This window comes from Ictidomys tridecemlineatus, unplaced genomic scaffold, assembly GCF_052094955.1.
Source record: "Ictidomys tridecemlineatus isolate mIctTri1 unplaced genomic scaffold, mIctTri1.hap1 Scaffold_130, whole genome shotgun sequence".
NCBI classification, from domain to species: Eukaryota; Metazoa; Chordata; class Mammalia; order Rodentia; family Sciuridae; genus Ictidomys; species Ictidomys tridecemlineatus.
This window is the reverse complement of record NW_027521170.1, coordinates 275,123-493,261: the sequence shown is the minus strand read 5'-3', so window position 1 is coordinate 493,261 and position 218,139 is coordinate 275,123. Positions and strand designations below refer to the sequence as shown.

The 218,139-nt window shown below is 42.6% G+C and overlaps 1 protein-coding gene and 1 pseudogene across 2 annotated transcripts; both read left to right on the top strand.

Moving 5' to 3' along the window:
• Positions 1-1,017: 1,017 nt before the first annotated feature.
• Positions 1,018-46,355, top strand: LOC144372556 (phosphatidate cytidylyltransferase, mitochondrial-like; annotated as a pseudogene). The gene is made up of 8 exons (XR_013432529.1): positions 1,018-1,420; positions 3,757-3,939; positions 6,779-6,871; positions 16,597-16,747; positions 28,616-28,761; positions 37,299-37,464; positions 39,003-39,065; positions 46,215-46,355. The product of XR_013432529.1 is annotated as a phosphatidate cytidylyltransferase, mitochondrial-like (transcript).
• Positions 46,356-96,516: 50,161 nt separating this feature from the next.
• On the top strand, positions 96,517-217,870 carry LOC144372553 (uncharacterized). The gene is made up of 6 exons (XM_078035882.1): positions 96,517-96,624; positions 97,181-97,618; positions 112,166-112,241; positions 162,234-162,423; positions 214,008-214,057; positions 214,407-217,870. Exons 1-6 carry the CDS (start codon positions 96,517-96,519, stop codon positions 214,418-214,420), a joined length of 876 nt encoding a protein of 291 aa, XP_077892008.1. The 3' UTR covers positions 214,421-217,870.
• The last annotated feature ends 269 nt before the right edge of the window (positions 217,871-218,139 follow it).

Here is a 218,139-nt window from a genome sequence, read left to right as displayed (position 1 = left end):
AGCAAATATCTGTGGTTGTAAATGAAGAAGAGACCTCTAAGATCTTTTCTACCCTCAGGTTCTGTTTGATCCAGAAACCACATCTCGCTTGATGTGAGACCAATCCCCAAGGCAAAGGGGCAGAGAGTCTTCTCTGCCCTTAAAATTAAACTCAAATATCAGAGGACATGTGTGCAGTCCTTTTCTATTTGTGGAGCACTTTCGTATCCTTCATTGGATTTGAAAAGGGTTTTATTAGGAAGAAACCATAGCCAAATATTAACAGCTTTTAATCTCCAGATGGTGGAATTTGGCCTAATTTAAAATTTACTTGTGTTTTAAACCTTCAAAATCTCCTTCAAGCTGGGCGCAGTGGCACACGCTTGTAATCCTACCTACTCAAGAGGCTTGGGTATAAGGATCACAAATTCAAGGATAGCCTTAGCAACCTAGTGAGACCCTGTCTCAAAAATAAATATATATATATATATATTTATTTTTAAATATATATATTTTTAAATATATATATATATATATTTATTATATATATATATATATATTTTTTTTAATTAAAAAGAGCTGGGGATGTAACTCAGTGACAAAATGCCCCTGGGTTCAATCCCTAATGCCCACCTCCCCCCCAAAAAATCCTTCAATTTAAAATCATAAAGAAATGATGGTTGCACAACATTGTTAAAGAACAAATAGCACTGAACTGTGTGTGTACTTTAGAATAGTTAATTCTATATATGAGGCTTTGCTTCATTAGGAAAAAAACCTTCAACACACACGATTTTATAGTCATTTCTTAAAACTGTGGCTTTGAGGAGAGAGTTACAGAAGATTCCTTAGACACAAGAGCAGTTTAGGTAAGCTGACATGAACCTGCACCTCCCACCCATCCCCCAGACCCGCTTAAAGTTGCAGCCTCAAGCCAGGCCTGCAGAGCGCTCCTCCGACCACCAGGGGACTCTGCAGAGCTCCCGCGTCCTCACACACCGGCGCGCGCCGTCTCTTGCGCCTTTGAAGCGCGTGTGCGTGAGGGGCGGGGCCGGGAGAGGAAGCTGCGCCTGCGAGACCGCCGCCCACCTGAGCCTCACACGGCGCTCCTCTCACCTTCGGTTCTGACAGACCGACCGCTCCAACTGCGTGCGAGTGTTTGAAGTCCCACCTCTCCACTCAGTCGTCATACGTTTGAGCGGGTGTCCCCACTTCCATTTCCTCACCCTTAACCACTTGTCCCTGCTACTGTGTTCCTTCGCCCTGCTCCGCCAAGGGTCCTCGGTTTTCTGTCAGCCTCTGACCCATGGCGCTGCAGGCGCTGCACAGCTCAGGGGTGGCCTTCCGCAAGATCCTGTCTCACTTCCCCGAGGAGCTGAGCCTGGCTTTCGCCTATGGCTCCGGGGTGTACCGCCAGGCGGGTCCCAATTCAGACCAGAAGGTGAGCCCGGCCCCAGAGACCGGACCTTCCCCATGTGGCTTCCCCGCGGTCCACCTCATTGCCAGGATTCTGCTTGTTCTCCCTTCGGACCCCTAGGGTGGCCTGCTGCGTACTCTAGGCGTCAATTAGGAGGATGCAAATCGTTCAGAAGTGTTCTTAGTATAACGAGAACGTGAGCTGAGTTTTGAAGGATAATTTAGGAATCCACTTGGGAGCTGCAGTTAGGTGAAGGGAAAAACTGTTGCCTAGGCACGGTGAAAGAAAGAAAAACAGTTGCTAAATTCGAATTCAGTTTTCAACCTGGATACTACGTTGGAATTTTCTAGGGAGCTTAAAAAAAAAAAAGAATTGCTGGGTTCTACCTGAGATTCCTGATTTAACTCGTCTAGAATGGGGCTGGGCTTCAGGAATTTGAAAAACGTCGCTCGATTCTCATGCGCAGCCACGTTTGAGCTCCTCCTATCTGCTGCTGTGGGAGAAAATACAAAATAATCCTCTGATTTCAAGGAAATTGATGAATTGTCTGTAGGGCCAGGGCAGGTACCGTGAAGGTAACTAAGGACAACAGTTAGTGGCTAGCCGGTGTATGCACTTCATGCTCAGCATATTTAACAAGTGTCTAGTGGGGATTAAACATTGTTACTCTTCAGAGTTGGCTGAGCACAACAGCAATATAATTTTCATTGTGATTTACAGAATTCAGTGTGAAAATTGCAATAGGGACTTAGATACTTGGCTGTAATTTGCCTTTTGGTTAAAGTTTGCCTATTCACTTCCTGGTGAGGCTATCTACAGCTTGGATTTCCTATCTATGCTGTTACAATGTTGTTCTTTAAATTGGCAGCATATGAAGTTGTGTGAGAAATTATAGTATGATCTAATTACTTTTCTAATATACATTTACATAATTATAAATATTTAAGAATGTTTACCCATGTCTTCTCACATCTTAAGTATCACCAGTGGTTTGTGGATCACAGTGAGGGAAACCCAGAGCATCCTTTAGTCTCCTGTAGACTCTTCATCATTTTTCAGTGAAGGTTTTCCTTTGAGTAGAACTGGATTTCCCTCAAAAAAAAAAAAAAAAAAGATTCTTTCCTTACCCTCACTCTCATCCCCTACATTCAAGTTAACAAACCTTGTATATTCTAATACTAAATCTCCTCCAAACCAGTCTCTACCCCAAGTGCCTCGCCTCAAACCTTTTTGTTTCTCCCCTGGAATTTTTTAGTGGTTACCTATCAGATTTCCCTCATCCTTTATCTCCACTCTCAAGTTAGTTCTTCTGCAGGAAAGTTTTCTAGCATGGCAAACAGCCTCTCTGGTCCTATCTCCCACAACATAAGTATGTTTTGTTCCAGTAGCACCAAACTGCAGGTCCAGAACATGCCTGACTGTCTCCTACCCATAGAAGTAGTTTCCTGTACATGGCTCTGTGCCTTCCTCATGTTTCCCCAAGTACTTTTACCAGCCCTGTTTCCCTTGAATGCCTTTTTCAAGACTCCTACTTAAGTTCCCTAGAAGCATTCCTACTTCTTGTTCTCTTGGATCTTTTTTTTTTTTTTTTTGTACCATGGATTGAACCCAAGGATACTTAACCATCAAGCCACATCCTCAGCCCTTTTTATTTTTTATCTTGAGACAGGGTCTCAGTAGGTTGCTTATAACCTCATTAAGTTCCTGAAACTGGCTTTGAACCTGCAATCCTCCTGCCTCAGCCTCCTAAGCCATTGGGGATCTGCCCCCACTCTTAAGTGATATTAGTACATTGTGCATTCCTCTATCAAGTCAAGTTGTATACTCCCTCCAGTAGACTGAGCTCTTCTACCCTAGGACCCATCAGAACTCATAGGTAATTTATTAGTAGTTGTGAATGACTTATTTCCTTTTACATACTACTTAGTAGAGTTTGTCCAAGTGATCTTTGATCTGGAAGAAAAGTGGAACACATTTAACTGCAGTTAGGTAATGAGCACAATTATTCAGCACACAGAATTTATTACCATGCTACTTAGGTCTGTGGCTAATTAGCCTTGTGTACCAAGGCACAGTGCTTATCCTGGACATTGGTTTCCTTTCCTATAAAATTGGAATAATTGCATACCTACTTTGTAGAATTATTGTGAAGATAAAGTAAGTTGCTGTATGTATTATATATAAAGTGCTGACATAGTACAGATTAAATTAGTATTTGTATTAAAACAAAGCTCACATTGCTTTCAGAGATTGGAGACCCTAGATCTTCTGCTAATCATAATAGCACAATATTTGGGAGGGTTCCACTCTATCTAGCCACTTTTCCAGGAATTAATGAACTCATTCTCTTTTCTTTACAGAATGCAATGCTGGATTTTGTGTTCACAGTAGATGACCCTATTGCATGGCATTCAGAAAACCTGAAAAAGAATTGGAGCCACTACTCATTTCTAAAAGTTTTAGGGCCCAAGATGATCACATCTGTCCAGGATAACTATGGCGCTGGAGTTTACTACAATCCATTGATTATGTGTGATGGTAGGGTAAGTGACGTTCGTTGGGCCTTTGTCTTAACTTGGCTAATTATTAACCTTTGTTAAAAGAGCACCAGTGAAATATGTATGTTTGTGCAGGTGGGAAAGGGTCACACTCCTGCTGGATGTTCGGAACCCAGGGACAGAGCAGGCACTGGAGTCCTCAACTCCCCTTCATTGTGATTGCAATGTGAGAAGGTGATTGAATGTTACTTGTTTTTTTTTTTTTTTTGCCAAGTGGTTCCCAAGTTTTAATCTGTTGTACACACAGATTGCAGGGATCCACCCCCAGAGTTTCTGATTCAGTAGGTCTAGCTGGAGCTGGAGAATTTGCTTTTCTAACAAGCTTCCAAATGACACTGAAACCAAAGGTCTAGGAACCATACTTTGAGAACCCTGGTTTGGTCAGTGTGAGGAATAGGCAGCCCTATTCAAGATCAGGGTGGAGATCAGTCTTATCTCTTCTAGATAACAGACACCCCCAGGAAGAAATTGGAAGTGAAGCGGGCATTAAGGGAGGCTGGTAGTCTGTGAGGCCAAGTAATAGACAGGAACCTCTTGGTGTTAACACCTGAATGGGATTCAAGAGTGGGGTGTTAGAGAGCAAAGGTCCCCAAAGAGGGATTGTCTGACATCAGAGACTCTTGCCTATCTTTTAGACGAGAAACAGCCCAGAGGTTTGGGTTGTAGCTTAGTGGTAGAGTGCTTGCCTAGCATGTATGAGTTCCTGAGTTTGATCTATAGCACTAGCACTACCAAAAAAAAAAAAAAGCAAACGAGATGAAAAGCAAACCAGATGAAGCATGTCAGTATCTTAAGAGGACTGTCAAGAGCTAAGTGGATCCCCAAAATGTGAAGACCAGTGGGGCTCTAACTCAGTTGCCTCCTGGAGATTAGTTGGGTTAAGAATGAGGTATGGGCTTCAGTTGCTAGATTGACACTCCTGCTGATTTTTGGAGCATACTTATAGGCATATGAATAATGTGGGGATCTTTTAAAGTACAGATTCTGATTGAGTAGTCTGGTATGGAACCTGAGATGCTGCATATTTTACAAGCTGTCTGGTAATGCTCATGTAACTGCTCAAAGGAGCATGCGTTAAAGGGCAGGAGACTGGAATACTGACTTGAGAAGGATCTGAACTTGGCTGAGGAATGTGCTGTGATTGACTGGTGATGTCTGTAAATCCTTAAGGCCGTCTATTTGCTTTTCTGGTTGAGGTCCTATCCTGCTTCCCTTGCATTTTTTTTTCCTTTTATATGGTACTAAGGTATGAACCCAGGGGCACTCTACCACTGAGCAACTTCCTCACCCCTTTTTAAATTATATTTTGAAACAGCTTCTTGCTGAGTTGCTCAAACTGGCCTCATCCTTATAATCCTCCTGTCTGAGCCTCTGAATAGCTGGGGTTCCAGCTATGCACCACTACACCTAGTTGCACCTGCATTTTTCAGATGAGGAAATGAAGGTTTAGAGAGAACACCTTCTGTAAGGTCAGGCCCCTAGTTAGTGACAGGCTCCTTGATTTCTAGGCTTGTGCTGTTTCTACTGTCCCCCCTCCTGCCCCCAGCTATTACTTGCCTGTAGCAAGATTGGTTTCTGCAGTCCTGTGGCCTAGTGGAGGGAAAAGCCCAACCTGCCACTTCCACTTATTCATGCAAAACACATAACTGTGTTCTTTATCCATAATTAATGTTATGCTGAGCCTATCTCTAATTAGTAACTTTCAAACAGTATTACATGCTCCAGTAACTAAAGGTTTAGGCAAAATTGTATACCAAGGGGACTGTACATTTTAATTGAAATTCTTTAGATACTTTTTACATATGTGCAGCCTGAGAAGGCTATTTGGATACCAAAGTTGAGTAAAGTGGATCTGAAGGTATTTATTAACACAAATAGGACTTTGTAACCTGGGAAATCTACATTCAGGGTTTATACAAATTATTATGGAAATTGACTTGACCATAATTCCATGTGTTTAGCACTGATAAAGAGGTTTTATTTGGGGATGTTGCTTTGTAACTATAAGCCTTTCAAAGTCAACAGCAATAGAGGAATTGACTATGTAAAGGATATCAGTTAAAACTTTTAATTAAAGAAACTTTCTGTTACTTTGCAATGAAAAGAACATTGGGAACTAAAATTCTAGGATCTAGTTTGTTTATTTGTTTGTTTTTGTGGTACTAGAGATGAAACCTAGGGCCACATACATGCTAGTTAAGCACTGCTGAGTATATTCCCAGCCTTGTTTTGTTTTGGAAAGTGACAGGGTCTCTCGGAATTGTTTGGGCTGGTCCCATACTACAGGCTCAAGCCATCCTCCTGCCTCAGCCTCCCAAATATCTGGGTCTATAGGTGCATACTATGCCTGGCTCTAGGACCTAGTTTTAACTCTATTAGTTCTGTTGCCATTTGGAGTATTTAATTTATTCTTTCTGGGCCTCAGCTTTTTATTTCTCAGATGGAGAACATGAACTAAAACAATATTTCTCAAACATTTGGAAAGGTCTAGTTTTTTTTTTATTTGTTTTGGTTTTTTTGCAGAATGGTGTCTAAGAGCCATTCTGCCTTTAACATCACATGGACCTAAGTTTGTGATCACCTCACCTCCTGTACTTTGAACTGTATCTTGAACCATATCTGAGTTCCAAATCTGTTTTAGACATTAAACCTCTCAGAGTTTTGGTGGAGATGTGGGTATTTCCATGGAAGGCATTTTGAGTGACTTTGGAAATCAAGGTCCTACTCTGGTCCAGAATTTGATGTGTTTCCTTATGTTTTGTACTTGCATAAGAAACAACCTGATATTTGGCTTTTTTTTTCACCCATTTCTTTCCTTTTTCAGCTTATCAAATATGGGGTTATTAGCACCAGTATTCTAATTGAAGATCTCCTCAACTGGAATAACTTATACATTGCTGGACGCCTCCAAAAACCGGTGAGTGTGTGTTTTTTTAGGCTGCCATAATTAGGGTGTCTCTGAACCTAACTTGACTTTTAATCCTTGTGATTGCAATGAGATGGAACTCTAGGAAATGGAAATGCCTATTAGATTCCTCCTCTTTCTACCTTTAATGAATTACCTTTATAATTCATTACCAATGTCCAGATATTATGTTGTGATATTGTGACATAATAAGAAATATATGGTTGGTTTTTGTCTTTGGCTTGTGGCACAGAGCTCCTAAAAGCCTTAGAATTCCTAAGTGTTAGGAATAACAAGTCCCTTTCAACCATACCTGAGTTCATCTAATGAGGGGACTCTTTTTTTTTTCTTTTCCTTCTGGCTTGAACCCAGGGCCTCATGCATGTGCATGCTAGGTAAGCACTAAACCACTAAGCCTCATCCCCAGCCTTCCCAGGTGACCCTTGATGGGCCCTAGATAGCTTCAGGATAGGGGCTGGTTACCAGAGAAACCACCAATGTGCTTAATGGGCTGGAACTTTCATCCCTACCTCCCATTTTCCACCCACCTCTGGAAGGGGTGAGTGGCTGGAGATTGAGTTACTCTCAATGGCAGTGAATTAATCAATCATGCCTAGGTAGTGGGACCTCCATAAAACCCTCAGTAACAGAGTTCTGAGAGTTTCCATGTTGATGAACAAACACATTGAGGTGCTGGGAGGATGGGGTCTTTAGAGTGGGCGCAGAGCTCAGTTCCCAGTCCCACCCAAGGATACCTTGTCCTCCTCCTACTACTACTACTATTTCTCCTCCTCTTCCTCTTTCTTCTCCTTCTCCTCCTTCCTTCCTTCTCCTCCTCTTCTTCTTCTTCCCCCTCCTCCTTTTCTTCTTCATACTCCTTCCCCCTACTTATTCCTTCCTCATCTCTCCTCCCTCCTCCTCCTCCTCTTCCTCCTTCTCCTCCTTCATATGCTTGGTATCAAACCTAGGGTCTTGTACATGTTAAGTATTTTACCACTGAGCTACATCCCCAACCCCTGCATCACTCTATTTAGCTGATCCTGAGTTGGATACTTTAGAATAAGCTGGTAATAGTAAGTAAGCCTTCCTGAGTTCTGTGAGCCCTTCTAACAAATTATCAACCCAGAGGAAGGGATTGTGGAAATTTACAGCTACTTAGTTGTGTGGGATTGAGCCCCTAACTTAAGGATTCTCTATATAGCTCGAGATAGATAATATCAAAATTAAATTCTATTGTAGGACACACAACTGGTGTCCAAAAAGTTGGAGAATTGGTTGGTGTGACAGAAAAAGCCCCACACATTTGGTGTCAGATGCTGGGAGTAAAAGACAGATTGTCCCCCTCAGGTACAGGGTCAGTCCATTTGGGGAGTTGGCAGAGAAGGTGTCCAGTGCCTTAGTGTCACCTCTGTCTGTACTATGTATATCCTCATCTTCTCTTCTAGAAGCTCAGGGCACTACGTGTCCACTGTTGTCTCCTCGAAAAAGACAGGGCAATGTCTGTCACACAGAAAGCAGTCAGTAACTGTTGAGTGAATGAATGAGTCAGGCCGTCATTCCAGGGGAGAATGGTATTCTGGACCCTGTTTTATCTTCCTGAGGCCAGTGGTGATGTCCTGTCACTATATTCTTACCTCATTGGGGATGCTCCTGAAAGAGACTGTGGGGTTTTGGCTTCTCCATGGCTTTGATAGAAAGGAACAGGGACAAAGAAGTGGGAAGGAACTTGAACTTTTAACAAGTGTTTGCAACTATCATCTTTTTTCTTTTTTTCAAAAGTATGGCCTATTTTCTGAGAAAGCTTCTTTTTTAAGAACTACTTGAGCCAGGTGCAATGGCATACATCTAGAATTCCAGTAACTCAGGAGGTTGAGGCAGGAGGATCACAAGTTTAAGACCAGCTGCAGCACCTTAGCAAGAACCAATCTCAAAATAAAAAATAAAAAGGGCTAGGGATGTAGCTCAGTGTTAAAGTGCCCCTGGGTTCAATCCCCAGTACAGCAAAAGAAAGAACTGTGCTAACTAGTCACAGTTGTCAATCTCATACACCTCCCAAGGAAAATTTTCATTATACTGACCAGGGTCTTAGGCTCCAAAAATAGCAGATGGGTTGTTCTCAGGTATCTCCCATAACAGCAACCCCTACCTCCTTTAATAGTGAGCTATGGGGAAAAATAAGAGATTTCTACTGTCATAGTTCATTTGGTCTGTGTCAGAAAAATTTCTTTATTTGTGTATATGGGCTGTCAAGATGCTCTTGCTTTGAACCTGGGCTTAAAATTTAGTAGTGTAAATGGAATTTTATTCAGAAAGAATAAAACTCTTCCCAACAAAGAACAAATTCTGTCATTTGCAGGAAATTGGATGGAACCAGAGATCATAATTTTGAGTGAAATAAGTCAGACTCACAGTATCATATGTGAAAACTAGAGATATGTTTTCTTTCATATCTGAAAGATGGAGGGATGAAACTGGGAGGAAAAAAGAATTCAGTGAAAATAGAAGGGAGACCAACCACTAAGGTAGAGGAAGTAGAGAAGCGGAGGGGAATTGGGGGATGCTAGAAAGTGAAACTGACCAAATTACACTTTATTTATATATGTATATACCACAATGAAACCCCCACCCTTCTATATAAATAATATGCACCAATAAAAAACAGAAAAAATTGTATAATTCATTAAAATATGCAGAAATACTTGAGCATATTATACATGTATAACATGTATAAAAATTTATCAAGCCAAATCTTTCAAATATGTACACTTATAAATTTTCCTTCAGTAAAATCATTTTATAATTATGGTTATTATTATTATTATTTGGCAGTGCTGAGGATCAAGCCTAGGGTCTTGCACATACTAGGCAAGTGCCCTACCATTGAGCTATATTTCCCCACCCAAGTAAAACAGATTCTTTAAAAAAAATTTTTTTTTTAGTTGTAGATGGACAGAATGCCTTTATTTTACTCTTTTTTTTTTTTACCTTTTTTAAATTTTTATGTGGTGCTGAGGATCAAACCCAGTGCCTTACACATGCTAGGCAAGTGCTCTGCCACTGAGCTACAGCCCCAGCCCAAGAAACAGATTCTTATTAAACCTAAGGAAATAACTATATTACCGTAAAATAAGAATATTCACCATAAATTTTAAAATTTTTCAGGGATGATTAAGTAGGGAGAAAGGAAAGGTTGAAATTTCCTTTTGGAGTATACTTTACCAAATCTCTATAATCCATAAATAGCCCCAAATAGAAAAAGAAAAAATTTCTGTGTCTGACAAACAAAAGAATTTGCCAGGTGCTTTTTGTTTTGTTTTGTTTTGTTTTGTATGTGTGGTGCTAGAAATGGAACCCAAGGCCTCACACATGCTAGGCAGGTGCTCTACTACTGAGCCACACCCCCAGCCCATACATACATTTTTTAAACATCCAGAAACAATAAGCTTACTGAAATAATTTCAAATATCTATAGATGAATTTCTAATTCTTAGACTGGATAACAGGTAAAGCTCATAATTAAGCAAATAAATGCAATTGAAAATATATAAATATTCATTTTACTTCTAAGGGTTTTATAATTTTAAAAATGTTATTGATAGGGGCTGGGGATGTGGCTCAAGCGGTAGCGCGCTCACCTGGCATGCGTGCGGCCCGGGTTCGATCCTCCAGCCCCACATACAAAGATGTTGTGTCCGCCAATAACTAAAAAATAAATAAATATTTTAAAAAATGTTATTGATAGGAAGATAAATGAATGTGGAATTAGAAGTGTTTGGTCATATTAATTCCTACTGCTTATTAGGAGTTTATACGAACTCAGGCACCTGGTTTTATCTTTCTGAATGTCAGTCAATTCATGTGTAAAATAGGGATAATAGTACTTACCCTGCCAACGCCCCAAAAGCGTTGAAAATTAGAAACAGAGTATTAATGTTGGGAAGAACATGGGCATTTTAGTTAGAGTCTAAGAGAGCTAAGGTTAGGATCTCAGTTGTGACCCTTACTAATCTTGTGACCTTGTGCCACCGATAGAGTCCCTCACACCTTGGCATATTTTCATCTGTGGACAAGGGTTCTGAAATTCCTGATACTTCAGAACCATTCAGAAAAATGATATTTCCCTTCTCTTCATCCCTGGCTATCTCAGTTATGTTGAGATAAAATAAGATCAAATACAAAAATATTGCGTTATTCTCTGTACTATACTTTATGCCTGGAATTTTTTAAATTAAAAAAAAAATGGTGTTAGAAACCTGAGATGCCCTGAAATCTAAGAATGTAAGTACTGGAAATTATCTTTTTGTTTTGTTTTGTTGTTTTGATTTTGTTCTGGGGATCGAACCCAGGGCCTTGCACATGCTAAGTATGTGATCTGCTGAGCTACACCCTATGGCCTGATCTCAGAATTTATCTAAATGTCATATGTTCTTGTAAAATAAAAGCAGTCCAAGACAAGGAGTAGCAGCTACATTTACCTTAAACAAAACTATGCATTTCTTGCCTAATTTAGAGAATAAAATAAAAGCTTGCCATGGTAGCTCACACCTGAATCCCAGGGACCTGGGAGGCTGAGGCAGGAGGATCAGAAGTTTGAGGCCAGCCTCAGCAATTTAGTAAGACCTTGTCTCAAAAGAAAAAATAAAAAGGGCTGGAGGTGTATCTCAGTGGTAGAGCACCCCTGGATTTTATCACTAGTACCAAAAAAAAAAAAAGACTTATCTTTTTAAAAAGTGAAAATGATAAACAGGTGAAGTGACTCCCTCCTGCTCCTGCCCCCAGTTTTTTCCACTCCTGTGGAAATCACAGTTAAGCGGACTTCTCTGTGGTAAGTCTTTCAGCAATCATTTTTCCCTCTAGATGGCAGCAAGTATTAATCAAAGTTGAGCAAATCTGTTGAAAGGATAGTAGCATTTTCAACAAGAAAAATGGGTGGTTATTTTAAGAATTATGAGAAAGAGTACGAATTCTTTGTTTTTATGTTTTAAAAGCAGTTACATTGTTATATTGTCTAAAACTCCAAAATTGTCTTGCACTTTGCAAATTGAAATAGAATTCCTCAATTACTTGCAAGTTAAATCTTTAAAAGGAATATACAGGAGTTAAAAAGATGGACATTTTTGGGAAAAATTGAATTTAAAATTAAATTTCTGTTATACTTTACTAGCAACTTACCTTATAATTGAGGAGATAACATGTTTTGATTTCTAGTACAGACTTACGTTTCTGAGTCATTTAGTCATTTGCTATATGTGTGTGTGTGTGTGTGTGTGTGTGTGTGTGGCTGAGCAAGTCACCACTGTACTACATCCCAAGCCCTGCAAATATTTTTTAAGTGAAGAACCATGGAATTTAAATTACTTAATAGAACATGTGAACAATCTTTTGTAAGTTAAAAAAAAACAAAAACACTAAAGCAAGTTAAAGTCAGTTCCCTAATTACTTTGGCATAATTTGGGATTTTTGTATTTCACTTGTTTTTCATGTATAGATGATTTTGTAACATTTAAAATTTTTTAAAAAAATATCTAGTTTCCAGTTTTAGTTGGACACAATTCCTTTATTTTATTCATTTATTTTTATGTGGTGCTGAGGATCAAACTCAGGGCCTTGCACGTGCTAAGTGAGCACTCTACCCCTGAGCCACAACAATAGCCCTAACATTTTTTATACCTTTATTTTATTTATTCATTTTTATATGGTGCTGAGGATAGAACCCAGTGCCCTGCATGTGCTAGGCAAGTGCTCTACCACTGAGCCACAACCCTAGCTCTGTAGAGATAATTTTGTTTGAAGTTTCTTTTTATCTTTCAGGGCTCTAGAGATGGAACCCAGGGCCTCAGGCATGCTAGCCAAGGTGTCTACCACTGAGCTACACCCCAGCCAGTAATGCAGCATTGGTTTTTTTGTAATAGCTTTATTAAGGTATACTTCACATACCATAATTCAACCATTTAAAGTGTAAAGTTCAGTGGTTTTTAGTATATTTACAGTCCTGTAACTATCACCATATTAGAGTTGTATTTATTTATGTATTTCAAATGGGAAAAATCCCCCTGGTATAAAAGATCCCTGAACTGGGAATTGGAAACCTGGTTTACTAGTTTTGGCTCTTCCCTGCTGTGAACCAGCCTTTGGTTTTCTAGCCTTTGAAATGCAAAGATTGAGCCATTCATTTAGTTATTCAAAAGACAACTAAGGTTCTTCTTTGTGCATGCCAAAAAAAAAAGACCCCCCACATTATTTGTCCTTGAAGATCCCCCAGTCCAGTAGATAGATAAGGTTTGATCCCATTCTTGTGTTCCGCCCTTCTTCATTTTCAAGCAGTGACTATTTAGAAGAGTCACCCCTCCTGACCATTTGAAATCAAAAAGTTCTGGCCAACGGTTGAGTAGTTCAGCACTAGGTAGGGTTGCCTTCTTTGTAACTGAAACTTCACTCTTCACAATTCAAGTAGTCTTTCCCAGTGACTGTTATAGAGATGGAGGGTGGCTTTCTTTTTTTCTCTGTCTTGAAAGGTACTCACAAATCTCTCCTTTTAAAGTCCCTCCGAGCTTTGTCCCTTCCTCTCTGCAGTCAAGATCTGCACCCTGGCATTAGAGCTAATGTTATCTATGCAGTTCAGGTCGGGGCATTCCCAGTAAGGTACAAACAGCTATTCACAACTCTGAGGACTTTCTTCTTTTCCCAGGCCTCTCTGGCAGTGCCCCAAGCGTTCACTGGCTTTTCACTCTGAACAACAAATTACAGTGCTGCCGAGACAAGTTCCTAGTTCACCTTTCGTTGAAGAACCAGATCAGCACAGTAGCAGAGCCTTCAGAATTCACGTTTTCCCTTTGAGTAAGGATGCTTTTATTTGCACTCTCTTCACCTTAAGTACTGGACTGCTTTCTTCCAACCTAAGTAGAACAGATTTCTTGGAGAACAATTGGTTATTCTGTTAACTAGGAGAAAATCTTCCAAACTTATTCTTTTGTTTGCCTCTTTGAGTATTTAGCACCTTAAAATAGCCTCTGATTTCACTGGGTTTCTGTAATAGCCAGAGAGAGAGAGAGAGAGAGAGAGAGAGGGAATAATTATGATAAGGACTGGTGAATTAGGATGAAGACTGAAGGGTAGGAATATGGAAGCAGAATGGTATCACAGGGGACACATCAGGGGACTGGACCTCGCTTGGTCCATTGTGTCACTTCTTAGAGAAAGGTATTTGACTTCTCTAGCCCTCAGTTTTTCCACCAGTAAGTTGAGTAAGTTGCCTTCCTAGATCACTGATTCCATATGGAATACAAATTTTACTTCTAAGGTATTGTAGGATTTTAAAAATTTCAGGAGCTGGAGATGCAACTCAGTGGTTGAGTACTTGCCTAGCATATTTATAGCCCCCAGTTCAATTTCCACATTGAAAAAAAATTGTTTTATTAAACTTCTGTCAAAATAAGTCAAGCAGAATACATCCCTAACTGAATGCATGATGATAACTCAAAATATTTAGAACTTGATTTGCATAGTGCAAGGGTGTGGCCCTGGTTTTGCCATTGGTTCATTGTTCAACCTTAGGCGAGTCTTGTTCCTGGGCTGTTCCTTGGTGTTATACTCTGCAGATGATGGCAAAGATACTAAACTCACCCAAGCCAAAAGGCTTACTTAAGGTCTATTAAGTTCTCATAATTATAAGGGTGGAGGAGGTGATATTGAACCAAGTGGCTTACCTATCATATATGAGGTATAGATGTTGGAAATATTCCCTTAGAAAAAAGGTGGATAACACAAGGCAAAAGTTAGAATTTAGGTTGTTAAGCTTGATTTATAGTTATGTCTTATGGTGCTACCACTTTTTTTTTTTTAAACAACAAAAAACTAACATCATTCTCCTCTTTCCAGTAGAACTTTATTTTGGAGTTTCTTAGAGTGTGCCTTTTGTATGCCATCTTAATGCATTATTATTTGGCAAAAAACAATTTTATATGCCCTGTTTTCTATTAAAGGAGGAAAATTTATCAACAACACCAAGTTGTTTAGAGACAGTTGATACATTTCAGATATCTATGAGTCCTTATTAAGGACTTCTAGACTCTTTTCTTTGTATAGAAAATCAGTCAGTAGCAGATGTTTTAAAAAGATTATGGTGGGAATATAAATTGATATAACCATTCTGAAGAGCAATTTGGTAATTCTCCTTCTAAGCAGAATAGCTAAAAGTATTCTCAAAATTTGGTCTCTGGCTGGGCACTTTAGTGCATGCCTGTGATCCCAGTAATTCAGGAGGCTGAGGCAGAAGGATCACAAGTTTGAGGCCAGCATCAGCAACTTAGTGAGATCCTGTCTCAAAATAAAAGGGACTGGGGAGGTGGCTTATTGATTAGGCACCCAAGAGTTCAATCACCAAAAAAAAATATTAAAAGGCAGGGGGAAAGGTGTCCCTGAACCCAAAACAGCCTCAACATTTTCTAGGACCTTGTTAGAAATATACATTTTCAACCTTCCTGCAGGGCAACTGAATCAGAAGCTTTGGGGTTTGGACCCATTATTATGTGTTTTAATAAACTCTCCCATGATGTTAATGCTAGCAAAGATGAAAACCCCTGGCTTAGAGAAATTCATTGCCTGTGTACCAAGTAGCACACCAAAGGAAGCTCACTTCAGCTAATGTATTATGTACCGTATCTCATTTGGTCTGTTAACCCCATTTTATTGATAAGGAGCAATGCCCATCACCACAGCTAGGAGGAGATGGAGCTGAGACTTGAACATATTCTCTTAACTAGAGTGCATTTTGTGTGTGTGTGTGGTGTATGTGTCTGTGTGTATGTGTCTGTGTGTGTGTGTAAGTAATTGGGGATGGAACCCAGGGCCTTACACATGCAAAGCAAGCACTGTACCACTGAGCTACATCCCCAGCCCTACCTTACTGTTTTTAAAAACCGAGACTCTGAGAACAGACTGGAGCTCTAATGTATTTAATGGATTTGGAGACAGTCAAAGACAGCTGCTTCTGACATGGATTTTAGACAGTCAAAGACAACTGCTTCTGACATATATTTAGGAGAATAATGCTTTGTATTGAGCAAAGCACGAACTCAAACATTTACATTTATTGTTGTTTTCAATCTTTGACAATTCCTTGATACAAATCTGTTATCCCTATTTTATAAATGATGACTTAAGTTCTGAGAAGTTAGGTCATTTGCCCAAACTCACACAGTTTGTAAGTACATGGATTTGAGCCCAGATCTATATTTAAAACCCATGATCTTTCAATTGTAGCTAATTTTCTTTCCATTTTCCTTCACCGAGTTTCAAATCTGTGTATCTAAAAATCATAAAGCATGAACTGCCTAGGTTATTTGTGGTCAAGAAGAGAGGTGAGTTCTGAGTAAAGAAAATGCCTTCTCTCACTAGAAAATTTAAAAACTGAGATGAAAAAATAAAAATATTGATATTCCCAAAGGATGTTTATTCTTTTTCAAAGCCTGTGGTGAGTTTGCTCATTTAAAAAGAATATTAATTTTGTTTTCTTTGGCATTCTGATCCCTTCCTATGTGATAGATTTCTCTGATTTTGGCATAAGAGGAGATTCTGGGATTACTTATTATAATAGTAATCATTTCATGTCAACCAAACTAATATTCCAAGATCCTCAGTGGTCGGCATCTGGGATGGTTCCAGCTGTATGTGTCAACCTGTGGCTTGAGCAATACTCCTCTTCTAAAATTTTTCTTCTGAATGTTTGCCTTTTCCAGGTGAAAATTATCGCAATGAATGAAAACGTCATTCTTAGGTCAGCACTTGATAAAAATCTGAAGAGCGCTGTGACTGCCGCTTTCCTCATGCTCCCCGAAAGCTTTTCTGAGGAAGACCTCTTCATAGAGATCGCTGGACTCTCCTACTCTGGTTAGTGTCCTGTGTGTCCAAACCTTTTTCAAGAAGGAGATTTGTCATTTGAACGCTATGCAAATAGCTTCCTCCTCACCCTGCCCTGGGACTGCAGTGGTCTTATTTCTAAATTCTATCACTTCCTGTGTCACTTACTGCAGTAGCTTTCTGATTTGCCTCCCTACATCCAGTGTCTCCCGTCTTCTCTCCACAACCCTCCAGATTTTATTTTAATATTTATTTTTTAGAAGTAGTTGGACACAATGCCTTTATTTATTTATTTTTATGTGGTGCTGAGGATCCAACCCAGGGCCTCGCATGTGCTAGACGAGTGCTCTACCACTGAGCCACAATCCCAGCCCCCCTCTAGATATTATCCAAGGGTGATTTTTGGTTGTTGCTATTGCTTATTTTTATTTTGAAATGATTGCAAATCTACAGAAAGGTTTTGAGAATAATAACAGAAAATTCCCATAAACCCATTTTCCTGATCCACCAATTTTAACATTTTACTATATGTTTTCTCATTCTCTCTGTACCAGTGGTTTTCAAAGTCAGTATGCCTCTGAGGGCTTCTTGAAACAACTGGAGGGCTGGAGTTGTGGCTCAGTGGTAGTGCATTTGCCTAACATGTGTGAGGCACTGCTTTTGATCCTCAGCACCATGTAAAAATGAATAAATAAAATAAAGGTATTGTGTCCATCTACAACTAAAAAGATTATTGGAAAAAAAAAAAGAATGTGGTGGGGCATACCTTAATTCCAGTGATTTGGGAGACTGGGGCAGGAGATTGCAAGTTTGAGGCTAGCCTCAGCAACTTAGTTAGACCCTATTTTAAAATAAAAATAAAAAGGGTTGGGAGTGTAGCTCAGTGGTAAAACACCCCTAGATTCAATTCCTAGTACTGCCAAAATAAAAAATTAATTAAAAAACAGATTATTGACCTTAACCCAGACAGCTGATTTAGTAGGTTTGGGAAATGGCCTAAGACCTTATATTTCTAACAAAGTTCTGGGGTGATGCTGATGCTCCTCTCGGGACCCTGCTTTCTATTGCTCTTTCTGTATATAAATGTACTGTGTTGTTGTTGTTGATGTTGTTTTTCCCTGAAGTGTTTGAGGTCATACATATCATGTCCAATTTAGACCATAACCATAGTACAGTTACCAAATTCAGGAAATTTAATACTGATGCAGCAGGTCAAGGTGGCCCACATCTATAATCCCAGTGATTTCAGAGGCTGAGGCAGGAGAATCTCAAGTTCTAGGCAAGTCTCAGCAATTTAGTGGCACCCTATCTCAAAATAAAATAAAAAGGGCTGGGAATGTAGCTTAGTGGTAAAGCACCCTTGAGTTTAGTCCCCATGATGATGATGGTGATGATGATAATTTGGATCAAACTGATAATCCATATTCCAAATATCAGGCATTCCAATAATGTCCATTATAACATGTTTTTTCTCAAGTACATCACCTAGTCAAAAATCATATACTGAATTTAGTTGTACCTCTCTTAGTTTTTATTGTATCGTCTGGTGGTGGGGACTGAGCCTCAGGCCTCATGCATGCTAACCTCACTTTTCCTTTTCTTACATGACATTCACATTTCTGAAGTCTACAGACCAGCAACATTTGCCTCTTTGTAACCAGTGTTTCCTCCCTTATATGCAGTCTGTTTGTATGAAGGTCACAGAAATTTCCTGCTTCTTACCAAACTTTCCCTCCTGAATTAAGCGCCCATGGAAGAGTTTTGCTCAAACCAGTCTTTACTGCATTGGTCCAAAGTAGTGATTTTCCAAATCCTTTTACTCCACAGGAAGGAAAAGCTTTCCCTTCTTCCCCATTCATTTAATATATTTGTTTGTTAATTTGTCTAAATGTTGATTTCTTTCCCTTTCCGCCAGTTGTGTTCCTCAGAGATGGGAACAGGTCCTATAAAGGGTGAGGGGAGAGCTGAAAGGTTGGGGCCCCTGGTTCCTCACCCAAGCTGCAGCCAGAGGAGCATCACATTTGCCTGTTTCATACAGTGAGGTCCCGTGTAAGATCTCAGTTACAAACTGAGGATGTAGCTCAGTGGCAGAGGCCTTGCCCAGCATACACAAGGCCCTGGGTTCCATCCCCAGCACCATTAAACAAAAAAGATTTTTTTTTCTTTCATTGACAAGAAAAATTATCTGCTACTTAAAAAGTTTAAAAACCACTGTCTTAAATCAATTATGTCTTTCCCAGTTTCTTAAGTGTAAGGAAGAGAACTCGGTCCTCAAAACAGCTTATTTATTCTCCAAATCTCAACACAGATAATATTTCATGGAAATTTAATGCTGTAAGAGCCTTCAGAGGTCTTATTCTTCTTTCTTCTTCTTAAAATGCATCTAGCACAGCACAGCTGTATTTGCAACACTGGAAAGAACAGAAGTGAAGTAACCTTGACCTTTTTTTGCTTCCAGCTTCACCTGGCAGCATCCATGCCCTTCATCAAGAGACAAAGAGTAGGCCTGAGGCCGGGGCTCAGTGGTAGAGCGCTTGCCTAGCATGTGCGGCACTGGGTTCACTCCTTAGCACCACATATAAACAAACAAAATAAAGGTGTGCTGTTCATCTACAAAAAAACAAAAAGACAAAAAAAAAGAGGCAAAGAATAGCGTGACTACTTATCAGAATAAATGGGTCCACGTGCATGCAGTGAGTGGGAAAAGAGAGTCCATTTTTGGAGTTGTTCCCTCCCTAAACTCCCACGTGGAAAAAAGCATCACAGAAGCCTTTTGTGGTGCTGGGGATAGAGCTCAGTGGGTAGAGTGCTTGTCTTGCATGCACAAGGCCCTGGCTCAATCCCCAGCACCTCAAAAAGAGAAGAAGCCTCTTGTGATGGGTAGACTTTGAGAGAAGATGAGACTGCTCTCTGGGGCCCACAGTGTTACCTCTCTTATTTTTTTCTCCCATGTAATAACATCTGCATAGTGCAAAGTGGATTCTGGCTGGAAGCTCTCTTTAATAAATTCTGAATATTGACTAGAGAGTAATGGAACTACTTTTACCTGTCTGTTGACTCTTTTAGTCCTGGGAATTGAATCCAAACTTCATGCTTGCTGAACACATGCTCAGCCACTGAGCAATGTCCCCAGTCTTTGATTTTCTTAAGTGTCATTCAAGTTGCTATAAATCTGTAGCTGAGTTTTGCTAGAACTAGACTGGTAAGGGTAGAAAAGGATGTAGGTCCCGTGAGTAGGTCATTTTCACAGCTTTGAGACTTGCTTCAGGCATTGTGTCAAAAGGCCAATTTTCCTCCTGTCTTTCCTAGGCTTCTGAGAACCTAGTATCCTTGAATTGAAAGAATTCTGACCGTTTGTTAAATCAAAATCTCCCAGGACCTCAGAATATTCCAGTATTGAAAGTACCCACCCAGCCTCTCTTTGATTTACAACTTTGACATTTTCTATCTTTTCCCAGTTGAGAGATTATATGGGGTCCCTTGCCTGTGAAGTTCAACATTTCTCCTTCCAGGAGAAGAGAAGAGGAAGGGATAGAGAAAATAGTGCCTCTCTGCGATAATTGGACAAGTTCCTGCTAGTAGTTACTGGCAGAGTCAAGATCTGTCGGTATTACTATGAATAATAATAACCTGTACATTTTATTTAGTACTTAAAGGTCACTTTGACTGCTCTGGGGCCCCTATTTATGGCAGCATTATTGTAAATGATGGGTGAGAAAGGAGTAGGTGGAGGAAGAAGGCCTGCAAAATTAGGGACGAGAAAGCTTTCTAGTCCTTCACTTATTCTTAGAAGTCAGCACTTCAGTAAACAGGAAAAGAATACCAAATGACTTTGAAATAGTCACCTGGAGCTTTCTTAAGTAAGTGCAAACTATAAAAATGACTAATTTTAGGTAACGATCCTGGCTTAACATTTATCAAATGAGTCAGCGACTCATACCCAAAGAGCTGAAGATAGAACTTCTGCTCTAAGGAACTTCACACTGGTAAACATGTGCAGGCACGGTGAGTCAGTGGTGAACTGAAAAAACAGCATATGTCAAGAAGACGAGGGGACGTCTAGGGGAAGGGTCCATGACCTTAAGTCTATGGCTGGAGAAAGCCACACTCACTATTGTATGCCAGGAGCTACCCTCGATATTTGGGATGTGATAACTAGTTTAATAATCCTCATGAGAGCCTTTTGATTTGTTTGCTGTGTTATTGTCCCATCTTACAGATGAGAAAACTGATGCTCAGAGAGGTTACCTGACCGTCGTCCCTCATCTAGTACATGGTGGACCTACCACCAGCTTTCTGAAGTTGCTTGACTCTTTCCAAGCCCCCCGTTTTCTTATTTATAAGGTAGAAATAAGTATCTCATAAAGAAGTTTTTAGTGAGATAATATATATAAAAGTCCTAGCATCTTATCTCATTGATAGTGCTCAGAAAATGGTTGTTACTGTTTTGTTTATTTACTGTGGTATTTGGGTTTGAATCCAGAGGCCCTTAACCACTGAGCTATATCCCCAGTTCTTTTTATTTTTTTTATTTTGAGACCAGGGTCTCACTAAGTTCCTGAGGCTGGCCTTGAACTTGTGATCCTTCTGCCTCAGCCTCCCTTAGTAGCTAGAATTTCAGGTGTGTGTGTACCGTACCCACTGATTGATTGATTGAATGGTGCTGGAGATTAAACCCTGGCCTCATACTTGCTAGGCAAGAACTTGACCACTGTGCTATATCACCAGCCCAGCCAGAATTAGAAAACGTGTTACATGTTGACAAAAAATGTTCAAATTAGAAAATTTAGGTGGATGGGAACTTGTCAGCCCTAGTTCATCTGTCCATTTAAGGTCCTTAAGGAGTGAAAAAACACCTCCTAGCACTGTCCAGGGAGAGAATGAATGGACTGCTGTCCATGCCAGATTGCCTGAACACAGGCAAGCTGACTTCTAGGAACAAGCAAAGCAGCGAGGGAGTTGCCAGTCGATTCTTGGGGGAGGAAAATCAGTGTGTGCGCCCGCGCTCTAAAGCAGGAGTAAACTTCCTCATGCCTGGATTCTGGTGAAAGCCAGTAGGGAGACATGTTTTTCTCTGGAGTGAACAGATTTATTCTGTGATGTAATACTTTCCAGAACTTTGCCAGCAGTGCCACTGGGTGCTCTGGTCATGGGGGCAGGGGGACTCAGAGGATTCAGGAGGCCACATCAGGATTGGGAGGCCTGCTGTCTCCTTGACCGACTTAACCTTTGGTTGAGGCCACAGCTGGAACCTCTGTGACCAGTGTATACTTGATTATTTCTGAAAAGGTAGCATTTCCAAAGGACACAGATCATGAGTAACGTCTGACTCCCTGGTGACTCCTGTGTCGGGATTCTCTTAGTGCTTTACACGTATCAACTCATTCATTCCCTCCAACGGGAAAGCTCATTCCTATATGGCTCCCATTTTACGTTTGAGGGTGCTGTAGCTCGTGTAAGTGCCAGTCTGTGATTTGAATTCAGAGAGTCTAATCCCAGAACCCTTGCTCTCACTCCCCACTGTTCCGTGAAGGGTACGCGCTGGGTCACAGCTGGGACAGTTCTCCTCATGGTCCTGCTGGCTCCCAGGGCTCCCACAGGCTTCCATCCTGGATTATCTGAGGTCTTCCCTGCTACCCCAATATTGCCTGTTGTTTTTCCATGCCCCCCACTTTTTTCCTCTACAACATTTTCCACTGTCTGACACACATACATTTTATTTATTGGTTGGTTTAATTTGTCTTTGGGAGGAAAGGAATTTTTGTCTTTGTTTGTGTTTCCAGGATTTGGAGGAGGTTGGTGCTGGGGATTGAACCCAGGGTCTCACTTTATACCTCCCTAATGTAGAAAAAAGAAAAATAATTCAGATTTATATAACAGTACTTCAGTAGTTTATTCTTACCTCACCCTCTTCTGTGTGTGAGTTGGTGCAGTACAGTGTCTTTCCTGCAGCTATGGAGATATTTTTGAGAATGCCTTTTGAGTAATGCATTAGGCTGGCTCTTAGAAAAACTGCCTTAGGTTTCTTTTATTTTTTGGTTTATTAGCAGTACTGGGGATTAAATTACCAGGTGTTCTACCACTGAGTTTATATTCCCAGCCCTTGCTTTCTTTTTTTATTTTGAGACAGGGTCTCACTAAGTTGCCCAGGCTGGACTCAAACTTGGCATCCTCCTGCCTCAGGCTCCCAAGTACCTGGGTTTAAAAGAATGTGTCATTGCTTGCTTTACTCATTTTTTAAAATACAAACTACTTATTTTGTCCTATTTCAAAAGAATGAAGTTAGATCCCTAACTCATACCACACACAAAATTACTCAAAATGAATCATAGATAGAACAGTTAAATGTAAGAGATAAAACTCTTAAAAGAGTGACTTTAGATTAGAAAGATGATTTCTCAGATATATTCCAAAATGTATACCAAAAGCAGAAACAATAAAAGAAAAAAAATAAGACCACATAAAAATTAAAAACTTGTGCTGCAAGTAATATCATCAGGAAAGTAAAAAGCAACTAACAAAGTAGGAAAAATGTTTATAAATATATATCTGACAAGGAACTATTATCAAAATATATAAAGAATTCTTTTTTTTTAATATTTACTTTTTTAGTGTTTGATGGACACTTTATTTTTATGTGGTGCTGAGGATCGAACCCAGTGCCCCGCACATGCCAGGCGAGTGCGCTACCGCTTGAGCCACATCCCCAGCCCCTATATAAAGAATTCTAACAATTACAATAAAAATAACCCAAGTTAAAAACAGGCGAGGATTTTGTCAAACAGAATATATAAATAGACAATAAGCACATGAAAAGATGCTCAACGTTATTTGTATTAGGGAAGTGCCTGTCAAAGCCACATAGACACCACTTCAGAACAAGATAACTGTGGTATCAGGACAGACACACCAGGCGCACGCAGTGGTGCACACCTGTAATCTCATAGACTAGGCAGGTCGAGGCAGGAGGATCGTAAATTCTCAGTAACTTAATGATACCCTGCCTCAAAATATAAAATTAAAAGAGCTGAGGATTTAGTTCCGTGGTAGAATGCTTGTCTATCATGTTTAAGGCCGTGGGTTCAGTCCTTAGAACTGCAAAAAGAAACTATGTAGTTTGGGCTACAGTCCTTGAACTACCACATAAAATCCTGCACTGAACAAATTGTGTCATTTGCTGCCTGAGGTAGGGCCTAGATCATTGTTATCTCCAGTGTCTAACACAGCTCTTGGGGCTTAGTAGCCACCCAGATGTTCAGTGAACTGAAATAACAGCAATATTGTGACTAATTTTTAAAACAGCAATATTGTGACTAATTTTTAAAAAGGAAAAGTTAACCAATAATTGTTATCTTAGATGCAGGGCTTCCTCTCTCTTCTATCCTTTGCCTATCCTGTGTTTCTTTTTTGGTTTTGGTACCAGGGATTAAACCCCGGACCCAGAGGCTCTTTACCACTGAGCTAGCTACATCTCCAGCCCTTTTCGTTTTTTATTTGGGGATGGTGTCTCACATAGTTACCCAAGTTGGCCCCAAACTTGGAGTCCTCCTATCTCAGCCTCCTAAATTGCTGGGATTACAGGTGTGCATCACGGTGCCAGTTTGCCCATCCTATGTACAAATCTTACTATCAGCAGTATCTGCTTTACTACTTAACAAAATATTCTCTAATACATTAGCTCTGTAAATCTGAAAGCAACTGTGAGGTGGTGGAATTAGTAGGATTGTAAAGCCATTTGACAGAGAAGGAAATTGACTCAGAAAAGCTAAATAACTTGACTCAAATCACCCTGGGACATTGCCAACCTTGGAAGAATCTTTCCCTGGTGCTGTGCACCCCTCTCCCACCCTCAAGTTCATAATTATGCCCCTGGCTGCTGGTTGCATGCCTGGATCACAGAGATATAGATGATTTACAAATCTCTGAGCATCAAATCCAAAGAGAGATTATTCTTTTGTTTGCCTTATTGAATTATTCTGGCAATTCTCTGGGTAGAACATTCAAGAGTTAAAACCAGCAATAAAGATAAAATAAAAGCTAAGAGTCAGTTTTTCTCAATCTGTTGCAAACAGATCTCTAAAGATAAGAAAATTGATTCTTATGATCAGATGCTGGTTCACACTGTGCCCATGATTTTATTCACTTTGTTCTGAAGAAACAAGTAATCAGCCCGTTTACCTACCATCCCCTGTGGCTGGGCTCGGGATTCTGCTGTGCGGCAGTTGGAGAAATTCAATTCAGCAGACATTTATCCATGTGCCTTCTCTGTGTCAGGCAGTGTAGGAGGGGCCAGGGTTGCAGAACTGAACGAGCCTAGTCCTTGTTCTCAGAGTCCAGGGTGTTCTCTAGGTCCTATAGTCATGGCATGCAGTTGTTCTTTAGGGAGAGGTTTGGAATTCATTTGCTTTTACATTTTAATCAATTGAGTACATGTTGTTTTATATGATGGTTATAATTTTTAATGGTGTTACACTGTTCCTCCATGATAGGATATGGATTTACCATCATACTATCTAAACTCTAAGAACTTTGTGTGTGTGGAAAGTATAGAAAGAAAAGGATTAACATGGATATTTAGGACTCAGCAGTGGTGCAAAGTAATCTTTCATTTCAGGGGCAGCCCTGTGAAATTTAGAGTTTGATGACATTTCATCCCTTCAAAGATTAATAGGAGTTTTCAATAAAAGCATCAGGGTTTGCACATTTGGAAGTTAACCCAGCCACATCTCCATTCACATTTGTCATCACACCTGTATGTCTTGTGAATTTATTTTTAAATGTTAGAAGTAATACATCAGCATTATAGAAGTGAGGAAAAATGGCAGAGGAAATGGTTGCCTAAAATGTTAACTACTCTGATACTGAGAGACACTTGGACCTTGGGCACCTTATCTCTGAACCTTAATCTCCTCATCTGTAAAACTGGAATCATTTCAACTTTATGAAGCTTTGCTAAGGCTAAGAGATAGCACAGAACATATATCCAGAACCCAGAATAAGTGTATATTTTATTAGAGCAAAAATAACTTCTTTTGTGTGCATGGTGCTGAGGATGGACCCACATCTGTGCGTGCGAGGCAGGCCCCCTGCCACTGAGCTTCCCTGTAACCCCCCATCTTTATAAGATCCCTTTGTCTAGTTGTTCATGGTTTTTCTTTTTTGCATTTTTTTTTGTTGTACTTCTGAACCCTCATTATATACAACCCACATTATTATACGACCATTTTCCATGTTGCTATATATGATGGCTGTAATTTTTAATGGTGGTACACTGTTGCTCCGTGATAGGATATGGATTTACCATCATAGCTTATCCATTTACCCTATTGTGCATTTGGCTTGCTTCCAGTGCAAATAACACTTCAACGAACAGGGTTTCTGTTGTTCTTGTGGTGCTGGAGAGCAAACCCAGGGTCTTACCCATGTCAGACAAGCACTCTACCCCTGAGCTATGTCCTCAGCCCATTTTTTTCAGGGGGAGGGGCTACCAGGGATTTAATTCAGGGTCACTTGACCACTGAGCCACATCCCCAGCCCTATTTTGAATTTTAGAGACAGGGTCTCACTGAGTTGCTTAGCACCTCATGATTGCTGAGGCTGGCTTTGAACACCTGCCTCAGCCTCCCAAGCCACTGGGACTACAGGTGTGTGCCCCTGCGCCCAGCCTCAGCCTATTGTTGATATGTTCATACTTCCTGGGAAGTCTTAGGCAAGTACTTAATCTCTGTGGCGGTTGCCTTGTCTACTAACTGGAGAAGGAATGGTCTGTCAGAGAGGAGAGCTACATGGGTGAAATGGGGCAGCACAACAGCCCGGGGAGCAGTGCCTGATGTGTACCAGATGTTTAGTAAACATTACCTCTTATTTCTCTAGGCTTGCTCACCAGCCTTGGGGTTTCTTGATTCATTGCCCTCCAAGGATTTTGGCAGTTTCTGATGTCAACAGCAGTATGTAAAAGGACCAGTTTCTCAACACCCTCATTAGCAGTGATCCTTGGTTTTAACTATGTACTCTCTGTCCCTTTAAAATAGGGTAGCAGCAGGTATACAGCACTTGCCTAGCAGAAGTGAGGCCCTGCTTTTTATCCCTCACTATAATCAATCAGTCAAATTGGAACAAAATAACAAATTCATTCAAAGTTGGGCAGTGTCTTATGGTGGGATCTCTTCTGCACCTTCACCTGAAGAGTCAATGCCTATGCCAAGGTCAAGTTCCTCAGGGTATTTAGAATTCTGGTTTTCTGAAACCTATATCCCCAGCTGCATTCTACCAAATTATTGTGTAAGTTGGACCTTTGAAACTTAAAAAAACAGCGTATTTTATTTCTTACTGAAATGCAGCCTCTCTGGATAAATTATAAAGAAGAGAGATTTATTTGAGGTCATGCTTCTGGTTCAAGGCCAAGAGACCACATCTGGTGATGACCCTGCTGGCAGAGTCCCACATGGTGCAGGGCATCACATAGTGATAGGGAACTTACATATGTCTGTCTTCTGGGAGGCTGCCGGTGTTCAGTCACAGGGCCTCCACCCTGACCAACCTATCTAATCCTCATTAATCTCTAAAAGGCCCCACCTCTAAGCCCCAGAGTCAAGTTTCTTCCCTTTTAATACCTCCCCAAAGACATTAAACTCCAACATGAGTTTCAGAGGGGACAAATCCTATTCAGACCATTGGCAGACCTCTTTATATTTTTATTTTTCCTTAAATAAGACACCAGTTGGCTCTAGAAAAATCCATGTGGCAGGCAGAGGTCTCTGAATTCTTCTCCCATCTAGAGACAGTAAATTGGCAAGGATAACCAGTGTGCCCTGGTTTGACAGTTAATACTTGTTCTGGTGTAATTGTCTGTAGTGCTCTCTTCATCCTCTAAAATGACCTAGTTTGGATAACAAATTATACCATCCTACTAGTCCCAGGGGCTTCTCAGAAGCTGGGGCATCTGCCCTTACTTGCCACCTCCCTGGCACTTAGCTCTCTGTCCAAGAAAGGTTTCAGCCATATTTTTTCTCACTGTGCTTAACCTGGGAGAGTCCAGTTTCCTTTTTTTTTTCTTTCTCTCTCTCTCTCTCTCTTTTGTTCTGGGAATTGAACCCCAGGGCCTCACAATTGCTAAGCACACACTACCGCTGAGCTGCACCCCAACTCCTACCAGCCTCTTTTGAATTCACTTCGCCCACTGGGTATTCACTCAAACATTCTGTTTTCCTCCGAGTCTCTCTGATGATTGTCAGTAGCAGAGGCAGGCACTTTGCATTTTGTTTCAGAAGTTGCTCTTTGTGCTTGTTATTGATGTTTCAGCTCATTTCATGTCACAGGCAAACATAACCCTCATTTCTCACCATTTGCAACTTTTCAGATTATATCTGCCTTTAATTTCATCTTAAATATAAACCTCTTCTTATTGGGATTTTTAAGACTCACTGCTCTTGCCCTCATCAAATGCAATAAGGTTAATTACATTCATAAAGTTCCCCAGAAGCCCCAATGCAAACAGATCCACAATGAGTGAGCAATGACAAGGACAAATCTCAAGTGCTAATACACAGCTCCTGTCTCCATGAATGGCCACAGGCAGAGCATTGCTTTTAAGATAAAGGATTATAAGTACAGAATTTTCTGCATTAGGAAAAAAAAGAAAAGAAACTAGCTTCTCCCTGATGATTACCTTGTGTACTTAGGTAACTGTGTTTTCACTAGTCTATAGGGCTTTGTGATTTGAGAAGCTCTAAATAAGTACCTCTCTTCCTTGGGTAAATTGTTCACAGTTTTAAGGAAGCAAAGTGTCTGGGTGAGAGATCCTGGCAGGCCGAAGCAGCCCCCCTGTGTGGGGGCTACAGTTCTACATGCAAATGGGGATTCTAAATGGGAGTTTATTTTTCTGTCTGTTTTAACTAGGTGACTTTCGGATGGTGATTGGAGAGGATAAGACAAAAGTGTTGAACATTGTACTGCCCAACATGGCCCATTTCCGCGAGCTGTATAGCAGCATTCTACAGGAGAATCCCCAAGTGGTGTATAAAACCCAGCAAGGCAGACTGGAGGTAAACCGTAGGTGGGAAATAACTTCCATTGCTCCTAAGGCAACAGCTACATGAGGTACTGGGAATTGAACTGAAAAGACAACTTTAAGGAACAGGAATTATTATTATTTTTGGTACTGGGTTACCATTGACCTTGTGATGCTCCTGCCCCAGCCCTCTGAGTTGCTGAATTGTAGTTATCCACCACTGTGTGGCAGGAATTCTTTTTAAAACAAGAAAAGAACAGATAATGTGAAATGCCAGAACAATCATTGCTCATTTTAACGGATTTTGCCATGCTTGCTTCAAGTTAAAGTATTTTTGTTTTCTGCTTTTTAAATTTTTTACTTTTATCAAAATATCTGCTCCTGGTTTAAAAGCCAAGTGGTGCCTTGAGGTTTGTAACAAAAAATAGCAGTTCCCTGCTCTGCCCTTCCCTGTTTTCTCTACCTACTCCAGAGGCAGCTTCTTCAGCTTTGTAGCTGATTCCTGTGATATTTACCACCCCCTTCTAAATAATAGGATTTGACTTCTTTCTTGACTGTTTTCAGCTTTATACTTTATTTTTGCCATCCTACTGTGAGAACGAGGATTTTTTTTCACTCTTACACTACTCCATCAACACACACACGTATTTTTCTCCTGTTTCACTCTTACTTTTCCCCTCTTACCTCACCCCCTCATGTTCCACTATAATTATTTTATAACTATTCATTAAGTTAATATTCAGCATTTACTTCATTATGACAATCCCCCCATGCTGGGGATGGAACCCAAAATGTTGCACATTCTAGGCAAGTGCCCTGCCACTGAGCACCACTCCCAGGGCTCTGACAGCTTCTCTTTTATTGCTGAGATACAGTATTATGAAATTCCCTTTCCTGTACAACTTGTTTCTCCTGGAGTTAATTGCCTCCCCCCTCCCGCTTGCTTGGTTTATTTGGTAGAGTGCTTGTGCTTGCCTAGCATGGGGAAGGCCCTAGGTTCAATCCCACCACAGGAAAAAGAAAAAAAAAATCCTCCACCTCTCAGAGATCTATAAAACTCATCTACTTATATCAAATACATTGAGTGTTTTCTCCCCAGCCCCTTGAGGACATTCTTCCGTGAGGCCTCTGTTCTGTCCCTTCCTAGGCTACTTGTTTTCTAGGATTAGGGACCTAACTTCTTTTTGTGATCACCCTGAGAATTTCCCTTGTTAGTCTGTCCTTTGCTATTCTGTCTTCTGGATCTTGTGTCTTCCTCCTTCATAATTCTGGTGAAGCATGTTCTGTTAATTCCTTCTTCACATAGATTGTGAGAGCGGCAAGTGTTTGAGATCAGATACCTCTGATAAATCTCTCTCACTGATGGATCATTCAGTCAGTAATAGGCTAGATATCAAATTCTAGGGTAGAAATCATTTTCCCTCAGAAGGTTAAGTCATAGCTTCATTTCTTCTTTCAGTATTGCATTAAATATTTGGTGGTATTCAGATTGCCTATCCTTTGTATATGACCCCTTTTAATCTCTCTGACAGTGTTAAGATATTTTCCTTTTTGCAGACTTTTGTTGTTGTTTATTTGTTTTGGTATTGGGGATTTAACCCAGGGGCTTTGAACCACTGAGCTATTTATTATTTTGAGGCAGGGACCTGCTAAGTTGCTTAGGACCTCACTTAGTTGCTAAGGCTGGCCTGGAGCTTGCGATCCCCCTGCCTCAGCCTCCCAAGTCATGGGATTATAGGCATGTGCCCCCACACCCAGCCACTATTTTTAACTTTTGTGATGACTTGCCTTTATTTTTGTACACGTCTGTTTTAAATTTATTATTTGAGCACTTGGTGGGCCTTTTATATCTGGAAAATTATGAAGTTTAGTTTTAGGAAATCTATTGTTTCTGAAATAATGTCCTCATACCCACTTTCTTAGTTTATTCTTTTGGGAATTCCTGTTATTTGTAGAACTCCTGCTTTGATTTTTTTTTCCTTTCTTTCCTGTTTCCTCAGGTTTTTCTGTTCAGCTTTCTGGAAGAATCTTTCAAGATTGATTGTTTAACTTTTCTACTGAATTTTCAGGTCCCATTGAGATTCTTTTTTCTTGCTTTATTAATGCATCATCTCTTCCTCAATTCTTTAATGATCTTTATCATAATTTTGAAGTTTTTTTCTTGCTCCCTTTATTTGTCTTTCTTAGTTCCTTTCATTCGCTCATCTATTATATTAGAGGTCTTCCTCAAATATCTGGATGCTTTTTCTGGCCTCTTTTTAAAAAGTGAGGCACTAAAATGCAGACTGAGAGTTCCTTGTGACAGATAGGGTATACCAGCTGATGGGCTTCATATAGAATCATGTTCCAAGTACTTGGCTATTTTATTAGAGGACCCCAAATGTCAGTATCTGTAGAATTTCTTCAGAGAGACATCTAGAGGACAGTGAAGGGTTATATTTCTACATGCCAACTTTTCTAAAAACTGAGCAAAAGAAAAGGATTGGAATTTCCTTTAGTACAAAGCTAAGCTTATTCAAACTCCCTGTGATCTGCAGAAGCAGATGTATGATCTAGTTTTCAGTTGGTTTTGTGTCCAAGGTATTTATAAAATAAATAAAAATTTGTTTTAGTTGCAGTTGGACACTATATCTTTATTTTATTTTTGTGTGGTGCTGAGGATCGAACCCAGCACCCTGCACGTGCTAGACGAGCACCCTACTGCTGAGCCACAACCCCATCCCAAAAAGGAAATATCTTTTTAAAATATAAATAAATAAATAAATAAAAAGGTATTGTGTCCAACTACAACTAAAAAATAAATATAAAAAAATCTTGGCAAGGGATGCTAAGGGATCTGTATGTGCAACCCTATCTCCTACTGATCAGGGACATTTACTCCTGTTGATATGTAAGTACCTCATTTCCTGGACTTTCAGCACGGAATTCTAAAGTGATCCATCGAAGTCCTAACTTTAAGTTAGTGAGATATTTGCTGTGTCTTGGGAGAAGCCATCCTCCTCTAAGAACTGGGACCTTTAAATCCACAGATCTAGAGTTTTAAGATGAGACATACTAATTCCCAGGTGGTCATTGGAGGTGATGCTAAGCAGGTCACTCGGTTCCCAGACCTATGTCTCTGTCAATTGGAATGGTATGATGCAGTGGTCATTAATTTGGGACATCTACTACACCATCCCCACAGGGTATCATTGCCAAGCTGGTGCCTTAGCTGTTCCTTGGTATCTGTCATAGACCTTTTCATGCGACCTGCTAAAATTTTAAGCCAGAAAATTATTTGTTGTGTGGGGCAAAAATTGTCCCCCTTTGAGAACCATTGTTCCACTGGGTGGTAGTACAGTGGAGCCGTGATCCAGTGCCCACTGCTGTCCCTCCACTCCTCCTTTTCTCTAAAGTGAGCCCCATGATTTCTGTCACAGTACACCATGTTGATGAATCTGAGCCCCATGCAGTGGACTAGCTAGATTCTGTGGACAGGAAAGGTAAAGCTGTCATCCTCTCCTCTCTCTTGGTATTGGGTCTGAACATTGTTCTCTGTTCTGCCTCTAGAACCTAAGGAGGCCCAGCACATCACTGTGCTTCTGTCTTAATGGTGAGAGACATGAGATGCTATAAGTTAATCTCTTCTCTAGAGAAGATGTCCCAGCATTTAGGGATCAAGACTACTTGACCTGCCAGGCACGGTGACACATACCTGTAATCCCAGTGGTTTACAAAGCTGAGGCAGGAGGATGGTGAGTTCAAAGCCAGCCTCAGGAAATTAGTGAGGCCCTATCTCTAAATAAAATATAAAAAGGGCTGGAGATGTGGCTCTGGGTTAAGTGCCCCTGGGTTCAATTCCCAATACCAAAAAGAAAAAAAAGATTATTTGACCTCTAAAAATCTCACCTAGGTGGTAGGCTCTGGGAATCTTCATCAGTATCTCAGATCCTCTGGAATGAATCTATCTGGCAAGGCCTCCGGTGTACCTGTTCCTTATAGCTCACCAGGTGACACGTTATGTCAGTGATCTAGATCAACATGGTGATATACCGAATGTCTAAATAAACTAGCTTCCTTCAAGTATAACAGAGCGGGGGGGTTTTCTAGCTGTGAGGCAAACCATAAAGTGTACTATTTTCTGTCCCATGAGGGAGAGCTGATTCTCATCCTCTGACCTAATTGAGATGGAGAAAAGTGCGCTCATTCACTATGTCTGTGATCCCAAAGGCATTCCCATAGTTTTATTGATCTGCTTTTAGAAGATTTACCACATCTGGCACAGCAGATGTTGTTGGGGTTCCTACTTGCTTGAGTTTGTAACAGAGTCTGCTGAAACCCACCAGGCTCTATTTGGTTTTATAAGGGCCACACTTTTTTTTTTAAAGAGAGAGTGAGAGAGGGGAGAGAGGGAGAGAGAGAGAGAGAAAGAGAGAATTTTTAATATTTATTTTTTTTTTAGTTCTCGGCGGACACAACATCTTTTTTGGTATGTGGTGCTGAGGATCGAACCCGGGCCGCACGCATGCCAGGCGATCACGCTACCGCTTGAGCCACATCCCCAGCCCCTATAAGGGCCACACTTAATGGGGATGTAATGGTGGTCCATCAATCCTTGTGTTTGTCAGGATTCTCCAGAGAAACAGAACCAACAGAGAGAGAGAGAGAGAGAGAGAGAGAGAGAGAGAGAGAGAGCGAGAGAGAGAGAGAGAGAGAGAGAGAGAGAGAGAGAGAATGAATGAATGTGTGTGTGTGTGTGTGTGTGTGTGTGTGTGGAGAGAGAGAGAGAGAGAGAGAGAGAGAGAGAGAGAGAGAGAGAGATTGATTTTAAGAGATTGGCTCATGAGTTGTGGGATCCAGTGATTTCTTTTTTTCATTACTGGGAATTGAACCCAGGGATGCTCTGCCCCTTAGCTACATCCCCAGCCCTTGTTATTTTATTTTGAGACAGGGTCTCCTGACATTGTTGATGGCTGGCCTCAGCCTCTCAAGTCACCAGAATTATAGGCATATGCTACTGTGCCTGATGAGGTCTGGCAAGTTTTGAGTTTTGAGACCCAGGGAGGAGTCAGCCTTGCAGACTTGAGTCTAGAAGCAGAATTCCTGGGGTTGGGAGAGAGACTTTAGCCTTTTCTCTTAAGTCCTTCAACTGATTGGATGAGGACTATCCATAATCACAGAGGGTAATCAACTCTACTCAAAGTTGACTGATTTAAATGTTATTTGCATCTTAAAAATACCTTCCACTCATCATCTACACTGGTGTTGAACTCAGCAGCTGAACGCTACAGCCCAGCCCAAGGAAACACAAAATTAGCCACCACATCCTAGAGGGCTGCAGCTGGTACTAATCACTACCATCTCTCCCAGGGTGATGTTTTATTTTTTCTTTACTCTTTTGGCCAACAGAAAGAGTGTCAACTTCACAGACTTCCACTTGGTCTTCTGCTCCATAGCAGCTCCAGAATTCCATCTTGGAGTTTGCCTGCGAGGACCACCCCTGGCACCAGTTGTGTAAGGTCCAGATTGGGTAGATTTGCTAAAAAAGGCTTCTGGTCCTGCGGTGGTGCTTGGGAGCCAGAGGGCCCCTCAGAGTTGTCCCAACTTGACCCAGAGGCTAGGCTTTGTACTCTGGCATTGTCCAGTTATTGGATACAGGCAACTCCCTTTGGTTGGAGACAGTTCTAAGAAGGACTCCGGGAGGGGGACTTGGCTGACTTTCCCAGTACCTTGGTCCACCTCAGATCCGGGTGGTGGGCCACAGTGTCTACCATCACAGGACTCTGTCTGCTTTTTTTTAAATATGAGTTTTATTGATGTATTTTTTATGTAACATAAAATTGAATCCAGAGGCACTGTACCACTGAGCCATACCCACCACCCTTTTTTATTTTTTTATTCTGAGACAGGGTCTTGCTAAGTTGTCCAGGGTGGCCTAGAACTTGAGATCTTCCTGCCTTAGCCTCCTGAGTCACTGGGATTATAGTTGTACACAATTCATTGGCCTTTATTATATTCACAGAGTTATGCAGCCATCACCACAGTCTAATTTTAGGACATTTCCATCACTCTGTACAGAAACCCATACCCATTAGTAATCCCCAGCTTTCATCTCCCCCAGGCAACCATTAATCTACTTTCTGTCTCTATGGATTGGCCTACTCTTCATATAATGGACACTTCATATAAATGGAATCATATAATATGTAGCCTTTTTTATATCTACTTTTAAAATGTATTTTGACTTTCACAATTTAACTGCTTTCACTTTCACACTTTAATGAGAATCTAAAAATAAAAATAATCATTTTACTAATTTACTTGAACATGTCACCTAGTAATTTTTCTTTAAATACGATTTCAAATAAAAATTCCAGTGCATTCTTTTCCTCAAGAGAAAGCATTGGCAAACACTATTTTCTAATTCCTCATATTACTCAAGCCATTTTGGCATTTCTAAAATTCCTAGAATCTATATTTCATTGCCAAAGCATAACTTAAATATAATATCCTTTTGACCTATTTCAATACATGGCTCCAAAACAAGAATCTATAAAAATCATTTATAGGATATTCTACAGAAATATGAACATTTTTTTGTCATCTGTATAGCCAATGATACATAAAGGTGGAACCTATGAATGTAGAACAATCCTAGTAATAAATATGAGGTATTTAGATTTTGTAAAAAACACCTGTGTATCTTTAATGGAGCCACTAATGGTATTTCCTTCTTCTTTGCATATATTTTTTTAAACAAAACTAGAAAATTCAGGCATTTAATATATGTAGACTTAATAAATATTTGTTGGGTTAGGGTTGTAGCTCAGTGGTAGAGCACTTGCCTTACATGCTGGGAGTCTCCTTCTAGGACCGCCGCTGGCACCAGTTGTGTAAGGTCCAGATTGGGCAGATTTGCTAAAAAATCTCATGGGTTCAATCCTCAGCATCACATAAAAATAAATAAAAGATATTGTGTCCATCTACAACTAAAAAAAATATTTTTAAAAAGTATAATAAAATAAATGTTTGTTGAATGAAAAATATAATAGAATGAGTGAATTCTAATTATTAAGAAAATTGATCAAAGTTAGAAAACCTGAATCTAAAATTTCATACATTTATTTGTCCAGGTTTTTTGTTTTTTAACTATTCTCTTAAATAAGTTAAGGCCCAAACATTTTTTAAAAGAATATAACAGAGGGCTGGGGATGTGGCTCAAGTGGTAGTGCGCTCGCCTGGCATGCGTGCAGCCCGGGTTCGATCCTCAGCACCACATACCAACAAAGATGTTGTGTCCGCCGAGAACTAAAATATTAAAAATTCTCTCTCTCTCTCTCTCTCTCTCTCTCTCTCTCCTCTCTCTCTCTCTCTCTCTCGCTCTCTCGCTCTCTCGCTCTCTCTTTAAAAAAAATAGAATATAACAGAAATTCCTACTTAGAAAATAATGTGGTGGGGGCTGCATTTTGAGGCTTAGTGATAGAGCGCTCGCCTGGCATGTGTGAGGCACTGGGTTCGATCCCTCAGCAGTATATTAAATAAAGGTATTGTGTCCATCTACAAGTGAATATATATATATATATATTTTTTTTTTTTTTAAATAAAATTACATGCTGTGCTGCTTGCGGCAGCATTGCTGATTCTCCTCTTGGCAGGCAAGCAGTGTTTACATGTAGACTTTTTAAAAATGTGATTCCATGAAGCACAGTAAAGTGTAACGGTGAAGCTGGTCTGGTCACAGTCCTGTGACTACCTTTTGATTCAGTGGTTTCCAGGAAGAGTCTAATGCATAGTTTTGTATGTTTTATTCATGTATCTTTCACAGTGTACTTTAGAACTCATTAGGAATAGAGCCACTCACATTGCTCAGTCTTATTTAGCAAGTGACAACAGCTAAGTTATATTGATTCATTCCCTCATTCATCTAATATATTTTGAGTACCTACTATGTGCCAGTGGATGAAAAGTGAATATTAGTCTTCCTCGTCAGTATATTCCTGCAATTTGTGAAGTCCAATGTAGTATGTAAAAGGCTGTAAGGACAAGAAGCACAAATTCACATGTTTCCCTCTATTACTGAATGTGTGATCCAGTGATGTTAACTCAAGGCTGCATTTAACATGGGAAGATGATCTAAGTGCCCTGGTTTGATAGGTATTTGTTACCTGTAGCCCACCTTTTGTAACTACTAGAGACAAATAGAAATTTTAACTGAAAGTCAGAAACTCATCCTTAAAAGAGGCTTCTCTTCTTTTCTTTTGTCAAAATGGAGTATTATAGGAAAAGAATTATCCTTTTTGAAGGAACTTGGTACTCTAAACATGAAGACATTGAGTTTAAGAAAGAAGAGAGTTTCCCTAGCATGCTGCCTAGGTTAGGTGTGGGTGCTTATTGTTTGTGTGATTTGAATTGATTTTACTTTATTTTTAACAGAAGAAAAAACCACACTTAATTACATATGTATGCATGGGAGCCCCACATAATATGAGATCCCTGCTTTTGTTATTTTAAATAGAAGCCATGTGTCTCTGAATATTTATAGAATTCAAAGCACTTCCATAGACATCATCTCTCTCTTTCTCCCCCCCTCAGATAGATAAAAGCCCAGAAGGACAATTCACTCAGCTGATGACATTGCCCAAAACCTTACAGCAATGAATAAATCACATTATGGATCCTCCAGGAAGAAACAGAGATGTGGAAGAAACTTTACTCCAACTTGCTCATGATCCTGACTGCGGTGATGTGGTGCGGCTGGGTATGTTTGTGTTTGAGGCGAGGACGTGCTAGCTACAGTTAAAGCAGGCTTTGTGTGCAGTGGAGAGGTATTATTTCTTCCTTCTTCCCCAGGAGATTGAGAGAGAGATTGCCTCAGGGAAGAAGAAAAGCTCCAACACTTTGGGGTTTTTCCCAATCTACATTTTCTTTTCCTTTTTTTTTTAAAGACAGAGAGAGGGAGAGAGAGAGAGAGAACTTTTTAATATTTATTTTTTAGTCCTCGGTAGACCCAACATCTTTCTTTGTATATGGTGCTGAGGATCGAACCCAGTCCGCACGAATGCCAGGTGAGCTTGCTACCACTTGAGCCACATCCCCAGCCCCCAATCTACATTTTCATTGGCTTGAAATAAGGTGGTGGAAATCCTTTTTTCAGATTTCTATATCCCAAATCACTGTCAAAGGGAGAAGACACACTGCTTTTCGTTCCAAGAGCATAACTTCTAGAAGTTGTTTAAAAGATGGGCCTGTGTTCTCCATGGTGGTCTAAGAAGGAAGGAGACTGGTGACATTTTTAATGTTTTCATAATATCACACCAGCTGGGACACTGCTCTCCCCAGCCACTAGATGTGTCTCAGTCTGTGTTCAGCAGGTTCCTTCTGGCATGGCCCACATTTCACAGCATCTTCCCCAGGGCCTCCCCAAATGTCAGAAAAAATCGGAAACTACAGAGATCCACTTCCCCAGAGGTGGTAAAGGTAATTTACGAGGTCAGCCAGTAAAGAAATAATTACAAATTGAGAATGTCTCTCAAATGAGTGCCTTCTCCTCTTATCATTTATTAAGCTTTTAGTGAGCCCCTCCCAGGTGCAGGCCTCCCTGCTAGATGTAATTCTCAATCACAGTGCTGAACACTGCTGTCCTGGGTGGCTTCTCGCTCTCCATCAGGACCTGCCCAGGTTTTCAGAGCACACATTTTTATGTTCCCTGCTGCAAAGTTCTGAGGCCCATTGTTGTTGTTTGTTTTAACGTGTCCTAGTAACAGTCTGACCTCTGCTGCTGCTTTGAAGGGATGGAAGACTTGTACTGTGGCTCCTCACTTGAATACATGTGTTTTCATGATGGAGATTTTTCTCCTAGATTTAAAAAAAACAAAAACCACACACACACACAAAAAAAAAAACTTGGGGTTTTTTTTTGTTTGTTTGTTTTATTTTGATCTTTTCACATTTTGGAATTGAAAACCAAAAACCTTATGTGGACTGAAATTCCTAAAATGGCCTTTGAGGGTTCCCTGCTCTCTGTTTCTTGTTTTAAGGTGAGCTGGCCTGGGCCCAGAGCAGTTCAGTCATTTTTCCGAGCTCACAGAGCTGGGCGGTGCCAGAGCTGGTCCCTCCAGGGTCTTGACCCTCAGTCCTGATGCCCTTTTCACTGCCACTCTGTGGCAGCAGAAGAGCTGGATTTGCTGCTTTTACTAGATAACTAGAAAGAATATTTAGTTTCAGGTTTTAAAACTGTTAAGATAACTAACATCTGTTTTTGGTTTTCTTGGTGTCCTGTTTGTTTTTTTCTCACAGGGCTTTCAGCAATCGTGAGACCTTCCAGTATAAGACAGAGTACCAAAGGCATTTTTACTGCTGGTAAGAACTTTAGGAAATCCATATGGCGGCGACTGGATTGTGGCTCCATGGGCGACTGCTGGCCTAGCATGCATAAGACTGCAGACTTGATCCCCAGCGCCCTACAGAAAAAGAAAGGAGAGAAAAGCCATAATTCACACACCAGCTGGGTTGAGTGGCCTTAGTGCTCCTGGTTAAAACCAAAATACGACTAACTTTCCCTGAGTATTGGTGAAAGGCTGAACTCTGAGTGTCACACACTGAGATGTTTAGTAACATAAAAGCAGGCCCAGGAGCAGTGTCATCTGGTAGCCCAAAAAAGCCACACCAGTTGAGGTGCTGTCAAATGTTTCGACAGCTCCTTCCTGGCAGGGCTTCTTTCCTTATGATTTTATATTTATCGCAGTTCCACATACAGAACATTGTAAAACAGCAGTCCCCTGCACTCCCGCCCCTTCTTCCCCCACTTCAGAGATAATTCCAGGTCTCTAGAGTTATTTTTGGTTTTATTACCATTTCTGAGAATAATGAGTTTCTCTTGCTCCTTCAGTGTTTATCTTCAGGTCCAATCTGTTGGTGTCTCACTATGGGGGATCAGAATTCGACTCCTGCATCCACCCTCACCATGCTTATTCTCTGGTTGTCTCCATCCTAAAATACTTGTAGTTTCGCCAAGTCAGCATTTAGCATTTAACTTTTTTTTCATGGGGGTGGGTACTAGGAATCATACCAAGGGGCTCTTTACCACTGAACCACATCCCCAACCCTTTTTATTTCTTACTTTGAGACAAGGTCTCACTGAGTTGCTTAGGGCATCCTTAAGTCACCCAGGGTGACCTCGACCTCATGATCCTCCTGCCTCAGCCTCCTGAGAGCGGGGATTACAGATGTGCCCCACCACACCCAGCTGGCATTTAACATTGTTATGAGCCACATGATATCTTTTCCTCCCCTGCAGTGGAGAGTGTCTCCACCTGTCCTTTTGTCTTTTGTGGGAATTCAGTGTCACTGTGTCTTTCGCTTTATTAGTGTACGTACCCATTTTGATGAAGTGAAGCACATGATCCAGTGATTTCCTGAGAAAGGGTGCGTAGGATACAAAGTTGGGGGCTATGCATGGTGGGGGGGGTGGGGGGGTGGGGGGGGGTGGACGCTGCTTCCCCTGAGCACTTATTTGCTTCTCTTTCACTTCTAAGGATGCCACATTGCACCGTGGAAGTAGAGCAACAGAGAGTATGTAACCTGGCTCTGAGGCTGCAGAAACTGGAGAATGGCGAGCACCTCTTCAAATTCTGTGGGTTTCCCTACGTAGTACTGTGGTTTCTGTTTATGGCAGTCATGGGCTATGATGAGGTGCTGAGTGCAATGCCAGGGACAGGGACTTGTGAACCCTGGAGACTAGTGTTCACATCTTGACTTCTGTGACTTGAACCACTTGCTTAGTTTTTCTGATTTCTAATTTCACAGAAATAATTATGCCTGTCTTTCTAGGTTGTGAAAATCTTAAGACGTTAAGGTAGTCCCCATCTTCCTTCCCTCGCAAGCCTCTACCCCTACAGGGGTAGAAAGGAAGATTTCCTCTTAGCTAGAATTCCGCTAAGCCTGGGGAGACAGCTAACCAAAGGGGCTAAACTTGGGGTTAGAAGACGTTAGTTTGAGGTTCTATTTTTTCGTTTCTTCATTGTTTAACCTTGGTATGTTAATGATCCTGTCTCCCATGAAACAGGGATACCAATACCCAACTCACAGGGAATTCCGAGGCCTAAAAAGGCATCTAGGATGCTATATAAATGTCACTCTTCCTAGAAAGAAATGGAAATCAGGTATCTGTAACCAGCTCAGAGGATTATGCATCTAGTATATTCTGTTAGAGGACATGGTAGTGTATTCTCATATAGCTTGACACTCTCTCATAGTTCTTTTAAAATTTCCTGAACATTGGATACACCTATGTTCCAGTGTGAGAACAGAAATGCTTCCAAAGCTAAGCACTATTGTTTTTTTCCCCCTCTTTTTCCTGGGAGTTTCTTGTTTAGAAAATAATATCAACTTCTCCTAGACCAGGCTGTTAGTAGACTAGTGTCTTTCTCATCAAGGTCACAGGTCAGCAGCTGAAGCCAGCCAGCTCAATACTATAAAAGACTGTGGCCTCCTCATACTTGCCTCTCTGCCTGTCATGGTGGCAGCAGATGGTGTCACTTCTCAAGTTGGTGATGAAAAAATACAGGAAGAGAGGGAGAGGAGGGGTCAGACCTCAGGTTCTGGTTTGGACGGTAGAGGCTGCTCTCTGAGCTGGAGGAGGCTCTGAGCCTGATTCTCAAAGTCTTGCTTTGTTTTCCATCTGGCTTTGGACAGTCAGACTAACTTCTGGGTCAGATACCTCTTTACCACTTCAGCTTCAAAAGATTCAAGTGAATTAACAAGGCAGGTTTGGTCTTGTTCCTGAAGAGATTCTGGAATGCCTCAGTTGATCCTCTCCAGCCCTTTCCTGAAACACAATAGAATGTCACCATTTCCTCTCTGATTTCTTAAAACTAAAGTGTTTCTCCCAATTTTTTTTCACTTCGAATTTAAACAAAAACATGAAAGTTTTTTCTTCCAATGCTTTTTTTTTCAGTACTATATATTGAACCTTGACACTCTCTCCACTGAGCTACAACCCTCACCCTTTTGATCTTATTTTGAGACAGGGTCTTGCTAAGTTGCCAAGACTGGCCTGGAACTTGTAACACCTCTGCCTCACACTCCCAGGCACTGGGGTTATAGGTGCACACCACTCACTATGCCGTGCTGAAAGTTCTTAGAAAAAGTTGTACTTTTGCCTCAGGAGAAATTTTCTTTGTAGGTATGTCTGGCTATGGTTGGAAATTAATGGGAAGAGTGTAAGGGGCTTCCTGATTTGCTCCCTAAAAAATCTAAATATAGAATTATAGGAATATAGAGACCAGTCATCCTAGTCATATCTCTGGCTCATAGTGTTTTCTGGAAATTTTGTCTGTCAGGGACCCTTCCACTTAAGGTCACACAGAGGCCTTCCGTGTTCATTAACTTTGCTGCAGGTCACTGAAGTAGGCTGGACCTCAGCATAAGAGATGCCTCAGGAACCCTATGTTGATGGAGATTTCTGTGTTCTTCCCGGGCAAAACTTCCTTCTGCAGCACTAATCCATATCGTAATGACTAGCCTGAGCATCTCACTGCAGAGGATGGATGCTTCTAAGGGGACATTGCACCATTTTGAGCAAGGAGCAGAAGACAGAGCCAAGTTTCTCTCTCACCAGGCTCTCTTCTCTCAGAGACCATCTAAAAGTGTTCTGGGGAGTCATAGAATTCCTAAATCACTACCCTTTTCTCTAGAAAGAAAGCAGAAACAAAGAACAAACTTAATGCATGCTCAGTAGGATCCTGTGGATTGTAAGCTCTGTGAGGTCAGAGACCACCCGCCATCCATGCCAACACCCCCAACAGCTTGCCCAGTGTGCACAGCAGCATGAGTGCCCAAGGACTCTCCCACTCCCCCCACAGGCGCTGCTTCCCAAGGCTCCGCACCAGCCTGACTCTCAATGCCATGGTTCTGTTTTGCCCATTCTGGAGCTTTATGAGAATATGTGCTCTTTTGCATCTTCATTTCTCATTAGTCCTCAGAACATCAGGCGCATCATGTGGTTGGGAGCGGCAGGAGTCCATTCATTCCCATTGCAGTCTTCCCGGTGCATCCACCCTATTGTTGATGGACACTTGGGCGGTTTGCAGTCTAGGACTATGTCAGATAGTGCAGCTGTGCATGCTTTTGTACTGATCTTCTAGTGAGCATGCACATGCATTTTGGTCAGGTGTATACTCCAGGAGAATTTCTAGGTCTCAGAGCATGTGAAGGTTCAGTGTTAATAAATAACAAATAGTTGTCCAGCTTTACAGTCCCATTAGCAGAGTTCCTGTTGCAGCACCCACTGGCTAGAACTTGATAGTGTATGTTCTTTCCAGTAACTAGGTATTGGTACCATCTTGGGGTTTAATTTACATTTTTCTGATGACGAAGGAAGTTGAGCATTGTTTGTTTCTAATATGTATATATATTTTACTTGTAGGAGGACACAATACCTTTATTTATTTATTTTTATGTGGTGCTGAGGTCAAACCCAGTGCCGCATATGAGATAGGCAGGTGCTGTCCCATTGAGCTATAACCCCAGCCCTTGGCATTTTTTGTATGCTTATTTGGATATCCTCTTTTGAGAAATATCTAGCCTAGTCTTTGGCCCATTTTTCTATTGAGTTGTGTGCCTTTTTCTTCCTGAATTTTCTACATAGTCTTGATAAAAGTCCTTTATTTATTTGTTTACTAGTGCTGGAGATTGAACCCAGGGCCTCACATGCCAAATACTTGTTGTACCACCGAGCTACAGCCTACATGTCCTATATATGTTATATAGGTAATCTGAGGATTATTACTTCACCCTATTGATGATAACTTTTGGTGAAAAGAAATTCTTAATTTTGCTTAGTCCGGTTTATCAACTTCGTTCTTTATGGTTAGCAGTTTTTTTGTGTGTTTTGTTAGGAAATTTCAGTCTATTTCAAATACAGGGAGTTTAAGTCCAACACTTTTGTTGAAATGAAAACATTAAGGCAGAAAGGGTCCTTTTTCTAATCTGCTGGGTTTTGACCCTTTGCAAATGTTGGATCCCTTTGCAAATCTGTCTAAAACTCTGAACCCTCTCATAGAAGCACATGTAACACATACATGGTGCACTTCCCTGCAGTTTCAGAGAGTTCTAACTGAGGTCCAAGCTTCCTACGGGCCCCTTTTTAGAGCCCCTAACATTTTACAGAAGAGGTAATTGACCAACAAGCGAGCATCACGCACCACGCAGCTTGGCCCAGCCGGGCCTAGAACCCAGGTCTCTGGACTTCTGTTCCAGTACTGTTTATAACCCATTTCCCTGCTACAGTCCTTCTGAGAATCTCTGTTTGGCAGAGCCCAGAAGAGAATGTGTTTAGTCGAGGAGGTTTCTGTCCACCAGTAGCAGAAGATGGCTGCATGGTGACGTTCCTCCGCTTTGTGTATTTACCTTAAATGTTTGAACTCCAAGGAGTCTGTGACTAAGCTTCCTGAAGGTGAGCTGGGAATTATCATGGTCTGTGCATCTGCCTCGAGCCGTGACTCAGCGCCCTGGGGTTGCTGCATTGAACTTCTCAGTGTGCAGCTAACTCCCTGCATTCTGCTCCAGTTCCTGGTTAGTTCTGGCTGTAATTTTAAAAAGCGCCTTATGTAATAAGTTACCGGCCTCTGTTCTCAAGTGGGTGAGGTTTACCAGAATGGTTGCTCCAGGGAGAAAATTAAAAAGGGTGGAAGCAGAGAAAGGAGCTGTGAGCTTCTTGTCGGCCTATGTCAGTTCACAAGTAGTCACCCGGTAGATGGGCCAGGCCACAGGAGCCAGAGTTGTTAATAATTTTACCTGTACCTGTGGCTTTCTCCCTGTCACTGCCCACAGTAACTCCTTCAAAGGTTCTCAGTGAGCCAGGTACAGCACCATGTGCCTGTAATCCCAGTGACTTGTGAGGCTAAGGCTAGAGGATCGCAAGTTTGAGGCCAGCCTCAAGAACTTAGCAAGACCCTGACTCCAAAAAAAAAAAAGAAAAAAAATGGTTTTTTAATTGTTTAAAGAGCTGGAGATGTAGTTCAAAAACATGTTGGATTCTAAGCAGACTAGGCAGTATACAGGAGGCAGAGCCAGGTATTTTAAAGAGATCACTCAAACCCCAATACCGGGCATGTCTGGAATGAATCCTGTTACCTTGTCAGCATGCTCACAAGCACAGTGCTGGGGATGTGCATTCCAGACTCACAGCACGGTCATTGTGTACATCTAAAAGTGAAAAAGACTATTGGGTTCTTTGGGCCACATACACCCTGAATGATATCACTCTCCACATGAAGGAAGTCAAGTCCATGGTAACATCCTGGAGTAGGAGCCTATCAGATCTGACAGACAAATAGCATTCCCACTTATTTTATCCCATTTTATGTCTTTGCCCTGAGCGCCCCCCAGAACAGCTCTTCTGTCTCATCATGTAGTTATGATTAAGTCATCAAGGAGTGCTAGAGGGTCAGCTAGGGGTGCTAGAGGGTCACCTAGGGGTGCTAGAGGGTTACCTATCTGAATAAGGTGCATTTGTTCTGACATTTCAAAAGCATTTATTGAGCACCTACTATGTGCTTCAGAGTGTTGTACTATACAATGGGGATGCAGAAATTTATCAGACAAGGTCCCCATCCTCAAGGAGCTCACAGTCTAGCCAGAGGGACGGGTGAGTCCTTTGATAGGCACTATACAATGGGGTAAGTGCCACTCGGGAGGTGAGCAAGCACAGGTGCATGAGACCATCTTGGCATTTCTTGGAGTAGGAATCCTCAAGCAAGTATCAAGTCTACTAGGCAGAAAGTGGTGGGAACAGCAGGTAGGCAGCATACACAGGGACACAAAAGCAGCAAGCTGAGGTGCTTGGAATATAAGCCTGAGAGGGGGAAGGAGCAAGGATGCCCAATCACAGACTTTTTTTTTTCCTATATATAACTAGGGATTGAACTCAGGGGCACTTTACCACTGAGCCTTTTTTATTTTATTTTTATTTTTCAGTGCTAGGAACTGAACCTAGGACATCATTCATCCTAGGCCAACGCCATACCACTGAGCTACATTCCCAGCCCTTATTTTTTACTTTGAGACAGGGTTTCACTAAATTGCTGAAGCTGGCCTTGAACTTGGGATCCTCCTGCCTCCGCTTCACAAGTTCTGGGATTACAGGCATGCACTACTCTGCTGGCTGCATACAGGCTCTTATCTGTGCCTTTCTCCTTTTTAAGAGATCTACCAAATCCAAAGGCTGACAACACACTCATAACTCAAAACTTCACTTATCCCAAGGACTCAGGTTTTATTGGCATCCATATCACTGTTTCAACAGATAGATACCTAGACCAGAATCACTTCCCCCTTACCAGTCACGATAACCTTTGGTAACCTTTCACTCCCTGAGCTTCGGAGCATCCCCGTCTGCCCATCACTGCCCCACTTCTAGAAAAATCTTCCATAGAACATCCCTGAACCTCTCTGCACATCCATCCCAACAGCCTCCATTTTCTCACCCTCTCTTCTTTTCTCTTTCAGGCTTGAAGAATTCAGTGATTTACAGTTCACTAAAACTGCACAAAATGTGGAAAGGATGGCTGAGGAAAACATCCTGATTTTGCTTGCTTTTTATAAGTGTTATGTATAGATGAATAAAGTGTTTGATCCTTTTTAACAGAACAGTGTTTGTTACCTTGACCCACTGCGTGAATTTTGAAGAGACTGCTATTTGTCTTCTATTTGATTTTTTTGAAATGTATTCATCAGATATTTACCCAGGTGGGATTCCAAATATGTAAGAGGGCTGAGCAGCCAAAGAAGAGAACCATGAGTCCTGCATTTTGTAGACATTGGAGATCGGAGACACGACAGGTGATGTGTGCACAGATGGACATGCAGCCCAGGAGGATTGCAGGCTGGGTAGGCGGAGCTTGGCCTGTCTGCTTCTGTCCATAGTCTCTCTCTTGTTTCCTCTGGCTTTGCCAGCAAGAGTATCGTGTGAGGATTTTTCTGGATTAGGCTTTTTATCTTTTTGTTTTCCAAGGTGTGTGACAGAGTGACTTTCATATGAGGAGCCTGAGACAGACACTACAGAGCCTACAGACATGTTTAGGCAACAGGACCCTCATGACAGTTACCTGGACTAACAGGATGGACTCATTCATTCTCCCCAGTCTCTTTCCATCTCTCTGCTGTTCGTCCTTCACAGTGTTGGTGTCTTACTGAAGCTGGCTTCCCTCATAGTTGTGAGAATGCTGGCAACCATTTCCAGGGCTGTCGTTTCCCTGTCCCATTTTGAGGAGACAGAAGATTCTTTTCAGGACTTATCTTAGAAACACAAGAAGGAAAACTTCCCAGCAGCCCCCAGCAAGCCTCTGTTTGTATTCATGGGCCCTAATTGAGTGACATATTCATTCCTGAGCCATTAAGTGACAGAAGGATGGACCATGCTGATGAGCTCAGGCCTGAGCTCCTTACCCCTCTCCAAGAGGCCGCTTCCCCACAGGCTCTGGGACTGCGGAGAAGGACTGGACACCTGAATAGAAACTGAGGAGGAAGGGCATCAAGAAGCAAGCCCATATCCATCTCATTACATGGATCTGTCCAGTCAAAGCTCAAGATTCTTTTTTCCTTCACAGCCATGTGACTTTGGATGAATTATTTAATCTCTCAACAGTTTCACCATCTGGGAAACAGGGATAACATTACAATATTTCATGAATTGAGAACTAAGATTTATTCATTCTTTGTCATTTGCTGCCTGGGGTCATAACAGGTGAGTGACGTAGCTGGGACTTGAACCCAGCTCCCAAGCGTCTGTCCCGTGCCTTTTCCCACACACCCTGCAGCTCTCATGAGAAATGAACACTCAAGTCTTTGTGTTCCTCTGTCCCCTACATGCATTCTCATATTCCTCTTCCTTGATCCAGTTGAAAGGTACATACTTTCTAAGTTGGGAGTTATCCAACTGGTACATAAGGATGAGAGGTGAGCGTTCCTGTGGGGAAGATGGAGCCCTTTGGCAAGAAGTAGTGCTTTTTGTTACTGAAGATCCAAGAAAGAAATGTGTTCCCTCTCCAGCTGTGTCCTTGGGCAAGTTGTTTAAAACTTAAGAGCCTCAGTCTCCACATCTGTAATGTAGGCATACTCACACCCCTCTGTCAGGGTTGGTGTTAGAATTAAGTGTGATAATTCATAATCCATCTAGTGTGGTTCTTGGTACATAGTTAATATTTCTACAAGTATCGTAGCCATTCAATTCAAATGGTGAATTTGGATAGCTAGAGGTAATCCCACATTAGTTAGAGTCCTGTTATGAAGAAAGAAACTACCCTAAGTATATCAAGTAGAAGGAATTTAATATAGGGAAATAGTTGTTAAAATATTGAAGGAGCTAATAAGAGAGAAGGGGGGTGCTAAAGGAGGAAGAGGGGCTGTGTGCAGAGAGCAGGGAGCTGCTTACACCCCTGTGCTAGAATCTACAGGCCAACATCTAATGCTGTGTTGCTGCCTATGGTGGTTTAAAAAAATACATCCTCAAATTCTTTGGCCCTCCTTCCATCAGTATGTGGAATTTAATTTTCCTTCCTTGAATATGAGCTGGCCTTAGTGACTTGCTTGTAACAGAATACAGTAGACAAAGATATTATGTGCCTTCTTCTGAAGCTAGATCTCAAGAAAGAGAACAAAAGATAATAAACTTCAGCCTGGCTCTTGGGATGCCTCTTAACACCCTTAACAGCTTCTAAGGTTGCCATGTTATAAGAAATCCTGGGACACTCAGCCAGCCAGCTACAGCCAACATCAACTGCCAAGTGAGTGGGTGAGCAAGGCTTTGCCACAACTCCAGCCCCAGCCCCTTTTCTGCAACAGCTGGAGATACCCCAAGCAGGAACCACTTAGCCAAGCCAAATCAGCTCCCCAAAATCTAAGAAAACAATAATTCTTGAAGTCAATAAGTTTTGGGGAGGCTTGTGGGCAGCCTTAGATAACTGGCATAGTGCCCCCACCACTGCTGGAGATGCCACTTGTCAATCACCAGTGCTTGCTGCTGCTGTTGAGTCGACCCTGGGAACTTCTCTCATCCTCACACCTGATCTGCCACTGTCTCCAATGAGAAGAACTGAATAGAAGCTGGGGACTGTGGTTTGCAGTTGCTGTTGCTGCCTATGGTGGTTTAAAAAAATACATCCTCAAATTCTTTGGCCCTCCTCCCATCAGTATGTGGAATTTAATTTTCCTTCCTTGAATATGAGCAGAACAGAGATGAGTATTAGAAAAATAGGTGTTGAGTGCAGAGACTCCAGATAACTGACATGGTCCACTCTTGTGGGGACAGCATCCACATGTACCCTTCAGTCATATGAAGACCTCTGCCCAACTGCAGCAATCAGCCCCTTCCACCCATCATGAAGCAGCTCACCTTCACCCAATAGAAGAGGCTCTCACTCTGGCAGGAGAGAGAAGAGTAAAGTCCCTGAAGTTGAACTTCATCAATCTCTGCAATAGTAACTCCTTTTTAATTACAATCCCAGCTGGATATTATATAACCTAGAAACTGGCTAGCCACCCACACTCTATATAGAAAAATAGGTGAACAAAGAGGGTTAAAAATACATATGTGCCTGTGTGAGAGAGAGGGATAGAGTGTATACATCTACCTTATCAAGCAAGGAAGGAAATACATATTCATAGCTCATTTTAACATTGATCATGATATCCTATTGATGATTATAACATATTTCTTCCATTACCCATCCTGTGTTCCTATTGTCCTTAGCCTGCACTTCTGTTGGGCATTTCCTTACCTTTTAGAATGACCCGAGCCCTCATTACTAAAGAGCTGTCTTTATGGAGTTGCTCCAGGCTTTTGTTGTTTTTCTTCCATTGAACATGGCTCCATACCATATATTGGATAGTGAGAATTTGATTAGTTCTTACAGCATTTCTCATATGAACTCATTTATCCCCACAGTAACCTTATAAGGCATGGACTATTATTCTAACTTGACAGCTGAGTAACTGAGTCTTAAAGAGGTTAAGAAGTTTGCCCAAAGTCAGCTAGTAGCTAAGTGGTAGAGCCAAGATTCAAATCTGTGTCTTTGAATAGTCTAAATTCAGTCTCAGTACTTCTAACTGCTGTGCAGGGCTGGGGGTATAGTTCAGTGGTAGAGCACTTGCCTATCATGTGCAAGACCTGACCTGAGATTTGATCCCCAGTACTGCAAAAAACAAAGAAACCCAAAAAATGCTGAGCATGCAGTCAGTGCCTAGTAAAAACCAGCTGTTATTATTGGTGTTACTCTCATTCAATAGGCATTGTAAATCTTTTACTCTCTGCCTTATAAAACAATCAGTTGGCTAAACAATGTCCATCAAAGAAAAGGGTATCTTTCTGATTTTTAACAATTCCTTAAAACAGTTTCAGAACTTAAAACTGTGTCATGAAACATCTGATTCCCAAAAGAAAGTGAATTGAGGGTCCTGGTTTGCAGTTACAACATTTTCCTCTATCAGCCAGGTGGGAAAAGCTTTGGATTTGATAACCAAAACTACATAATTGCATCCCAAGTTGGCTCTGCCACACATCAGCCCAATGACATTGGGTCTGATCTTGCTGGTGGTTGAGCTTCAAGATGATCAGTCTTTGAGAGATTGGAGGAAAAAGTGGCTCAGCAAAGCAATAAATGCAAGCAAGCTCCACACTTCGTGTGCTCACAATGTGATGTTGGAACCCAAATGAGAATTCAAATAGCCATGCACTCAGCTTCCTTTATTCTCAGTCACATGAGCAGAACTTCTTAGAAATAAGAAGTCTAATGGTTCCCTATGAGTTGCTGAGGGTCTCCACAGCCAGAAGCCTGGATTGAAGTTCTGAATCATGACTTCTTACTCTTTGAGGTACTAGGTGCCTGGGAATCTTCAGGTCCCTGCCCTCTAGTGCTCCAGAGCTGGTGATCACCTAATTGCCAAAACACCCACTGTGAGCTACAGGAAGCATAGGACTGAATCTTACCAGACTTGGAAGATGCACATTGATGTAGTTACTGCATGCCACCAAATCACAGCCAGCTATTCTGACCCACAAAAGTATCTATCCCAAATTCTAACTTGTGGTGAAGAGTGAGTAAAGTTTTATAGGTATAAGCTAGTATCCTTGTACCTACCTTTAATGTAGTGAAGGATTGTATAAAATAGGGAAAATAGTCTAACATTTATGGGAGGCTTTTACATAGCAGGTATGATATATAAACAGCTTCATTTAATCCTTATCCTAATCCTACAACAAAGGCTCAGTCCCATTTTTCCCCCCAACCAATGAAACATGATTACAAAGGTTAGGTGTTAACTGAAATATGTTTTTTTTAAAAAGAATTTAACCTCTATTTATACTTATTTGGTACCTCACACATGCTAGACAAGCGATCTACCACTGAGCCACCACCCCAGCCCAATAACTGGAATTTGAATTCAGTTTTATGTAACTCCTAATTCTCCTCTCAACTTTCCTATCACACCATGCCTTTTGGGCCTTGCCTACAAGATATGGACGTTTCTCTCCAAATTTATCCAGATGATCTCTCCTTTATTCTTCATTACTGGCCATGGAGCTAGAGACACCTGGTCTTGTTTCTTTCTCTTTCTTCTCTTCTTTCTGAGATCAAGTGAGGCCATAGAAAATTCCATCCTAGAATGAGCAGCTCTGGAGAGAGGTGGTCTATTACATGTCAGAATTGATAGGAAAGTTAAAAATCATTAAAACTCCCTCACTTTCAAAGTGCCGTAAGTCAGTCACAGGTTGTGACTTCCAAGGTCACGTCTATTTGTTGACAGGCTGGACTGAAACCTGAGTCTCTTACTTTCTACTTAATCCCCTCTTTGCTTCAGCATTGTGTTCTACTCACGCAACATATGGGTGAATTATAACAGGGTCTCAGGCCTTAGATATGGAGGAACAAAATCTCTGGGCTCCCTATTTTTAAAAAATTACACGATACCTGACCTAAATATAACTGCCACCTCTGACTTGGGTTTCATTGCCCTCCACCCATCTTGTATAGCTAATCTAATAATTGAGCTTCAGAAGAAAGTCTTTCCTTAGAATTCCAGGGTACAGTGGATTATATAGAAACAGATCACAGGACATGGCAGGTGGAAAACAGGAAAAGTCTTAAGGCAGATCTCAGGAGAGTTTGATTGAATAGGTTTCAATTCAATGTGTACCAAGAATAAAATATTGCTAAGTGATATTAGGTCAGAGAGCAAAGGAATATGCCCAGAGGAACATTCAATAAGCTTAAAAGGTTTGAACAAAATTTACCTGTGCATCAAAATGCAAAATGAGAAGTAACAAAGTTCCCTCATTTAATGTTTTTTTCTCAAATATTTAATAACTATTTAGTAAATGATTATTGCATGTTAGGAACTGAAGTCCTAGAGAGTCATCCCAGCTCTAATGGTCTTACAATGCAGAAGAGTAAGTAAGCAAATAACTTGTAGATTCCTTTTTTTATAAGTGCATAATTATAGGTGTAATTATTGGCTGCTGTGGAGATACGTCAAGGTAATGGCAAACATTGGTTGAGCCAGTTCAGTGTGTCAGGCACTGTGCTCAGCACCTTCAATATATTCACTCATTTATTCACGCTTTCCTAGACTGTCTTTTAGTCACTTTGTGTTCTCCCAGTTGGAAGGGAAAGAGAAAGTGATGCTCAGTCTGTTGCTTTAAGAACAAGAAGGAGTTACCCAGAGAAGGAAGGGTAGTCCAGGCATAGGGACATGGATATTCAAAAGCCCTGGATGAAGAAGAGATGAGTGTGTCTAGGGAACCCAGTTAGCTCCAGAAGAATGAAGTGCCAGGCAGATGCTGCACAGGAGCAGGGCTGGAGCAACGACCGAGGCCAGATTAGGAAAGATCCTGGCCTGGTAGTCTGTTATTCCTTATCCCCAGAGCATTGGAGAGCCTGTGAGGAATTTTGAGCTGGAGAGTAACGAAACAGGATTTGCATTTTATTAAAAGCATTATGGCTGCAGCTTGGAGACTGAATTTGAAGGGGCAGGTCTGTGGCGTAGGGCGGAAGTGCTGAGAATGGACCAGAAGAGGGTATATTCCAGGAATGCATAGAAAGTAGACTCAGTACAACCTGGTGGTCGACTGGGAAGCAGTTGGTTCCAAGACTCTGGCCAAGAAAACTAGAACAGCATGTGCCTGTGTGCCAAGCAGGGGATCGAGGAGAAGTGGCAGATTTGGAGAGGTGGCATGAGGACAGTGGTGTGCCTGGGCATGTCTGTGGAAGATGTTTAGCAGGTAGTTACCTATTCAGGTCTGCAGCAGAGATGATGGTGGTTATAGACACCATGGATGAGATGCCCCCAGGACATCTGCAGAGTACCAAGAAAAGAGAACCAAAGACACCACTGATGGACAGCAACATGAAAGAAAGCGCCAAAGGCATCAGAGGAATAACTGGAGGTCAGAGGGCAACCAGGAAGACAGAACATCAGGCCCTATAGGGACAGATGGTGAAGATGTGTTCAGTCCTGTTACTGTTCCTCTCCTACTTTCAGGACCTGGCTGATAGGAGAGTCTCTGTCTGGAATGTTGCCAGTCAGCTACTTTCCTGCAGGGTATGGAGGTGCACACCTATAATCTCAGCTCCTTGGGAGGCTATGGCAGGAGGATCACAAGTTTGAGGCCAGCCTTAGCAACTTAACAAGATCCTGCCTCAAAATAAAAAAGACTAGAGATGTAGCTCAGTGTTAGAGCCCTCCTTCTTATTGAACTAGTTCCCTACTACAATAATAACAATCACCACCTACTTTCCTCCCTGCAGCATCACCCTCCTTATGGGAGGAATAATTTCTCTCCCTGATGGACGTCATGTTTCACCTTATGACTTGTTTTAGCTAATGGATTGAGAATGGGAGCAAAATGGGTCACTTCTGAGCAGAAAAGTAAGGGCCAGCCTAGAGCTGACTGTGTCTCATCTTCCCTCTGCCACAGGACTGGCAACATTCCAGACAGAGACTCTCCCATCAGCCAGGTCCTGGAGCAACATGCAGCAGGGTCAAAGCTGACCCATGATGCACACTTAGCATGAGTGAGAAATAAACATTTGTTGCTGTAGTCTCTGAGGTGTTGGAACCGATCATTACTATAGTACAACCTAGCCTAGACAAGATGGGGAAAGTCAGAGGCAGCTGGGAGATCCAGTCAATAAAAGTTTCATGTAGTCAATTGATTTTTGACAAAGGACTCTTACCTCTCACCATGTACAAAATTACTCAATTGGATCAAAGACTGAAACGTAATCACTAAAACTACAGAAGCCTAAGAAGAAAATGTACAGTTAAATCTTTGTGACCTTGGATCAGTCACTGTCTTCTCAGACACCAAACCATAAGCAATAAATAGATCAACTGGACATCATTAAAATGTAAAACTTTTGTGTTTCAAAGCTATCATCAAGAAAGTGAAAAGGATACCCCCAAAATGGGAGAAAATACTTGCAAATCCTTTATCTGGTAAGGTGCTTATGCATAAAATAGATATTATAATTCAATAACAAAAAATAATCTGCCATTTTAAAAGGGGCAAAGGATTTGAATACACATTTCTCCCCAGAGAATACATAAGTGGCCAATGTAATTCTGCAACCTGTACACTCAGAAAAATGAGAAATTATATCCCATCTGATTCAAATGTATGATTGTCAGGATCATTGTACTGTTATGTGTAACTAATTAAAACAAAAAAAAATACGTGAAAAGATGTTCAGTATCACCAATCATTAAGGAAATGCAAATGGACCCAGAATGAGAAGGCTAAAGTAAAAAGGATGTTTTAACAAGTGTGGGGAAGAAGTGGAGGAATTAGAATGCTCCTACACTGTTGGTGGGAATGTAAAGTGGCCCAGCTGTATGAAAAACATCTGGCACTTCCTCACATGACTGAACAGTATCCGTACGACCTGGCAATTCCACTCCCAAGTACCTACCCAGGAGAAATGAAAACATAATGTCCACACAAAATCTTATACATGAAAGTCCACAATACCATTAGCCATAATAGCTGGAAAATGGAAACATCCCCATGTTCATCAACTGATGAGTGAGTAATTAAAATGTGACATGTATCATTCAATGGTGTTTTGTCAGCTTCTTCACCAGTGTGACCAAAAGGCCTGACCAGGACAATTTTAGTGGAGGAAACGTTTGTTTGGTGTTCATAGTTTCAGAGATCTCAGTCCACAGACAACTGACTCCATAGCTATCAGTAGATTAATCCACTGATTTGGTTACAACCCTCATCCTCTAATCATTGTATCTCTGAACCTTCTAGAATTGTCTCACATAAGGGCTTTTGGGGACATCACATATCTAAACCATAACAGATGGAATAGTCACAATAAAAGATGAGGTACTGATATGTGTTACAACGTGGCTCAGTCTTGGAAACAGTATGCCAAGTGAAAGAAGCCACACTCAAAACACCCCAATTGTATGATCCTATGTATAAGAAACGCCCAGAAAAGTCAAGTGTATAGAGACAGAAAGTAGGTTGGTGACTGTCTAGAGCTAGAAGAGGTTGATAATGGGGGCTTGGGGGTTACAGCTAAGGGACTGGGGGTTTCTTTTGGATTAATGAAAATGTTATAAAATTGATTGTGAAGGTTGCACAACTCTGAATATTCTGCAAACCACTGAATTGTGCACCTTAAATAGTTGGATTGTATAGGCCATTCAAAATTTTAACAAAGTTTTCGGGGAGAAAAAGATATTTGATATGATCTCAAAAGAATGGTAAGAGTTTAATAAATGAAGGCAGAACAAGTAGGAGGGGCATAAATCTTGGTAAAGTAAGGAGTTGACAGGGAACAGGAAAGAGTAATGTTTTTTTCTTTTATATTAGATATTAGGGTTTTGTGTTAGGGCTTTAAGCCAGGGCTACCTCTCATCACTAAACAAAGCTAAATTTTGGAACACAGGCATAAAGGATATCAAACTGCCTTTGTTTCCTGTCAAGTCTGTTCCAGAAAATACCTGCATATTTTTGCTCATTGCCTCCAGCCCTCTAACAGAAGATAGGAGTCTTCAGCCTGCCCCAGAGTTGGCACTGCCCTTGAAGATCTAAGGTTATGGGAACCTTAGAGTTGACTATGTACAGACCTCACCCTTGGGTGGCAAAGCAAGACATAAATGGCAGACCCAATAGTGACATCAGATCTTACCTCATTTGCATAACAAAGAACAAATTTTTCCCCATTCTTTTATAGAAACTGGAGAAGCCAATATGATTTCTAAAACTGAAGGGACTTTAAAGAGGAATTTGCAGCGACTGCATATTTTCCTCCCATGCTACAGCTCTGTAGCCAATTGCTTGGCAAGAGACCCAGGGATCTGGGCATCTTTGTGCAAATCTGACTAACACAATTCTCAGTCTGTTGGTAACAGCTGCTTCTTTAGAGGATAGTGTAACACAGGGATGTGTGCCATGGCACTTGTCTTTGTGAGTTCTCTGGGAAATGACTCTTGAGAAGCATTCTACCTGCAGGAGTTTTATTGAGCAATGCTCTTAAGAATAACACCTGCAAGTGCCAGGAGCAGAGGCACACATCTGTAATCCCAGTGACTCAGGAGGCTGAGGCAGGAAGATCTCAAGTTTGAGGCTAGGCTGGGCAACTCAGGGAGACCCCATCTCAAAATTAAAAATAAGTGCTGGGGGTGTGGCTCAGTAATAGAGCAACAAATATTTATTTATTTGTTTGTTTATTATTTATTGGGTTCCATCCCCAGTACAATCAATCAATCAATACATCAATACATCTGGAAGAAAGCAAAGGAAGTAGCAACAGGCAGAGACACTAGGGCCATGAAATAGCTACACTGCAATAGAGGCTTCAGTGCATCCTGCATCCCTTGGGAAAACCTGGAAGTGGGGGGATGGTTTAGATAAGTGACCCCCAGAGGTCTGTGTGTTAAAGGCTTTGTTGCCAGCCTGTGGCACCATTGGGAGATGGTGAAACCTTTAGGAAGTGTGGCCTAATAGAAGGAAGTTAGGTCACTGGAGGAGTGCCCTTGGAGGAATATTGGGATCCCAGACTCGCCTACTTTTTTTTTCTTCACTTCCTGGTAAACAATGGAGCTCCACCACATCCTCTTCACCATGATTTGTTGCTTTGCCACAGGCCCCAAAGCACCAAGGATCATGCAACTGAAACCTCCAAAACTTAAGAGCAAAAATAAAACTTTCCACGTTATAAATGGAACACCTCAGGTATTATGTCACAGTAAAGGAAAACTAACTAACATAGGTGGCCCTTCAGAATTTGGTCCCAACTTGAGGTGAGACTGTAGCCTTTTGAATCACAGCAAGAACCAGTTATCAGATCTAAAGGCTGATTCTGAGTAGGTGACTTCTTTCAACTGGTGGCCAATTCCTACAGAATAGTCAATAAGTCTTGGCAGCTAGAGGAATGTCTGCCCTGTTTCCAAAGGGGAAATCTGTATGGTACCAAAGTCAAAAGGGCTACCTTTTATTTATTTATTTTTTATCTATAAAACCTTAGAGGCTCTCTAATGCAGGAGAAGCAATCAAATATTAAATATTTGTATGTTAACATTTTTTTTTACAAAGCCCTCAAAGACTTCATAAACTAACATGGTGGCCACTAGACACACGTGGCTGTGGAGTACTTAAAATGTGACTGGTCCAAATTGAGAAGTGACCTTCAGTGTCAAATCACACCAGATTAAGAACGCTTGGTATGAAGAAAGGAATGAGGAATATCTCGTTAGTAATTTTTAAGATACTGATTGTGTATTGGAATGATAATATTTTAGATATATTGACTACAGTATAGTAATACTAATCTCAATACAAATCTCACCTATTCCTTTTTACTTTTTTCTTTCAATATGCTCCTAGGAGATTTGAAAGTACATGTGTGGTTCCCACTGTCCGCTGCTGCCATGGACCTCTTCAGAAGGAAGTGGGAAGGAAGCAGGGGTATTTTTCCGCTTCATTTGATAACAAGTAAGAATTAATATTCATTTCCTCTGGCAAATCACGCATGGCCCACAGTAAGCTTTCACCAATTTGTTGAGGAAAATGATGAATTAAGAAACCCCTGCTTTGGCTTCTCTCTCTCTTGTGGAGGATGCTATACTAGTTTATTTATCAGCTTCATCACAACTGGGAAAGAAGAAAGGTTGTGGGTGTGTCAAAGGTCTGTGAGAGGAAGAGTGGCTTATTGGAAGTAGTGATATCATTCAAAGAAAGCAATCTGATGACGATTATCCAATAACAATGACCTCTACTTTGCAGAGTTCAACAGCTATGAAATGTCTTTCTAGCTGGGCTGTGTAAGGCAACAAAAGAAGCTGAGGCAGGAGGGTCGAAAGTTTAAAGCCAGCCTGGGAGACATAATGAGATCCTGTTTCAAAATAAAATTAAAAAGGACTAGGCTGAGGTTGTGGCTCAGTGGTAGAGTGCTTGCCTAGCATGCATGAGGCCCTGGGTTTGATCCTCAGCACCACATAAAAATAAATAAAGGTATTGTGTCCAAATACAACTAAAAAATAAATATTTAAAAAAAGGACTAAGGATATAGATCAGAGGTAGAATGCTGCTGGGTTTGAGCCCCAGAACAACAAAAAGAAAGTGACTTTCTTGCATGCCTTTTCATGGGTATTTTCTAACTTAATCCTCATAATGGTACTCTGAGGTGTATATTTTTAATGTCCTTATTTTCATAGGTGAGATAACTTTTGTCTCTCCAAACTCTATTTTATATAACCTGGCTGATACTATGGGATTTGAGGTTCTGACTACAGTTGCTTGGCCAATTATATATTTTTAATATTTGAAAATATTATAGTTTCAAATATAATGCTATATTATTTTAATACATAAATAGTATATTTTTATTAATATATAAATAGTATATTTTTAAAAATATTTGACAAAAAGAATTGAAGGGGGCTGGGAGTGTCATTTGGTGGTAAAATGCATGCTTAGCATGTCCTAGGCCTTAGAGTCAAACCCCAGCTTCACAAAAAAGCAAAAAACTGGGGGTCAAAGGTGGAAGAAGAGTGGATGGATATGATCCATTGCAGTTGTGTACATGTGTGAAAATATCATACTGAATTCTACTAATACATACAATTAAATGTGTTAATAAAATAAATAAATTTTTATTTTGTAAATAAATATATAAATATTATGTAAATAAATTTATATAACATTTATAAAATAAATTGAATAATACTTACTTATCAAATAATATTATTAAATAACATTTATTTATAAAATTTTATATAAATACATATAGATTTATTTCTTTTATACATAAATATTTATTTTGGTCCCAGGAATTGAACCTAGGGGGTGTTTTTCCACTGGGCCACATCCTCAGCCCTTTTTATTTTTTATTTTGAGACAGGGTCTTGCTACCTTGCTTAGGATCTTGTTAAGTTGCCCGGGTTAGCCTTGAATTTGTGATCCTCCTATCTTAGCCTCCTGAATCATTGGAATTACAGGCATGCGCCACCACGCCCAGCTTAAAATAGATATTTTCCAAAACTGATTAAAACCAAATGAATGGGGTTTGAATCTAAGTCATTGTCTTCTTTTCCTTCTCTTCTTCTTTGCTGGAGATCAAACTCAAGGTCTTATGTATGCTAAGTGCTATATGCCCAAACCACTCAATTTTAATTCAAAGATTTGGACTCAACTTATATGGTTTTTCTTTATGTGTTTGAAACAGGCCTCTCTAAGTTGTCCAAATCAGCCTCAAACTCTTGCCCTCAGGTGATCCTCCTGCCTCAGCCTCTTAAGAAAGGCTAGGCCTATAGGTAAGCACCATTGAACTTTTGAATAAAATACATTTACGTTGTGATTTAAATATTTATAAATCTTTAAATATTTACAGATATTTATGAAGACATGATTTGGTCCCTAGTATAGCAAATTTGATTTACATTTTTTTTGTAATACATTGTAGTTCTTGACATAACCTTGTAATGTATCTTTCTGAACTCAAAGATAATTTTAAGATTTCTTTTTTGGGAGGAACAGATGCTGAAAATTATGTATTTTTTCAAATTTTGGAGCTATTTCAGAACATGAAACTAATGGAGGCAGATAACTGTGAATTCTCTGGGAGGTGACCCCATTCCAGCTCAGCAGTCCAGGGCAGGGTTTGGGGGTAAACATTTTATTAGGAGTACAGTCATGGCCAGCAAATGTAGAGTATCAGTGGTTTTATTTAGCTAAACAACAAACATGTTTTCTAGATATTATTTGTTTTAAAGAGAAAGAAAGAGAGAGAGAATTTTTTAAATATTTATTTATTTATTTATTTTAGTTTTCGGTGGATACAACATCTTTATTTTCATGTGGTGCTGAGGATCGAACCCAGTGCCCCGAGCATGCTAGGCAAGCATGCTATCACTTGAGCCACATCCCCAGCCCCTCCAGATATTTTTATTGAAGGGAAAAAAATGACTTTTTTCCCAATAAAGGAATGGGAATTTTTTTAATGCTAATTCATTTACAAATATAAAATACACTTTAAAAAATATAGTCCTGGCCTGGGCTATAGCTCAGTAGTAGAGTGCTTGCCTAGCACATGTGAAGCACTGGGTTCAATCCTCAGCAATGCATAAAAAAAATAAATAAATAAAATAAAGGCATGCTGTCCATCTACAACTATATGCCTACAGTCCCTCACTCAATACACTCAATATCTGCAAGGGATCACTTCTAGGACCCCCCAACAATCCCACAATCCACAGATGTTCAAGTCCCTTATATATACATCTTCCTAAAGACTTTGAATCATCTCTAGATTACTTGAATACCTACTACCACGGAAATACTGTGTAAATAGTTGTTATTCTAAATTGTTCAGGGGATAATGAAAAGGGGAAAAGTCTGTGTTAAGTTCAGTATAGATGTAGATATTTATGTCTAAGTACTCAGGTTGCAATCTGCTTGGTTGAATCTACAGATGGGGAACCTTCAGGTGAAGAGGGAGAACTGTCGATATGTGCTAAATAGGTTGTTGACATCAGATTGGTGTGTAGATCTTAAAATATTCAGTTATTGCCCAACTCAGTGGCACATGCCTATAATCCCAGTGACTCAGGAGGCTGAAGTGGCAGGATTACAAGTCTGATGCCAATCTGGGCAATTTGGCAGACCTTCAGCACCTTAGCTAAGACTCTGTCTCAAAATTAAAAAAAAAAAAAAGAAAGGAAGGAAGGAAAAAAGAAAAGAAATGGCTGGGGATGTGGCTCCATGGTAAAGTGTCCCTGGGTTCAATGCCCAGTAAACCCCTCCCATAATTATTTTACAGATAACGATTATATGATTGATTGTAGCCACATTCTTCTGTTTCTCTCTCTCTCTCTCTCTCTCTCTCTCTCTCTCTCTCTCTCTCTCTCTCTCACACACACACACACACACACACACACACACACACACTGGAGTGAATGTTTGGTGACTCACCAGGTGAGCCAGTCCCCAATCCCTTCTGACTCTTCCTTGTTAAAGAAAACACTCTTCTCTCAACTGTGCCCACGGGTTTGTGTTCCTTGTTATTTTTATTCCTGTCCTCTGTTTGGAGAATTCGTAAAGTGTCGGTGTGGGGGGTGGCTGTCCCTGCAGAGACCACAGCTTCAGATTCTGGTATTGTGGCCAATAGGGCAGAGAAGGGCTGGGGTCCACACCTGCCAGAGGCTGCTGAGCTGGGGGCGGAGGGCTGGCTGCCAGCTTCGGGGCTGCAGAGAGCAGGTTTGGGCAGAGAGGAGGGGACTGGGAGTGGAGGGGGAACGTGTCAGCACTTGTCTGCAAACCTCAGCCCAGCCCTCCCTGGGGAGAGAGGGACACCTGGGACATGAGGAGAAGCAGAAGTAATACAAAAGAACCCAGAGCACCTTAGGAACGTGCATAGTTTCCATTATCTTGGAACGTGGACCCAGTGCTTTAAAAGACGTTGGTTGGTTGTCTCCCCGACTCCACAACCTTAAGCATGCTGCCTTGGCTTCCTGGTTTGTAGCTCCGCTGGTGAGAAACTGCTGGCCAATCACGTTCTTGGAATTCCTATTACATCACCAACAGCCAATCAGAGCTTCTGATCAGCTACCCTAACCAGTGTTACTACCTGGGTTGACATAATCCTAGCCAAGAGCAAAGAAACTTGACAGCTTTTGTCAGCAGACACAGAGCCTTTCAAATGGTTTTTGGAAAGCCTGCAAATACTTGCAGGTCGACCTCGTTACTTTCTTGGGGAAATCCCAGTTCAGAACCAGTGATGTAGCCCAGTTCCCTTCATTTGCCCCAAGAAGGGAAGGGGGTTTGACCAGGGTCACATAAGAGGTATTAGCAGCAGGGACCTTCCAGCTTCAGAGTGACCTCCGGGTGCTGCTGCGCTCATATAATTCTAAACCTTTTTCCCTGTCTCTATCTCACTTGGGCTGATTAGCCGTTTACACATAGAGGAAGCAAGTCATTGTGCAAAGATGAGAATAGGCATGGAGGAAAGAGTTTGTGTAGCCCAAGGTAGGCCAGGAGGGGCACCTCCCCCTGACTTTCAGACTCCTGGAGTCCAGGATCAACTAACTATACACCCCTCTTCATTTCTACGAGTATCCTGAACAAAGACTACTTAAAATATCTGGAATCAAGCATTTCTATATGTCAAACCGAATGGTGCTTTTCCAAGACTTTCTCCTTAGTTTTCAAGACTTCTCCTTCCCTAGGCAGGATTGTCATATCTCCTGTGTCACTACAGTGACCCCAATGAGTGATACACTGTGACATACCTACGGGACTCTGCCTTGCTTAGTAGGAAATGCAAAGCCTGTGTTCAAGGACTGAATCCTCCTAAGATTTGAAGGTAAGCTGTGCCTCAAAGCCATGCTTCCTCTGCCATTTTGATTTTCACCACCAGTAAGAGAATTTCCACATAGTCAGAACAAAAGTCTACTTGCTTTCGTTCTTTCCGAAGTCTAATCTAGAAGTCATTAAACTATAGCCCTCTAGAAATATCCACCTCACCTGGCTTTGTAAGTAAGAGCTTCATAATCCATGTACCTGGTTGTCTCAGAGCGATCCCTTAAGATTCATATCCAATCACATCACTCTGTGCTTACAAAAAAAATCTCAAAATTCACTGTATTGGTGGATGCTTCTTAGCGTGGGTCTTTGTGACGTGGTTCACATTCCCTTCTGTCCCTATCTTCATTCACTACTTCTACTCCCCCTCATCTCTGACATCACTGGTCATGCCCTTGTGCATGCTGTGCTAGAGATCTGGGTCCTTGCCTCATTGCCTTTCTGCCCCTGCCAGGAAGGGAGAAGAACCATCTGGATAATTAACTGAGTCAGAAACAGACTCTTCTGTACCACCTTTTGTAATTGGCTGTCGGGTTTCTTATTTATCTTTGTACCTCCTGAGAGATGGAATAACACTGGTGCTCAAAAAAATATCTGAATGAGTATGCAAGTGGATAAAATACACGTTTTTCTCTTCTTTTCTAACATCAAAATGCAGGAAACACATTGTCACGTTCAGTTTACCATTGAGTACATTTAGGACTTTTGAATATTCTAGCTCCAGCCAAAGAAAATATTAAAATGTACAGTAAGCTGGGTACAGTAATGCACACCTGTAATCCCAGTGTCTTGGGAGGCTGAGACAGGAAAACCATGAGTTCAAAGCCAGCCTCAGCAAAAGAGGTCTCACTAAGCAACTCAGTGAGACCCTGTCTCTAAATAAAATACAAAATAGGGCTGGGGATGTGGCTCAGTGGTTGAGTGCCCCTGAGTTCAATCTCCAGTACCAATAAATAAATAAGTAAGTAAATAAAATGTCCAGTAAGCAAATTTTAAAAAGTTCAACATTGTTAGTCATTAGGACAATGCAATTCAAAACCTTAGTGAGACAGCCCTTCTTTAAAAAAGAAAAAAAAATTATATATATTAGTTGTAGTTGAACACAATACACAATACCCTTTATTTTATTTATTTGTTTTTATATAGTACTGAGGATCAGGGTCTCACACGTGCAAGGCGAGAGCACTCTAGCCCTGAGCCACAACCCCAGACTGAAACAGCCCTTCTTATCCACCATGATGGCTATGAAAAATAGACAGCAGCAAGTGTTGACAAGGGTACAGAGCAATCCGAGGCCTGGTCCATTACAGGTAGAAATGTAACACAAAGATGACCCTGTAGAAAACAGTTTGACAGCTCAACGTAGTTATCATATGACCTAATAAATAATCTTCCTGTTTCAACCTCCTGAGTAGCTGGGACTTCGGGCATCTGTTGCTACACCCACCTATTTTATTTTCTTTAAATGATGTTGTTATTTGTTAGCATCTTTTACTTGTTAAGAAACATAGTCCTAGCTCATACATTTCATTTTTAAAGAACTGGCCAAAATTTTGGATACACTGAGAATATCTAATTATTTGGTCTTGGGCATTGATCCCAGGACTCATACATGCTAAGCATGTGCTCTACCACTGAGCTACAAACCCCAGTCCTTCCAAAAATATAGACTCTAAAAGGTGAAAAGAAAACCATAAAATCATTAACAAATGTTTAAATATCTACAAAATATGATCTTTACATCAAATAGCTGCAACTCAATTCAACTTGTATCTTTCCGTGGGTGTGTTAGTGTGTAAAATACATACTTAGGTTTAACATGGGCTATCCTGAGGATTTAACACCGTAAGTGTTCTGGTTTTGAATCCTGTTTTTACCTCTTGTACTTCTGTGGCTTTGGATAAGTTTCTTAACTACTTTGAGTCTTGATTTCATTACATATAAAAAGAAAATTGCCATATCAACTCCATAAAGTTGTTTTGACCGTTAAAATTACATATTTATGTGAAAGTCTCAATAGAGTACACATTCCATAGTAAGGGCCCAATATGTAGTGGCTATTATGGGGACCATTATACTAAAGATGCATGGGTGCTCGTGGTTCATATTTGTGGGTAACAGCAGGGGTGGTAAAAGCTGAGAGCCCAGTGGCCCTCAGAGCCGGACAAGGCTTGCATTGAATTGTCAGTTCTGCAGGAGGAACAATGGAAAGAGAACAAAGGCCTGGTTCCATCAGCTGCTCCAGCAAATATTATTTTAAGTGAAAGCTACAAAAACAGTGCAGCAAAACCACAGGAGGGGTGGGGCCCGCCAAGCTTTGCGTGAGGTTAGCTGATGGTGGACTGAGTCACGAAGCACTTTGTACAAATCGTGATCTGACAATGGCTGTATTTTCTTTGCTAACACTCAGGATCACTGAGTTTTCAATGCTGGACTTTAGGGAGAAAAAGTGAACGTGATTTGAGGTGCATTCTATGTGAAAAAGCTTAAGCCCAACTCAAATTTGGTCATACATTTACCCAATCATCTTTATTGAAATTCTGTTTGGTTTTGTTGTTTTGCAATACAGGGGATTGAACTCAGGGCCTTGTGCATCCTGGGAAAGTACTCTACCACTGAGCTACAGCCCCAGTCCCAGTTGTCTTTAATGAAAAGAGTAAGATGATATGACATTGGGACCTTGACTGCTAGTAAACCTGAGCCTTCTGGTTGTGTGACAGTAGGGGGTTAAGTATTTGGAAGCTCCACAAATTTGTCAGCACCTGGATTCTCCTAAGCAGTGAGGATGTGGAACAGTCCCTGTCCTCAAGCGTGCACACAATTGTACCTATAAAATGTAACAAAACAAGGAAGCCTACAGTAAATGAAAGTTAGTGATTCCACAAATGTTCTACCTTCTTATTCAAACATCATAATATCGAAACTAAAATGACAACCAAGTTTATGTTTATTGCTTCTGGGCCTTGAAAAGCAATGTTTTATAAAAACAGCCTGATGGTAGAAATAGCACTGATCTGCTAGACAATAAAAAGATTAGAAACAAAAAGATCACCCTTTGGGACTAAGTTCTGCCCCTTGTCCAATCTGTGGCATTAGCCAAGTTAATTAAGCAATCTGCTTCAGCTTCCTCATCTGTAGAATAAATAAATAATAATACTTCCTTGGTTCGACATGAAATCAAGAAAGATGAATGGAGTGTTATTCAAATATAAAGAAATATTATAGGAAATTGTAGCTATTGTTCTCAGTTGGAGGCTGTTTGTAGATAACCCAGGATCACAGAACTGCGTTATTTCTAGATGTGTTTGTTTTTCAAGTTTTAAGCCAAAATTAGAGCAGGAAATAAAAATGACAGGATATTAAAAGGAGAACACTACATGGAAATTAATTTATCTGATTTTCTATGTTTCATCTTTCAAGAGCTTTAGGATGTCCAATGGTCAAGGAGAAATTCATGTCTATACTGAGGGGGCCCAATCAAAAGTTTGAAGTGTGGTATAAGGAAGGGTCATTCAGAAAGGTAGGAGCAAGAAGAGCAAGCTCTCTAACTCTTTGTGATGTTTGCCATGCACAGAGGGAAAAGTAAGAAAGTTAGGTGTTCACTTTACTTGCCTTTATGTGTGTGGCAGGGTTGCTGGGGGTTTGAACCCAGGGTCTAGCATGTGATGGGCAAGTGCTCTACCAATGAACTACAACCCAGCCATCTTTATTTTATTTTGAGACAGGGTCTCCCTAAGTTTCTCAGGCTGGCCCCAAACTTGTGATCCTCCTGCCCCACAAGCAGCTGGGATTTCACACAGGTGCTACCGCACTCAGTTACTTATCTTGCATCACTAAAACAGCAGGAAACTGGGTGAGATTTAGGGGGAAAGAAACAAAGGAGGATTATGATAAATTTAAGTCAGTGATGAGAATCTGCTATCATTTGGAGCTTGAATGTCCCCAGAGGAAGGTGTGTTGAGGGCTTGGTCCCCCAGTCTCTGGAGAGACTTTACAAGGTGGGGCCAAGAGGGAGAAAGTTAGGTTATTGGGGGTGTGTCTTTGAAGGAGATATTGATTGGGCCCTTGGCCCCTCTTCTCTCTCTAAATCTCCTTTTCCTCCTGGCTGTCATGAGATGAGCACGTTCTTCCACCATGTGCTCCCACCATGATGTGCTGTCTCACCACAGGTCCAAAAGCAATGGAGCCAATTGGCCCACGGACTGGAGCCTCTGAAACAGTAAGCCAAAATAAACCTTTCCTTTTTATAAGGGGTTTATCTCAGGGGTTTGTCATAGTAATGGAAAGCTAACAGAGTCTAAGGTTATGATACTCAAAAAACACTGACTAAGAACATATTTTGTGCAAGGACTAAGGGTGGAGGGATGTGTGGGGCTGTATTCCTTAGTGTTCCAGGTAAAAGTCTTAAAACTATATCTGTTATTTGACTCTTAACTTTGGTAAAAAGAGAGTGTCAAATGCGTAAACCCTGGCAGGGTTTCCAATGCTCCAAGTGTATGAAATGACAGATAAAGTATGAAAAAAAAAATGGGGGGTAAGGCATAGCCATCCTTAATAGCTTAGTAGTATAGTGTCCGTGAGCTCAATCCCCAGTGCCAAAAATAATTTATACACACACAGGAGCAATGGGGATGTAGGTCAGTGATAGACCACTTGCCTAGCACATGCCAGGGCCTGGGTTCCATCCCTAGCACCAGAAAAATACACAGGGCTGAGGTGTAGCTAGTGACATAGCACGTGCTTAGCACGAATGAGGCCTGGGGCCCGTCTCCAGCACCTAAATAAACACACATGCGCATACACACAGAGATGATCATGTCGCTCCCTTCTAAAATCCTTAAATGTTTCCTTTGCTCTTGAAAAAAGAAAAACAAAACAAAACAAAAAATGAATCCTGTAAGAACTTCTCTCAGCTCCAGGATCCTGTGGAAGCTGCCCCTACTGCGCTGCCCTGAAGCCTCGCCTAGGGACTCTCCTGCTTGCTCTCCAAGCTCCAGGCCCCTGGTGCGGTCTCATTCCTTGGGCTTTGTCTGTAGCCTGTTTCTTGCTTCTTTTACTTGACTCCTCCTTAACCTCCAGGCCTCAGCTTTGATGTCTCTTCTGTAGGGAAGCATCCTCTGCCCTCCCAGGATTGACTTGGGACCCCTACGTTCTGCTTTTTATAGCTCTCTACATCTCTCTTTTATAAAAGCCCCTAAATAATTTTAATTAATTTTTAAATGTCTCCCTCCCCTACTAGCATCAGTTCCTAATAACTGGGACCATATCATCTTTATTCCTGAGCAGCTACTCTGCGAACAGGGCTAGGAGTGACTCTCGGTGCATACATGTTGTCTACATGAGTGATTGTCACCCTGCCCTGAAGCAGGGACATGGTTAGTGATTGAGGGGAAGTGACACAGAATTGCTTCTAAATCGCAGAATCAGAGCAAAGATTAAGCAGCCCCGTGATTTACTTCTGAGTGAGTTTCAGATGAGGAGCTCCTGATGGGGGGGAGAATAAGTTACAAAGCATTGTCATTTTGCTGTCTGGGGCCAAGCGGTTCATCAAACCCCTGTGGGGCCCGATTCCCATGCAGGGAATAAACAAGGTGACATCATGGTGACATACTCCTGAGGGATGGTGCAATTCTGCCAGCTCCATTTGGTGGTTGGAAGAGGCCGTCTGTGGTCTCTCGGGCTACTAATCATCTCTGTAAGACTCATGATTCTGTGGCTCTCCAGGGATGGGTGACAAACTTCAGTCTCTCAGTCCCTTTGCCCTCCTTGTGGCCTTCGGGATCTAGCCTGCTTCCAGGAGAACCATGCCCTTGATCACTGGTTTTCAAACTCTGAGACCATTTAGAACATATGTCCCGCCACCCTCTACCCCCAACTTGACTCTCAACCTAACAGCTAACCTCCCCGTAGCACATCCCTGTTCGTAAACCTTTTTATTTTTCCTCTCTCATTGGATCACCAACCTTATGTTCACAGAAGGAGATACAGTGAAGACTGTCTGTGTGCAGTCTGTGTACATATAGATTCAGCTCAGGGACCTGGTCAAGTTCTTCTTCACCTCTTCATATCTCAGTTGTCTATAAAAGGGGATAATAATAGTAACACCGTCACCTGATGTTTGTCAGAGTTAATTAAATTAATACATGTACTGAGCTACACGTTTCTAGCTGATAAGTAATCACTAAGTGTTCACTGTTTTGATTACTATGGTTATTATATAGTACTTTTCATGAGGAAAAAAATGGGATTTGGAATCTGGAGGACTGGGTTCTGTTCTGGCTGTATCAGTGGCTGGCTGTGTGATTTCAGGAAACTTTTTTAGCTTCTCAGGCTTGATCTCCTCCTACGCAGCATAGCAGTTAATACTACTGACCTCAAAGAGGCATTATGAGCATTGACCAAGATACTACTTAGAAAACACCTACTGAAGGCCAGGCAGAGTGAATGCTTGGTAAATTGATAGCTCCCGCCTACTCCTCAGCATGGAAAACACATTACTTCCAATACATAATAAAAGAGAAATTACACTCTGATTACCTGACAAAGGGAGGTCAAGGAAGAGGGGAAAGAGCCTGCTATCAGATTCTATTGATAGCATCCAACACACAGTTATCCAAGGAGTCTAGCATTGAGTGTCATGGGCAGAGAAGGGGAGCGAACATTTATTGAGTAACTACTATGTTCCATGCACTTTATCTAAGCCATCTGAGCCAGAAAAGTTTCCATTTTCTCCCCTTTATATTAACACTGGACCATGCTAATGTCATTTATAGGAATTAAAAGACAATAGCCAGGAGGAAGGAAGGAGGAGAGATATTTTATGGGGTGAAATCATTGCATGGCATGGCGGGGAACCAGGAGCAGGCAGTCCCTGTAGGAGTAGAAGAATTGGCACTGGGAACGGTGAGTCTGAAGAGGTGTGTGTGAACAGAACAGATTGTGGAGGGTCGTTTGCACCTCTATGTCCTCCTCACAGTGACAGGAGAGGAACATTTCCAGGAAGCCTTAGCGTAAGCCATTAAATAACACGTTGGCCACAAGGGAATGACGAGACCTTGTCTATTCTTCTGGTGCAAGCTGAACATCTGGCCTGATGGCATACAGGCTTCTTGGAGTATTCAGAGATGGTTCTGTTTGTGCCCGCTCCTTGGCTCCTTGACCAGCTCCTGATGCACATACTTGGACCCCTGCCCCCTCCTTTACAGTTCAGCCTTTTGCCTTGACCTTCTCTTCTTTACCTCTCCCCAGGCAGCCCCCTTCCACATTCCTTCCCCAGCAGCCAAACTTCCTCCTTCCTGTCTGCGTTGCTTGTGAGAGGATCCAGCATGAAGGGTCCTGGGCCACTGGGAGCGACATCTATAAGGTGCAGACTTTTTACAAAACCTGGATAGTGGCCCTCTTTGTATTCCTTTCATGTTTTGGGTATGCCAGACCTCATCTCTGTGGTACCCTGAATCCCATTCTGAAGGCATCTCTTGTTATTTCAGCTTAGGTGTCTTGCCAAGGCTGAGGAAAATGTGGCTGGGGGAAGAAGGGAGGGGGGAAAATGGATGCCACCACCTCATGAGCAGGAGTTCTGACTTTTTCAGGTGCATCCCAGGCAGCCTTGCATCTTAGCAAGTTCACCCTGGTGGCAGTGTGAAGAGCAAACTTGAAGGAAATGGGACTCAGGCAGGGAGCATGATCAGGGGTCTGCTGTAGCTCCCCAGGGGGAGAGCTGCCATCCTCTGGTTTATATGGTCACCTAGATTTCCATCTTGGTTTTCTTAGTGACCGTCAGTCTATGTGACTTTGGGAAAGTGACTTCTCAGACCCTCAATTCAATATAAAGGAGAGTGATTAATTCTATTGACTTCCAAGAGTCACTGTGAATATGAACTGAGGCAGGTGGTATAGTCTGAACATTATTTGTCCCCTCAGAAAACTTAGATTGAAATTTTACCACCGTAGTAAGGTATTAAGGGGGGGACTTAATCCACTTTGGTGTTTGGGGGTGGGGCCTTTGGCTGCTGAGAGCCACAGCTGAGTTGGAATGCCATGGCATTTTTGCCAGAAAGGAGTGGTTGAGAGGTGACAACAGCGAGCCATTGAGGTGATGATGGTTATGTTAAGATGTGCATTCAATTGTATATTAGACCTCTTCAGATCCGCCTTGGCCTACTACTTTGGAATTCTTGCGGGGATTCCTGGAGAGTTCACATTGATTGGGGAAGTGCCGTGCCGAGGAGGGATTTCCGGTTGGTGGTGTTTCCTGGAAGGGCCGCATGGGTAGTGTTCATGGGAGTTCAATCAAGGAATTCCTGTTTTGAACCTACAAGTGCCTCGTGGCGGCTTGGTTATTTTGTGCCCAGCCAGACTTCGGCATTTGGCAAGTGTTTAGGATTAGATAAAGTCATCAGGGAGTTCCCTAACCCCCACCGTGAGGAAATACTGGTGGCAATAAGAGGAAAGAGTTGCTGGGATGTGGCTCAGGGGTGGGTTGAGTGGGTGCTTAGCATGCACAAGACCCTGGGTTTCGTCCCTAGCACTGCACACATACACAATTAAAGGCAGAGAGAACATGACAATACACACATGCTCTTGTCTCTCCCCATGTGATGCCCTGTATTATCTTGGGACTCTCCAATCAAGAAAACCATCATTAGATGTGACCCCTTGACCTTGGCCCAGAACCAGGATTCATATAAATATTTTTTCTTCATAACTTATCCAAACTCTACTATTATGTTATTTGCAACAGAGAATGGATTAAGACATGAGGACAAATAAGGAAAAGAGGCAGATTTGAGGAATGCTTAGGACTGAAAGAATTGATTGGCTGAAGCTGGTAGGATAGAGGGAGGAATTCGCAGTGACTCACTGGTCTCCAGGTGGTTCTCTGGGCGACAGGTAGTGTTGGCAACTGAGCCGGAGATATAAAGAGTGGAGCAAATCAACAATGTGGGAGAGCTTTGCCCAAGTTTGAGGAACTCAATAATACCTAATCTTTTACATTTAATTCAAGCCTTCCAGCTTAGAAACTTTACCCTTTCAACATAGCAGCTGGAGGGTCTAGCAGATGTCTGATACTTGAGTCCAAAGCCCAGGAGAGAAGTCTGGGTTGCCAACTGAGAGTAACCAAGATCCCTCCAGGTAAAATGAGAAGAGATGGGTGGACAGCCTCAGATATAGGCCATGTGAAAAGCACCAGCTCTCTCTCGCTCTCTCTCTTTCTCTCTCTCTCTCTCTCACACACACACACACACACCAAAAAAAAAAAAAAAAAGGTATTCAGGAAGATGAGGAGACCGTGAGACATCCCATTGCAGTGAGCATAAATTTGAAGTCCTTCTTGGGCCCATAGGGCCCAGCAAATTCTGGCCTTCGCATATTATCTCATCCCTTGCCCTTCCAGATCTGATCCATAACCTTCGTCTCTCCTTGGGTGCAGAGAATATTTTCCTTTTTGCTATGGCTTGCATATGTTTGTTCCTCAGATTTCATATGTGAAAAACATAACCCCCAACTCATATGTCGATGTTATCCGGAGGCGAGGCCTTTAGAAGGTAATTGGGATTATAAGAGGTCATGAAGGTGAAAGCCTTAATTGCTTTATAAGATGAGGGAGAGAAACCCCATTAGCTTTTGCTGCCTCTCCATATTGTGATGCAGCACGAGGCCCTGGCCAGACGCTAGCACCATGCTCTTGCACCCTGGCTGCTGGAACCCTGAGCTAAACAAACTTCTGTTCTTTATAAATTACCAAAGTTTAGTATTTGGTTATAGCAACAGAAAAGAGACTAAGACACCTGTTTTATTTTTATTTAATATTTTTTTAGATGTTGGTGGATCTTTATTTTATTCATTTCCTTATATGCAGTGCTGAGAATCGAACCCAAAATGTGCTACTACTGAGCCACAACTCCAGTCCCAAGACACCTGATTTAGATCTGCTCCTCCCAGGCCACCACCTCCTAGGGCAGCCATTCTTGGCCACCCTATCTATGGCGGCTCTCTATGCCTCCTGACTACCACTTCATCCTGATGCATTTCCTTTGGCTCTCATAGCACTGCCTGAATCCTTTTAAATATTTATTTGCTTATTTGTCTCTCTCCACATCCCCCACTGAAATGCAAACTCCACCACCAGGACAATGACCTTGTCTGCCTTGTTCATCTCTGTATGCTCAGCACCTACCAGAGTGTCTGGCACCCACCTGCAGAATGAATGAAGGGACCAGAGAAGGGTGCTGCTCCCAAAGCCTAGAGCAGTGGTTCTCTCTCAGGGCTGCTGCATCCAAGTCACTCATGAAGCTCTGTGAGCCTACAGATGCCTATGCCCTACCCCAGTCTCAAATCTATCAAATTAGAATCCCCTGAGAATTGGCAAGTGTAAAATGATCCACTTTGGTATTCTCAGATATCAGGCAGGGTCAAGGACAATTAGAGAATTTCAAGATGCATCAGCAGTGGCAAAGGAAGAAGGGAATTTCAACAATGAAGGACTGACAAAGCACACACTTGAACACCTTGGGGTGAAGCTAGTGTATTGGTCTGTTTTCCATTACTAAAATGAAACACCGGAGGCTGAGTACTTATAAAGAAAAGAGGTTTATTTTGCTCATGGTTTTAGAGGCTGAAAGTCCATAGAGCATGACACTGACTCTGATAAGGGCTCCTTTCACTATATCCCATCATGGTGGGAACCAGTGGGCAGGGGAGAAATCACATAGCAGGAGACAGCCAGAGTATAGGGAAGGACCCATGTTTTGACTTCCTATATGCCCAGTGCTGAAAGGTCCCCCCACCTCTTACCATTGCCACACGAGCCTCTAGGGGACATATTCAAACTGTATCGAAGCCATAGCAGCTGGGCAGTTTAAAGTCTGGGGGATGCTGTTCTGGAAGAAATAACACGGGGTACCTTCCTGAGTCGACCTCATGGTCTCCTACCCCCAGTGCCCCGGATGTGGTTTGGGGGATTTATTCCACTCCATTCTCAGTCATGAGGTTTGATACGGCTTATCCATCCAGGGCGGGCTCTGACTCGTCCCAGGGATGTGTTCACCCCCTACAGCATTTGACTTGTGAACAGATCAAAGCCAAAGGTGTCCAGGATGCATTCTCAGGATCTTAAGTAAAAATATTGTGTTATCAGCTTTTTGTTACTGAGACCAAATACCTGACAAGAGCAAGTTGGAGGAGGAACTATTTATTCTGGCTTACAGATTCAGAGGATCCAGCTCATGGTCAGCTGACTCCGAGGCAGAAATATCCTGACAGAAGGACTTGACCGAGGAAAGCTGCTGAGCTTGGGGTAACCAGGAAGCTAGGGGTGGGGTGGAGTTGGGGGACCAGGGCCAGATACAGTCCTCAAGGGTGACTTCCAGCCATCCCCCACCTGCCTAGTTACCACATGGTCCATTCCAATGATTTATCCATCAAATGGATTAATCCACTGGTGAGGTTACAGCCCTCATGACCCAACCATCTCATCTCTTGAACTTTTGGGGGGCCACCATAGATCCAAACCCCAACAGATGTCTTCTATAAATTCCCGGAAGAGATTCTTTCTCTGGAGGTGGTGGTATACGAATCTGCAACCTGGACTCATGGCAGTCATTTTGCTGCCACAAAAATCAGAGAGCAGTTTTGTGCCTTTCGATCCTTCTCAGGTAAATGAGGCCCCACAGAAGGGAGAACCGAGGGAAAAGGTAACTGGGGCCTTGGTAAGAGGAGGGATCCATAGGAACAAGCCCCATTTGGATCCAGTTCCCTGTGAATGCCTCAGTTCCATATATCAGTACATTCTTCTTATGGATTACCATGGTTTAGATGGGTTCCCCTCTGCCCAGGAGTTCATCTGTTGGAGGCTTGGTTGCCAGTGAGGCCATGTTAAGAGATGATTTGACCTCTAAGAGATGAGGCCTAGTGGGGGTTAATTTGGTCACTGGGGTCACTTCTCTCAAAAGGGAGTAATAGAGTTCATGAGGGTTTGTCCTGTTGGTTCCCTGTCTTGTGATGATGTGATGACTCCTTATTTTATGGGCTCCCACCATGATCCATCTGCCACAAAGTCCTCACCAGAGCCAAACTGAGCTTGTGCCACATTGTTTGGAATTTCAGCCTCCCAAACTGTGAGCTAAGTAAACATCCTTTCTTTGCAGAGTATCTTCTCTCAGGTATTTCATTATAGTAACAGAAAATGGCCTCAAACATGGTTGAAAGAATCGTAACTCATATAACTAAATTGCATCTGGTGAGATAAGGGTGAACTGGGATTTAGCTTATTGGGGTCCAGACTCTTAAACGGATTTTATTGAGCAAAGGTGTGAACCCAAGCCACAAGAATTCAGTTATTAGAATGAAGTGAGCAGTCACAGATCTATTAGCAGCAGTCAGTATGGGTAAAAAATTACAACCTGACAGTTATTTTAGATGGTTAGCCCTGACCCTAAAGTAGATTTGATTCTAGAAAGTGAATCTTTTACAACTGCCCAGCATAGAGAAAGCTTTGTAGAAAGAGACAGTCCGTGAAGTCTTTAGCCCACATGCGTACACATGGATACTGAGATGTTTTGTAGCCAAGTGGCCATGGTAGTCTTACTAACCAAAGATGACTTTTTTTTTTTTTTATACCGGGAATTGAACTCAGGGGCACTCAACCACTGAGCCACATCCCCAGCCCTATTTTGTATTTTATTTAGAAACAGAGTCTCACTGAATTGCTTAACGCCTCACCATTGCTGAGGCTGGCCTTGAACTTGCGATCCCCCTGTCTCAGCCTCCCCAGCAGCTGGGATGACAGGCGTGTGCCACTGTGTCCGGCCCAAAGCTGACTTTTGATTTCTTTGGAAGTCTACATGAGAATGAGCAGATCCACCACATCTCAAGCTACTGTGGCCATGAATAGGCCCTTCCATTTTTTTTTTTTCACATCTGAACATCCTCCATCTCTTTCGGGTTGTACCTTGTGTTTGGGTATTTATGCTTTGATTCATGCTAACTTTGCATATTATGGAATTAATCTGTAACAAACACCACTGTAAATAAAAATAAGTATGTGGCTGAAAGAGAAAAGAAAAATCCAGGAAGGAAATCCCAGTAGGTCCTCACCAATTCCAGTAACAATGGACTGCTCACTACTCTTATTTTCATGTAAGTTGAAGATGCACAAAATTCAGGGACTATTCTAGGGACTCCAATCATTAAAAAACAGAAGAGACAGGCTCTGGTGGCCACGACCCAGGGGTTGTAAATATAGCATTCCACTTTCCAGCTCTGTAGCCAAAAGAATATAGACTTTGGAAACAGATTTAGGTTCAAGTCCAAGTTCTACCACTTACTGGCCATGTGACAAGTGATTTAATAAATCTGAGCCTCTCAGCTCAACTGTAAACATGAGCACAACAAAATCGACTAACTTGAGGATTAAATGGACCATGTAAGTGAGAGGGGCAAGCAGAACTCCCCAGCAGCTCCAGGTTCTCCCATAACAGAGTGGTGACCATAAGTTCAAATCTTATGTTCTCCACCGCTCCATCCAGATGAACCCTCTGGCTCTCACAAATATCAGTTTCTGTTCCCTTTCTTTCTCTCTGGTTTATGGCTGCATATAAACATAGAAAAAGCACCCAAAATTTTAATTATTTTCAAGCTGAATAGTGGGATTGTAGTATTTAAATACTGAGTAGATTTTTCTCATTGGTATCCCACTAACTGCTTTTCAACTATTTTGAAGTATAAAGTAGATATATTTTAAGTGTACAGTTCAAGGATTTTGCATTTTGTTTAGAGACAGGGTCTTACTGAGTTGCTTAGTGCCTTTCCATTTCTGAGGCTAGATTTGAACTCGAGATCTTCCTGTCTCAGCCTCCTGAGCTGCTGGGGTTACAGGTATGTGCCACCATGCTCAGCTTAGTTCAAGGATTTTTGATAAATAAATATACTTATTGATCACAGGTCAAGATAAACTATTTCCACCTTTCCAGAATGTCCCTAAATGTCTTATTGCTGTTAGTTCCTCCTAAGTCCTATCTCAGATCATCACTGATGTAATTTCTATCATGACAAATGACTCTTTTCTAGAATTTCTTTTTTAAAAAAACCACTTTTTTAGTGGTTGATAGATCTTTATTTTTTTTATTTATATGCGGTGCTGAGAATCAAATCCAGTGCCTCACACATTGCAGGTAAGTGCGCTACCACTGAACCACAACCCTAGCCCCTCTATTCTAGAATTTCTTGGTATAGATGAAATCATGTTGCATGTGGTCTTTTGTAACCTTTTGTTTGTTTTCTCAGTATAATTTTCTTTTTTTTTTTTGTACTGGTGTTTGAGCCCAGGGTGCTTTACCACTGAGCTACATCCCTAGCACCCATGCCCTTTTAAATTTTATTTTGAAACAGGAACTCACTAAATTGCTTAGGGCCTTTCTAAATTGCTAGGACTGGCCTTGAACTTGTGATCCTCCTGCCTCAGCCTCCTGAGTCACAGGATTATAGATGTGTGCCACGGTACCCAGCAGCCTCATGTGATATTTTTGAGATTCATTCATTGTTGTGTCTGTCAGTAGTTCATTCCTCTTATTAATTAATAGTGTTATTCATGCCAGCCATGGTGACACATGCTTATAATACTAGCTACTCAGGAGGCTGAGATGGGAGAATGGCAAGTTCACTAAGCCTCAGCCACTTAGTGAAACCCTGTCTCAAAAATAAAAAATAAAAAGGACCTGGGTGCAGGGCTGGGACTGTGGCTCAGTGGTAGCGCACTTGCCTGGCATGTATGAGGCACTGTGTTTGATTCTCAGCACCCCATAAAAATAAATAAATAAAGGCCTATCAACAACTAAAAAAAGTATATAAAAAAAGGACTTGGGTGTAGCTCAGTTGTAAAGATAAAAAATGAAGGAAATCTTGGGTATAAAAATGAAGGAAAAAGAAAAGTGAGTAGTATTTCATTGTAGGAATCTTCCACAATTTTTTAAATCTGTTTATCTGTTGATGAGCATTTGACCTGTTTTCAGCTTTTGAGTGTCACAGATAAAGATGCTTGACATTTTTGTAACCTTTAATTTCTCTCAGGTAAATATCTTACCATAGAATTACCAAATCACAGGGAAAGTGCACATTTAAAGTTTTGAAAATTTATCCAAAGCATCAGTATATCAGAATTCCAGTTACTTCACATCTTTGCCAACACTTGATATTGTCAGGCTTGTTTAGTTTTAGCCACTCTAGTGAATTTGAAGTGGAAACTCGTTGTGGTTTGCCACTCAAAAAAATACTTAAAATTTACCACCTTGACCATTTTCTGTGCTTAGTTCAGTGGTATTAAGTATCTTCACTGGTTGGGAATCATCACCACCATCTATCCAGAGAACTCTCTTCATCTTGCAATTTTAAAATTGTGTGTTCATTGCCAAAGACAAATAATAACAAATATAAAGATTTCTCCCTCGCTGCCCACTTCTCTTGGTGCTGGGGGTCAAATCCAGGGCCTCACCATGTTCTATCACTGAGCTACACCCACATACCCTTTACCTGATTTTTCTTATCATCCTAGAATCAGGTAACACCCCATTTAGTAAAACAGAATGAGTATTTCAACTAGCAGCAGCGTTGGTTTTTATAGACAAAAAGGCTGAAGAAATAAAAATTAAAAAATTTTTTAAAATGCAGAACAAAAAAATCAGACTGGGTCATTTCAAAGTTACTTTCTTTGGAAGATGGAAACAAGGAGAGAGAACAATGGAAAAACAAATGATGTTAATGCCAGGTTGCTTCGCATTACTTCTTTTTAATATATATATTTTTTAGTTGTAGATACACACAATATCTTTATCTTATTTATCTATTTTTATGTGGTGCTGACGATTGAACCCAGTGCCTCATGCACTCAAGGTAAGTGCTCTACCGCTGAGCTATGACCCCAGCCTTTGGGTTCCTTTTTGTGGTAAGGATTAAAGCAGAGGAAGCTTCATGCTCATTGCATTCTCTCCTAATTTCTCAGAAGGTCAAACACCACTTAGTTTTAGTTTGGGGTCAGGGAGTTTTAGCATGAGTGACTCCATGTTGATTTTTGGTCTGGTCTGTTGGGACCTAGCACATGAGCTTAGTCCAAAACAGTGGCCTCCTGTCATTTTTATTTAATACCTGTAAACACTAAATTTGTCCTTCATTTCTCAGCACCTCATGGCAGCCACCATTTACTTTCTGTCTCTCTGAATTTGACTTACTCTAGGGACCTCATACATGTGAAATTGTATGGTATCTATCTTTTTGTGGCTTATTTTGCTTAGCACAATGGCCTCAAGTTTCATCCTCGTGGTAGCAGGTGTCAGAATGCTGGATAATATCCCGTCTTATGTGTGTATCAATTTTATTTATCCACTTACATTGGTCATTGGCCCTTTCTGTTTTGTTTCTACCTTTTGGCAATTACGAATAATGCTGCTATGAACATAAATGTACAAATATCTCTTTGAATTTCACCTCTCAATGTTTTCAGGTCATGTGCTCAGAAATGTAATAATATTTTAAATTTTTTTTAGAAACTGACATTACTGTCTTCTCTAGTGACTGCCCCATTTTATATTGTTACCAACAAAGCACGAAAATTCCAATTTCTCCACATGTCAACATGTGTAGTTTTCTGTTTTTGTGATTGTAGCCGTCCTCAGGATATGGGATGATGTATCGTTGCAGGTTTGATATAGATTTGTATTCCCCTTAATTCTGAGCATCTTTGTTTTTGTTTGTTTGTTTCAGTGATGGAGATCAAACCCAGAGCCTTACATATGCTAGGCAAAATGTTCAAACCTCTCTTGATGTGCTTATTGGCCATTTGTATACCTTCTTTGAAGAAATACCTATTCAAATCCTTTATCCACTTTTAATTCCAGTTCTTATTGTTGTTGTCGTCGTCATTGATGGTGCTAAATTTTAAACTGTGCCTCTCTTAGTAGTGTTATTTCATTTTATAATTGAAGAAACTTTGTTTTCTTGTATGTGAGTGTGTGTGTGTGTGTGTGTGTGTGTGTGTGTGTGTGTGTGTTGCTGGAAACTGAACCCAGGGCTAAGCATGTGCTCTTATCCTGAGCTTTATCTCCAACCCAAGAAATTAACTGTTCTGGATGGTCATGTGACCATGATGGGACTAGCCACAGCTTTGCTCATCTCACCAAAGGTAAAGATAGATAAGTGAATAATTCATTGGAATCTTGATTGAACATATATACCAAGGCCAATGGAAGGGTGACAGATGCTGAGGAAACCAGGTTTACAGTTCCATGGGGGACATGAATAAAGAGGCAACGATAACACAGTGTGACAGGTGTCATAACAGGCAGGAACCTGATGCCAGCAAGGTGTATTTGGGAACTGAATGCAGTTTAGTAGCCAGAGCCCTGATAGAAGGACTGACTGGAGATGAGCCTAGAGAGGGGGATTGGTTTTTAGCTGTGAACAACAGAATCCTCTTGAGCTTATTCACCCAGAAAATAAATCTGTAAAAGAATATTAGGTAGTTTACATCTCCCAGAGGGCCAGAGAATGGAATATGGAGGCTGCAACCAGAAACAAAGCCCCCCAAACCATCCCCAGGACTCTCAGCAGAGACTCCATTGTCACTGTTCTGCTGGCCAAGACACAAAAGCTCACCAGCTTTGGTGACCACTACTGCTGCTCCCTAGGAGCTCTGCTTTCACCCAGCTTCAGGTGGACTCCCTGGAGTGCGCGCTCCCTGGCATAGCCCACTTCTGAACAGAGTCTTGCATGGCTGTGTCTGATTGGTAGAGATGAAGCTCGCCAAGGGCAAGGGAGGTTGGCAGAGGGAATTTCTCAGGCTTATATCTTCAGTAGGCAGGACCTGTTGGAGAGGTAGCACCTCAACCCTAAGAAGAGGTTTGCTATAGTTTGGATCTTGAATGTCCCCCAGAGGCTCAGGTGTGGAAGGCTTGGTTACTACCCTATAGCACTACTGGGGGATGGTAGAGTCTTTAGGAGGTGGGGCCTAATGGGAGAAAGTTAGGTCATGAAGTTTTGCCATTAGGTAGAATATTTGGACTCCAGCCCTCTTCCTGTCTCTCTTTTATTTCCTGGCCAGCATGAGGTGATAGACCCCCTCCACCATGGGCTCCTGCCATGATATACTATGTAGCCACAAGTTCAAACCAACAGGACCTAGCAAGCATGAACTTAAGCCTTGAAATCATGAGCAAAAATAAATCTTTCCTTTTTATAAGTTATTTCAGGTATTGTTTTAAACATTTTTTTTTGTAGTTGAAGATGGTCAGCACACCTTCATTTTATTTGTTATGTGGTGTTAAGGATCCAGCTCAGTGCCTCACATGTGCTAGGCAAGTGCTCTGCCACTGAGCCACAACCCCAGCCCCCTATTTCAGGTATTTTTGAAAGGTGGAAAGTTGACTGACAAAAGGTTTAAAAAGTGATATATCCTTTTTTTAATATTTATTTTTTATTTGTAGTTGGATACAGTACTTTTATTTATTTATTCTTATGTGGTGCTGAGGATTGAATCCAGGGCCTTGCACGTGCTAGATGAACGCTCTAACACTGAGACACAACCCCAGCTTGATATGTTCTTTTTAAAAAAAAATTTTTTAGTTGTAGATGGATGTGATGCCTTTATTTTATTTATTTATTTATTTATTTTTGTATGCTAAGGATCAAACCCAGTGTCTCACACATGCTAGGCAAGCGCTCTACCACTGAGCTACAACTCCAGACCCTGGTGATATGTTCTTGCATAAAAATTTGTACACAAATGTTCATTGTTCACAGATGTTTAACTTTGTTTGCAAAAGCCCCAAACTATAAATATTCCAGATGTCTATCAACTGGTGAATAGTGAAGCCACCTGTGGTCCACCCATATGTGTTGCTCAGCAATAAAAGGAACAAATACACAACAATACACAATAACTTGGATGAATCTTCAAGATATTATGCTGAAAGAAGGAACCCAATTCCCCCAAATTATTCCCATACCATATGACTCTATTTCTGTAACATTTTGAGATAGCAACGTTTTACAAATGGAGAACAGAGGGTATTTACCAGAAGTGATAAATACCAATCTGATAGTGATAGGGAGAAGCGTCACAATGGGAAGGAAGAGAATGTGGTTACAGAAAAGTAAGGGATCCTTGTATTGATGGAAATGTTCTATGTTCTGAGTGTAGAGATGGGTACGTGGACCTACACACATGATAAAAATGTATAGCACTAAACACACACACGTGTGCACTGCTTTGGTCTGAATATGAGTTGTCATTGGAACTTAACCCCCAAGGTAATAGTACAAAGAGATAGGTCTTTTTGGGGGTGATTCAGAAACCTCAAGAATGGGATTAGCTGCCCTTCATAGATGAGCCTGAGAGAGCAAGTTCAATCTTCTTGCTCTTCTGCCTTCTGCCAACCAAAGACATAGCAACAAGGCACCATCTTGGGAGCAGAGAGCAGTTCTCACCAAGCCAGCACCTTGTTCTTGGATTTCCCAGTCTCTGGAACTGTAAGAGGTAAATTTCTGTTCTTTATAAATTATTTAATCTGAAATATTTTGTTATAGCAGCATAAACATACTTGTACCCCCATGCAAGCATAAACATGTATGCATCAATGCATCCAATTAAAACTGGGAAAATGTAGTACAACTGGTAGATTGCATAAATCTCCATGTCCTGGTGGTGATATTGTAGTATTAGATGATGTTACCATTGGGGAAAACATACATGGGGCCTCTCTATATCACTTATTACAACTACCTGTGAATCTACAATTATGCCCATAGAAAAACAGAAAAAAAAAAAAGCAAAAGCATTGGGAAGCCAGAAAACACTAGGGGGTTGGGACTTTATTTTAAGAGCTGTGAGCAACTATTGAGGGATTTTCAGCAGGTGTAACACACGTCTTCGTTTAGCTTCTATTTTTTAATCTAACGCTAAGTTAATATTATCCTGGCCTAACTTACAACTGTGACATTTAAATTTAAAATAAAGTGTAAAAAAGATCTATCCTTTTTTTTAGCCTCTCATGATTTTCTAGATTTCCCAGGAAAGCAATTTTAGGCCCAGCATATGCGCTCTGATTCCTCCTGAAGCAGAAAGAATAAGGAAGCATCCTTTATTTTATTTCTTCCACAAATGTAAGCATATGCTATGGGTCAGACTCTGTGCCAGGCACTGTAAATTCAGTGATGAATAAGAGACAGTCTTACCTTTGAGAGGCTGCGTTGTTAATCCCTTGGGGGGAAAAATAATGGCTCTAATACAAAAGGGATTTATTTGAGCCTCATATAATCCAGAGTCTAGGGATGAAGGTGTAGAGTTGATACAGTGGCCTCAGATGTTATGAATGTCCCAGGCTCCTGCTATCATTTTGCTCCACCATCTTTAGCACGTCTTCCCCCTCAAGATCATTGTGGGTATCTCAATTCATCATAAGGAGTGTATTAGTCCATTTTCAGTTACTATAATGAAACACCTCAAGGCTGAATACTTTATAAACAAAAGAAGTTTATTTAGCTCATAGTTCTGGAGGTCAAGGGCATATCCTGATAAGGACCTCAGGGCAGATGGTATTTCAATGGTGGGAGCACCACCATTGATTTAGTATATCTGGGATGGGGCTGGAGAATTTGTATTTATGTTTTCAACAAATAACCTGCAGTTCAGGGGAGCTCATTTGAGAATCACAGCTATAAGTAACAGGGGGTGAGCAGAAGAATTCACATAAGGGATTCAAGTTATCAGTTTTTTCGGTGGATCACTCATGGAATTAACCTAAGGATGGAGTTATTTCCTACAGAGGTTAAATCCCTCAGATATAGCAGCTCCCTTTTAGCACAGCCTTACAAGGAAGGCAGCTGCCCTTAAGGCTAAAATTATACTGTTCAGCACATATGGTGTCTTTGTCTGTTTTCTGTTGCTATAACTGAATACCTGAGATTGGGTTATCTATAAAGAATAGAGGTTTATGGTTAATAGAGGTTCTGGAGGCTGGAGAGTCCAAGAGGATGGTGCCAGCATCTGCCTAGCATCTGATGTGGTCTTCTTGCTGCATCATAACCTGACCAAAGGCATCACATGGTGAGACAGAAGACGTGGGCTAGTTCTTTCCTCTTCTTATAAAGCCACTAATACCATCATGGGGGCCCTATCCTCAGGACTTCACCTCCTCCTAAATACCTCCCAAAGCCTCCCTCCAAATACCATTAACATACGATTTTGGAGATTATGTTTTTAGCATACAAACTTTTGGGGCACACATTCAAACCATCACATACGGTGTTCAGAGGGTTCAGAGGACTTGGTCCCTGTTCCATCTCTGTGACCATCTGGCTGTATGGACTTGGAAAGAGGTGTTAAACAATCTGAATGTCAACTAGGACATCAGTAACAATAATTAGTACCAATTATTGAACAATTACATAGATCCTTGTTTAATACAACTTTCCTAAAAGATAAATCCTGTTTTCATTTTACAGGTAAGAAAATGAACTTTCAGAGAGAAAATAACTGGCTCAAGATTGTTAAGACTAGTAAGGGGTAGAGTTGAGATCCCAAACCATGGATTTTACTTTAAACTCCAAAGCTTATGCACCTAACTACATGATTTCTGAAAGTGGAGCTTACAAATATAGTCATTGGAACTTCTGAGTTGCCTATGAGATCTTTTTTAAACATTTATTTATTTTTTTTTAGAAGTAGTTGGACACAATACCTTTATTTTATTTATTTATTTTTATGTGGTGCTGAGGATCAGACCCAGGGCCTTGCACGTGCTAGATGAGTGCTCTACCACTGAGCCACAACCCCAGCCCCGTCTATGAGATTTTTTTTTAATTTAGTATTTTTTCAATATTTATCATTAAAGCATTGATATAAGCAAATATTGGGTCATGTGGACAACTTTTCTAGCTGATTTCAGGCCTGGCATTTACATTGGCCTTGGAATCAAGTAAAACAATTTTAATTGTCCCAACTAAATGACAGAAGAACACGGTAGTCTTCATTTATGAATGATGTACCCAGCAAAGAGCAAATTCCCTGAAGACAAAGTATACACAGGAAGTACATGAACAAAACAGAGAGGAGAGGTGCAGAGCTCAGTTACCAAGTGGCCCAGGGCAATAAAAAAGAAAAAAAAATACAGCCACAGGAGCCCAGGTCAGTGAGTTTCACATCCACATAATGAATAGCTATTTAGTTTCACAGACCAGCATCATCTGTCATATTGAGTTAATGTTCATTTCAACAGTGCAGATTTGGTAGTGTTACTTGTATTTAGCTTGCAAATGTGTTTGTGTTTTATAGTGGCTTAAAGCTGCAAGCCTCTGAAGAGTTTATTGTTGGTTTTATGATGTACATATGTGAACAAAACTAATATAAGTCAACTCTTGGAGTCCAAGGGAAATTTTGTTTTATAATGGGGGCCTGCAAATTGCTTAAAAATTAAGCCAGGGTTTGGGTTATAGACAACAGAAACTGTATCTGGTTAATATAAGTGGAAATGGAGTTTATTTGGAACTACTGGGTAGCTGAAGAACAGATGAGAAGACTAGAAAACCAGACTCAGCAAGTGGTTGGGAGGTTAGATAGCGTAGTCTATGCCCAGAGTCCCCTGGTATAGATAAACTCCTGACTCCCAGCGCTGAGTCTCCATCTCTGCTGGTGTGACAATTCTAGGACTCGATGTCATAACCACCAAGCCTTAGGCCATTCCCTCAAGAGTTAAGACCCTGGGCAAGAACACCAGGCTGGCTGAGCCTATCTCTTAGCCCCAGGGTAGGACTTTCTGGCTCCTTTTGGCTTCTGGAGACACAATTCATGGAGAATATCCCCAGCTAGAAAGGGAGGCTAGATACTGGGGAACTAAGACCCAGCCCTGTCCTGTGGACACACCCTTCTATAAACCAGAAAATGGGACCAATTTCAGAAATGTCAGCATTAAAGAAGATAACCTCATGGACAGCAACTATGAAGTCCTGTCCACAGGTTTGCTGGTCACTGGAGCAGCTCCATTGAGGCCCCACTGTGATCAATGAAGGAAAGGCCCAGACCCCACACGGGTGTTTTTGTTTCATGTCCCACAGTACAGTGGGTATATCAGGAGGGAACCACCCTGGCAATTGAACAGGCCTGAGAGACAAGGCGCCATTTTGGAAGCAGAGAGAAACCCTCACCTAACACCAGTGTCAGCGCCTTGGTCTTCGGCTTCCCAGCCTCTAGAACTGTAAGAAATACATTTCAGTTCTTTATAAATTACCTAAATATTTTTATATTACCTAAAATATTTTTACCTAAACTATGTCTTCCTTGAAAAAAACCAAATTCTTCTTTCTATTTAAACCCACTTTTTTTCTGTTATTTACAAAAATCAAGCTAATGAAAGGCCTCTGGCTTGGGTTTTGGAGAGGAAATTTGGAAAACAGTGTTTCTCAGAGCAGTGTTTTTGTTGCTATCCTCCTGGGCTAATCGGTTTTGCTCTGAGCATGAGAGATGGGAATCGTTTGTCCAGGTCTTTGATGGCACTTGCTAAAAATGCCATCCTGCGGTGCTCCACATGTGGCTGTAATTAACTGTGTAGAAAACCTGCTGCACCAGGAGAGAACCCTGTATTCTGTGCTCCGCATTACAAAACGGTTCCCCTTTCTTATTTTGGTCGCAAATCCTCCACTTTGAAGGTGTTTCATTTTGGGAACTGCACAGGAAGTTCCTGATGGAGCATTGCTTTCTTTGCAATAATTTCTGCACCGAGAAATAGGTTTGTTTTTCTCCCTCCTTCTCGAGTTACACAAAGATGTTGGTGGAAAAACCACTCTGCTGTGTGACCTGCCCTTCCCCCCACCTCTCTGACCTCATCTCTACCATTCTTCCCCCACTCCCATCTTAGTCCAGCAGCTCCAGCCTGCTGATTGGTTTTGGGTCATGCCTCTGGGCCTTTGCACTCGCTCTGCCATCACCTGCCACAGCACAGTCTTCCCCCCATGGTACATATGTGATTTGCTCCCTCAGTTTCATTAAGGTTTCTGCTCAAATGTTGCCTTGCTATAAAAGTCTCCTTACTTCTAGTAATTCCATCCTCCACCACACTGGTACTTAACTCATTCATCTTGTGCTCCTGTTTTCCAGGGCACTTGAAACACTATCTAACCGTTTGTTTATTATCAGGCTTCTACGAGAATGCGATACGCAGGAGGCACAGACTGCCATGAGCAGCTCACACAATGTGTATGCAAAGTGGAACTCTTAGTTTTCCCCTACCTGCAGTAAAAAATCTGCTTCTTTCTCAACTTTCCATTTTGGTTAATGACTACTTTCCACCTTTGCTCAAGCCAAAAGCCAAATGGTCATCATAGGAGCCTCACCTCACGTTCCTTCAATCATAATATGCAACCGACCAGAGAGCTTGATGATGCTCCCTGACCCAGCTGACCAGCTGACCATCAATGATTTGTGTTCTGTTTCCATAGCGCAGAGCTGTTGACAGGCAGTAGCTGCCCACAAAGAAACCACATCTCCTAGTCCCCCTTTATTCATGTGAGGCCACTGGACCAGTTCTCACTCATGGAACAGAAATAGCATGTGTGCAACAACCTGGCCCATGTGGTTAAGAAGCACGTATGTCTTCTTCACACTCTTTCTCTGGCTGGATAAAGAAGACTCTGGGGCCCCAGAAGCTGGAAGAGTCCCAAGATGCAGAATCCCTGAATCCCTGAGTTACTGCTTGGAGGAGAGCCACTGTCTCCCCAGAGTCACCTGATTAGGCTTGATGTAAAAACTCATCAAGATTTTAGAATTCATTTGCTGTGGATGCTGGCAATACCTTACTAGATCATCTACCTCCAAAATAACTCTCTAATCTGTCCACTTCACTTTAGTGATCTTCCTCTCATTTTGAACCACTGTCCTCTCTCTCCTGAAAGATTGTAGAAGTGCAACATCTCCCTGCTTTTACCGGCCATCAGAGATATATTTTTTCCTTTCTTTCTTTTTTGTAGTACTAAGAATTAAACCCATGAGTACTCTACCACTGAGTCACCCCCACCCCAGCCCTTTTTAGTTTTTGGGATAGGGTCTCGCTAAGTTGCTGAGGCCGGCCTTGAATTTGTGATTTTCCTGCTTCAGAGAGGTTTTTTTTTTTTTTTTGTGTGTGTGTGTGTGTGTTTGTGTGGTATCAGGGAATGAACCCAAGGGCATTAAAACATTGAGCCACATCCCCAGCCCTTTTTATATTCTGTTTTGAGACAGGATCTCAACAAGTTGGTTAGGGTCTTGCTAAATTCCTGGGGCTGGTTTTTTAAAAATATTTATTTCTTTGGTTTTTAGGTAGACCCAGTATCTTTATTTTTTTTTTATTTTTAAATTTTTTTTTACTTTTTTTTTATTGGTTGTTCACAACATTACAAAGCTCTTGACATATCATATTTCATACATTAGATTGAAGTGGGTTATGAACTCCCAATTTTACCTCAAATGCAGATTGCAGAATCACGTCGGTTACACATCCACAATTTTACATAATGCCCTATTAGTAATTGTTGTATTCTGCTACCTTTCCTATCCCCTACTATAACCCACTATCTTTATTTCACATTTATGTGGTGCTGAGAACCGAACCCAGTGCCTCATGCACGCTAGGTGAGCATGCTACCAATTGAGCCACATCCCAGCCCCCTGGGGCTGGTTTTGAACTCGAGGTTCTCCTGCCTCAGCCTCCTGAGCTGCTGGGATTATAGTAGTGCGCCAATTCACCAGGATCTTACCACTATTTTAAATGAGGTGTTTTTTTTTTTTCAGTGCTGGGAGTCAAACCCCGAACCTTGTGCACACTAGGAAAGCATTCTCACCACTGAGTGACAATCTTATCCTCTTAAAGGTTATTATTAACTAGGCATGGTGATGCATGCCTATAGTTTCAGCTACTGAGGCAGGAAAATCCTTTGAGCCTAGGAATTTGAGACCAGTCTGGGAAAAATCGGGGGGCACTGGGTTCGATCCTTAGCACCACATATAGATAGATAAATAAAATGGAGGTATTGTGTTCAACTACAACAACAACAACAAAAAATTTTTAAAAGATTATTATTATTGTTGTTGCTCTTTTGCAGTGCTGGGGGTGAAACCCAGGACCTCACACATACTAGACTAGTGCTCTCCCCTGAAGTTAACTCATTTAACTTATGTTTCCCAGATAATGATCTCTCTCCCTACCTTCTCCCCTACATCTCCCATTAGGCTATGAACTGTGATTGTAGGAATTTGTCCTTCCCCTCTTTCTTCCTCTCTCTTCCTTTCTACTTCCCTCTCTTCCTTCCTTTATTCTCATAGCCTGTAAGTAGCACTGTGCTTATTATAAGAACAGAATGTAAAAGAGAAAATTGAAACTCAGAGAGACCTGGCAATTCTAGTTTGGAGTGTTTCTCTCTGTGGTAGTGTTGTACTTTTCATACTCAGGAAAAGAAACCAAACATGCTCATTTTGGGTAAGTTCCCCAATAGAAACCATTCTGTCTGAGAAGCAGCTAGCTAACAACAGTGGTCAAACTTGAACTGGCCTTGAATCCAGTATCTGCAACAATCTTTTCTGGAGAAAATGGCTCTTGTTATCTCTTGCGGCGGTCCAGTGAAGTTTCTCTCTAGCAAAGACAGCAAGAATATATTGCCAAACCAAATTGTTCTTTTAGTTTCTGAAGGAAAGTCTCTCATGTGAGGACAAATCCAATCTCTGGATCAGTGTTAGATACCCATCAGAAGTCTCAGGTCTGAGCAGTCATCTGGCCATAAATCTGGTTCTGATAAGGGGGCTCATTCAGAACTATGCTGTGCCAAGAGCTGTCCCAGACAGGTCTCAAAATGGTATGTCTCCAAACCTGGGAACAGTGTCCTCAGGCATAGCTCTTCAGCTAAATCTGAAAGGAGCTCTGGGCTCAGGTTACCACCACTCAATATGGCCCCATCCCTGGACTCCATCCAGTTGAGTAAAGGATAAAATCAGAATTGGGTCATGGTGCAGGTGAGGTTCTTTCTAGACTGGAGGAAAGGCATTCGTTTTTACTGAGTGCTTACTGTGTGCCTGGCACTGGTAGAGGCTTTTATAAACATCTGTCTAGAAATTCTGCAAATGTTTAACCTTGGGTAGTTCTGTTATATACCCCTTTCCAATCCTCTGACTGTATCCATGAAATCTGAGCAGGAGAGGATGTAGCAGCAGTCAGACCTTGGGGATGAATTCTGACCACTCAGACTAGAAATATAGCTTAGCAACGGCAATGTTTGCTCTCAGCCATATGCCCAGCGCTAAAACAGCACCTTGCACATAGAAGAACCTCAATACCTTATTGTGTTGGGCTGCTTAACTTAGAGCCTTAAAATTCTGTCTTCCTACAACCAAAGAAGGAATAATATAACCTAAATCATAAGATTCTTTAAAATTATTTTTTAATTTTTTGAGATAATTGTAGATTCACACACAATCCTAAGAAGTAATACAGATAGATCCTGTTTCCTTTTTCTCCTGTGGTAACATCTTGAAAAACTATAGGACATGGATCAGTCCATTGGTCTTGTAGAATTTTTTTTGCTGTTGTTTAAGATGGGTTCTTACCATGTTGCCCGGACCGGCCTTGAGCTTCTAGATTCAAGGGATTCTCTTGCCTCCATCTCCTAAATAGCATGACAGGTATGTGCCACCATGTGTGGTTCCTCATAGGGTTTTTAAAATCAAATGCAATTATAAAGGTGTAATGTTTAGCACAGTGCACGCATATGAGAACCATTCAAAAATTGTAGAGGATATCCTGATAGGAGGCTATCTGGTGTAGCTCAGTGCTTCGCAAAGTTTAGTGTGAATATGAGTCAGGAAGCTTATCAAAATGCAGATTCTAAGTCAGTAGGTATTGTAGGAACCTGAGTAAGCATTTATGCTAGGAAGTGCCTGTTGCAGTTTGTAGACACTGCTGAGGAGCAAGAATAAGAATGTGGACTCCAGAATCAGATGGCCAAGTTGAACTCTAGTTCAGTGCTTATTATCTTTAAGATCTTGGACAAGTTATTTAATGTCTCCATGTTTCAGTTTCTCCATTTGTATAATGGGGATATAGACAACCTCTAGTTTGTAGGCTGTCATGAGGCTTTATTGTCATTCAGCTCTTAGAGTGGTACCTGGAACATAGTTAAGTGCTAATTAAATATTATTATAATTTTAGACCTTTTTATTAATTGCTCTTTCATTGATATAAGGTAATTTTGAGTTTTTCCATTGGTTACTTCAGTCCCTTGAAAAAGAGAAATAATGGTCAATATATTCACATATTTCAAAATTGCTAAAAGCATTGTTTTTTTTCTTGTTCATTGTTCCCTAAACAATATAGTACGACAACTCTTTTTTATGTATTTTTTAATTTATGTATGACAGCAGAATGCATTACAATTCCTATTACATTTATAGAGCACAATTTTTCATATCTCTGGTTGTATATATAGTATATTCACACCAATATGTGTCTTCATAAGTATGACAACTCTACATAGCATTTATATTGCTTTATGCATTGTAAGTAACCTAGAGGTAATTTAAAGTAGATGGGAGGATGTGCATGGGTTATATGAAGATTTGACATCATCTTACACGAGAGACTTAAGCATCTGAGGATTTGAGTATCCTAGGGGTGGGGTGGGGAGATCCTGGGAACAATGGAAGGGTGACTGTATCTGATAACAGACTTGTGTCCAGAATATATAAAGAGTTCTTACCATTCAATAATAAAAAGTTCAATTTAAAAATGGAGAGAGAGAAAAAGAGAGAGGAAGGAAGAGAGATTATTGTTAGAATGGACTTTTAAAGTGCTTCTAGGCCCCAAATGGCAAATATCTGCTTCACAAGTTCCTTTTTGCTGCCCATAGCAGACATTATCAGTCAATCCTGACACACTACTGAGCCTCAACTGTGTCCCATAGAACTCAAGAGAGGGTTCCCAGGCAAAGCTGTTGTTCAAATTGAAATTTGCTAATCTTGCCCTGGTCCAACCTTCTCTCAGATGGGAGCCGGACCAAGAGGTGTGAAATGAGTTCCCTGGGCCTACATTGTCACCTAGAGACCAAATATACACCAGAAACCACTGCTTTTGACTCCTAAATGCTTTCTGTGGGACAAGTTGGAAGGAAGAGAAGAAAAGAACAGGAGAGATTTATATGAGCACATTGTAAGCAAAGGGATGTGTGTAGGAAAAAAAAAATCATACTTCTTAGGACATGGAGGAGAACAATGGAAGTGTACATGTACTATGAGCATCTGATATTGGTGACTATCTGTGGTTCCTTTATCCGCCCCCGCCGGCAGTATGACATGGCAGAACTTATTGGAAAATAAACCGCAGTTGACCCTGAACAATGCAGGGGCTAGGGATGTCAACCTCCCCATCCTACCAGTTGAAAATTGTCTGTGTATAACTTTTGACTCTTGAAATAGCAACAGCAGGTGGCTACGAAATTATTACAGTGGTACAGTGTGTGCTATAGTTAATTTTATGCAGTTATGATTTAATAACTGTATCTTTAATAAGTTTGTTGACATTGCTCTTGACAGAATGGTGCCATGCACCACCTGTGTATGTGTGTGTGCGTTTTGATAAATTTCAACTTTATAAAATAGATTTGTGTATAATTTTATAGTAGTAAGTGATAAAATAGACATATATTTTATGTATTCATGGCATACTTTTTCCTTTTCTTGTTTTCCCCTTTCTTCCCTCCCCCTTTTCTTCTCCTTCCCTCCCTCCCTTTCTTTTTCTCTGTGGTTCATCTGAGAGTTTTTTTTTTTTCCAAATGGCTACAAATCTTGGGGTGGGGGGGAGATCTGCCTATAAATGAACCCATGCAGTTTAAATCTGTGTTGTTGAAGGATCAACTGTACTTACTGGACCATTTTGAGGTTTAAATTAGATAATACTGTGAATAGCACCTAGAATGGTACTGGAAAGTAGCAAATGCTCACTAAACATTAGGAATTAGTGTTAATATTATTTTACACGACTTTCTATTCAGTACACTGTCATTGAAATAAGATCATTTCAAATTTTTCCACTGGTTTTCCATTTGGTGTGGAAAATGAAACTTCTTCACATTGCATTCACTAATGGAAGAGATGAAGGATTGTAGAAAGGCAAACACCTTATTCTTAGCTAACTGCACTCCTGAGAACCTTTCGACGTGTGGCAGTCTTGGGGCCATGCCACTCCTGCAGCTGGCAGTGGACTATGCTTCTCATTTCTGAACTATGCTTGACTCCACCGAGCCTTTGGGATGCATGACTTCCAGGCAGATCAGATGACAGCCAATTCTGGATTAGTAGAAAGAGAGGAGACAGATTGTCCCTCTGAGTAGTGTGAACCATGTAGGTATAAAAGGAGTCAGTTCCGAAAGTCATTTACAAGACCATGAAGGTACTGCAGTAGTTGTGGGAAGGCGGTGGTAGAAACCAAAAAGGGTAGTAGGGACCACAATCAGGGAGCCAAAGCCGTCAGGGATCTCCTTGGCAGAAAGAAAGAGCTGGATGGGGGAGGAGATACAACGAAAAAGAGAAAGACTGATCAACACCTTCATAGCCCATGGGTGACAGCCACAATATCAGTCCACAAAGCATCCTTTGGCCCTCTGTGTTTCTTTTTCCTTTTTTTTTTCTTAAATTAAAAATGGTTAATATGAAACATTTCAAACATATGTAAGAGTAGCAGAACAGTAGAACTACTCCCCTTAGTCTCCCCACATCCTTCTCTTCATATCCACAACATGGTTTTAACGATGACCAACTCTGGGCCAATCTTATTTCTTCTTTAACTCCAGGCACCCACTTACTTGATTATTTTGATTTTTTTAAAAATAAACTTTTGGTGCATTTGTAAAAGCCTTAGTTTGGAACACAGTCTCTTCAGTAGTCTATGTACAGCCTACTTTTATTTATTTAGTGAGCTACTTAAATAGTGTTTGCTTTCTTTTTGATTTGCCAAATCTTTTTCTTTAGTTCCTTAGACATTTTTAAAAATTGTGGTGAAAGATTTAACATACAATTTACCTTTTTAATCTATCTATCTATTTATTCATTTATTTGAAGCTGGGTTGCTCAAGTGATTTTCCTGATTCAGTCTCCTCAGTAGCTGGGAGTACAGAGTGTCACTGTGTTCAGCTTCTGACTATATATATGTGTATGTATATATACTATATATGTGCGTGTATATATATATATATATATATATAGTTTTTATACATATATACCTACTTATATATAGTTTTTTCACAAATTTATGTTCTATTAAAATTATTTTTCATTTTATTTTTTTAATGTTTTGTTTTTTTGATTCTGGGGATTTAACCCAAGGATACTTTACCACTGAGATACATCCCCAGCTCTTAAATTTTTTTTTTTTTTTTGAGACAGGTCTTGCTAAGTTGATGTGGCTGTCCTTGAACTTGGTGATCTTTCTGCCTTAGCCTTCCAAGTCTCTGGAATTACAGGTATGTACCACTGTGCCTGGCTCATTTTATTTTATTTTTTAAATATTTATTTTTTAGTTGGACACAATATCTTTATTTACTTATTTTTATGTGGTGCTGAGGATCGAACCCAGGGCCTCTCATGTGCTAGGTGAGTGCTCTACCACTGAGCCACAACTCCAGCCCTCATTTTATTTTTAATCTTACAAATAGAATCTCTATGCGTCATTTGTTAGGCTAAAGTACACTGTGTGCTGTGTTCTAATTCCAGTTTTCCTATACCTAAAACCTTTTCCCCTTCCTTCCATCTCCCGCCCCCCTCTCTCATTTTTTTTTTGCAATACCAGGAATTGAACCCAGGTATAGTTTTTATACATATATACATACATATATATATATAGTTGTTATACGTATATACCCAAGCCACATCCCTAGTCCTTTAAAAATTTTTAAATCTTATTTTGAGGAAGGGTCTTGCTAACTTGCAATCCTCCTGCCTCAGTTGGTGGAATTGCGGGTTTGGGCCACTATGCCTACCCCTCCTATACCTTTATAGCTAACTTTTTTTTGGTGGTAATGTGTATGTTGCTACTTTATACAACTAAAACAACTTGACTAAAACAACCATGCTTGGATGCTGCCAGAGCTCAGTCACACTCCTGCTGATGTAAGGCAAGGAGTGAGATGAATCCATGCAATGGCTGAAGACTGGTCATGTCTATGAGAAAAGTTCCTCTGTCCCCATGAGTTATTTTCAGAGTAAGGTTCACTCTAAGCAGTGATGGAAATTACAAAGGCAGCTTTAGGACCTCCGCACTGACCCTGAATGGAAATCATTTAGTAGCAAGCAAATGGCAATGTTGTCATAAAGATCAAATGAGATAATGATATGTGGGAACACTTTGTGAACCTTGGGCCATTTTTATAAATGTGCAGTTGTATTATTTTGTCATCATTATTCATTTGCAATATCTAGGCAGATTGTTTCTCTATTCCTCCTGCATAAGTGGGTGTCTATAAATTGCTCAGCAAGACTAGTCTGGAGGAGAAAAAAAGGGGAGAGGTAACTATTCCCTTGTCCTTTGCCCCTCCAATACCTCCTCAAAGGAAGAATTATCATCTGTTTTAATAGATGAGAAAACCGAGGCTTGATAACTTGCCCAAAGTTTCCTAATGAATACAGGTGGGTTGGGATTCAAATCCAGGTCTGAATCTGGAACCCTTTCCCTGTTTTGCCACACTGTCTGGAATCTGTCTCAGCAGTTCTCATTCTTTCCTTATTCTCTGTCTGAATCTGGCAGGATGAACATCTCCGATTTGTGATCTTTCTCAGAATTTCTTTTCCTATTAGGATACTATTGATGAACTTAAAGAAAGTCTAAGCAAAAATATTGGGAGGACAGGGCACCTTCAATTTGTGAATTTTGAGAGGAACCAGGAAATCCAGGGGTGGCTGTGCATGTCACTTAGGCTGTCACCTCTCCAGGGCTCAAATCAGCTAGGTGGATGGATTGGAGGAAAATGCCTTTAACCAGGGCCACAAGATCAGGGCAACCTGTTTTAGTTAAACCCTCTCCTCTCACTGTAGTACGGAGCTATTCGTACCTGTCCTACATACACAGCAGCTTTGGGATCCAATGAGGTAACGTGCTCTGGGTTGACACGATCAGATGAGGTAGCAGATGGGAAAACAGTTTGAAAACTGCAAAACATTTTTTTTTTCTTCCCAGCCCTAATGTATTTGTTTTAATTGTTCTCATTCCCTCTCACCAAAGCCCTCTCCTGGGAAAGCCCTTATGATAAGGGCTCCTCCTAAACACGGAGATTTGAGAACGGCCCGGGAGGTTAGCAACGTGAAGCCGCGTAAAGCAAATTAGAGGAAGTCCAGTCACTATTTATTTTATGAAGTTAGCGGCTGAATATGTTAAGCAAATGTTTTCTTAATTGTGGCAGTATGAGAAAAACAATGGGGGGCAAGGGCGGCCTGGGATGGGGGAATGTCAGGCCTCCCCTCCCAGTCCCGTCCCCAGCAAATCTCCAGAGAATGACAGGAAAAAATTAAAGACAGGCCTTTTCTTTTCGTGGTCACATGTCGACGCTGCCGCTGTAATAAGAACCTGCGCCAATTAGAAACGTTCACCTCCTCCTCCCCGCCCCTCCCCGGGCCCATTTCAGAGCAGGCCGGGTCGTGGACTCCAGGAGTTTGCCAAACACAGCAAACACTGGTGTGCGAGCTGCGGAGGGGACGCTTTCTACTCTGACCTCCCTCCTTCGCCACTCGGCTCCCTCCCTTCCACACTGTTTTGATTTACTAGAGACGCCTCTGAGCGCCTGGGTTGAGAGTGAGTGAGCGTGTGTGTGTGTGTGTGTGTGTGTGTGTGTGTGTGTGTGAGCGCGCGCCCGGGTGTGTGCGCGCTGTGGAGTGGCGGAGTGTAAAATGCTGTAATGGGAGGAAACCCACCGCGTCCGAGCGCCCTGAACTGCAGCGGCTCTTCTGATTCCAGGTGGCACCTGAGCGCAGACTTCCAAAGCAAGTGCGACCTGTACCTTCAGGTACGTGGAGCCGTCTGCCTGTCCCGGCCGTGTGGCTTGGGTGTGGGTGACTAACGAGGGGCAGAGGCCAAGAGTAGCCCAGGGTGGCGCCCCGTGGAGCGTGGAGCTCGGGAGGCGGGAGGCAGCTGTGCGCGCCGGTGTGGCTCGGGTGTGGACGCCGATCCAGGCGCTGCAGGGTTGCTATGCCCTTGGGTTGCAGAGTGTGAGGCTGGGAACGACGGCGGGTCGGAGCGAAAGGCAGCGTGGGTGCCGCAGATTTGATTCAATTGCGCTCAACTGGGCGGGCTGAGTGTCGGGTAAGGGGCAGCAAGTCTAGAGGCCACGGAGTACGACAGGACTGCGGTGCTGTGTCCGCGGGGTGCAGGAACCTATGGGGAGCGTGTGCGAACGTGCCTGGCCCTGAGCAGCAGGAACCTGGGCGAGCACCAAATGTTCGTTTGTGTTTGTGCACTGAAGGTGTGTGTTCCCACGGGGAGCACACTGTGTGGGCTGTGCCCACGTGCCCTTATTTGCAAGCGCCTACTCGGAGGGGCCCAGCTAATATTCTCCACCCTAGCGCGCCTGCAGTAGCTGGGTAGGTGCGAGCTGGCGCTCCGCGCGCGGCCTGCGGGGGAGGGGAACGAGCTTCACGGGCAGCTCGGGGCCCCGGCCCCGCCTCCCCACGGGCTCACCTGGGCTCGGCCCCCACCTGCTCGTGGTGGAGGCGTGGCCTGGGCGTGGCCTGGGCGGCCCAGCGGAACTCGGGAGAAGGCGGGCGGCGCCTCATTCCAGGGATTCCTCACGCTCTGGTCCGCCGCGGAGCCGGCCTGGCGCGCGCGGCCCGCGTCTGCGTGTGCTTAAATGGCAGCCGGTGCGGGAGCGCGGGCGCGAGCGCGCCTGTGCGTCCGCGCGCCCCCGGAGTGCTCCCCGCGCGCCTGGCGGCCCCGCCTCTGTCCCTAGCCGCCCCCTGAGGGGCCCGGCCGGCCGAGGCGGGCGAGCGTGGAGCCGCCCGGTGGTGAGTGAGCAAGAACCGGGCGGGCCCCGAGCTGGGTGAGGGCTGGCCTGCAGGGGACCTTAGGAGTGGGTTGACCTGAAGCGGGACGGGGATGCCTTCCTTGAGGGGAGGAGGCGGCTTGTCCTCACAGGACAGCAAACGAGGCTAACGTTGGGAAGGGAAGCGACTGTGCTTCGGGAGCGGGAGATTCAGCTCGTGGAGGAAGTCCTAGGCACCGGGCCGATGTAGAGGCCCCGCACCCTGCATCCGCTTGGTCCCGGCCCGCCTCGAGCCAGGGCTGCGGCGCGGGACTGAGGGAAGGGGCAGAAGATGGGTAGCAGGGACCAGGCTCTTTCCTCTTACTACACTTCCCGCCTCTTGCCCCAAACAAAACTGCACACTGTTCCTGCACTGTGTGCAGGCCTCGCCGAAAAGCAAAGTTCTTTTTCTTTTTTTGTTTTCGGTAGTCTCCTTTGATTAATCACACTAAGACATTTACTTGTCTCATATTAGGATGACAGTACTTGCTGGGGCTGTTACGTTAGTCTTTATGCGCTTTACTGGCATGTAGTCATCTGTTTAAGCTAGATGATTAAAAAAATCGGTTTCACTTTGATCATCTGTGCTGTATGTTGCTAGTTGTATTTCCTTCTCTGTGGTTAATAGGAACCAGCAGCCTGGTGCGGGGGTGTGGGGGGAAGTGGAGGCGGCTCTTGCAGTTTTATCTGCGCTGCTTGCCCCTCTATTTAAAAGGTAGTAACCCACTTTGTAGGGTTTTAGAATCTTTTTCCTAAACCCAAGGCTACCTTGACTAAGAAGGAGACTCACTTGGAACAAAGACAAAACACGATAAACGGCAGTTTGCGTGTTAAGATTTGAAGGTCAGTTTTGCGTACCAAAACTTTGATTCTTTGCCCTAGTGTTTTAAAGCCCACGGCCTTGAAGCTCATTGTTTCCCACTGTAGCTAAGGAGGAGACTGGCATGACTGCCAGAAGGGTAGAGTAGGAAGTTTGAAAGAGGTCTCTTTGGGGGGGGCAGCGTTAAGTGGGAACCCAATGGAGTGATTTCTTTTTTTTTCTTCTTCTTCTTTTTTTTTTTTTTTTTTTAATGATCTTGGGGATCAAACCCAAGGCTTCATGCATGCTAGGCAACACTACCACAGAGCCACATCCCCAGCCCCCATGGAGTGGTCATGGGAGAAGTTACTTATTATCTCGAAATCTCCATGTTCTGAATTTATTTAAAAATACTTTCCTCAAAAGTTTCTTATACCCAAGACAGTTTTCTAAGGTCTTGTCTTGTCTGTCTTTCTTTTTTTTCTTTTGGTCTTGTGTAGTTCCTGTTGCATCTGGCTGAAAAGTCCCCCGCCCCATGGAAATGATGTAAACCCTTTAATTTGTTGTTTCACTTTGGCAAAATTTTAATCCCAGGCCGATTTCCCCTGCCATGCCACTGTGTTTTCACACTTCTGGGCAGCCTGCCTTTGCTTTTCCATTTGGAAGGGAATGCAAACTGATTTTTTTTGTTGTTGTTGTTGATCAAAACACAATACAATTAAGACAATTCTGCTATAAATAACCATGGTCTGCATTCAAAAACTGTGAATGTTGTAGTAAAAACAGCTCTGGCTTCTTACTCCAGAGACTTGAGTTCAAGTCCCCTAGCTATGTCAGGAAGGTTTTTGGACCAGAAAAAGTTATTCATACTTAACCTTTGCATTTGGTTTACCTCTGTAAGAGGGTGATACTGTCTGTTCCAGAACATCACACAGTTTCAGGAATTACAAGGAATAATGTGCTTTGAAAGTATTTTGTGTTAGGTTATTTATAAAAGCCTTTGAAGATTGGAAAAAACTTCATAAACACAGTTGTTGCCACTTCCCTTGACTGACGTAGAGCTATGACTTTAAGATTTTAACAGTCTGCGCAGCTGTAATTAGGAAGCTAAAATCTTCACTTTTAAATGTTCTGTAATGTCAACTTCCTTTTAACTCCTTATTGGAGTTCATATTGTTATATGTTGTTACATCCTACCTCTGGTGATGGCTAGACAGATCCAGACGAAGATGTTACTTTTGTGTCTCTTCTGTGTGTCTCTTCTGGATAGCCTTGCTATGCAACTTTTAATTCACTTAATATTTAGAGTAGTAACAATAATAAATAAAAATCATCTTGCAACTTTGAATGTGACAGTATAATATGAACAGTTGCAAGATGAGTGAAGCATAGAAAAAACTTAGTAAATTATGACTAAGTATATTATCCAGTCTGTTTAATGTCTGAGTGAGAAAAGCTGTTGCAGGTATGAGAAACTGGTGGCGGAGGAAATTGTGTGTGTGGAACATTTGTTAAGATATATCCTAAAGTTAATGAAGTCTTGGTGTGTGGGCTTAATAGAAGAGTAAAGCAAATTAAAGCAAATATTGCTAAATCAGCCTCTTACCAATAGGATCCATTCACATTAAAAAACAGTTGGGCACAGTGGTGCATGCTTGAAATTCCAGCAATTCAGGAGGCTGAGGCAGGAGAGTTAAAAATTTGAGGCCTGCCTGGGCCATTCAGCCAAGACCCTGTCTCAAAATATAATAGGGATGGGAATGTAATTCAGTCTTTGCCTAGCATTTGTGAAGCTAGGGATTTGGGTTCGATCCCTAGTACTGCAAAACAAAAATCTAGGAACTAAGTTGCCAAATCTTGATGGTACAAACTGCCAAGGTAGAAGAGGAAAGAGAACAGGAGATGTTGAAACCAGGAAAAAAAAATCATTGTATCTGGGATACAGTATAGAATGTACTTTCTGTGTCTCCTGCCTCAGGCCTGATAATCAGATACAGCTGATTCATATTTATGAATTTGCCTACTTGCAAAAATGTGTTTGAAACCCCGAAAGCAGTAATTGCAGTGCTTTGTTAGACATTGGGGAGCAAGTACATGGTGAGGAAAAAATTTGAGTGCACGTGTTCCCAGCTGAGGTGGAAAAAAGCAATATTTTGCCTTCTTCTTCAGCTCTCAAATTACATACATATAAACAAGTGTGCTTTGGGGGACTCTTTAGCACCACCTTATTTTTTGGCATTTTTATGCTTTATGCTTGGGATTTTGTTAAAAATTGCCTTTAAATGTGGTGCTGAAGTGCTGTCTAGAGCCAAGAGGGGTTCAATAGTCTTGATAGAAAATTCCTGTGGGGTTCAGCATTAGATAGTTACAAGGCTGTTGTCTCTGGGTTTAGCATTATGGAATCAACAATAGATATTTAGTAAAGAATCTCTGAACAGAAATACAAAGAAAAAGGAGATAAACTGGGTATGGTGGTGTAGACTGTAATCCTTGAGATTACAAGGAGGCTTGAGACAGGAGGATTACAAGCTTGAGGCCAGCCTGGGCAGTTTGTTGAGGCCCTACACAGGGCCCCAAAATAGAAAAGGGCTGGGGCTGTAGTTCAGTAGTAGAGTATCCCTGGGTTCAATCCCCAGTACAACAAAAAGTCTGAGCAGAGACTCAAAAGAACCTAATTCAGTGCTTATGGTGACTTTATGGAATATAATTACAGTGAATAATGAGAATTAACTGTCTTTGTTGATAGGTTAAAGTTGACCTAATATAGCATGTCATGAGTTAAAAAAGTTTATCTGGGCTTTAATAGGCTGGGAGATGAGATTTGAAGATTAGACCTGGGGTATTAGGGGAGCTTTTCCAACTTGAACCATGGTGCAAATTGATTTCTTTTCTTTCTTTTTTTTTTTTTTGCTGTTGAGGGGTATCCTGAGGATTGACTCGGGGGGCAGTTTACCACCAAGTTACATCTCCAGTCGTTTTTTATTTTTATTTTGAGACAGGATCTCACTAAATTGCTGAGGGCCTCACTGAATTGCCCAGGCTGACTTTGAATTTGAGGTCCTCCTGCCTCAGCCTCTGGATTGGTTGGGATTACAGGTGTGAGCCACTGCATTCAGCTATCACTCTTATTCTTGAGCATAATAGGTCCCTTAGAATATGTGGCCCCCTCAGCACTTGTGAATAGGAAATTTAAAGTATCTAAGCAGAATAAATGTAAGAATGAGCATATCCAGAGTAAGCTACAAATGCCAAAGAATTGTTTATTTCATATGCAATACTCTATAAGACTGAGGTCTTAAAAATGAAAAGGTAGATTTCTAGTAACCTAAATATTGAGAGCAAAGCATAGTTCCTTTTTAATCTAGGCTGACAATAATGTGCCACAATGATGGGGAGTAGTAGTCTGCTCCAGAAGTCTAGACTTGGAGTTGTATTGTTAGCATTAGACATTGCCGTGTCATTGTGGGCCTGCAGTTCAGGGATTTTCCAGGGATACCTCAGGGAGATGGATGAACTAAAGCCAGTAGTAAAAAGTTATGCCAGCATCAGGCAGCCTTGCTTCAGGGTTATGAAATGTGCTGTAAGTTTGGTTTTGCAACTTTAAGCCGTATAGATGGCCCTTGCCTGGCACATGGTCAGCTCTCATAGTCTGTGTAGCAAATTAGTAGCAAACTGCATGGAAGTAACCGAGGATCTCAGTCATTGCATGGTGGCACTGCCTGCCAGCTCCTGTTGCTAGCGTCGTTGATGACTAAATATCACATCCCTGCCTTTCCACAGGGCTGAGGACACCCAAGGACTGGGTGAAAATGAGCCTGGGGCCACTATATAGCCTCAGAGAACCTCAAGCAATTGAGTTAAGCGTTCATTTAACGTCTAGAATGGTGTCCCTTTATTCAGCCCAAGCCCACTGAGGTCTGGCTCTCTGTTGAGGTGATGAGTGGCCAGAGCTAAGTTGACACCCCAGGGCCTGAGGTTACCTGTTCCTGATATCTAAGGGGCCCCCTGTTGGAGTGTCAGAGATTGGTGTTCCCCTAGCCTGTCCATCTGCAGAGGCTTTATGGGGAGGGGACATACCTGTACCGAGTTACCAGCTTCTTCCATTTTCTAGGATGACGTGAGGTCCATTGCCAACAGATTTGGCTCTTGTTTGGGGGCTTATGCAGGAGGTTGGCAAGCACCGAAAGAAGCTTGATTAGGGATTTTAAGCATACACACATATATATTTTTTTAGTTCTCTGGAAATAACAGAACCCGTAGGTATATTATTCATATTTTAAACATTTAGCCTGGTGAATTTTGGGAATGGTTATGTGTAGACATAAGGAGTTGGGTGTAAGCAGAAGTTGGGTAAGTCCTTGGGGCATTGTCCCTGGTGCTTCAAATTATGGCCACATGGGTTGATTATTCATGCTCAGAACATGCCCTGATGAGGAAAGCTGAAACAATCACAGATCTGTCTGTGGACACTCTTTGGTGGTGTGCCCAAAGAGTAGTGTGAATAAGGGCTGGCTTCTCTTTAGAAGGTGTCACATGATTTAAAGTTGTGGAATTCCAAGTACCCAGGTGCAGCTTTGAACTGTTATCCCCTGTTGGAGCGTAACAACAGGTTTTCTTGAGTGCGACTAAGCAGGCATCACCCTTCTTCTTTACACAGAGCCTGTCCTCGGAGCCTGAGTTCTTTGGGCTTTGACTTGATTCTGCCTTTGTTGCAGCCCCAGGGATCCTGAGGGCTCTGACATTTGTGGCCCAGTGGTGTGGTCATTCATCTTCATCTCTCCATCAGCTATTTTTCTTTCCTGCTTTGGTTACTATTGCTGTGGCCCCCTGCCTGCCTGTAATTAAAAGAAAAAAAAATATGGCAGGGTTATCATGTTCCAGAGAAGAGCTTGTTCCCCTGTGCCCGCTGTAGAAGCCTTTACATTATTGCTTGATATACATCTCAAGGTACAGGGAATAGCACAGGTCTGGAAGGGAAGGTTTTCTTAGATAACTTGAAAAAATCGCACTTGTTTCCAAAAACTATTCATGATTTAAACTAATCATGCTGATTTTTACTTAAAAACAGTAAAAGTAGAGCTGGATGCATTGGCGCACACTTGTAATCCCAGAGATTTGGGAAGCTGAAGCAGGATTGCAAGTTCTATGCCAGCCTCAGCAACTTAGTGAGACCCTGCCTCAAAATAAAAAACTAAAAAGGACTGAGAATGTGGCTCAGTGGTTTAAGTGCCCTGGGTTCAATCCCCAGTACCAACAAAGGCGGGGCGGGGAGTAAAGGTGGGGGAGAGAAGGGTAAGGAAATCTTAACCAGTGGGTATTCAGTTACCATTAGCTGGGAGCAGGAAGTTTTGATTTTCACAGTAGGTTGACCTTAGGTAATAATAATGTACTATATATTTCAAAAAATTAGATGAAAGGATTTTAGATGTTTTCACGATAAAGAAATGAAAAAATGAGAGATAAATTTACCCTCATTTTTTTAAGAGAGAGTGAGAGAGGAGAGAGAGAGAGAGAGAATTTTTTTAATATTTAATTTTTAGTTCTCGGCGGACACAACATCTTTGTTGGTATGTGGTGCTGAGGATCGAACCCGGGCCGCACGCATGCCAGGCGAGCGCGCTACCGCTTGAGCCACATCCCCAGCCCCAATTTACCCTCATTTAAACATTGCACAGTTTTATATCAGAACATCAAATGGTACACCGTAGATTTGTTCAGTTTTTATGGTTTTATGTACCAATGAAAATGTATTTAAAATAAAAATCAAGGTGTAGGAAGAATAGCGTTGTATTGTGGGTCAGAGGCTTAGATTCTAGTCTTAGCTTCTTGAGGAAGTCACTTATGTTCTTGGCACCTTGGTTTTTCATCTGGAGCACAATAAGAACAGTGTTCTTTGTCCATTTGGTCTAACTCACAGTTTGTGAGAATCCAGTGAGGTCAGTTATGTGTGTTTTGAAAAAGTATGCGCTACAGTTATGTGTGTGGTGTTGGTAGAGGTAGGGTGACAGATCTGTGTCTTATCTTGATTTATAACACAGCTTAAGTTGTGTCATTTAATCTGCAGGACAGGTTTGTGATGGTAGGAGGGTTAGGCAGTGTTATTATTTACTTTAAGGAACCTAAGACCAAGAGAGGTTCAGTTTCCATACAGCTAATGTCAGACATCAACCCAAAACCTGGAAGGAAATAGGCATTCAGTGGTTAATTGTTGATTGAGTAGGTGAAAGTATTATAGTGGGGCTCACAGGGGATTTCTGATGTGGCATCCTGGCTATATTTATTTAACAGATGGTAAAGCGTGAGAAGAGAAATAACACAGATGAGACATTTTTAGCAAGAAGAGCAGAGAGGAATGGTTTGAGAGTTGCATGTGAATAGGAAGAATGTCACAGGAAGTTGGTGGAACATCATTTGGACACACTTTGGGGAAGAAATGGGAGGATGTTAAAGCTACAAGAGCCATGCTCGCCTGTGACCACCAAAATCTGGTGACAGTTTGGTCTTTGTTTTCATTTTAGTTACCTTCTCACTGAGGCTGTTGGCCAACCAAATTCACCACGGTATGGTACACATTGGTGTTAGTTGCTCAGGGGCAAGGATTTTGCCTTTGTTTATCTGTAACATCTAAACGGAGTGTTTAATAGAAATAGGAGCTATTTAGTGGAGACCTCAATTCTTGTCAGCCAAAAGGGCCATACACCCTGTTTCATGGTATGATGGTTTATACCATTGAAAGGTATTAGCCAAGGCCAAGTTGGTTCGTCCAGGGAGTGTCCTGATGGGGAGGGGAATGGAGTCTGGACTGGTGATGTAGGAGGGCCACCAGGAATTAGGGCTGTTTAAAAGCATGCTTCTGGAAGTTGGAGAGACCATCAGGTGACTCAGAAGAGCGATTGATTCCAATTGTGTTTCTGACATTTGGCCAAGTGACAGTGGGACAGGAACATCTGGTAGTTTGAATGGAATTCCTCCCGTCCCTACCTCCACTGGTGTCCAACTCTAGCCAGAGAGGTTGCTTTATATTCTCACACTCCTTGCTGAATTAGCAAAGCAAGTGGCCGCTGTTACTGGGGACCCATGGCCCGAGGCATGCCTACTGCTGTAACTTCCATCTTAGAAATCTTTGTGGAGGGCTGGGGATGTGGCTCAAGCGGTAGCGCGCTTGCCTGGCATGCGTGCGGCCTGGGTTCGATCCTCCGGCACCACATACAAACAAAGATGTTGTGTCCGCCAATAACTAATAAATAAATATTTAAAAAAAAAAGAAATCTTTGTGGAAAACTTTTATCACATTATTCTGTTCCGTTGCTTGAAAAAATATAATCTAATGCACTCCATAATTTTTGTTTTAAGACAGGCACTCTTATCCCCTCATTGACCAAAATGGCCACAGTTCTTTATAGAACACCAAAGTAATGGTGTGCAAATTTATAGCTGACCTTAGTATTAGTGCTGAATACATCTAAATTTTAGTAGTTTTGGAATTGTTACCTCTTCTTCCCTAAGTCTCAACCTTAAGCTTTTGGAGGAGCATATTATATGGGGCATCAGACGGTCTTAGGAAAGGAAAGTGGGCTGGTAAGTCAAAATGTATGACCAGTGCCTAATAACACACGGTAGACAGTGCATGTTGTCTTCATGGTGAGTTATGATCGTGTTTGAGCACCACCGTGAATAAAGGTGAACCCAGAAATGGGTTTTCAACACAGGAACACTGCCACTGGGCATTTCCTGTCTTTTTCTAGAATCATGTTTGTTTCCTCTTTCGTACTATTATATTCTTGATGTTCACAAGTCAAGGTATCCTATTTTTGGTTATCGCTAAATTATAACAAACAACAGCACAGAGGGTTGGTGGGGTCGTAGCTCGGTGGTAGAGTGTTTGCCTTGCATGTGTGAGGCACTGGGTTCGATCCTCAGCACCACATGAGAATAAACAAATAAAGGCATGCTGTCCATCTACAACTACCAAAAAAAAAAAAAAACCACATATAAAGAAAAGGATGTTATTGGGATATCCTTAGGTCTACCTTGTAGACACTGCATAATCCTTTGCAAAAGGTCAAAGGTAATTTGTGGTTCAGGAAGGATGTAATAAACCAGACATGTCACGTTGCTTCTGTGCTTCAACCAGTCAGACCGTTGAAGGGCTTTTCACCACTTTAGTAAAACTTCAGTATTATTGTACCCTTCTTACACCCTTTCTTCTCTCTTCTTGCCTGATACCTGTTATAGTTTGGATATTAGATGTCCCCCAAAAGCTCATGTGTGAGACAAGGCAAGAATATTCAGAAGTGAAATGATTGGGTTCTGAGTGCCTTAACACAGTGAGAGGATTAATCCCCTGATGGGGATTAACTGAGTGGTAACCAAAGACAGGTAGGGTATGCCTTTGGATTATATATATTTTTTTAAAATATTTTTTTAGTTGTTGATAGACATTTATTTATTTATATTCGGAGCTTAGAATTGAACTCACTGCCTCACACATGCCAGGCAAGTGTGCTACCGCTGAGCCCCAGCCCTAGCCCGGGTTATATATATTGTATCTGGTGAGTAGAGTTAGTCTCTCTGTTTCCTGGTCATCCTGTGAGCCGCTTTCTTCCACCACTCTTCACCATCACGTTCTGCCTCACCTTGAGCCCCAGGGAATGGATCTGGCTGGGTATAGACTGCCACCTCTAAAACTGTGAGCCCTCAAATAAACTTTTTCTCCCGTAAAGTTGTTCTTATTAGGTCTTTCGGTCACAGCAGTGAAAAAGCTGACTAAAGCAGTACCTCTTATCGTTTTGGGTCTCCCCCTGCATTCATCTCTTCAGGGAAATCTTTCCAGACTTCTGTATCTGCAGCAGTGGTCAATGCCTCATCCTTTTTTTCCCAATACATTTACCGTCCTTTGCAATCTATTTAACATACTAGGCGTATATTTTTGTTTCAACAAAAGTTATTTTAATACCTAGAAAGTCTCCTCACTTCTTAGAGCACTCTGAGAGAGCAGGTAGGGATTTCCCCATTTTCACATGACAAAATGGACTCACAGAGGTAAAGTCACTTCCCAAAGTCCACACAGTTAGGAAGTAGCTAAGCCCAATGTCAAACAGGTGTCCAGAGATAACACTCTTAAGTAAATAGCCATAATGCTGATTGGCTTCTCAATGTAGTGTGACCCTCCATCAAATGCTGTAGTGCCCCACCACGCCCACATTGTCAATATATTTTATTGAGCTGTGAATATTGTACAGCATGTAAAACTCAGAAGACCTTTTTTTGTAAAATTGCTGTTATCTTCCACCTCTATTTGCTTAGTACTTTTGTGGCTAGATAATGCCTGGTCCCTGACCTTTACCTCCCACCTGTGTTATTGGACCAGCCACTGCTGCCCTTATCTCACACCTGCTCCCTACAGAAGCCTCTAGTAATTCCTCACTTTACTCCTTCAGGTCAGACCTTCCTAGGCAGAACTTCTAAACCAAAGAAGTAGCATTAATTTCCTGTCACGGGTGGGCTCAGGATCTGAGGGTAAGTGTACCACCTGCCTGGCCAGCCTCTAGCTCTTGCCCAAGTTCACCCACTATGTCACACTCACCCAGACTTAGCTTCTCACGCTTCCTCACTTAGGTGCTCAGTTCTAATCAGGCGGGGGCTCAGGCTGCCTGTCCCAGGTGCTCATTCCTATCTCTGCCTTTCCTCAGACCGTTGACCCTATGTGACTATCCTGTGGATAAGACAGGGTCCTCGCAACCCGGAAATACACAAGCAGCAATCAAGTAAGTAGGGGGAGGTCATGAAGGACAGACAGTATCATTCTGGAGGAGGGAAGCTGGGGACGGAAATCTGTGAAATGGCTTTTTGGAACATACTCTTCTCCCCCTCCCCCCCAGCCCTAGACAAATGAAAACTAGATGTTCATAAGGGCAGCACTTGGGCTAACATTGATCTCTCCTTTATCACAAAATACACACTTTAATTTTAAGTTATACTTTCTTTTATTATCTCTTTCATTTTATTTTTGTCTTATTTTTAGTGGTCCTGGGGATTGAACGCTTGTCTTGATGCTAGGCAAGTACTTTATCACTAAGCCACACTCCCTGTCCCTATTATTGTCTTTTTAAATATGCCTATCATTATTCTGTCCCATAGACTTGTTTCTTGAAGAAGATCATCACATCTTGAAATCAGAGATTATATCTTCTGTTTCTCTCTTAAAATTTTTTTTTTTTAATATTGGTACTGAGGGCTTAACCCAAGGGTGCTCTATCATTAAGCCACATCCCTAGCACTTTTTTTTTTAACTTTGAAACAAGGCCTTGACTGGTTTCAAACTTATGGTCCTCCTGCCTCAGCCTCCCAAGTCTCTAGGATTATAGGTGTGTGCCACCATGCTTGACATATCTTTTTTTTTTTTTAAAAAAAACCTTTCCCAGACAATTTTCTGAATCCAGAATTAATTGGAAAATTAAAAACTGGTATGCTTCATAGATAAGTAGATGGAAGGTATCTTGAGGATGAACCTTAAATAACTAATCTCTTTCCTACCTACTTTGAATGTAAGTTGCTTGAGGGTTTAGATTTCAGAGTATCTGAGTAAACTTAAATATCTGATCTCTTATGCCAGAATTCTAGGTCTACTTCTTTGTATCATTTGATGCATTTATGGTTGGATATTTTGCTTCTGTGCATAATTTTGCCTCATTTAAGGCATATGTTAGTATATATGTCCATTTGGGTTTAGAATTTTGAAAGCATTATCCTTTGACTTGAGGGGGGATTATTTAAGAAATTGTGAGCCAGGCGTGGTGGTGCATGCCTGTAATCCCAGAGGCTTGGGAGGCTGAGGCAGGAGGATCGTGAGTTCAAAGCCAGCCTCAACAAAAGCGAGGTGCTAAGCAACTCCGTGAGATCCTGTCTCTAAATAAAATATAAAATACGGTTGGGGATGTGGCTCAGTGGTTGAGTGTCCCTGAGTTCAGTCCCTGGTCCCCCTGCTCCCCATATGAAGTCGTGGACTTCAATATTGTGGAATAGAATGCTTATCAGTAATTCTTTGCTCAGAATCACAAGACCCCTCCGCCCACAACACCCTGGCACTGGGGACTGAATCCAGGGTTGCTTTACCACTGCGCTACACCCCCAGCCCTTTTATTTTGAGACAGGGCAACTTGGTGATACTGCTGCCTCAGCCTCCTGAGTTGCTGGGATTACAGGTCCATTCCGTCTTCCTTGACATCCCTCTCCCATGGGAAACCTGCCAAGAGCCATCAGTTATGTCTCCTCTGCAGTTTTCTTTCATCCCTTCTCTCCATCAAGTACTCATCGCCTTCTGCATGCCTGGGGCTTTTATAGCTTGCTTTTTGCATCCATCCACCTACTTTTAGCTTCTCAGGCTCTGCTCAGTTCTGCATAGTGCTTCCAGAACAAGTTGCATAGACTGTGTCATTAAGTTATTTGTCTGCTCAGAGATTTCAGTGGATCCGTCACACCTATAAAATCAAGGCCAGATTCCATCAATACCTGCTGTCCTTTGCCATGTGCACATGGTCTGAAGATCATTTTGTACAATATTTTTTGTGCATCTGTATTTTGGCTGTGACCCATCACATGATTGTCAGGTGTGGAGATTTGCACAGGTGGCATTATGTTGGTGCTCAAAAAATATCAGTTAGGAGCATTTTGGAATTTAGATTGGGAATGTCAACCTGTACTTCTGTATTCATTCTTCAGAGGCTGAGCCGTGGTTCCCTTTCTTCTGCAAAGCCTTTCAGAATTCATGTGTATTTCTCTAGGACTTTGTTTGCAGTCCTGTTTTGGCCCTTGGCACATTTTGCCGCAGCCTAATATTGCCTTAAGTGTTCCCCAAGAGATATTTTAGGTTCAAAGAAGGGCCAGTGAAGCTGAGTGATTTTGTGTACATAAAGCTATCAGCTTCACTGCCTTTGTCCCCCGCATAGGGCACATGCAAGAAAATATGCTGTTTAACTTGATTTGCTGCAGGGTTCCCCAAATTTACCATAGGAAAACATTTTTATTCTTACCAAATATAAGCATGCAGTACAAAATGCTTTGAAAAACACAGCCGCGAATCACGTTTCTTACATACATACCTGCTCTGCAGATGGAACCTTCTTTGAAGGCAACTGGGCTTTGTTTGTTAGTCCTTCCTTTAGGTAGTCCATGTTTATTGAATGAGGTCACATGGCAAGAAGAAGGATTGGTGTTTGAAGGCCTCAAGTATGAAGATTATATAGAAAAGCAGGGCTGTCACATGCTGTAACCTGCCCTGACATAGTAGATAGTCGGGATATGGTGAAAATACTGAGTAAATGCTTCGAGTTTTCAAAGGGTACAGTTAAGAATGGGTTTTCCTCAGTTGTTGAATTAATAGGATGTGTATGTTTCTTTCCTTAATAACCGTGTGTTTAAATAATCTGGAAAAGGGAAGCTGAGCAAAAGCAATCTAGTTTTCCAGGGGTTTCTTCCACCTTGAAATCTTATGCAGTTTTTGCTTTCTAGGTAACAGCATCTCCAGCCATTCTAATGTTTTATTTTGAGGCAGGGTCTTGCTAAATTGCTGAGGCTGGCTTTGAACTTGAAATCCTCCTGCCTCAGCTTCTGGAGCCACTGGGATTACAGATATGTGCCACCATGCCTAGCAGGAAGCAGAGTTAACTATAAAAATCCAGTCTTATTAAAAAAACGTAGTGCTGTGGGCTGGGGGTGTGACTCAGTGGTAGACTGCTTGCCTAGCATGCAAGACAAGGGTTCCACTGAGGGCCTGGGCTCAACCCACAGCACTGCAGAGAAACATAAAATCCGTGGTGCTACATAAAGTGATAGGCATTGATGATAGTACAATATGTACTATAAATTGTAACATTGAAAATTAAACATTCCTGGGCTGGAGACATAGCTCTGAAGTAGAGTGCTTGCCTAGCATGCACAAGGCCCTGGATTCCGTCTCCAACATCATGAGGAAAAATAAAAATCCTAATGGATTTAAGTCCATTTAATTAGCCAGTGGGATTCTCACACCACTTTTCAGGAACATGCTGCAGATGTGAAGTGACACCTGCGTGGTCATGCAGGCGCTCTGGTTACTGCCCCAAGAGGGTCTCCAGTAGCCCCTCAGCTAGGGAGGTGAGAGAACAAGAAGGTTCAATCTTAGTCGTTTCTGGGAAACTAATAAACCAACAATTACCACTGCTAACCATCACCACCACCACAAAAATCACAGGCTGGCAGTAATGCTGTGTTCATAGACAGCCTTTGTTCTGAAAGCTATTTATTGTTGGTTATGTCTGTACAGACATGTTACACATGCACATAAACATTTATAAGACAAATAACATGGGCATGAATGTTCACAATATTCCTCTTTTTAGTACTCACATGAGCTGCTTCCTGGAGTTGGCAAACTTGAGCTTGGTAGATAGCATGGAATTTAACCCTTTTCTCTGTTCCTGAACTGGACCTTTGTGTTTCTTCAGATGAAATGATTTCATCCTTGGAACAGTGATTTGTATTTACTGGAGGAACTGTTCTTTATTGATTGCTAGAGTTTTATTTATTTTTTCCTATTCTGTTGATGGGGATGGAACCCAGGGCCTCATTTATGCTAAGTACATTCTCTGAGCTACACTCCCAGTCCCGCTAACTACTAGAATTCTAAAAGTCTTTTGGGTTCTGTTTAAATTCCTTATTTTCCCCCACCTCACCTCTCTATTTTCCTTTTAGGCTCAACCAGGAATGGAGACACCGTTGGATGTGTTGTTCAGGGCAGCATCTCTGGTCCATGCTGCTGATGAAAAACGTAAGTCAGGAATCTTTTTTCCTCCTTAAAAATCTATTTCAAGTATTTTTTACCCATGCTTCTTGTCTCTTGCGTCATATTGAAATGATGTGCTTCTCCATGTGGCTTTGTGAGTATTTGCTGTTGATTTTGGTTGTTTTCCTCAGTATACCAGCTTGGCATCCTTATTTTTATTTGCAAGTATCAGAACTTTTTTTTTCTCTTCTGGGGACTAGAACTCAGGGCTCACATGTGCTAAGCAAGTGCTCTACCACTGAGCTACAGGTCAAGTATTCTTTTTTTTTTTTTTTTTGGTACCAAGATTGAACCTAAGGGAACTCAACCACTGAGCCTTGTCCCTAGGCCTTTTAATATTTATTTAGAGACAGAAGTCTTGCTAAGTTGCTCACTTAGTTGCTGAAGCTGGCTTTGAACATGCCATCCTCCTGCCTCAGCCTCCCAAACCGCTGGTATTATAACTGTGCTCCACTGTGTCTAGCCAAGAAACTTTTCTTCTTCTTCTTCCTCTTTTTTTTTTTTTTGGCCATATTGGGGATTGGACCCAGGTCCTTTGTATGGTGGGCAAGCACTCTGCAGTGAGCCCAAGCCACATCTCCAGACTTAAGCACTAAAATATTAAGAACAAAACCCCAAAAACTCAAGGTTGAACTGCTACCTATTATACAGTCTCAAAGATGAGCTACTTTCTAGTTGGGTTGTTAACGGACTAGCAGGCTGTGAAGAACATGTGCTTGAAATGTCAGATCTGTCCAGTTGCTGGCTGTTAGACTTGCTTTCTACACCTCAGTTTCCTCAGTAGTAATGTGAAAAAAGAATCCATGCTTATAAAGGGTTGTGAGATCAAATGAGCTGTTGTGTGTACGGTACCAGCGTTAGCTTTTAGGCTTCTCTCCCCACTCCTTGTTGATCCTCTGATGGAATTTTTTTTTTAATATTATTGATGTGTCTCCCCCCACCATCTCCCCATTACCACTCTTCACACAAGATTGTCATTGGAGTAGTAACTGGCTGAAGTAGCCACTAAGAATTTTTTTTCTAGCCTCTTATATAATTCACATCTAGTTAGCCTTTGATTGTTGGGAGGCTGTAACTGCCTCTTGGTGAGGTATAATTATCCCTTACTCAGGAAATTGAAGCCCATGGATGTAAGTGTCATTCCCAAGGACGCTGAGCTAGGGAGAGGTGGCTGAAGGCTATTATCTGTCTCGGCAACAAAAAACCCTCTTTATGCCTCTGAGGTCACAATACATGTGACTGACTTGGATAGTTCTTTACAGACTTTGTTGAACATCAACATGCTTAATTTAGAAGTTTGGAGAGTATTTTGTCCAAATGTAGTTAGGGTCTGTGAAGCAAGATACTGTTTATAAAAGTGAAAGATGGAAATAACGACCTCAGGGTGGCTGTTGGTATAAAACCTTGAGTGTGGGGAGGAAAAACTTTCTTCTCTCCCCCTTTCTTTTCCTTTTCAGTCTCTCTCCTGAAGTTCAGCTTCGGGATCACTTTGTTTCAGTCGTATGAATGATTTTTTTTTTTAAACTGGGAATTGATCCCAAAGATCCTTTACCACATTCCCAACTCTTTGTTTTTTTATTTTGAAATGGGACCTTGCTAAGTTACTGAGGGCCTCGGTGAATTGATGAGGTTAGCCTCAAACTTGCCATCCTCTTATCTCAGCCTCCTGAGTTGCTGGGATTATAGGCATTGCTCCACTGCACCTGGCCTGTAAATGATGATTGAACATTTATGTATATTTAAGGGATGATAAAGATGAAGAAGGTACCGTCCTTCCACTCCTGGAGCTTATAAACATATTATTCATAAGCTTTATCTTTCGAGTATATAGAGAAGGAGACGGTCTATGTGGGAGAGCCATTTTCAGAGAAAATGACAAAGACTGACAAGGGAGAGAAGACTGAGTTTTATCCAGCCTATTGGTGTTTTTGCAGAATACAGATAAATACACATGCAAAGCTAGAATAATCAGAGGGTTGACTTTCCTCTGGAACCTTCTTCCTATACCTCTGGTGACTTCATTTGGTTCAGGAATGGAGTGGTAAGTTCTTGGAATCCCTCTGTCCATGGTTTCAGCTCTTCAGGATCATTTTTTTTTAATCTGTATTTTTTAGATGTAGGTAGACACAATATCTTTATTTTATTTATTTTTATGTGATGCTGAGGATCAAGCCCAGGGCTTCACACATGCTAGGTGAGTGCTCTACTGCTGAGCCAAGACCCCAGTCCTCAGGATCATTTTTGACTTGGAAAAAGAGGGAAAAGAAGTTCAGTGATATCTGTAATTATTATTCTTAACATGTTGGCAACATTGTTTTTTTTTCTTGTGCTGAGGATGGAACCCAGGGTCTTGGGGATGCTAAGCAGGTGCTCAACCACTGAGCCATATTGCTGTCCTTGGGCCCCATCTTTAAGGGGATTTCCTACTGTCAAGTTCTGTATACCACTGTTAAATTCAGAATTCTAATACAATAATAATAGCCGCGCACAGTGGCACATGTCTGTAATCCCAGAGGCTGAGACAGGAGGATTTCGAGTTCAGCAACCATGAGGTGATTAGCAGCTCAGTGAGACCATGTCTGTAAATAAATAAATAAATAAAATAGAGCTGAGGATGTGGTTCAGTGGCTGAGTGCCCCCGAGTTCAATCCCTGGTACCAGGAAAAAAACAAACAAACCCCAAAAACCAATAATAATATACTATAGTATAAGCTTGTGCCAATTCTATAATTTCTAAATCTGAACATGAAGTTCAGTGTCTTCCAGTAGATTTCTTTGACTTCTCTGGACAAGTTGAACCTGACTCAGATTTCTCTGTCCTAAATTCGTTCTATTTTGGCTTTTGTTATAAATTGCTCTTAAACTTTAGGGGCTGTTAACATTCTCCCCAACACTTCCAAAGAGCCTTGTGTCTGTAATCTGATTTGGGTGTCTTATTACGAACACAAAAATGTTCTATTCCTTGAGATCAGCTTCTCAGTGCATGTAAATGACCCCAAATGATTCTCTTTACTTTTCTTTGGCTCCTGGAGAACGAAAAACTTGGGCATTTTTGAGGATGTCATTGTTCAAGCCTTTTGAAGTGAACAGTACCCATTATGACTTGAGTCTCTAATACCCGATGGCCTTAAGGCTTCAAAATGTCTACTAGCTTCGAATAAAAGAAAGAATCCCCAACAGTGCACTGCAGAGCTAAGGTAAATCATGAAAGGGTAGTTTTGAAGTAACTCAATCGTTGCTTATCTGAGTGTCCTAGAAGGAATAAATTTACTTAAAATAATCATCTCACTGCTCATGAGACATTGATTTCATCAGCGTGCATCCTGGAAGGTACCGAATGAAAATCCAACTCCAGGTTGTTCTCATTCCCTGTGCAGGAGGAATCTGTCAGTGATCCTTCATGCCGGTGCTAGCAAGTCCCTGACTTTTTCCATCTTTATTTAAATAGTAAAAATTGATCAAAACAGAGACCAGGGCATTTCATACCAATATGCAGAACAATACCTTAGTGCGGTCATTAACACCAGACCTCATTTTCTTGTGATGTTTACACAGAACTTTTATTTTTCGGTAATTTAGTTCATGTATCTTCTGGATGATAAGATCTTGTAGCTGCAGACTTCTTTTCTTAGATCAAAATCTTTTTTCCCCACCTTGTGAGGGGGTCTTGTTCTGTTGCCCAACCTGACCTCAAACTCCTGGGCTCAAGCAATCTTCCTGCCTCAGCCTCCTGAATAGCTGGGTTGGTAGGCACTGAACACAGCACACAGATAAAATCATTGTGAGAAAATGCAGCTTTGTTCTTGAGGGCTTGAGTGGAGGGGTTAGTGCTTTTTCATCCAGCCTCATGAATATGCAGATGATCAGAAAAAGCCTGCTCAGGCTGGCTGGAGCCACTAGAATGGCTTGAGAGGACACAGTGAGACAGCTGCGGGTGTTTTGCATGTAGCATGTGCGCACAGAACCTCTCTAACTCTTGTTTGGTGAGATTCCTAGAAAGTGGATGATGCATCAGTGACCATCATCCTTCCAGGTAAAGAATTCCTAGGAACTCAAGCTTTGTATCTCGGTGAGTTGCTGAGGCTGGCCTCGAACTTTCTATCTTCCTGCTTCAAATTAGTAATTTTTGCATCATGACATTGATCTTCTGATCCACTAATGAGTTGAGATCTACAGTCTGAAAAAACATGACTCTGTTTATCTGTCTTTCATGAGATAAATTTACTCCTTGCTGCACTATTTTTCCATACTGGGAAGATCTGACCATGAAAACAGAGCAGAGTGTTCAGATAGGGCAGGGGATGGGTCTCCTCAGTCAGGGTCTCCCTGGAGGCCGGGAGCAGCAGCAGCAGCCCAACACACTGCAGGGTGCAGGAGGGAGCTGTGACCGTTTCCTTGGGCATTGACTCAAAGCTAGGAACAGTATAGACTTAGAGCAAAGAGGAAGGGCTGCTAATGGAAGGGTGAAGGTGACTGACAGGATGCCATGTTCCCAGTGCTCTAGGAAGAGATGTCCCACCCAGGCACGGAGTCTTGGTTCTGGGCAGAATGGTTTGCTGATAGGGACGGGAAGAGCCCTGATGGGCTCCTGTTGTGCATCAGGCTGAAAATCCCCACCTCCCCAACTTGGGCCTGGGACAGATGCATCAGGAGCGCCCAGGAGGAGAACATAGCTGTTCTTTTGGTCTCTTTCTTTCAGGGACCCCTGGTTTTGTAACGTTGCACTTCAGAAAGGTTAGATCTAAAATCAGTGCGGTGTAGTGAAGCCTTTGGGTTCTTTTTCTTCCAGCTCCTCTGTGGATTTTCATTTCTTCTGTCGTCTTGGGATGCGGGGCTGGGCTGGAACCTGGGACCTCTCACATGCCAGGCAAATGCTCGACCCCAGAGCTGCGTCCCCTGCCCTGTAGTGTTCATAAAGGACTTCACTCTGATAGTTGGAGACCAATTTGATCCCTCCCCTCTGTGGGTGATTTTTATCCTCTTGTCCTAAAACTCCAGAGGGGCTTACCACACAGGTTCGTGGTTGCTGTGCGGTTGCTTCTCAGAAGAGACTAGGGATATATATATATATATATATATATATATAAAAAATTGGGATTCACCAATAGTTTACCCCGCCCCCAACTTCCTTTATCATACTATTCTTTCTACAATATACACACTGTACTATAATATATATGCATATGATTTTTCTGAAATGTGTGAGAGTAAGTGGGAGATATCTTGCCTCTTTATTCCTAAATATTTCACCATATGTTTCCCAAGCACGAGAACATTCTCTTACATAACCGCAGTGTGGCTATCTTTATTATGATGTTACTTAAATCTATATGAGCGAAGAAGAGGGTGTAATCTTCATGCTCCTAGTGCTTTTATAGCTTTACAGGTTGAGAATCCTTCACCTGAAATGCTTTGGACCAAATGGATTTCAGATTTGGGAATATTTGCATATATCTAATGAGCTATCCTGGGGATGGAACCCAAGCTGAAACATGAAATTCACCTATTTCACTACCCTTTGTTCGCAGAAGTAATTTCATGCTAATATTTTTAGTGTGCCGGTGTTTTTGTTGTTTTGAGATGGGTTCTCACCATACTGCCCAGGCTGGTTTTGAACTCCTGGGCTCAAGTGAGCCTCTCCAGTACCTAGGACCACAAGCCCAGGCATGTGCCATTGTGCTAGGCATGTCCAGGTTGTGATTGCCATCTGTCATAAAAGGTCAGGTGTGGGATTTTCAAGTTGTGTTGCTCAAAAATTTTGAGATTTTTTTTTTTTAGATTGGGGATGCCGTGTAAGCATTATAAATTAAATATAGCCAATGAAAATTGGCCATGATACCACAGTTGATAGTCTCCCACAGCCAGCTCTCTGTTGTGCTAGCAGGCATCCCTGTGATGCCCTGGGTCTTTTGTTGCAACCCCCCACCACTTTTATCTTTTATACTCTTGTAAAATATTTCACTGTATAGATCATAGTTGCATAATTGGACTTTCTTAGTGCAGATGCCTCAATTTCATATTAGGCTGTTTCTGTCCTTCTCCAATTAGATGAAGAAAAAAAAATAGTCACTGAAATCATATGGCACAAGTTGGTTTTCTAGGCTTATGATTCAGAATATGCCTTTTAAGCAGATTTTAAGAGATTTTCACTGAAATAGCACAAGTAAAAATTTTTCATGGTCCTAGGTACTTGAGCCTCTGTGTGAACTGCTGTTTAAGGGCTACTGTGTTGTCTCATTCCATTTTCATAGTGACCCTATCTAGTAAGCAGGTACCACGGGGCCAGGGCTGTAGCCCAGCGGTAGAGTGCTTGCCTAGCACGTGCGAGGCCCTGGGTTCCATTCCCATCATAGCCAAACAAACAAACAAAACCCAGGCATGATAATCAGTCTTGTTTTATAGATAAAGAAAATTGAGGCTTACAGATACAGATAATTTGCCCAGACACACACAGTTGGTAGAGGCAAGACCCAGTTTTGAACTGAAGCAGCCTGGCTCTGAAACGGGAGCCCTGAATCTGTTACTTGTCTTTACAGTTAAGAGTACAAGGAAGACTTAACTACTGATTGAAAAATACAAGCCTGATACACAAAACTCCTATGTCTATTCCCACCACTAATAAGACAGCAAAGACATTTTCATTTGGAAGAGTGTTCCTTGCCGGTAAAATAGCATTTCCAAAATAGGCCAGACCCACAGGACTGGCGACAGCTCATCCTCAGGAACCATCCTCGACTTCCCCGAGTTTAACTGCCTTCTTACAGGTACAGATGGCTCTGGAGTGCCTTGCCCCAGAACGTCACTCTGTGTTGCGTTTTTCTTTTCCAGTAAGTCCCTCAGTTAAGGAAAGGAACTTGGTTCAGATGATACGGGCTGCTTCACTAAATAGTGAGAAACCACACAGCCACAGTATTTAGAGGCAAGGTAATCCTGCCTCAGAGGCATCCTAGGAGGACTCAGGAGCATGGCTACAGTTGCTGGGTACCTGACATCCTGAGAGTCTGTATTAGATCCTGTGCCTATCGAGGATGAGAGTCCTGTTCTGTTCTCTTTCATATTCCAAGCATGCCCCATTAGTGTGTATGGGTAGCATTCAATTAACATTTTTTATTCTTTTAAAATATTTTTTAAGTTGTACATGGACACAATATCTTTATTTATTTATTTATTTTTATGTTGTGCTGAGGATCGAACCCAGTGCTTCATACATGCGAGGCAACTGCTCTACTGCTGAGCTACAACCTCAGCCCAAACATTTTTTATTTTTACAGGTATTGGGTATTGAAACCAGGGGTGCTTAACCACTAAGCCACATCCCTAGCCCTTCTTATTTTTAAATTTGAGACAGGGGTCTCAGTTGCTTAGGACCTCAGTAAGTTGCTGAGGCTGGCCTTGAACTTGCGATCCTCCTGTTTCAGCCTCCCAAGTCACTGGTGTTAAACATTTATCACGCATAAAAAAGCCACTGGAGTGAAAGGTTCTTCTTTCTTTAAGAAATTAATTTATTTAACATTAGAAAAAAATGAGTCATTATAGTGATCACTCTTGTTACTTATAATGTGCAAATTTCCATTGGATACCATTTTGTAGTTTATAAAACATTTTCCTTTGATTCTTATAGCAAGAGTCTTGGCAAGGAGGCTGGGTGGGAAATCTCAGAGAAAATGAAGCTTGGAGAAGTTGGATGCCTAATTGAAGATTAGAATTAAAACGAATAAAACCTGAATGTGTTCATTCCCCTTGGTAAAGTGCAGTCACATGCAGTGGTCACCAGAACAGTTCACATGAGAGAAGTTGCAAAAGGTCCAAGCTAGGAAATCACAGTATCTTTGCTGATGTGTCTGCAGCCTTTTTATCTTTTACATGGTGCCTGGGATCAGACCCCGGGCCTTGTGCATGTTACCCCTAAGCCTCCTTCTGCATTTTCAAAAGAGAAGTGAATTTACTGATTTTTCTAAATATTGCAGCCACCAGTAATATATTTTGTGCTTTCAGTTGCTTCTCTTTTGTGCATAATGCCATAAAAAAATACCATCTCCCACTACTCTTTTTTCCTTAAAACCAAACCAAACTAAAACAAAAAACCCTTCATTAAACATAGAACCTAAAGCCAGGTAGTATTACTGGCTTAAGTCAGTCTCTAGGTGTGGGCAGTTGCTATAACCAAAGTTTGCATCCCAGGATAGACATCTAGCATTTCATCAGAAAGGCTTCCCCAGAGACAGCTGTTGCAAGCTTCTACTGTTTTTATAGTTTTTTTTTTAATCGGATCAAATTCACATAATAAGTGTTAGAAATGGATCTCTACTGTGGCAAATAAAATGGCTTGTTAATTAGCATAATGGGTGTTGAAAATAGATTCTTCTGTTGAATAGCTCAGTAGATACTGGAGGATAGTTATCATATTTTCTTTAGACACATATTTCTGAGTCTTTCAGAAATCCACATTTTCCTTTAATATACATAAAAATGTTGTGAGCTATTTTAATGCCATTTGCAATTCAAATTGCAATTTGAGAGTCAAGAATCCTGGCATGGAAGTGCCTCCCCCCACCAGCCAATTTGGTACTTGCCTCCTTCCCGTCTTCCCTTCTCTCTGCAGCTTGAGAATCTCTCTCCCCTACCCAGATCTTGTTGGAATAGCCCCACTGCAGTCAACCCTGGTTTTTGGATATGTTTCTCAGCTCATCATTGCTGGCTTCTCCATCAGCCCTGGCTCATCAGTGTTCCCCTATAATGTGGTACCCAAACAACGATTTTTAGATATGATCTGATTGGGATAGTGTGTCCAAGACAACTTGGACCAAGCCCGGGAGTTCTTGTAAAGGGACAGAAGGGATAGGACAGGCTGATGAGAAATATAGGGATCCTTTTGGGAACTCAAGATCAGACTTTGGGGGGAATATTTACACCAAGACACGTACTAAAGGCCAGAGCCTTTTAAAAATATTTTTCTCTCTGGAGAGAGAGAGACAGTTGTTAAAATTAGCCAATGTACCCCTTGCTCCAGTAGACTGCTCTTTCTATGGGAATGTGGGGCTGGGTTTGTCAACTTTTGTGGTGGTTCGAGACAAACTGGAAACTCCAGTTTTTGCATAAATTTTTAGAGTTTTAAAATTCCACGAGAGTCCAGCAGTAGTTCTCTAGTCAGGATTGGACCAGTAAGAACCTATCGAGGTCCTGCCCCAGTACTTTCGATAGTAAAACCTAAAATAACAGTGGATTTTATTTTTTAATTTTCTTCATTGCTGGGGATCAACCTAGGGCCTTGAGCATGCTTGGCAAGTGCTCTGCTGAGCTACACCCTCAGCTCCACTTTTTTTTTTTAATAACCTCCAGTAGGCTCTCTCCCTCTCCCACTGTGGCATGAATTACTGTAGCAACTCTTTCAAGCTGAAGAACAGTGACATTAGAACCTTGAATTCCCAGGTCTGCCCTTATCTCCATGAGGAAATTAATTTGATATGTGTGTACCTTTCCCATTTAGATTTTCCTCCGTGTCTTTGCTTTCTTCAAATTTATGTCACACTCTTGTGAAACACTTGACTTGGCATTTGTAGTGGATAAAATTTGTTGAAGCAATACCTGTTTCCACTCCTAGAGAAATCAAATCAAGTCTGAAAAATCAAGCCCTTACATCCTCACTGGCTTTATATGTATTGTGACTGCCTTTTTTTCTTTATTAGATCAAACTCTTGATTCCTTATAAATGAAATGAATAAATCTTCTTCCCATTTGAAATCTGGTGAAGTTACCATTGCACCTCCCTGATTGCCTTTCTCATTAAACATAGTGTCTTCTCTCATCTTGAAAAAAATTACCTAAATGTCACTTCTTTCCTGGAACTTACCCTGTTTAATTAGACATAGTCACTTATTTTACCCTGGACAGTGTAAAATTTTGTTTGTTTACCAGAAACTAGGGACTCAGAAGAATGATTTTTTTTCCCCAGTTCTCTAGCAGAGTGCTGGTTTAGGGTCCCATGATTAAAAACAAGTTGGATAAAAAAGAATATTTCATTTAATACTTCAAAGAGATTTGAGGTAGTCAGAATAAAGTAGCCTGCTGTGAATGAAGATCATTCAGAACAGCAAAGTTCTCAGGGACCTTAAACATGTCCACATTGAACTGAAAAAAAATCTTTTTGAGAATCAAATGGATGTGATTATAGGTAAAATCGGTAATCTGCAAGATGGGCAACAGAATTCCACAGAATGTAGAGCCAAATGAGGGATGACATGGGACAAGGAAAGGAGTAGGTGGAGATTCACACAGGATCTGGCACATTTGCCAGAGGGATGTTCTAGCAGATGGGGCCAAAGAAGTATTGAGATGATATGTTTATTAGAAAAATAGGAAATAAATAAGCCAAATGAACAGCAATAATAGCAACAGAAAAAACAAATTCAAAATTAAATTTTTTTTCTCTCCCCCCCCCCCAGTACTGGGGATTAACCCAGGAGTGTGTGACTACTGAGCTACACCCCTGGTTTTTTTTTTTACTTTTTATTTTGAGTCAGGGTTTTCCTTAAGTTGCCCAGGTTGACCTTGAACTTGTGATCCTTCTGCTTCAGCCTCTTGAGTAGCTGGGATTACAGGTCCACTTTTCTCTTTTTAGTTTAAATTTTATTTTTTCATTTTTCTGCAAGTTTGCATCCTTTGATCAATAACCTCCTAATCCTCTTTGAAAGAAGAAGTTGATCCCTGTTTTTATATTTATAAACTAAAATGAAAATAAGCCAGTAAACCTGAAAATAGAACCCAAAACTTTTTTTAAAAAATTAGAGCAACAAATTAAACTTTTGGTGAATTTGATTAGGGAAAAAAAGAAATATGCAATTGTATAGAATGTTAGAAATGAGAAAAGGGACATTGTGAGTATAGATGACAGTAACATAAAAATATGCACACATAATAAAAATCTAGGTCTGGGGTTGTGGCTTAGTGGTAGAGCGCTTGCTTAGCACATGTGAGGCTCTGGGTTTGATCCTCAGGACACATAAAAATAAATAAATAAAGGTACTGTATCCAACTACAACTAAAAAATAAGTATTAAAAATATAGATGAAATAGGCAGGTTTGTTGGAATCATGAAGAGGTAGAAAACAAATTGTTTAATAATCATAATAAAAATTGTAAAGTTGGCTAGAGATGTGAGGTATAGATGGTTTCCTTGGTGGATTTTACCAAATTGTCAAGAAACGTATTTCCCTATATTATAAAATGAGTCTAGATTGTAAAGCACTTTTTGTTCCTTCTAAAGGTGATAATAGCATCATGGTACTAAAACTGGGCGAGAAAAGGAAAGGAGCATGTATATATTATAAATCAATGTTGCTTGTAAATAGATATGAAAATACTAAATTAAATATTGAAGAATTCAGCCTAACAGCGTGTTAATAGGAATTAATGCACACCCAAGTAAATAATTTGCATTGCAGGAATGTAAGGATGTTCAATAATCTTGACTCTTATAATAAATTATTTATATTATTTTATACTAAGAAAAATCCAGTTAGTGTTCATGACACAAGTCTGAAGAGTATGAAATTCAGCATCTATTCATGATAAAACTGATAGATTTAAATCAAATGGAACTTTAAAATTTTTTTTTGTAGTTGTAAGTGGACAGAATGCCTTTATTTTATTTGTGTATTTTTATGTGGTGCTGAGGATAGAACATAGCGCCTCATTCATGCTAGGTAAAAAAAAAAAAACCCAAAAACCCCTTGAAAAACTGTGAGCCTAAGTACTTAAGTTGAGCTTAGACAAGCACTCTGCAGCTGAGCTACAGCCCCAGCCCTCAAATGGAACTTATATTAATTTTTTTAAATTTATTTTTTTAGTTATAGTAGGTCACAATACCTTTATTTTATTATTTTTAAGTGGTGCTGAGGATCAAACCCAGGGCCTTTACCACTGAGCCACAACCTCAGCCCCCCTGGGAACTTTTAATAATTTTAACTGATATATAAAAACATAAACTATACATGTGGGTGTGGAACCATTTACATGCATACATTGTGTCATATTTAAATCAGGTTGAGCATATCTGTCTTCTCAAACATTTACCATCATGGTGACAACTTTCAAAATCCTTTTTCCAGCTTTTTGAAATGTGCAGTACATTATTTTAATCTAATTGTCATCCAGAATTTCTTGCTCTTGTCTTACTGTAATTTGGTACCCATGAATCAACTCCCCTCACTTCTTGCCTTCTCTAGCCTCTAGAAACTACCATTCTACTCTCAATTTCATGAAATCGAAAAGAAACTCTTTTAAATGGGTAAAAGTTTATCTGCTAGAAAACTGCGATGAAAATGTTTAATGGTGAAATAAGGAAGCAAGACAACTCTAGTAGCATTGAGCCTGAGGTTTTAACTAGTGAACTTTTTAAAACAGAGGTAGGGCTGGGGTGTAGCTTAGTGCTAGAGCTCTTGCCTAGCATGCATGAGACCCTGGGTTCCATCCTTAGCACTGCAAAACATAAAACAAAGCAAAACAAAACAACAACAACAACAAAACAAAAAACCCAACAACAACCCCAATACAACAGCAGCAACTGGGCCAGTTGGATCAGACCCTCCAAAACTGTGAGCCTAAGTAAGTTGATTATCTCAGTTATTGTGATGATAGAAAACTAATACAGCAATTGAAACAAATATGAACACACACTTCTAAAAATGAAATATAGCATAAAGGCAAAATTTTAAATCCATAAAGAAAGAATGAAGTTTTTTTTTTTTTACTAATTGTGGTGGAATACACGCAGAACTTATCATCTTGTTTTTTTTTTTTTTTCTTTTTTTGGTGACTGGTGATTGAACCCAGGGATGCTCTACCACTGAGCTACATTCCCTGCCCTTTTTTCTGAGAAAAGGTCTCACTCACTAAGTTGCTGAAGCTGGCCCTGCACTTTGATCCTCTTGCCTCATCCTCCTGAGTAGCTGAGTTAGAGTTGAGCGCCACTGCGCCTGGCTTAACCATTTTTAAGTGTACATTTCAGTTGTATTGAATATATTCATAAGTCTTGCAGCCATCATACTACCCATTTCCACAATGCTCATTTTATAAAGCTGACATTCTACCTGTTAACTAGTAACTTTCCAGTGTGGGGATGTAGCTCAATTGTAGAGTACATTCCTAATATGAAGGAGGCCCTGGGTTCCATCCCCAGTACTGCAAACTCACCTCCCCCAAACTCCCTAGCCCTGGCATCCCTCATTCATTCTTTTTATGGATTTGCTTTCTCAAGGTGCATCATATAAACGAAATAACACAGTATTTGTCTTTTTGTGACTGGTTTATTTTACTTAACATAATGTCCTCAAAGTTCATCTATGTAGCCTGTATCGGAATTCCTTCCTTTTTAGGGTGAGTATTATTCCATTGCATGGAGAGACCACATTTTGCTTTTCATTCATCCACAATGGTCATGTGAATTCTTTCTATGTCCTATCCTAATAAATATGAAATCATATCTCATTAAATTTTCAATTTGCATTTCCCTAATGATGAGTGATATTGAACATCTTTTCATGTAATTATTAGCCATCTGTATGTCTTTGGAGAAATGTCTATTCACATTTGTGTGTGTATGTTAGGGGAGTTCTGGGCATGGACCCCGGCCTTACGCATGGGAGGAAAGTGCTCTACCACTGAACCACAGCCCTAGCCCCTCAAGTTTTTTGCCTATTTTTAAGGTCTTTCTCTTGTTGAGTTGTAAGAGCTCTTTATATAATCTGGATACTTTCGCCACCTAATATGATTTGCAAATATTTTCTCCTACATGTTATGTTTTTGCCAATTTTTTGGAAGAAAGTTTGTTTACCTCACGTTGTACAACAAAATAACTTTTCATGGATTTAAGAACATACATGTATTTTTAAAAAAAACTTATATTCTTCTTAAATTTTTAAAATGTAGAACAACAAACCATTGACAGAAAGTCTTGAATAGGATAAAAACTAGAAGTTAGTAACAGCTTTAGACCATGTAAAAATTAAACTTTTTTTTTATTACAGGTTTCCACAAAGTGGGGGAGAGTGACAAATCGTTTTCTCAAGGTTCAAATTGTTAGTAAAAACTGATTTAAAAACACACACACACAGGGCTGTGGTTGTGGCTCAGTGGTAGAGTGCTTGCCTAGCATGCACGAGGCACTGGGTTCAATCCTAAGCACCATATGAATGTAAAATAAAGATATTGTGTCCACCTAAAACTTAAGAATAAATATTTAAAAAACCAAACCCAAAATAAAAAACCCAAAAAACAAAAACAAAAAAACCACACACGCACACTGATTTTATAGCAATTAAGATAGAATTGTAGGGGTTGGGGATGTGGCTCAAGCTGTAGCGCGCTCGCCTGGCCTGCGTGTGACCCGGATTCAATCCTCAGCACCACGTACAAACAAAAAGATGTTGTGTCTACCGAAAACTAAAAAATAAATATTAAAATTCTCATTCTCTCTCTCTCTCTCTCTCTCTCTCTCTTTCTCTCTCTCTCTCTCTCTCTCTCTCTCTCTCCCTCTCTCCCTCTCTCCCTCTCTCTCTCTCATCTCTCTCATCTCTCTCATCTCTCTCATCTCTCTCTTAAAAAAAAAAAGAATTGTGGTGGCTGGGGATATGGCTCAAGTAGTACGCTTGCCTGGAATGTGTAAGGCACTGGGTTCGATTTTGAGCACCACATAAAAAGATATTGTGTCCACCTAAAATTAAAAAAATATATATTAAAAAAAGATAGAATTGTGTATTTATCAGATATGACGCTATGAAAATATTAGTTGAGCACATAATTAGGGAACTTTATACTTACTGCTCTGACAAAGCTAGTTATTTAAAAGAGACAAGTTTACATAGCTATAGATATTACAGGAATATTTATAGAAGCCAAATGAAGATCAGGGAAGGATAAAATAAGAAGTTGAACAACAAAAAAAAAACTTACTAAAGAAATAAAATCTATACTGGTTCTAATATCATGTAATGAGGGTGTCTGTAAGATTTCGTTCATTCAGAAGTTCTTAGTGATAGCCAGATTCGTACAGGCAACCATTACAATGCATAAGATTTGTTTCAAATCTATCGAGATTTTAATGAGCAATTGTACTAGTTTTCAGTTGCTGCTATAACAGTATCTACAAACTTAGTAGCTCAGATGAACCTATTTTTATTGCTCCATTGATCTAAATTTGTCTTCTCTACATGTTGGTGGGCTACACATTTTTAGCTTTGCTGGGTCAATTTAGGTCCGCTTTTCCTCAGTATTTTTCTTCTGTCGCAGTTTTCAGAAGAAACTTGGAGTTAAATTACTGGAAGCTACTTTGTCTTCACCTCTGTGTGAGTGGAATGTCTTTTCTTCATCTATATTTTAAACTTTTTTATTATTACTATTTTTCCCCTAATGCTGTCTTGACACCAAAGAGGTGGCCTTTGAGATAATTCAGTTTGAGGCCAGGCCCATATCTGCTCCCCCCCCCAATGTAAATGCAAAACTTCACAAGCAAAAGGAAAGCCTTGGGGAGGTTTGCATTCCAGCTATGTTCATTCAGCGACATTTTAACCAAATTCAGTCAATTCTTAAGAATTTGTTGAAAATCCATCTGCTGTGATGATAGAAGATTATTTCTCAGGTGCATGGAATCAAAATGCAGAGTAATTGATAACTGTCCTTGCAATAAGCATATTCTGAGAACATGTGGTATTTTGTTTTCTGAATTTGGTTATTTTTCATGATATTAGTCTTGAGTTTCAATTGAGATTTATGAAGTCTCATTTTTGGATACTCACCTTTCATAGATGTGAGCTACAGATAAATTGATAAAGAAGTGAACGTCCAGCAGATCTTAATAGCATGGTTCATGTTTATCAGGAAGAAGATAATCAGTTGAGATTGGGTGCTTGTGTTTTTTTTCCCCCGTGTGTTTTCCACCAGTAAGTTAATTGTTTGCCTCTCTTGGCAGGGAGGGAAGGATTATTTTAAAAAGCTTAGCTTTACATTTAATTTTAGCATTATTGATTGACCTTGACTGTGGCTGAACTTGAGGATTTGCAGAACCATAGCGTTCTGGTTGACAATTCGCAACCCCTGAGACTTGGCCCGCAGAGGCTGGAGTGGGTCATTCATAAGAATGAAATTAGGTTTTTGTGGGTTTTTCCCCCCTTTTTATTGGGTTGGTTTGTAATATTTATGTGCTGTGACATTTTCTGTTGAGCCGCCGAATATTTTGCAACTTAATTTTGTGAAGTACTGAGGCTGGTTTGGCATTGGGCGTGTGGTATCCCATTAAACTTCTTTATTACTGTTTTTTACCTAATGCAGTCTTGTCACCAAAGAGGTGGCCCTTGAGATAACTCAGTACTTGGTACACAAAAACTCAGTTCTAAGTCTTTGTGAGGGATGAGATGTGTGCCGCACTGTCCAGGTCTCTCTGCTGCTGGCTCTGTCAGCCGGCAGTACTAGTTATTGATCTTCTCCTTAGGTCAAGTCCTGGGTGCAGCCTCCATTCAATGACTGATGGATGGCAGGGTAGAAAGGTCCAGCCTGACCTCTTGACCTGATTCTTTGGGGTCAGCCTCTTCTGCAGTCCTCTGTGGGATAGGATGAGCCCCTGCCTCTTAGCCCGGAGTCCCCCTCTGCTTCTGAACCTGAGAGCCTCTTCCCCACATCTCTTTCTCAGCTTGCCTTCTGGGGAGCCCTGTGTGCAGTGGGGTCTTTCCCTTGAGGACTTCTGCATACAGGTGCTCATTCAGGATTACAGGATGGGCAGGACCCGGGTGATCCTCATGGTCAGTCTTCCCTCTCATGAGGGAATGCCCATACCACGATTCCTGATGTCTGGCTTCTGTCCTCTGCTTGAACATGAGAGGAGGAGGTGTGTTACAACAGTCTCCCCTTTTCCACAGGCGTTCCGTTCCAAGACCCTCAGGGGATGGCCGAAACTGTAGAGAGTTCCAATCCCTGCATACACCAAACTTTCTCCCTTGCGTGTGTACATATCTATAACTATAAATTAGGTAGAGGAAGAGGTTAATAAAACAATATACCATAAGAAAAGTTACTTAAAAACTTATTTGTTTCTGAAAATTTCCACTTGCTATTTTCAAGCCACAGTTGACCACAGGGAACGGAAACTTCCCAACAGTGGAGCGTGGATGAGTACAGTGTTAGAGGTCCAAGCGTCCTGGGAGAAAGAACTCTTCAGTTGTTGAGGGGAAACCTGCATTTCCATAACCACTCCCTGCTACTCAGAATGGCTCTTTACTTTCCACCTGGGAGTAGTTGAAGAAAGTTATAAATTCCCTCTAATTTTTCTCTACTCCTATCAAAATGCTTTTTTCTCCCCTATTAACTTTTGACATGCTTTCTAAATCCCTTATGTTCTTGTCTTTTTTCTCTGACTCCTGGGGTCTGGCTGTGTTGCCCAGGCTGGCCTCGAATTCCTGGGTTCAGGTGATCCTGCCTGAGCCTCTTGAGTGCAGGTATGTGCCACTGCACCTGGCTGCATTTTTTTTTTAAGAGAGAGAGAGCGAGAGAGAGAATTTTAATATTTATTTTTTAGTTTTCGGTGGACACAACATCTTTGCTTGTACGTGGTGCTGAGGATCGAACCCGGGTCGCACGCATGCTAGGGGAGCGCACTACCGCTTGAGCCACATCCCCAACCCAACCTGGCTGTATTTATGTGTTTTAAAATGTTCCCTGATTCTTATCTTTTTCATATATAATTGAATTTTCAGTTAAGCTATTAGGTTCCATCGTCCCATTTTGGAACACCTAAAAATGAACTCAAGTTGAACAACAAACGTAGCACTTATTAACTCTGAAATAAGTATTAATATTTTTGAGTTCCATTCTTTAAAAAACGTGAATGGTTAGATAGTATTCATTAAAATTGTTGATGCCATTAACATCAGTGATAATAAATCATAGTAAGCTTTAGATTATGATTTTCTTTCTTTCTTTTTTTTTTTAGAGAGAGAATTTTTTTAATATTTATTTTTTAGTTTTCGGCAGACTCAACATCTTTGTTTGTATGTGGTGCTGAGAATCGAACCGGGCTGCATGCATGCTAGGTGAGCACGCTACCACTTGAGCCACATCCCCAGCCCCTAGATTATGATTTTCTACCTATTTTAATGCACCTGTGTCAATTTTGTTGAAAAATTGGCAAAATTGAAAACTGGGGACTTCATGGGCTAGGTAATCTTTTGATAAATAGGATTCATAGCTTATCATTTTTTGTTAATTGTTTCACGTCGTTACTATGTTATTTCCAAGCATGTCTAGCATTCTTCAGTGTACAGTCATATATTCCTATTTTTTATCATAGTGCCCAGCACAGTTTAGAGTTTGTAGTGGGTGTTTGATTTTGGTTGGTTGATTGGAAAAAAGGAGAATTTTAGAAGAGCTAATTCTCATCCATTTCTAAAAAGCATGAATTTCGAATTTATTCAGAGAACAATGATTGGTACTTTGGGGATGATCAACCTCCCAGGGGGGGGAGCAGCACAGCAGAAGAAGGTGAGGCGGGGATGGAGCTGTGGGGAGGAGAGGGAAGTGGTGGATGGTGGGGGAGAGCTGCCGCCATTTACTTAGTACTTATCACATAGTAGGGGCACAAGCATCATCTTAGTGTCCTACTGGACCCTGCTTCAGGGACTGCATCTGCCCATCCCTTCATTCAGCAGGTGTTGTTGGGGGTGCAGGAATATGTCATGCTAAGTACAGAAGCACAGCATCACCTCCATCCTGTAGAGCTTGCGACTTGGCTGTGTCTGACTGCAAGTTGATGGCAGAGAAGGTACCATGGGAAACCAGACTTGTCTGCCATCCAGGTGCATATCCTTCCCCCTGCGCTGCTGCCCGAGAACACCAGGTGCACTCATTAGAGTTCATCATGCCCGTCTGTGTAGAAGGTTACTGGGCCACTTGGCATGAGTGCTGTGTGTGAGCAGAAGGTGGCCATGAGACAACCAGGGGTCTTCCCTACCATCCTCCCTGCTGTCATTCTGGGACTAATCTTAGTGTCCTACTGGACCCTGCTTCAGACGGCATGCATGTGTTGTCTCCCCCTGCATTGTAACCATGTGACTTCCTCAGTCCCCGCCAAGACCAGGGATGATGAGGGTATTTTTCCCCCACCTTTTTAAGTATCCAGAGAATATCTCTGTAGGGCTTTGAGCACAATAATTTTTTTTAATTTTAAATTGAGCATTATTTCTCTCGAGGTATAATTTTGATAGCGTTTTGGGATATTCGATTATTGTACATAACAATGGGTCCATATTTTTAAAATGAGATGTTTTTCTTGGGAAAGGCCTAGCTGTGATTTAAAAAAAAAAAAAGAATAGACTTAAGCCTTTTAAAAAATGTTATGAAAACTTTCTAACAATAGGGGAGAGTTGTAGTGGGGTGTTTTATGTCCCCCAACTGGGTTGGGATGCAGGGTTGAAGGGTCAGAGCTACTAAAAGCCAGTTTAACAAGAAAAGAATATCATGCCTGCAAAAGGTGTTCCTGCCAAGAGATAATTAGTCCAGAATTAATACTGTGTATCTCTGGAGTGAAAAATACCATAACATTAAGAATTTAGCTGTGTGTCAGAGGCATTTTATTTGGTGTGAATCAAAGTAGGGATCCCAAATCTTGAGAATTAAAATCCAATAATTAGGGCTTCCTTATTCTTGAAGCTAGTCCAAGGGATCATTAATTTAAATTGCAAAACAATACGCATACAACTTTAATTGAAATTTTTTGTTTTGTTCTAGCAGTTCTGGAGGTGAACCCAGAGCAGCTCTACCATAGGGCTACACCCTTAGCTCCCTGGCTCCCCGCTTTATTTTCTTAAATCTTGACACGGGGTCTCACTAAATTACTGAGGCAGGTCTCGAATGTGGCAATCCTCCTGTGTCAGTCTCCTGAGTCTCTTGGATTACTGATGTGCACCATGGTACCTGATATTTCATTAATGGAAATTTTAAAACATGGTTACTTGTGGGTTTTTTTGTTTTTGTTTTGGTGCTGGGGATTGGACCCAGTATGCTAGGCAGTGCTCTGCCACTGAGAACCCAGTCCTTTTTTAAAAAATTTATAAATTTTGAGACAGTGTCTTGGTAAATTGCTCAGGTTAGCCTTGAAGTTGTGATTCTCTTGCCACAGCCTCCCCAGTAGCTGGGATTACACTAAGCCTGGCTATGTGTCCTAATTTTTGTTCACAGTGTGCTACATTAAAGAATTTGTCATCTTTTCTTTTTTTAATCTAATAAATAATACCCATCCTCACCAATTAATACAGTGTTTAGTGAGGCACAGTGACATGTAGTCCTAGCTCCTGGGAGGCAGGAGAAGCGCTTGAGCCCAGGAGTATAAGGCCAGTCTGAGCAATATAGCGAGACCTGTCTCTAAACACACGCAAAACAGAAAACACTGCTTAATTAATTAACTCAGTAGTTGTACTTTGGGAAATGTATCCCAAGAAAGTAAACAGATTTGCTCAGCGATGCTTATTGTGGGATTATAAAATATTAAAAATAATCTAATACCTAACGTTAAAACTTATGATACCAATTCTGCCCAAAAGGTATAGGTATTGCATAGTAAAAGTATCAATTTTAGTCTCAGTGGTAGAATTGTGATTTTTATTTTTTTCCTGTATTTTCAAAAAGTTAATGGATTTCATATAAAATTACCAAATGTTTTCACCTATTCCACAGCGTTCTGATAGCTGTGTAGTATTCCATTCCACCCTTTATTAAATGGTTTTCTTATAAATAACTTTTTGTGGATATTGGCCATTTTATAGCATTTTTCTTTAGTTATTTCCTATTCTAGGGAGAAAACTTCTGGGTAAAAGAATATTGTTTTTTAAATGTTTTTCAAAAATTCAGCTTTCTAGGGCTGAGGCGGGGACTCGGTGGCAGAGAGCTGGCTTCTCACATGTGAGGCATTAGGTTTGATCCTCAGCACCACATAAAAATAAATAAACAAAGTAAAGATATTGTGTCCATGTATAACTAAAATAATAGTAGTGATAATAATAATAGTAGTAGTAGTAATAATAATAATAATAAAGCTTCCTAAAAGGTTTATATCAACGTACTGTGCCACATAATACTTACATTAATTTCACCTGTATTGGACATTGGCCTCTTTTTCTAATGATTTGTGATCCAGTAGATAAAAATATTGTATTTCAGTGCTGGGCTCTTTTGTATTTCTTTAATTATTAACTCAGATGAATAGCCTATAAATGTTTTAAAATTATTATTATTATTATTATTTTTAAATTTTTAACTTATTTATGTGGTGCTGAGGATCGAACCCAGGGCCTCGTGTATGCAGGGCAAACGCTCTACCACTGAGCTACAACCCTAGCCCCTAAAATTATTTTTTGATTATGGAAATCCATGTTTTTTTTTTTTTTGACCACTTATTAATTCTTGGTGCTCTCTGGGATTTGAAGGTCAGATAGGAGGTGTAACTAAGGAAAAGTGAAAGTAAAGGATAAAGTGTGATAAAGTGGTTTCTCTCAAAGGCAAATATATTTGAATGTAAAGAAATCATGTATTATTGTGTGAGACTAAAATGTCATGAAAAAACCAAAATCAAGTTAGAGCATCTCATAGAGGTGAACCTAACATTAATCTAGTTAACAATTAGCTTTATGGAGTAAGATTTTTTAACTCGTAGGTATAGTTTATGTAGTGTATTTGCTCTAATTGAAAATTATTAACCAAATGATGTAGATTGCTTAATCTCTAAAGAAAGAAATCTAAAAATAAGTTTGGTGATCATGAGTCAGCATGCAGATGTTAGGCAAATTAGGTTTCCACCTGTGGGGCCTGACATTGTTATTGTGAGCTTTTGTACATTTTTATGGAGCAGGGAACTTATATGTTGTCTTTGCGTGCTTCTCCGCTCCCCACCCCCCACCCACAGGATTTTACATTTGTATAAGCATTTTATTTTAAAAAACGGGGCTGGGGTTGTGGCTCAGTGGTAGAGTGCTTGCCCATCATGTGTAAGGAACTGGGTTCAGTTCTTAGCACTGCATGTAAATAAATGAATAAAATAAAGGTCCATCAATATATATTTAAAAAAAAACTATCTGTACAGAGTTGGGGATGTAACTCAGTGGTACAGCTTGTGGTTAGCATCCGTGAGACTATGGGTTTGGTTTCTACATGCCTACCTCCCAAGAAAAGTACCCGAGCCAAATACATGAGCTGGTTCATGGGCGGATGAGCCCATGGATGTGGATAAGCACCCAAATTACCCAGGGAACTTGTAAGTACAGCACAGCACACATCATAGCTGTAGCCGGGAGGACCTATTCTAGCACGTTGCATTTTGATTAAAACTGGAAAGATGGTTTGAAGAAAGTTGGGAAAATGTGTTGGACTTGACCACTTAGCAGTAGGTTGAACATATCACTTGATGTCATTGAGGCAGGATGCTCTACTTAAGATTATACTTTGTAAAGTCCTACACAGGTCATTTCAGTCATCTTACTGTTTAGTTTGCCCCTGTGCGAGGGATGGAACCCAGGGCCTCACGCATGCTGGGCAGGCGCTCTACTACCAAGTTCAAAAGTCCAGCTGTTGGCTTTCTGGGATCCTAGTGGGGAATGTGTGATCAGCTTGCTGCCTTAACTTGATGCTTAAAATAGAATAAAATTGTGATGTTTAATACCTTGCCTACCCTATTTCACAATAGTTTGCTATTCCTGTAGTCTGCATTTAAAAAAAAAGAATTTTTCTTTTAACTCTGTATTTTTAAGTGGCTTCATTCAGATATCAAACCAGCCTATCACACAATGCATCCATTTAAAGTGTGCAATTCTTCAGTAGTCAGTGTATTCTTAGAGTTGTACTTTTACAAGATTGTGTGACCTTCCTTTCTTTTGATAGCACTTGTGACTTTCAGATATTATGAATGTGTTTACGACCTGTCTCTGTCCCTGGTTGGAACATAAGCTCTGTGAGGGTTGGGCATTTGCCATGTCCACTTTTGTGGGCACAGAAACTGGAAAAACCACGTGTGGTCTCCCTTAGGCTTCCCTTGAGTTGTTTGTTTCACAAGTGCAATTTCCCTTGGATTGTGTCCTGGACCTCCTGCCTTTCCATATCTTTCCTGAACTCTGACCATTTTGCAACAGTTTATATGCTGCTTATGAAGTAGAAAACCATGGAATTTTGGACTGAATGTATAGTGTTTCAGAGACCCACCTTTTAGTCATTGCTCAGGGGGCAGTAACTGTGTCGTTTATTTAACCTCTTTGTATTCTGTCTTTCTTGGTGGAACTAAATTCTGCTGTAACTGTTTCAGATGAGGTTCAAATGGGATGACCTTGTGAAACTGTTTTGGAAAGTAGACTGTGCAATATTACCCAGTATTTGAAGATGAAGAATGAATTTGTTAACTTAAACTCTAAACTTTTTTAAAAAGTCAGTGCTATGGGCTGGGGATGTGGCTCAAGCGGTAGCGCGCTCCCCTGGTATGCGTGCGGCCCAGGTTCGATCCTCATCACCACATACCAACAAAGATGTTGTGTCCGCCGATAACTAAAAAATAAATATTAAAAAAAATTCTCTCTCTCTCTCTCTCTGTCCTCTCTCACTCTCTTTTAAAAAAAATAAAAAAAAAGTCAGTGCTATTAATGGTAACATAACGCATGATTGCTTTGAAGGCAATTAGAATCAGTAATATATACACAGAGTTCATGAGTAGCACTGGGGTCTTTTATGTGGTATATTATCTTTAGGTACTAGGGCTGGTGGTAGAGTGAATTTTAGAAAGGTGATACTACTGGATTATAGAAAACATTATGTTCTGAGTGTTAGCAACTACAGAACCCCACTCTGTTGGCCCTGGGGTATAGCTCAGTTGTAGAGCACTTGCCTGGCATGTGTGAGGCCCTAGGTTTGATCCCTAACACCACAAAACGGTTCCAGTGGCCACACTTGTGTGGCTAATTAGTGACAAGTGGCTCAGGAAACGATAACCCTGTTGTTTTTGATACCTCGCTACGAGATGACTTGTTTCCACCCTTGGTGTACTTCGAGTGAACTTGAAAATGCATGTGGTTTTTAAAAATGGGATAGAGGTTAACTGGGATTCCAAGTTGCCCTCTCTCCAAACCTCCCATTTACTTACACTTCTTGATAAATGCTCAAGTGAATGAGGAGCCAGGAATCCACAGGAGTTGGCTTTTTCTCTCGGCTCTCTGATGATGGAGGGCTCAGTTGTTAATGCCTAAACGTAACTGTGCTTCTCGTCATAAGCTTTCCCCATCTTCCTCGCCTGTTTTTCCTTTTCCTCTTGGTTGAACTCCGAGACATGGCTTGTCATTAGGTCCTTGCAGTGCTCCACTCTGGGTTATTTCCTGACATTTTCCATCCTGTCCTGTGACAGTCAGAGCCACCCAGGTGTTGTGTGTGTGTGTGTGTGTGTGTGTGTGTGTACATGTCTGCGCACTCAGTATGTGTGTTGCAGTTTTCTTGTTTGTCCCTCTCTCTTGAGTCATTCGTTCAACAAATGTGCTGTGGACCTATCCTGCGATTGACCTTCTTCTAACCCCTGGGGCACTGCCATGAATACTCTAAAATGTGCCCCTGTGGAGTTTCAATCTGGAATCCCTATTTGAATTGTTTCCAATGTAAAATAAAAATATACCATTAAATTCAGTATAGTGAGTAGCTGGCCTGAGACTCCAGTGTGGTATCTGCCCTTTCTTTTTTAAAATATATTTTTTAGTTGTGTATGGATGTATGTACTCAAGTGCCTTTATTTGTGTTTATGTGGTTCTAGGGTCGAACCCAGAGCCTCACACTTGCCAGGCAAGTGCTCTGCCACTGAGCCCTGGTCCCAGCCCCATGCCCTTTCTTTTTCAGTTAATATATTAAGAGTTGAGCACTTTATATTACCTAGAATTTTTTTAAAAAACATCCATTGTAGTTTAGGTAAATTATTAATAGGGAGCTTTTATTTCTCGGAATCAGCTGCCTCTGCCTTCTGCAGACATTAGAAATTGTACAAGTGATGAAGCCAGGAGACTCCCTCTCGGAGCAGCATTGTAGCTTGGAGTGATTTTCTTCACCCCTGGAATGTAAGTTACTGGCTAGTGTATTTTTGGCAGGGTCTTTGCATCCTCATGCATAAGACGAAGGGGCTAGAGAAAGCTGTCTCAAAGTCCCTTGCAGTGGGTCCTAGCACTGTCTCAGCAGAGGCAAAATATTACAGCTAGTATGTCACTCATTATCTTGGAGAAGTTAGGTGGATAGTGTCTGCTGTGACTTTGACTTGGAAACTGGAAGACACTTGGGGAATGGTGAATTTGCCAGGCATGTTGCTCCAGGGCTATTGAATGAGAATGGAGATATTTTTAAACATAAGACAATAATAGGATAGTAAAATTTACAGCAAGAAGGAAAAAAGTACTAAATAAAAGCATATGCTTTCTTTTCTTCTTGAGCTATTTTAACTCTGAGAACACAGTCTTGGAAAATCAAGTTTATTTCTTGGGTATCTCTGAAAGATTTTTGCAACCATTTGAGGTTGGGATTATGTGTTTGAATTCTAGTTTTGTAGCTAAAATAGCTCCTTTGCTTTGCAAAGAGAACTCATAATTGTTCTCTGTAAAGGGTGATGATTTGAATGAAGTAACCACAACATTTCAGAAAGTCCAGAATTTCTTGTTGGTTTCTGGTTTAGTTAGCTTTTTCACTGCTGTGACCAAAAGACCCAGCAAGAACAATTAGAAGAGGAAACGTTTATTTGGGGCTCACAATTTCGGAGGTCTCAGTTCACAGCTGGCTGACTTCATAGCTATGGGGCTGAGGTGAGGAAGGGCATGGTGGAGAAAAACAGCTCAGGACATGGCCCTCAGGAAGCAGAGGGAGCTCTGCTCACCAGGGACAAAATGTCAACCCCAAGGGCACGCCCCCAGTGACCCACCTCCTCCAGCCACTCCCCAACTGTCTAAGGTTAATTCATATCAGTGGGTTATTAGTGTACTGATTAGGTCACACCTCTCATAATCCAGGCACCTCATCTCTAAACATTCTTGCACTGTCTCACGAATTTTTGGGGGATACCTCACACCTACATCCCAACAGTTTCCTCATTCCAAAGCTCTTCCATTTAAGGAATCTTAAAGAATTGACCAAAATAAATAAATAAATAAAATGTCCTCCTTCGTGTACCTGGAGAACAAGACAGCGGTGATCAGAGATGTGACCATTTGTGATACAGTTTAATGACGGGGTGGAGTGGGGTGGGGGGAGCTGGAAGTGAAAACTGAAAGGAGGATGAAGTTCATAAAAATAACAATCATCAGACTGGCGAGCATCAGGAATTCTAGCTAGAATTTTAGGCAAATATCTTATTATTTAAAAGAAAATGCTAGGAATTTTGAAAACTTATTTTTAAGAGGCTTGTGGCTGGGATCCTGGGCTTTGAGCCAGGGTCTGTCTTCATGGAATTTTCCCATTTAAAAATAAAAAAAAGAAAAAAGAAAAATTTTAGATTATAGATCCTTGGAAGAAGACATTTCAGGAAGCTTATTTCTGCCTAGGCTCCATTCTCTCCCTCTCTGCTGCTCAGATGTGGTCTGTGGCACCACCTGGGAGCTTTCTGGAAGTGTAGAGTCCTGAGAATACATGCTTGGAATTCCTGCGGGAGTCCTGTGCACCTGCACAATGTGGGAAGCACTGGTCTGCCCCATGGTAAAAATGTTCTTTTGGTTTTCACCTTTTCTTAATTGACCTGGCAGGAGAGGATTACAATAGTCTTTTTTTTTTCCTTGAAAGGAAAACCTTGGTTTGTCTAAATGCCTCATTGCTTCATCAACACACTATCTGTGCCCGAGGCCAGACTGTAATCTTTTTAAGGACAGGGGTGGCTTCTGCTTATTGTCTTGAATCCATCACTCTTTACCCAACATCCTTCCTGCATTAGAGGTAGAGATTGCTCCTCTGTCCATCACTAGGGGAAGTCAACAAAGAGGTTTTATTTGTATTTATTTTTGTCTAAAAAAAGGAAAGTGAGCTTCACCGATACTTAATAGATCATATTTCTCATATGTAATTAAAACTACAGATATAGTTGGGATGCAAACGTTCCCATCTTTAGTGATGGACCACTTGACTGAATCAGGTTGAAGTCCTAATGACCCACATGCATGCATCTTGAAGTGGTCCAGTCACTCCAGGGAAGTTATTAGCTTCTCTGCCTCCAGAGGTAAAGATAGTTTAAAGTGATAACATCTCCCCCATAGGACTGGAACCTAGAGTGCTTTATCATTGAGCCACATCCCAGCCTTTTTTTTTAAATGAGATAGGGTCTCACTAAGTTGCTTAGAGAACCTTGTTAAGTTGCTGAGGCTGGCTTTGGATTTGCAGTCCTCCTGCCTCACCCTCCCAAGTTGCTGGGGTGTGCCAGTGATAGCATGTTAAACTGGAGGGAACCTAAGCTTTCCTTAGTTTATACAATTAGAAGCCAAGGTGGAGCTGTAGCCATGCATGGTGGCACTTGTCTGTAGCTCCAGCTCCTCTGGAGTCTGAGGTGGGGTTGTTGGAGGCCAGCTGGGCAACACAGTGAGACCCTATGCTCAAAACAACAAACAGACTGAGGTCCAGGGAGTGGACATACTTTCCTGAGGTTATATGACCTGCGACTAGGACAAAGGTCTTCCAACTTATATTTTATTTTTCTTTCCATTATTTCTTTGGCTTTTGAGTGTTGTCCAAGGAATGCTGGAGATGTCTCAGGTGCCAGAGTCTGGGGAGGGAGTGGAGAGAAAAAGGGGGATCTGAAGGGGTCCTGGGAGTCTGTCCCCAGTCTGAATGTTCTTGCTATCCTCTGCCTTAGCAGCAGAGACTCCTCCCCTCCTACATAATGCGTTTCTGAAGCATGTGGTTATCTTTACAGAAGAGTCACCTGTGGTGTAGCTCAGTGGTAGAGTGCCTCTGACGTGTGTGAGGCTTTGGGGTTCCATCCTCAGCACCGAAGAACAAACCCAAGCAAAACCAACAAGACCTCCAGAAGAATTACCTGCTGGAAGAGGGGTTCTACTTAGCTTTACAGAAGCATGCCAGAATTCATACATGCAAAAGAATGTTATTCTAAAACCATTACCCTAGAATTAAAATACTACTAGAGACTCTGTCACTGCAAGATATTTTTGGAGTTGGCTTCCTGGAGACTGTATAAAATGTACGAGAATAATCTGTTTTATGAATATTTAAGCCCTATTTGGAAGAGCAGTTATTATCCATCTTCATCTCCTTCACACCACTTATATTCAAATGATTAGATGTTTTGTAGGATTCTAATGGAACCTTCAGAGAATAATTTCTGTCATTTAAAAGAACACTGCTGAAAAGAAAAAGAATGTCAGAGATTTTAGAGTAAAACCTGAGTTTTTCCAAAGAAGCAGTGGAGCATGGTGTTCTGTAAGTTGCAATTTAAAAGATTTCTAATTATCTACTTATTTATTCCAAGCCACATGGTAGGTGCCAACGATGAGGGATATACGGTCCTGCCCTTGAGGTACCTATTTCCCCCTCCCCTTGGTACTAGAGATTGAATCCAGGGGTGATTTACCACTGAGCCACATCCTAGTCCTATTATTATTATTATTATTATTTTACAACAGCTTCTTGTTGAGTTGCTAAGGCTGGCCTTGAATTTGAGATCCTCCTGTCTCAGCCTCCTGAGTAGCTTGGTTTACAGGCATGCACCTTCACACTTGGCAAAAAGATAGGCATTTAAGTATGAGTCACATTTAGAAATGCAGTCCTTACTAGGTCAGGGAGTAAGTGACAACCCAGAGGAAGGATTATCTCATCCTGCTTGGTCATTGATTTGGAAATAGAGGTTGGGATGGCTGCAGGTGTCTTTATTGAAGACATTTGCATTGAAAGGACTTTTTTTTTTTAAACACATGTAAGGAAGGCAGCAGCATGAACCTCATCATGAAGTCAGTAAAACTCAAAGACAGTGGTCACATGCTGCCTAACAACATTTCAGTCCTCATGGACCACTTACACAACCAGGGTATGGAAAGACGATTAATGGAGTTAAGTTTCTGCCACCTAGTGATGCCATTGTCTTTATGACATCTTGGCACAGCCCCTTACTCCGGTGTTTGTGGTGCTGCCCGTGATGTACAATTGTAGCACATCCACTTACTTCCAGTGCCAAATGGGAGCAAGTGACTGTTATTGGTTTATGTATTTACTCAATTTTAACGGCTATTTTAGAGTGTATTCCTTTTACTTGAGAAAAAAGTTTTATCTGAGTGTGGCAGTGTACACCCGAGATCCCAGCTCCTGGGGAGGCTGGGACAGAAGGATTGCTTAGAGCCAGGAGTCAGGGTTAGAGAAGGCTCTACAAGGAAGGGAGAGGGGAAGCTAAATGATGGGGAAGTGGGAGGTGAGATGTAGGGTCAGTGTCCCCAGGGGAAGGTAAGAGCAGTTCACCAGCTGTATAGGTCACTGCTCCTTTCTCCACACCTCCAGAGAAGCCTGTCACATGGCAGGTGACAGCAGGTGACTAACACCTGTTGTATCGATTCACTGGGAAGTTTGTTGGAATTCAGCTGTGAAGAGCCTTCATTCTTTGCTAAGATGCTGTGGACTTTATCCTGTGGCTATTGAAAGAGGTCATGTCTAGATGAATTTTCATCTTTCTGACCACGAGATAGACTTGTCCTTTCAAAAACATGTGTTCTCCTTCCGGGACAAAATCTAGGGTCTTACACATGGTAGACCAGTGCTGTGCCACTGAGTGGACCCTTAGCCTCGTACAGCAGATGTATTGTGTGGCCCTTCTCCGTGCCACAGCTATATGTTGATATTGCACAGAACTTATTTTAAGGTGAATCAGATAGGTCTTATCGGATTTTTCAGCCTAATAGAGATGATAAAACCAACTGATAGATGGTATGTGGTATTTTGTTGTAGCATATGCTGCATACAGATGTATAAATACATGTCACTTTTTAAACTTCATATTGAATAGAAGGGAGTTTTACTGTAAAGGTAAAACAATCAACATGTTATGAAGATTCAGAAAACTCACTCATCTTATATGGCTTCATGTTACTTCTGGAAAGAAGCCCAAACCATGGAACCTGTCACCCATGGTCATTATTCTCCTGGCTTTAGCCAAGAGAACAGTGAAGACAAGAAGTCCAGTGTAAGACTAGGTCAATTTGCAATGCCCAGGATATTAAGTAGAGGTATCAAGGATGTAATTGGAATTAGCAAACTGTGGTCCAGAGAGAGTCACTCTAGATACTTTCAAGGGATTGTTGCTTGAAATGATTAAAATTGCTGAATGAAAAAACTATAGAGATAGGGGTAAAGATAATCGGGAGAGACCTTTGGCAGGATCGGCGTCATGATGAGTAAGCAGTGGGAATCAGGAAAGGAAATCTGCAGGTGGGAGTTGCCCTGAGAGGGGAGCAGGCATCCCAGAGGCTGCCAGAGGAGTTGAGTTCAGGAGGGAGGAGGGGGAACAGCATGCTGACTAGGGATGTGGAGAGGAGAGACGTGAAAATGTGATAGTGATTTATAAGAATCACTTCCGGGGCTAGGGATGTGGCTCAATCGGTAGCGCGCGGTAGCGCGCTCGCCTGGCATGCATGCGGCCTGGGTTTGATCCTCAGCACCACATACAAACAAAAGATGCTGTGTCCGCCAAAAACTAAAAAATAAATATTAAAATTCTCTCTCTCTCTCTCTCTCTCTCTCTCTCTCTCTCTCTCTCTCCCACACACACTCTCTCTTTAAAAAAAAAATCAGTTGCTCGCAAATGTGTAAGAATCTCTACACACAAAGAATAGAGTGTGTGGGGCTGTAGCTCAGTGGTGGAGCGCCTGCCTTGCAAGTATGAGGCACTGGGTTCGATCCTCAGCACTACATAAAAATAAATGAAGATATTATGTCCATCTACAACTAAAAAAAAAAAAGAGTGTGAATAAGTAAAAACCATTGTAGCATTAGTGTTTTGCAAGTGGCTAGCTGTTCCAGTGTTTCTTTGTAAGGTTGGTGTTTTATAGAGCCTCAGAAGTGTATGGGTTATAGGTCCCTGGAGATGAGATTTTATGGTAGAACCCCTTTGGCTCTGGATTTCCAAGCCTGTTTTCAGTGAGAGTTGTACTTATGCCCAAATATGCCTTTAAATTTTTTTTCAATGGAGGCCAAAAAATTTAGAGGCATTCTTGACTGTTTCTCTCACAACTCAGACTGTCCACTAACAAATTCTGTTGGCTCTACCTTCAGATAGATCCCAAATCTGGCCACTTTTTTACTAGCCCCCATCTCTATTCCCCTAGTCCTAGCCTGGATTATTACAGAAGTCTTCCATCTTTTTAAATCTATTCTCAACCAATATGCTAGAGTGGTATTTTAAAAATGTAAATCAGATGACATCGCCCTTCTGTTCAGAACCCTTTAGGCTTTTGAGAAGAGGTAAGAGCTGAAATTCTTTTTGTGACCTCTAACCTAAACCAGCCTCTCCACCCAACATTCCTGGAAAGCTTGTTTCTCACTGCCTCAGGGCCTTTGTACTTGCTTGTTTACAGCGAGGAATGATTTTCCTTTACCTGGCCTGTGGATTACTCTCTCCTTTCCTTCACATCTTCACTCACATGCACCTTCTTGGAGTAGCTTTCCTTGTCCCCTGTCCCTGTCAGGGACCTGATTGCAGGTACCTTGTTTCTGATGTACACTGGAGGACGATCCATAAGAGCAGAGATTTTCATTTTGCTTGCTGTAGAATCTCCAGGTCCTGGAACCGAGCGTCGAACATGGCGGGCGATCAGTACATTTATGCTGAAGGAACCAGTGCTTGCCGGCCACCCTTCCCCTGAGGCATGGTGTCCTGTGTGGCCATTGTTAGACATGTGCGCTTGGACAGGACTTGGCTTTCTTTTCTGTTCTTGCTCCCCCAGCGACTCTGCCAGCCTCTGCCCCTCAGCCGCTGCCCTCTGGTAGGTCTGTGGTTGGCAGCATGGTGTGATTGGCGTTGGTGACGTCCCTGGTGTGTGAAACATGGTGAGCCTTGAATACGGTGGAGCCTTCGTTGTAGATGAGGATGCTCGGTTCTCGTTCACTTTGGCAAGCAGTACTTGGAACTTTGTTTTGAAAGTTGCCATATTTATTTGTTTTAAAAAATGGCTGCACACTTGGAGGGAGATCTTTAACACTTGTAAGGAGCAAGTAAGGATCTGGAAGGAAATGCAGAAGACACTGCTCTGCTTTGAGGAGAAAGGGCACAGAGGCACATTTTGGTTAACCAAGCAATCTTAACACTTAACATTTTGAGTTCCATTTTGTTTTCTGAGACAGAATTCTATGGATTGTAGGGTCTTGGGGTTAAGGTTTCAACAAAGGAAAGGTGTATTTTAGACAAATGTCAAGGACTGATGTCTATTTTTTTTTGTTACTTTCTTCTTTTTTTTCTCCTCCTCTTCCTGCTCCACTGCCCACCCCCCTCCTTCCTGTATTGGGGATTGAACCCAGAGACACTTTATCACTGACCCACAACCCCAGCTCTACCCCTTCCCCCTTTTAAAATTTTTTAAAAATTCGAGACATGTTTTTGCTAAGTTGCCAAGGCTGGCCTCAAACTCGGGATCCTCCTGCCTTGACCTCCTGAGTCTCTGGCATTACAGGCAGCTGTGCTTGCCCCTTGTTTATTATTCTCCATTTATTTTTGAGGAAATTGTTTCCAGTATTAACCCTTGATGATGTGTCCCTATCTCCACAGTGTAGACTGGTGTCTCTGTTAGGTGGGAAGCCACTGGTGTCTCTGTTAGGTGGGAAGTTAGGTGGGACAGATCAGAAACTCTTCTCCTTCTTGTTTTTTTTTTGTAAATAATTGTGTGTGTGTGTGTGTGTGTGTACACACACACATAGGTCTTCAGTAATTTTAATGTAATAAACTTACCTGACTCCTGGATTTATAAAGATTTATTTATTTGGTAATTCTCTTTGTTATCATTGAGAGACAAGTGACAAAAAAATAAAGCAATATCAGGGATTTTAAAAAAATGGAAAGAAGTTGATTTTCTTGTTTGGTTCCTGCTCAATGATTAAAAATCAGAAAACGGGCTGGTGTTGTGGCTCAGCGGTAGAGTGCTTGCCTAGCATGTGTGAAGCCCTGGGTTCGATCCTCAGCACCACAGAAAAATAAATAAATAAATAAATAAAAGGTATTGTGCCCATCTACAACTAAAAAATAATTATTAAAAAATTAGAAAACAGAACAATAATAATAACAAACATTATCTGAAGTCCTCTCTCCTCCCTGTAAAATAACTTATTAGTTTTTTTGTGTAGACTTCAAATACTTAGAAATATATAACACATCACAAAAATAATGGCATGGTATTTATATGGAGTTATTATACGTGTGTGTGTGTGTTGTGTGTTAAACAAAACCAAAATTATATTTATAAATAAAACTGGAGTCCTACCATATATGTTGTCTTCTGTTCTCACTTAAAAATCTTTGTGAACATTCATTCTTTCTTTGCAAGCACTCTACTACTGAGCTATAACCCTGGTCCTAAACCATCTTCTGAAAGGAGGGCATTGTGCCAGGTTAGGGTTGGGCCCTTTGCTAGGCAAGTGCACTATCTTTGAGCCACATCCCCAGTCCCAGATATTCTCATTTTAGTTGGAGGAGCATGGTGTGCTCCAACAGATCTAGCTATGATCTAATGGGCAGAAATTCTAGAAGTTGGTTTCAGTTGACTGGCAGTGAGAATTCTTGAATATTGACAGTGGTCCAGCAGAGGAAGTCCAGCTTCCCAGGTGAGGTGGCCAGATTTCCACCACAGAGCCAAGGTGGGGGTGGGGAGACCCCTGCCCACTGGGGTTCTGTACAGGATTTCTTGAGCTGACCAGGAGGTTAGATGGTGACAGTCCTTCCAACTCAGGCATGTTAGGATTCTCTAGCCAAATGCTTAGCCATCATGAGCTTTTCTTCTGCCTTTGAGTTAAAAAAGTTTTTATATGCTCTTTTTTTTTTAACCAGAACTTTTTTTTAAAAAAAATATTTATTCTTAAGTTTTAGGTGGACACGATATCTTTATTTTACATTTATGTGGTGCTGAGGATTGAACCCAGTGCCTTGTGCATGCGAGGTGAGCACTCTACTACTGAGCCACAATCCTAGTCCCTTTAACCAGAACTTCTAATGTGTCTGGCTACAGCCTGGCTGCATCCCGCTCTGCATGTGACAGCCTGCGCAGGAGTCGCATGCTATTGTTTGCTGCCTGGGTATCACATGGTGGGGGTTTAGCAATGGCGGAGCCTCATCATCAACGTAGACTGGCCTATCAGGAAGCAGAATGGAAAGAGAATGGCTTTTAGGAGGACATTTGCCATCGAGTTGATATGCTTTTTAAAAGAGGAAAGGATGAGGCGGACATGGTGACCACATCTGTCATCCCAGCGACTGGGAGGTTGAGACAGGAGGATCGAAAGTTTGAGGTCCACCTCAGCAATTTAGTGACACCCTATCTCAAAAATCAAAGATAAAAAGGGATAGGAGTGTAGTTGGGTGCCAAAGCACCCCTGGGCTTCATTCCCAATTCAGAAAGGAAGGAAGGAGCAGGTTGGTGGTCCTGGCCCATGTTAGGGCGTGGTGTGAACCGCAGACAGAACACGCAGGTCATCACATGATTCCATTTCTATGCAATGCCCAGAGTAGGCAAGCCCGCAGAGACGGGCGGAGACCGGTGGCTGTCAGGCTCTGGAGAGGGGACGCGGGAGCGACTGCTGATGGGGATGCGTTTCTTTCCCAGAGAATGAAGTGTCCTAAGATCAGATTGGCACCGCCCTGTGGGAACGCCGAGACACACTGGGTTGGCCCTTCAGTGTGGCTATCAAAAACCTGGAGATTTGGACTGGAGAATATTGTTACCAGATTCATTCAGTGCAAAATTCTTTGTTTTTTGACATTAAAATATTGTGCAAAGTAGTGGTCGTGGAATTAGAAACCCAATGGCACCTGTGAGTTTTATTTGTGATCAGTACTGGCCGTCTTCTAAGAGGCAGGCAGGCACCATGCATGTTGTAAACTAAGGCATCTGAACAGAGAATGAGTTGAGAGGGAGTGGCAGGGAGTTGGGGATTGGGGGTGGGCAGGGCAAAGTCAAAGAAGGCAAACACAGAGGTGGTCACATAGGCATGTGGCGGTGTGTGAAGAATGTCGTTTTTCTAGCCTGAAGGTCGCCGATGGCTCCTGCTAGTCCAGGAAAGATCAACCTTTTTATTTATCACGGCTCAGCAGGGAAGGCTGCTCTGGAGTTTGTGCACAGGAGAGTTTTCCCGGTGGCCAGTGTGATTGGAGGTGGGTGGAGGAAGGAACAAGCTTTCTGGAAGAGCAGTTTCCGCCTGCAGCGAGTGTTTCCCGTTCTGCTTTCCTCTGTGGCTCCTCTGGCCTGTGGGATTTGGTTCCCTGGCAAACTCCTGCTCACCCGCTATGACCCACTCCGTCAAACCCGACAAGGGGCGTAGAAGCTGAGGGTGTGGTCCCTGGAGCCAGAGCTTCTGGGTGCGAGCCCGGGCTGTGCTTTCTCCTGAATGTGGCTTTGGCAAGTTGCTGGGCCACAGGCCTCCGTTTCCTCCTCTTAGGATGAGTAGTACCTGTCCCAGATCACGAGCACGATGTGGTGCACTTGCCTTCATCGGGGACCTGGAACACCCATGGGCGCCACATTAATGCTTCTGAGTGCTCCTGTCATCCCGATCATTAATTCCCAGCAGAGCAGGTGGCGCTCTCCTCTGCACCTGCATGCACGTCCATACTAACCACAGCTTGTGGAGGGGTGGGAATCCCTGTCTATTCCCTGCAGAGCCTCGAGCGTGGCCAGAACTGCGGCTGAGACGGTTCCATGTGTCAGTCATCTCAGGAAGTGTCTCTTAGGAAGGAGATGAGATGTAATGGCTTCGAGGCCCCTTATCAAGGACAGTCTTTACTGCCCGCAGGAGGGCCAGCAGGCTGAGGTGGTGTGAGGGGCTTCGAGGGCCGGGCAGGCGTAGTTGGGGTGGAATAAAGGGAGAGTGGTGTAATCGCGAGTCAGCCTGGTTCTCCCACTTAGTGGCTCTAGCCCAACCCTAATGTGCAGCCCGCCAGCAGGCGTGGGGACCCTTATCCGCCAACACCTGGAGTCTCCCGAGTTAAACTGCCATCTCTCAAAATGACGTCCTTCACCTCAGGGCGTAGCTCTGCTTAGACTCTGTTGCACACGGTTTGAGAGACGCCTGCTGCTTCTTCAGCGGCCTCGGAATACCCCCCTCCACTTTTTTTTAATGTGCAGAAAAGAGATGTGCCACGCTTCCTTTTGAGGTTACCTACGCCTCTTCCCGTCTATGGAAAAAGCACTGGAGTCTGCGTTGGCATTCTGTTTTGCGCAGTTAGTGTGAAGATGGGGGCTCGAGGAATGTCATCGAGCCCCTTAAGGCGAGTGCGGGCGCCTCTGGCCCCGGAGCCCTTGCTCCCTGCTCCGGCTCAGCTGCGCCTTTGAAGTAGCGCGCGGGCTTTTCATCTTCCATCATTTTCACTTAATGACAGCCCGGCCTTTGATCAGCACAGTTTTCCTCTTTCTTTGGCTTCGGGATAAGTCACTTGGAGGTAGAGAGGGACTTGAAGCAGGCCCAGCCACGGCCAGGACTTTTATGAGCACAATGGCGGGTTTGCCCTGTATCTTAAGTAAATATACCAAAGGGGAGGCCGCCCTTCCTGGCCCCTCATTGATAAAATTTACTCAGTGGATAATGTAAACTGAAAGAGAGAGGCTGGGTGGGGAGGATGGAAAGAAATAGGAATAAAAAGTCAGCAACACCCACTTCCCTCAATATATTCTCGTTGTTTGTTTTGGGGGGCGCTGCTCACTCTGCATTTGCTCTAGAAAGCTTGTCACAAGAGAGTGGGGACGTTTGATTATACATGCTAATGGAATATTCCTTTCCTCGTAATTTTTGACGTCGTAGTTTATTATTTAATAGTCCCTTTCTTGGAGTTTAGTGAGGCTACAGAGAGTTCTCCTCATAGCCGTGGGGTGGCTCCGTGGTGGGGACTCCAGAGCCCTGGGTTTCATCCCTGCCCCCTCCAGGAGGGGACCATATTCTGGATGAGGTATAATTCTTGCATAAGAGTGTTAAGATTTCCAATTAATGTAAAATCTGAGGAATAAGTCTGCAGTTGACCATTTCAAAAGCAACTCAGGGATTCACCTGCCCTTTGCTTGTGCTTCACAGCATTTTAATGCCAGTTTTCTTAATGTGAATTGAAAATACACTTTGATGTTATTCTCATCCAGATATGAAATTCACTGTTGGCTCCTCTGGCAAATCTCCAACAGAATGTTTTAATATTTTCTCAAGCTAGTTAGTATGCTTCTGTTTCTTTATTTTTAAGAGATGGTTCTCAAGAGATCCTCCTGCCTCAGCCTCCTGGGTAGCGGGAACTGCAGGCGCTCACCACTGGGTCTGACTTAGCAATTTTTAGATTCCAGTTCTAATAGTCTCTTAGTTTTTGTGGTTGGCGATTGCAAGCATCTTCTAATAATAGCGAACGTAAGCTGTAACAATTGAGTAAAAACTGCCCATAAAAGGACTCTGAAATATACTACGTACTATAAAAAAAGTCAGCACAACTCATTCATGAAGGACAGCATGTTGTAATTTTAAAGAATTGGTTTAACATAGGGTAGTTTTCATTTGCATTTTAAATCACTCTGCAGAATTTTTCTTCTGTAAACATGAATTATTATTTGAGATGTTTGGTGTTCTTCACGATTCAGCTCTTGCCCAGGAAATGGTGAGTGAATGAGTGTTGGCCACTAAGACAAGAGACATTGGTCTTATGTCAGGAACATGAGTTTTAGTTCGTCTCCAACACTAAAAGGATATTATTATTAGGGTATTAAAAGGACCAGGACAGTGGCAAAGATGTTGGTGTGGGTTTAGTTAGACCCTGTGGATCAGCCTGTGGATCTTAAATGCTGCCTGCACTCTCATCGATCCTGAGGTTTTCTTTCTTATGTTGATGGGCTGGGGAGAGCTGTAGCTTTCTGGCCTTTTCAATCCATACAGTTTCCTAGCAGTTTCCTAGCTTATAAAGATGGGAAGCCCCATATTGTCGAGAGAGTCACAGGCAGAAGACGGGAGGAGTGCGGGGCACACACACAGCCGAAACGCTTTCCTGTGCCTCATCTTTCCTTAAACTCTCCGTCCCCGCTGAGTGATTCCTTACCAGAGCCCTGTCCACTTGCTTCACTGGAGGCCCAGGTGTGTCCATCAGAGACACCAGCCCACCCAGTGCTGTCCGACCTGCCTCCTTAGAAGTTTCTCTCTCTGTACCAAGGCCCGTATAGGGTGGGATCTGTCGGTTCCCTGCCAGGGCCCTCTGGTTTGCTTTAGTCAAATCTGCCCATTTCAGTTCTTTGAACGATGACTATTGATATAGCCTACATACACAAAAGCTCTTTGGGGTCCTTAATGATTTTTTTTTTTTGAATTGGCAACAGCTTAATTGAGACGTAATTCATACCACACACAGTTCACCCCTTCAAAGAGCGTATTTTATCATGATATTTATGTTTTTCTTTATAGTTATTCTCATGACTTTTCTTTCCCACTAGAACTAAAGTTGGTGGTGGTGAAGATCAGGTCTCTCTCTCTCGATGTCGTCTATGTGGAAATGCTGCTTCCTGATCAGAGCAGACTTGTAGCGATTGGTAACCAGGGCGCCTTCAGCTCCCGTCTCTTGCATTACAAATAAAAGGTGCTTCATAAATGAGTAAGAGCTTGAGTGATCATGACAGAAATGCACACCCCCATGCTCTTGCTGCAGAAGAGAAAAAAGTTACTTTGTTAGAGCAGAGAAATCTGTGGGTACCACCAGCTGGTCGAGCTCACCTCCCCGGCTGGGGTGCCCTGGCTTCTGACGGAGTGGGTGCAGTGGCAAGTTCTCAGATCCTTTTTTGTACTATTCTTGCCAAAAATATTTAACTCAGACCTGATTATGAGGAAAGGATCAGACCATCTAAAATCAGAGGATAGTTAGTTGGTCTGGATTATTTAAAAACCCCAATGCCATGAAAAAGGGAAAAAAAATGACTCTTTCAGATAAAACGAGACCCGAGTATGCCATTGAACAGCGTGCAACGCCCCATGCCACCAAGAAAAGAAGACCCAGTCCCGTCGGGGAAAACTGAATAGGGATCTGCTATCAGATAACAACGATACATCACTAGGTAGGGGTAGTCCAGGGCGTGGTGGCCACGAAGAAAAGACACGTGTGGAGGTATTTGACCTCTCCAAGCTTTAAATTGTTTTTTTAGCAGTTATGCTGCACGTGGTGGTGCACACTGGTGATCCAGTAACTCGGGAGGCTGGGGCAAGAGGATCACAAGTTCGAGGCCAGCCACTTTTCAGTGACTTTCAAATTTTTTGAACTAAAAAGTTGGAAAGAATAAACTTATTTCTTTAGGCTCTTCTAGTGGGAAGGTTTCCAAAATCTTTAAAAAGCTTCAGTTTACCAGTCTTCATGGTTATTAGGCTCTTGAATTGTGTGACTGCCTTTGTTTCTAATGCTGTTTTCATTCCGTTGGATTGGGGCATCTTTGAACTTGATGTTCCTATTTTTAATACTTGGAAAATTTATTCTATGGCTTTTGAAACCAGTGAAAATTTTAGCAACAGTAAATAAGGGAGTGAGTTAATAAACCTCTGTGGGGCATCAGAGTAACTTTCTGAGACATATGACTTAGGGTTTTTGTCCCTGGAGTAGGACTCCAGCTCTGCCAGGGATTTGGAGCTGGTGATGAGATCATGTTGAGTGTTAGTAGACCCGTGTGTGACGTTCAGCAGTCCCTTCCTCCGGTTGGTGTGAGAATTTCAAGTTGGTTCTTGGGCACATCATCTTATCCTAAAGATCCTACTAGAACAACTATAGAGAGCGGGGTTGCTGATTTACCTTTGGAGGCATTATGACAATCATGATGGTATGGCAGACAAAACTAAAACAAGAAGCAATAGTTTTTGAATTGGAGCTGGACAATTTTATAATTTCTTGTAGAATTTATGCCAGTGCAGCTCAGCTCAGGTAGATGCTATCTGTATTCCTCCATTTTTCTATAACTACAATGATATGCCAGAGGCAGGGTAGTTTTATAAAGAAAAGAGGTTTGTTTAATTTACAGTTTTAGAGGCTGATGGTCCAATCAGCATGGTGCAGCTTCTGGTCAAGGCCTTGCTTGGTTGTGTTACCTTATGGTGGATGGCAATGCTGGGATTGTGTGGGGGAGGAAAAGATGACATCATCAAACAATTTGCCAGAGGTTCTGAGGTCCTACCGTCCCTTCCATGGGCACATTTCCATTTGAACTGAGGACCTCCCAGTAGGTTCCACTTCTTAAAGGCCCTACTTCCCAGTTCCACCACCCTGAGGACCAAGCCCCCAACACATGAACCTGTGGTCACCCTTAAACCATGTCCAGTCTGAGGCTGTTTCAAAGGAGAGGCCTAGAGTTGGGTTGAAATGAGGGATGAATATGAAGTGGCAGAGGACACGGAGTGGGTTCTGGAGAGGGAGAGGGCGGAGCAGAAGCGAGCCCAGCACTGGAGCAGGCAGGACGGAGCAGGGAGCGCCTACTGTGTGCTGGGCGCTGGGGCTGGTGTCACGTGGACCCCGTCACACGTGTGGGGACAGCCCTGGGGAGGCAGCCAGGCCCTGGGGGAGCCGAGGGTGCTCTTGACACTGCTCCTGGGCACTGTGCCCTTTGTTCATGAATGGCGAGAGTGACATCGGAGGTCCCCTTCATCCCACCCTCCTCAAAACACAGGAGCCCTAGCAGCTGACGGACCTCAACACGCAGTGCTGCAGACTGCCTGGGCTGGACTCCTCAGGTCTCAGTGATTGTTACTCTCTCTGTGTCTGTCTGTCTGTCTGTCTGTCTGTCTGTCTGTCTGTCTCTGTCCTGGTGATGAAATCCAGGAGTTCACCGGGGAGCATCCCCAGCCCTTCTTCATTTAGTTTGACACAGGGTCTTGCTCCGTTGCTCAGGCTGGCCTCAAACTTGCGATCTTCCTGCCTCAGCCCCCTGAAATGCTGGGATTGCAGGTGCCACTGTGATGGGCTCCTCCTCTTCCTCCCCCTCCCCCTCCCTCAGTGGTCAGTGATTATTTTCTCTGAGATCCAGCCCACTCAGGGACTGTGACCCCGCCATTCCCTCCAGAGTCTCTTTCAAATACAGAGTGGTTTGAAGATGCGCGTACCAACTTGCGACCTCAGATACTTGACCTGTGGCTTAGCAGACGGCCTGAAGAGAACATTTCTTACCAAACACTTGGAGGGAATCGCTTTTCCCCCAGCCTCACTCCTGTGTCCTGCCGCTGGAGGAGGCCCTCAGGAGGCCGGCCCCGCCATGACAGGGGTCTGAGTAAGCCTCCTCTCTGCTCCGGCTCAGCGGCTCCTTCTAACCATTTACAGGCTCCACCAGGGAGGAAATGGAGCCCCTTGCCAAGTTCCTTCCTCTAGAACCATCTGCAAACAATTTACTTTCATAACTCTCCTCCTCCTCATTAACGGTAGACTGTTACCAAAGTGGATTTGCAAGTCAACACAGGGAGGCTTTCTGCCTGGCCTGAAGAGCCTCTTCCACCCGGGGGGCTCTGTGCACCTGGCTCCAGAGGTCCCGGAGCTGCTCCTCGGGTCCATGCCCATGGAGGGACCTGTGTCACAGTGGCCATCATTGTCATCTCCAGGCAGACTGTGTGTCCCTGCACATAAAAGCAGGTCTTGGCCTCCCAGTGACAGCTGCTTCCCTACGGTACTCCAGACCCTTTGAGGCTGCTGGCAGACCACAGTCCAGCGGGAGGAGGGCCAGGAGGTGGTGTTAGGTCAGGGGGTGGGAAGGTGATAGGTGCTTTTTTTTTAAATTTTATTTTTTTTTAAATACCAATAATGATTCATGAGGCCAAACCCAACGTAAAACCCAGGTAGCCTGAGCCGAAGTCTGTGCACATTGCTGTAGCTGCACCTGAGTTTTCTTCATGCTGAAATGATAGCTGTGGTCAGACAGGAACTTGAACGTGCTGACCGCAGGCTGATCCCACCCGGTTCCTGTACTGTGGTTCAGCAGGGTAAGTGAGGTGGCGGGACTTCTCTTCAACCCCAAGGACAGCAAAATGATTTTAAGCCAGTTACGTGAATGGCAATGCCTGGATGTGCTTGTGACAACTTTTTATTTAGAGTATTTTTAGTTAGTGCTTTTTTTTTTTTTTAATAATACTGGGGGTGGAACCCAGGACCTTGCACATGCTAAGCAAGTGCTCTACCACTGAGCATCATTCCCAGCCCTTTCAATTATTATTATTATTTTTTTTTAAATTTTGAGACAGGGTCTCACTAAATTGTCTTGAACTTGTGATCCTCCTGCCTTATCCTCTGGAGTTGTTAGAACTACAGGGATGCACCATTGTACCCAATTTAATGCTTTCTGATATCCAGACTAAGTTTTCCATTTAATCTATTTAAAACTCTTTGGTATATATTCACAATCATGCTGAGAATTAAAGTTGACATTTCTTTGAAATAAAAAAGTTTTTATACTGTTTTCCCCATTCCCTGTGAGATCATAGATATTCAGAACCAGAAGGGAGTCAGACGCTGTGGCACACGCTGGTAATCCCAGCGACTCGAGGCTGAGTGAGACAGGAGGATTGCAAGTTTGAGGCCAGCCTCACCAACTTAGTGAGACCCTAAGCAACTTAGTGAGATCCTGTTTCAAAATTAAAAATAAAAAGTGCTGGGGATGTGGCTCAGGGGTTAAGCACCCCTGGGTTCAATCCCCAGTACCCAAACAAAAACAAAGCCAACCCCCCCCAAAACAAAAACAGAAACAAAACCACAACACCTCAGGAGGGAATACAGACTCCCCCAGCCCCTCACGCATCAGGATTGGTTCTGTTTGGAGCGGGTCAAACTCCAGAGCCCTGACTCCAAGTCCTGGTTAGCGAAGGGGTTCCCAGTGCACCCTCCTCCCCTGCGGGAATTGTGGGAGCTCAGGGTCATCCATCTGGTCAGTGCAGAGGAGGTGAGGAGCCAAGTTGGATTGCCACGCGGAGACCTGCCCTTTACCCCAGCTCCTCTGGGAGAGCCCCCAGGGCTCCCTGCGCCTTTGGGGTGAGGCACAGTGTGCATCTGGTGCTTTTCCTGGTACCGTGATGAGAAGCCAGGGCCCACCCTTGTGCTCCCCCCGGCCTTGGTGCTCAGACTGTCCTGTCAGCCAGGCTGGCCTCGGAGCCCACTCGGGTAGACGGAGGATGGAGGGTGCTTCCAAGGTTTCGAGGGCTGAAACCTTGGGAAGGTCTTCCTGTCCCCCGCCCCCTTGCCTTTTCTCCCTCCCTCCGTGCATGAGTTTCCTGGGGTCGTGACAAACATTGGGGTCTGAGGAACTTAAGCAAAGAGGCTTTCTCTCCCACAGGTCGGGGTACTGGAAGCCCAGGGTCAGGGTGTCCACTGGTTGTTGGTCTGAGCCTCTCGCCGTCTTCACGCCCTCCCTGCCCGGTGTCTGTGTCCTGCTCTCTTCCTCTTACATGGACACAGTATTGCTGTCGGGCCCATGTGACCTCATATCACTTTAAGGAACTTTTCAAAGTCTGTCTCCCAATAGGTCACATTCTGAAGTCCTGGGTGCTGGGACTTTAGAGGGGACAGACTTGGACCCCCACTTCCTTCCTTTCCACTCTCCTCCACCTGCCCCATCTGTCTCCCTGCTCCCCCCCCCAGCTTCCCCCCAGTTGTGTTTTAGCACATGAAGCTCGGGGACTCTGGCCCAGGCTCCTCCTGCAGCCTCTGTTGATGAGCTGTGGGGCCTGGGGCACGTCACTCAGTCCTCCAGAGACTGGTTTCCTTGGCTTTGGGTTGGGGGCAATTGTCGCCCCGCTTGCCTTACAGGACTGGGCTAAGGAGATCCCAGGGTAACAGGTGACATTGAAAATGCTCTGAAAATGAAACGTGCTGGCTTGGATACAGGCAGGCCCCCAGCGCGGGATGTGGGCACGGTCACGTGGAGGACTTGAAGTTCTAGGTAAAATGGCGTCTGTCCACCCGCACAGGTGGTGTTGCCGTGTTGCGTGTCCATCCTTCCTGGCGTTCTTTGTGGTCAGCCGTGAAGGGGTGGTCAGATGCTCAGGCCAGCCCGCCCAGCTGCACGGGCCACGCTGATCTGAGGTTTGACCTCTCCGATCTGAGATGGGACTCGGGAAGCAGAGGGCTGGGTCTGCGTCCACCTTGAGAGTCACGTTGTGAAAGGGACTTTGTGGGTTGGGGGCTGGTGGGGACAGAGCCAGTGACCCGGTGGCAGAATCTCTAGTGATCCTGGTGCCACTGTGTGGGTCTGTTGTATGGTGTTGCCTGACAGCCCTCCTCTTCCACACACACACACACGCCCCAGGATGGGGTTGGCCACAAGTCCAACTGTTTGAGAGAAGTTGACTTGGCTGGTCCCTGGTCTCCTCTGGCTCTGGTCTCTGAGACAAAGGAGTATTATCTGAGACAAAGAAGGGAATAAGCCCCGCCTGTGGGCTCCTGCCCAGACAGTCATGGCCTGGGACACGTGGGATGAGCCGTGAAATATTGCGCTGCAGCTCTGCTCCGCTCCGGTTCTTTTATCAGGGTGCCTCTCGCTGGGAGGGTGATGTCAGCTGGGCTGCCGGGGGCTGTGGTCAGACGGGAGACAGATCAGCGCCGTGGGGAGGCTTGGAGAGGCCAGCTGTGGTTTTATGTCTTAGATTTAGGTTCAGACATGATAAACAGGGTGGGGTGAGGGGGGGAACATAAAGCCTCCATTGGGTAAGGTTCAGAGACTTTTGCCAAAAAAGATCTGTCCTTAAAAGTTAGAGCCAGATAAGCCGAGCATGGCGGTGCACACCTGGGATCCCAGCGACTCGGGAGGCTGAGGCGAGGAGATTGCCAGTTGGAGGCCAGCCTCATCCTCAGTGCTGTTCTGAAAGCCTTCCACGTTAGGCTCTGTATTTCATCTTCTCTCAGATGAACCATTATTTTATGTCCCGCTAAGAAGTGGTCTCATCCATTAAATGCACCATTTGAGCATAAGAGAAACTTGAGTCTTGGCAGTATTACGATGTAGGAAGGGGAGGGCATTTAGAATCCTTCAGATACGAAGATAATACGATTAGGAAGGGAGCCTCTCTTCTCTGAATCACCTTGCTGGGGGCTCTGCTCCTTTCTGACTCTGAAGGCAGAGTTGTTTTGTGATGTCTGTGCCCACATAGCACATCAGAAAACCGAATGATTCTGCCTTTCCTCTCTTGAGTTAAACTTTCCCTCACTGAAGTACGTATATGCTGATTCTTGTAAAATGCTGGGCCCAAATGTTTGCTTATCTTCAATTGAGGGGGAAAGTATTTAAGGAAGATTTTTGAACCATTCATTTGAACTATCACCAAGACTAAAAAACAGCGCTTACACAAGTTTTGCATGTAGCAGGCATTTTTCTTCATTAACACACACCTGGATAAAATTATCTTCATTAAAAAGTCCAAAGAGGGCTGGGCTGGGGCTCAGGGGTAGAGCGCTCACCTAGCACGAGCGAGGCCCTGGGTTCGATCCTCAGCACCACATAAAAATAAATAAATAAAATAAAGGTATTGTGTCCAACTACAACTAAAAAATAAATTTTATGTATATAAATGAAAAGGTCAAAGGCATTTTCTTTTTAAAATAGGATCTCTTTAGTTATAACTGTGAGTTAAAAGGTAGTTAAATGGCCAGGCCAAGTGCTGCACGCCTGGAATCCCAGGGGCTCAGGAGGTTGAGACAGGAGGATCACGAGTTCAAAGCCAACCTCAGCAACCGAGGGGCGCTAAGTAGCTCAGTGAGCCCCTGTCTCTAAATAAAATACAAAATAGGGCTGGGGATGTGGCTCAGTAGTTCAGTGCCCCTGAGTTCAATCCCTGGTACCTCCCGCCCCCAGAAAAGGAAAAAATGTCTGACTTGAGTATCACAGAGAGATGATACCACAATGTCAAGACTTTTTTTTTTTTTTTTTTAAACTCCGGAAAGATTCCTGTTCTTATTTGTTTAACAGTTAAGTGTGAAAAGCCCAAGAGAGAAAAGGATGTGGTAACATTGGAGTCTTCGGTTATCTTTTTATTGTTTGGGGGTTGCATCTCTACACTGTCCAGTTCGCCCGAAGCCTGCACGTTGGCTTTCCTACGTTTTGGAGCCGTGCGACCTTCCCACAATTGATTGCAGAATATTTTTATCATCCCCAGTAGAATCCCGGCACCTGTTAGCTGTCACTTCCCAGCCGCCCTCCCAGCCCACAGCCACGCTAATCTACTCTGTGTCTCTAGTGGGTCTGGTCTGGACATCTGATGGAAACGCAGCAACACGTGGCCTTTGCCTCTGGCTTCCTTCTTACCTCCCTGCTTCCCAGGTTCATAGAGGCCCCGGCACCAACGGGACTTCATTCCTTTTAATGGCTGAATTATGTCTCCTTGCTGGGATATACCGTATTTTTAAATTTTTTTATTTGCTGTCCTGGGGATTGAACCCAGGGGGTGTGTACCCCAGAGCTGCATCCCCAGCCCTTTTTTTTTTGAGACAGTCTCACTAAGTTGCCAGGGATGGCCTGGAACTTGCGATTCTCCTGCCTCAGCCTCCCCAAGTGGCTGGGGTCACAGGCGTCTGCCACTGTGCCCAGGTTAAGTTCTCTTTTCATTGCTGACTTACGAGAGCTGGTCATGTAAATGTGTTATTGAATAGATTTTATTCCTTACTCTGTGGCATCTTAGATCTTTAATATAACCTAAAAATCTGTCACCTTCCTGTACTGTTGCCTCATTCCTCCATGTGAGCATCGTGGTGTGCACAGGAGGATCACGAGTGTTCTGTATTCTCAGATACATAAAATAAATGATCCCTTCTTCAAGGAGCACAAAACAAACTAGGAAGGCAAGCGCCACCACGATAGATCTTAGTGGAAAGAGATGTTCGGATTGAGGAATCGAGGAAGAAGTCTGGAAGGATGTGGCTTTTGAAGTGACTCTGCAGGATACACAGACTTTAGATAAGAGGAGCCTGAGGGGAGACCCTGGTGAGGGTGTGGAGGGTGGACCATGAGTTCTGTGTGCAGTGGTGACTGTTTAACTTCTAGGGTTAAAAGTGTGAGGGCTCAGAAAGGGTGGCTATGCCTGGACAAACAAGGAAGGACCTGGCTGTCATTTGTGAGAGCAGAAGCAGTCTGGGCATGGCTTCCCAGTGACTGCTGGGCATTGGAGATGGGGTGGGTGGACGTGCTGAGGACAATGCTTTGAGAGATGGCACGAGGGGACGGTGCAGAATGATGGCGGGGAGCAGAGTTTCTGTCTTGCCGTCTGACAGACGACAAGACCTGCCATTAAGAAACCTGTGACAGTTGTTTCATCTCATGGTTTCCAAGTCTGTTGGAACCCAGGGTCACCTCTATCTCTCTCAACACACACAACAGTCGAGGGTCACGCTTTGGTTTTGCTGGGTTAGTATCACAATCCCTTGTGTAATGACGTCTTGGTAGATGTTGGTCGGTTGGTCACTTGATTAATTTCGGGACTGTGGCTCAGTCCGTCTAAGGGCTGGAAGGTCTTACCTGGCCCAGGCCCTCACTGTGGGAGGCCAGAGAGTAGAACTGCACGCGGGAAGAGCAGGATTGGAACACAGGTGTCTTGAGTCCCCCGACCAAAATATCTGATGAGTTTAACTAAATAATTGTTGTGTGTTTGCTGGGGATGGAACCTGAGGCCTCCTGCATCCCCAGCCAAGCATTCCCCAGGCTCCTTCCAGCGCAGCCTCCAAGATGCTGATGTGCTGTGACTCCAGGTCACCTCCAGCTCAAGGGTCATCTAGGGGGCCTCCGTGGTCCCTTCACCACTCCCTGGTTAGGGATCTCCAGTGCTTTCTGAGAATTGCTGTGGACTTTTTTCTTTTCAGTCGTTAGACTGAGCAGTGCATCCGCTTGATGAACTTTGAAATGCCAATGATCACAAGAATTTTTACTAGGATGGCCCTGGAGCCCCGAGGGGGAGGGAATGTTGTTCTTCCCAGAAGCCTTTGCTCTCCGTGCCACAGTGTCATGAATGACGAGCTCCTTTTTTGGATGGATCTGACTTTGTTGCCGTGACGCTTGTTTTCCATAGCAACTTCTGTTGCCACCCAGCAGTCGGCTGATGAAATGGTGGCCAAAGCTCAGGGGTCTGCAGAGCTCCCTCCTCCCCGCCCCCTCAGCTCCAGGCCAGGGTGCTGAGACACCCTGGGCACAGTGTGGGAGGCCAGGCCACTTTGACCTGAGGTTTGAGTCACACTTGCTGATTCCTGGGGGTCCGTCATCAGGGATCCCCAGAAAGTTGCCTGGGCAGTGGAAGTTTTACCTGGGGACACCCTCTTTTCTCTCCATGGAAGGAGGAGGACAAGAAAAAAGGGGGATGTTTTGAATTAGTATTTTCTATTTTACCAAGGTAGAAGGATTATCTTTGCTTTTTTTTTTTTTTAATACAAAAGCTACTCGGTAGGAAGTGGTGGCCAATCAGAGTCATACCGACTTTCTAAGGGTCGAAGCCTAGCCTAGGATTAGGTTGGTTTTTTATTTTTTGTATTTCATTTAGAATGGAAAGTTCCAGTTTGTTTTGGGGCCAGAACCCTTATAAGAAGCCATGCCTGGAGGTGTCCGATAGGTCAGTGTATATTTGTGAGTTTATATCTTGCTGACTAAATTGGCAGAGATTTTATTTTTCCTGGTAAATGGTCAGAGGCTGTTCCCTCCCTCCTTCCCGTAACAAAATGGCATTTGTCGTGTGTGTATGAAGCCAGTGTCTGTTAAACCCGCGACACATCTGTGATGATCTGAGCAGGAGAGGTGGCAGACAGAGATTGCTTTTCTTAGGTGCCACAGGGCCTCTGATGAGTTGCCTCCATCCCAGTATGACTCTCAAATTGTGACCAAAAGGAAACAGAACTGCTCAGGCCTCAGAGACCAAGACATATTGCACAACAAAAGGGTTATTATTTGTGAAAAAATCGAGGTGCCCGCCCCCGTGGGACTCGGAGAGCTTGACGTTCATTTCACTTGAAATAATGATCACTGTTGGTGACGAAGTTTGGAAGGTACACACAGAATCGTTATCAATGAGAAAGTTCACACTTGCTTTAGTTCATAGTGAGACACTGAGTTATCATCTGGGACAGAGCCTGTTAACATAGTGGTTGTAGAAAACACCAAGGTGTCAAATCACATCAAAATCAGAACTGCAATTTGGGCGTCTGACTTTGAAAAGTGTCTGGAGAGCGGTACCTCTGCCCCCCACAGGTTAGACACTGAAACCTGGTGCTGATAACCAGACCAACGGCGTCAGATTTTCACAAGCCGTTTCTAGGAATAAAATGTTTATTTCTCATTAAGCAATGTATTTTTCTTCCTTTTCACTTCAGGGGCAAATGTGAGCTGTTAGCCCATATGTTTTCCTTGTTCTGAACAAAACTCAAAAAATAGACCAAAAATATAATAAAAGCATAACAGGCCAGAGAAGGCGGCTTGGCGTGGCGGTTGGTGGGCTCGGGAGTCGGGGACCTTCCATGTTTCAAATTAGCCTTTGAGGTCGTTGGTGGCGGACGCTGTTTTCCTCCCTCTCTGCTGTATTGCACCTTTTCATTTTAAACTCTACCCTAAAGACTGTGCTGAAAACCGCGTTGATGTCAAACACCCCATGCTTGGCAGAGGACTCGGGCTCAGACCATGTCCTGAGGGTGGCAGGCAGCCTGTCACGTTGCCAAAAACTTTCCACTGGGAGCAGTTTTGCAAGGGGCCGGGCAGGCAGGCGGGGGAGCCTGGGGACCCAGATGGGGGCTGTCCTGCCTGGTGACAGCATCATCTCTCTCTCTGTGCGTAGGTGAAGCTGCTCTCAGGGGAGAATCCAGAATGCAGACCCTCCCAGTGGCCTCTGCCCTCAGCAGCCACCGCACTGGCCCTCCCCCCATCAGCCCCAGCAAGAGAAAGTTCAGCATGGAGCCTGGGGACGAGGACCTCGACTGTGAAAATGACCACGTCTCCAAGATGAGTCGCATGTTCAACCCCCACATGTAAGTCCCTTCTTCCTGGGCTTGCGCACCCCAAGGCTGGGGCCAGATTTCTTGAATGACTTTGTGCCAGTGATTCAGCTGTCATTTTTTTAAGTTGTTCATAAGGTACTTTCTGTCAAAGATAAAATAGCTCTGCTCTGCCAGGAAGGTGCCCAGGTGACCTTACAGCTGTGGAGAGAGGCGGCTTCCTTCCTGCAGATTGGGCCTCCTGGGCTGCGTGGCCCCATTCAGAGTCTCTCAGAGCTCCAGGGCCTCTGTCTGGAAAACTGGGCTCTTCTCTCCTGCACCTACGGATTGTTTTTGAGAGAACTGATGTCAGTGACTGTCGTGTGTTGGGGGAGCAGAAGGTGGGGTTGGCAGCTGAGTGGGGTCTGGATCATGCGTGTTGACGCGTGTGCGTGAGGGATGCACCTCTGTGCTCCTGGTGTGACCTCGAGACCTTCCCGGGGAGGGGGAGCCAGGCTTCCGTGTTCGGCACCAGGGGCTGCACGTCCCAGCTGACCTCGGCCTGCAGCAGTGGTCGGAGAACCGGCCATTGGACCGGGAGGCCTGGGTGCCAGTCCCCCATCTGCCACCAACACCTGTGCTCCACTGTCTTGACCCAGATCCCTGTAACTCCATGGGCCTTGGTTTCTTCCTCTGCAAGATGAAGGGGTTGAAGCTCAAGCGGTCCGGATCTGAGTGGCGGGACCGGGCTCCTACCTGGAACGCAGCCTGCTCTGCCTCCGTCCATCCCACCTATCCGCTCCACACTCCCCCTCTCAAAGGGAGCCGACTGCCTTCCCCATGCTTTCAGGATGTGGAGGCACCTGGCCAGCCCCTGGCAGAGTCCCAGGTGGCAGTTGTGTATCCCGTTGGGTTGGTACCATCGGAGCCTGGTGTCTTGTCAGCCGTGGTGGTGAAGCCACTCTGATTGTGCGGAGGAGAGGCTTGGTGTGGTTGTGGGTCCTGGGCTTGCCCCTCCCTCCAGCCAGCCCAAGGAATGTTTTGTCCTCCTCCAGGAGGCTGGTCTCACCAATCTGACTCCCAAGGACGCTGCTCCTTGGGCCAAGCGGTGGCTCCGAGGGCTTCCTCCTTGGAGGCAGGGCGCTTCTGCGGCTGGAGGTGGCCCGAGCTGCAGAGCTCAGGCAGCCTTGCATTCCTGGTGTTCCAATCTGCTTGGCCTGTTGTGTTCAGTCATAAGACATTGACATAGGTATTTATCCTCAAATAAATCACTGCAGTGTTAGTCAGAGGCTGAGCCTGCAGTCTGGAGCCCTGGAATTTGCTACAATCAGGAATCCAGCCGCAGCAGGGCCCTGCAGATCCACCAGCTCTGCACACTGGGGAGGCTGTTGGTCTCTGGACTGTTGGAGTCCATCCTTCCATTACTAGGAGTTGTTTCTTCTCCTCTCTTCCTAACCCCAAATCAGAGACCAGTTCCTTTTATTTTTAAAGGAAGGAAGAGTCAACTTTGTGACAACATTTTGTGATCCAACAGGCCTTGGTTTCAATCCTCATTCTGCCACCTGCCAGCTGTGAGGCCTTGACAAGTCCCTTGGTTTTTCTGAGCTGAATGTCCTTATTTGTAAAATGACAGTGATAATAGCTAGTGGACACAACTATTTTAAGCATTAGAGCTAAAATATGCAGGGAGTTGGACCCAGGGTGGCACACACTTGATGGTCGGCCTTATTTTTATGAATGATTCCATTTTTCAGATGCTAGTAATAGAGAACTTAATGTTTGAGATGTGTACACTTTAGTCTAAACACCTGGGTTTGAATCCCACCTTCTTTATCCTTCGTGGGAGTAACCAGGGGACCTTCCTCAAATGATTATTTTGAGTGCTTAGTGCAGCACTCGGCAGACGGCAAACACTCAGCTTCAGACGTTGGTATGATTAGAATGTGAAAGCACTTAGAAATGATTCTGTAACTCCTTGGCTTGATTACAGATACGGCCTGGAAGTATAGGTCTGTGATGATATTATACACAACTTTAAGAGTAAATAATAGAGATAGAATTATTAAATTCTGTGTGCAATTCATAATTGACACCATCATGCAGAATTTTAGGGAAGAAGACACAGTAGCACCCTACTCTACTAGACCCCCTGTGCTCACATCAGCTAGGTGGCTACTGTCCCCTTTTAAATTTTTTTAATTTTTATCTAGTTTTTGGTACTGGAGATTGAACCCAGAGGTCCTTAACCACTGAGCCACATCCCTAGGCCTTTTGACTTTTTATTTAGGGACAGAGTCTCATTAAGTTGCACGGGGATCTTGCTAAGTTGCTGAAGCTGGCCTTGAACTTGTGATCCTCCAGTCTAGCCTCCATTAAAGTGTGCACAGGAGTGTCCTGGCAGTAAATGTATCATCTTAACCTTTTTTTCTGGGGGTGGGGGCAGTACTGGAGATTGAACCCAAGGCTGCTCTGCCACTGAGTCAGGGTGTCACTAAGTTACCCAGGCTGGCTTTGAACTTGAGGTCCTCCAGGATCATTAGGGTTACAGCTGTGAGCCTCTGTGCCCTTCATCTTAACCATTTTTAAGTGTGCAGTTTGGGAGACTTTTGAATTGTAAGTTGGAAAACTGGTGTGCAGTCAGTTCATTCTGGGTGTCCCTCAATTTCAACGACACACCAGGGTTTCTGCATGTGTTCTCTAAGAGCTTAATGACAGATTTCACAGGTGAAATGAAAAGATGTGGCACCTCTGACTAATACTGTGTAGGGTACTTGGTAAGTACTGTCATGTGATGTGATGAAACGTGCACCCCTTGACCTCTAGCCTGCTCCCTTTTTATTTCATGTGTTTTAGAAGTTTTCTGCAGTCAGCTGCAATCCACACCTACTTGGAAATGACCCATGTGTGTTTGTCTCTTTAAGATTATGAAATGATTTTCTATGCTTGATCTTCCTAGAATCTGTTAATGACGTCTTGTGAAAATGCGTTTTGTTTATTTCTTCACTAAAGAAGTGGCCATGGTTCTGAGAAAGGGGGTGTTGAAAAGCCGTTTGGGCAGCTAGCAGTGAGGGGCTCCGGCGCATGCTCGGCGCCGTTTCCTTTGGAAGCATCCTGTAGGGCTACTTTCCCTTGGGGCGCTGGCGTGGCCCTGAGCCAGGCTAGGAGGTGGCTGAGTGTGACAGAACCTCATGTGCTGTGACTGGGGGCGGGAGGGGGGTTGCTTAGTGATTCTCCAGCACCTGGGAAATGAGAATTGCTGTGTTCTTCCTTCCATTGGTGACCAGGGTCGTTTGAGCTCATAATTAATTGTTTTGTTAATATGGTGAAGTGTGTGTGTGTGTGTGTGTGTGTACATACATATATATATTTTTAAGTATTAGGAACACGAATGGACGTTGAAAAATATTTTATCTGACGTTTGGAAACAAAATGAATTTGAGGGTGGGGTGGGCCTACTCTCATAGAAATGTCACTAAGTGATTTTTTACGGCTGTGCTCTTCCTGGTAAGCAGGAGAGCTCCCTTTTCTCCTGTCTTCCTGTTTGTGATTCATGTGGCCTTAAGGACCCTGTTTTGTATAAAGGTTGTCACTCTCCCTGATCCCCTTCCCCGGCTCCTGTTTCACAGCTGTTGTTTTAATTGAGCACCTTTCCTATTCTGTGGCAAATCGGATGTTCTAGGGTCAACTTCTAACCTTCCTGCTTGACCTTGGAATAAGCCATCGCTGCAGGGGACCCTGGTTCCTTTTGGTGGGAAACAGTACTTAAAAGCCCAGGTCTGGGGCATGTTGGCACACAACTGTAATCCCAGCAACTTGGGAGGCTGAGGCCAGAGGATGGCAAGTCTGAGGCCGACCTCATCCTGTCTTTAAAAAAAAAAAAAAAAGAAGAAGAAGAAAGTCAAAGGGATGTAACTCAGTGGTAAAGTGCCTGAGTTAAATCCCTAGTAATACACACACACACACACACACACACACACTCACACTTACATACCCACACCCCAACACAACCCCAATAAGAAGAAAATGGATTACAGGATGGGTGGGTGTTCCTGTTGCGTTGAGTTACCATGGTGCTGCTGCTTCTAGAGCTGGGCGTCTGATAAGATGGACGCTGGCCACGAGTGGCAGTTTAAATTTAAAATTAAACCTTATGGGGCTGGGGAAGTGGCTCAGTGGTATTGAGCTCACCTAGCATATACAAGGCCTTGGGTTCTATCCCCAGTGCCGTAAAATAAATCAGTTACATTAAATAAAATTAAAATTCAGCTCTTCAGGTGCACTGGGCACATTTCAAGCTCATAGCCACAATGGGCTGGTGGTGACCGTACTGGACAGCACCGACACAACTTCACTGCCACTGGGGAAGCCCTGCTGAACTGAGCTTCTCTTAGACCCTTTTCTTGGAAAGAACTGGGAAGTCACGAGTTCTCCCCAGGACTCCTACCCTAGGCCTCTCCTGCCCCGGTCCACGTGCACATCTTGCTTCTTCACTAGTGAGACCCACGTTCCCAACCAACATACTTGCGTGTGGCTTTCTCCTGCGGTGAGCGTGGAGTCCATTCAGGGTCACTGTGCCTCCTCCACTTGGAAAATCTAAACGGAAATAAGTTCAGGATTCGCTTGCAGCAGTTTTTTCCCCTCATGCCAAAGGTGTCCCCCTCAGTGCTCACCACCCCCGCCCGGTCAGGGTCGCGGTATTTGCAGCATCCATTCTCCTTTGGGACGTCCACTTATTACATAGAGGTTTGGATCCCCATCCCCATCTTCACTGCTCTATATTTTTTGAACCTGTAAAACAGTGACACACTTCTACAAGAGAGGATTTTATTAGGTAGGTTCTCAGTCAAGTGTTACCCCTTGCTGGTCACTTGCCCTCCTTTTGTGTACCCCCCCCAAGCCACCATCACCCTCCTGAGTTTCTTTTGGTAAATGGAGCAGAGACACGGATGTTCTCTCGCCCCCTTGCCTGTCTGGGACGCCAGACGGCCGCTGTCCAGACCCCTCTGGACTCTGTTGTTTCTTGTGCTCGCAGCGCATCCCTGACACCTCCGCCTCAGCTGTCATCCTTGGTCACACCTGCAGCCCCCTCCATTGACTGTGCCTGCCACAGTTTATCCCCCCAAGTCCCCTGTGCTGGGCGTTAGGTAGCTCCTAGTATTTCGAGTACTGACAATCCTGCAGCATCTCTGATGTCTTGAGGGCAGGCGGTGGATGTGGCGCTCAGTTCGTGTTGGGCTTGAGACTTCCGGGCTGGGGTCCTGGGGAGGGCATGGTGCAGAAGCGCACCTTCCGCAGATGACCTTCAGAAGTGGAGTGGCTTGTTCCTGCGAGGTTTGTGGGGGGCTGTATGGGCAGTCGCAGTGCTCAGCGGGTCACCTGTGAGGGGCACACTTGGTGAGTGCTTGCGTGAACTGGCCCCATGCTAGGACACCTGAACATGCATCGTCTGGCTTCACCTTCACAGGAGATGTGACCCTTCAGGACAGGCCGGTATCTGTCCTCTGTCCCCCAACCTTGCCCGCTGGCCTGTCCACCTGTTGTGTATCAGCTGTTTTCAGGAGCAGATGCTGAGGCTGCGAGAGGATGATACCTCAGAAGTGTTGGGGCTGTGCAGGACCCCCAAACCGGTGACCACTCAGTGATGCCTCAGCTGTGTCCTCCCCAGGAGGCTGCAGCTTTAGCTGGTAGAGGTTGTGCGGAAGGGCTTGGTGTTGCTGGCAGCTGGTGAGGCCTCCTTTTGGTCAGTGGTCTGTACTTGCAAAGTCATTGCCCATGGGCTCCCCAGGGTCACAGCCATGGTCACTAGCCTTGCGCTTTTACCCGTGTCTGCCCCAGGCTGCCTGGATCCTCGAGGAAGGAGGCAGGCTGGGTGGAGGACAGCCTCCCTGCTAGAGGTGCTGCTCTGAAACACTGCCCCTCGTCCTTGCTGGTGGCCATTCCTGTGAAGTCCTTTCACGACACTGACCAGCCAAGTCTGGTGTACTCGCTGGTGGTCTTCTGGTCTGGGGTCTCCTGTGTCTGTTTTCTTTCCTCCCTCCTTTCCTTTCTTCCACCGACTGCCCCCGGGTAGTGGCCCCCGCTTTGCCCGAGTGATTCTTCTCTCATTAGGTGAAGAGAGCGGGGAGCAGAGGAACTCAAGCAGCAGTTCTTCGAGTTTGCCACAGAGGCTAGAGGAAGCCTTTGAAATCATGTACTGAGCATAAAATGGAAACTTGGTTAGAAAAAAGATCCCTGGCTAAAGTGGGGTTTGAGGTTTTGTGTAGATTTTGTTTATTTTTTGCACGGGGCTGATTACGTACACGGACCCTCACGTGTTCTGGGTGGCTGCAGTTTGGGGTCTTTGTGCCCATGTGCGGGTGGCATTTCTATAGTCCCGCGGGTGGCCCCTGCCTCTCCTCCTCTCTGTGTCCCTTAGTTTGGCTGCATTTGTGTGTGCACCACCAAGCTCCAAGAGGGTGAAGGAAATTGTTCCTCATGTCACTAAACTGAGCCCAGAGGAAACTGAAAAGCTGAGGTGATTTCAGTACGTTGGCCTGGTGAGCCGCTGGGATCCACGTGGGAAGCCGTCGAAGGCCTTCACGGACGGGCGTGTGGCTGCGCCGTGCGAGCCTCAGAGAAGGTGGACACCCTGTCCCTGGGCTCGCTGAGGGGTCTTGAGCCTCAGCATCCAGAGACCGCGGGAGCCCTGTGGGAAGGGTTTGTTTTGCGGTGCTGGGGATGGAACCCAGGCCCTCCTGCGTGCCAGCGCCCTGGAGTCGCCACTGTATGCCCACGGCGTCCCGTGCTTGCTGGGCGTAACCTCATTCTGTCCTCCCAGTCCTGTGATGTGGGTGGCATTATTGTCCCCTCTGTACAGATGGTGACACTGAGGCCCTGTGACGTGCTCCTCCAGCCAGCTGGTGGACAACAGTAGGTCAAGTTTCATACCCTGCCGTGTGACCCGGGCCAGCGCACTGTGCTCAGCAGTTGTGCGGCGGTGATCCTGACAGCACACACAGCCAGCTGCCCCGAGTCATTTGGTGTAGAACCTCGATGCCGTGTGGTCTCAGATGGTCACCAGTTTAAGTGCTGTCAGGACACAAGGGCTGACACTGGCGGACAGAGGCTGCGTGGGGTGTGGAGGGGAAGGTGGCCTGGCGGTCCCGGGCGATTCAGAGCCCTCCCAATCCTCTCTGCCACGGGATGGTTCCCCTAGGGACTGAGAAGGAGGAGTCGCTGCCCAGTGTCCCCCAAAGAGAGGGAAATGATGTCTTTGCACAGGTAAGAACCCCCTAAGAACAAACAAAGACTGTCTGTTTTGTGCTGATGGGGAGGGAACCCAGCGCCTCGTCCCTGCCAGGCAAGCGCTCTGCCCCAGAGCCACATCCAGCTCCAGACAGGAGTTTTCTGTCTGCCCAGCGAAGGGCATTTTAAATCTTCTTAAATTCTTGTTTAAAATTTCTGACCCAATTTTTAGTTGCACAAGTCCATAGTAACTTTAGCTTAAAACGTTCAAAAAGAAACTTTTAATTAAAAGTTTGTTTTAAGCATATGAAGACACACCACCCCCCACCTTCTCCAGGTTTCATAAACTGGACTGTTGAATAGAATCCTTGAAACTTAAGTGTCCCCACTCAGCCACACCCTTCTTGGCACTGTCCGGCCTGGGAAGGGCTCGCCTGGCGCTCTGTTGTTCTGGGCTCCGTGCACAGTCTTATTGGTATTCCCTAAAGTGTCCTGTGAATTTAAGAGGACTTTTCACAGCCTTATTTTTAGTTGCTTTAAATAACTCAGAAACTGAGATATTCTTAAATTAGGATTTCTTTCTTTCTTTCAGCCCCTCCCCCAGTGCATGTCAGTCATGTGTGTTTACTTACAAAAGTGAGTTGGGGGACAGAGGTCTTTAGTCAGTGTGTGCGCCCCCCCCCACAGCAGGAAGGCCCTCGGGGCCTGTGGTGTGAGGTTCCTGTCCCTGGCTGATCCCGCTTTGCGTCCCAGTCTTGGGAGCGCTCTGCTTAGGGAGTGTGGTACCTTTAAGTAAAGGTCGCAGGCCTGACCTGTGTGTGGGGGTTTCTCCTTTGTCAGGCTGCAGGCATTTTCTCATTTTCACAGTTGAGCTGAAGACAAAGCCCTCCTTATCCTGGCGGGAGCTGCCCGGAGCTGACATCAGCCTTTCCCAGCAGCTTCCCCTCTGCCTTAAGAGTCTTTGCCCCCGAGCTGCTCAGGCAGATCACCATCTTGCTCCTGCCCTTTTTCTGGCCAAACAACACATCAAAGGAAGAAGTGCCAGGGGTGCCAGGGGTCGGGGACAGAACAAAAGCCGTCATCCGCTGTCTGTCGTGGGCTGTGTGAGGACATAGCATTTAGTGGTCGTGGCTCTGATCTGGGTCATGAAGGTTGTAGAAGTGGGGCCAGAACCTTGAAAAAACAGGGCTGCGAAGGAGCGTTCCTGGTGTGGGGGGACATGTCCGTTAGTGGGTGTGAAGTCCCCTCTATGGCGCACACTGGACCTGGGAAAAGGAGTATATTTACATGGAAGGGTTAGGTCAAGGCGTTCACCCAGAATTTGAGGAGACAGAGCAACACTGGGTTTTGCTGTTCCTCCCTCAGCCCCCGTTGGCTTTCCTGAGCCCCCGGTGCTGTTTGCACAAGGACGCCACTGTCCTGGGGACACAGGCGGCAGCTCTTGGGCACACAGAGGACTGATCTTCACGTCGGCCTGTGACATCATGGACACACATGTTCTCACTGCACTACAAAGCCCCTCTGTCCTGAAGGGTGTAAACTGCTGTCTCCTGAGACCTTAAAAGATTAGAGAATTCACCAGAGACTGCGGGGGAACCTGCCAGGTGTGGGTGCCCCGGGCTCCTTTCTTCTAGGACCTCCCTCGGAAAGCCATCGCGTGCTGAGCCGTGTGTGGCTGGAGCATGGTGAGCGCAGCTTCTGGGCCTGTTCCCTGGCTGAGGTCGCACCCAGGGTAGGTGGCAGAGCTGGACTCTTTCTGGACTCTTTCTGGTTTGCTGTGTTTTGGGGTTCACACACACAGGCGCGCGTGCACACAGTGCATTTTGAAATTTCTCCACTGATTGTCTCCAAAGCACAATTAGAGAAGTGGATGTGGCAGTAAGGTGCTGGGGCTAGCAGTAGCCAGAAACCACGCCAAACAAGGGTCCAGATTCTGTTTCCAAGTCACCCCAGCAGAGGCAACACGCACTGGACTCCCTGCCTTTCTCTGCCCCTCCTTAGAGGACCTCCGGCCTGCCCTTCCGTAAAGAGACCTGAGAAAGGCACCTGAGGGATCCACCCAGAAATCAACCCAGAGGACCAGGGAGGGCGGGATGTGGCTCTGTGACAGAGCCCGAGGCCCAGGGTTCCTTCCCCAGCACCAAAAGAGAAAAACCAGCTGCAGAAACTGGGTCAAAGTCAAGTAGAAGGATCAGACGCACTCTTGTCAGGTCTCGCTAGAAGTCTCAGACTGAACCCTCGTTGCTCCCCAAAATTGGCTCGTCCAGGACTGGGCTGTGGAGTTTTCTAGGTCCTATGTGCAGAAATGTCATTCAGCTGGTTTCTCCAATGTGACTGGCCACAGACTCTGTAACGGACAGAGTCATGTCCTTGCAACAGCCTGTTAAGCCCTGGCCGCAGCATGATGTCTCTGAAGACGAGGCTTCGGGTGGTGATGGGGTTCCATGAGGTCCTGGGAGCAGCACCCTTAGAGGAAGAGATGCCAGAGAACATGCACGCTGTCTTCCTGCCACGTGAGGACACGGTGAGAAGGGGCCATCTGAAAGCCAGGCGGTGGCCCTCTCCAGACACTGGCCATGCTTGCTCCCCGAGCTTAGACCCCAGCTTTCGGGACTATGAGAAAACAAACAGCTGTTCCCTAGGCCGCCGGGCTGTGGTGTCTGCTCTGGCAGCCGAGCCCGGGAGGATGCAAGCCTTCATCCCTTTCTCGTGAGACCTGTTATGAACACCCCATGGAGCCACAGACACACACACATTTCTATTTGGTTTCAAAATCCTCTCACCATAAATTTTCAGACTCACAAAACTCTGGTGCCTTAAAGCTCGACTGTTAAAATGAAACAGTGGCATAATTTCTTTTTTTTTTTTTTAAAGAGAGAGTGAGAGAGGAGAGAGAGAGAGAGAGAGAGAAAGAGAGAGAGAATTTTTAATATTTATTTTTTTTTAGTTCTCGGCAGACACAACATCTTTGTTGGTATGTGGTGCTGAGGATCGAACCCGGGCCGCACGCATGCCAGGCAAGCACGCTACCGCTTGAGCCACATCCCCAGCCCTGGCATAATTTCTTGATTTGGGACTGTCGAGTGTCACCTTTAATACTGGGGCTTTTCGTAAAATCCACTGAGGCCAGACAAATTGAGGAAATGCGAGCCCCTGCTTCCATCGTCCCCAAGTCTGATTACCTTCCATCCCGACTCCTGTCTGTGGCTGTTTCTGGAGAGTGGATTACTTCTTCCATATCCCCCCATTCCCTGGATCGGTGCCGTCACCCACACCAACAATGGTGATGGAACTTCTCCCTGCGTTTGCAGTTGTTATGGTTTAGATAAAGTGTTCCCTAGAAGCTCACGTGTGAGACACTGCAAGAAAGTCCAGAGGTGACATGATTGGGTTAATAAGTGACTGTAGGCAGGCAGGGAGTGGCTGGAGGAGGGGGATCTTTGGGGTATTATGCATTTGGGGTTTGTATTTTGTCCTGGTGAGGGAACTCTCGGATCTTTCTGGTTCCTGGTGTCATGTCCTAAGCAGCTTTTCTGCACCACATTCTTCTGCCTTGGTGCCCTCTTACCTGGGCCTTGAGGAGTGGAGTTGGCCATTCGTGGACTGAGACCTCTGAAACCGATAATCTCTCCATTTTTGCTTCCTTTGGTTCCTCTTCTAGTTCTGTGGCCACTTCTCATAAATTCATTGTCCTAGTCTGTTTTCTGTTGCTGTAACAAAATTACTGAGAGTGGGTAATTTATAACCAAAAGTTTATGTAACTCATGGTTCTGGAGACTGGAAGTCCAAGATTGGTGCTGCTTCTGGCAAGGGCTTTATGCTGCATCACAAAATGGGGAAAAGCAGAAGGGAGAGAGGACGTGTGCCTAAGAGGGGACGAAGGGGACCTGATTTCTGTCATGACAGTAAAGCCGTTCCCAGTCAGAACTAAGCCAGTCTCTGGAGAGGACCCTTAATCCCTCCCAACCCAGCTATATAGACAGTCAGATTTCAACATGAGTTTTTGTGGGGACAAACCACATGGAAGCCATGTTACATGGGTGTGACATGTCATTATTACATTCCCCAGGGCTCCGTCCTTCTTGCTGTACAGACCCTTATGATGGTGTCACCTACAAACTCATGCTAGAATCACCACTGTACATTGAGGATTGCCAGGTCTTACCCAGGTCCTGACCATCACACCACAGACCTGTCCACCTTGTAGATGTCGTCTGTGTACCTCAGGTTCAGTACTGCTTTGTCCGAGTTGACCTGAGGACCTCCTGTGTCTTCTTTACCTGCCCTGGGCCTCTGTCCCTCGTTTTCATGGTCGGCACAGCTCTCCTGTTTTCCTTGGGGGCCTCCTCCCTCTGCCCCGTACCCAGAGCTAACCCACTGTCACGCCCTGTCACTGGGCTGCTAATCCTTTTCTGCATAGGCACCAGCCTGGGTGACAGTTTGGACCCATTCCTATGCAGCACCCTCCTTTCTGGCACTTCAGCTTCCGGAGAAAGTTCCTGAAGTGTTGTTCTCTGCTTGGAATCCTTCCATGGCTCCCAGGGAGCTGCAGGAGAATGCTGAGCAGACACCTCCTCTGCGGAGGCCCAGCCAAGGGACCTGCCCCTCCCCCTCCTACTGTCCCCCCTTCCTCCCTCCTCTTGGCAAATGGCAGTTCTTCATGTCTTCGTAGAAAACAGTGGCGCTTTGCTCTAATCCTGCGCCCCGGTCCCGTTCCCCACAGCTCCCCTGGGCCAGGGCTGGGCCCTGCTCTAGCCGGGGCCCTCCGCCTGGCGCCGTTTCAAGCTCCTCCAAAGTGCTGCATAGACAACCGCCAGCGGGGAGGTGCTCCATGGGGAGGTGCTCGGAGAGGGTTCTAGCCTTTTCATTGCTGTGACCAGAACACCTGAGGAGCAGTTTCAAGGAGGAAAAATGCTCTGGGGCTCATGGTGTCAGGGGTCTGAGTCCAGAGATGGCCTCCTCCCTTGCTCTGGGCCCTGGTGAGGCAGAGCATCACTGGGAGGGCCCAGTGGAGGAGGTGCCGGAGGCTGCAGTACCTTGCTGCTGGTGCCTCCCCTGAGCACCTGGAGGGTATCGCTGAGCGTGTCGGCGGGCTGTGACTTGTGACCACACATTAAAACCCAAGTCTCTGTTCTTCTGTGGCCTTTGGTGATCTGGTCCAAACTCCCCCCAGCTCTGTTTCTCAGTAGGCGGCCTCCTGGACTGTCCTGGAAGCCTCCTGAGCCAGGGTTCAGTTTTAAAGTAACTGATGGAAGTCGCTGCCGTCCCTGGTCATCAGGCAGGCTCTGGAGGTGGCCTCGTGTTGAGCAACCCTCGTGTACCTTGGTCAGCCAGTCCCGTGGCCCAGCCTCCCTTGGACCTGCAGCCCAAGGCTGATTCAGAACCAGCGTTTTCGTGGCTGGTGGTGGCTTGGTGGTGTGGTGCGACTCTCCATGGCTCAGCCCCCGCCCCCATCCTGAGGCAGCTCTCAGAAGCCTCCAGGGTTTCCAGCAAAGTGACTGAGTGTGTCCCATGTGGCCTGTACTTGAAGTTGAGTTGGATCCGGTGGTGATCCGCCCTGCTGTCCTTTCCCTGCCACTCCCCACACAGACACTTTATTTGGGCAGCACCTCACACCTACAGAAATATGGAAGGTCTGCGGACAGTGACTGCTAGCACTGTCCAGTTCATCTGTTGGTCCAGTCTGCTGCGCTGACCTCCTCCTCTTATACTTGGAGGAGCAGCGATGTGACGCAGGGTGAAATACCTCTTCATATCCATAATGTCCTTTATAGATCTTATTTTTTTGAGACAGGTCCTTGCTGTGTCCTGGCCTCAAGAGACCCTCCTGCCTCAGCCTCTTGAGGAAGCCAGGACAAGGTGCACACTGAAGGCCCCAGCCGGCGGTTTGTTCAGGCTTTTCTCCTGCATTTTCTCATTCTACCTCATGCTAGTTCTTTCTAGTTTGGGATCGAGTGCATTTACTTTTGCTCTCAGTGACCTTTTGTCTAGAATGGTTACCCTACTGTGGGGTGCAGTGGGCTGGTGGGTTTGGGTGGTAAGGGCAGGTGGTGGTGGTGTGCCTAGACACGGCCCCTGGGGGTTAGCACCTTGTGAAGTGTCCTGTTCAGGCACCAGCCAGATCAAGGGCAGGAGGCCTGCGGGTCCATGGTGCTCTGTCCTGAGAAGTCCCCGACTCCTGCACATCCTGGCCCAGCAGTGCAGCTCTGCCGAGTGTTGGCCATTTCCCGTAGAGGTTGTGGGGCAGACAGAGGACAGTGCCACAGGTCCCCTGGCTTAGGGGGAGAACAAAGTTCAAGACTCAAGAGCCTCAAGAGCGTGGCACTGACTGCACATTGCTTCCCCAGCACGGTCAGGTTGGAATTATTAAGTTGAACCTTGTGGGTCAGGACCCTTGTATATGTGATGGAAAAAGGTGGTGGGACAGGGGAGAGCAGAAAGAGGGGGCAGGTGTATGCCACTGTACCTGCTTGACATAGTCTTTATTTTTAAAATTTTTTTTTGTAGTTGTAGATAGACAGTGTGCCTTTATTTTGTTTATTTTTTTTGTGGGGTTAAGGATCAAATCCAGTGCCTCACACATACTAGGCAAGCACTCTGCCACTGAGCTACAGCCCCAGCCCTTGACATGGTCTTTTGATCCACACATTTAATTTTGATGAAGTCCAATTGGTCTATATTTTCTCATGCTGCATGTGCTTTTGAGTTTTATCCAATAAATCATTGCCAAATCCAAAGTAATGAAGCATTTCCCCAAGTTTTCTTTTATATATATATATATATATATATATATATATATATATATATATATATATATATATAAAAGTTGCTGATAAACCTTTATTTTATGCTGAGAATCGAGCACCAAGGACTCACACATGCCTGGCAGCATCTACCATTGAGCTATTGAGCTATAACCCCCTCCAGGCAAGTGTGCTACCGCTAAGTCCCAGCCCCAGCCCTCTCCAAGTTTTCTTCTACCAGTTTTATAGTTCTAGCTTTTACAGTTATGTCTTTAATGATTTTAGCTCTTACATGCAGGTCTTTGATCCATTTTAAGTTAATTCTTACATGTAAGGTCAGGGTCCAGATTAATTTTTTTTTTCATGTGGATATCTGGTTTTCTAATACCATTTGTTGAAAGGACTGTTCTTTCCCCATTGAAAGGTTTTAGCACCATTCTTGAAAATCATTTGACCATATTTGTAAGAGTTTATTTCTAGATTCTCTATTCTATTCTATTGACCTATATGGTGTTCCATGTTATTTTAACTACTGTAGCTTTGTGTTGGGTTTTTAAATCAGGAAGAAAATTCCAATTGTGTTCTTCTATGTCTTCAAGATTATTTTGCCTATTCAGGGCCCCTTAAAGTTCCACATGAATTTTAGGATGGATTTTTCTATTTCTTCAAACTGTTTTTGGAATTTGATAGGATAGTATTAAATCTGTAAATCCTTTTAATTTGTACTGACATCTTAATAACATTGTCTTATGATCCATGAACATGGAGTGTCTTTCTATTTGTTTTTAATTTCATTCAGTAATATTTTATAGTTGTTGGTTTACAAGTCTTTTGTTTCTTAATTAAATTTACCCCTAAATATTTTATTCTTTGTGATGTTATTGTAAATGGAATTGTTTTCTTATTTTTCTTTCCTTATTGTTCATCATAATTGTATGGAAATGCAAGTAAATTTTTCCCTTGGTTTTGAATTCCTTTATTAGTTCTAACATGATTTGTGAATATTTGGATATTTAGGGTTTTTTTTTTTTTTTTTTTTTTTTTTTTTGGTACTGGGGATTGAACTCACGGGCACTTGACCACTAAGCTATATCCCAAGCCCATTTTTCTATTTTATTTAGAGGCAGGGTCTCACTGAGTTGCTTAGCACTTCACTGTTGCTAAGGCTGGCTTTGAACTCACGATCCTCCTGTCTCAGCCTTCTGAGCTGCTGGGATTACAGGTGTGTACCACTGCACCCAGCATATTCTGGGTTTTATACATTCAAGGGCATGTTGTTTGTAAATAAAGATGACTTCACTTCTTCTTTCAAGTTAGGTGTTTTGCATTTCTTCGTACTTATTTGCTTCGTTTAGGACTTCTAGTACTATACTGAATAGAAATGGCAAACGCAGCCATCCTTCTTTTGTTCCCGAGGAAAGGTTTTCAATCTTTTACCAAATTGTATTTGCTGCAATTTTTCATACATGGCCTATATTACATTGGGATTGTTTTCATCTGTTCCTAGTTTGTTAAAGGTTTTTTAAATCACAAATACACTTGTGATTTTAATAATCAGAAGTTTATATAAATTACATAAAATGTTCATCAACCCTGGATTCACATTTTCTTGTAGTTTTGAAGCTGAAGTAATACCTACTCTCTACTGACATGCTTTTTAGAAATTGTCCCCACCTATAATTTTTTTAGTTGTAGATGGACACAATACCTTTTATTTTATTTATTTATGTGGTACCAGGGATCGAACCCAGTGCCTCATGCATGCTAGGCAAGCACTCTACCACTGAGCAACAACCCAAGGTCAACCACATCTATTAATTCCTTTAATTCTCATAATGGCTGTGTAGAACAGTCTTGTGCTGCTTAATGATAGGGATATATTTTGGGAAATGAATCATTAATCAATTTTGTGATTGTGTGACTATCACACAGTGTGCTTACACAAAGCTAGATGATATAGCCCGCTACTCACCTAGGCTATGTGTTATATACCATTGTATATGCAGTCCATTATTGGCCAAAATGTCACTATGGGTGCATGACTATAGGTTGTTTTCCTCTCTTTAGTAAGGAATCTGAAGCATAGTATGTGGGTGTTTTGAGCAGAGGTATGGTAGAGTGGTAAGTAGTGATGGAAAAATAATTAATTGGTGGATAATTGTGCTTATTGTTGGTGCAAGTAACTCGAAGATTAAAGCACGTACTTGACCTTGAATTTTGTAAAAGAAAATTTCCTTCTTATTTCGAAGTTTGCAGTTTTGTGCCTTTTTTTGTTTTGTTTTGTACTGGGGATTGAACCCAGGGCACCTAACCACTGAATCACAACATCCCCAGGCCTTTTTGTTTTTCATTTTGAGATAGTCTCTCTAAGTTGCTTAAGGCCTTGCTAACTTGCTGAGGCTGTCTTAGAACTCAAAATCCTCTTTCCTCAGCCCCCCAGAGCCACTGGGATTGCAAGCTGTGCCACCATATCTGCCCTTGTGCCAGGTATTTGAGGCTGACAGAAGAGAGTATGAATGGTCCTGAAATGGGGTATCATTGTCTGCCTTCCCTTATGGGTGTACAAACCAATTCTTGGTTGTTTAGCCTGGAGTGCTATGAGTACAGAGCTTTGTATTTGATTGTGATAGAAAAGTTGGTGGTATTGATGGAGGAAACAAATATTGCCACAATAGTAACCAGGAATTCTGGAAACATATCCAGGGCTTTGAGGGATGTGAGTTGTTTGCTGAAATCAGAAAAGGGGACTTCTTACTTAAATAATAAACTCTAAGTATGTGGAAATGCAGACTGAAATATATTTAAAGATGTCTTCTGGTTTCTCTTTGTATGGAAACAGCAAAACATTTTGCCTTATTTTTTAGGTTTAAAGAGCATTTCAATGGTTTGCTGCTCATGTCAACATGATGTCATTTCAAAAGAAACAATAGTTTGACAGGGCATGGTGGAGCATGCCTGGAATCCCAGGTACTGAGGAGACTGAGACAGGAGGATCAAAAAAATATTAAAGCAATATAAATCTTAACTGAAAAATTTTGGGAAGGCATCTATAGTGGGCATTTCTTTTTTTTCATCTGACCATTGCTATATGTTTCTTCTGGAAATAGAACCTTGCTTTTCTTGTGTAGAATGATGCTTCCCCTCACTCTTGGTCTCTAGACAAGGTATAGGGTTGGGTCTTATGATTAAGAATTTGCCAATGAGACCCAATCCCAAGATTTTATTGGAACTCCTGAGAAATGAATGCTTGTTTCTCCTGGAGTGGTTAGCTATGAAGATGCGTTAAGTTGAACACAGGAAAGCTGAGGAGGGCGATGGACATCACTACAGGAGGACAAACTCTTTGAAGTCAACAAACAGGAAAAGAGAGACTCTGCCTCAATGAAATTGTTTGTACCCTGTTACCCACCCATCCACGAATTTTTCAGTTATTAAGCCAAATACATTCCTTTGCTTAACTCTGTTTTAGTTTGAGTTTTTGACATGAAAAAGTCCTTAGTATTAGAGCACAAAAGAATTCCATCTATTTACTTATTTATTTTTTAAAATATTTTTTAGTTGTCAATGGACCTTTATTTATTTATTTTTGTTTATTTATACACTGTGCTGAGAATCAAACCTAGTACCTCACATATGCTAGGCAAGTACTCTTCTACTGAGCTACAACCCCATACCTATCATCTACTTAATTTTTAAATATATATTTTTAGTTGTAGATGGACACAATACCTTTATTTTGATGTGGTGTTGAGAATCGAAACCAGTGCCTCACACATGCTAGGCAAGTACTCTACCATTGAGCTAGTATCTAAGTGTCACTCAGAATGGCAGTTGTGCTAATCCCTAGTGTTACTCTCTCAAAACTCCCAGAAATTTTTTTCAAAAAGTCATTTTGTACCGTCTTTTTTCTCTTTCACACCCTCATAATGCTTCTTGCTCTCTTCCTCTTCTCCTTCTTTCCTCTAAAAGAAACATAAAATCTAGCTGAGTCTTGCAGATCAGTCTCACCTTCTGAGGTTCCTTTTACTTCCTTATTCCTTACTAGATCAGCACAATTAATGCCTGTCTGAACAGTAAAGGATCCTTCATCTTAGAAAGGGTGGAAGTCTAGAAACATGTTAAAGTTCAGTTCTGGACTCATTTGTATTCAGAACAAATAGCATACTTGCTTGGACAATAACTATTTGTAAACAGCCAATGCTGGGGATTCCTTTGGGTACTTTTTTTTTTTAACCAAGATATTGCCCTTTAAAAAAACACATTTTTTTAGGAGCTGGGGATGTGGCTTAAGCGGTAGTGCGCTCGCCTGGCATGCGTGTGGCCCGGGTTAGATCCTCAGCACCACATACAAACAAAGACGTTGTGTCTGCCGAAAACTAAAAAATAAATATTAAAAATTTCTCTCTCTCTTAAAAAATTTTATTTATTTATTTATTTATTTATTTATTTATTTATTTATTTATTTATATGCGATGCTGAGGATCGAACCCAAGGTCTCACATGTGCATGTGCGAGGTGAGCACTCTGCTGCTGAGCCACAACCCCAGCCTAGCCCGTTTTTTTTTTTTAAAGGGTGGGGGAATACTCCAACTAGTCAAACCAAGTTTGTTTGCTTATTTTTACAAGCCTGAGAAATAAACAGGGCCTGGATTCAGAGCAAGTTGATATGCTTGTGTCCCAGTGCTAAGGACAACTTAACCAATGATCATTACTCATGTTATTGCCTACTTTTTCCTGTTTGGGAACATTACTTAGGTTTTCTACAGAAATAGCTGAAGACTCTCAATCAATAATTGCCTGACTCAACAGCTTCTCCTTAAACACATTTATTATAAGGTATGCCCCGCCCCTTCCCCCAGACTCTCTTAAGTGTCCTAAGACTATTAGCTCATTCAAAAGTGGCCCAGCTGCAGTTAGGAGTGCAACAGAACTTGTTCCTTAATGATCTAGATATCTCCTGACATCAAGAGGCATACAGAATTCTCTTATGCTCCATACTTGGAGGATCTCCAGCTCTTTTGTAAACACATTGGTTTACAAGTGGTCTGAATTCCATTCTTGGGTCTGTTCACTTGTCTTTGGCAACCTTGAGTTAGGGGACGCAGTGGAAAACCACCTAACATGATGGCTGCATAGAGCCAGAGAAACTGTCAAGATGGTTCTAGAAGACATCTCACCTTAAAAAAAAAACATGAAATAGTTGAGGAAAGTTTAATAAAGGAACTATTTTAAAAAGTGTGGACAGGACAAGTTCATGGGTGCATGCTTGTAATCCCTGCAACTGTGGAGGCAGAGGAAGGAAGATTGCAAGTTTGATGCTAGCCTGGGCAATTCAATGAGACTATATCTCAAAATAGAAAATAAAAAGGGTTGGGGATGCAACCCAGAGGTTCAATCCCCAGGTCCAGGAAAAAAAAAAAGAAGGAGAATGAGAAGAAGTAGTAGTGGAGTAGTGGTTGTGGTGGACAGAATGAAAAGAAACCTCTGGGAGCCATCACCAGCCCCAGTCCTGAAGGAGAGGACTCTAGGAGAGATCACAGGACTGAAGTACTGTCCTTCAGATGAACAACATAGCACTGCTAGCAGAGTGGCCCATTGGTGGTGAAGGGACTGACCTGAATAATATCCTGCCTTTTGATCTGCAAGTGCCTCCCACATTCCAAAACCCACTGAAAGTCAGGAGACAGTTGATGTGGACCATAAAGGTGAGTCCTGAGTCACAGAGCAAGGGTGGGGTGTAGATCTGAAAGGACAGAGGAAAAATCAGCAGGAGCTATTTGGTTTTTTTCCCCACAGCTAGCATGGTTGTTCAGGCCTCGTCCTGTCTGTCTGGTCTACAGTTATGGCCTTCCTGCCAATCCCTTTGACGCATCTAATCCATTGCTTCGATGACTAGGTCTGTTCCCAATAGGCTGTATTGATTTGGCCTGGTACTGGGATACATAGACCTGGCTTGAGGAATTTGCTCTACTCAGGGATACTGGAAGATCTTTCAGGAGTACTATTTACCATTGTTGGACACATTTTTAAATATCAAGGAGTCGTATTTAAAACGCAAACTGTTGGATGGAAATGATCGAAGGCTGCCTGCTTGGCTCCTTGTAGACCACGTCGCCCCTGCTGACAGGCTTGCTCCAAACCCGCTCCCTCCCAAGACTCTCCAGGGCACAAGTAAAAGTCCCCCACAGTCTAGGCACCAATCCCGGGCGCCCCCCGCGGTCTTAGACTCCCGCAACGGCCAGGGTGGGGGCAGTGGAGAGCGCAGGCAAAGTGTCCGTGCCGGCGGCGCCCCTCTCCTCCTTGCGCCTCCTGGCAGCCCCAGCCGCGGTTTTCCCTGGCAAGTGCGCGGCAGCCTCAGTGGCTCCGAGGATGCACCAGGCAAGCCGCACCCGGCAGACCCGGCTAGAGCTCAGGACTCACCTTCCTCGCTGCGACAAGCAGGTAATCGGGCTCCTGCAGCCCGTCGGCAGCAGCGAACTGACTGGGACCTTTGCCCTGTCTGCTGGGCAGCCCCACCGCGAGGGACTGGGCACAGACCCGGAACCTCACAACTCGCCTTTACCCCTGACAGCTAAGAGGCAGAGCTCTTTTTTGGAGGGGTAAAGGCTGGTCTGGGGGCAAAGCGCCCGCCCCCTTTGTCAACCTTTGCGGGGTCTCTGTACCACGCCTGCGTGGGGTCCCGCAGCTCTGGCTCTCTGGGTTGCTCTCCTGGAGAACCGGAACACCGAGTGGGTAAGAGCAGAATTGGCTCCATCTCCTGCTCCCCATTTCCTGCCACCGTCGCAGGTGTTGGGCCCTCCCCCAGGCTCCATGGTAAAGATGAGGCACTATTGCTTTCCTTTCCCCCAGGAACCTACCCAAACAAGGGTGAGTCCCTGTGGCGTCACGGATCAATTTCAAACACAATTTAGGAAAAAAAATGAATAGTTTTGGGAACACGGCCAGGAATTTGTATTTGCCATTACTCTCTTATCTCATGTTCGTAACTCTTGAACGCCACTGTAGGTGGGTTGAGATTTTCGAGATAATAGTTTGTAGAAGAAACCTTTTCCCAAAGAGAGATAAGAGCAAAGGCCCAGCTATGGCCGAGTGTGGAGGCAGGGGCCCAGGGCAAGTCCGCTCAGCCTCATCTAGCCATGGGGAGGAAAACAGGAATCCTTCCTGACGGTCCTCTGGGTGTAAAATATTACGCTGTGTGCAGCCATATGGCTGCATTTGAAAGGAGATGAGAGAAGCAAGGGTCCCACCGGCCGGCAGGAAGGAACTCGCATGGGGAGGAGGGGGCGCTATGCGGACCTGCATCTGGGTCCAAGCTTTCACCTGGCTCGCAGTGGGGCGAGACGGAAAGAGTCAGTGGGAAAGGATCAGGAAATAGTATTGCACCAGGTGGACAGGGCTGGGGAGCGTGGGGTCGCTGCGGGGGAAGCGGGGGCGGCTCCCGAGCTCTGGCCCCAGTTCCTACTGAAAGGACTTTAACCAGGGTTGGCCGTGTCCGTGGTGCTGAAGTGCCTCAAGCGACCTCTTCGACTGACTTCCTGAGCCTTAGCCTGCCTGGTCTTCTAATCTGAATATTCGCCCAAAATAGTCCATATCCAAGATAGACTGGAGCCAGCCAGGCACTGAAACCCTTTGCAGATGGGTTGATACTGATTTCCTGAAGATAACACTGAAGGCAGATGTGGCTAACCTTAGAGGCTCATATAAAGCATGTACATAGCAAGCTTGATTACCTAGGGGAAGGTATATACGGGGAGCATAAACGCAACCCTCCCATATATACATATGGGCTACAGGTATGTATATATGTGTACATGCTCACAAACATAACACACTTCCCTCTTCAAAGCTATCATGGACCACAAGTTACCCCTTTTCCAGAACTTTTTATAATCAATCTTTATTTTTATTTTTGCTATCGGGTATTAAACCCAGGGGCTGAGCCACACCCCCACCCCTTTTTGTACTTTATTTAGAGACAGGACTGAGTTGAAACTCTTGTGTTGCTAAGTTGCTGAGGCTGGCTTTGAACTCGCAATCCTCCTGCCTCAGCCTTCTGAGCCACTGGGATTACAAGCATGCACCACTGTGCCCAACTCCATCTTTGTTGTTTGACACCTCTAGTGTTTCTGGATTCTGCAGTACCATTAATTTTTCATAATTATCTGTTCAAAAGTCATAAAACCTGTGGGTTCAAGTGCTTGGTATTTAGATGAGCAATTAAGTATATATACACACTAAAATTCCAGAGCAAAGCTAGTCTAGAGGGGCTCAATGGTAGGGCACCTGCTTAGGATGCAAGGCTTTGTGTTCAATCCTCAGTACCATTGAAAGAAGGGAGCAAGGAAGGAAAAGAGAGAGAGAGAAATAAGCAAATAAAGCTGGACATGGTGGTGATAGTGCACTTTTCTAATCCCAGCAAATTGGGAGATGGAGGAAGGAGGATCCCAAATTTGAGGCCAGCCTAGTCAACTTAATGAAACGCTGTTTTAAAATAAAATTAAAAGGGCTGGGGATATAACTCAGTGGTAGAAAAACCCTGGGTCCAATTCCCAGTATGATGAGTGGGGCTAGGGTTGTGGGCTCAGCTGTAGAGAGTTCACCTAGTGTGTGCGAGGCTCTGGGTTCAATCCTCAGCACCATATAAAAATAAATAAATAAAATAAAGGTACTGTATCCTAAAAAATAAATATTAAAAAAAATAAATACAAAAAATCTCAAAAGGAGCTTAGGCAAAAAGAAATAATGTTGATTTTAATATGAATTACAATATCTACATAATAATCTTAAGGAAATTTATAATATGAAGAAAATTGCTAATATATATAATGCTTGTGGCTTCAAATACATTGGTGGCATATGGCTTGTGAAGTTCATTTTTTAAAAATATTTTTTAAAAATATTTTTTAGTCATCAATGGATCTTTATTTTATTTATTTATATGTGTGCTGAGAACTGAACCCAGTGCCTCACATGCTAGGCAAATGCTCTACCACTGCACTACAACCCCAGCGCATTTGTGAAGTTCTTAAAGATTACATTTGTATTTTTCAAAGCTTTGATATGTATTTTTTGTCAAAAAATCATGCTCGTGTGGAGAAATTTAGGTAATGGAGAAATGCATAAAACCAGAAAAAGAACATTGTAGACAGATTTTCTTTTAGATGAGCACACATGCATTTTAAGTGGATCACTTTCCTGTTAGTTAAATTTTCACTGTATAATTTATCATATTACTTTGTACATTTAAAATTTCAAGGGGGTAGAACCATGTTGAGTGTTCTTACCACCATAAAAAACTTTTTTGAAAATTATGGTATTTGTAGAATTGACCAAAATAGCAAAAAATTAGATACGAATGTTCATGATTATTGGATTACCTAAATAAACATGTTCTATCCACATATTGAAATATTATGCATTCCTATAATAAACTAATTATCATAAAATTAATTTGCAATATTATGTGATCCTCATAACAAACTACTTTTATGATAACTAGTTAATTAAAGCTTGCATAATATTGCATAAACTAGTTATCATGAAAGAGTTTACTAAAAGGATTGCATAATATTGCATAAACTAGTTATCATAAAACTAATTTGCTACACAGACTGCATTTCACTATGTGAATAGAACATATTTACATATTTCTATAATCATGAACATTTATGTCCACTTTTTGTATATAGTCAATTCTGCAAATACCATGTCTTTCAAATTTTTTATTATGGTTCTACCCCCTTAAAATTTTAAGTGTATAGTACATTATTGTTGACTGTAGGTGCAGTGTTTGTTCAGTGACTCTCTTGAGTTTATTTATTTGACTAACTGAAATTTCCTGGCTATTGATTATGAACTCTCCATTTCTCCCTGCTTCCCAGTGCCTGGTAATCACCATTCTATTCTTTTCTATGAATTTGGCTATTTTTAGATATTTCATGTAAGTGGGGTCATACGTAGTTGTCCATCTGTGACTGGCTTATTTCACTTAGCATAATGTCTCAAGTTTTATTCATATGTCGCTTATTGCAACACATATATACCCATTTTCTGTATGCCTTCATGTGTTGATGGACATTTAGATTGTGTTTTGTGTAAATAACATCTTTGAACAAATGATTGTGCACTTGTTTGGTTATATTTCTAGATGTGAAATTAATGTTTCAAAGGGAGGTACTTTTTTCTTTTTTGATATATTAATTTGTTCAATTCCTTATTTTTTTCTCTTTTGTATTATTTTTCTTAGAATCTACAACAGTGCCACATAAATGGATAGTCAGGGAATATTTATTAGAATAACACTATTTCTAGATTGTGTTACAGAAAATGTATACCAACATGTACCATGATAAACACCGAATTAGTACTAGTATCCCCATACTCTCACCAAAATTAGGGTTTATCAGTCTTCTAAATGTGTTTCTCAACTGGCCAGACAGAAAATGAACATCCATTCATACATCTTTTTGGCCATGTTTATTTCTCTTTTAGCACTGGGGATTTAATCCAGGGGCCCTTTACTATTGACTTATATCCCCTGCTCTTTTTTTTTATTTAGAGACAAAAACTTGCTAAATTGCCCAGGTTGAACCTGAATTTGGGATCCTCCTGCCTCAGCCACCCTAGTAGCTGGGATTACAGGAATATACCACTGCACCCAACTAGTCATATTTACTTTTTATTTTGTGACTTGCTAACTCATATCTTTATGTTTCTATTGGTGTGCTTATATACTTTTTACTTTATAAGAGCTCTTTATAGTAAGGATTATATTACACTTGTAATATTTCTCATTTTTAAAAATTTAACTTTATATTTGGGTATTTTATGCCATATGGAATATTTTGCATTTTACATACTAAATATCTATATTTTCTTTTTAATTTCAGGCTCATGTATCTGTCTTTTTTGGCTTTTTTATTTTTTAAATTGTTCTAATTAGTTATATATGAACATGTATCTGTGTTGTATCCTCTATAATAAAAACGAATTCACCATATTTTAAGGTTTTGTAAAGAGATTACATTTTAAACTCTAGATTTATTCCTTCATTTCCCTTTTTAGTTAGACTTAGTTCATTGCTAGATATAACTCGATTAGAGATTCCTTCCTAAGAAGTACTTATTTTTAGTTCATATATTCATAGTTACAACTTGTATGAGGAATATATATGTTACTTAGTTTGAATCCTTTAGTGTGATGTATTTAATTTTTAATTAAATGAAATTTAATTTTTAATTAATGAAAGTATTTTTACTTAAAGTGCTGGTTAGCCTATAGTATTTTAAAATTATTAGTATTCATCCTTTTTGATACGGAGCTTTTTATTCTTTTATTTTTCTGCACTGGGAATTGCAGGGTACTCTACCATTGAATTACATTCCCAAGTCCCCAGGTTCTTGTAAGATTTCTTAAACTGGCCTCAAACTTTGATCCTCCTGCCTTAGTCTCCCCAGTCACTGGGATTACAGGCATAAGCCACTGCACCTGGCAGACAAGAGCTATTCTTTTCTTTCTTTATTTTTATTTTTATTTTTTTTTGTAGCTGAAAGAAAATGTGGTAAAGTCCACTATTTAGCCACATTGGAATTTATGTCATTGAGGTTCTGAAAAAGGAGCCACCTACCCATAAGAATGTGTATACATAAGGTTGGTCAAATGTCTTAAAAAGAAAACATTATTTTTGGTATCCATTATGAATCAAAATACCACCCCTCCACACTAAAGAATGGTTATTTAGGTATTGATGAACCATGTTATATTTTTTTCCTGGGGTTTAAAACTATCTTAGAATAGCTAAATAGGAATAATGTTGTTTTTATGTGATATGTTTAAAAATATAGCTAATTATAAGGATTAAAAAACAACAGAGTAGAAATTTAAAATGCCCTAGTGAGACAGTCTTAGTAGGTAACCACTACAAATATTTGTTTGGAGTAAATACTTCCAGATTACTAAATTCATAAATAATCATACATTTCATTGAATCTATGATGTTATCTACTATAAAATGCATTTTCACTTTAGATATGTGATAATGTGCATCTTAAATTTAATATATCATATATAGGATCTTGATACATACTTTTTCTGTTATTTCTCACATAAGATATGTCAGTTCACTGGAATGTTACTAGAAGTTTTGAACTAATCAATACCCCACTTATGCACGTTTAGATTATAAATGGCTTTTGGTTAATAAAAACATCAATGTCTTGGACATTCTTTCAGTATACCTCATCCAATAATGTTTTTCCTTTGATAAATTATTTTAAAAAATTTTATAGTTGTAGATGGACAGTATGCCTTTATTTTGTTTATATTTATATGATGTTCAGGATGGAACCCAGTGCCTCACACATACTAGGTAAGCACTCTGCCACTGAGCTATCGCCCCAGCCCTTATGATGAATTATTATATGAAAGTAATGAATTAAGGAGTATGCATATTTTACATTTAAAAAATTATCCTTTAGTTCTAAGTGGACACAATACCTTTATTTACCTTTTATGTGGTGCTGAGGATCAAACCCAGTGCCTCTTGCATGCTAGGTGAGCGCTTTTCCTCTGAACCACAACCCCAGGCCCCATTTTACATTTTTGTGTACATTAATTTCCCAAGAATTTTGTAACAATTTGTTTTGCAACCAATAGTACATGATTTTCTAGCTACTATGCTTATTTATGTTAGAAATAATCAGCCCTTTTCATTTCTCTCATCCAAGAAGCAAAACAGATAACTCATTTTTCTTTTATTTCTTATGTCTGTGTCTTTTACAGAAACTGTGTGTCTTTCTAGGTGTTTACATGTCATGTATGTTTTTTTCTTTTGTGATTACCTATTCAGGGTAATCATATTGTATTTATCTAGTCACCAGTTCTGTTTCTGAACAGTCTCTAATAGGCTTTATCCATTTGTGTTAGTAGACCTGTCCAACAGCTTGTCAGGAGTGGCTAGTATCAAGTGGAAGATCCCAACTGAAGAGAGCCCAACAATCACACTGATTTCATTTAATTAATATGGCTGATACTTCTGTTTTAGCTATTAAAAGTGGGAGTTAGTGGATTCATTCACATGAGAAAATAAGACTTGGGGAGTGTTTTAGTTCATTCATGCTGCTATAATGGTTGGTTTATACACAACAGAAATTTAGTTCTCATAGTTCTGGAGGCTAAGAAGTCCAAGATTAAGACAGCAGCATATTAGGTATCTGGTGAGGATCTGATTCCTAGTTCATAGATGTTGTCCTTTTGCTGCATCCTTGGGAGATAGAAAAGGTGAGAGCTCTACCCTTGAGACCAGATCAGTTCCCCCTTCCAAATGCTTTCACATTAGGGATTAGGTTTTAACATATAAATTTACAGAGGAGGGGAACACAAACTTAAGAGTGGCGGGGAGGTTAGCCAATGAACAGATCATACACTATGTATTTGTTTTTGCTTTTCTGCCATGCTGGGGGTTGAACCCAGGATGTCAGCTCTGCTAGTCACTCAACCACTGAGTTATACCCTCACACCCCAAATCATGAATTCATAAAATGTCTTAACATAATTTTGAGTCTTTTCAATGAAATAGATTTAGTAAAGTCATGACAATATGTACAGATACAATTATATTCAATAATCAAACGTAATTTAAATTGGAACTTATAAAGTTATGCAAGTTATTATGCAAATGATTGGCTGGATTTTTCACTATCTTTTAGCTTACCATTGATATTTACCTTCAGATCTCTCAACTCATCTCTGTAGTTATTGTATTAGTGTTAGCTTTTCTCACTGTAACCAAAACACCTGACAAATACAATTTAAAGGAGGAAAAGCTTATTTGGGTCTTATGACTTTAGAGGTTTCAGGTGGCCAACTCTATTGCTCTTGTCCCAAGATGAGGCAGAACATTGTGACCAAAGGATGGAGCAGAGGAAAACTGCTCACCTCATTGTGGCCAGGAAGCAGAGATAGAAAGGGGAAGGAGCTGCAGGGAAAATTAAGAGCATGACTCATGCACCGCTAACATGCCCTGCCTACAGTTAGCACCCAGTCATTCCATTCAAATTAGAATGGATTGATTAGGTTTCATCTGTCATGATCTAATCACTTCACCTTTGAATATTAACATTAATACAGTAGCAATCGAGGGACACCTCATAGCTACACCATAATATCTAACAATCTAATGGTTTGTGGTTATAACAATGAGGATTAATTCCTCCCAAATATCACGTGCTAAAAATGTCTGTGCTAGGGTTAGGGTTGTGGCTCAGTGGAAAAGCTCTTGCCTGGCATGTGTTTGATTTGATTCTAAGCACCACATATAAATAAATAAACAAACAAAACAAAGGTTTATCAGCTACTAACATATATTTATTTTTAAGTCTGGGTTTCCTGGCAACATGAATAGAAATATAATTTTCCACTTTGGGATTCGAATTTGTTGATGAGGGAAAAGGTGATAGCACTAATCATTCTAATTGAGCACTTTTTTCCTGAACATTTTCAAAATCTGTATTGATAGGAAGTGATGTGATCACAAGGACAGAGCTCTTACTCTTTTCTTGCTTCAGACCATCTTGTACCTTAGAACATAAACACTGGTAAATTGCTGTTCCAGGTTGTTGTGGACCACAGCTTTATTTTCCTTTTTGTTTAATTTCCTGCATATCTTGGCTATAAAATCAGGCAATATCTCTTTTCCCAACACTACTTTTTTTTCCTTTCTGCCATTCACCTCTTAGCAGTAGATTCTCCAAGTAGCAAAGGTATTGCCTTGATACTGCTGTCTCCTGGCCATTGAATGTGGGAAGGAGAATGATAACCACTTCAGTCCCTCTCCTTCTTCAGGTTTCATCCATTTACTTTCTGGTCTGTACCTGAGAAATACCCTCTACTTGGTAGGGAAATGTCAGAGATGAGCTGAGATCACAGAGATTTTTTCTTTTTCTGGACCAAAACTTAATTTGGCCTTTTAAATGTTATGTGTATGTATGAATGTGTATACACACACATTTTAAGTTTTGAGCACTTACATAGCTTGTTAAATTGTTTACTGTAACTTCACTTAAAATCACTGCTGTAGTCACACATGCACACATACATACATATACATAGTAATCACACATACACTGCTGTATGTGTGATCGCTATGCATATGTAGTATAAAACTTTATGTGCAAAAAAAGAGTTAATACTATTTCACATGTATAACTATATATTAACTCAACCACAAGCCACATCTTTACTAAAGTGTATTTATTTTTTTTTAGAGAGAAGAGAGAATTTTTTAAAATATTTATTTCAGTTTTCAGTGGACAAAACATCTTTATTTTTTTAATATGGTGCTGAGGATTGAACCCAGCGCCCTGCGAATGCCAGGCAAGCGCGTTACCACTTGAGCCACATCCCCAGCCCTATTTAATTGTTTTTTGACTATATAAATTTACTTATTTTTTATTTCTCTTTAAGACACCAAAGTATCAGCATCTTTGCTGGACTTTTAAAGAACTTGATGAAGGAAAGAAGAAATGTTTGGTGATCTCATTTTTCCATTTTTTAAAACTTTTGTTTCTTGGGGCTGGGGCTAGGGCTGGGGCTCAGTGGTAGAGTGCTTGCCTCACACAGGTGGGGCACTGGGTTCAATCCTCAGCACCACATAAAAATAAATAAATAAATAAATAAAGATATTGTGTCTATTTACAACTAAAAAAAATTAAAATTAAAAAAGGATCTCTGGTTTCTGTGTAATTCTGGCTGAACCTCTGTTGTAAGCAGGGGTGAGGATGTCCAAGATGAATGAATCTGTTGAGGATGATGATGGACAACAGCCAGATTCTCATGATACTTTGTTAATTCTTGGATTCCTTTAATTTAGAGTTAGGAGATGCACAATGGATTTGGGCTGCAGAATTGTGACAACCAAACCTCTGTAGCAAAATTAATTAGATTCAAAATGGGAAGTCTCCATATAGGAGGGTGATGTTCTTCAAAGTAGGCCAGCATTTATTGGGTCTAGTATTGAACTAAGACCTGGAGATACTAAGAAATGAGACAGATATAATTCCTGTTCTTGGAATGGTAACAGTCTATCAGGGGTTACCATTATATACACAATACCTAGAGACAGAGTATGTCAAAGACAGTAACAGAGCTCAAAAAAAAAAAAGTGTTTCAGAACTCAGAGGAGAAACAGATCATTTAGTGAGAACCTTCTCTAAGTAGGTCACCAGGAAGGTTATGAGCATGAATGGGAGTTTGCTGGATTGCTCTGTTGGGTGCTAAGTAGTTGATAGTCTCAAATTGCAAATGAATAGCCTTTTAACTTCCTTTTCTTTTTTTAATTTTTTTTAGTTGTTGATAGACCTTTATTTAATTAATTTTTTAATATGCAGTACTGAGAATCAAACACAGTGCCTCACACATGCTAGGCAAGTGCTCTACCACTGAGCCACTACCCCAGCCCCGTAACTTCCTTTTCTGATGGTAAGAATCTTAGTCTTTATGTTAAAGCAGAATTTGGTACAATTTATTAATCAGTCTGTGGAGAGTTGAAAATGAATTCTAGCCACTTCATTGCAATAACCAGTGCGATTTCATGAGGAAAGGGTTATGCTTCACCAGCTTGTTAAGGAGTCTCTGAATTTTACTTCACTTAATCAAAGCAACTGCAATGTGCCCATACCACAGCAGTGGGTCATCCATACTGCTTTATCACAAAGTTTCCTTGTGTTGAGTTAAACTTCATTCAGGGGACAGAGCAAGCAATATTAGCCAAGAGCAAGAAATTCAGTAATACTGCCAATGGCACAGAACCAGCCACAGACCCAGAAGCCGGGTGTCCCAGACCTGGAAAGGTCTTCAAGATTCCGGGCCATTCCCCAGATTTTACAGTCAACAGTTCCCCAGAATGTGATTCTCATCCTCCCTAGGAGCAGCCAGACTAGAGAAGACGTCTGCCCCTGGGGGATTTTTCTTTTTTCTCAATAACACAGATTTTCTCTCAGGTTCTGCAGGAGTCTCTGTGCATGATGGCATGCTGTTTTTGTTGATGCTAAGGAGGTGAAGAATGATATGGAAAGCGCAGCTTTTCAGCCCAGTAAATGATACTAACTAGTGTTATGTCAACCAAGAGGTAGCAATCAGGTCCTGATGAGCCAGCCTGGAAGGAACTCCAGATACGACTTCAGGGAGCAGACATGATGAAGTACAGCTGTGTGGGCCACGACTCCTTCCTGAACAAGGACAGAAATACAATAAAATAAACTCTTATAGCATTCCCAGAAAGAAATGTTTGATCAAAATCTCTAATTTTATAGATGAAAACTGAGGCTTCAACTAGCTGGGATTTACCCAAAGTCTCTTGGTGATTACCATCTGTTTTGGTTTAAATGTGAAGTGTCCCCCAAAAGGTCATGTGTGAGACAAGGCAAGAAAGTTCAGAGATGAAATAGCTGGGTATGAGAGCCTCAACCTAGTCAGTGCACTAAGCCTCTGAGAGGGACTAACCAGGTGGTGACTGTAGACACGTGGGGTGTGGCTAGAAGAGGTAGGTCACTGGGGTATGACCTTGGGGTTCATATTTTGTCCCTCGTGAGTGGAGCCCTCTCTGCTCTCTGGGATGCTTTCCTCCTCCACACTCTTCTGCTGTGATTTCTGCCTCCTCGAGGACCCAGAGCAGTGGAGTTGGCTGGCAGTGGACTGAGACCTCTGAAACCATAGCCCCAAATAAATGTTCCTCCTCTAAAATTGATCTTGTTGGGTCTTTGGTCACAGTGACAGAAAAGCAGACTAAAACACCAAGTATGGCTAAGCCGGTGACAATTTCAGATTTGACAAAACTTGGACAAATAGACACAGAGATGGGCTTTTCTGAGAATCCCCTGCTTCTCCAGGGATGGTACTACGCCTAGCTCAGACAAACCCAGGTCCTCATCTCATGGGGAATTATCACTACATCACTCAATGGACCACTCTGAATCTCTCAATCCCCCAACACCTCTTCTCAAATTTTCAAACAATCAGTACTGACAGAGCCAGTCTTTCTATAGTGTCAAAAAAAAGCCTCTTCTTCCATTGTTCCAGTAGATACAATGACCACATATGGGAGATTAGCTAAACTGGATCTCAGAAACTCTATCCCTAGTGTGTCTGTAGATAGATACATACATAGATACATAGATAGATACATAGATACACAGGTAGATATGAGAGATACATAGATAGACAGACAGATACATAGATGATTAGTGGAATTTGGTTGAAAAGATAACTGGAACATTCCGTATTTTCTCACCCCCGCCACCCTCATCCCTCTCTGCTTTCTTTGCTGATTGGCACTGACTGTGGCTGTGCAGCCCGTGAGGAAGTCAGACCCCATTCCCCATCGCTCGTCCTCTCCCCCTGTTCCTTGTGGTGCAGGCGAGGTGACCTGCTTTCTTCCCTCTCCTCGCAGTGAGCATTGGCTCCCATGGGTGGCATGCGGCTGACCCACAGCACGCCCAGGGCTGCAGAACAGGGAGACGGCTTCTGGGTGGCTGCTGAAATGGCGAGTGGGAGCACAAGTGTGTTAAATCCCATTGAAGCAAAGCTTCAGTCAACACGAGGGAGCAGGCAGGTGGCACGCCCTCTCCCTCCTTCCAAGGGGTTTTGGAGAGATGAGTTCTCCTGCCTTAAGAGATGCGCTTGCTTTCTGTGGACCTCCTGCAGAACAACTGGCCGCACCTGCCTCTTCCTGGGCGCTGCAGTTGGCGGTGAGCTTGGGGAAGCATCGCACACAGGACTTCATGTCCTTTCCTGTCTCCCTTTTCTCTCACTCTTGGATTCCATAAAAACAAAGCCTTGCTAGTTAGTTTTGCCTCTAGGTCTGGTTTCTAGAAAAACTATATTAATGCAATCTGTATCATGCAGTTCAAGTTATGCACTGGGAGGGAAGGGAATAAAAAAATGACTGGGTTACTCTCAATACCAGTGGCAAATATCTGGTCTTATAAGTAAGATGCAGTTTATTTTCCAAGAGCCATTTCAACCATTCCTGTGGAAAAAGCATTTCTCTTCTCTATATAAGAAAACCCAGAATGGCAATCATCAAGAATATAGGTAATAATAAATGTTGGCAAGGATGCGGTGAAAAAGGTACATTCCTACATTGCTGGTGGGACTGCAAATTGGTGCATCCACTACAGAAAACAGTATAGAGATTCCTCCAAAAACTTGGAATGAAACCACCATTTGACCTAGCTATCCCACTCCTTGGTTTATACCCAAAGGATTTAAAATCAGTTCACTATAGTGACATAGCCACATCAATGTTTATAGCAGCTCAATTCATAATACCTAAACTATGGAACCAACCTAGGTGTCCCTCAATAGATGAATGGATAAAGAAAATGTGGTATATATATTCAGTGGAATATTAGTCAGCTTTAAGGAAGAGTGACACTACGGCATTCACCAGTAAATACTTGGAGTTGGAGACTATCAAGTGAAATAAGCAAATCCAACAAAACCAAAGGCTGAATGTTTTCTCTAATATGCAGGTGCTAATTCACAATAAGGCAAGGGGGGCACTAGGGAAGAATAGCATTACCTTAGATTAGAGAGAGGGAAGTGATGGGAGGGAAGTGAGGGAATGTGGGGATAGGAAAGATGGAGGAATGACACAGACATTATTACTGTATGTATATGTGTGACTGCAAGACCAATATGATTCTGCAACATGAACACTCATAAGAATGAGAAAAACGATGTTAACACAATCTGTATCATGCAGTTCAAGTTATGCACTGTGAGGGAAGGGAATAAAAAATGACTGGGTTACTCTCAATACCAGTGGCAAACATCTAGTCTTATAAGTAAGATGCATAGAAATGAGAAGTTGTAGGCCATCTATGTATGATATATCAAAGTGCATAAATGCATTCTACTGTCATGTATAACTAATTAAAACAAATAAAAATAAATAAAATAAAAATTGCCAAACAAACAAAAAAAAAGAAAACCAGTGCACTTATAGATCCTCCCTTGCGAGGTCCAGAATGATCACGGTACGGGAAAATCCAAACAGTGTTCTTCCAGGGGGTGGAACTGTTCCTCTTGTTATTTCTTTCTCTTCTCCCTGCTCTATTGACTGTCTGAGCCTCTACCTCCATTCACCCAACAGTAAGCCAGGAGTGACAGGAAGGTGTCCTAACAGCTGATTGCAGAAGAAAGCCTTTGCATGGGAAGCTCCACTGAGGATCTTCTGGATGTGGCTTTGCACAGCATCCGAAGCCTCACCTTCCCGTTCGGAGCCAATAAGGGTTCACCTAGTGTGCGCTGAGCGTGTCAGGAGCATGTGGCAGTGCCTGCGTAGTCTGAATCTCTGGGTTTATTCAAACAAATGGCTTTAGTTTACATAGCTCTTGAAAGGAGTCCTATTCCACCTCTGGATGCTAATTGCCCCTTCAGATTAAGAATCTCATTAAGCTCTGTGTATCTTCATTTTCTAGCCTCAGTGGTAACTGAGTACTCCGTCATTGTTATGTTCACTATCCTGACAACATTTATTAAAATAAAGCAATTAACTATTGTCTTAAATGATGTTTAGAGGTAAGGCTCATTAGACTCAGGCGCATTACAATTAACTTAAATGATAAATGCAAAATTATTTTATCCAAAGCTTTACCCTGAAAATTAGTTCAACTGGATTTCTCTAGAGCTGTCTTTCCTTCCTCTCAGAAGAGCAGAACTGCTTAGGAATGTCTTGGTGAAACACAGTCTTCATTAAAAACATATTATTAAAAATGTAAAGCCCCGAACTGGCTCACAGGGGACCTGCACTGCTAACCCCTGACCCAGAGCAAGCTGGCTTCACGGGCCGCCTTGGAATTGGACTCCCAGGTCTCTTGATTGGAGGCACAGGAGGAAAGAGGCCAGACTAAAATGGCTCAGGCTCGCCCTGAGCTCAGCTTCACCGCAGTTGTGTGCCCTGTGCTGGGCCATGTGAGGGCAACGGGTAGGGGAGGGATTCTTCTTGCCACCGGTTTGCTCTGGGGAGGCTCTCAGAGCTCAGTGGTTTTCTACTGGGATAATCAGTAGTGGTAGAAAATTGTGCTTTCCCTGGCTCTCTTGCCAGACTGCATGCATTCGAATTTTATTTTTGTTCCAGTAGTCTTAAGAAAAGATAATGGAAGTACGGGAAATCTTGTCTAGCTGCATCCAATCCCTTCCATATCATGTCTCAACAGAAAGGAAGTTTTCTGGAAAAGCATTGTCTCAGGTCTGTGCCCAAGCATGGGCTCTGGAAAAAGGCAGGGCATTGTCTTCTCCCGAGGGTACCATGTGATGCCCAGATGCACATGGCCTCCCCAGATCTCACTTCTGTGGCCCGAAATAATCTTGCATTCTCCAGTTGTGGGACCAGATGAGAAATGAAAGAGAGCCCCTCACACAGTCTCAGGTGCAATGAACATGCAAGGGTATGTGCTCTTCCACCCTGGGTTTCTGTGGGCATCCTCACCACTTATTTGTTTTTTTGTTTTTTTTTTAAGTAAATGACAGTGGGATTCATTACAATTCTTATTACATGTATACAGAACAATTTTTCATATCTCTGGTTGTATATAAAGTATGTTGACACCAATTCAAGTCTTCATACATGTACTTTGGATAATGATGTCCATCACATTCCACCATCCTTGCTAATCTCCTGCCCCCTCCCTTTCCCTCCCACCCCTCTGCCCTATCTATAATTTATCTATTCCTCCCATGCTCCCCCTCCCTACCCCACTATGAGTCAACCTCATTATATCAGAGAAAATATTCGGCATTTGTTTTTTGGGGGATTGGCTGACTTCACTTAGCATTATCTTCTCCAATAAATATTGGTGAGGATGTGGGGGAAAAGGCACATTCATACACTGCTGGTGGAACTGCAAATTGGTGCAGCCAGTATGGAAAGCAGTATGGAGATTCCTTGGAAATCTGGGAAAGAAACCACCATTTGACCCAGCTATCCCTCTCCTTGGTTTATACCCCAAAGTCTTAAAAACAGCATACTACAGGGACACAGCCACATCAATGTTTATACAGCACAATTCACAATAGCTAAACTGTGGAGTCAACCTAGATGCCCTTCAGTGGATGAATGGATAAAAAAATGTGGCATATACACACAATGGAATATTACTCAGCAACAAAAGAGAATAAAATCATGGCATTTGCAGGTAAATGGATGGAATGGGAGAAGATACTGCTAAGTGAAGCAACCACATGTTTTGATAGAGAGCTTTTATGGATGTGAAGCTGTCTCCTAGAATGTCCAGCAGATGTTAACTGTGCATACAGTTCTGAGTTTTCCCCTCCCATACCAATGATTATTATGTACTCTAGTTTTTGATTCAGAGGATAAGGCCTCTTCAATATGATCCTTAGAATCATTAATAGTCAGATGACAACTTGAAATATTTAAAACAGTCATCTCTCAGTGACCACAGTTTGATGTGACCTAATGAAGGAATGTAAGAAAAGGGGGAAATGTATCGTGACCTCAAAGCTGAATGTGAACAGACTGGGGAGCTGTGGGGCAGGCAGTGATGGGAAGAGATGGGGAAATGAATAAATCAGGTAACAAAACCAGATACACGGTTGCTTAAATTATCAGATTTTGTACTTTTTTTAACTTTACAAAAATCTAGGAAAGATGTCATCAAGAGGGCAGAACAGGAAGCCACAGACCTGCCTGCCCCCCATGCATGCAGTAATTAAGCAGCAATACCCAGATGGATCCCCTTTGTAAGAAAGGCAGAAAGTAACTGAGAGGCATCTGTCCCTGGCAAGTGTGAAGCCAGCCACCCTGACACTGATGGGAATTTGGACCCACTGTTTGAACCAACACACCCAGTCCTTTGCAGGCTCAGCTGAAGGCCAGAAGTCAAAATCTTCTGCTACCACTTTCTGGCTACCATGGGAAAGAGTGAGATCATGCATCCAGTGCTCTGATTTATCCAAGCTCTCCAAGGAATTGGCTCCTGCCTCCTGTCTGGAAGTGCTGACTGGTCCTGGCATACTCTAGGCTCTTGGGAGCCACTGAGAACCAAGATGGTGGTCTGGACTAGCATGAAAGTTTCAGAAGCTCCAGCCAGAATAATTAAGGTTTTCTCCTGAATGGGTGAAATGCATGAAGAGGGGGATACGACTTTTTCCTTAGTATATAGATAGATACTCTAGGATCAAAGAAAATGAAGAGATGGGGAAACAATTTAAACAAAGGAACAAGATAAAACTCTAAAATCGACCACAATGAAACAGAGATGTGAGTTACTGACAGCTAGCCATTGTAAAAGTGGAAATGGCCCCAGGATAGAAATGTAACAAAGTGAGAATTCACCATCAGAAAATCTTAAAAATAGAAATCTTAGCATCAAAGAAATACAATCACTGAATTGCAAAATCAATAAAAGGGTTTGAAAGAGACTAGAGAAAACAGAGTTTAGAATCAGTAAGCTGGAAGATAGGCCACTGGAAATTATTATAATCAGAGAAGCATAACAGCAACCAAAAATTGCAAAGGAGTGAAGAAAGTCGAGGGCGTCTAAGGTACACCACCAAGCACAGCAATCTACACATTGTGGGAGTCTGAGAGGGATGAAAAAGAGGACCCCAAAGCTTGTTCAAACCAGAGTGGCAGAAGGCTTATTAGATCTTGGGGGGAAATGGGCAGCCAGATCCAGGAAGCCTAAAGGATCCTAAATCAGGTGCACTAAAAGAAATCCATCCCAAGGTACATCACAACCAAATTTTCAAAAGTCGATGACAGAAGCATGGTTGGCCAGTACTTTGTCCCACTCTGCAGCTGCGATGGTCCCTCTGTTATTGCTTTTACTGTGCAGAACGGTTTGGGTTTGATGTGATCCCATTTGTCAATTTTTGCTTTTGTTCCCCATGATTTGGGGTCCTATCCAGAAAATCACTGCCTGCCTCCATCTCTTGAAGGGTTCCCCCATGTTCTTTTCTACTTGTTTCAGGATTTCAGGTCTTACAATAATTTTTTATACACCTTTTGGATTTATTTTATTACACGGTGAGAAATAGGAGTCAAGTTTCAATCACCGACAGAGAGTTAATATCCAGAATATATGAGAAACTCAAAAAACCTAACAACAACAACAACAACAAATCAATCCAACTAAAACTGGGCAAATGACCTAAATATGTAATTCTCAAAATGAGAAATATAAATGACCAAGAAATATATGGAATATACCCGTCAGGGAAATGCAAATCAAAACTACACTGATATATCATCCTATCCCAATTAGAATGGTTATCACCAAAAGAAAAATATTAACAAATGCTGGCCAGGATGTGAAGACAAGGCAAGTTTCAGTCACTGTTGGTGGCAACATAAATTAGTGTGGTAATTACGGAGAACAGTTGAAGGTTCCAGTCTATCAGATGATCCAGATCTCACTCTTCTAGGTATATATCAAAAGAAAATGAAATCAACGTACCAAATGGAAACCTGTGTGCACATATTTATTGCAGCACAATTCACAATAGCCAAAATATGAATTCAGCCTAGATACACATCAACAGACAAATGGACCTAGGGCCACTCATTTTTGAATGTTTATCAGTGTAATATAATTATGCATAATAGCTGGGTTATTCTGAATTATTCATAAATGCAGTGTGTTCCATTTCAATCCTCAGTACTTCCTCTTTTCCTCCCCTCTTCCTTCCCAGGTTCTCTTCCTCTACTCTTCCTTCTGCTTATGTTTTGAATTGGTGCATATAGTTTTATATGAAGTTGGAATTATGTATAAAATAGGAATTCATTACGGCAATCCATACATGCACAGAGTATATTTTGGTCAACTTAATTCCCTGGGTCTACCCATCTCCCTTCTCTCCTCACACATTTGGTCCCCCACTTCTGCACTACTGATTTCCCTTCTATTTTCACAAGATCCCATTTTTTAAATTACTTTTCTGTTTCTAACTTCTGCATAAAAAAGAGCAGTCAACTCTCCATTTTCTGAGTCTGTCTTATTTCACTTACCATGATATTCTCTGATCCCATCCACTTAACAGCAAAGGATATGGTTTCATTCTTTTTTATTATTGAGTAGAACTCTGTTGGGTAAATGTGCCACATTTTCTTTATTCATTTATCTATTCAGTGGGCACCTAGGCTGGTTCCACAACTTGGCTATTTGAATTGTGCTGCTATAAACATTGATATGCATGTATCACGGTACTATGCTGCTTTTTAGTTCTTTTGGATAAATACAATGAATGGGATAATTGGGTCATATGGGGTTCCATTCCTAGTTTTTTGAGGAATCTCCATACTTATTTCCAAAATGATTATACTAATTTTCAGTCCCACAAACAAAATATGCGTGTACAGTTCTCTCTCGTCATCCTTGTCAGCAATTATTGTTTCTTGTATTGATGATTTGTTATCCTATGGGATGAGATTAACTCTTAGTGTAATTTTTATTAGCATCTTTCTAATTGCTAAAAATGTTGAACATTCTTCATATATTTGTTAGAATTTTGTATTTCTTCTTTTTAGAAATATCTCTTTAGATTTTTTGCCTGTAGTGAGTGGGTTGATAATTTTTTGGTGTTATACTTTTGAATTCTTTATAATTCTTTGGAAGAGTAGCAGGCAAACATTTTCTTTAATTCTATAGGCTTTCTCATCTTGCACTTTTTATTGTTTCCCTTTCTGTGTAGAAGCATTTTAATTTAATGCCATCCCACTTATTGATTCTTGGTTTTATTTTTTAAACTTTTGGAGTCTTATTAAGGAAGATGAGGCCTACACCAAAGCATTTTCAGTGTTTCTGGTATAATTCCTAGATCTTTGATCCACTTTGAGTTGATTTTTGTGCAGAATGAAAGACGGTGATCTAGTTCCGGTTTTCTATATATGCAAATCCAGTTTCCCACACATCATTTGTCTAAAAGGCTACCTTTTCTCCATTGTGCCCTTGAAAACTTTGTGAAGAATCATATGACTGTATTTATGTGAATTTGTCTCTGTGTCTTCTTGTCTATTCTGTTGGTCTTCATATCTATTTTGATGCCAATAACATGCTGTTTTTATTACTATAGCTCTGCAGTTAACTTGAAATCAGATAGTATGATGTCTCCAGTCTCACTCTTGCTGATCAGGATTGCTTTGGCTATTCTCAGTCTTTTATTCTTCCACATAAATTTCATAACTTTTTTCCTAGTTATGTGGAAAATGTCTTTGGTATTTTGATGGGGTTTGCATTGAAACTGTAGATCAAGTGGGTTTTATGGCCATTTTGACAATATTCTAACTATCCATGAACATGGTACATCTTTTTATCTTCAAAGTTATTCTTCAATTTCTTTCTTCAGTATTTTATAATTGTCATTTTAGAGGTCTTTCACCTTTTTAATTAAATCTATTCAGACCTTATTTGAAGTTATCATGAATGCAGCAGTTTTATTGATTTCTTTCTCAGCAGATTCATTACCAGATTATAAGAAAGCTATTGATTTTTGTATGTTTATCCTGTATCCTGTTACTTTTCTTGGGATTTGTCTATCAGCTTTCAAAGTCTTCTGGTGGAGTATTTGGGTCCTCTGGTATAGAATAACGTCTTCAGCAAACAGAGGTAGTTGGACTTCTTCTTTTCCTGCATGGATCCCTTTAATTTCATTCTCTTGCCTTATTGCTCTGGTTGAAGTTTCAAGAACTATATTGAATAGAAGTAGTGAGAATGGACATACTTATCTTTTTCCTGATTTTAGGGGGAATGTTTGTTTGTTTGTTTGTTTGTTTTTTCCCAATTCAGAATGATGCTGGTTTGGCTTTGTCACAGGTAGCCTTTCTGATGTTAAATTAATTTCCTCAATTCATAGTTCCTTCAATGTTTTTAACATAAACGGGTGATAAATTTTGTCAAAGACTTTTTCTGCATCAATTGAGATGATCATGTGAGTTTTACATTCATTGATTTATGTATATCGAACCAATCTCACATCCTGAGTGTGAATCCAACTTGATTATGGCGTACAATCTTCTTAATGTGTTCTAAAATATGGTTTGCTAATATTTTATTAAGTTATTTTCATAACTATGTTCATCTGAGATATCTGTCTGTAGTGTTCATTCCTTGGTGTGTCTTTATATGGTTTTGTATCGAGGTGATAGAGATCCATATTATGAGTTTGTGAGTGTTCCCTCCCTTTCTAGTTCATGAAATAATTTGGGGAGGATTGGCATTAGGTCTTCTTTAAAGGTCTGTTACAACTCTGCTGAGAATCCATCTGGTCCTGAGCTTTTCTTTGTTGGAAGCCTTTTTATTACTGCTTCAGTCTCATTGTTTGATATTTGTCTGTTTAGATTTTCTATATCTGTTTGGTTCAAATTTAGAAGGTCATATGTGTCTAGATATTTGTCAATATCATGTAGATTTTCCAATTTATTGCAATATAAACTTTTGAAATAGTCCCTAATGATCCTCTGGATTTCAGAAATGTCTTGGATAAAAACAAAAAAAAAATGTTCCAATTATTGAGGGTCTATTAAGCAAACATTGCTATACTGGTTGCTGTAAATCTTGTTTTATTAGTTACAACAATGATTCAAATTCTAGGGAGAAGTCATTATCACTCCCACATTCGGCAACATTATTTCTTTTTGCCTAAGCTCCTTTTGAGATTTTTTGTATTTTTTTTTAATATTTATTTTTTAGGATACAGTACCTTTATTCAGGAACATGACACTCTTTTAATTACTGTTATATATGATGTGAGGCACGCAATTTGATTTTTGCATTTGTTTATCCACTTGTTTTAGGCTGATTGTTAAGAATACAATACATGTAAAAATTTCTTTTCACCTTTGTCAAAAATCAATTCACCATATAGGAGTGTCTCTATTTTTAACTCATTTTTAGTGATTTTTTCCTATTTCTCTGTCTTTAAAATAATTCTAGAGTACAATAGCTTTATAATAAATCTAAAAATAAGGTAGTCTTGGTATTACAACTGTTCTATTTTGAAGATATGTTAAATATTCTAGGTCATTTGAATTTCCATATGAATTTAAAAAGAGCTTGCCCATTTCTGCAAGACTTCTGCTGAAATATCAATTGAGTTTGCAATGAATCCATAGAACAGTTTGAGAAGAATTGTCATCTAAGCCATTGAGTTTTACAAACCACAAACATGGCAAAACTCAGTCTATTGAAGTCTCTACTTCCTATCAGTGAGGTTTTTGGTTGTCAATGCAGTGTTTTCAGAGAGCCTGAATACCTGGGAGATGTGAGTACCTGCCTGCCTACGTAGTTCATGCTTTTCTGGCATTGTAGGCAGTATTTTTAATATGAACTTTTTATTTTAGAACACCTTTAGATTTGCAAAAATACTGAACAGGTAGCATTGGGGGGTTCTAATACACTCCTCAGTAGGTACCTATTCATATCTCACATTGGTAAGGAACCCCCACTAGAACTGGGGGTTCTGCTTAAGTTCACACTTCATTTAGATTTCTTTAGATGCCCCCTGTCCTTTTTCTGTTCTAGACTCCCATCCAGGGGGACACATGCCATTTAGTGGTCATATCTCCTAGGAGTCCTCTTGGCTGTGACAGCTTCTCACACTTTCCTTGATTGTTGATGCCCTTGGGAGTTTCGAGGTATACTGATTATGTATTTTGTAGAATGTCCCTCTCTTGGGATTTGTCTGACATTTTCCTCATGATTTGACCAAAGCAATGTGTTTGGAGGTGGCACAGAGGTAAAGTGCCCTTCTTTTACTGTCACACCAAGGGTGCTTCTATCATCAGTTCACCATGGATGATACTGACCTTGACCACCTGACTTGAGATAGTGCCTATCCATTTTCTCCACTGTAAAGTTACTGGTTTTCTCCGCTTTTTCATATTTACACTCTTCAGAAGGAAGTCAGTATGTGCTGTTGGCACCTTCAGTGTGGGAATTCCACCCCTTTTCCTTGAGGGTGAAGTTTCCGTGGGAATCATTTAGAATTCTTCTGCAAGGTAGATTTGTCTCTTTTTCCATACTTATTTATTTGTGTATTTATTTAAGCATGGGCTCATGCATACTTATTTTAAATTTTGAGTTATATTCACATATTACTTTATGCATTGCTTGTTCACAGTTGGCCATCTGTTGAGATGTCTTTCAGTTGATTGGTTCCTGTGTCCCTGTGACCTACCCCCAAGCCTTGTGGAGTTATTGCTACTGTTTTGGTTTTTTTTTTTTTTTTTTTGTCCATTTCCTTACTTTCTGGAACTGCAAGATGCTTCAGTATTCTCTTGGATACTTTCTGCCCCGACCTAAACTCAGCCATTTCTCCCAGGATCCTGGTTTCTGTTATTGCAGAGGTGTTGGGCCTTGAGAGCTGGGCACCAGGGGTACTTACTGCTGCTGGGTGGGGAGACAGTGGTTCTTAGGCTCTTCGGTTTACAGAGCAAGGAGATACTTGTGGGCATTTTCATACCTATGCAGATAAATGTTTCTACATGTAACAGTCATTCTACAGTAAGCTAAGCAGGAGTTTGTACTTATGTCTCCAATTCTAATATATTTCAACATGGATCACTCTAGCCTGAGGAGGGGGCTTTTCAAATGGGAAATTATTTTCTCTTGATTACTATCATGATTAGTCTGTGACACAAATCTCTCAATGTCTGGCATAATATGCTTTTCTCTACATCATAATGGCTTCACTTGGTCAGGGCAGGCTAGGCCTATTGTGAAAGGCTAACCTACAAATCTCTGTAGCTTGACAGATTGTGCGATGCTTTATTACTCCTGTTACGTGTCCAGTGAGGGCCATGCTCACCGAAGGCTGCATTTCCACCTGTGTGTGTCACACAATCGAACAGAGGAACATGGAAATCTAAGCACTGACAGCTAGAGTTTGCATTGGGAGTGAGTGACACGTCACTTCCACTCGGGTGTTACTGGCCAAAAGAACCAACATCGGATGCATCGCTTGTCCTTAAAATACTAACTTTAAAATGCCTAACTCATCATCCAACTATTGGATGAACAAATAAATATATGAATAGATTCATCAACTGAGTAATTAAAAAAAAAAAGAATCAACATCGGCTTGACTGATTGGAAACAGAGCTGGGAAACCCAATTCTATTGTAATGCCCAGAAAAATCAAAGCCAGAATTTTTATGGACACCTGTAATATTCACCAATAAAAGTCAGGGCTGTGTTTGGCTTTCTGTTCCACATCTGCTCATTCAAGTGTTAGTTTTCTTTTTTCTTTTGTTAGTTGAGGTTATACAGAAAGTCATACATAATTGAAAATATACAGCTCGATGAATTTGGAGATGAATACACATCCATAAACCCAAAACAACAATCCATGCTTATACATCACCTCCCAAAGTCTCTTCCCCTCCCTCTCTCCATTCATGATCATTATTGGGATGAGAAAGTCAACATAAAGTCCACTATTACCACTTTTAAAATCAGGGTCTTGAGGAGTTTCCTGCCTGCCCATGTTCATTGCCACACCATTCACAGCAGCCAAGACAACTAACAAAGCAAGTGCCACCAGCCAATGAGGGCAAGTAGAATGGGGTGCCTGCAAGTGATGGAGTGTGATTCAGCCTTTAAAGGAAAAGAGAAAGAAAACGCTCCCATTTACACCCACACGATGAACATGGAGAAGGTCATGCTGTCAACGGAGCCAGACGCAGAAGGACCAAACTTGGATGATCCGCTCATGGGATGAACCTAACAGGAAACTCAGAGGGGTGTGGTTTCCAGGGGCTGGGGAGGCAGAGATGGGAGGGAGCTGACTTGTGAGCACTCTGAGAGACTGCCTGCCCTGCCCGGCGGTCATGACACTGAACACGGCCCCAGCGAGACGTGGGCAGAGAGAGGTTCTCCTCACTGACTTAAGAAACAAATGAAACAAACGTCCCTTCTTGCTCTCTTGCTGCTTCCTGGACAACAATAAAAATGCAAAGTGAAGCAGCTGGAGTGCTGGCGTCTCCCACCGTTCTCACTCAGTGGGCCCAGGATGAGAAGATATGGAGCCTTCATCTCCTGGCAAGCACTCCAGGCATTTCCCTCCCACTCCCTCCTTTCCGTCCTGAGGCACGTGTGGAGGGAGAGGCCCACTGTCTTCCCCACTGCACACTGGGGGTCCTTCCACAGTAGAGCGCAGCCTCGGGTCCTGACGTGGCAGAGCATGAGCGGGGAAGAGGAAGGAGGCCCTGAGGCCTGCTGTGCCCTTGCTGGTGCTCAGGGGCCAAGCTTCCTTAGTCCACTGTCCCCAGGCCTCAGTGGTGGCTGTCTGCCCACTGTTGAGTTCCCAGAAGGCTTTGCACATTAGAAAGGAGAGCTGAGAGGACTGAAATCAGTGATAGTCATTCCCTAGCAGCTGATCCAGACCCACGAGGAGAGGCTTGTGTGCACAGTGATGAGAGGCAGCTCTGAGGGGGCTGTGCCCAGGGTCCCCCACGGCAGAGAGGTAGAGCATGACGAGGAGGCTCCAGAAAGAGTGTGCCCTAGGGTTCTATGACCCCAAATAAGTTTGATCACGGAAGTGTAGGTGACCTCAAAAAGCCAAACAAGGTGGATGCAGATAATGCAGAAAAGTATCCTGTTAGGTTACGAGGGGTCAAGCAGAGCTAGCTTTCCACCTGCACTGATCAGGGCCTGTGCCTTGTTGCCCATCTACACAGGGACGGAGCCCTAACCCTCCCAGAGGAGAAGGGAAATGAGATTGGCTGGCATCATCTCATGAAGGCTGACAAGGACACTCTTTCCCGAGAGTGCTCAGGGCGCTCAGCCTTCAGCAGTATCTGCATGGGCCCCTTAGTGGCTGCTTGGCATGTGACACTTTTATATTTGCATTAGTGATTCCTTTAGAAATACAGCTACTAACTAAAGAAAAAGATGTGTCTGTTGTAATTGTGGCAGTAGTAAACAGAGTGTGTGTGTGTGTTGAGCACTTACTATGTGCTGTGCTAAGTGCTCTACAAAATAAACTCATGGAATTATCACAACCTGTTGGAGAACAGTGTGCAGAGAAACATCTTTCCCACGTCTCAACAGGAGCCAGGATTGAAACCCGGGAAGTCTGTCTCTGGAGCCGCCACTCGGGCTCACTCAGATCACAGTTCAAATCTCAGCCAGGGCCTTTCAAGGTGGCCCGGCCTTTTTCTGTTTGATTACAATACAATTTTCTGGTCCAGCTCCCAGGGGCTGCTCCTAGCCTCATCAGAGGAATCTACAACTGTCATCGTCCACCCAAGATTTTGTGTGTGGATCTCGTGGTCAACAGCTGGTGCTGACCCCGTGGCGTCTCAGCCTTTCTATCTCCAGGCTGGGCCACTTGCTCTCACTTCAGCATCACTCTGGGTCCACCGGGGATCGAGCCCTTCTGGGTCCCCTCCACCTGGCCAAGGCTCCCAGGAACACTCCCCGGGGTCAGAGGCACAACTGGAAGAATCAGCTGGCCCCCACAGGAGCGGGGAGCAGGGCCCGCCGGAGTCGGGGCAGATGTGTCTTAAGAGATGATCTGTTTTCAGGGAACAGAACCCTGGGCTTCCTTGAGGAAGCTGCGTCGGCCCTCAGGCCCCACTTGGTTCACAAGGTTCTCAACTGGAATCTGTGCAGAGGCCTTGTTATCCATGTCTGCTGGAAAAGGTCCCACCTGAGTCTAACTTCTTCCTAGGGCTGCTCCAGCATTCACAGGTAGGAACATTGATGATGGATGATTGGGGACATTGTCTGTCCCACATGGGATGTCCCCCACACCAGTCCCTGCACGTTTTCTGAAATGTTCCCATTCCATACTGAGTTCTTTACACTTTTTAGGATGATGGTATGTGGTGAAAGTTGCAGATTGTCTCTTTAAAATTTCCGTGTTTGCTTGCACACACGAACACCCAGAGCTCCAGAGGCTGCCCACAAGGCCAAGAGGCCGCGATCAAGCTTTTCCTCTTGGATTAAAACCACGCTGTTCTAGAAGCATGCCTTGAGGATGGAGCCCCCTGTAGGGTGTGGTACCCAAACGAAGACTTGGCCTTCCAGACGTGGCTCTATCAGAAATCAGCAAACCAGACACGGCTTGATTCCGACAGAGAACGGTTTCCTTGGCAGAGAAGAAAAGGCCTTTTAGAAGAAAGAAAAGATCCTGAGCCCCTGGCTGGGCTTCGGGATGGTGTCAGCAGACACCCCAGGCAGAGGCATCTCTTCCAGATCCTCTTTCCTCACCCCCTCCTTCCTTCCCACTCACCTTGAAGGCACCAAGGTCAAGCTGCGTGTGGTTCCAAGGACCACAGCCGCCTTCTACACCCCAGACACTAGCTAGCTCTGACAGCACTTCCACCATTTTACAGATTAATAAACCAAGGCCCTGAAGTTCAAGTGGCTCAGGCAGGTCACCTAAGGAGTGAGTCACAAGCTGCAATTCAACCTTGGTCCTTCTTGGAATCGGCCTGCAGGTGTGTGCAACACATATGCAAGACTCAAGAACTGTCCACATAACTGAGGTGATATCACGAGCAGAACGTGCCAGTACCTGCCCTTTTGAGGGAACTGCACTAATCCTACATGTGAAATAACTAAGAAATAAAACAGGTGGTAGAGTAGCTCTCCTTGAGCTATTTTCCATCTAATTAGGAAAACTAGATTAACCCACATGAACTTAGAATAGTGATTCACATCTGTGGCTTCTGTGATGGGCCTTGGATTTTTCAAAACTGCAAATATTATCTGGATTAACCATGGAAATAAGTAATTCCATGCAGTTCCATTTTTACGAAGGACTGAAGAGAAGTTCGTGCATGACCTGGTAAATGGACCGTACAGGATTTTTAAAGTCAGCGTACCTGAGTGTAAGTTCTCACAGTGGTGGGGCTTCCTGAGGCTCTGTGGGTATTCAATACAGGAGTCTGGTGACAGTGAAAGGTGGTCTAGTACCTTGACGCTCCTTGCAAGCATGCTCACCTGTGGGCAGGAGGACTCCAGTCATGTGACACTAGGCAGGAGGACTCCAGTCATGTGACACCAGCCTGGAGTTAAGATTCTGAGTGCTACTTTTTTTTGTTCTTTTTACTTTCAAGCCATAAATAGCACTTGATCAACCTAAAATGAGGAGAAGGGAATGTGCACCTTAGGAGTGTTTATGCCTGCAGTTCTATGATAACCAACCCTTATGGGCTTCTGAATTGTACCTGAAGACGTCAGTCACTCTCATGTTAGTACTGATGATAAGTGACCCATGAATCATTCGGGTACAGTGGTATGTCACTGTATTTTCTCACATAAAGTTGGCTCTCGACCTGTTCTTCTGTGAAGTCCTCCTATTCCTGCTAACCATCAACTAGCCGTGAATAAAAGTTGTTTGACAATTTTTGCACTAAAAATATAAGATGACGCACATGAACTCCTGCAGTGGTGGCCTTAGATGTCGATGAGATTAAGGAGGATCATCTTCACCTGAGCCAGCTGCACTGAGGGGGTGAAACTGGAGTGCTGTGCGTTTGCATAGGAACTGATTGATGATTGATTGGTTGACTGGCTTGAACCGGACCTTGCTAGGCCAGAAGTGGCCACAGTCTAGTGGGGAGAGAAGGCACTTTAAGCGAAGGGGCTCAAGCCGGGATTTGGTAGAACAAGTGAGTCCTCTGCAAAGTGGTGAGAGGATGAGAGCCGTTTACCAGGAGCCACAGCCTGCCAGGAGTGGGGTGGGCAGTGCCCAGTGCGCACGTGCATCGTCCTGTCAGCAACTGTCCACCTGAAGCCATGGGACTCATTAACTGTCAACTCTACCTCCACAAGGTAATTGTGGGAGGGACTTGTCCACAGATGACCAGCAGTGGCCTTCTTTCCAGAAGAGTTAAAATAGCACACCAACCCAGTTGTAGCATTTGAGGGACTGTAGCAGGCCATCCCCCTCCAAGTGGGATCTCACACTGCCTCTGGGCCTTTCCCTTTGGGAGTGCAGCCCCTGAGCCCCTGGGAGCCGGGTGGGCACTGAGTGACAGACACATCTCAGGAAGGGAAGCAGGAAGAGAGGCTCAGGGGACACCTTTAGCTGCATTGTGAACCATGTGTGAGTTCGCCTCAGGGAGAAGATTCTCAGGGGCAGAGAGCATCTCCCAGCCAAGACAGCACGGGAGAGTGTCTGAGGCCGAGTAGGGAGTGAAGGGGAGGCAGTCTCCACAACTGCCCTTGAGTTTCCACCCCGAGCCCCCGGCCTCCCCTAGAGACTTCTTGGATACTGGAGGGGAGAGGGGAGAAAGACTTGAGATGCTCTGAAGAGGAGTTGGGACTTGGACAGTCTCTGAAAGGTTCAAATTAGGGAGTGATAGCACATGGTCTCTGTTTTAGAAGGAAATTCTGGAATTCTGATTCTGGCATATGATAAAACTAAATATCTTAATATTTAAGACTAATAATCAATTTCAGTAATTTTATAGATGAGTTCTAAATCTGGTTTTGTTTTGCAGATCAGAATGATGGTGAAATTCTGTACTTTCCATCTTTTTTGTTCAGTACAGTAACCAGCAACTTCACATTCTGGACCACTTCACAAATGGACCACTGTGGGGGCTGTCTCCACGGCCTGCCCTTCTGTCTGTCTGTCTGTCTGTCTCTCTCTCTCTCCCTCTCTCTCTCCCCCTCTCTCTCTCCCCCTCTCCCCCATGTCCTAGTTAGTATCCCTGCATGCCAGACTTTGATGGAAAATTCCAGATGGTCTGAGAGGACTTCCTTCCAGCAGGCATTAATAGCAGGTCTACTTGATCCAATAATGCACTTAGAGTCTCGAGCTTGATTTCTACCTCTGGGGGGATGATTTGTTCTTCCTGCTGGGTTCTCGCCTCCTGGTGTGATGGAGTCTAGGGTGTCTCTAGCACCCTGACTTCAGGGCCCCTCGCCTAGGAGTCAGCCCTGCCTCAGCAACCTCCTCTCTAGCATTGACCCTGAGACCTTGCTGCCGCAACTCATCTCCAACATCTTCAATGGCTGGCAGTTTCTTTTATCCTTTATTGAGAGTTTGTGAATATTCTTGGTCAGAGATTTGGTCTGATATGATCGACTACATCACAGCCAGATACAGAGTTCCTGGTGCCTCTTCTGCCCCCTGGGGGTTTCTCTTCAGCTTGTTCCCATTTCATAAGGGCATTGCCCTTCTCTTATAATCCCAGATACATTTAAATTTGCATAACAGAATTTGTGTTTTGTATTGGAAAAGTCTTCTAAGGATAGATGGACAGTGGAAAGCAGTGGAATGTGTTACTTTTATACATTTTTATATGTCAGATATTTCATAACTCACAAAATATTTTATGATGGTGACTAGAGTATCATCAGGCAGTGGAAAAAACCTTTAAGCAGAAAGATTTTGGAATAATGCAGACACCTTAAAGGGAATGAATGAGGGTCATGATCATTAAAATGGAGTGTTTTAAATAATGAAGATTTTCAAAGGAGATCAATAGAGGAAAGGAACCAGGGGTAGAAGTCGGAGGTGCAGGGGAGAGATATTGGCCAGATTGTACTGTCATATTGTGTGCATGGGTGACTATGTAACATCAAATCCCATCATTATGTATAACTGGAATGCACCAATGAAATATGTGGAAAGAGAAAAGGTAATGAAGAATTTGGAGAGAAATCTTCTCTTAAAGGAAATAACCTTAAGAGGTTAAATTAAATGTGGTGGTTGGACTACTTAGGTCTCTAGAGGAAGAAGAGTGTGGGTGCTAGTAGCCCACGGGAAATGGAAGGTCTTTTTCCAAGATAAGGGGTAGTTCAGGAGGATTAAACGGCATGGAGGAGGGGTAGGGATGTGGGTTCACACTGCCCTGGAGTCACCTGCGGTGGCCTTGCTGGTGTTAGTGAGTGGTAACACCCCAGGTCTGGATGGTTAACAGAAGCCTGCCTTCTAGTGGTGTTGAGTCATGTTGCACGGAACTGCAGAAGACAGGCTCAGGCTGTGGGAGACAGGGGACCTGGGAGGGGAAGAGGAAGCGGGGATTTCAGCAGCAATTCACCCAAATGGGCAGCCACCCGCATTGGGGTTTTGCAAGATGGTTCCATGCGGTGTGTTAAGACCTCCCGACATCAGAGGAGGAGTTGTGTGTTTGACACTTCTTGGTCATTGCATGTTTGGGGTGACATGTGAACTGAAGGGATGCTAATTCTGGTCTTCTGATCTCCAGTTTCATATGGGCAGTTCCGCCCTTGCCTCCAGGCCAAGCCTTGGCTGTGCCATCACCCACCCTGGGAGCCCACCACCTACCACTTCCCACAAGCAGCCATGGCCACGGCCCTCCTGTCCCTGTCTCCTCCCTGTCCGTCACCTTTTCCCTCTTACGCCCCCACATGGCTGAGTGCTGGACCTCAGTGCTGCCCACAGGTCAGCTGCACAATACACGTTTGTTGGACAAATACACGGATTTTAAGCCTGGCTAGGAGTCCTACTGTGAAACGGTCACTGTCCTGGATCCAAGTTGAACTGGTGTGATTTTACCCAAACATGGAGATCAGAGTGCTGGAAGGAGAGGGCAAGGGGGGCTTCTCTGCCTTCCCCAGAGGGGCGGACCATCACGACACCCTGCCCCTGTGCTCAGACGAAGCCCTTGTAAGATACAGCTCGAGTTGGCAGCAGGTCCATAAAGAGGACTCTGTTCTCTTCCAGTTACTCGGAAAGAACGGAGATACTAATGGGGACAAGAATCAAAGTTGCAAGTAAGTACACAAAATATACTGCCAAGAGGCTCACGCTGAAGAACATTAGCCATATCATTAGGAAACCTGCTTAAATATTTATGTAGCTTCTTATTTTTATCTGAGGCAAAAGAATTCACAATAACTAAGACTCTTTTCTTTCTTTCCTATGAAAAAAAATGTGGGTGTCCATATTAGAATAACATAATAAGCCCTTTTATAGATATTTTATTCATGCAACTCTTGTGTTTATCCATATTTGCCTGGATTCTAGATATTATTTGTGCATGTCTTTTGAATCGATGGGTTTTATTAATATTACCAGTTCTGCTATGACCCTGCCCAATGCCCAGAGGTGGTCTTTTCCCAGGGCCAGTCTTCTGAACGAACCAGGGCGGGGACTGCCTATGTGCCCTACACAGACAATGGCCAGAACATCCCTCCACCGAGGAAGACCTTTCCTTGAGCCTTTGCAGTTTGCCGTGGGTGAGACACAATGACGGTGGCGGGTAACTTCAGGCTGAAATGATCTACAGACCTGGTGTGGGTCAGTAATGCCTAAGGAACAAAAGGAGATGAAACCAGCGAGCTGGGCTGGGGCCGTGTTGGGAACGGCTTTACAAGTCACACCGCGGAGCTTGCATTTTACCTTGCAGGTGTTTCAGAAGCCTCTGAGATGTTCGAGAAGCTCAGCTTTGCAGAGACGTGACTCTTTTTGCAATGTGAAGAATAAGAGCACAGGGAAGGTCTCCGGAAGGAATGGCGAGGCACTCAGTCAAGTCAGGGAGAGCGGAAACTGGGTAGATGTAATCCACCCAGGACATTCATGAATCAACAGTAGTAGATAAGGGTGAGGAAGCTGTGGAGAAAGACTTGGCACTTCCTAAGTGACCAGGCAGGTAGGTGGTGGTGTCATAAAAGGAGATGGAGAAGAAGACAGAGAATATTGGAAAGGGGCTCTTGGATTTAGGAGCGCCTGGTGGTGCCAATATAAGAAAAAACAATCTTAAGCTCCTTACATTGATCATTTAATGTATACATTCAAAAATATTTAAACAGTTTTGTTGAGATATAAGTGACATAATTGTTTTGTGCAGCTCCGCAAATGTTGCTGTACCGCTGCTCCCATGACTCTGTGTTCACAAGCCACACAGGAACACCGCTGCCCTCCCCAGCTCTGCTCCCCTTCCCCTGGCCCACCCCAGCTGCTGAGGTGACCTCCCTCCACTCTCTGTCATTGCAAGCTTGTGTCTAGCTTCCAGAGCTTCAGGCAGGTGCGAGCACAGGCTGTGCACTCTGTTTTTGCACAGATTTCTCCATTTGTGAGCCTCAAAAGACATTCCTTTCTTTTCCAGTTCACTGTAATCCTCCTTTCCATCAGTCGTCCAGTCACATCAGTTGGTTATTGAATGCTGAATTAGCTTTGCCTTCCTGGTCTGAGATGCACTTGCTCACGACTCACTGGCCTGCTGTACACTGTGGGGTTTCTCTGCCAAACTTAGGGACCAGGCCTTGCTCTGTGTATGAGGGATGCTGAGCAGGAGTCTTCTTATTTCCCAGTGTCTTTATCTAATTCCGGAACCTGGGAAGTGGATCTTACATCTTCCTTAAATGTTTGCAAATGTTTGAAGCCATCCAGTGGGATTTCCACTGTGAGAAGGTTTCCTAAAGAGCAGGTGTGATTTCTTGAACAGATCTAGAGCTGTTCAGATGGCCTGTTCTTTTGAAGCGATGTTTAATGGACTCATCCATACAGCTGTCCATCATGTGCCCTGGCTCTCCTTTCTAATGACCACAGATCGTCCACATAACTGTTTCATTCCTGACTTTGGCAATCTGCATTTTCTCCATCCTTTTTTTTTCTATTCAGTCTAACTAGAGATTTATCAATCTCACACCTCTTCCCAAAGAATGAGCTCTTGATTTCATGGATTGTCTTGTTGATTTCCAGTCTGTATTTCCTTTTCTACTTTTATCCCAGTTGCTAAAGTAATTGAATTAAAGTCTAGTTAACATAGATGGTTATCACCAACGTTTTCTAAGCACCTTTTCCACAGTAGCCCCCAAACTTTGATAGATTATGAAAACACAATAGTTTAATTCGCTTTTGCCAGTACACCTTTCGATTTCTTCTTATACCACTTGTTATTTAGGAGTGTGTTGTTTGCTTTAAAATACTAATGAATTGCCCCAAAATTTATTCCTTATTAATTTCTAATTTCATTCTTTGTGGTCATGGATCTCATTTCCATGGCTTGAATCCTTCAATTCAGATTAAGGATTATTGAATCCTTCAATACAGATCAATAAGATCTATCTTGGTCAACATTCTGCATGACTTGAAGGTAACATCTATGCTGCATATTTTCAGTGCTAGCATGGTCAACGTCTTCCATACCTCCCGGCTTTAGTGACTACGTCTGTTAGCTTTCTGCTCCTGATCGGAGACCTGTAAGGAGAAAAGATTCAACATGACTCAGGGTTTCAGAGGTTTCTGTCCATACTCCCTTGGCCCCTGGCTTTGGCCTGTGGCACAGGAGAGCATCACATGGGAAGAATGGGGAGAAGGAGCTGCCGAGCACACAGCAGTTAGGAAGCAAGGAGAGAAGAGGGCTGGGATCCCAGAGTCCCTTCACAGTCCCCAGTGACCTGACCTCCTCCACCAGACTCGTGGCCCAAGGCCTCCACCTTGCCTCTAACATGTGCCTTCTGGGGGCCACTGCAGGTCCAGGCCATAGCACTCTGTCTCCTTTGTCTTATTTAAAGATGAATGTTTAAATCCTCTTGTTGTGGATAAGGCTTTTAATTCTTGAATTGTTCTAGTTTGTGTTTCATATATATTGAAATTATGTTTTTTAATATTTTTTCAGTTGTTTATTCATTTATTTGTATGTGATGCTAAGAATTAACCCAGTGCCTCCCACAGGCTAGGTCAGCCTTCTACCACTGAACCACAACCCCAGCCCTGAAATTACGCTATTTGGTGCAGAAAGGCTTGGAAAGTCCTCTTGACCCCCTTTATCAATAAGGCATGGCTCACTTCCCCTCGTCACATTCTTTGATCTGAAATCTATTCCATCGGATATTAATATGGCCACTGCACCTTTCTTTTGATTTCATAATTTCCACCATTGAATATTTTTCATCTTTTTACTTTTAGTCGATTTTTATTTTTATATTTAATGTGGCTTTATAATAAGTAGATTGTAGTTGGGGCTTGCTTATCTCTGCCTTGTAGTGAGGTCATTAGGACATTTACAGTTAATGAGATGGTTTCTATTGTTAAATTGAAACACATTGTTTTACTTTTTAAAATATTTTTCCCATTTGTTCTTTGTCTCATTTCTTCTCTCTGTTTGCCTCCTTTTGGATTAGGCATATTTCGTAGCTTCATTGATTCTCCGTGGTTGGGTTAGTGCAGTAGTTACCACAAGGTGTATAGCACATATTTGTACCACCATAGTCTGTTTCTTTATTTGTGTTTTGTACCAGGGATTGAACCTGGTGGTGCTTAACCACTGAGCCACATCCCCAGTGCTTTTTATTTTTGTATTTAGAGACAGGGCCTGGCTAAGTTTCTCAGGGCCTCACTTACTTGCTGAGGCTGGATTTGAACTTGTGATCCTCCTGCCTCAGGCTCCTGAACTGCTCATATTACAGGTGTGTGCCACTGGGCCGGGCTCTTAGCCTCGTTTTCACTGATAAGTGTACTACTCAGAGCACAGGGCATTTTTATCAGCACATTGCCACTCCCCAACCACGTTGCCGCTCTTGTCCTCTGTTTTACTTCTGCTATTACATAATAAATCCCTACATACATTGAGACAGGGGAGTGGGGGAGATTGGAGGCAGGGGAGGTGGGGGACACTGGAGGCAGGGGAGTAGGGGAGGCTGGAGGCAGGGGAGTATGGGAGACTGGAGGCAGGGGAGTGGGGGAGGCTGGAGGCAGAGGAGGTGGGGAAGGCTGGAGGCAGGGGAGGTGGGGGACACTGGAGGCAGGGGAGTGGGGGACACTGGAGGCAGGGGAGGTGGGGAAGGCTGGCCCTGGGTGCTAGGCACAGTTAGAGGAGGGAGAAGCTCTGGGACAGGAGTGCACAGCAAAC

Bases quoted from the DNA above. Each gene is read 5' to 3' on its own strand.
- LOC144372553 (XM_078035882.1), top strand. From the start codon at position 96,517: ATGGGAGGAAACCCACCGCGTCCGAGCGCCCTGAACTGCAGCGGCTCT. The intron at 97,619-112,165 runs GTGAGTGAGCAA...TTTTCCTTTTAG, and splicing joins GAGCGTGGAGCCGCCCGGTG to GCTCAACCAGGAATGGAGAC. The intron at 162,424-214,007 runs GTAAGTCCCTTC...GTTCTCTTCCAG, and splicing joins CGCATGTTCAACCCCCACAT to TTACTCGGAAAGAACGGAGA.